The 219,015-nt window shown below is 51.2% G+C and overlaps 9 protein-coding genes across 15 annotated transcripts; 5 read left to right on the top strand and 4 right to left on the bottom strand.

Moving 5' to 3' along the window:
• Positions 1 to 13,172: 13,172 nt before the first annotated feature.
• G3BP1 (G3BP stress granule assembly factor 1) lies at positions 13,173 to 31,828 on the bottom strand. 2 transcript variants are annotated; one of them, XM_079320145.1, is made up of 12 exons: positions 31,333 to 31,828; positions 20,538 to 20,651; positions 19,305 to 19,386; positions 18,766 to 18,939; positions 17,878 to 17,968; positions 17,283 to 17,376; positions 16,690 to 16,894; positions 16,176 to 16,277; positions 15,677 to 15,788; positions 15,233 to 15,358; positions 15,016 to 15,125; positions 13,173 to 14,256 (listed from the first exon to the last, which is right to left on the bottom strand). In XM_079320145.1, exons 2-12 carry the CDS (start codon positions 20,630 to 20,632, stop codon positions 14,050 to 14,052), a joined length of 1,398 nt encoding a protein of 465 aa, XP_079176271.1. In that variant the 5' UTR covers positions 20,633 to 20,651; positions 31,333 to 31,828; the 3' UTR covers positions 13,173 to 14,049. The 2 variants fall into 2 exon arrangements, with proteins under 2 accessions (XP_079176271.1, XP_079176270.1); XM_079320144.1 differs by having other exon boundaries at positions 15,016 to 15,146; positions 31,333 to 31,746.
• A 1,650-nt stretch (positions 31,829 to 33,478) lies between these two features.
• On the top strand, positions 33,479 to 38,599 carry ATOX1 (antioxidant 1 copper chaperone). Its single transcript, XM_079320143.1, has 4 exons — positions 33,479 to 33,622; positions 35,164 to 35,239; positions 36,505 to 36,661; positions 38,397 to 38,599. Exons 1-3 carry the CDS (start codon positions 33,617 to 33,619, stop codon positions 36,636 to 36,638), a joined length of 216 nt encoding a protein of 71 aa, XP_079176269.1. The 5' UTR covers positions 33,479 to 33,616; the 3' UTR covers positions 36,639 to 36,661; positions 38,397 to 38,599.
• A 13,376-nt stretch (positions 38,600 to 51,975) lies between these two features.
• SPARC (secreted protein acidic and cysteine rich) lies at positions 51,976 to 62,062 on the top strand. The gene is made up of 10 exons (XM_079320086.1): positions 51,976 to 52,317; positions 57,902 to 57,970; positions 58,163 to 58,213; positions 58,369 to 58,453; positions 58,851 to 58,972; positions 59,179 to 59,299; positions 59,455 to 59,588; positions 59,722 to 59,870; positions 60,449 to 60,597; positions 60,797 to 62,062. Exons 2-10 carry the CDS (start codon positions 57,914 to 57,916, stop codon positions 60,823 to 60,825), a joined length of 897 nt encoding a protein of 298 aa, XP_079176212.1. The 5' UTR covers positions 51,976 to 52,317; positions 57,902 to 57,913; the 3' UTR covers positions 60,826 to 62,062.
• Positions 62,063 to 90,972: 28,910 nt separating this feature from the next.
• On the top strand, positions 90,973 to 145,992 carry FAT2 (FAT atypical cadherin 2). Its single transcript, XM_079319833.1, has 24 exons — positions 90,973 to 91,378; positions 101,827 to 105,112; positions 105,528 to 105,842; positions 112,145 to 112,206; positions 113,009 to 113,320; positions 113,983 to 114,193; positions 116,407 to 116,546; positions 118,212 to 118,487; positions 118,924 to 119,134; positions 120,089 to 124,141; positions 126,322 to 126,518; positions 127,149 to 127,302; positions 127,983 to 128,216; positions 128,998 to 129,387; positions 130,176 to 130,390; positions 131,001 to 131,138; positions 131,997 to 132,140; positions 132,389 to 132,586; positions 133,643 to 134,450; positions 135,183 to 135,328; positions 138,361 to 138,802; positions 141,238 to 141,391; positions 143,025 to 143,620; positions 144,376 to 145,992. Exons 2-24 carry the CDS (start codon positions 101,848 to 101,850, stop codon positions 144,906 to 144,908), a joined length of 13,194 nt encoding a protein of 4,397 aa, XP_079175959.1. The 5' UTR covers positions 90,973 to 91,378; positions 101,827 to 101,847; the 3' UTR covers positions 144,909 to 145,992.
• Positions 145,993 to 147,379: 1,387 nt separating this feature from the next.
• Positions 147,380 to 168,097, bottom strand: LOC306808835 (proton-coupled amino acid transporter 1-like). Of its 2 annotated transcripts, none has more exons than XM_079319834.1 (11): positions 167,993 to 168,097; positions 164,572 to 164,719; positions 163,797 to 163,887; positions 163,105 to 163,193; positions 162,780 to 162,875; positions 161,990 to 162,074; positions 159,715 to 159,933; positions 159,383 to 159,481; positions 157,787 to 157,953; positions 152,868 to 153,037; positions 147,380 to 150,134 (listed from the first exon to the last, which is right to left on the bottom strand). In XM_079319834.1, exons 2-11 carry the CDS (start codon positions 164,712 to 164,714, stop codon positions 149,866 to 149,868), a joined length of 1,428 nt encoding a protein of 475 aa, XP_079175960.1. In that variant the 5' UTR covers positions 164,715 to 164,719; positions 167,993 to 168,097; the 3' UTR covers positions 147,380 to 149,865. The 2 variants fall into 2 exon arrangements, with proteins under 2 accessions (XP_079175960.1, XP_079175961.1); XM_079319835.1 differs by lacking the exon at positions 167,993 to 168,097 and adding an exon at positions 165,446 to 165,485.
• An 866-nt stretch (positions 168,098 to 168,963) lies between these two features.
• GM2A (ganglioside GM2 activator) lies at positions 168,964 to 174,009 on the bottom strand. The gene is made up of 4 exons (XM_079320050.1): positions 173,708 to 174,009; positions 171,526 to 171,678; positions 170,516 to 170,698; positions 168,964 to 170,407 (listed from the first exon to the last, which is right to left on the bottom strand). The coding sequence occupies exons 1-4, from the start codon at positions 173,822 to 173,824 to the stop codon at positions 170,252 to 170,254; spliced, it is 609 nt and encodes a 202-aa protein (XP_079176176.1). The 5' UTR covers positions 173,825 to 174,009; the 3' UTR covers positions 168,964 to 170,251.
• Positions 174,010 to 178,551: 4,542 nt separating this feature from the next.
• Positions 178,552 to 188,065, top strand: CCDC69 (coiled-coil domain containing 69). The gene is made up of 9 exons (XM_079320048.1): positions 178,552 to 178,878; positions 183,821 to 183,890; positions 184,331 to 184,491; positions 184,689 to 184,764; positions 184,942 to 185,015; positions 185,234 to 185,335; positions 185,531 to 185,650; positions 185,884 to 185,981; positions 186,134 to 188,065. Exons 1-9 carry the CDS (start codon positions 178,831 to 178,833, stop codon positions 186,300 to 186,302), a joined length of 918 nt encoding a protein of 305 aa, XP_079176174.1. The 5' UTR covers positions 178,552 to 178,830; the 3' UTR covers positions 186,303 to 188,065.
• Positions 188,066 to 188,281: 216 nt separating this feature from the next.
• LOC306808989 (cationic amino acid transporter 2-like) lies at positions 188,282 to 195,330 on the bottom strand. Its single transcript, XM_079320049.1, has 11 exons — positions 193,362 to 195,330; positions 193,114 to 193,269; positions 192,689 to 192,857; positions 192,303 to 192,439; positions 191,759 to 191,981; positions 191,168 to 191,304; positions 190,682 to 190,784; positions 190,429 to 190,571; positions 189,914 to 190,080; positions 189,236 to 189,344; positions 188,282 to 188,446 (listed from the first exon to the last, which is right to left on the bottom strand). Exons 1-11 carry the CDS (start codon positions 193,732 to 193,734, stop codon positions 188,292 to 188,294), a joined length of 1,872 nt encoding a protein of 623 aa, XP_079176175.1. The 5' UTR covers positions 193,735 to 195,330; the 3' UTR covers positions 188,282 to 188,291.
• A 1,911-nt stretch (positions 195,331 to 197,241) lies between these two features.
• Positions 197,242 to 213,778, top strand: ANXA6 (annexin A6). 5 transcript variants are annotated; one of them, XM_079319580.1, is made up of 27 exons: positions 197,335 to 197,349; positions 197,796 to 197,850; positions 199,751 to 199,811; positions 202,422 to 202,506; positions 202,760 to 202,854; positions 203,013 to 203,126; positions 203,212 to 203,302; positions 203,414 to 203,493; positions 203,570 to 203,626; positions 203,777 to 203,870; positions 203,953 to 204,048; positions 204,302 to 204,360; positions 204,631 to 204,753; positions 204,941 to 204,999; positions 205,418 to 205,493; positions 206,414 to 206,495; positions 206,710 to 206,804; positions 207,233 to 207,346; positions 207,772 to 207,862; positions 208,297 to 208,376; positions 208,568 to 208,621; positions 210,675 to 210,692; positions 211,499 to 211,595; positions 211,883 to 211,978; positions 212,222 to 212,280; positions 213,015 to 213,137; positions 213,421 to 213,778. In XM_079319580.1, exons 3-27 carry the CDS (start codon positions 199,794 to 199,796, stop codon positions 213,478 to 213,480), a joined length of 2,016 nt encoding a protein of 671 aa, XP_079175706.1. In that variant the 5' UTR covers positions 197,335 to 197,349; positions 197,796 to 197,850; positions 199,751 to 199,793; the 3' UTR covers positions 213,481 to 213,778. The 5 variants fall into 5 exon arrangements, with proteins under 5 accessions (XP_079175708.1, XP_079175705.1, XP_079175709.1 ...); XM_079319579.1 differs by lacking the exon at positions 197,796 to 197,850 and having other exon boundaries at positions 197,248 to 197,349; XM_079319583.1 differs by lacking the exon at positions 210,675 to 210,692 and having other exon boundaries at positions 197,328 to 197,349.
• The last annotated feature ends 5,237 nt before the right edge of the window (positions 213,779 to 219,015 follow it).

Below are 219,015 nucleotides of genomic sequence, written 5' to 3'. Positions count from 1 at the left end.
GATGGGAAGATGGAGCAGGCTGCTTTGCCCCTCTCTGCCTGGCAGAGACGAGGGGGAGGCTGGCACAGCTTGGTGGGGATGGGGAAAGGGGGGAGGGAGGTGGGAAGGGGTGAGCAAAGGGATTTCTCTTTGCCCAGGAGGTAGCACAGGTTGGGATTGGTATTTGGGGTGGGGAGAAATGTGCCAAACACCTCTAGGGTGTTACTTGAAAGCCTGGCTGGGGCTGTGGGCAAGTCAAGGGCTTGATATCCCACTTGTCCCTCTGGGCCCCTGGGTGTGAGCTGGCTGCAGCACCCAGGGTGACTGTTGTGTTTGTTTGCACTTTAGGGAGAGAGGTGAAAGAGCACGAGGGAAGAGACAATCAGTCTGCACTGAAGCACTTGGGGTCAGGGCTGGGTTAGGCACCAAAAGAAGGCAGAGTGGCACCCATGGGTGCATCCTCTCTCCTCCCTCTCCTGCTCAGGATGGGAGCAGAGCTGGGCTGGGCATCTCCAGACTCCCTCCTGCAGGGGCTGGAACAGCTCTCAGCAAAGTGCCCTGGGGCACTTGGCACAGGGCAGCAGCACCCAAGCCTGGGATGGGAGGCTGCATGCTCAGCCATGGGTGTCCCAACCAGCACAGAAAGCAGGTGAGAGGATGAGGGAGCCAGGGACCTGCCAGCTGTCCTGCACAGGGATGATGCCAGGAGGAGAAACACCAGAGAAAACACCAGGGTTTGCTGGGGCTGGGTAGAGGGACATCCATCTCCAAGGCTGCCAATTCAGCACCTTTCACCAGCACTAAACACACTTTAGTTTAAGAGGGAAAAAAAAAAAAAAAAAAAAAAAAAAAAGAAGAAAAAAAAAAAGAGAAACAAAGGACAAGAATAGTGAGAGGGAAAAAGGGAGAAAAAAATTATTAAAACCACAGCCACCACTCTGTGGACTAGAGCAAGTATTTTGGCAAAGGCCACGCAGTTTTCTGAGTCCCTCTGTACTGCTGAGACAGGGAAAGGTCACAAGGTCACAATGTCACAAGGTCACAATGTCAGTGGGAGCATGAGCCAGCACAGCAGCCCTTTCCCTCCCTGGAGCAGCAGAAAACCTGCAGGCTGAGGATTTCTCCTTCCCCTGGCAGAGGGTGCTTTCCCAAGCAGGGAGATCTCAAGCAGAGGTGTTATTTGATGCTGGGACAACATCCCAAGCCTTGGCTGGAGCCCAAGTCTGCTGCTGGCTCTGGGTATTTTTGCTGAATTATTGAACTCCCGGCGTGTGCCAGGGCTGCTGTGCCAGCTGTGGTCTGCGATTGCTTCAAACGGAGTGTCCTTGCCTGAGATGAAAGGCAAACCCGGGGAATTTCCCTCCCTGCCCAGCAGCACAGCAGAGGCTTGGCAGCCCACACACCACAGCTCCTTCCTCATGCAGGTGAATGACCTCAAATTGCTGTCATTTGGGTAAAAATGTCCTGTCTCATGCCTGGACCTTTGCACTTAGGAGTGGGGCAATCTGGCCGTGGTTCACACTCCTTCCATCCCCCCAGGCTACCTGGGATGGCTCTCCAGGGCACAGCAGGGTTGCAGGTTCCCTTCCTAAAGGAGCTGCCTGTAGGTCAACAAATCCCATGCACATCTTCCCACCTAGCTGAGTTTTGGTCCTACATCAAACCCCAACACCGAGGGCAGGAGCAGAGCAGGGAGGAGAGAGACATTTCTGGCTCATTTCATTCTGCTCCAGCTGTGCATTGAAGAATCCCATGTTCATCCTTGACCTTCCAGGTGCGGGTGAAGTCATATCACAGCTGCTGCTTCACTAGAGCTCCAGTGCCACTTCTTGGCACAGAATAAAGCTGGCACGTAGGACTGAAAATCAGAAAGGTGCTGTTTCTTGCCCATACAGAAGCACTACAGCTGCCAGAGGAGCCCATGGAAGTTTAAGGACTGAAATAAGAATCACACTCTTATCAGCCTGCCTTGGCCTCCAGTTCAGCTTTGCCAAGCTCTGGACACATCTGATGCCCACCATAAGCAGTGTTATTTTCTCTTCCTTAAGCAGCCAGTTTCCATTTGGGCCATATTGCAGCCCTGGAGCTGCCTGCAGGTGACAGTGAGCAGTGACACCCCAACAGGAAACATGGGAATCTTGATGAAGGTGTGACTGTGCTGAGATAACTGTCCCAGGGGGTCCTACCAGAGAGTTTCACAACCTAGACAAGACTTTAAACTGTCCTATGAGCCCCTGGCAGGTCTGGGCAGTTTCCAAAAATCAAAGGTTTTTTTTACCATCTGTACCAGGTTGTGTTTAGTCATGTATTGCAAAAGAACTCATTTTGATAGCTTATCTCATCTTTAAAGTAGGCTGTTTTAATGGTGCCAGCAATTATATTTATTAGCAAGAATGCACAGGGTTTGATATTGCAGGGTAACTTCCAGGCACATTGATGGAATTTAACTCCATACTTGTTATCTCTTCTTAAGAATGAGTCTCAGAAGCAAAACCTCTGAATAAAACAGCAGTTGTCTGGCAGTAAAGAGAGAAAATTGAGTCCTGATTCACTAGGCTTCTTTGGAAAAAGAGAGCTTTATCCCAAATATTATTTCCAGATGTTGCTGGAGACATAATGCTTTGTGAGCAGGAATTCTTTTTCCTTACACATAAATATAATTGTCCAGAATTGAAAAGCACCAGTTTACTATATTTTGATTAGGTTGGAGAGTTTCTCCCATTTAATACCTGATCCATCTGGATCCCAGTGCCAGGGAAATCAGAGAGGTGCTGAAGAGGGTCCAGGAGAGAGCAGTGAGCACGTGGGCTGCTGCAAACTGCAGAGCTCAGCCTTGGCCAAGCACCTGCCTGGGAACACTGAGGTCACTCCCTCTGGGTCTCTGGTGGTGCCCTAATTCTCCTGTCCTAGAAGCCTTTGCTTGTCAGGGCTGGGAGATATTGCTCCTAAAACCACCAAGCAATTTCAAACTCTTAATATTCTCACATCTTCCAAACAGGAACTTTTCTCACTTTTCTGGAAGCTTTTTCTTATTCTTTTGAAGATCTTTCCTTTTAAAGCAAAGTCAAGACAATTCAAATTGAACTGTTGGCTGCCCTTTATCTTGACTGTGATTTAAAGACTTTGCTTCATTTCCCATCGCTGGTAGAAAAAATGTTAGAAGCATTCACAATGTATATTTATGAAAAGAAATGAACATATGAAAAGAAAAACGCTGTTCTCAGTGGTGCCATATTTTTCACAGATTGTATACAATAATATTTTTTAACTGTCCTACCATTACTTAATAAAACATAGTTCTTTTCCCTGTGCCAAAGACAGACAATCTCTTTCAATATCCCATTCCTTACTCCAAAACCTTGATAGTGGCAGCAGTACACAGCACAATATGGACCCCAAACCTCAGTCCTGCTGCAGCATCCCACAGGGTTCAGCTAGGTAAAGGAATTATCTAATCCATTCCCAGCTTGGAAGCACCCACACATTCCTGTTTTCTCCTCAAAAGGAGTGGATGGAAGGGGTGTCTTGTGCTGATCCTGGATCAATAGTTTTCCATGATTTGCATGGAGAGTGTGTACTAGTTAAGTAGAAAATTGAGATACTTGATTGTTCTTCAGGGTGCTATGATGAGCACCAAAGCAGAAGTTAATAGTCATTAATTTTAGCATCTTGCATTGCTTCAGGTTCTTTAAGTCTACCCATTCTCTTCTCTCCCTCCTTAACAATTATTTCTTAAGGGCAGTTGCAATATCTTGCTCAAATGAACCTACACAAGACTCTCACTTCATTCAAGTCTAATGCACATTTCTGTGTTCATCTTCCTATTTTCCTTCCTGTGGGGTTAATTTCTCAGCACTGCAAACTTTGAAGGGCCTGGGATCAGTGTCTTGGGAAATACAGGGCAAAATACAGCACTAAAACCATTCCCCAAGGCAGGCACGGTGACAGCTCCCAGGGAAGTGCTCTCATGGCCAGCCAGGCATGGAGAGGACTCTTGTGGAATGCCAAGGTGGCCACTAAGGGCTGTTTTGACTGTGTTCTGTGAGAGAAATCAGGATCAGTTAGAGGGAATTCAGTCTCTGGCTGTTACTCCTGTAGTGCTCTCTGTTTTACATTGTTCCAGCTCTACAGCAGCTCTTGATAGGAAATCAGGTCCTTGCATTCTCAGTCTCCTACTGTGGTGTGGAGCAGAGAGCCCCACAAGAAATCAGCTGCTGTGAGCCAGGCAGGGTGGAAGGAGCTGTTGCACTTTGAGCAGAGCATCCACTTGGAGCTGCTCCAGGTGTTTGCAGTGGGTGAGTTGCTCTGTGAGAGCTGCTGGGATGAGCAGCCATGGGGTGATGTCCTCAAGTGATTCCAGGCTGCAGGGGCACTGAAGGACACAGCCCAGGTCAGATGTGCCAGAGGCAGCCTGGCAGTGGGAAGCACAGCCTGAGCCAGGTGAGGAATCCCAACCTGAGAGCCCCAAGCCCAGGAACAATGACTGTTCTGTTTGCAGCCTTCCTGGTTCAGCTCTTCCCTCACCCCATCACATTGTCCCAGCATCACTCTGCCTGCTGCTGTGACATTGGAAAGGACACAAACCACAGCAGAAAACAAGAAGAGGGATGATTTCAGCTCCCAGCACAGGAAATTACTAGTTAAATTGTCAAATGAGGATCCTGGCAAAGAGCGGCAGAGAAGGGGAAGGAAAGGCACTAGAAGAGGTTTAGTTTGCCACATCACTCCTGCCATCCAAGGCCAACAGTGCCAAGCATGGTACAAGGCAGCAGGAATTATATGATTGTACTAAAATGAGACCATCAAGTCTGGCAAACCCAGGCTGCAGTGCTTGTGCACTTCACTGCCAGGTTTCTGAGCAGAAACAATGAGGGATTCTCATGTTTGTGATATTCCTGGGTCTATTACAAACAGTGCTGAAGCCCATCCTGGGATAGGACTGGGTGCCAGCAGTGCTGGAGCTGGAGTCATGGTTTGACCCAGACCATGCACAGGGAGAGGGAACAGACAGAACAGATTCAGCACAAGCTGATGTTGCCACTCTGGGGAAAGGCAGGGGGATTGCTGTGATCCCTGCAGCCCTCAGAGCATCACTGCCCCAAAAAGCACAAGGGAGAGGGAGCAGCAGCTCCCAGCCAGGAGAGGGGACACAAACCCTGTCCCCAGACTGAGGGTCAAGTATGTCAGCACTTCCAGTACAAAATCATCCATGTTTTCCTGGGTAGAGGATGACACCAGCATAAATAAACCATCAGCACAGCTTGAATTTAGCTTTTATTTGCAGATTTGCCACCTGAATTGCGTAAGTAGCTTAAGTCAAACAAGGACACCCTCCTCACCCATCCAGGAAACTGGGGCATGAGGTATCACCACGTGCCCAGGCTGTGAGCATGTCACTGCTGTGGCAGGTGAGTCAAGTTTGGCACAAGCAGAGGCAGGTAGAGCTGCCTGGTCTGAGGGACACAGAGCTCACAGGTAGTTTTTGCTGTAGTTTTTGGGAAGCTGGGCCCAGGACTGTTAGCACTGTAGCAAGCCAAATCCCCTTCCCCAGAGGGTCTGTGGGAGGACACCTGCCTTGTCCAGGCACTCTGAGACATTGCAGCACTGCTGGGTTACCTGTCTGACAAAAACCTGAATCAGGCTTTAGGCTGCAAACCAGCTGAGCCAGATGGCCTGGGTTAAACACACCACAGAATCTGGGCACTAAATTACAGCTCCAGGTTCAAGCCTGAACCACCCCTGCAGTGATGACACCATCATAGTCACAATTACAGTGGAGACATGATAACTGCTTAGAGCAGCACTGCCCTGTCAGAGCCCTGCAGACATCAGCAGCACACGACCTACAATGATCACAGAATTGGGGCCTGGCTCCACTGTTTCCTGCTTGACACCTAACCCCAAACTCTGACCTTATTGAACAAAACTATGCAATATTGAAGACTGTGCCACGGGTGGTGCCTTACCACCTCTCCTGGGTATGCACTCACATTTTCAGAGGTATCCTCACCACAGTTACTTGTGCTGGGGTGAAGAACCAATGAGTTCCTGAGGAGCAGAGCCAGCTTTGGAGCTTGTGATGTGCCACAACAACGTTGTGGCCACAGCTCCTCAGCCAGGTCTGCTCTGCTGAGGCTGCACTGTTAGAAATAGAAGAGTCCTAAGAATTTGGCTCCCCAGCCAACAGTAGAATGAATACAGGGAGCCAAAAAGAGAAAGGAAGAGCAGATCAAGGGTCATGTAAGGCAGAGGAGCCTGTAGTACTCACTCCTTGCTGTAGTTAAGTGCAGTCACTGTAATCAGTATGGTCTTCCTGGGAGTCAAGGCTTTAAATACTGTTGCTTATTCCTTGAGGGGCTGGAAGGAGAATTCAGGAGGCTGGACTAGTCCCATGGAGGAAGAGACAGCATGGGCAGTGTCACCTCTAAAAACAGGACTCAAAGAAACCAGCAAGGAAAGAAGTGGAGGGGGCAGCCTCTTGTGTAAGATTGGGAATGCATCTTGCTGCATGTCAAGGTATGGGACACAGGTACATCCTCCACAGGCAGGGGTGTAACTATCCTGGCAAGTCCTTGGTTAGATGCATGCCTCCACTTGCCATCAATACCACTTTTGATCAGGATAACTAGAAAATTTAAAAACAACCCAAAAACAACTAATGAGTTAGGCTATAGTTACATCCTCTCTTTACCATTTTAAGTGACTGTGGCCAGTCCCCGTGGTCACAGCAGTAGAGCTCAGCTGTACAAGAGATGCTCAACTAGAGGCTGACCCAACAAAGTCTTAGCACAAGGGAGTAGAAGTTCCTTTGCCTTGTGCTTATCTAGGCCAGAGAAACAACTGAACCAGGGCTTTGATACGTTCTGCTCTGGCTACACTGAATTTCTACCTTCCTTCCTATTCCAATCTTCTTACACCTGCTATGATTTTGTGCAAAACACTGTCATTCTTCCAATTCCATGGTTAGATCAGAAGAGAAAATAAGCTCAGAAACAGCATGGGCCAAGCTGACAAATCCAAGTTAACCTGCTCAGAGTGGAGAACTGTAAAAACAGCACCTCCACACCCAGACTGATGTCCCACCATATCCCATTCACAGCCCTCCAGCCCTGATCTGTGCCATTTGACAGGGCATTTAAAAAACACACATTTCAGAAGCATAATTGGTACACAAATCCTTAAATCAGGTCACAACAGCAGGTTAATCTGGGGATCTGTCAGCTTTGGGAGCACTGGAATTGTAACTTTTGGGAAACAAGTATTAAGATCCAAACAGTGATGTTAGATGAGAATTGGAGAGGCAGGTAAGCAGTTTACCTTCCCCTCGCTGGGAAGAGAGACCTGCTGTGCTTGAACTCTGCCTCTGAGCTCCTCCTCACTGTCCAACCAGCCTGGTGCTCCCTGTGACCAGGGCAGGGGGTCAGGGGACACCAGCAGCTCCAGAGGTGCACGAGGCACAAAGGCCAAGGGACTTACCTCACTACATGCATGGGGAATGAATGATCCTGAAAAATGCACCACCTGGAGCATCTCAAGCCTACTGTGAAATGGAACTCCTACACAAAAAGAGATGTGTGTGTGGTTCCCAAGTCTGGTCATGGCATAATGACAGCACTAGTCATGGCCAGAGCTCACCTCTTCTTTCATGGACTTACTGAGCTGCAGCAAAGGTTTGACTGTTTCAAAAGAACTGAAATAGGAGGTAACTGTGCTAAAAGCCATTCACACCTGTGTGTGTGTGAGAGAGATACAGCAAAACTTCAGTGGATTAAGAGCCTGAGAGATGTAAAGACAAAGCAACACACAGAGGACTTCACTCAAAAATGGCCTGACATGCAAAGGTCACTGCATTTCCTCAGTTTGCCATCCTGCAGCATTGGTGACACCAGTATGGAAGCAGCCTTGGAACCCTGAAGATGCTCAATCCTGTCCCAAGCAGTTGTTTGTCACCACCCACCTGAGATCAATCACAGCCATGAGCAGGCTTAACATCGTGGACAGTGACATTTTATGGACTGTGTTCTCTCACCTTCTACCACAGTGTACAGCATATCATGCTTGTTATATTACAACTAAGGAGTAATGAAAATCTTACACTTAAGTGACATTAAAAAAAAAGGGGGGGGGAGGACCCAGAAATTTCTCCCATCCAGTTATAAACGCACACCCATTTACATTGTTTTGTAAATGAATTTAGAAGAAAAATAAAAATACTAAGATATTTCTCTTCAGGACAACCATTGCACATTTGGTTTTGCTTTGGAGGGGAGATACAAACACACACAGCAGGAATGGTTTCCAATTGAAAAATATGCAAAACAAATAGAAATGAGAACAGTTTAGCACCTAGACAGCGTTTTCCTTGTGTCCTTGATAAACATTATCTCAGTTTTCCTCAGCATTTACTTCACTACTCAAACCCTCAAAATCTGCTATCTAGGAAGAATAGCTCACAAAAACTTCTGAAAAAAAGCCTATAAGCAGCAGCATTGTGCTGGCCCACTTTCTGTATCTCTCCCATCTGCAAGCCATTTGTATGAAGAAAATCTTTGTTTCCAAAGCTTGGCTTACTAAAGCTCATTTGTTCCCAAACACAACAGAGCCTTGATGCTGTTTACAGCGGGGCAGCCGAGGCTGGGCTGGCTCAGGGAGATGTTACAGGGTGTCCCAGCCCTTGCCAGCACTCCCTGTCCCCGGGAGGGCAATGCCAGTCACCTTCCATTGAGGGAGGAATGTGGGGCTTGCCAACACAGACCCAAACCTTGGCTGTAGGGCAGACCCTCTTACACACATGTCCATCACAGCCCCTTTAGCAGTGTTCTTTTGTAAGTGCTAAATCCAGATTTGAGCTATTTATGTGGGTTTTCATGTGCTTACTGAATTTTTTTTTTTTAAATGATGTTTTCCCAAGCTTGTTCATCAACAGGAAAGAGTCGGCAACAAGGTCAGTATTTTCCTTCTTCAATCTTATCAAGATCTCAGAAGCAGTGACATCAAATTGGCCCAGTTTGATCAACTTTTCAGCATAGGAAAAACAAGCAGCTGCTCTCAATAGGACAAAACTCATTTCCCTTTTAACTTCACTTTACTTCCCTTTAACTTCTTTACAACAGACAATGAAAGAGCTCCATATGCAGCTGTTTTCATTTTATTCTTTGCAAAGTGGGTGCTGAAATACCCACATTTCACAGGAGATAGCCAGAAAAATATTCAGAGTAAAAAGCTCTGGAGTTAATGTAAGGAGCAAAGAAATGAGCAATGCTCTCTGAGTACCTCTACTGGTTCATTTATACAAGTGGAAAAAAGAATGGAGAAGTCAGTGCTTTTTAATTTTCATGCTACTCTCTCTTCAAGAACAAAGGAGGCAGGTGAGAAATGCAAAATATAAAGTACAGTCTTGTTTAAAATGTAAGATGTAAAATTCTTCAAAAGGAATAAATCAGATTAATCATGAAGTACTTACATGTCTTCTCCCTACCCATGTTAAAAAGGGAACTCCCTGTATTTTCTGTATGAATTTACTATATATACATATGTATAAATCTATACATACACAAAATTGGTATGGCCTTACACTCCATTTAAGGATATTTTGCTACATTGGTCCAAGTGCAAAGCAATTGCTTCCTTCAAATCAGTATTTTTACATCATGAAGACATAAACCTGTAACTTAAGACAGTTTGCATGACCACACAGCCACAGGGGAAAATTATTTTTCTGGCTTGTAAAAAAAAATTTTAAAACAGAAGTTCTATTTCAGCAGTTTGAAGATGGAATGTAAAGTTTCTGCTGTTAAATGTATATAAAATATATTTATTGAATCATACATTCATGCTGATTCCAATAAAATAAAAGATTTTTCTGAAATTTCTCTCCATGGATTTTTACTGCTGGAGGTTCCACACAGCAGCTGGAAACACAAAGAAAAATGTATTTCTTGTACTATTTTGCAAGATAGGACATTATTTATGTATAAGTTTAAAATTCTTGGGTAGATGGAGTGACCTTGATGCAAACACCCAAAATAACATTTCAGAATGCAAGGGAACTGCCTCTCACACGGAATCACAGAGATAGTCACAATGAGGTATTTTTTCTTCCACTGTCAGGTGCTCTGTCAAGTTTGAAATATCACCAGTGAACAGCAGATCCCTCTTGGCTTGGCAAATGGCATTTTGTGACAGAACACAGAAGAGCAGCATCCTGCCCTTCAAATCTATTCTGAGAACTCTAAAATGTCTTTAAGTAATGAAGGGGTTTGAAAGAATTTTACTGTTTCCTGCCCCATAACCAAAAAAGTTATTGATGGACCACTTTGCCCTATTCTTCCATATAACATGTAAATAAGGATCAAGATCTTACTGTTGGGAAATTAAATCATCAATGAGGCAATTCCTTCCTCCCACAGCACACACAGCTCAAAACTTCACATAGTGTGTGCTCCTGACCCAAAAACAACCTTGTAATGGAGCAAGAACAGTTAAGAAACAATTTGATTCAAAAATCTGCCCTTCCATGATGTGCAGAATAAGCAGCTGTAGATGTTTATACCTGCACCCAGAACCATTCTTTTCACTAAGGCAGTGAACTCCCAGCTCTCAAGGACATCTCTGCCATTGGCACCAGAGAGAAGTTTTTCAGATTCAAGTCAGAGCTCACTGTTACCACTCAGGCTGTTTCCTACCTCAGCAGTAAATCCTCTCTGCCAAGCTCTGCTTCCAGCAGCAAGCTCACCCTTCCACACTCACCTGTATGTGGATAGTGGAGACCCAGGAACACCAGAGCTTCAGTCTGAGCAAATTTGAAGACAAATAAGAAAAAAGGGCCCTGCAAAGCAAGGAAGTGATGCCAGTCTGAATCCTTAAATGCAGAACCTACCTACATCTGCATTCCTAAACACAATCTCAGTTCAGCTTTACAAAACCACCCCACACAAATCTGCTGGTATATCCCAGTACTCCAGATGTTCCTCTGTGCTCAAGGGGTAACTAAACCTTTTTAATTGTGCAATGCTCTTGGAAGAAAAGGCAGCAGAGGCAGAGCACAGCTTCCAGTTCTGGTTTGGGTGCTACAAAACACCCCTGGCAAGTGAAATACCCTTATTTCTACTTGTCTTCTACTATAGAGATCAGCCAGAGGAGGCTGGATCACATCAGTCACACAGGAAACACTCTTGTACTCTCAGGACACATCAAAAGTGTCATGATCTTGAAGGTTATTCCAAATCTGTCCATGTAACTGCTATGGGTGCAAAACTGACAGTTCTAGACAGCTTTTCTTCACTTCCCAACTCCCAGAGCACCAGGACACCAAGAGCACTTCAGTACCACCAACTCTTTGTCTTGACTGAAGGACTAGAAAGGAGACATTCACAGTCTGATTTATTTCAGACTGTAGCATTTGGTTCCTAGAAAGAGCTGGACTACCTTGGTTACTAGAGGTCAGCCTTCTTGGAGCTCGTGTAGCCCACTGCAGCCAGCTGAGGAAAATCAAACTGTGGTTTCTTCATCCCCATCTTCCAAGAATGTATGCAAAGCACTGGAGGCCTTAGACAAGAGATACTGAGGTTTTAACAGTCCAGCAAGGCAGAAACCAGAAGGGCTGGAGGCCACAGAAAGCCTAAACATCAAAACCAAATGTGTAACATCTTACAGCAGGTCTCTTCAGAGGACCTTGTTATTAGTGAGTCACAGAGCCACCAAAATGCAACCAAGTCACTCTATAACATAACCTGCTTTGGAAAAGTATTTCTTTACAAGACATTCCAACAGAATTTTACGTAAATATTTTATTTTGCCTGTCATCTTGGGACAAGAACATGACTTTCTGGGTCAACATATTGAGTATGATTCATATGAGAACAAGCACACACTTCACCCTTTTAAATTCTTTACTGACACTCTTCTTTCCAATCAGACAGCAATGAGCCAGAACTGTCCAGCTCCCACTACAGAAGTGGGGGTTCAAGCTTACAGATGCTTTTGCAGATTTGGTTAAGAGCTATAAAAGCTTCTATTAAAAGCACTTTGATAAGTCTGAAGTGCAACCTGTTACTGCAGTCATCGGATTTAACGTCAAGAACAATAGAAACCCAACAAAGGGGGGAAAAAACATATCACAACAAGAACAGGGTTCAGTGAAAGATCTCCATTGCATACTTTCAGCTCACAGGCATTCCTGACAGGAAAAACACAGACAACTTTTAATTTTTAAAAAAATACCAGTTACCACCCACAAGAGGAAGCAGCAGAATTTCCCCAAATGCTGGCTGTGAGAGCACACCACAGCTCACATTCTCCCCCAGCTCACTAAGGAATCAAATCTCCAGGTACAGATGGTAAGCAGGCCAATCTGAGACACAGTTGTAAGGAGAATAGGGAGAAACAGTGTAACAAATGCAAAGAGAAAAATAAAACTGAAACCAACATTCTAGCAACATTTAGTACAACCAGCTTCAACCAGTAAGTCTGGCAGCAAAAAGGCAAAACATGACTGTTGGGAACAGGTAACACCAAGGGCAGCTCTGCACCAGAGCTTACAGCAAGCACAGGTCAAGAGATGACACATTGCATATGCACAGTTATTATAAACCAAGACACATGGGAACAGTGACACCTGACACAGATTAGCAAACTTCCTATGCAGCTCTATCGTGCTACCAAGAGACCTGGAGGTTTGGTGTATACAAAAATTCACCATTTTCATCCAGTTGTTTAACATCAGGCACCACAGAAATACTGCTTTGTGCAGCACCATCTTACAGGATCTCTTGGATTGAAATTACCCAGTTCTGCATTTCATTCTCAGTTGCATCTTCTTTTGGAGGCAGTGGAGAGTGTTCAGCATCTTAACAACTATGACAGACAAGCACCCTCCATATTCTGAAAAAATTCCTTCTTTACCCACTTCAGGTCTGAAGCAAGGAATGAAGTACTGTAAAAGTAACAGTAGTTGGAACTGGAAAGGATGTGACACAGATATTTCTGCTTTGCAACAGTCACAACAACAGGACCTGCCCACCTTCAAGTTCAAGTTATAAATTCTGCATCCAAAAAGTATTTGTTTTCAATAATTTAAATGCAGCCAAAGTGATGCACAGGTGTTATAAGCTTTAGCTACAACCACCTCTACCTTGTAAACCTAGTGACTGAAGAGCCTCTTCCCCTTGGAAAAACTCCAACGTACTCTTGACTTGATAAAGCAAATCTAGACCTTTTTTATTTTTATTTTTTTAAACAATTTGCCAAAACTGGAATGAGAGATAAATAGAAGGCACAACAATTTTGCTTTTTTTTTTATACAAATACAAACTAAACATGAAAAAAACTCCCTATTTCAATAAAAAATTTCACAAGTTCAGGAAAAGTGTTTGAAGAGTCAAGTTCTAGACATTTAAAACCTATCCCACAATCCAAAAATTTCAAAGTGGTAAAACAGTAGTTCGAATTCCTTGCTGTGATCATGTATCAAAAGGAAAAGAGATTCTACGGATACCCATTATTCCACTTTTACAGCGCCACAGAGAGAAAGGTGAAAGTCAATTTTTCAAGTGGCAATGTCTCCAGACTGGAGGATGTTCATATGACCCTCAAAGAAACACCAAGAGTTTTGCTTTTCTGCCCTTGGAATACTTGCCAAGAACTATGTTTTCCTACAGGCTCTTGAACGCATGCACGTGAAATATTATTCCACTGACTGCACCCAAATTCAGTAGAAAGAGGGGAGGGAAAAAAAAAAAAAAGAAAAAAAGAAAGACATTCCTTTAGGAAAAACCACTGGTACCAAAAAACCAAAAATCAGTCCGTAAGTTTGAGGTGAACAGGAAAATTCAGTTCTTTTCTTTTTAAAATCCACTTTTCCTAAAACGTTGTTCCACAAAGCTGGAATCTGGGACAAGGACTAGAAAAAAATAAATCACAGAACCATAACACAAACAAAAAGGGGCCAAAATAGTATCAAACGTAGCAGTCTATAACAGGCTAGGGCCACATTCCAAGATACCCAAGGCTGAAATTCACAAATCTGCAGGAAAAAGGGTTTGCGCCACCACGTCAACATCGGCGATGGATTCACTGGCGTTGCCCGATCCCCCTTCCAGCTCCAAATCCTGGCTTCTGGGCCATGCCCCCACGGGGAGGCCCTCGAATCCCACCTCCCAGCCCCCCACGGGTGCCTCCAGGTCCACGGGGTCTGTTATCTCTGCGGTCACCCTCCCTGGCAGCTCGTGTTTTCTTCTCCTCCACGTTCAGGCGCACCTCTCCCCTGAACATGATGGGCTGCAACAGAAGCAGAGAAGGTACTGTCATTAACGGGCCACCAGGAGCTCTTCAAGGTCAAGCAGATTCCTACAACTTTCTCTCATACCCTACTCTCCATGAAAGACTGAAGGATCTTAGGATTACTTACTGAACAATGGCAATAGCCAAACTATGCATCCGGTCCTGGGGTTTACTGGAGAAAATGAAGATGTGAAGGAGTGACCCTTGAAAAGCCATCTCAGGCTTAACACTTGAACATTCTGATAGATGTGTCACAGAAAAGAGCTGGTCTGTAAACAAGCTCACTGCATGGCTGTGAGAGTGCATTCAGAGTCCCTGCCTACCACAGCAGGCAGGCATGGGCACACATTCTGCATTGGCAATCACTCTGACAGGCTGAGCAGGTACCTCCTGCCTTTGTTAGCAAAATTCTTTTCAGGGTGCACACCAATACAGCTTCTCCTTTCAGCCTCTGACAAACAAGATTCTACTTGTTCATAGAATCAGACTCTCTCTACCTTGTCTTCCTGAAACCTATTTATGTACTTCCTGTGTTCAGCAACCTCCCACTAGAAAAAGGCTCTGTAATAAGCTGCTACAAGCTACTTCAATGGTAAAAGACTGAACAAATCTTGCTAAGAGGGAAAAACATCACACCTACTTTAATATGCTCAATAAAACCTAAAGGGATCAAATACAATCTCTTCCACTTAAGCTGAAAAACACTGTCTGCTGTCAACATACCAAAAACCACTGACTAGGAATTTATTTAATTACCCTGTTGCTAAGGATCTTCTGAACTGGCTCAGGATCATCAAACACCACAAACCCAAAATTAGGGAGCTTTCCACCACTGTTGATGCGGAGTTCAACAACATTGCCATAGCCTGCAAGAGAGAAGCCGAGTTCTTGGGTCATACATTAGAATGCTCTGTTAACCACGCCCATGGCTGCAACCCCCAACCCCCAGAGGACAGCAAAGCAATCAACTTACTTTGGAAAAAGTCTTTAAGTTCAGATTTATCCACATCATGGGGAAGGTTCCCAACAAACAGCTGATGACTGTCTGGGTATCTCACAATCCGCCTGGTTTCCACATCGCCTTGTTCACCCTCGCGAACTTGAGCAAAAAAGCAAAACTGATTTTAGAAAAGTTAGTCCCCACAACAAACAGAAAAACAAGGCATGGTCAGAATTATCATCACTAGAAAGAACCAATTCACACTGTCTATCCATTCATATATAAAAAAGGAAACCATTCTTCACTACCAAGTGTGTAATGATTTTATCACCTGGCTGAGGCCAAGCTTAAACTTTTACATGAGTAAAAGTCGTTTGCTTACTGACAAAAATAATGAGATTTTAAAGCTTTAATTATCACTGTGCTTCCTCAAAATCTTTAAGTAGCAGAAAACAGCTTCTTTGCAGCTTCTCTTACTTGGCCTAGGACCCCGCTGTGGTGGGATGCTCGTTCGCTGCTCCCTCACCCGCTGATCCCTCTGAGGTCTCTGAGGAGGGGTCTGAGATTCAGGCTTTGCCTCAGGGCGGGGCTGCACCGATTCAAAAAGGAGGGACAGTTAAGAGTCAGACATACCAGCATGTTCAGCTTTTAAGAGCTCACTGTCAAGTTGGTAATAAAAACAATACAGGAAAAGGTAATAGTATTTTCAACCTGTGACTAAGATAAATGTCAGCTCATGTTGGCTTATATGGTAAAAGCAAGCAGCATTCATATGAGCATTCCCTGTTTTCCTCCATGAGGAACAATGAATTCTCAACCCAAAACCCAAGGAATAACATCTTCATGAAGTCTATCAGGAATCACAGAATGCTAGACTTTGGGGCCTGGGGAATCAAACCAGAAGAAAGTAGATTTCACTCCTTTTTCCCCTGTCAGCAGTTTAGTGCTTGAACTTCTCCAGGTGCTGGATTCCTACCTGCGAGACTGGTACTTTCACAACATGAGGTGGTATTCCTGATACTGGGACAGCCCCACTGGGAGGAAGGTTCTTGCTGGTTACTGATGCCCAGGAAAATGTCTTAAAAAAAAAAAAAAGATAAAAACAACTACATCTCCTTCTGAAATATATTACTGATAGGACAGCTAAGAGACACAGGGTAACAGGAACAAATTTTAACTTATACTTGAAAATCAGGAGCCAGCCAATAGCAATTTCCCCACAATTTCCTTCAAATTACTTAAGTTCAAAAGACTCAGTGTAATTACAATGGAGTCATAATTCTACTCTATCTCTGAATTCCAGAGTTGAAACAGGACACAGCAGTGGCCCAACACCAAGTATTGCACCAAGGTTAACCAAAGTATTGGATTCCTAAGTCCCAATCTGTCCAATTTTACCTTCCTTAACACTGAGAAGTGACAAAAATCCCCAGGTAAAAGTACAGCTCTGTAAATAGACAGAAGAGCCATACTGATAAAAGAGTCATTACCCTGGAGTCCTCTTGCACTGCAGGAGCTGGATCAGCAGGAGCTGGAGAAGGACTCTTTTCCACAGTCTCTTCTGGAGCAGATTCCTCTAATACTGGCTCAGACTTCTCTTCCTGTGCCTCTGGCTCAGGCTCCTGCTCAGGTTCTGCCTCTGGCTCAGGCTCTGCCTCTGCAGCTGTCTCTTCCAGGTGTTCCTCAATGTCATTGCTATTACACAGCAGCACAAAAAGCAGGAGAGAGGTGGTATTGTATTTATTCTGTTACTGGTGATAAACAGTGCTACTTATCCAATATACAAGTCAGGCACATGACATCTGAGAGGAAGAACAAGGCCAAGTAAGGCCACATTGCACAGGGATGCAAATTTTGCACTGGTACACTATAAAGCAGCAAAAAAAAAAAAAAAAAAAAAACCCAAAAAAAAAATTCAGGGTCTCCATGTTCAGCCTAACAGTATTTTGATTTCAGCTGATCAATAAATAGAAATGTTTTGACTGTCAGAAGAAAGCTATTAATAGCAAAAAATTAATGTGACCTGTCCCACAAGCAGCCTGTTTCACACAACACCTGACTTCATCTATAAATATATTATTACCTGACAGCCTGCTCATAATAAGCACCACTATCATCAGGAACAGCCTCAGGTGTCTGCTGTCTTTCCTCAGGTTCCTCCCCTTCCTCCTCTGATTCTAAATTAGATTAGGAAAAAAAATTTTTAAAAACATAAAACATCTTTAGTATGAGGCTCAAACACAAGTCATCTACCACAAAATACAGGTGAAGTTTCTACCAAAGAGCACAGAAGAAGCACTTTAGAGATGTGACATGAAACACTTTTTTATATTTCCACTATCACTTTGGTTACTCAGTTTTGACCAAGGTTAAAAAACACGTTCCAAATACTTCAGAGAACCAGATTTATAACCTATAAATCTGACTGCAACTGCCAAAATAAGTCTTAGAGCTCTTGCAATAGAAACAGATCACACCAGAAAAAAATCACCTGCATGTCACAACTCCTTGCTGGACTGTGAAGAACTACAGGCAAGGAAAAAAATCTACAAGCACATGAAATTTAACACTGATCTGTCTACTCCAGCAAGATGATTTTCTTTGATCTGGGAACAGAATGTTGATATAGATCCAGAACCAAACACCAACAGAACCATCCAAAAATTTTTGCAGCTTACCCTCTGGAGGTTCAGTATCAGAGTCCCCAAAAACCTCATCCTGGTAGCGGAAGATATCATTGTGGACATAGAACTTGTTTGCAACAGAGCCCTAAAAGCAAATCAAAGGGAAGAACTGAATCAATTACAATAATCCAGTAATGTAAAAACTGAAATAATGTGAAAACAAGAAAGGTTTGAGCAAATCATCCTTCCCACAAGACTAATTCAAGTTTGCCTCTTTTACAAAAATGTTATTTGCAGCAGGAAAACAAGATAGAAAAAAGACATCACTCCGAGCAAGCACAGTATGGGTGGAACAAAGAAAAAAAATATTATTGAAGTGCTTTTACTTCCAATAGCTCACAATACTGAAGAAGTGTGAGTAACAAATTCCTTGGTGTCCAAAGTATCAATTATCTCCAAGTCACATTGGAAAATAGTGATCTTGCAACACTCCTTTTTTTCACTATCACTTTCAATTCTGTGAACTGCTTTGTTAAAAAAACCCCTATTTTAAAATGCCACTTCAAATGCTAAGTCAGCATTTTACAAACAAGAAAATCTGGAATGTATGTTTTCAAGTTATAGGAAGCATTTTCTTCTTTCTACACTACTTGTTTGGTAAAAAGATCAGTTGCTAGGAGAGCAAATCAAAGAGAACATAATTTTAATATTCCTAAAGAAAAAAAAAAATGTGTTGCAGTAACCTAGGAGTCAAAAGTCAGGATATTTATAACCGATTTCAATATCCAAGGTTAATGTACAATCATACAGAAGCAGTATCATTCCCAAAGGAATTTTCAGAATGTGACTGCTGAATTGTGTGCCAAGTTCCCTTCCCAGTGTAACCCTTGAGACTGCAGAGCCCAGAGGCAGAGGGGAGGCGTGGCAGGGCAGCACACCCACCTCAGGAGCCAGCACGAAGGTCTGCATGAACCTGCGCACGGGCTGCATGTTATTGGAGAGCTCCCCCATCACCTGCACCACCACCCCGTCGTTGAGGGTGGCGTGGGCGTCCACGTGACGGATCTTTGTGTGGCAATCCTTGAAGTTTAGTGACAGCACCTTCTTGTGGATATCCTAGGAAAGGAAGCATAACGTGGGTTACGCTGCAGAAACCGTGTCTGCTAAATTAGCAGATTTCAGAGAAAGTAAAACCATAAAAATTGGTTTAAGGTACATTCCCTAAGTTTGGAGAAAGTTAGCAGGATGCTTGTTAAGTTTGCTTTGCAAGCAATTTTACATTATGGGCTTTCTATAAAGGAAGCACATTTTGCTCAACTATTGCTGTCTACAGTCAAGAGGGTTTTTTCTCCCCATTTTTATTTTCATTTACAGAAAACACTTAAACAGGGTGGGGGCGAATCACAGCTGGATACAGTTCTCTTCTCAACAATAAAGGTGACAAAGAAGGAAAGAACAGCTTTCTTTTTCAAAGTTCTTACAGATTGCCCATAGACTGCATCAGCTGGTTTTCCATTGGAATCCAAGCCACCGTGGACATAGGAAGAGTTCTTTCCATAAAACCTGTAGGAAAGAGGTATTTTAATGCCAAGCTTTCCTGTGTAAGAACATTGAGCCTCTATATTAGAGTGCAGTATGAATAATACACTTTCAAATTTCCTGTCTGAATTGCTACAATAAAGCCACAAAATCTCATAATCCTGTTATCAATCTGTGGGTGAGGGGAAAACAAAGTTCTCATGTAAGCTGCAGCATCAAGGTGTGTCAGACTCAGGCACCAACAGCCAAAACTAAAGTCTCATGGGAGCTTATGATCCAATCCCATTATCCCCTTTCTGCATGAGGTCCCCAAAGCAACACCCTGAACATCTGGAACGCTGAATGCTCCCCCTCCTCAAGTTCTGATTTCAAGCTTGAGCAGGGAGCAATGGGACTGTTTTCCTCTTCTACAGTAAAAAAAGTATTGCAGGTAAATCTTCCTTTCTGTAACTGAAAGGTAACCAGCTGAAAGCTCTAAGCACCACAGCACTGCACTCTGCCAGCACAAAAAATACTGGAATGGATTCCATGGCACAAAGTCAACTGTCCTCTGACCCAAAGGGATGAGGTCAGCTGCCCACCTAAGTGGAGAAACACTCTTTGAGTAAGTGTTCCTGAGACTGGAAGCAGGAAGGTTTCAAAAACTTTATCTGGCTGCTCACAACACAGCAAAACAAACTGCACCTTCATAAACAAGACTAGTTTCAGGAAGGATACCTGTCAAACCAAATAGAACCCATTTGTTTAGGTAATGGATTATAGTTTGTTGCATATCCATAATTTCCTGACTTTCCTTTAAGAAAGAGCTGGTATGACTCCCAAGAGAGACCACCACACAAGCACACAACTTATTCAATGTTTCCTCCTAGTCAGGGGGCATTTTATCAAGCCAAAAACTACAGAAAAACTTGAATGTCTCAATTACAAGCACAACTGGCAAGAAGAATTTCAGTTCAAACCAGAACTCAGATAATTAAAGAATTCCTGTAATCTTCATTATCTATCTTTTAACCCAGCTGATCAAAACCAAAAGTAAACGACACTCAACATTTGAAGAAATAATTTTTTCAAGTGACCAAATTCAGCAAGCTAAGATATAATAAGATCATTCACTTATTTTAGCACACAAGAAATTCACAGAGAAAACCAGGTGAAAGTGAAGCAGAGAGCTGTACCTGTGCAAATAGTCAGGTGCTTGGTTCAGCAGGGTATAGTACTGCCTCACGAATTCCCGCCCGACCAGCAGGGGACTTGGCTTCTCCATCACCATTTCTTTGGTCAACTGAAAACTATGGAAAAAAACAAAAGCTCCATCAAGCACAAGCATTTCAAATAGCTGTTCACATCCTGATTGCATAAGCCACCTAATCACAGCGGAAAGCAGGCACCAGCACTGTGTTTTACCCCTGTAAGCAGTTTAAGCAATGTGTTTTCAGAGTCAGAGTTTTGGTGCCAGGGAGAGGATTCCTGGGTACCAAACCAGAGGTGGGAGAGGCTGCAAGGCCTAGGGAGGTCACCTTATAACCTGCCAGTAGTTAATCATCCCACACATCCTCAGTAAAACCCAGGTGGCAAGCAAAGGTCCTTCAAGAGGATTTGCTAAGTGGCTAAGACATTTACAGTCGATCCAAATTCTACTTACCTCACTTGACTTCACAATCAGAATTAAAAGTCAGATGTTCTCAGGCAAAGCCTGTGCTACTGTATTAGGGGCATTTTCAGAAGGTCAGAATAAGTCCAATCTATTTTTATCAGCAGCACAGCAGTACTTGCTGTGAGTGTCTAGAGCTCTGGAAGAATATTACATTATATGAAAATTATTATGCTACAAACAAATATACACTGCTCTTCCCCTGTTTCCACCAATCTCAGCAAGTCACTTCTCACTTAAATTCAGACCACCAGTCAAGTGAACAGCATCACCCATGCCAAGGGACAAATCCATCTGGGCAACTTCTACCTACCTACCATGGATCTTTAGTTACAAGAAGTCTTTGCAGGTCAGTTACACAATACACATATGATCAGGACAGCCAGCCCAAATCAAGGACATTCCCACATTTTCTTGTTTTTAAATACTCAAACACTGTTCAAACTTATTCAAAATAGTTTTAAACTCATAGGGGTAAATACCAATACCAGGGCATATTTTTGGTACTAAATACAGAATCAACAGGAGGTTTGCTGCATCACACTCAGTTGTGCCAATTAGTAGAGAGAATGGGGGCTTAGCAAACAGTTTTGCTGCTGAAAGAACTTTCTCCTCACTACTGCCACCCAATCTCCTTCACTGCACAGCCCTTTTCCCAAATACATGGTATTCAAATTCCATATGCACATTCTCCAAGTGTGATGTGCAAGTCAAAACCAACACTATTCAGTCACCCCAGGACATCCCTCTAAAAAGGAATTCAGGAATCATCAATTACTTATCTGATTTTATTTAATACTGATAACTATAAATAGCAACAAGAAACAGTGGCACCAATGATGGGGGGAAAACCCAGACTGGATTCCAGCTGGAATACAGACTGAGGGGGAAAAAAAACCAAATTAAGCAGTCTTTTAGCATAGACTAATTCAGATGGAGCCTGCAAATGCTCATGCCAAGCCAGGCATGTCTTAGGACAAGCTTTCTCTTGTCACTATACCAAGAGCATCCCATATCCTGGGAAAACTGAGTTGGCCACAACATATCCTTCAAACAAAACAAAAGGGAAAGAAAAATACTGGCTTTCCCACCTACTTGTACAAAGCCCTGTCCCAGCTCATCCAAGGGATCTTAAATATTACATATCCACTGTATTTAATGAATTTCAGAGAACTTGTCCTTTAGACACCAAAAACTGACAGCAGAGCTTCAGAAGACAGAGGTGACCAGGTTGGTGTTATTGCAGTGACAACTTCAAACACACAACATACACAGGGCTGCAGAGGAATTCACAATCACACTGCTGGAGGGACCAGAAATGCAAATCAGAAGCTCTAAGCCTCAGAGATGAATGTACTTAAAAAGATGCCATGGAAGCTGGTACTTTGGGTGAAGCTACATCCAAATGAACCTGGCAAATTTCATATATCTCAATCAATGGTCAAACACCCAACACATGATAATCAAGAGACAAGGCAATGTTTAACCACACTGTCAGAACACCCAGGATGTGATCACACCCAAACTCCCAGCAGGGGCCAGAATGCACTGCATCCAGCTTTGCTGGAGGAATGCAACTAAGGTTCAAGCCAGAAGAACTGCAATTTTGTATACATTGATTTGTTTTTCTCTGCTTTTAATACAATTACACTTGATCATCTTATTAAGTTTAGATAGGGAAGATTTCTCTGTTTTAAAACACTTCTTTCTAGGTTTAAACACAGGGAAAAAGATCTGGTGGGCTCCAGAGGATGTGTCCATGAACTCCCTCTCTTTCAGCAGAACATGTCTATCACCACCACAAAAAGACATGTTACCTTTACGATAACGTGCAGAAAAAAATAAAACTAAATATGACCTAGAACTCAAAGAGGCTTTTCAAAACATTCAGAAGCTTTCAGCTGTTTGAGGATATTTTCAAGAGGTAACCAAGCAGAAAGGAAGAGGAAGAAATAGTCCATGGCTAGGTCTGGCCTAGAGGAAATGCTCAGATTCTGTAAATCACTTTCATTTCAGGAAGGTTCCACCATCTGTGGTTTTGCAGAAGCCTTTGAACTCTAAGTGTAATGTATTACAGATACAGATGTCCAACACCCAGCACAATCTGAGGTGACAAAAACTTCCAGATGAACTCTTGCCTTCTACTGCATGTTAAAGGAGATCCCCATAAAATATTATCAGGCAATAAGAAAACACAGCAAAGGTAAAGTACAGCTGAGTGGTGGCTACCACTGCTGACTTCCTCATCCCACTATGTTTCCTCTTGAGTACTTGTGAAGCTCTAGGAGCAGGTCAACCCTAAAGCAGTGGGAGCAGAGATGGCACACAGAAATCCTGCACTTTTATCTCCAGTCAGCTTAACTCACAATGCAGGATTTATTTGCCCCACAACAGTTTAAAAATTTGCTTCCGTGCTATCAGTTTACAGGAAGCCAGTCCTACCATATACCAAGTTCACCACTTGGAGAATGACAGGAGATACACTTAATTTCTTTGTTTCCCTGGAATTCAAGCTTACTCCTACAGATGGAAATAGGCAGGTTTCCTATTCAGTTTTGATAAATGATGAATTGGGCTCTACTGAGAATTATGTTCAAGTGCTTCCTAGAACACCAATGTACAAAGCTTGACATTCTCACATTATAGCAAAATTTCCTGTAGCACTCAAATCTCAACAGCTGATTCACCAACAGCTCTTTCAGATTTCTGCTCTTCAGTGAAAGCCCTCACCTGCAATAACCCACAGGCACATTATCTTCCATGCTGGTCTCAAGAAATATTGGAAGTCAAGTGGCTTAAAAATATACAGAAGACCACTTCCCTGCTGCTAAGAGCATTAATTAAAAAAAAAAAATTATATCAGAACTAACTCCTAACACGAAAAGAGGAATTGCTGAGTACCCAGTTGTTCTCAAGCAGATCTGAAAAGAAATGGGAAAAACCTTTACATGACCTAATCAGAGGACAGCAATCTGGTTTTACTGCTGCTGCACCTGCTGCTACGTTGCCAGCTGCCATCTGCTCTTGTTCTCCAGCCAGCACAACCTGAATGGTGGGAGCCAAGCATCTCCTCAGAGATTATTTACTCCCTACCTCTCATGAGCAATTTACTACTCCACTATTCCCTGATCCAAGAAAAACTTAATACTTTATACTGCATTTTCATTGCACAGCACATAATAGCACCAAATGTTTGAACTGTCACTACACTACTCCTGATAAAAGCTTATCCACACATTTTCCTGTCAATTGACATAACGATGAAAGGGTGAAAATTGACAGGAAAAGCCGAAAATCTGATTATTTAAGATTCATTCGTAATCATGCATTCATATTATCCCATATGTAAAACAAATTGGATAAGTCAAATTATAACAAGTGCACCATAACAATTCTACAGCATAACTGAGCCCCATCCTTAAGCCAAGGGCTTAGAGGAAGACAAATACCTCCTTTACAGTGGTTATCACCTGGCTGGTGGAAAATTCCACCATCTGTTACAATGCTCCCACTTGGCAGAAAATCAATGTCAGGCACTGAATTTCTAAAATACTGTTATGTAAATTAGAGCCATTTATGTAAATTCCACATTAGCAAATTCAGATTTAGGTCCACAAAACCTATTAGTATGTTAGTGTTCAGAAAAATGGACTCAACACTCAAAGCTGGCATTGGTTATTAATTTCTTACCAAACTGCAACATGGTGAAAGCAAACTAATCATTGCTGTCCTAATTCAATTGGTTTGGGTTTTTTGTTGATTTGGGTTTCTTTAATTTTTAAATCAGACAAGTTTCACCTGAATATTGCTTCTACTGGACTTCCTACACAACAGAAGTGCTTCTTCTGAACATCACAGGATGTCTGGGCTCTCAGGACAACCAGTCCCAAGACTCAGGCAAAAGCCCCTTGGCCTGATGTAACAGGCCAAAGGACCAAAACCCAAATCTCACTTCCCAATGAGTGTGGCAATTTTAAACATCTTCTGTCAAGAAAAAAGTCAGAACTAACAAGAAGACAAGTTAAAACTGATTCAATCTTGACAGGCTCTGATGTGTTTTTAACATTAGCCTCACTTCTTTGTTCTCTGCCATCTTTAATTACATTTTTTCACTTGCATTTCAGTAAAAGGAACCTTCTTAAGGAACCCAAAGTTTCTACAATGCATTCTAGTCCTGACTAAAACATTACACAGCAGTTCACCCTTTCTCCTTTGGCTACTCAAATGCTCTAAGGTGACCATCTGATCTCCACTCCTTCCACCTCTACAAACTGGTGGAGTTTCCAGGGTGCCAAAACAGCCATTCAGAATGCCAAAACTTTTCACACAATTCCACTCCCTCATTTTGGTATCAGTGAATTCCTTAACTTAAAAAGGCTTTCTGGAAACCAAAGAAACAGCAGGAAAAGCTCACATGGAAAAGAAGTGTCTGTATCCAAGCACAACATACTACAAATGTGGCAAACAGCAAGTTTGCTGGAAATTAAAGGTCTGGTCAATACTTAATAGGATTGCATAATTAAGTGCCATTTGGGATTTCTCCAAGTTGCTTAGCAACAGGTGAGCATGCTCAAAGCCACATACCATTTATCTAGATGGAATAACCAGCTCTACAAAACAGTTACTGCTGCTGTTATGGACCAAAAAATAGTAATGAAAACGCCCAGTAGTCCTCTAAGAGGCATGATATAGACAAAGTTTAACAACAAAACAACAAATACAGTTAATTCCAACTCTTCACACATTTTACATGACTAACATCTGCTCTGCTGCTGACTAAGCAATAAAAGAAAAACAACACAAGGCTGGTACCTGTGTGAACCATGACACAAAACACTGAAGTGAACAATGGAACACAAGCTAAACTTGCACCCTACGGCAAATTCCAGGGCCCATCCCAGCCGGGGATTAACATCAGCACACCAGCTTGCTCTCAAGTAGGAAGAGTGATGTTAAGTAAATGTGCATTTAAAACACAAAGACTGCAGATACTCTGATACTCTTATTATTTTAATGCAGCCTTAACTATCCAAGAGGAACAAAGAAACCCGAAACAATCCAGTTGTTGACCTAATCCTAAATTATAGAGAGCTGAAAATGTCCCTCAAATAAGCAGGCAAATGAAGTCCCAAAACACTAATCTGCTTTAAAAAATAGGTCTCATTACTGGCCTCCCACTGGATGCAGAGGCAGACAATGTCACTGCAGCACAGCCCTGAGTATTTCAGACACAAGCCATTACAGCTGCCTACCTGTAACCAGCTCATCTTTTCTGCCATTTGACAGATTCAGAGGCAAATTATTCACCCTGGAAGAAGTTACCTAAAGTCAGCACTGTTCCACAGAATATGATGCTTGGTAGCCACAGTCAATGGAAGCTCAATGGTGGGATAAGTTGTGCAATAAACATTTGAGGATCAAACTGGGACAAGATTTGAAGTAACCAGCACTCAATTCTTACAAGCATCTCCAGGAAACATTGAGATAGTCTGTAAGATGAGTGTATCCACCATGAACTTCCAGAAGCAGGTACTTGAGAGCAGTGTGAATGTATCATGCAGACAGAGGAGCCTTTAATAATCTTCCAAGCCAACACCTAATAAAACGTGGATCTAGCCTGTCAAACTTAGCACAGCTATTTCTCCTTTCACTTGTGACTCATCTCCACTGTGACCCACACAACCTACAAAGACAGGCAGTGCCTACATTCATAAGATACTTGAGGTGTTACAGGGAGCTGGATCCTAAAAAAAAAATAAATCACACAGCAACCAGAATCACCAGGCAAACAGCTTTCTCTGTGCCTAATTATCCAGATGTAGCAGAAAGACAGAGCAATGCCTGAGCCCCTGCTGAAGCCTTGAGACACACTGACAAGGGACACTCTAGAAAAGCCATGTATTACACCAACATATGGATAAGAAAAATTAAGTTACAAGATTAACTATTTCTACCAAATCATCCAAGCACTCAAACAATTTAGGCACAATTTAAAAAGTTTTCATCACAAGATTAAAAAAATATTTCAGAATTACATTCAGCACTGCCTGTGCCAGTACCATAAAATCCCTCTGCTTGCCAGTGGCAGATGGGAAGCCTTACTCAGCAGCAATGCACAGCCCTTCAAACACTGGGAGAATACAAATAAACAAACCAGCAATTGCTGAAGAGCTGTCAGTGTAGAAGTCTGCCTGTGTTTTTGCTAACAAACCTAAGTGTGATCCGCAAGTTGATGGATACGATGGAGTCTGCCATTTTTTGGACAAAAATCAGTGCTTCTTGTATTTTCCAGTTCTACCAAGCAAGAAAGAGACAAACTGAAGACTTCTAATGCTTTCAGTCAGATTTTAAAAGAAAAGAGATAATTTTGGAGAAATGTTATTTCTAGGGATTTCAGTGAGGGATGAACATTCAACTGGGTAAGGAAAATTATTAACTAAATTATATAGTAAGAAATTCTCAACAAGGTGCTTGGGATTCCCTCAAAACACTTTGCCTTCCCTGGGTGCTGAGCTTAATCTGGTAGGGTTTGAGGGTTTTCCCCTTTCTTTTTAAAGCTGTTTCCTCTGGCTTCCAAATTTCTGCTTGATCCCAGTCAATCATTACTTCTATGCAGCAGTTACCTGCAGTAACATTAAGATAAGGTGATCTGTCCTGAGCCTAATGAGCAACACTTCATATCCTCACAAAAAGACAGCTCTGTTGCATTTAGGACTACAGAAAAGCACACGGCCCCTGTGATTTGACAGAAGTCCAAAAGGAACTCCTCTTCAGAATCTGAGTTCTCTGAAAACTCAAAAGCCTTAAGAATTCCCAGAAATATTACTACATTTTAATAATCTTAAAATCAGATTATCCTAAATGGGCTCTCTAATGTGGGGGAAGGACTTGCCTTTCTAACTGAACCTATTTGAACCTCATTTACCTCTCAACTAGAAGCAATGTTTTTCTGCAAAATTACATTTTAAACATGCAAATTTCATCCTAAGAGCAGTAGGGTAGTGCTGAGTGGTTTGTTTACTCCTTTAGTAAAAAAGAAGTCAGCTTTTTGCCTATACTGCTCTCCAAACCACTTCATGATAAAGCATTTACTTAGACCCTGTGATTTTGCCATTAGAACAGGTTTTGTTTTGACATCCAAGAGCTGCTCCAACATCTCGATGAAGTTGGCAGCAGGTCCAGTCATCTTCTTAGGTCTGCAAATTTTCCATTTGGCTCCAGTGCAGCTTCTTGAAGTAAAAAAGCAAAAGTTACTCATCAGCAGTCAGGAGTAGTAGATCAGAACGCTGAGCTACACCAACACTACAGTGAAATTCAAGCTTCATGCCACTCAGATTAGAATCACCAAGATTAAGATTCAAAATATTTTCTGCATGCCAAGCAACAGACAACTGCAAAGAGAATCAACTCTTTTACCTCTACCCACTTAGGTCACAGAAGACACTCCAACTTGATGTATCAGCTGTATCCTGGCACTCAGGACTGACCTATCATCACAGCACTGTTACATTAAAAACAAAACAAAGCCAGCCCAGGAGCAGCCAGGAAACAGCACAGGGCAGAGCAGATGAAAATGGAAGATGGGCAGGAGCATTTTCCAGTGCAGTGCTGCACATTTGCCTCAGCAAGGAATCAGGTTCATCACAGATCACTCCTACATAACTGACAGCACCCGAGCTCCTGCTCTGAAAGCAGCACTGCACCAGCCGTGCCCTCCTGGAACAGGTCCAGACTTAATATAGCAAACTGGGACCTCAAGCCAGCACAACATTCACTGCCTGCAAAGTTTAAGGATTCTTTTACAGTACCTGAGGATCAGACTTCAGTTTTCCTTTTTAATTACTCTATGAGGTTGCTTAAGGTCATCAAGTCCACTAGCAGGTACCCCAGTAAGAAAAATGATTACTTCAACTTTGCAGATTTTATATAGGCACCCACTCCTTTAGAGCAAGCCATCACTTTTGGTTTTGGTTTGTTCCAAGCAGAGCACACTGCAGCCAGCCCAGCAAGGAGCACCACCCTGCTAAAGTCCTGCTCTGCTTGGATTTCCTCTTTGATTCATCAGTCATCACCTCAGATATAAAGGCCCAACTGCTAATACTAAAAACTAGAATAATGCTTTCTAATTTAAACAGGCCATTTATGCCAGTCTTGTGAGTGCTCTCTCATCAGATCCTACTGTTTTCAACAAATGCCAAGATATATTTTAAAGCAACATTACCTTTGCTTCATTTCCCTTGCAGTAAGTGTTGCTCTATATGTTTGCCTTACAATTTGCAAAATAAAGCTCTGAAACAAAGAATTCGCTGTTTCATTGAGTGCATATAGATCCTGTTTAAAATTCAGATGTTCAAACTCCATCAGTTGTGTTGAACTCCACTGATGCTGTTGTGCCAGCAGCAAAGTGAGCAGCAGAGCAGTGGTCCTGCCATGACAGCACAAACAAATCCTCTTGTGTGCTTTTGTTGTTTCTCAGACTACAAATGCAAAGATCCCCAACAGAAGATGATTTGCTTGGCACACATAGATGAAGTCTTGTCCACCAGGTTTTCTATTTTAATTTTCATTATGCTTCCCACTTAAGGAGTCCACACTTAAAAGAACACAACCAAGCAAACACTGGACAAATTAACACGAGACAGGAACTGGGGTCACTCTTTACAACCTGATGTATACAAGATTAAGGTTTTTAAAAGATTTGTATAATTATTATATACATTTGCAAAGGTTCCTGCATTGATTTTTATATACAATTACACTTTTTAGCAGGCTTTAGTAGTGCCTTTCAGGCAAACCAGCCCCTGCAACATGTGATGCTGTCAAAAAGGTCGTGAGATCTCCATCACAAAGGATGCAAGACTTTAAGCACTAATACTACCAGCCAACCTCCAAATTAGCCATATATGCCATCCACTAAGCTTTAAAAAAAAAAAAAAATCTAGACTCATAACTTTACATCATTACATATGGTGCCTGAAACAGTCCAGGAAAGGTGAGTTCAGTTCACAGGATGAGAAGATGCTACCATCAGCATTATGGAAGTATCACAGAGCTATCTAGCAAAATCGTTTGGCTTATTCTTCATAGACAGAGAACAGGAGACTAAGAAAGTAAGAAAAGTGAAAATTTGGCCCAAGGGAAGAATATCAGGAAAGGTGTGAAATGCAGTTTTTTGTCTGTCAACTTCTGCACTTCCCTTTATGACATCAACTTAACAAGCTCTGTTAGCTAAAAAAAAAAGTAGTCCAACACACCCCTCCCCACGTTTGATTTATGGCATCTGGAAGCATCAGCTTCCAAAGCTTGATAGCAGTGTCCAGATTTCCTAAAGCTGTCACTCCTGGCTGTGAGAGCAGGGGCTTGCCAAAAATAGCACACACTGGAAACATGGCGGCTTGCTGCAAATGCTGCTTTCTCCCGATGGTGGAACAAAAAAATCCTTTTTTTGGTAAGGGGTACTTATTCTATGCATGCAAGCCTTAACATAGAAAGCTACCAGGTAAGCCCGCTGAGAATTAGGAACACGTTGGAACATCCAGATCAACATTAGGAGGTACTGGAAGATGCATCGAAACCTTTTCTCTGGGGTTTCTCCAGCACGTACATCTGGGGCCTTAAAGGATGCTGGAAAGTCTCATTACGAGCACTACTTCGCATCTAAATCTTAGCCTAATCTCGGATTCAGCCAAGGTCATGCGGCAAACCAGGATAAGATCCACGCTCTCCTGCTCGAATTATAACTTCCTCCACCTATAAAGTTACACCAAGGGAGCCACCCCGAGCTGATGGCCAGGTGCGGCCGTGCGAGCAGCCAGCACTGCCCCTCCATCCGCAGTTACAACTCACTGCGGAGAGGAACACCTCGGGCTCTGGGTGGGCTCCTCCCCGGCCCCACCTGCCCAAAACAAAACCCAAAAGCAGACGGCGAAAAAGCCCCCGGGCCTGGAAATCCGAGAACAAAGCTCGACCCGCACACCTCGCCTCGCACAATGCGGGCCCGCGATCCCCCGCCGCCCCCCTGCCCCGCACCGCTCCCGCGGGAGCTCCGAGGCCGCCGCGGCGCCGGCAGGAGGGCGAAGGCTCCGGACACGCACGAGGGCTGCGCGGCCGCGGGGCAGGCGGGAGGGCGCCCGCCACAAAGCGCCGCGGGCACCGGGCGGGATGGAGGGGGAGGGGGGCGCCGGCAGCGCCGTCCCGCACGGCCCGCGGCCTACTGAGAGCCGGGGGCGCCTCGCAGCCGGGGCGGTGCGTGCGGCCCGCGGCCCCCCCGGCAAGGCGCGGCCGCGCCGGTGCCTCCCCGCGCCCCCCAACCCCCTCACCTGCGGGCAGAGCGGGACGGGAGCGGAGGCGCCGCTTCACCACAGAGGCCCGGCGGACGAGAAGCGCCTCACGCAGCGGCGTGCTCTGCCGCCGGCTACATATATCCGGCGCGCAGCCTACCCCAGCGGGCGCGGCCCAGCCAGTCAGAGAGCGGCGCTCGCCCTGATTCGGATGCCGGTTGGCCCGCAGCCGTGAGGAGGCGGGCGGAGAGCTGAGGGGCAGCTCAGCCAGCCAACCATACGGCAGCGCTCCGCAGGGCCGTGAGAGTGACTGACAGACGCATAAACCAATGGGCGATGGGCGATTGCTGATAGATTTGCCCTTCGGCCAATGGGACGACGCTCCCCGCGCTCGCAGGCGCGCAAGGCGGCGCGCGCCGGGCGCCGCAGTGTGGTTGAGCCGCACTGCAGCGCCCTTGAGAAGGTGCTGGTAAACCCCGTTATAGATGGGGCGGGCCCCGCGGGGAGCGACGGCCAATGTGAGGGCGCGGCGGGCAATGACGGACAGGCTCCCGCCGCGGCTCTTAAAGGGGCAGGCGGCGGCCACGCGGGGCGGCGTCCCGCGCTCCGCACCGCCCCCTGCTGGAGGGAGGGCGGCGCTGATATGGCGGCGGGCGCCATGTGCGGGCTGAGGGGACACTGAGGGCCCGACTTCTGCGGCCGAGGGCTGCGGGCTCCCCGCAGTGCGCAGGCAGTGGCCGCCCGCTTTGACTGTGTCTCCACAGGCTGTTTGGGGCTCACCTGGCCCACGCATCTGAGAGAAACCCCCAGCGGGGGGCACCTCCACCAAACAGCCCCGGCCGCTGACGCGAAGCGGAAGGTGCTGGTCACTGGGGTCACTGACCCCTGCCCATCCTGGCGGCCTCATCCAGCTGCTGAGTTTCCCTCACAGCTTCTGAGCAAAGCAGACTCAGCATCATCTGCCCCGGAGGAATGACAATCCAAGCGTTTTCTAACACACTCTCAAAGGAGGAGAAAGGCCTGGAAGTTCTCAGATGCTTTTGCTCACCAGCAGGTTCGGGTCCAGGGACCCCGGAGAGCAGGAGGGAATGGGAGCAGGCAGTGAGCCAGAGCTAAGCAGCTTCCAGGCAGCCATAGCTTTCCATTTGTTTGTGTCACGTCCCATCCCATATGTATCTATGACATGAAGCACTCAGAGATAGATTTCACCCTATAAAAACGACTTCCTGCCCACCAGCACATCCCTGAGCGCTGCTGAAGCCCTCCCTGCCATGCCTTGCAGCAAGAGATACAGACAGTGGATTGGCGTGGGGCCACGCTTGGCATTAATATCCTCCCCCAATACCTCCTGGCTATTTTTAGCCTAAGCTACGCTGCAATCTGCCAGTTCATAAATCAGCACTGCAGACTTTTACAAAGTTTAACCTGAACCCAGTGACCCAGCACAACAACCCATCCTGAATAAACTCTGCCAGGGGGATCCTGGACATCCATCTGCAGAGCAATAGTGGGGCAGGGAGTTCCTCTTTTATAAAACCACCGGTACAGCATCCTGTGCACCTCAAAAAAAAAAAAAAAAATGCCCTGACCCCCAGCTGGTGTGGCCAAGAAACACGCTGGTTACATTCCCTGCTATAGGCTGGGTTTCTCCGCAGGAAGATGCTCACACCCAGCACCTGGTCGGGAAGTGTTACACCCACCACAGCCCCAGCAGAACCAGCTCTTCCCAGCCCTGATGGGATGCTCTGTCCCCTCTCCAGCAACCCTGAAAGCACCTGAGCTGATCCCAGCCCTGCCACAGCCTCCTCCACCCTGACTCATCAAGCTTTTCAGAAAGGGGCTCGTTTTTCCTTCAAAGGGCCATACAGCCAGTGAAGGAAAAAAAAAAAAAAAAAAAAAAAAGAAAAAGAAAACAAAGCAGACACTTCTTCAGAAACCAGCACCCTTCTTCTCAATCTGCTCTGCACTAGAGACTCCCCAAAACCTCTCACCCTAATATCCAGTCTACAGGAGCTCTCCCAAGCCAATAAATCTCAAAACCTCAAAGAACGGAGCAGAATAAGCTCTATCAGCCCGGCCCCATCTTCATGGCTCTCCCCGCATCCCCCCCTCAGCCCGTGCTGATCCTTAGCCTGGAAGCGAGCAAAGCACCCGCTCATGGAGCCCCACACGGACCAGCCACCACCCCAACGCTCCCCACCGCTTTTTCCTTCACCCTCCGCGGCATCCCCGCCTCCCGAGGCCTCGGCCCGCCCCTTCCTCCTCCGCGCCCGCAGCCGCCGGCGGGGATCGGGGATCGGGGATCCGGGAGCGCGGCTCCGCCATGCCGGTGGGTGCGGGGCCGGAGCATTGGCGGGGCAGGGAGGGCACTCACTGTCCGCTGCCGGCAGCGGCCGCGGGGATCCCCCGACCCTCGGTTCTCGCCGAACCTCCGGGGCTCTTCAGCTCCTCGGGCTCCCCAGCCCCCCGAGGCTTCTCCATTCTGGGGCTCCCCCAAGCCCCCCGATTCTCCCAGTCCTCGAGGCTCCCCCAGGGATCCCCCAGTTCTCCGTGCTCCCCCAGTTCCTCGGGGCTCCCCAACCCTCCAAAGCTTCCCTAGCGCCCCAAGATTCCCTCAGATCCTGCAGCTCCCTCAGCCCCCAAGGCTCCCTGAGCCCCCCAAGGTTCCCTCAGATCCTCCCTCAGTCCCCAAGGCTCCCTGAGCCCCCCAAGGCTCCCTCAGATCCTCCCTCAGCCCCCAAGGTTCCCTCAGATCCTCCCTCAGTCCCCAAGGCTCCCTGAGCCCCCCAAGGCTCCCTGAGCCCCCCAAGGCTCCCTCAGATCCTCCCTCAGCCCCCAAGGTTCCCTCAGATCCTTCCTCAGCCCCCAAGGCTCCCTGAGCCCCCCAAGGTTCCCTCAGCCCCCAAGGCTCCCCCAGTCCCCCTGGGCTCCCTCAGTCCCGAACTCCCCCAAACCTCACCCCGCCCCAGCTCCCAGAGCTGGGACACACAAGGGCAGCATTGATGGAACTGTCTACCCCCCTGCCCACACACCTCCCCAAAGCACCCAGGGCTTTTGGGAAATAAAAATGGCAATTCCACTGAAAAAAAAGCTAATAAGAGCTTCCATCCCAAGCTCCTTCCTGGGTCAGTGATCCCAAGAGGGTTTTAGTTTCGCAGTGACAGGGGGCACAGGGTGGTTTTGAATAGAAGGAAATATGGGTTGCAAGTAACAAATGAGCAATAGTTTTACTTTTCTTTTTTAAGGAAAGTAAAAAGAACGTGATGGAGAAGGAAATTAGGAGGCATCTGATGCCAAAGGTTGAAGGCAGTGCTTAGCTGCAGGCAAACAGCCTTTTGTTGACCCAGCATTGCTCACGAGTAGTGAAGATATCAGTGGGGCCCCAGTGGAGTGGAGGGATGAAAAAACAGCACTAATGCTTACTAAATTTGTGGTTTGCTTATATTTTGATTATGTTAGGGACCAGAAGCCTTGTAAATGCACGAAGAATAGGATGGGGAAGACTGAGAACCTCACAGACTTAAGTTAGGACAGCGAGTAGCTGAAGGCAGATTTGCTTCTCCGTGGCTCCCCTGGACAGGCTCAGTGCAGCAGAGGCCATGGGGATGGTGCTTTGTGTGACTCTGGAGGTAGCCACACCATCTCCAAAGGCCCCTCAGGATTATGCTATGGTGGACAGCACAAGGACACCATGGGGAGGAGTACCAAGAGTTCTCAGTTTTGCTGAGGGTCCCTTTATGGGGTCCTTTTGGCTTGAGAGGCTTTGAATCCACCTCCCCAAGGAAAAAGGCAAGTGTTGGAGTGCTCATGGTGTATTTTCAGCTGTGCTCTGCCTGATCCCTTTTCTTTGACTGCCTCTTTTCTTTGCAGAAGCACGAGTTCTTCGTGGACATGACCTGTGAGGGCTGCTCCAATGCTGTCACCCGTGTCCTGCACAGGCTGGGAGGTGAGTCAGTGCTGGGAGTGGGACATCCAGCTCCAGGGCAGTGCCCTGGGGACCTCCATCCTGAAGGATAACACTGGGGGTAAAAGTTGAATGCTGGAAACTTCTCCTTGCTCTGCTCTGAGCCTGCTCCTTAGCTGGTAACAAGTTGCTGGTTGTTTGCAGGTCTGTGACCCTTGGAGAAGTGTCAAGGGAGGGAGGAGCTGCCACGGCTGCAGGTGGCTCTGAGTCACCAGGGCCTCACCCTGAACCCTCTGGGAAGGACACTGGTAGACCCCTGCTCAGGCTGCCAGAGGGAAAGGAGGGGAATGTCCTGCCTGGCCGTGTTTCCAAGGGGGCCTGGGGTGTCTGTGGTGCTCCCTGAGATTTGTCATCAGCAGTCACAGTGAAGAGCTGCTGAGCAGAGCATTTGGTGGTTGTCTGTGTAGCCTATTTTTAATACTAGCTGGAAAATTATAGCCCATGTCTCCTGTTTGCTGCCATTTCCAAGAGAGAAGGATCTGGCCTGCACTTGTCAGTTGTGAGGACCTGCTCCCCTGGAAGGAAGAACAGCTTCTAGCCACCAAGGCAAAGGCTTTGCAACTTCTTCCAGACCCTGTTGCCAAGCTGTGACAATCCCATTTTCTCTGTGTGTGGTTGTCAGCACCTCCATCCCTCTTGACCAGGCTGACTGGTGTCAGCCTCATATGATGATGTGGCAGAGCTCTCAAAGCTGATACATGCCTACAGGTGAAAATACAAAACTGGATAGAGGCTGCATATCCAGTTCCTCTCACTGGGATGAGAGTGGCTCACCTGTATTAGGCACTGGGAAATCCACATGGTAAAATGTCTTTTCCCTCCTTTTACTTCCTGCTGTTAGGTGGTACTACCAGTATAGGCCTCTTGTCCTGAGCCTTTGCTAACCCTGTCCACACTAAACCTGAGCACAGACTGAGCTGGATGGAAGTGTTAGTGGTTGGTTTGAACTCAGCTTACCCTGATTCTTACATGAGTGGTTGTGTTGATCCAAGGTGGGGTGAGCAGATTAAAGCAGTTGAGAGTGTGTGGTGCCTGATGTGGAGCTAGAGCAGATTTGAGTTCCTTCATACCACTGCTGGCAGGACACCAGGTTGTTTTTGCTGGCTGGTGGTGGTATCAGAGTGTGCTGGCAGGAGATAAATATCCATTTCACTGATGCCCTGGGGGGCACAGATGTGTGAAGGTGAGCTTTCCCTGTGCTTACACCATTTGGCTGCTTCTAACTGTGCAAATTTTTTTCCTCATAGGTGTCAGCTTTGATATTGACCTGCCCAACAAGAAGGTGTGTATTGACTCAGAGCACAACGTTGACACCCTGTTGGAAACCCTCAAGAAGACTGGAAAGAATGCTTCCTACCTTGGGGAGAAGTCTGCACAGTAGCCTTGCCTGGTGTGAGGAGCTAGGTATATACCAGCTGTATCTAGTGTGGAAGAGAGACATCTGAGCTTTTTCCAGCTCTCCCAGTAAAACAGGCATCTTCCTGGAAAGCAGATTGAAAAAGACCTGCAGGTCCAGCTTCAGCAAACCCCTCATATCAGAGAAGGAGCTGGAGCATACACAGGAACCTCTTAACTGTTCTGCAGAGCCTGTGTGATCCCAGCCTTGGCTCTAGTGGAGAGGTAGAACACAGCCTCTGTGCCATTCCTGGGTGAACCTAGAGTGTGCCAGAGCATAGTGTGCATGAAAACAAATCCCAAACACCCTCCACAGCTGGCCAGAGAGAGTGGTGGGTCCCAGCAGTGGCAGGAAAGGTGATGGGACACAAAGACCCCTTTGGGTGTGTGATGCTGTGGGTTGGCTCTTAGCACAAGGACCTCCAACAGCTGATTCTCTTGATAAGGCTGTTAATCCTCCACTAAACTCAAGGATGGAAAACAGCAGCTCCCTGGCACTCTTCTGATGTCAAATGTTGGGTTTCAGAATAGCTCCCAGTACACACATTCCCTGGCCAGCTGTCTGCCCCAGTGACAGCCTCATTGCTGCAGCCTGTCATCTTTCCCAGAATTCCAGCATTATCTAGACATGTACAAAACTCTGCTGACTGTAAAATGTATTGGCAGACAAGGTTCAATTTCAGTGTAAAAGAGCAAAGTGGGAGAGGGCTGCCCACTCACTGCATGTATTGTTCTTTAGTGTGCAAAATTATTACATAGCATATCCTAAGAATTTTTTTCTGTCTGTGGAGCTTTCTCATCCAGTGACATGTTTTTCTTAATGGTCTGGTTGGATCATCACAAATACCCAGCACAGATGCACTGAAACCAGTTCATGCTGATTTAATTCCCAGTCAGTAAATTAAATCAGGGATTTAAACCAGCAGGAATTAAACTGATACAAGAAAGAGCTGAGCTGATAGTGATGTGTGTGCAATAGATCTGCATTGTTTAATAGACTGACAACAGATTTAAAATTTGCAATTTGTATCATTTGAGCAAGCTCTCTGTGCTTCTTAGAAATTGTTTAAAATCCTAGCTGTAATCAAATAACCATCCCTCTTCAACAGAGGGAGACATGCTCTGAATTGATCAGTGCCTCAAATAGTTTTCACTGTATTTCAGTTTCCTAGTATTGACTGCAAGGGCTGTTAAAACTGCAGGGACTTGTGGATTATGTGTTAAGTGTCTGCAGAATTTAACTATTACAGCAAAGACAGTCTCTAATAATAGGGATGTGTCTCTTTTCCTGGCCCAGTTTTCCCATTTCTTTCCTTATATGACATCAGGGCAGCTGGTGAGTCAGTTCAGCTGGCCAGCGTGGCAGAGCATTTCTCTGGATGCCTTTGTTTTCCTGTTGCATTTTAGCTGAAACTTTCTGACTTCCCCAAGGATCTTAAGACCCAGAACAGAGGAGAGTGAAGGGCTGGGCTGGCCTTGCAAGATCACTTCAGTAATCAGGCTAAAAATCCACTAAATTTAAACTTTGCACAGCACACAGGGAATATTTTTAGGAGCCCATCTGTAAAAGGAGGGAGGGAAGTTGCAAACCCCTGCAAACCCCTGGCTCTGATGGATAGATTTCCTTTGGCCCTCTTCCTGCTTGACCAGCAGAGGGCATCTCTGTATAACATTATCTCCTCTGAGCCTTGGTATTATTTTCCCTTCATTTATTCATTTATTCATTTATGTATTTGTTTTGCAGGAACTCACACATGACTTCAGCAAAAAGATGGCTTAACTGTTTGCATGTCTCCCAGCTTGCTGTGTCATTTGACCTTTGCCAGATGTTGGAAAGCAGAGGGCTGGCAGGAGGAGACAGCTGGGCCTTGGATTCTAAAAGTGGAGAGGTCTGGAGGAGGAGGTTTCTAGTCCCACAGTAAATTGAGGCATTGCTTTTAACTTTCAGTGCATGTCTGTGTGTCCTGTGTGTCTTTGTACTGCTTTGAGTGGTTTTCTGTGAAAGAGGCAGCATTTAGGGATGGAAAATTCTCCTTTCCATGCAAGACAAGTCTCCCAGGAAATTGCAGCTATCCTTAGAAACTGACTGCAACCTCTGCCTGAGGGACACATCTCAGGAGAACTGTGCTTGAATGTCACTTAGATTCAGAGAAATCTGCATCTTGGAAGTTGTTTTTCCATCACAGAACAAACAAACTTTCTATTTGGATGCAAGTGCTGGGAAAAAGGGCTTTTGCAGCCCCTGCAAGTCCAGGATAACCATGTGTCCTTTTGAGCTCGATGTGGCCTTGAGGCACAAGTGTACAAAAGAGAATGCCTGAGCTGATGAGAAATACAGAAGGGATGGAGGAAGGAGAAGGGTGTGGGCATATCCAAGGTCTCATTTCCTGGCCCAGTGACCAGTCTTCTACAGTTGCTTTCACTACAGTTGAAAGCAAATGTACTGTTGCTTTCATTTCATTCAGGTTTTCAGCCCAGTGGAGGGATTGCATGTGTGTGTCCCAGTCTGCTGTCTCTTGTTTCACATGGGGGATGTCTCCCACGCCTACCAGTCACAGGGAGCTTGTTCTACAGAAAGGAAAAGCAACTAAAGTTTGGAGTAAAATGTTGCTCTATATTTTAGAGATTTTTCACAACTAATTCAGATTCGTTCTGACATAATTGCAATTTATTCTTTCTTGGAGTAGTTTACTGCTTCAAAGTCCTTTTTTTACCTTTGATCCAAGCATGATTAATTGCTGTAGATGCATTTGCAGGGGGCTGGAGAGGAACTTCAAGAAATGTGTTGGGCTGCATTTGGTCTGAATACAGCTGGGATAGGGAAGTTAGGGCAGGATGGTTGAGTCTGAACAGAGCTGCAGGGTGGCTGCCTGAGAGGTTTATGGAAAAGCTTTGGGAGAAAAAACAACTTCATAGACTAAAAGAATAAGAGAGCCACTACCTAAGCAGAGTTTCTTTGTTCCACCACTGCCCAAATTGCAACATTTTCATTTATCATGTTAACCTGAACTTGACTGCATCTCATGGAGAGAGACCCCTACAAGTCCCCATGGATAATGTGGGCACAATATTTTCCACAGGAAACAATATTCCAGACACTGAGGCTGTGAGGCTGTTCTCAGACAAGGAAATGCTCAGTTTGCAATGCAAACAGGAAAGGGTGGCACTTGGAAAAGGAGCTTTCCTATACTACAGACACCCAGGCTGTGCAGGACATCCCAGTGAGCTGCTGGAAGAGTGATGTGTCAGCAGGATGAGCAGCAGCTGGCCAGGTCCACGGTGCATTGCCATCCATGAATGTCATCCCAGCTGCAGAGAGACTTCACAGCTGGTTTCTTTTTTCTTTTTGATTAATTTCTTCACTTCTGGGTTCTTCAGAAGGGTCTCAGCTCCAGCTGAACTGTGAGAATCCACAAACTGCCTCTAGCTGCAGCACCAGTAAGAACTTTAAAAGTTCTTTTGTTTCCCCTGCCTCAAAATGATCTTTTCCCCCAACCCCCCTCCAGAGTGTTTCCAGCAGACAGCATTTGCTTTTCTCACCCATCTCACAGCATTGCTGCTGTGCTTCTGGGTGTCATTTTTCACCCAGTGTTACGTTCCCCCGCTTTTTAAACAAAAATCTAATTTCAGTGGAAAAGTCTACAGGCTGCAAAGCCCAGTCCTTTATCCACAAAAGAAAAGCAGTGGTTATCCCAGGGCTGCCTTAAGCACCACTGGCTTTTGGGTGATTTCTAATTACTTGATGACAGGCAGGGGATGATTTTAGGCAAAGGAGCAGTTGTACTCAGTTGAACCACCCAGTAAATGAGAGAATTCCCAAAATAGCACCGCAGGCTGCAGAAAGCAGGCAAAGAACAGTAGGATCCCCCTCAGTGCCTGCAAATGGTGATTCCCGGTGGCCTGGAGAGGTAAATTGCTGTGAAATTTCAGGGTGGGAAAGAAAGGTTCAGTTTGCAACAAGCTCAGGAATTTCACAGGCGTGGTGTGTCTGGCTGTTAAGATGGGTGTTACATGGTTACATGGGAGATTCATTACCGAAAGATGGGGATTTTCTAATCTTACTGTGCTTTTAAATGTTTGCTGTAAGAAACACCCCAGGCCAGGCTTCCACTTTCGCCTTCCTGCCTGTTCCCAGCCCAGGCATGGCAGGGGCAGAGCTGGGAGGTGATGAGCACCATGACTGATGGGCTGGTGGGCAGGATCATACCCCCACACCTTGGGGTCAACACCAGCAGCATTGTCCTGAGCAGCTGCTCTCTGAGCTAAAACTGCAGCTGGCCCTGGAGGTTGCCCTGGGCTGGGTGTCCAAAGTCAAAAGCGTCACCTGAAGTGGTCAAACATCTCTGCAAATGACACAGCCCCTCAGAAGGACTCAAAACTGCCTGGAAAAAGCTTGGTGGTCTCTCTGAACTAAATGTACTGGTCTTGAATCTTTTCAATAAGGTCTAGCTCGTCATGAGGCCCCTTGTGCTGGGTGATTTGCAGGATTGTCCCAGTGCAGCACTGACACAGAGCCACATCAAAGGCCTGGCTGGTTCCCAACTCCCCTGTTGATACATGCAGATTCCCTGAGTGATTATCACAGGCAGCCTTCCACACTGCAGCTTCCAAAGCAGCAAAACACACAGGGACCTGACAGACTCCCCCTCCAAAACAGGAAAACACACAGGGTTCTGACAGACCCCCTCCCCTCCAAGACTGTGGCAGCATAAATAGAAAAAAACACCCAACAAATCAAGCAAACAAAAACCAGGCTTAATTAAGGACTTCAAGAGCAGGAAATGTGCACACGTGTGCTTGCCAGAGCACAAATATTTTCTTTTGGAGCTGCTTTCTCCAAGGGTTCAGTAAGGTGATGGAGGCTGGGTTACAGAGCAAGGGGAGCAAACAGTTCCCAGCCCCTCCGGAAGGCAGCGGCCACAGGGCACTGCTGTTCTGCATCCTTCCCCATGCTCCAGCCTTTGGCTTTAGGCTCCCACAGTATATACTGAAGCTATTCAACCATTTGGCTAAAAGCAGATGGGGAGGGAGAGAAAACAAAGTCAAACGAGAGGGAGAAAGGCAGCTTTTGTGCAGCCTCTGTTTGCAAAAGACAGCCCAAGCCCCTTTTGGACTAAGGTTTAATTTATTGGGCTCTGGAGAGCTGAGGTTCACAGCCCCACAGCTGCTGCAGGCAGTGGCACATGGGGGCAGCGGGTGGGAGCCATCTCTGCTGAGTGAGCAGCTCCTTCTGAGGGGCTGTGGGGTACACAGGACACGAGGGGAGGACCCTGGCTGCTCTGGGGGGAGCAGATCTGCCTTCTGACTCTTCTGCTACAAGGGCCTGTGCCATGTCCCCTGAAGGGATGAGGGAAACTGGTCTGTATAGATGGGAGCCTTCAGCCTGCCCTTCCTGCTATTGTCCTTCCACTCATGTGTCTGTTCCTGAGCACCTCCCAAAGCCCTGCTGGGTGCAGCAGAGCTGGGTTCATGTTTCCTCTTCACCAGTCCAGACTAGTAGGTTGCTGTCAATGGGGCAAGACACAGCCAGAAAAGAGATCCTGCAATATTTCAGACTTTTCCACAATTTCCAGCTGGTATGAAATTCCCAGGACAGGACCATTTCTCTCAGCCCATCTGTGACCTGCTCTCCTGTTTTCAACAGATGGGTGAGAAAATGTTAAAACAACAAACACAACTCATCCCCTTGTAAATGAAAGGAGATGCCTGGATGGAGCAGGAATCCACTCTGTGCAAGTATCCTCCTGCTCCATTTGAGATGGAGCAATTTCCCCCCCTCTGAAGCTCCTGCTGGGCTGTGGGCAGAGTTTGGCCCACAGAAGCCAAAGTCAGCAGGGTGCACAATGCCCAGCAATGACAACAGAGGCCTCGGGTTTAATCTGTTGTGCACGGCTTCAAAAAACCCCAGCCCACAGAGCTATTGTCAGGGTGATCCCACTGATTGCATCACCAGTCTGCTTGGGCAGGGGGCTGTCTCCAGGGCTCAGGGCAGAGTGCCTGGGGCTGTCCTGGGTTCTGTGGACAAGCAGAGAACAGCCCTGGGGCAGTGTAGGGAGCAGCCCTGGGGTCCCGGGGCTGTCTCAGGTTCTGTGCACGATCCCCAGCACAAGTTTGGGCTGTGCTGCTCTACAAATAGAGCCTAAGGTCCTTTGGCTTTTCCCTTGCCTTTGTCAGCTGGTGGGAGCTGGTTATTATTATTGTATTATTGTTTTATTATCCACACAAAGGCATGGGATATATTGTGGGGATATTTTATATCCCCACAAAGGGTCTGCCTTTAGTGCAGAAAACTCTGACACCAGCATTTGCATCTCTATTTCCCTGTGGCTTTTCCTTCCCCTGCATCTGTCCAGTGTTCCATGCTTGTGCCCTCCCAGGAGCAGCCAGCAAAGCAGGCAGCTCAGTGGGAGCCATCCAATTTCCAGGGCAACTGGGACGGGACTGAGTCCAGAGTGTCCTCGACTCACAGAGCCGCTCTTATTTCTCCACAGTTTCCTCTCCGTTTGCTTTCTTAATTCAGCCTGTCCTTTGCCAGGGAAGAGGCCAAAAAAGCAGAGATGTCACACATCCAGAGTTCTCCCAGCTGGCTTTACAACTGCTGGGGGATTTTGAGCTTTCCAGTTTCAGGAGCAGCCCTCCAAGCTTGCCTTGCCCTGAGGTCAAAATATGTCAAAGTATGGTCAAAGCAGGAGCATAGGAAGGCAGGGGGCCAGCCCTGCTCTAAAGACTTTGTGCTGAGCTTCTCACCAAGGGTCCATGTGCTGAATTCACAGATGTGTATCCCCAGATATGAATCATCATCCTTTGCCACTAGTGCTGGTCACCTCTGCTAGGAACTGCTGCAGATACAAGTCCTGGTGTGCCAGATGAAAACCAGAAACATGAATTGCAGAAATCATCTCAGCAAAGTGTTTCCAGCCCCACTCCTGCCATACCCTTGTTTTCATTCTCCCTGGCAGAGATCTGGTCACAATTCCTCCAAGCAGGGTCTCAGCATGCAGGTGAATGGCACAGGCTCAGCTGCACCCCAGCCCTTCCAAGAAGCCAAAAAACCTTCCCTGTGGGCCACCCAGAAATCCAGTGTACAGCAGGAGCTGCACTTGGGATCAGTGCTGAAGAGCCACTATGAGGCAAAGGGAGCTGGGCATGAACTGCTCTTTGCCGTGGAAAACAAAAGGCCCAACCCAGTGCCAGAGGGTTTTAAAATTCATCCCTAGAATGGGCTAATGCTGAAAACCCCCAGCTGTTATTTCCAGATTTCCAACCCCAACAGAGGAGCAGCTAATTCTTGCCAGAGCAGCAAACTTATTTGTATGTCTGTAAAACTGAAAGCCAGGCATTGCTCCCCACGCTGGCATTGTCCCTCTGCCCCAGCAATCTCAGCCCCACAGAATGTGGGAGAGCAGGAGGGGAAGGGTCCCTGTCCCAGCTGCAACGTGCCCTCCCTGGTTTGCAGGGCAGACCTCACTGCCAGCCTGGGGGTCAGCAGCTGGAGCCCCTCCCAGACATGTCAGGCTGGGACAATGCTCCAGATGTGGCCAATGGAAGGTGCAAAAAGAGGGGCCAGGAGATGAGAACTCACTCCTCCCTTCTTTTCTTCCAGAGCCCCCAGAAAGTCAGGGAAAGGGGTGAACTTTCTGATTCCACTGGAAATGCTTGAACATAGAGAGGGGTCAGAGATGTCACTTCTTATCCATCCTTTTCACCCACACTTTCCATCCAGAAGCAGCACAGATTCCCTTGGTAGCATTTGTTATTTCTAATGTCTTGGAGAAAAAACAGCATGAATGGCCCAGCCTTGAGAGAAATGGCATCAATGTCAGGCCAGGCACACCTCAGACAGTGGAAACCTCTGTTCTGGGGGGTTGCAGTGGATGATTTTTAAAGATCCCTTCCAATCCAAACTCTTGTATGGTTCTGGGATTCTCCTGAGCTGCCTGGGGAAGAGGAGCAGGAAAGGAGCCCTTGGGCACAGGCAGAAGCCAAACTCCCTCAGCAGCTGCCTGGATGCTCTCCCTGTCCACAGCTTCATCAGTGTGCATTAGTGAAGGGAACAGATGAACATCCCCATGGCAGGTTTAGTGCCTGGATCCATCAATAATCCAAAAGCACAGTGTGATCTCCCTCCTGTTTTGCAGCTGAGTACCTCCAGAGGGGCCCAGACAATTCCCTGCACCATCCCACTCATTGAGAAAAAGGCTGTTTCCTTAATTTACCAGTTTCCACCTTTTCCCCCAAGTGAACAACAGAATATTTTGAATGTTCATACCATTAAAAATCCATTCCATTAATCCTGGTAGTAAATCCTAGGTAATCATGCTCCCTGGGGTGATGTGGGAGAAGAGGATGCAGGGGGTACCTTTGGGCAGATGTGAAGTTAAGGGACTGGGGAGTGACATCACCAGTGCTTGTGTCTCATCTCTGCAATCATCTGGTGAGTCTTTGCAGATGCCTGATACAATGAATGTTCGTTTGCAGTTTCACAGCAGCATCACACAGGAAAGAGTCCAGTGTTCTCTCTCCCACGTTTCAGGAAGAATGTTTTCTCTCTGCTTTTCCCATAAAATAGAAACTTAAAGGGGGTTTCTCCGAATCTGATAGGTTTTTTAAAACTGTGGTTCTGGTCCCTCCATCTCCTTAAACAGCTGCTGATAACATATGCAGGGCATACAGCCTGAGGAAGCACTGCTAATTTTAGCAGCAGGACCTGAGGGAGGGACCCTGCTCTGGGCCAGGCTCAGCATGGAAAGTCCCAGCGTTTGCTCAGGGCCCCACATGACCTCGCTATTTTGGGGCTGCCCACGTCCCACCTTGCCCCAAGCCCACAGACACAGTGTGGCATCAGCCCTGAGCCTTCCACAGCCCAGCTCTTCCTGCCCACAGCACTGCTCCTGCCAAACCCCGGCCAAACAGGATGGTGGTTTTTTGGAGGGAAGTAAACAAGCTTCAGGGATAAATTGACATCCCCAGAACTCATCAAACCAAAGCAGTGATGGACAAGGTATTTTCTGCCCACATATGTCTGCTGTATTTTCATCCAACTAAGGGGGATGTGTCCTCTTAGATTTCCTTTGCTCCCTGGTCAGTGAAATTCCATCAAGCTTCACACAGATGATGTAAATGATTCCTCCACTGACTGGCCCTTGCAAGGGCCTATACACGGCCTTAAAGATCTGAATTGCTCAAGGTAAGAAGATTTTGAGGAACTTGAACTCCCCAGAGTAAAATCCACACTGTACAGGGGAGCTTAGAGAGGTTCAAAAGTGCAAAGAAGATGATTTGAAAGGAGCCAGCAAGCAGAGATGGTGTGGAGGTCAGTGCTTGCACTTGGTGTTAGCCTGGAGTGGCTGTGTTTGTAAATCACAGTCTCCAGGTGCTAAAATCCCAGAGTGGCTCCCAGCACTGTCCCTACCAGTCCTGCCTGCCTGACCCTACAACCCTTCACACAGCTCCTGCACAACAAGGGTGGCTCAGGCTCACAAGATATGCTGCCCCAAATCTTGTCAAAGAATACTTCTTACTGTTTCCCCTAATACCTTCTTTGCCAGCTTCTAAGGCTGCCTGTGACTGGCCATGGTGGTGTAACCCCAGTGGGCAACCAAGCACCAACACAGCTGCTTGCTTTTCCCTCTGTACCCAATCCTTCCAAAAGTATGTTGCCAAAAATAATCCCATTTTGTCTCCTCTAAGGGACACCCTGTTTATGGGGCCTCCTGCATCTGGCTCAGTCTTCTGGTACATCTCAAGCCAGGGCTTGTTCTGAAATGAGCTCAGCCTGAGCAGAAAGTGTCAGAGCAATACACACAAAAATGTGGATCCTCAGGGTGGGTCGGCGCAGGCTCAGCCAGGGGTGGCCCAGGCAGCTCAAGCATTGTGTCCTGTGTGGATGGAGCCACAGCTCCAACACAGCTCAGCTCCCACCCAGGAATGCTGAAGCAGCTCATCCACCAGCAGTGCTGGAGGGGATGTGGCCTCTCCATGACTGTCCCAAACTTTTCCTGGCTTGTGTGACAGCAGGATGCAGGGCTGAGCAGAGGGCAGGGGTGGGGAGGAGCTGGGGGCATGCCCACACCGAGGTACTGTAAGGGAGCAGAGGTATTTTCAGAGGGTTTGGCCAGCAATGAGGGTTAATAGGACACTAAAGTCCTGTTCTTCAGCTTCCACTGGGAGCTGCTAAACTTTCCAGGCTTTAACTCCTATTCCAGCCTGCCTGTCACTGGTGTGCCTTCCCTCACCAAGACAGGCTTCCCCGCTCTTTGCCTCCAGCAATGCACAAGCCTGCAGTGAAAGCAGCCCTCAATTGCAGCCCATGTTATGCTGAGGACACCAAACCCTGCTGCCTGCTGTGCCTCAGCTGCAATCCCAATCCATGGCAGCTCTGTCCCATCACTGCTTGGCCCCACTGCACACTCACCAGCCTGACCACTGCATCACATCCCCAAAGGGGAGCCTTGTAAATGGGCTCCCAGCACAGACATGGGCCAGGAAAACCATTATTTTTGTCCCTTAGATGTAAATTGGTACAGATGATTAAATTAAAAAGGATTGTGGGGTAAGTGGCCAACTCATCTGAGAATCAAGCTGGTAGCTGGCCCCAGAGAGCCTTGTGAACCCTGGAATTTGCCTTTCTGGTCTTTTCCTCACACATGGTTATTACTACTCCTTTCCAGATGGCATTTAATATTCTGTGGCTGCCACAGCTTCACCTGGGTACTGCCATCAAAGCCGCCTTTTAGACTGTTTCTCCATGGAAAAGAGCTGCCACTGCAGCACAGGAGCTTCCCTCCCCACATGTCCCAGGGGCTTGAGAGTGGATTCCTGTTTATTTCCTCAAGCAGTTCTATTCATATCCTTCAGAAACTGCCAAACTGCATCTGTCAGGCCCAAGAGGACTCAAAAGTGCATCACAGGTAAACAGCAGGAGCAAGGTGGGACTACCTGGAGTTAGCAGCACTTCCCTCCTTGGAAGTTTTATTTCACCTTCTGCAAGTCGCAGGCACAAGTCCAGCACAAGGTCTCCAGCAACAGCAGAGTTGGGCTGAGACACCCAACTGTAATTCAGGCACACAATATCCCTGTGCCCAAGACAAATAGGGAGCAGCCCCTTGTAGGAAGGGTGAGGCCTTTTGGGACAGACATTCAGGTTCTTCAGATACTGCAGGGGTAGGGCTGGGACCCAGCTCAGCCAGGCTGCATGTCCCTGGGAGTTTCAAGTGAGCTGAGCACATGTCCCGTCTGCCAGTGCTGGTGTGATGTCTCCAGGCAGGACTGTGGGGACTCTGCCACAGGGACAGGGTGGGGGGCTACAGCCAGAGGGGTTCTATCTACCCCCTTTCTGGGTGTGCAGGTGTGATGCTAAGGAGCAGCATCTGGGCAGTGCAGGGGCAGCTGCAGCACACAGAGCTCCTGTCTTGCGTGTCTGAGGAAGGTGATGGATTTTATTCCCCTGCTTCTTTGGCTTCAATTTGGTTCCAGGAAGGACAGGCAGGCTTCTCTCAAGCCTGCAGCCCCACACATTTATGAGTGAGATGATAATGCAGGGGGAGTTTGAAAGAGGCAGAGCAGAGACCTTCACCATGGGGCATTGAAGAGCCTTCCACCACAGAACCTTGGAACAGCTGGGAGGGTCCACACACCATGGAAAGAACAAGTTATCTCACAGTAAGCTTGTCCTGCTTTCTAGCTCTGCAGCCTGCTCCCAGGACATGATTCACTGCAGAGCCATGCACAGCTGCCTTTTCATCCCCTGCCCTGCTGGCCTCTGATTACAGCTGAGAATCTGCAATTACATCCATTCCTCCTTCTCCATCTGCTTCTGACCAGCACCCCAGTGCAGGCACTGGAAGAGACTGTGAGTGTCCAAATGAACCAGGCATCAGTTCTACAGCTCAGCTGAGGGACAGAGCCTCCTCTGGGGAGAATTCCTTGCCCCATGTAGGACAAAGCCACTCTCAGGTGTGTCCAAGGGCAGCTGGGGTTCATCCTGCCCTGTGCAGATGGTGCTTCCAGTGGCCCTGCATCTGTTTAGTGCAAGCTCAGAGAGCACAGCCCTTCTGCCTCTGATCTGGTTCTGAAATGGAAAAAACCAGAAACCCTCCAGCTGACCCACTCCCAGAGAGCAGGAGAGATGGGGAATTCCTGGGATAAGCAGATTCCTCTCTGCTCTGCATTTACTCTCAACTTTTCCTGAGCTTAGTGCTGGACTCCCACCCCTGCAGCCATTGACTCCCCCCACACTGCCCTGCAACTGTGAGGAGCTCAGCCTTCAGCCACACACCCAGGGATGAAGACTTAGCAAATTACATTCCCACAGTGGTTCCAGGGCATCCTGTTTATTTATGTGCACTTTGGGTTCATTGTTTTGCAGCAGCATCCACCAGAAATTAATGCAGACACATTCTCTAGAGAAAGACTCATTAGAAAATCTCTCCCAGAGAAGAGGGAAGGAAAGGCTCCTCACAGTGACATACTTGTGAGCAGGGGACAGCAAGACTATTAATTCACACCTGTGTCACTCCTACAGAGCTGCTCATTTGCCTTTTTCTCTATCTCTTACAGCAGAATTGTTCCTCTCTTGGAAAGCATCAGGGTTTTCTCAACTGCACCAGCCCAGATCTGCCCAGCCTGGCTCAAAGCAGGATGAAGAAATTTGGATTTTGAACTGAGGTTAGCTGGAGTTCAAACCTCATCCCTCCAGACCTCTTGGCTTTGCTGTAAAATGAGCTCAAGCTTCAAAGGGTCTTGCCCTGTTTGCTCTTTCCATCAGAATTTGTGCAGTCACTTGAGCTGGGAGCGAGCACTGGGAGCCCTGGGGTTCCTCTGCTGTGCCCAAAGCACCTACTGGCCCTTGGTCAGGAGCCTGAGCTGGACCTGCTGCAGCCCTGCCTGGCTTCCTGGGGCTGAGGAGGCCCCTTGAGCAATCTCCTGCCCATCCAGTGCCCCAGATGGCATAAGACAGCTTTCTAAATATGTGTGAGATCCAGTTTTCCTCCTGGCAGCCTGCCACCAAATTCTCCTCTTTGATGACCCCGCTAAGCCTTACAAGAGTGCAAAGGACTTTTCAGGACTTCCTTTGCAAGCTCTCAGTCATTTCTGGGGCTCTTTAAAGCTGCTGAGTTTAAAGAGCCAGCCAGTTGCTCCAGGCTCTTTGTGATCCCCCTCCATCCCACTGCTGATGCCTGGCAATGTGTCCTTCCCAAGGTGCAGGACCTGGCTGTCCCACCATGTGCATGGATCACAGTGAGCACCCTCACTCCCAGCCCCCTGGGCTGGCTGGATGAGCCTGGGGGCCATTCCCATATGTGACTGCATCCCTGCTTTTTGCTCTCACTCAGACCCAGGTCTCAGCCACCACATCCATAAAGAAATCCCTGCTATAATTATCTCTGTGGCACTATCATTTGTTTAAGCCTTTGGTAGAGGGCTTAACTTCAGGCTACAGTGCAGAGCAATTGCCACGTTGTCAGTTAGAAAAGTCATGGTTTCTTTTCTCTTCTTTTTTTTTCCCCTCTCTAAAATTTTTTCCAGATGTCTTTTTTTTTTTTTTTTTTTTTTTTTTCCTTAGGAGAAGAACCAGCAGCAGTGCAATTTCAATGCGAGCCGTGACTAATCCACTGCTGAAAGCATTCAACATCTGTGTTCAACTCCTTGGGTTATGACTCAAGCAAATGAAACTCTGACTTAGGGGATGTGTGACCTCTGGAGCCAAATTGGACCTACAAGTGGCACTGGGCTGCACCTGGGAGCTGCAGACATTTGTGGTGGGAGGACAAAGTGCTCCAGTTGGTTGCATTAGAAGGAGTCTTAGACACCATCATAAATCCAGCCTCCACAGGGACCTGGGAGGGTCACGTGGAATATTTATGGATGTCTCTATGGCTGGTATCAACATCCACATGTCAGCACCCAGGGATGGCTTTTGCTTTGGGAAGTGTGCAGGCAAGTAAAGAAATGGGTGAAGAAAATTTTCTTCTCTTGCCCTTTCCCACCAGCCTCCTGAGCTGCCTGATCATGGAGATTGGCCTGTTCACTGGGAAGTGATGATGGGTTTCCATGAACCCCTCCCCATTCTTTCCCCTCTGCTTTCCCTTTCTGTTCTGTTTACATTTTGTTCCTTGTTGGCCATGGGATGTTTAGTCTTACATCTGATGTCTCACATGCAGCAGAAATGCTGTGAGGCAGGATGAGGAGTGAGCTGATACAGACACAAAGGCATTGTACAGAGCAAGGAGCCAGCTAGCCTGGCAGGTCACCATGGGCCAGTCCCTGTGGTGCCATCTGGATCCTCAGCAACACCAGTGGGAAGAGTGAAGCTCTCAGGTCCATGTCTCAGCCCTCTCAAAGATAGCACATAATCAAGAATGAACCCAAATCCCAGGCAGCCGAGACAAAACACGATGTTGAATTTTGCTGTGATCTCGGGTGTCCTTCACCAGCATCCACAATCACACTGCTGGTGCCCAGATGTCCTCAGTCCTGCCAGCTACACAAGACACAATCTTTCCAGCAGCCCCTTGAGAGCAGCCCCAGGGTGAGGTTGGATGCCACAGGAGGATTAAGCTGCAAAAAACTGGATTTTCCACTGGGCTCAGGACAGCCCTGTGTAGCATGGAGACATTCCTTAGGGATGCCCAAACTGCAGCAATTTTTGGCTACTGTCTCTCCTTTGCAGAGCAGTGCCAAGGCCATGTTGGTGCTGGGGGAGCAGATGCACCCCAGATCTTCTCAGCCATGCAGAGAAGCAAGGAGAGAGAAGCTGGGTTTTCATCCTGAGAATAGAGAGGAACAGATGGGAAAACTTGACTCCAAACAGCTTTGCTGCTTGGCTGCCTTTGGCTGCTCCAGCTGAGTAATGATCTGTAATGTCAAAATAGTGAGTGGTGTCTGAAGAGACCACCGAATTCAGCTGACTGGCAATTCTGGCTGTGGGTTTTGTTCAATCAGTCCAGATCTGCTGGATGATAACCATAGCAGAGACCAGTCTGCTGAGAGTCACATAAACAGCCCAGCATTTCTCTGCCTACCCACAGCATTTCAGATATGTCTTTATCCTCCACATTCTCTGGGTCATTCTTTCCTCTCCCTCTCACAAAGCAGTCACAGATATCAATGTCAGGAGACAGGATGGAGAAGCAAAAACTCTCCTTCTTTCCTCTGCATCTCCCCGAGGATGGGAAACACCAGCTCAGGGACTGAGCTACTCCACTGAGAAATGACAGCATTTAACATTATAATTGCAGCAGGTCGAGGTGTTAGGAGGTGCAAAACCAGGCGGAGAGATGGTATTCCCCCATCTCCGTGTGCTGTCAGTCCGAGAGAAAAGAGAACTGAAAACTCATGGCAGCAGTGCAGGCAGCTGCTGTGCCAGTGACTCTGCTGGGAGGGCTGCGCTGGGGACTGCTCTGCCCCTGCCAGGGACCCTTTATCTCCAGCTTGATTTCTCTGGTCTATCCCTTGGAGCCAGGCTCAGGGACTGCCCACTGCGAAGCGGAGGAGAGGAAAAGACCGATTTGGAAAGCTAGAGAGGAGGAGGAGGAGGAGGGGGAGAGGCAGAGGGAAACCCAGCCCACCCTTTGGCTTCCTCCTGCCTCCTTCTAAAACTTGCAGATTCCTCCAGCCTGTCCAAGCGCCTGAAGTTCCCTCAGCCGTGCTGCCGGGACTGCGAGGTATGGCCCGAGCTTCGCGTTTGTTTTTGCTGTGCTTTTCCTCCCGACACGGGGGTCCCCACATGGGGGGGTGTCTGTCCCGGGACCCCCTGTCCCAACCCGGGGACAGTGTCCAGTGCTGGCAGTGCATCACTCGGGGTGGGCAGCTGGACACTCCCCACCCCAAGAGGTGCATTCAGAGACCCCCCCTGACTTCACCCCTTTCTCCTCTTTGCAGCATTTCCACTTCTAAACTGTCTCTTACTCAATTTCGAGAACTTTAATGCTTTGGTGGCATCTGACTGTAAAGGTTTAACTTGCCCTCATTCTTCTGTCTCCTCCCTTTTCCCCCTCTGGGTTTTCAGCTGCTTAGCGAGATCCTTGACACCAAGGTCGAGGCACATCAAACCAGCCTGCAGAGAAAATCAGATCTAGTTAGGAACAGCCCCCACTTCTCCCAGCCTGAGGTGTGTTGGCAGGTGATGTTTTACTCACCAGAGTATCCACAGGAAGAACAAAGAGCTTTCGACTTCATGTCAGCGGTTTTATTTTTCTTCAGTGCAGCCGGTCTTATTTCTCCCTTGGAAAAAAAAAAAAAAAAAAAAAAAAAAAAAAAAAAAAAAAAAAAGACACTCGGCTTTTTGTTCCAAGCAAACTTTGAAAGCCTTTCAAGTCTGCTTGCCGAGCTCTGACTGATCGACTGTTAGGGAGACAGAGATTGCAGGAGAGAAGGAGCAAAGCTCTTTCGGGATGTTTTTTTAAGTTTTAAGAACTTGGGTTTCGGGCAGGCACAACTTTAGGTCCATGCAGAAGAGACGAGGGCTTGTTTCCTTTAAAGGCAGCCGCTGTCCTTCCCGGCCCGGGGACGTGACAATCTAACTCTGCTCTTTGTGTCCCCTCTCTGTTGCATCCAGCCAAAACTAAAGAAATTTAACCGGTCGGGAGCTGCATTCCCACCCAAACCAGAAGGTAAAGGTCTCAAGTGGTAGTGAAACCGAGGGTGCAGGGAATGTCCCCAGTACTCCCGAGTCCCCAGAAACGACCAACTTGAAACAGCCCAAAAACTCAGCATCCCTCCAAAAGGACAAAAATTAACTGCAGCCGTTTGCAGGGACGATGGGGCGAGTTTTAAGTGGAAAATGAAAGGCTGTTGCGCAGCAGCTGAAGCCAAGCCATTGTCTGCCACATATGCAGGAGCAGGGGTGCGGGCGGTGTCGGGAGGGGGAAGAGCAGAAATAAACTTTTCAAACTTTTATCCAAACCCTTCTTTCCACAACACTGTGCTCTTCCGTGACTCAGCCCCCGAGGAATGTCGGCTCCCATGGAAACCTTTTCTGGGTCCTCTGGTCCGAGGGATGTCGGGGCTGTTATCGCTGCAGCGGCGGTGGCAGGGCAGGTCCAGGGAATGCTTTGGAGATGGTTTGCATTTTTGCAGAGTATTTATCGGACAGTTTATTCTCTGCCTCCTTTGTGGAGCTGTGCGGGATCGGCTGCTTGCACCCCCGGGGCCGGAGGGACCTCCCGCACCGGGCACAGAAGCATCGGGCTGCTTTTGGCATAGCTAAGGTCCAGCCCACACTAAAGAAAAAGCTCAGGCAGGACAGCAAAATTCTGTCTCCCCTGTCTGCACAGGCTCATCCATGAGCAGCTGCCTGCAGCCCACAGGTCATCCAGGCACTTCTCTTGGTAGTAATTTATTTTCCAGTATGTATTCAACTTGCAACTTGGAGGAAACGTGACAGCTTCAGCACACAGCTGTGATGGGACTGGGATCTTGCTGTATCAACAAGCCCTGTAAGATCTGGAGCATTTCTGAGCTCACACATTGCCCAGCTCCCAGCACAGGAAACGGGTTCACACAGTGTTGTGGTGTAGCTCTATGTTTAGGGACTCTGGATGGGCACATGGGTTAGGGAGATTTTTTCCCCTGCTGTGTTTTACTCGGAGTGTGTGTGTGAGCTAAAGGGAATTTCTCTTCCATCTAAACCTAGCATGGTTTCTGAGCCTGCACAGTGCATGAGAGGGGTCTGTGCAGGTGGCAGGAGCCAGGCTGGCTCCTGCCCTGTCCCCAGCCCTGTCCCCAGGCACCCAGGGCAGCTGCAGCACATCTGGATGAGCTGGCACTGAGCATGCAGGGACCTGTTCAGCAGAGAGCTTTATGGGAACTCACGCAAACAGCTCCAGCTTCAAATGGAATTCCAGCCTGGGAGTGGCCGCTGAGTAGAGCTCAGAGGGTCTTGCTTGCATAGGGAGGTCAAGGCTAGGCAGTGGAGCTGTGTCTCTGTGCGGGTCACACTTGGTCACCCATCTGCCCCTTGAAAACTGCGGCCCCAGCGGGGTTTGGCACAATCTTTTTCTGGACCAGCCTTGCCTTTACACTCAGTGTGAGGTGGGGGAATGTCAGACCCTTCAGAGGCTTGGATGAGCAGAGAGCAGAGGGAGGTGGATGCAGGAGACTCTGCAGACGGGCTGGGGTGCAGGCAGGAGCTGAGGGAGGGCTTTGCCCAGCCATTGCCCATTCCTGCCTCCATGGAGGAGGCAGCCGAGCCCCTCGCCCGGGGTAGCAGGGGGGGGCAGCTGGGGTGAGCCCGGTGGCCTTGGGGAGGAGCTGTCAAAGTGGCCAGCACAGACTCCTCCCCACGCTAACGTGGCATCCCAAAGGGCTTACGCAACCCTGGACGGGGCCAGCGCCACATGGACCGGGCTGCACCGTCCCTGGAGCCTCTCCTGGAGGCTGCACCCACCTCGTCAGAGTCCTCCCCCAACCCACAGAGTGCCCCAGGCTGGGATCCCCATCAAAGACACAGACCCAGTGGCACAGATGCTCCTCTGTGCATCACTGCGGGGTATTTTCCTGTCAGGAGATGATGATGATGATGGTGCCACAAGCTTGAAAGAGCATGGTAAAGAGTTCCCCAGAGCAGCTGCCTTTGAGTCTATGAAGGAGATGAGGGTCAGCTTCAGCCCTCTCTGCACCCCATGGTTTTCTCCTTTGGGGTTTGGCTGTGAAATGCAACAAGCAGCAGCTGCTGAGGGCCATGCTGGAGAAGTGAACCATTGAGAGGGGGTTTGTGGGAGCCCCCAGTCTCAGTTTTCAGAGCTGAAGTCCCCATGTAGGATGCAAGTGGGATAAGGTATTAAAAAGTCCTGCAGCCCATGGTGCCCTGTTGGCTGCTCAATCCACAGCATTCAGGAGGGCAGGCCTGAGGAGAGCTTCTCTTACTCTGTATTCAGCAGCCCTGTCTGTGCTGGTTTCCAGCATCCTACAAAGTGCTGGTGTTTGTTGATTCCCTTATGATGCAGTAGAGCCTAAGTCCCTGCTTGCTAAAATCTTTTTCCCTGTTTTCTTCTGTCCAAAATGATCCCCCTTGCTGCCCTCTGCCCTCCATGGGGCTCACCAAGCAGTGCCTGGCATTCCCAGAGCAGAGCCCCTCAGGGATCCTCCCCAGTCCCTCCAGCTGGGGGATGGATGCTGAGCTCCTGGTGTGGTCCAAAGAGCACCTTCTTGGATAGCAGGACTGTGGTTGCTCCACCAGGAGGGAGACTTGCACCACGGACACATTATCCTGATGGAGCAACCGTGTGTGCAGGGTTCCTTTACTGTTATTTCAGGACTTTTGAGCACCAAGCATTCAGGAGTGGCCATTTGCAAACCAGCCAGGGGTTCACAGACACTGCAATGTCCTTGCTGCACAGGCTTTGCCTCCAAAAGGTTGTTGTTTTATAATAAATTTGTTTTACCATCTAAGGCACAAGACAGCTCAGCAGAGCTTGTTTGCTCAGACTTTTCCATGCTCCTTCTTCCTCCAAACACAACACTGGCAGCTCCAACTGTCTGCTGGCTCCTAGCAAACATGTAATTCCCTGACCCCACTTACTGCATACCCAGACTTTGAAATTCAATGTTTTTTTTAAAGCCTGGGGAAATGATCTAAGATGGCCTTGGTGTGGGGTTGTGCCACCTTCCACATGTGCATGCACTGCCCTCTCCTCCAGGCTGGGCACTGCACCATGAGCATCACTGAACCTCAGGGCACCTTCCAAAGCAAACAAGCCCCTGGGAGAAGCCCAGGAGGAGCCTTTACTAGCCAGGGAATACCAGCAAGGGAGGAGATGGCCAGAATCACCTGTACTTTTCCACCTCCCTTCCCAAACAATCCTTCTAGGAGTGAAGAACCAGTGATCTGCTGGCAATTGCTTGCAAAGCCTCCAGAACAAATCAAGACAAGGGGAAGGGACAGCTCACACCAAGCAGGAGAGGAGGGAGCTGCTCAGCTGCAGCCAAGACGGAGCAAAAGGGCTCCTCATCCATTCCCACAGCTCCTCTGCCATTCCTCAGGCCATCCCCAGCCTTCTGACATCCCAAAAAGCTGCCCTCCGTTCCCTGACCCCTGTTTTGCACTGACACCCCGCTAGAGGCTGGGTGAGGTCCTGAGATTGCAGAGGATTTTCTGAGTGGCCAAACCTCGCTAAATTTGGAAGCAGAGCCCAGCCTGGTTGGTGTCCTGGCAGCACAGGATTGGTGTGGCTTTATACCCAGAGAGCTGCTGTGCATGAGGAGGAGAAGGATGCAGTGACATCAGATATCCTGGGAGCGAAGGAGAAGCCTTGTCCGACACTGTCCCAGCAAATGCCTGTCTGTGCCTGGCCCCAGGGCGGCCCCAGCCCCGCGGGTGGGGCGGAGGAGGGCGGCAGGGAGGGCTGGCAGGGGACAGCGCCCTGGCTGGCGCAGAGCGGGGCTGCTCCCGCCCCGGGGCGGAAGGGATGGGATCAGGGGGATGCCACCCGCATATCAAACAGCCAGCTGAGCTCCTCTCCGCCCGCACAGAGCAGCACAGCCCTGCCAGGCAGGAACCGCGGGGACACGGGGGTGGCACAGCTGCACGCTCCTGGCTGCCACCACCGCTGACAGCTGGGCTGCCTCCTCCTGCAGACACTGCAAAGGGCTCTTCCTTCTGCAGCTTGGACACAACCCCAAAGTGTGTTGTGTCCCTCAAACCCAGCCTGGGCACCCTCAGCTCTGAGCAGGAAAGGGAAAAACAATAGGCACCCCAACATTTTGAGGTGCTGGGGGTGAGGGACTGGTCTCTGACACCCCTAGGGAGGTCTGTGTCCATTGGGAAAGGGGTTTTCTAAAGGATTTAATTCTCTAGTGCTCTGTCTCATTGTCTCTCTGTTATCTCTTTCCTTCATCCACTTCCATTTCTTATGATTGACACCTACGATAATAGAGTTTCATTCCTTGTAGCTGGCACTCATATTGGGGGATTTTTAACACGAAAAGTGTGGGGGGATTGGTGAAAAAAAAATGCCTTCAGAGAAGGAGAGAGCCATTTTGACTGTGATTTTCCTAAAGACGTCCAGGAGAGCAACAGACATCTAAACGCCACTGCCTCGCTTGCAAAATCAAACTAATTTATCTTGGAAACATGGTTTGGCCCAAGGTTTTGGCTAGAAAAGCCAGCATGTGGGTCTGTACTAGTGAACAGACGAAGCAGGAAATGGAGAGAACGCCCTTCTCCAAGTGTCTGAGTGCTCAGCCTGGAGCCCAGCGGCACACAGTGGCCTCCTTCCTCATCCCTGCTTTTCCTCTGCTTTATTCAAGGTCTGCTGAAAGATGAGGGCCTGGATTTTTTTCCTTCTCTGCCTGGCAGGCAAAGCCCTGGCAGCGCCGGTAAGTGCAGGAGGCAGCAGAGCCTCTGGTGCTGGGGTTGTCCATCTGGAGCAGCCAGTGGGGCTTTTCTTTGATAACAAATAAACTCCTGAGGAATGAGGGACAACTTGAGGGTGGCCCTACTGCCTGTTCCAGTGGGTCACCCACTTGGGACTGTCCCATGGACCCCCCCATGTGCATTTTCCTCTGCAGCAGGAGGCTCTGCCTGATGAGACAGAGGTCATTGAAGATCCCACCACAGAGGTAGGTGGATTCTGTTCCTCCTCCTCACCCATCCCCTCAGCACCCACTGCTCTGGAAAGAGCATCTCCAAAGCTCTGGGGAGCCATGGGGGGGCTGCTCTGCCCCCAGGAGCTGGAGCTGTGCACCCACAGCAGAAACACTGACCTCTTCTGCAGGAGCCCGTGGGAGCTAATCCCGTCCAGGTGGAGGTGGGAGAGTTCGAGGAACCCACAGAGGATGTAGAGGAGATTGTTGCAGAGAGTAAGTCACTCTTCCCCTGCCCTCCAGCCAGCAGGGACACTCCCTGTGTGGGAGAGCTTCAGCCACCCCAAAAAGTGAGGGACTCCTCTGGGAAGGGCTGTAGTACAAGGACGATGCCAGCCTGGATGCAGATTTAAAGCAAAAGAGGCACATGGCCTCTTCTAGCCCTGGACTCCCTGTAAGCTCATCTTTGCAACAGAAAAACCATTGGTGTGGCTACAGAAATGAGTCCAAGACTAGTCCCAGGGCTAACATGGACTTCTGGAAATCCTCAAGAATAGATGCTGGGGGCTGTGCCTGGTGAAGTCTGAGTCTTCCCTGTGTGCTGAGGTGCCCTGAGCATCTCATGGGAGGTGAGGATGTGGCTGGCTCTGACTTTGCTCCCCTCCTGCTCCAGACCCCTGCCAGAACCACCACTGCAAGCACGGCAAGGTGTGTGAGGTGGATGACAACAACTCGCCCATGTGTGTGTGCCAGGACCCCGCCAGCTGCCCCGCCACCGCCGGCGTCTTCGAGAAGGTGAGGGCAGCATCTGCTGGGTGGCCCAGGGCAGGGAGGGACCCACGTGGGCTTTGCCTGAGATGGTGACACATGGAGACAGAGTCAGGGCGGCTAGTCCACATCTAGGGGAGAAGAAGGAGCCATTGCCCACCCAGAAAACAAGTTAAACATCTGGTTTGGAGGCTCTCCCTGCCTCTCACGCAGCATCTCCCCTTCCTGTGCAGGTCTGTGGCACTGACAACAAGACCTACGACTCCTCCTGCCATTTCTTTGCCACCAAGTGCACCTTGGAGGGAACCAAGAAGGGACACAAGCTGCACCTGGACTACATTGGGCCTTGTAAATGTAAGTGGAGCCACTCCCTCAGACAAAGGGACCCCTAACTGGGCACAGCCCCCATGTTCACAGCCTGATGGAGAGCAAAGGTCCCGGGGCTGAGGTGGGAGGGCACTGGGGCTGCGTGTCCAGGGTGTGCACTGAGCACTGTGTGTGACCTGCAGTCATCCCTGCCTGCCTGGACACAGAGCTGACCGAGTTCCCCCTGCGCATGCGGGACTGGCTCAAGAACGTGCTGATCACTCTGTACGAGCGCGACGAGGACAACAACCTGCTGACCGAGAAGCAGAAGCTCAAGGTGGGGGACAGGGGAAGGGGGCTGGGAGCTCACCCCACAGTGACCCATCCAGAATGACCTGTGGGATCCCTGTAAAGACCCTCCCTTGCACCCCATGTCCCTGCTGACATTTCCCTGGCCTCTCCCATGGCAGGTGAAGAAGATCCACGAGAATGAGAAGCGCCTGGAGGCCGGTGACCATACCGTGGAGCTCCTGGCCCGGGACTTTGAGAAGAACTACAACATGTACATCTTCCCTGTGCACTGGCAGTTTGGGCAGCTGGACCATCACCCCATTGATGGGTGAGTGCCAGCAGAGCAGGATGAGGGTCCCACCAGAACCATTTCCTGCCTGAGGACCAGGGGGATTTGGCAGGCTGGAGATGTGACACAAGTGGGTGGCTGGTGGCAGAGGTTGTAACAAACTAGGCTGGGGTAGAGACACCTTTGCCTCCTGCAAACTGCCCTTCTGCAGGAAGAGGGGCCTCCCCCAGCTGCTCCCACCTCCCTTGGGCATGGAATTTCTCTCTTCTCAGATTTACTGTTCTATAATAGTGCCCTAAAATATCTTAGTCCAAAGGCACAGGGATAACTTCAGCAGCTGAGATAGCAGCTGCTGGCTTAGCTGTGGGCTGCAGACGGGCATGAGAGTGATCACACACACACTGTGGGGTGGGGGCAGCTGGCAGGGACCCCCAGCTGGTGACTGTTTTGTGACCAGCAAAACCACAAATCAAAATTTTGTCATCTGCAAAGGCAGATACCAGTCTTTGACCCTTGTGACACTCAGTGGCTGATACTGGGAGGGCACTGGGACAGCAGCCAAACCAGAGAGCTGGGGCAGCATCTTCCGTGCTGTGACAGTGTGGTCACCTTGGCAGGTACCTGTCCCACACCGAGCTGGCCCCCCTGCGTGCCCCCCTGATCCCCATGGAGCACTGCACCACTCGCTTCTTCGAGGCCTGTGACCTGGACAACGACAAGTACATCGCCCTGGAGGAGTGGGCCAGCTGCTTTGGCATCAAGGAGAGTAAGTGCTGAGGAGGGCAGGAATGGGGTGGAGGGGAGAATGGAGAGCACCCCCAGAACCCCCTCTGTGGATGAAGCAATGCACTGCAGCAATGCCAGCTCTGGGTGAGGGGAAGCAGGGGGAGTGGGAAGGGCACAGGAACAGTGGGACCCTGGCAGCATCCACCTCCTAACTTTGTCCCTCTCTTTTCCTTCCACAGAGGACATAGACAAGGATCTTGTGATCTAAACGCCTTCCTGCTCAGCTGCCAACTTTGTCATGTTTTAACCTTCCCACTTCCTTTGGTTTTTAAACTGCTTTTGTTTTGTTTTGTTTTTCCCTGGGAACAAGGTGCTAATATAGGTCTAAACATATGTAGTAACGGTGCTAAGAGAAATAACAGTCCTGTTCATAGCCTTATCTATCACCACTAGATTACTCACCCAGCTGTTTCCACAGCTCTTACCAGCCTTTTCTCTGCCTTTACCGCTGATTGTTCCTGTGCTAAATATCCTCTCTGCTCTGGATCTTCTCCTAACTTCTCACTAACAGCACGTTCCTGGACACGTCAGACACAAAACCCTCTCAGCTGATTCACCGCCCCAGCCACAGATGGCAGCGAGGGAAGGCAGAGCCAGAGGATGTGGGAGGATTGGGTTCTCAAGCAGAGCAGCTGCAGGTGACATTGTGGCCACCCACTGGTGGTAGGAAGGATGGAGAGGGGTGAGAAAGACAGAGAGTGGTGCGATTTTGTTTTCTTTTTTCTTTTTATAATTTTCCCCTCCCTCCAATTCCCAGGGCTTGAATTTAGCAGTTATTGGGCACACAAGAAAAAAGGAAAAAATAAAAGAAAAAAAAAAGAGAGAGAAATTGAACAAATGAACAGGGAAGCGCACAGAATTTAAAACTAGTAAGATGAATTTATTCTCATCCTGTAAAATCCCCCTGAATAATAAAGTTTTGAAAGTGCTTCACCATCGCTCAATGACCACACTGCTGTCGTGTTTTCTGTGTGATATTGGGGTGTGGCCACCTGTTCCCCGGGGTGTGTGTGGCTCACCTGGTGCTGTGATTCAGCTGGAGCTGAGATAAAGGTCTTGGCTCTCCCCAAATCACAGTGCCCTTAAGCACTTCCCACCCCTCTGCCTTGGCTGTGCTTAAATTCCAGCCCTGCCCTCCCAGGGAAGCTGTGTCAGACTTGGAAGGGATATTTCTGCCCAGAAAGTGGCGTGTTTGCCACATGCTTAAGGGAAAGGCTGTAATTTTTTTTTCCTTTTGTGGATTTAAGGGATGCAAAGGATGGAAGGGAGAAGGTATTTGGATTTTGTTTTGTAAGAGAGGTGATGGCTAAATCTCACAGGCTGAGAACTCTTTTTTTTACCTCTGAATGTTCCCTGTGCCTTATATTATTAAATTCCTGCCACAGTGTGAGCAACCTGATGAGTGTCTGTAATAAAAAATACTGATCTGAAACACTGACAATAAACCAGCCTGCAATGTTCCTCTGTTTCATCCCATCCTGGTGAGAGGGACTGCCCTCTCAACACCAACCTCAAGTTGTTACCACAGGTTTCCCAACCCCAAAAACAGTTCTGGTCCAAGGTAAGCTGAGGTGCCCATTCCAACCCATCACTGTAAAAGGCTTGGGGAATAGTGGTTGGGTAACGTGGGCAGAGATGGGGTCACTGCAGCAGCCAGCACAGACACTCCCAGGCCCTTGCTTTCATCAGCAATAAAATCCCTGGGAAAGGCAGAAAGGCACAACAGTAGGAAAATAAACACCCCCATTGGCATGGGCTAAAAATAGCCAAGCTGCAAGAGCTGTGGCTCAGCTGTGAGGGCCCTGCTGACAGCCCCAGTGGGATGTGCTGTGCTCCCAGCAGAGCTGTCGGGTCAGATCCTGCACAGGGTCACTCCTGGCTGCAGAGCCCTGGGCAGATCCCCAGAACAGGCACTCTGTATTGCCAAGGTGTCTGACCCCAGGGGGAAAGCTGCTGCCCAGAGGGGCTGGTGAGGGGTTTCCATCCCTGCCTTGAAGTACAGCACCCATTCCACCAGCCACACTGCTTCCCAGGGCTATTAGCCAAAGGGGATCTCAATGGGGACACAGTGAATGCTCCCCGTGCAAACTGTCAGACCTGACACAGAGAGAGACACCACTGCCCATCACCCCTGCAAGAGCCAGCTGGATGTGACCACCTCCAGGCCTGGAGAGGACAGGAATGCCAGGGCTGGAGGAGATCAGCCATCCTGTGCAAACCTGCTTTCCACTCGCCCTCAGCCAGAAACCCTCACTCCACTCCCCTGTGAGAGCAGCTGCATTGCTCCCAGCTCAGCCCTGCTGCCAGTGCTGCCAGACAGGCATGGCAGCTTGGGCCAGTGCAAGGGAAGGCTCTCCAGCCCTTCTCTCCCTTGCTTTCCCCTGTGGTGCAGGAGTCAGCTCTGAGTCCCAGCAAGCTCAGGAAAGCCAGCAGGAGAGCTGGTTATCACGGCTCTGGAAGGGACAGTGATCTATCTCCAAGGCCATATCCCATCCCATGGGACAAAACTCATATCCCAGCAGCCAGGCAGAGCCCAAAGGAGCCAGTTATAACAAAGTGCAGCTGCCCTGGCTGTAACTGAGCATCAGAATGAGCTCAGGAGGTTGAAGCTGGGGCTCTCTTAACCCTTCAAATGTCACAGCCTGAAATATCAAGTGGCTGGAATTTCACTGCCTTGGGGCAAATGCCATACAAGGGGTTATGTCAGGACTTGAGGAATAAGCTGGCCTCTTTGAGCTTTCAGACCCAGACAGAAGCAAGGGTGGAACAGAACAGCCCTTTCCCTGTTAGAGCTGAAATTGAGCCTTCCCGTGCCTGCACAGCAGTAAAGAAAACTCGCCTGTACTTTCCGAGTGGAAATTCTCCCTGTGGTTTGTGCTGACTGAGGGCACAGTTTGCAAACCTGAAAAAAAAAAAGAAATAGAAAAATAACAGACAGATCTGGATCCAAAACCAGCACCAGCCCGACCTGAGTGCTACAGTGCATCTGCAGATATGGCTCCTTTTGGTGCAGCTACTCACTGAGCCACGTCCTGCATCCAAGAGAGGAAAGATGGGGCAGACAAAGATTTCTGTAGAGATTTGTGCTGTCCTGTCTGTTTTCCTGACCCTTACTTTTTTAAGAGAAACAAACTGTGGCATAAATACTGCATTAAGGTTTGGGGCTTAAATGTACAAAATGCAGGTGATGAAAAAGGTGACAAGCCAGGGATCACCATGACTACTCCAGTCACACACCTGGGAACAGCCTGGACTCAGAGCCTCACTGTTTGCATGGCGTAGCTGCACCTGGAGCTGCTTCTACTCTAACTGTCACACTGGAAACCCATGGAATTACATCCATCCAACAGCACAGAATCATGGAATCACAGAAAATTCCAAGTTGGAAGGGACCCACATGGATCTCTGAGTCCAACTTCTGTGACAGGACAACCCTGAGAATTACACCATGTGCCTGAGAGTGTTGTCCAACTGCTTTTTGAAATCAGGCAGGCACTGTGGCCACTTCCCTTGGGAGACTCTGCCAGTGCCCAACACCCTCTGGATATTTGATAATATCCAACCTAAGCCTCCCCTGACACAGCTTCACATCATCCCCTCAGGCTCCATGTGTGAAGGCTGGTATTTCACACAAGTTCAAGTCTCACCATCTAAAATCAGCCCTGCAAAGGAAGATTGAACCATGTAACTGAGGGCTTTGACCCGTGTTCAGGAACCCAGGGTGGTGGGGTTGATGGAGTTACCATTCCCATGGGAATCTCACACACAGGTCTCCCTCTCACAGCAGTTCAAGCACACCCAGAATTACTGTGAGGTGCATATACCAGAATTACTCTTATCATGGCACAGAGAGTGTCCCCCAGTGTCAGGATCAGCTCCACCCCTCTGCCCTGCTCCGGATTGAGGAGCAGCTTCCAAACTGCCCATTTCCACTGCGGAGCATCCTTTTGGCTTAAAAACTCTCCTCTCTGAAATTATTTTAAAAATTAACGAATTCAGTAAAATCTTGCCCAACCTCCAGCGAAGAGACAACGACGGGGGAAACACCTGGAGAGAGGCCAGCCTGGAGGGAGGGCAGAGGGGATAGAAGCAAACCCTGCTCTGTTCCCTGAGACTGCGAGAGGCGCGTCCTCTTCCTCCTCCTACTCTTCTTCCTCCTACTCTTCCTACTCTTCCTCCTCCTCCCCGTCCTGCTCTCCCTGTCCTGCTGTCCCCGTCCTGCTCCTCCCCGGCCATCCCATCCCAGCCATCCCATCCCGGCCGATCCCATCCCGGCCGATCCCATCCCGGCCATCCCATCGCGGCCGATCCCATCCCGGCCATCCCATCGCGGCCGATCCCATCCCGGCAGCGCTGCGGAGCGGCCGGCGGGGGGAGCGATGCGGCCGGGGATGGAGCGAGGCTCTGCCGGAGCGGGACGGGCACCGCGGGAGGAGGGACCCGCTCCGCATCCCGCAGCTGAGGCTCTGCCCTCCGCAGCTCAGCGGCTCAGGGCTCTGCTCCCTTTAGGGCTTCGTCCCCACCATGCCGGCTACCCCATTGCATCCCATCCCATCGCATCCCATCCCATCCCATCCCACCCCATCGCATCCCATCCCATCGCATCCCATCCCATCCCATCCCATCCCATCCCATCCCATCCCATCCCATCCCATCCCATCCCATCCCATCCCATCCCATCCCATCCCATCCCATCCCATCCCATCCCATCCTTTCCCATTTTCTAAATTCTTTATGCATAAAACATTTGATCAAGTCTGAGGGCAAATTTGGCCAGGGGTCTATCCTGAACATCATGACTCAATAGAAGGGTCTTCCTTACCCTTTGCACTCTTATCCTTTTGTGTCTCTGGTCTCCAAGCAAATCCTTTTAAGATTATTTTGGTCAATTTTTTATGCTTCATCCACATAGGAAGTGATAGAGCAGATGTTGCCCATCAAACTCTGTTAAATTGTAGCTTCACAAACTTACATTCAAACTTGCTTTTGCTGATACCTTTGTCAGTGACTCTTAAGTCACCTAATTCACTCATTCACAACACCATCCCATCTCACCCAGAGGTGCCCAAGCCCTTCTGGAGCACAGACCATTTTGCAGTCTAAAGGACTCATGGCTTATATGATCCCAAGCTTTTAGTTTTGCAGCTCCATCTCTTTTTCTCAGCACCATTCTCTCTAATTTTTGAACCTGCTGACTGGTCTTGATTTGATGGGGCATAAAACCACAGCCATGGTATTCCTCCAGGTGGCCTGAGGACAGAGAGAGGATGCAGACAGACAGACAGACAGACTACTACTTCACTGCACAGTGATGCTGAATTCTAACAGGAGCTGGGCTTGGTCTGGTGCTCTGGTGCCAAGTAATTGCATGGTAAGTAATTATTTGTGTCAGGGTTTGTCCAGCTTCTGCACTGCCCATGAAGAACTTCCATTACTTTCTATTTTATGTCCTACCACATAAAGCAGGGCCATTTCCCAACTGAGCCCATTTTTTGTCAGGTTCAGTATTATGCCCCTAATCAAAGAAACTCTGGTTCTGTGATTCTTGGGAAACAACTCGCCCCAGGACAGGGTTTTTATGTGCATTCCCTACATTTTTCTTAATTTCATACTCCTTTTGATTGCTACTCCATCTGGATTCGAGAGACTGTACAAATCTCTTGTTATTTCTTGTTCAAACACCTCACTGATCACCTTTGCTGCCTGGGTTTTGGAGACTGCTGCCATCATCTCTAGGGCTGAAATTCTCCATGCACAAAGCCAAGCCTGACCACAGCCTGCTGGTGACTGCAGCTGCCCAGGGGGGTTGTGGCACCACAACCATGCCTGGCAGGACAATTCCTGCTGGCATGACACTCACAGGGCTTTTCACAGCCAGCAGCAGTGTCAAACCACCGTAGGACTCCTATACTGAGCATTCAGTGCTGACCAGCCATGTAATGCATTTCCTTCCCATGAAATGAAGGATCTCCTGGAAACTGGAGGTTCATTCTCCCCCAACACTAACATCCCCAGAAGAACTGCTTCAGCTCACAAGTGCCTGAACTGGATACAGTCTGGAAGCTGGGTTAATATCTGGGTCAAGTATCATCACTTGTTTGCTCTGCTCCTTCTCCCTGAAGCATCTGCTATTGAGTGCAGAGATGAGTCAGGGCAGACCTTTGGTCTGACCCAGTCCTGCTGCTCCTCTGCACTAACCACACCTGTAATCATGCCCTGTCTGCTTGGGCTTGAGCAGCACCATTCATCCTGCAGGATTCCTGTTGTATGTTCCTCCTGGTCATGGTGTCCTTAATGAAAACCTTACCTTATCTTCCATCAGATGATTCCCCCATCACTTGTGAGCCAGCTCCAGGTTTTAGCTCCGGTGTGGATTTTCATGCCCTTCAAAGAGTTGTTCTCTATTCTGAGCACTGCCCACATGCTGTCTGTTTGGTGTGCCCTTATCCTTCTCCACAGGAATAATTTCCTTTTCCTTTACAGTTTGCTCATCCAGGATTATTTTACTTAACATGTCTTGTTTGCATCCTTCTCCTTTGCCTGGCAGCTGGCATCAGATGAACTACCTGTGGCAGGAAGAAACAAAGGGCAAAAGAGGATGGGAGAAGAAGACCATCCCCCTCTCCTTGGCTGCCTCTGCCTAAAAACTGGCAGGGATGAAAGAGCTGCACCTAGAGCTCACACCCACAAACCCCTGCCCCTGCTGCCCTCCAGGGAGGAGAACAGGGGTGGGAGCCAAGCAGCCTCCACAGGCCTCAGCCCTGCTGGGTCAGCCCAGCACTCCCACACTGCTGTGTCCATCGCTGCCCCAGCCCCCTCCAGACCCCATCACCACCATGCCCTGCAATGACCCCCTGGCAGACCCAGCCATCCTACTCTGGATGGCTGCTCTCCCCAAGGATGCTCAATTCTGGCTTGAAAAGCCAAATGTTAGCTGAGGAGGAGCTGCTTTGGTAAGGAGCTGGACTGAGATGTCAGGGCACACCTCGCTGCTCCAGCAGCCAGCCCCCCTTTCACAGCCCAAGCTCGGGGCTCTGCTGAGGGCTCCCCTTTTCCTCCACGCTGGAGCTGTGCCTGCCTTCCCTGCCTCTGGCCTGCAGCCGTGCCTTTAACATGTGTGGGCAGACCCAGGCTGCTGAACACACCTCGGTTCAAGGCAAAGGTGTTGGGGCACGTTCCGTTCGGGAGAGAAGGAATGACTGAATAGCTGGGGAAAGGCCAGCCTTGGACTGCCAGGGCTTCCTGATCCAGCCCTGTCTGGGAAGGCTTGTGAATGGACCCAGGGAGGAGGCAGCGAGGGATGGAGGCTGCTCTGCTTGGCAGCCACAGGGACAGAGGAAACAAGATGGGGTTGAGACATGCCCCTGCTGCAAAAGGCTCCTTCTGTGAGGGTGCCAAAGGATCTGTGAAGAGAGTGAACGAACCTGCCTTGGCATCCTTGCTCCTTTGTAAATGTTTCCTCTTTCCATGCAGGTGGGAGAGCAAAAATCTTCCTCTTCCATGTAGACCAAACGGAGACCACGTGGCAGAGCCGTGCTTCAAACACGTGTGCACACCCACGCACAAACAGGGGCTCCTGGGTTATCTGACAAGTTTCTACTTCTTCTTCCATGTTCTGCTCCCTCTCTTGCTTCTCCCTGGGCTCAGCTCATCCTTGCACAGCTCCTTCCATCCCAGTGAGTTAAGTTCAGGATAAAGCTGAGTCCAGGTGGTTCTGGCTCTTCCCAGCCCCACAGGCACCACACCAGCCCCACAGAGAACAGGAGTGGGGCTTGTTAACCCAAGAGACAACTCCTGGTGGGTGGGTGTCTCTGTATAGGAGTCACCCTGCTGCCAGCCAAACCCCATGTCCATCTCTGCACTCCCTTTCCCTGCCTCCATCCCATCCCACCAAGCAGCTCCTCAAGTTCCCCACACAGGGCTGGAGAGCTTCTCTGAGCCATTCTGAGCACAGTACAGTGCTTTGTCCTGCTCACTTTCTATCCTGCCTTCTCCAGAACCTAGCAGACTTCCCAGGAAATGCTGGAAGGGATTTTCTGCCTCTTTGTGCTGGGGTTTCCGGGAGCCAGAGAAACCTCCTACATATCTCCAGATCTAAATCACCAGAGACATGCCATGGCCAGCAGCCACCCCAGCACTAGCCCCATCTCTCCGGAGTGAAATCAACCTTGCCCCAGAGCTGAACAGGAGGCTCTGCTCCCCACCTTCTTGGCAAGCCCTTTGCTCACCCACAGGGGAATATCAGCCCTCATTTTCCTGGCCCCATCAATCTCTCCTTCCCCTCTCACCTCAGGTGTTGGGAAAGAGCAGGCACTGATCTCTCAGCACATTTTCCTACCAGGACCCTGCCTGTGACCTCTGCCCAGAGACTTGCCAAGGAGCAAAGCTGAAATTCATATGCAAAGCTTGATTCATATGCAGACACCTCAAGAATGGGAGGATGAGCTGTGGGGTTCAGCTCTTATCTGACTACTTTTAGCTTGACCCTGCATTGCCAAAGAAGAGATGGTTAGATTTATTGGAGATCATTCAGGGTATCAGAAATAGCTTGGCAACAACATATTTATTCCTTGCAGAACTCGGAATTAAGCCATGTGCTGATTTGGGAGTGGTAAAATGATGATCACACAGGTGATCATTGGAAAAAAACACTTAAAACCTCCACTGACTTGTACTCATTTCCAGCTTTTCTCATTTCCAGTGCCTCCTATTTTTCCTGACTCTGACGATGAGAAGTATGATTCCAGCATTGGGAGGCATTGATTGACCAAGTTCTTCATCCTTATATTTACTTTCTCATCCACCCACACGTGGCCAGGCTTCGATTCCCTGAAGAATCAGCCCCTTGGCGTTCTTGGAGACTCATCTACAGCAATAATCAGCACAGATGCCCTCAGCAGGGCTGAACTGTTTGCAGGAGGGAGTGCTAATTTTTTGGTGGGAATCCAATGAATGATCTCATCCTAGAAAGGAAGCCAGAAATCACCACCTCCACCGGGCAAGTCATGGAGTTCACTGTCACTGTCAGCTGCACAGACCACCCCATGCTCTCTGCAGATGGTCTGTCATGGCCCTCCACCACCATCACCTCCACCTCCACATTCTTCAGCTTTGATTTCTTGGCATGAATGGTCAGGACTGCTGTCATGGCTCTGATTGCTATCAGAGCCACTCTGCCACCAAATACCAAATGGACATCAGACAAGCTGGCCAAAAAGTAGAATAAAACAAGTTCAGTGTCAGAGTAGTAAAACAAACCCTGAAAAAGGGTGGCACAAGCAAGCATTCTGTCTGATAAGAGCAGGGGTGGCATGTGTGGTGTGCTGGATGCTGTTGGGCCAGAGGCAGATCAAATATCCCTGCAACAGCCCCATCCCTGCACTGTCCCTTCCCCATTTCCCTGCTCCTGTGGTGGCAGGGCAGCCTGGCCATCATCCCAGAGCTGGGGCTGCTCTGCACACCAGGTGTTGTCTGATCTGCACCATTCACTACTTGCATTTCTCACCTGAGCCCCCTCCTGTCTCTAAGCCCTTTCCTGTCTTCCTCCCAGCTGCATTTTCCAAAAAGGGGCTACAGGTTCTGGTTTGTGCATGTCCACAGACACCCACTGCAATGCTCCCACTGCCAGCAGGTCAGGGGCTCAGGCTGCATGGGAAGAGATCCCTCCTCAAGGTCACTGCCTGATCTGCAGCAGGGATGCTCTGTGGTGGAGTGGAGCCCTCCTGGCCCACCTGCCTCTCACACATCCATCCTCTTAGAGAGATCTCATCTTTGTCCTCTATCCCACTGTGACACCTTTTTCCCACTCCCCTGTGTGTCTCCATACAGTCCCCCAGACCTCTGGCTCTTCCTTCCAGACTCCACCCATATTCACCATCCTAATTCTGCATTCCACAGCCACCCATTTCACACATCTCATCTAAGTATTTTTGTTCTATTTCTGTCATTCACCAGCACATCCCTCACTGGCTCCAATTCCCTCCCCAGCTCCCCAAAAACCACCTCCACTCCCCTTCCTTGCTCTCAAGTGTGGTCTCTGCCCACCTCCACCCACAGCTTCTGACAGCACTGCCTACCTCACACGTGGCTTTCCCTGCCCACCTTCAGCCCTCCCATCTTCCAACTCTTCAGGAGGGCATGGAGCCATCAGAAAAGGCTCTGCCCTTTTGGAGAGAAATCAGCCTGACCCAGATACCCTTCCACAAATGTAAGAGCGAGTCAGAGGGAGAGGTAATTTGGATGGGTGCCTCCTTTTGGTGGGAGGAACTGGGGTCCACAGGCAACGAGTTTTGGTTTCCTGGGCTGGAAAGTCCTGTGGGACCTCCTACCCTCCGTGCCTATCAGCCACTCTTTCCAGACAGCCCAGGGTACCCTCTGCTGAATGTGGTGCAGCTCTTTCTCTTTGTTTCTTTTCCAAACTCTGCAGTACCTTTGTTCCCTGCAGATTTCAAATTGCTGAAAGATTTATAAGACCGCAGTAAATCACAAGATGCAACACCCAAACAGGGGCTTTAATTATCATCACAAAGGTATGAAACATACATCCAAAAAGAGAGGGGGACTGCTCATCTCTCTGTGGGTATAATTCCCTGTTGATGTGTTTGGGTACATCTTTTCCCCCCACCCTGCATATTTGTATACCAGTGCATGAATTCATCTTTGAAGGCTTTACAAGAATGTGTAATCTCTGCCTTTTATGTGCTTCCATATCTTTTCTCATCTCGATTACCAGGCCTCCCCTTCAGTCATGTTCATGTTATGCCATGAAAGGCATCTGTGCACATACATGGAGAGGAGCATAAACTGGTGTTTACTACCTCCAGACATATTTCCACATAAATACATTCTGCATCAACAGCTGCTTTTGCACCATACAGAGATGTTTTGACACATGTGTGTGCTAAGTGTTTATTCTATGTCCCTGAAACCACTCATTCCTGCACCTGCACAACTTTGGCCTGATTTTCTCCACTGCTGGTGTCATATCCTTGGATCAGCACCATTCCCACCAACCTGTCCCAGCCTCTGCATCCTGGCTGCCCAGCAGAACAGAAAGCAGAGATGTGAAGACCTGGTATATTTTACAGGTCACTTGTTTTATTTACAACACCTACCTTAGGTTAGCCTAAGATGCTCAACCAGCTTTGAAGGCAATCCCTTGATCCTGAAAACACCCAAATGTCTGTGTTCTTTCCTTTGGAATTAACTCTGCCTTCAGAGCTGGCTCTCATCAAAGGCCCTGGCAGAAAACAATTTCCCCCACCTTCAGTTTACTGTCTCCTCACCCCACACAGGTCCAAATGTCTCTTTAGTAATAAAAGCACACTCAGGAAGGTTGAGTCTTCTGTGGAACACCACAACCTATGGTCACTTTGCCTTTACCATCTGTTTACAAAGTCCATGCATGCAAAAATCCACCACAGAAAAAGACATTGGCTAGAACATCCATGTGAGGAGTTCTCAGGGATTTGTCCATCTGGCACCCACATGCCTGCTGAAAACCCATGCTCCCACTGCCTTGCTGTCCATTCCTGTACAAACAAGAGTAAGCTGTGGCCATCATGTTGTTGTTTTCATGCTCCCTGCAGCCATTCTGCCCTCTGGTAATTTTTGAAAAAAGCACTTGGGAAATTATAAACCACAGGGTAATATGAAGGACCTTTCAGTGCTGCTGGCAGTCAGGCTTTCTTTTCCCCATCCTTAGTGATTTCAGGTACGAAGAGAAAGGAGATAAATCAGAGATACAGAACTCATGAGGATCCACACACTCTCCTGTTCTGCCAGGAAACAAAGAGCAGAAGAATGTCCAATCCTGCAGCCAGGCAGCAAATGTCCCTGCTGTGCACTGTGGGGCTCATGCCCATGCACACACTCTGCTGGACACACTGGGCCACATTTGGAGCCAGCCTGGCCAGCAGGCACACCAGCTGCCACAGGAAGCCTCCTGCCTGCCTCACTCCCCACGAGCACTGCAAGCTTTGGCTCAAGGATCATGTTTTGTGACCTAGGACCAGCCTTGGCACACTTGATGGATGTCCTGCTTCCCAGGACTCACAGACAGAGTCACAGCATGCCCAGCACCTGCTTCACCCCTGAAACTGCATCTCCCCAGAGGAGAGCAGAGCCCAGCAGATAGTTTCTGTTCACCTTAATCCCCTTGGATTTAGAGGTTTGAAGCCCTCCAGAATAAGGCCCTCAGGGTTCAGTCAGAACAAGGGCTCAGCTGATGGCTCTGCCCCTCACCTGAGGATTCAGCCACAACCACTGACACCACTGACACCTCACAGGCCCTTGTGCAGGAGCTGCAAAGGCTGATCTGATCTGCTCTGGCATGAGCTCCTGAGGCCACTGAGAAAACTGGGCATAGCCAGGGGATTTGGGTCTCCCCCTTCCAGCTCTGCATGCCCCAGCCTTGCCTCTACCCAGCCCAGGGAGAGCCACAGGTGCCCACAGAGCCCAACTTTACTGCCCTGTCCTGTACTGCTCTGCCCTCCTAACATTCCCTCCTAACCCCTTTACCATTTATCTCATTAACACATCATGCTGCTTTTGCAGAAGGAAATCCTTTCCAAGTACCTAACAAAACTATGTCCCATAATTTTCTATTCATTTGGGAATCCTGCATGTTGCTGGAATACACCAAGCTGTGCTAAGGACTGGCAAGGAGTGCACAGTAGTGTCTAAAGTAGAATTTTCTCTATAACCAGCTTAGAGAGCATTAAGAGCATATTAATAGCAATCAGGGCCTGGCTAAGATCAGCCAATGCAGATCCACACTGGAACACTCACATTGACATGCAGGGTTGTGCTCCCAGCTGCAGCCAGCCTGGGCTTCTCGTGCCCTGGGGTTGCAAGCATAAAGTTCTCCAGACTCAAAACTGGATTAAGCACTTGGCCTCAAGCTTATCTGAGAGCAAACTTGTGTCTGGAGTTGCTCTGCAATGGCCACAGCCCCTGTGCCCTTGCCCAGTTTTGAACAATGTGAAATGAAGGGACAGGCCATGACAGATGGGCACAGAGAGGAGCACCTCCACCTGCTGTGTGTGTTTGTGACAACAGAGAAAAAGAGAGGGAGCAGGATCCATCCTCTGAGCCCAAAACAAGATATTAAGCCACACATTGTGCCCCTCATCGTGCTCCTCCAGTGCTGTTCAAGCTGATCCCAGCCAAGCAGAGCCCCAGCTGAGGCACTGGGACACCTGAAGAATTACCCCTCCCTGGTTGTGCAACGCTGGTGTGATTTGCATAACAGCAAACTATTGCCCAACAATCATATTTGGGCTGCTCACAGTCATCCTTTGTACACATACACCAAGCCATGTCAGTATTGGCCAATATTTATTAGATCTCAACCATCCATCTGCCTGCCTGCATCTCTGCAACACTTGTGCTGCAGCAAACCAGAAGGCTGGGTTACCCATGATCAGTCAAGGAACTGGTTGTTTCTCAATTACTGCTTCAAATTCCCTATTTCAGGGACTTTATCCCTCTGATTTGATACCAAGGATGTTCAAGATGTTCGCATGCAGATCACTTAATTAAATCACTTATTAAATAAAATCCTAACAGCAAGAAAATGAAACTGAAGTGAGATGCTCTCCAGATACCAGGGAGAGCCCCTCAGAAGGCAGAATGACCCCAGTGGTCAGCTCAGCCACCTGAAGCACCTCCAGAGCCTGGTGTGAGAACCCTTAGGTTAATTCCCTACAAATTCCCTGAGAGAAGCCACCTAACATTGACTTCTCCTAAAACTCAGTGTCAAATTGTCACCCTCAGCCCCAAGGGGCAGTAATGGCACACAGCATTCACTTTTTAGTGAAGCACTGGGTTCCATGGAGTTAAAATTTCCCTACAGAATAATGGAGAGTAGGGGTGCACCAGAGTCTGGAGAGGTGAAGATGCTGAATGGAAGGATGATTTATGCCAGCATACCAGCCTAGCATTAAACCTCAGCTTGGGGTGCTCTGGTCCCTTTGCTGCCCAGTGCCCTCCACAGAGCCCATTTGCTGTTATTTATCCGAGTACAAGTCAGCCAGGCAGAGCCCTCATAGTGGGGGAGGCACACAGGTTTTACAGCAGAGCTTTCTTCAGGCAGCTCAATAGATGGCCGGGAAATAAAACCCAGGAGAGCTTCGCTCTGGGTGGCACCCACCGGAGATAATTGCTGCTGGATACTCGCCTGGGGCTAGGGAGAAGTTCCTACATCAGCACTGGAGCTGCTCCCCAGGTACCCCTGCTCCTTCACCTCCACATCCTCCCCTTCCAACCTGCGCCGGGGCAAATTCAGGTGGCTGTGTGTGTCCAGCAGCAGGGCGGGTGAGATGGGTTAAACCGCAGTGCCAGCAGCAGGAGCCCACCTCCCACTCCCCTCCCTGGGGCTCCTGCCTTTTCCAGCTCCCCCCAGACGAGTTCTGGTTTGTCCTGAGGTTTGCTTCTTGCTCGCCTTGTTTATGTGAACGATAATTTTGGATGTGGTAATGGCAGAACTGTAGCAACACGCCTCCCTCCCACCCCCCTTTCTCCATCGGCGGTGTGGGGCACTAAGTTGCACAGTGGTTTAGCTCAGACATTTTGGGGCCTGGCAAGGACCAAACTCTCACCTCTCACCTCCCTGTTTACTTCCTCTTCTAACACCAGGTCCTGTTAACAGAGCTCAGACCCTCCCTGGCCAGTACTGTGTCCTGGGAAAGCCTCCCTGCAGGCTGCCACCTCCCACCACCCTCACTGCACCAGCAGGGGTGGAATCAGCTCTGATTTATTCCATATACCTTCTATGGGCCTGTTCTACACAACTCTAATAAATCATGAACCAGATCCTCTCAGAATAATATTAATAGCCATGTTTATAGTCAGCAGTTTGTAGGAAATTCCCTCCCCACACCTATTGCTGCCAGGCTTATCACTGAACTTTCCGGGGCTGCAATTTTATTATTGATTCCCGTGCCAGGAATACATGAGCTGCAGGTCCCTCGCCTTGCCCCAGAGATGTGATCTGAGATTCATCCCCTGCAGTTATTGATGGTGAGAATTACCACAGCACCTCACAGCCCTTGTCCCAGGGTGCCTCAGCACCAGGCACGTGCATGTGTCTGCCAGGAGCAACAGCACCAACAAGGTGCTTGAAGGATGGTGGAACCACCAGGGTGAGGTTCCCTTCTGCCCAAGACCAGGAGAGAGCAACTCCATTGCTTGGTATCAAATAAGGGAGGCATGGATGGGTGGGATAAGCCATAAATCCTGAGAATGGAGCCAACAAGCAGGATAAGGAGACACAGGTGAGTGCATTCATGCTGTCCTTCAGGGACCTGTTTCCAGATCAGACACAGCTTTGCTGCTGTTCAGATCACTGAATGGAGCCAGCAGCAAGGTCCAATAATCCTGGCCAATATTCCCACCAGAAAACTCAAGTCAGAGTCACAGCCAAGCACAGAGCAGCTCCACACAGGGAACCCCAGGTGGGATGTCTTTTGTCCTGCCCTTCCTGAGTGCAGCAGGCCTTCCAGTGACAGGTCATAGGGTTGCTCTGACCTGTTAGGGATATATTTTTGAAAATCCCATCTAAACAGATGCTCACCAGGCTTACCCACCACATTATCTTTTTTGGAGAGCCCAAAGCAGCCTTACCCACAACTCCTAACTCCGTTCTCCCAGGACCTGGTAGTGCAAAGAGGATTTTGCTTCAAGTGACTAATGCTCATCATGCTACCAAAAGCAGACAGGATAAAGAGGAAGACTCACCAACTGGCTTTCTTTTAAAACTGGTGTCATTGCCACAAGTTGTTTTTATTGTAGTAGTTAGATGCTCTTAACTGCTCTGAGCCATTGGACAGCAAATGCAGTTCACAGCAAATTAATAGCCCAACAGAAAGAACACAAGGAGAGTTTGCTCTATCCACACAGAATGCCCCACACTGCCTGTGGGAGACAGCTGGGCAGGCAGGAAGGCCCTGCACCAGCTTCCCCAGATGGAAAATCCCCAGCCTGCAGCTCCTGTGGGAATTGGCAGGGATCAGCCCAGCTCAGTGCGTGACACAGCCATGTCCCCAGAGCTGTGGCCGTGTCCCAGCTTGCCTGAAGCACCAGCAGAGAAGGAGCCAAGGGCTTGGGACAAGCTGCAGCCCATGCACAGGGCAGGCTGGCTGCTCTCTGCTCGGGGTGACAGCCACAGAGTGCCTTGCAGGGCTGTGCAGGACAGCCAAGGGCTCCATCCCCATTCTTGTCCCTGTGCAGAACCCGTGCGTGGCATTGCGAAGCAGCCCCAGTCCCAAGCGCAGGAGGAAGGCTGCCCACACTCCTCCTCTCTTCCATTCCCCTTCCTGCTCGCAGCAGGCTGGGCTGGGTGAGCCACTCCTGGGTGATTCACTCCCCAGCAGGCAGAAATGCTTCCTCGGATACACACAGCTGGGCACGGGGGAAAGGCAGCAGTCCTGTGATGCAGCTGAATCACTGCTCCCCAAAGAGCTCATGCATGCAGGGACAGGGCTCTGCTGAGGTCGTGGCCAGGTGAGTGTTGCAACAGCACGGCGTGACTCACTGCAGAGAAAAATGTCATTTGGGGTAGGAGTGGGGAACGGGGGAGGAGAGGAGCCCGCCGGGGCACAAAGCGGGGGTGGCAGGCACGGAACACCCAGGTCTGTCTGAGGGAGGAGAAGAAACTCCTGCAGAGCAGTGAGAGGCTCAGGGAATGGTGTGGGGTGAGCAAACCCACCCTGATATCCACGGGCTCCTCAGGCATGGCTTCTGCATCCCAGCCCTGCCTGAGCTCAGGTGGGAAAGATCCTCACCCAGCCACCGTGCTGGGAGTTTCTCTTTTTGTTTCAGGACATAACCTAACCACAGGAGCCCCCATATGAACAGAGTGGTCACATGAGGTTTGGCCTGGATTCTGCCGTAGAGTCAGACAGGAAAACCAGCCCATGGGACATTGTTCCTCTCCTCCAGTCCCTAGGGCCTGCACCTGTGCCCCAGCAGGGAGCCAGTGTCCCAGCACCCAGAGGCTTCCATGGCACTGCTTTGGGTAATTCCAGTGGCATGCCCTGCACCTGCCCTACAGGGTAACAGGCTTTTTCCCACACCCCTGTTTTCTTGCCTGTCCCTGAAGGCAAGGCAGCCTTGATCAGCATTTCCATGTTGTGTTGAAACAAGACACAAACTCCCTGGAGTCAACTGTCCTAACAGCCTCGCCAGGGGCAGCAGGAAAATGGGCAGAGATTCCCGGTAAGGTAACAAGACTTTCCTAATTCCTGCTAGGAAATGTGTGTCCCTAGTCCAGGGCACAGCCTCATCCCTGCTTCCAAGGGAAGAGAGCAGCAGTGCTGAGCTGACAAGTCATGATGGAAAGCTGCATCCTCCTGCATCCCCCCAAGCCAGCTGGATTTCCTCCTGGGGACTGCAGAGGAAGGGAAACAGGGCACCATGAACCACCTACTCCCAGACCAGCAGAGGGGCTCCCCCATCTCCCTCTACTGATTCCAGTCCTTGGAGGATTTCAGGTTAATTAGGCTGGATCATTAGCTCAAGCTGCAGCCCTGCTGGATCATGGAGCCCTGGAACCCATTGTCCCAGGGGCAGAGCCCAGAGCATCCCCAGAGCTGTGTCCCCAGAGTGGTGGCAGTGTTTATGTATGCACCAACAGCATGTCAGAGCAGGGGTATGGAGCCAGAGCCCTGCTGTTCAACATGCTGTTCAAATGGAGAACTACAGAAAAAGGTAATACCTATCTATATAAATAAACCAGACACATCTCCATTGGGAATTTCTGGGAAAAAAAATTGAAAAAAAAAAAAACTCTTTGGGATGCAAAGCAGCTAGGCCTGGAGAGCAGCTAAGAATTGTTATTAAATAAATTAATTAGCTCAGCAGAGCCCGCCAGGTACTGAACACTTTCCACTTCCAAGCAGGTAAATGAGTCCGTGGGAACAGAGGCTGCTCCACGCCTGCCAGGCAGCACAAGCTGCATTTTAATGTGAATGCAATTTCTGCAGCTCTGCCCCTGGAACTGGCACACCAGGTGCTGTGTGTCCCCCAGGAGGGACCACAGAGCCCCCCAAATGTCAGGGACAGCAGCCACCTCGCTGTGTGCCCCAATGCAGAAGGGGTTTGTGCAAAGGGATGCCCATGCCCAGTATAGCCTGGAGCCTTCCCTGCTGGGAAGCAGCAGGTCTGGAGCCAGCAGGGCTGGGGGGTGGCACTGAGCAGGGCTGGGGGGCTGAGGAGTGCTGAGCATCACCTCGCAGAGCACAGCCCCATGCTTTGCATGGCCAAGTGCTGCTGCAGGCAGGCTGCCTTTGATCCCCTCCCCAGCCCTATCTCACTGCCTTTAAACACCAACTGTCATCACCGGGGTCTGGCAGGAGCAGGCTGAGTAAAATCCTCTCCCATCCTCATTGCAGCTGACACTGGCAGGCTGGGGCTGGGCTGGCAGCAGGTGACAGGGCAGCACTGCCCTCCTGCCAGGGCCTGAGGTGTGAGCTTGGCTTTGATCCTGGGCTGCAGGGGGGCAAGGGCAAGGCTGGAGTCTGAGCAAGCTGAGAGGAGACAAAGGAAAACAGGAGCTGGGAAGGAAAGGTGGAGGTGGTGAGCAGGAACTCTCCTCCCTTCCTTCCTTCCTTCCTTCCTCCCTCCCTCCCAGGCAGGTCCAGCTGCAATGACCCTTCCTGAATCTCCCACATCAAAAGTTCTGCATCAAAAAGTGAACAAATCTCTGTCCTGCATCAGCTGTGCTAAAACTGAGAATTTCAAGGGAACTGTAGAAAACACCAGCAGTGCATAAGCCTCCCTTCCAGGGAAGTGGAGAATTAGATCTCTGCTATAGAGGAAGTTCACAATTACTGCACAAAAGTTCACAATTACTGCACAAGTCGTTACTGGAAAACAAAATTCCCTGGCATGTTGCAAATAAAATCTGAATTCCCCAGTCTGGGATTCAAGACAGCCCACAGCCTTCATTCCAGGGCCCATCTGAAAGATAAAATGAGACGATATTTACGATGGCGGAGACAGATAAAAATTGTTAGGGGAAAGCTCTGGGAGGGCATTTCAAACAATAACTGTTACATCCCAAACAGCACAAGACTCCTGCAAAAAGAAGCCCAGAGTGCTGAAAACTCCTGAAATTAAATCTCTGTGCACACCCTCCCCTGTAACCTGAGCAGCACTACTGCAAACAGCTCCAGAGAGCAGAATTGTGCTGCCTCTTCCTCTCCTTGGGCAAAGAGAGTTAAGTCACTGAGAATCTTTGAACATCCCTTATTTTTAACCTTGGTCACAGCAGCTGTGTCCAGGGCATTCCAGGGTATCCAGCTGCTGCAGCACACCCAGACTGGGGTCTCTGCTTTGAGTCCAGCTCTGAGGTACCAAGAGTGACCCACAAACCAGCAGCCAGGGCTCTCCCACCCAGCCATGGATCCCCATTCAGGCTGATTCCTTAATGAACCTTGATCCCCACCTTGGATCAATCCCCATGGGTCTGTCCTAAGAACAGACCCCAAACACAACCTTCCAAGCACTCCTGCCTGCCCAGACAGATGTGTCTCCCCATACAAGTATATCCCCTGCCCTTTCCTCCCAGCCTCCTCCAGAGCCACAACAAACCCCAGAAGCTCCCCAAGGAGCTGCAGAAGCATCTCATGTCACCCCACAGTTCAGCAATCCAGAGATTTGCCACGATTTGGGCAGGATTAGGCAGAGCTGCTGCCAGGCTGAGCTGCCCATGGAGGACAGATTATTCCTGACAGGAGCCAAGACTCTGAAAAGGGACATTGTTTCAAGGATGATTTGCTGTTTCCCCCTTACTCACACACAAATCTGTAGCTCCAATCTGGCTTTTCTGTGAGGCACCTGCTACCACCTGTGGTCAGCGATGAGACAGGAGAGGGATAAGCAAAGGAAGGAGGGAGTGAAAGCTGAGCTGGTCAGACAAACCCAGGATGTCCTTCTGAGGAGTTGAGCTCTGTCTGGGTGCTCAGCCTTTTCCAAACCCAGCTGCTCCAGGTGCTGCATGGTGATCTGAGGGCATCCCAGAGCAGAAGATGCTCTGCTCCCCTCTCAGCCAAGCCCTGGCTCCCCTCCCAACAGCCCTGCTATGCTCAGGAGCCACATGCTCAGTCCTTGCTGCAGGGAACAGGTTGCAACACCTCACTCCCCTCCCCAGCCCATCCTGGCTCGGGATGTGCTGGCAGCTGGGAAGAGGCAGAGCTGGAACACTGACCCCAGTCCCTGTGGAACACTGACCCCAGTCCCTGTATAACACTGACCCCAGTCCCTGTGGAACACTGACCCCTGCCCTGTATAACACTGACCCAGGCTCTGTATAACACTGACCCCTGCCCTGTATAACACTGACCCCAGTCCCTGTATAACACTGACCCAGGCCCTGTATAACACTGACCCAGGCTCTGTATAACACTGACCCCAGTCCCTGTATAACACTGACCCAGGCTCTGTATAACACTGACCCCAGTCCCTGTGGAACACTGACCCCAGTCCCTGTATAACACTGACCCCAGTCCCTGTGGAACACTGACCCAGGCTCTGTATAACACTGACCCAGGCTCTGTATAACACTGACCCCTGCCCTGTATAACACTGACCCAGGCCCTGTATAACACTGACCCAGGCCCTGCAGGAGCTCGGCTGGGAGGGCAGTGCATGCTGTCCTGGCATGGCATGACATGTCCATGTCCCCATGCAACCAAACCTGTGCTGAGCCACAAGGACCAGGGCACGGGGAACCTCCACCTCAGCTGCTCAGGACCCACATCCCCAAACACAATCCCTCTGTCAAGCGCCCCAGGAGAAGGCAGTTGCCCAGAGCTGGTCTCACATGCTCTGCCTGCAGAGCTCCCTTCTTATTTCTCTTTGGCCTGTGAGATCTCCTGCATGCCCTGCCCATGGCAGCACTCCCCTCCTCAGCACAGCTGAATCCCTCTAGAGGTGAGCTTACCCTTGTCCTTCTCCTGCTCCAAAGCCAGCACTCCAGCCTGGCTTTGGTCACACCAATCTGAGAAGCATGGGCAAACTCTTCTCCTGACCTTAACCTTACCCTTAGTCTTGACCTTAATCTCCAGCCAGCTGTTCCCCTCCCCTTTATCAGGCAGCAAAGTCCCCACCTGCACATTTTCCCTGGATCCTTTTTCTGCCCCCACAGTCCCTGCCCAGATGTGATGCAGGCAGATCCACACCAACCCGACCTCTAAACTTCAGGAGCTCAAATTAAAATGGGCCTGAGAGATAAACCAGCCTCCCAGGCTTACTTTTAAACTCAATGCAAATGAATACAGAGGACATTTTGCAAAAGTCAACATTGCCTCCTGCTGCAGCACTTTAAAAAAAAAAACCAAAAAAAACCACCTTGGATTATGGGATGGCTCAGAACCAGGTTTGGTCCATGGGTCAGAAGCATCTGTCAAACACGCAGCCAAAGAGGATGGAGAACGCCTTGAGGTCTTTGCAAAGCTGCTGCAAAGGATTTAGTGGGAGGATTTGCATCTGCTGAGCAAAGAGCAGTGCCTGGGGCTGTGCCCCCAAGACCCACTGGTCCCAGTGGTCAGGGTTGCTCAAGCTCCAGGGTTCACCCACTCTGCTGGGAGCGGGGCAGGAGCGCTGGGTGAGGAGTCATGTTCACACCCTGGCTGCCTCCAAACACTCACGGATGGTTTGGAGCAGGATGCCAGAACCACCCATCATCATACTTCACTTTTTTCCTTTAGTCTTTGCCTTAATCCTTTAATGAATTAAGTGGAGCAATTAAGCAGGATTTTTATTTCTTTTTAAAGTGAACGCGCATGAAAATGGAGATGAGTATTTTTGCCTTTTGAATGCTTAATGTGATAATTAATGCAAAGCCCCTCAGCTTTAGGGATTCTCCACACCTCTCACCCAGGCCGTTTATCTTTCTGGCAGACTGCCCCTCATTCACACGAAGGTTGCCCCTTCCTCTTGCTCATGCTCTGCCTGCACTGCACAGATCAGGGGCAGGAGGGAAGGGTGGACACCCAGAGCTGCTTCAGAGCAAAAGCCCCAACCAAGCATCAGTGCTGGAGAGTGCTGCCATAGCACAGAATGGAGAAACCTCCTTTCTGGGGAACTCAGAGGGGACCAAACCTTGCAATCCAGCAATGCATCCAGCCTTCACCTCAAGCAGCTGAGTTGAGCCCTCATGCCCAGCTCACCAGGGAAGGGTTTGCTGGGCAGGGTGATGAGGGAAGTGCCTTCCCCAGCCCTGACAAAACAGAAGGTTTGGCTCTGCAAAGGAGGCTGGACAGGCTCACCTTCCAAGGCAGCATTTCCATACCCTGTATCTTCTGGCCCCACCAAACCTCCCAGTCCTCAGGTCCCTGCTCCCTTCCTCTGCTTCCCCTCATCCATCTACTCCCTGTTTGGCTTAAAATACTTGCAAGGCTGAACATCTCCATGCCCCAGTTTCCCCACCACTGAAAAGGAGGTTAACAATGCCCCTGCTTCCCTGGAGGCACTGGCAGATGACATTTAGAGTATTCTATAAGGCCCAGGTCAACACCATGGAGGCTCTGCCACCCCCGTTCTCAGCACACATTTTTTACCAAGAAGACTGACAGCCCTACAGACATCATCCCCCATCCCAGGAATGAAGGGAAGGAGCCTGGGACTGATACAGATCAGAGCAGCACAACTCCAAAGGTGAATTTCTCGGATATTTCTCCAAATGGTTGGGCAAAGTGCTTCAAGGACAGGCAAAGCTCCACTGTAGCTCCATGAGGTGTTACCAAACATGGCTCACTTGAAAGCAGGCAGTGAGCCACCAGTGAATCCACAAACACATCCTGACTGGGCTGGATGTTATTCCTCAGCACTAGGATTTGCTGTTTGGGAAACACCTCTGCAAACTGCATTTCTTTTATTTTCCACTCTTTTTTTCTTTCAATTTAGTTTAAACTTCTTCCTTTTTTCATCAAAACACATTTCCTGACACAAAAAGGTCTTGGTAAATGTTCTCTGACTCACTGAACTGCCCAAACAGATCTTCTGCCTCCACAGGAACTGGACCATCCTGTTTGTGGGTACAACAGCCACCCCCAGCCGTGTGCCAAGGGCTGAGGAAAGCTGTTCCCATTGTGGAACACTCCCTGCCAGATGTGGGCAAGCCCTCCCTCACATCTGGAGAACAATCAAACATTTTGATTTTCTCTCTCAATTGTTTGTTTCCTTGTCCTGAGCAGGACAAGCCTTGGAGATGAGGCTCTTTGCCTCTTTCTGCAGAACAGTCCACCAGATTTTTTTCCTGTAGGACTGGGGTTATGCAAACCCAAAAGGAAGACATTAATACCCCCTGAAAAGTAACTTCAGTATTGGGAGAGAAGTTTGCCTCCTCACTTTTGCTAGCCTCTGAGAAATCAGTGGGATTTTGGACAGGATTTGTTCAGTAGTACAAATTCATGGAGGTTTGGGCTACTGGTACTGTGACCCTTGGTGGCCCACTTCCCTTTATGACACGCCTGAGACCCAACCTTTTCCATCCCAAGGCACAGACTGCTGCAGAGCTTGCAAAGCCTGTGGTGATCATGGCCAAACACAGCATTCAATAAAGCTGATGACCTTTGCCTGGTTGCCCAGTTAGCCAAAGGAAACACCTTTCCCCTCAGGCTCCTGTACTAGATGCTTCAGAAATTAGGGAGATTTCTCCCATAACATCTCTGGGAAATCTCAGGGACACACCATCCATCAATATTTTGCAGTCTGAGACAGTAGCAGCATCTCCTGCTGCACTGGTACAAGCCCAGACACTGTGCTCTGGCTTCCTGTAAACAAAAGCTGTTTAGCTCCAAATTCTTCTTTTGGCTCAGGCTCCCTGGTTGAGTGAGGATGGTATTGAGATAATCATCACAGGGATTGTATTCCTGGTACAAGGCTCCATTGCACAATGGTGCCTCTTTTAATGCCCTTGGAGCAAGGAACTTCCAGGTTGGTTTCTCTGCCAGGCAAGACTGGCTGTCAGGTCTGAGCACCAAGGCAAAGGAGAAGTAGAGAGAAAGGATCTGAGAGGGGAGCATGGAAGTTTGGGACTGAGAGTTAACAGATTAATAGACAAACATTTATGGACTGCCACACAAAGGAGAGAATGCAAAGGATTTGGGCTGGAGTAGAACAGAACTTTTTCCCCAAAGCAAGATAAAGCAGGAGAGGAGTGGTCTTTCCTAGGGAAAAGAGTTAGTGGTCCAGAATTTTTCAGGCCAGACCAGAACAAACACAAATTATTCCCCTACTTCAAAATTAACCTTCTCTTTGAAAGAGTTTCTGCTCAAGCCAGGCAAACCAGAGACATCTGAGTGAAGCAAGAGTGTGGGCAGACCCTGCTCTGCCTGTGCCTGATCTCCCAGTGCCCATGCAATCCCCAGCACACCATCCAGTGCACTGGACTAAAAGTTAAACATCCAGTCCAAGCTGGTTGTGTGGCATCAGTGAGAGGAGAGACTCATCTTCTGGGAATGGCTCATTTCCCTGAACAGACACCTGAATTATGGAGCTGCAATTTAACTTCTCATCCTTGTTCTACCCTTCAGATAAATTAGTTCACTGTCCTCTATCCTCACCTCCTAGTAAGACCCAAGGAATTCCCATGTTGTCCCCTCCTCTATCATTCACTGCCACCCCCACCAGTCTCTTCCACAAACACCAAGCTGAAGTTTAGTTTCTCAGCCAGGGTGGTGGAAAAGCAGCTCTGTGTTAATCCACCCATCACAGCCCCAGCTCCTTCCTGCAAAACTGGGCCAGCAGGAGGCACTTACTGGGTCCTTGCCTTGGCCAGAAGCTACCACACCTTGCAGTGCATGGTGGGGAGAAGGGGGTCCAGTGCAGCAACTTCAGAAAGAATTATGGTGGTCTGGGACATTCCTGGTGCACAAAAGCATGACAAAGCAAAGTCCTGTGAAGGGGACTGAGCTAGTCACAGCAGGAGGGTTAAGGAGGTGTCTGAGAATGGCCAGCAATGCTGAGAGAGAAACCTCCTGCCAGACCTGGAAGTGAGAGGCTGCTCCCTGGGCATGCCAGCAAGGAATTCACCTCATCCCTCACCACCCACTCAAGTCTGGTGGGCAGTTTTGCTTGACATCATTTCCCCAAGCCTCACTGGGACGTGGTGGCTCCTCTTCCCACAGTGTCCTGTCAGGGACTGCGGTGACACGCCGCTCCAGAGTCAGTCCTGGTGGCACTGCCAGGGATGAGATCAGCCACCATGAGATCAGATCAGCCACCATGAGATCAGCCACCCCTGAGATCAGCCATCCGGCGGGCGGTGCGGGACGATGCTCGGGATGAGCTCATGCCCGGACGGATGCAGGGCGAGGAGGAGACATGCTGACTGCCAGCTCATCCCATGACGAGGGCCTGCTACAGCCTACTGTCCTGCTAGGAGAACTCCATTCCCCAGTGGCTGATGGCACTGGGGCTGTGGCACACCTTGGTGCTCTGCCAGCAGGTCTTCACTGCCTTCCCCACGACACCGAACCTTCTCCCGGGGTCTCGAGCAGCATCTCGCCCCATCCCATCAGGGTCCCATCTGTCTGTGGAGCGATGACATCCCCTCTGTGGGCTGGCATCCCAGCCTTCTGTTGCTCTGAGCTTTTGACTCTGTCCTGGTGCCAGATGGCTTCGGAGGCAGATGACTTCATCTCTTTTAAAGGGGCAAGGGATCTGTCAGCAGTGCCCTGTAGGAATCAATGTGCATCATGTTTGGTGGGAAGCCAACATGGGGAGCATGCCACAGCATCCTTATGATCCCACACAGTGCCCAAAGAGGTTTGGATTCCAATCCAACACTGCCAGCAACCTCTTGTCCTTCACTTTGAGCCATGAGTCATGTTTGATCTGCCCCAACAATAAGCTTTTGGGGAGGAGACCCAACTCCAGCAGGAGCTCCATGGTGATGCCCTCCTGAGTGTTCAAGGGCAGGGACTGCCCAGTGTCCAGCCTCACGAGCTAAAGATGTCTCAATAGATCCTACAATGAATGGAGGGGAGTGGTCTGCAGTGCATCAGCCTCTATTCCCAAAGCTAGGTGTGTTGGCTGGCCTGAGTCAAACCCATTCATCACTGAACTCCTCTTGGACTTCAGGCCAGTGAAACCTGGAGCTCAAAGGAAATCCCAGCTCAAATTTGTACTGGGTACAAGGGGTGAGTCTCAGAGTGAGAATTAGCTGTGCTCACAGAGATATGATTCAGGGCTGCAATTACCACTCTGCTGCAAGGGGAGAGACCGATCCAGCCCGTGCCCCTTGGGAGATTTCAAGCAACCCAAATGTCCCTCTCAAGACAGCACCCCCTCATTGCCCCGCTGATTCCCCTGTCTGGGAGCTGCAGGCTGTTTTGCAGGTGTGTAGGAGCGATCCTGAGTCACTGGGGCCGCTCCACCAGAGCTGGCTCAGGAGGCTGCAGCCAGCCCCTGCCCGGGAGCCCATCCCTGCCCGGACCGCATCCTCCCCGCCCCCAGCTCCGCTCCCCTGGCTGGGGAAGCGCTGCCGCCGCTGCAGGCAGATAATCGCCCCTTCCCCGGCAAGTCCCTGCACGCTGCCGAGCGAACAGCCCCACAGAGCACGGCTGCAGAGCCGGGGAGAAGGGCCAGACACACGCACGGGCTCTATTCTCTGCAAAGGGGAAACAAAAGTTGTTTGTCCCCGAGGGAGGTAACTCAGATTCCAGCACACCTCTGAGATGGATGTTGCTGGAGGTTTGGAGCTGGGCTGATATTTCAAGGAAGAGCTGGGATCGCTGAGGAAATGCCCACAGGGGTCTGGCTGCCCACCCTCACCAGCACAGCTGGAGCATCCCAGTCCCCAGCTCACCCAGACCCTCAGCAGGGATGATCAAGGGGGTCACACCATCATGGGGTTTTTTTTTAGGGCAGAAGGGTTTGAAGAAAAAATCCAGTGCCACACCTTGACAGCACTGCCCTGACCTCCAGGTCCATGGGGACAACACTCCAGTGGGGCCAGCTGCGAGTGCTGGCCAAGAAAGGTACATGTTTGGGAGGATGGGCTGGAGGATGGGCCTGCAGGGCCACTGTCTTCAGGGGACAGTGACTCCAGACATTGCCAGGGAGGCCCCTGTAAGGGTTTCTTGCTGGTCCAGAGAGGCTCGTGGTGGTTTCCCTACCCCAGCCTGAACATGCTGCTTCACTGCAGAACTCTGCATGCAGGTAACCCACAGCAGAATGTCTTGGCTTTATTACACGGAGATCTTGGGTGGAACCAGGAAATGAAATCTCTCCCCATGATTAGGGAGAAAGAAGCACCCTTGCCAGCCAAGGGATGGAGCTTTGACATTCCCCACACACTGGAAAGGTCCCATTGATTCTGACAGGGAGAGAGATCCCACAGTGGGACATGGTGGCATGAAGCATTGACAGCAGCTTATGGAGCACTGTTGGCTTGTTTGACTGACTGCCTGAGTGTTGTGAAGAAGGACAAAGCCAGGTATCATTCCATCTTCTTTCTTTCCTCCTGGCACAGTTCCCTCAGCCAGGCCAATCCTCTCTGCTTGCAACCACAGGTAATTCTGCAACCCACCCCTTTCTGCAGGAGTTGCTCCTTGGGATAAACACAGCACTTTTCTTCCCAACCCAGCCTGACTTCAAGCTGAGCAGGAGAGTTGAGGAGGCAGAGCCAGAAAGTTTTCACCATTTCCAGGCTCTCACCCACCACTGACACAGAATAAACTGCTGGACCTCAGGAAAAGTTCTCCTCTGCTTCTTGGACTTCCTGGATCACTGGGATAGTAACCAATCCACATGTGCTCTAAGAGATCATGTTTGTCTTTGTATGGAAGTCCATCCTAGTATGCTAACCAACTATAATATGAGGATTTGGGGGGTTCCATAGCTAGATTACTGCTCACACCAAAGCCCTGATTTAATTAGGAAAAGTAATGTTTGTTATCACCTGGTAATGCTTGTGGTTACCTGCTACATTTGGAAAAGCAGGTGGGCTTTTGGATAATCAAGTTTTCCTTCAGTCATATCCCTCATGTTCTGCTGCTCCATAGCCAAGGAACAAAGTTTTTATCTCAGAGAGAAGTCCCCTGCAGCCAACAAGGACAGTACCATGCTCTGCCACCTCCGTGGGAAGGAACACTCAGTGCCACCAGCCTGCTGGCAACAAAGTGGAGTTGTCAGTGGCTTTTGCATTCACTGGATATTCTACATTTTCTGTAAGGGGATCAGGTAATAACTACCTTACACCCAACTTTTCTGCAGGGCCTTACCAATACAGCTCTTCCAGCCTCCCCAAAGAGCATTTCATCAGCAGAGCAAAGAAAAGGGGTGAAAGAGGGCCCCTGTCATCACCTGGGAGAGCAAGAAGACAGTGCAGACAGGGAGAGCTGGCTCGTGGGTGGCACTGCTGAGATCAGCACTGCTGGCCCTGCTAGCTGAGGGTTCACACCTTGCTGCACAAGATGAGACCAAGTCCCCACTGCTCCAGATGCAAGCAGAAGGAACAAAGCAGCCATGCAGTCATGAAAGGCTCCAAACACAGGGAAATGCTGGTTCTTGCAGCAATCAGCTGATGCCCTGAAGCCAGAGGTTTGCTCACTTGCACCTTGGTGTGTCTAAATATAATACAAGTATTGTTCTGAGCCCTGCGTCAGCCCTGCTGAAATCCAGCCACCAATACCTGATTTTCTGGCCTTCCTCAGCTGCAAGACACAAGACATGCAGCTTGTGTGAGGGAACTTTTCCTTTCTTTCCTCCCAAATGCACTTCCCACTGCCATCACTGGCTGATCACCTGGCCTCCTCTCATGAGATGTCCTTGAAAAGGAGCTAATTTGCAATTTCAAGGTACTATTACTTCTATTTGTCACTTTCATAACCCACAAAGCTTCACTACAAGTTCCCCTAGAATTCATCTGAACAAACCAGCTGAAAAAATGGCCAAGCTGCACATGTAAATCCAACTAAAATTTTTGCTTCTTCCCATTCAGTCCAAACTGTTTCTGAAAGGCCATGAAGGAGCTTAGAATCAAAGTCACTTTCCAAGTGAAGATGCTGTGAGCAGAGCACCCAACAGGAACAATTGAAACACAAAAGTTACAGAGATTTTCCAACCCAGCAGTGTCCCACAGTGACCCCAGAGAGATTGTTCAGTCTCACCACACCATGAACATTTCCTCTCTCATTCCTGGTACAAACTCCCTAGATTTAATCTAAATTCCTGACCAATTTTGACTGCCCCAAACCACATTTTGTGGTGAATTTACCATATTGCTCTCACTCATCAACATCAACAACTCCAAATAGTCCCAATATATAATGGGCTAACGCCTTTACATATTTTTGGACTTGCACCATGAAATCACATGATTTTCCAATGGATTGGTGTCGTGTGATTTAAATTGACAGCACCTAGTTTGAGACAAGCTCCAGCTGAGGCTGCACATGTGGCCAGAGGATCAATAACCTGCTGTCTTGGGAGGTGTGCAGTGACCACTAAGGTGCAAGTTTGCACCAACCTCTCCTCCTCAAATGGGATGTTAATAGACCCTGTCTCCCTCCTCCATTCATTCCTGTGCCATCATTGCACATGGAGCCTCACAAGGAGCAGCCAGGCATCTCTGTACCTGGAAGTTAAAACTGTTCCATTTCCATATTCCTTTTTTTTTTTTTTTTTTTTTTTTCCCCTAAAACCATACAGAAAGCTTTCTGGTAATTTCATCTGCAAAAACACACCAGAGGGGGAGGAAACTTCACCTAAAGCAGAACATTCATTTCCCATGTAGAGAGCTACCCTGTTCAAACCTTGCTTCAGTCTAAAGGGGAAATGTTAATACTTACTGGGGTTTGGGGTGGAAAGGAAGAGGGGAGGCAGAAGGGGACAATGAGGACCCTCACAGAGACACCCACAGAAGGGTCTGAGTCCTTTCACCTTGGTCCAGCCTTGAACAACTCCCGCAGAGTCAGGATGCTCTGTTTGTACAAAAAACAATCCCCAAAGCTCCTGTACATTGTCTGGTCTCCCCATGCTGCCATCTCTCTTTGCTGCCTCCCTCTCCTCGCTCTGCCTCCTTCCTTTTCAGGACAGGACCACCTTTTCATCCTCTCTCTGTGCAGCACTGAGCACCCCGGGGCTTACTGGCAGCAGCCGAGGTTTCTGGGGGCTCCCCCACCACAAACAACAACAACAACCTTCAAAGTGCCTCTCGCATGCAGCTGCTCCGAGGGCAGATTCAGGTTTCCCCCACCCCCTTCTACCCATCCCTCCTTACAACACCCACCTGGCAGATAGTTAAAAACAATCTTTTGAGTTTTTTCAGGTGTGTTGGAGGGATTTACCTGACATACTCCACCAGACCCCCACCCCCCCCCCTTTGCAGTTGAAGCCCTGGATTTCATGGCAATGCTAGTTAATCTAACAGTAAAAAGCGCTGCAATTATTTGGCTCTAAGGCTTGGGTCCTTGCCCAGCTCTGACACACGCACACATACACACACACACCTTCACTTGGGCAGCGAGGGAGCGATGCCTCTCCTCCTCCTCCAGCCCGTCACGGAAGGGCTGGCGCTCCTGCGAGCCTGTTCCACCCCTCGCAACTTTCTCCCTCGCTGCTCCCGAGCGGTGCCGCCGGAGTTTCAGCCGGCAGAACCCCTTCTTGCAGGAATTTCTCGGAGCCCTCAGTGATTTGCAAGCACTATGGACCCCCGGCAGGCAGCGAGGTGCTGCTGCGGGAGAGGATTTTCAGCGAAGGGAGAAGGGAGACAGTGAACTGCAGGAGAGGGCTCTCTCCTGTTGCAACAGGTAAGGCACGCTGCTCGCCGGTGTGGGGAGGTGAAATGACTCAGGGAGCAATCTGTGCGGCAGGGATGGAGGAAGGCATGGAGGATGCAGAGATTTAGTGGTGAAACTGCTTTTGCATGTGAGTAACTTTTGCTGGAAGCAGCCTTCACCTACAGAGAGAGCTTTGGGATGCAAAGCTTTTCACATCTTCCTCCCTTCTGGCACCCCTATCACGGGGCTTATGGAAGGAGGCAGGAAAAGCTTCATTGGTGTTTGCATCTGGCCTGAGCTGGGCAGCTTTAGCGGGCTGCAGCCAGTGCAAGCAGGTGGGCTCCAGCTATCAAAGGCAAAAGCGACGCTGCAGAGCAAGGCAGGTGTGGAGGGAGTGAGCAGAGAAACGCTCCAGGTGTCTGAACAGGACAGGATTTCTGCAGGGAGCAAGCTTGTGATGGAGTAAAGGGATGAGCTGTTGCAGGAGTAGCGATGCTGTCCGGCTGTAGGCTCGGCTGTTGGCCATGAACAGCCCCCACTGAGCGGGGTGAGGTGGTGCCGCTCCAAACTCTGTCCCCACGTGCCCCACTAAGCCACTTCCACTGCCACCCCGAGCTGGGCTGTGCTTTGGGGATCCCTGAGTGCAGTCACAGCACTGATGTTGCCCAGCTTCCCTGAACACTCAGGTGAGAGCTCCTCACCTTGTGCCCCACGGCAGGGGGCTGAAGGCAGAGCCACCGTTTCTGTGTCTGCACCTTCCTTCATGCCAGGTGCCTTGTGACAGGATGAAACCGCAGAGCCAGCCCGGTCCCACTTCAGGGCGTGCAGGAATTATTTCCTATGTACATGTGCAGCCCTGATAAAAGAGGTGAAAATGCAGGGAGGCAGGCCTGGGCACTGGAGCCAAGGCGCCCTTCCAAACTGCAGTTATCAGCTAATCAGCCTCCCGGGAAATGGAAGGCGCACTCGGTGGAGCACAGCACTCCAGAGGGGCAAAGATCAGCGGTCACGCGACTGGGGCTGCTTCTGAGAAAACCTTTAAAGAAAGCTCCGGCTCCTTTGATTTTGTGGCTGTGGAGGGCTGAGAGTTTCCAGGAGGTTTGGAAATTCAGGCTGTGTGGTGGTACGAGCTGGGCAGGCAGGGCTGTGGCCAACGGGCTCCTGCTTGGCCCAGGGTGCCCTGGATCCCGGCAGGTGGATGTGGAATGCTCTGTTCCCCCTATTCCGGCACTCAGAGAGGCAAAGAGCAGGCAGGGGATGTAAGGGGCTGCCGTGGCTCTCCAGGCTGTCAGCCAGAGAGACCTGGGACGTTATCAGAGCTTTGGGACAGAAAGCAAACTGTCTGTATTGGGCTCCTCAGCAAGGCTGGGCTGTCTCGGGATTTGGGACAGCAAAGTCTCTAGCCTTGGTATTGTGTGCTCTCATAATTTCCTAATACGCAGCACACCTCACCTTACTGGGAACAGGTCAGGGACATCCATCCACCTGTCTGCTAGGTTGGGGTTCCTGAGGGTCTGGGCAGCTCTAACCCAGCCAGGGGGGTCGGCCTCTGCTTCTCCCACTCTACCTGTCTGCTCCAGCTTGCTCTGTGGCATTCCCAAAATGAGCCCACCTGCCCTGCCTCTGGAGGGGAGAGCACAGCAGGGTCTGCTCGTCTCCTGAGCCTTTCCCTTGCAGCATGGATGCATTTCAAATCCTACCGTTCCCAAACCAGTGCAGCTCCCAAGCCTGCAAACAAACAAGCATCATTCATGTACGAAGGGCGAGTTCAAAGGAGGCACGACACCTGGAATCAAACATCTGTTAGGAACTAATGCATTTTGCATCCTGCTCTCCTGCCAACTGCTCCAAGGCAAGTCCTGCAGGATCGTTCCAGCTACTGCATGCTACAGCAATGGCATTCCCTGCTCCGTGCATCTCGCTTTGTTTTTTGCCACGTGTGGAGCATGCAAGTGCACCTCGAGCAGTTAGCAATGGGCTTCCTCCTGCATCATGGACAAACATAAGAGGATTAAATACCCCTGAGCCCTTTTAAATTTTTTAAACTGGGTTGGCAACATGGATGCTGCATTGTCTACTAACAAGCTGATCTGCTGAGCAAGCAATTTTTCCTCTAACCACACTTTTTCCTTGGCAATGAGGCATGTACTGCTTTATTAGCAAAGAAACTTTATTCTCTAATTCTTGGAAGCAGGAGCTCCAGGGCGGGGCAGACTGCAAGGGCTGCTGAAAGGTTTGTAGCTTAGAAATGGACAAGGAGCAGGATTGAAACAAACCAAAGGAAACACTTTCTTTTTCTGTAGAGAGGGCGTAATTAACTGTGGAACAAATTGACACAGGATATTGCAGACACGAAAAGTTGTATTTGGCTTCAAACAAAGTTTTGATCCATTTGGGATAGATGGCTCCAGTGAAGGTTTTTTAATGCAACAGCTCAAGATCAGCCATGTACTGATGCTGAAAAGTGGCAGAAAAGGAACAGGTTACCCGTGCCTTCTTTTTTATACCCTTCTACTAAGTAATCAAAAGTGGGAGAGAGAATAGAGAGGTAGCCAAGCCGGGCTATTTTGATTCTCTTACATTGTGTGCTATTTTTGAGTGGCCAGGCTGCACGTTGGGTAGTTGCTGTGACTCAGGCAGCCCGGGAGACGCCGGTCATGCCATGAATAGATGGTCCATATGGCCCAGGTTGACAGGGACACTCTGTGCCCATCCTGGTTGTCACAGGTGCTCCAAGCAGTGTCCACACACCGTTACTGGCTCCACAAAGGTGTTGCAATGGCAGGAGGTCCCAGAAATTCGCTTCCAGCAGAGAGTCCGGAGCAGGAGGGAGTGACCTGTGCTGGGAGCTGAACAAGGACACACTGTGACAATGAGACCAGCCTGGGCAAACGCGTCTGTCCCGGGGGCTGATATTTTCTCCGGTGAAAGGCTGAGCTCCCCCGGGGCACGGGCTGGCCGTGCAGCAGCTTGTGCAGCGCTTTGGACACGGCACAGGAGGTGGGCGGCTGCGGGCAGGGCTGGGAGCTGAAGGTTTTCTATCAGCTTGCAGGTATCCCTTTGCATTCAATACATTCGCTGCAGGGAATTTTTGTGGCATACTGGCCAGTATGGGAGGAGGGAGGATGATGCCCCGATTGTCTCATTCATTTTGTTGTCCACGGTGTCCTTACGCTGCCTCCCAAGGCAGGGAAGGAGCAGTGCGAGCGGACAGATGGCAGCGGAGTGAGAGGGCAGAGCAGAGAGCTGCTCTCCGTGCCCACCTTCGGGCAGCAGAAGGGAAACAGCAGCAGGGTGCTGGGCTGAAGGAGAACACGGTGGATCAGTGCAGGAACAGGTCTGCGGTGAATGGAATTGCAGGGAGCAGCGCGGTGGGCAGGGCTGTGCTGCAGGGCAGAGGCTGAGCCGTGCCTGTCCTGCCGAGCTGCGGCTCTCACCTGCATCCAGCAGGGCACAGGGGCAGCTCTGCACGCCAACGTGCTCTTGGGCTCCTTCCCAAAGAATTCCGGCGATTTTAGGTTAGCATGTATGCTCCCCACGGGGAATCGCTGCAGGGCTACCAGCACTCAGGTGATGAGGGCAGTGGCCTCGTTGCCAGCAGCGGGTTGAGTTCAGGTGACAGTGAGGACTCGCAGGGTCAGAGCCTCCTCAACACTGGGCAGAGCTGCTGCTCTCACCCGCTGGGGTGAGCCCTGTCTGGTGCAGGGCTCTGCTGGGTCTGCTGGGGTTTGTGTGTGCAGACCTCTGCTCCCCCAGCTCTGCTACCCCAGTAAACAGATGTTTTGTGAGCAGCAGGATTCATGGAGCTTGGCTGCCTGCGGCGCTCCCTCTTGTGTGGATTCTCTGATGTCTAATAATCGGGTTGGGCTCACATTAGAGCTTTTTCTTCCAGCTGGGAGTCCTAATTTGGATTTCTCTCCTCTGTCCTGCTGCTTTTCACAAGCTTGTGCAAGGTTAACTCCTTTCAAGTCTTTGCCTATCTGGTTAAATTTGACTGAAGCTGGTCAGTGGATCTGAATGGTGGCAGGATTAACAATGTGGTCCAACACACCCAATTCCCTCAGCAATCTGCAGACAGGGGAATGATTATCAGTGTAAGATAACTTGCATCCCAAGCATGAGGAAAATGTGAAAGGCTCAGTATGAGTTCCACATTGCAGGTGGAAAGGTGGCAAGAGAAAGCCTTTGGCTTCATGTCCCAGGTGATGATGCTCTTGGACAGAGGATGGCTTGAAGGCAAAGACACACAGCACCTGCTTGCTCCAGTGAAGGGCCAGACCAGGGCAGCAGGAGCAGCATCAGGGCTTCCAAAGCCTCAAGGATGGGGGAATGAGTGAGATGTGCCAGGGGGGAGGAGGATGAGTGGCTGGCTGGAGGGAGCCACTGTAAGAAGTCATGGAGCACAGTGCCTTTAGAGTCAGTCTGGGTCTGAGCATCCAACCTGTGCAATCTGGCACAGTGACAAAGGTGGCAAAAGCATCCAGCTGTAAGGGAGAAGGAGTTGGATATCAGAGTCACTAAATGCTTCCCAGCTGCCCTTCCCATGTGGAAAGCCATCCTGCCAACTTCCTGAACTCATCCACGTCCTGCACCACTCAAGGGACAGCATCCCACCCTGTTCCCACTGTGAGCCCTGAATGGTGTTCCTGGCAGGAGCCCTTGCAGGTGCCCTGGCCATGGTAGACCAGGCCTGGGGAGGGCAGGGTTGCCTCAGAATGAAGCACTTTTACCAAGCCCTGCAGCAGGACAGAGAAAAAGGTTATCTCTGCCAGATCTCCCTTCCAACCTGGGGCCCAGACTGCCCCACACAACTCAGTGTCTCACAGGCTTCCTCAAAGCTCCTTCAAGGGAGTCTCTGTTCCAACAACACCCCACAGAGGCTGCCAGTCCAAGCTCCTTGAATTATGTACAACCCCCTGGGTTAATGCACCTGCATGGTTCAGCTGGCAGAAGGTGGAAGGAACATCTGTAGTGCTTTGGGACTGTACCTGTTCTGCTCAGGGACATGTGTGTGACCTCCTGCCATGCTGGGCAGGACAAGGAAAGGGTCACTGCTCTGTATGCCAGCATGAGACTCATCAGTCCCATGGCTCTGCAGCTGAGAAGCCCTCAGTGCTGCCCACCCCATCAGTACACAGCTTGGCAGTACAGAGCCTGGCACTGCCACACACTGCTGGGACAGCACTGCTGGGACACTGGGAGCAAGGGCAGTCCTTGGCTGTAAAAGCCACAGCACTGGGTTCTACATGATCAGACACCTTGCTCCAGGCTGTCCAGCAACCTGGAAACAATTTCCAAACTTTCTCCAAGCCGTTCAGGGATTGGAAAGTCAAGATGAGGAAGGAGCAGCCCGACTGTGCCTGGATGGAATCTGCAAGTCCAGCAAAAAGCTGCACCCACACTAGCACAGCCCCCAAGCAGGCTGGTGCAAGCAGTTCTGCAAACATCAGCCCTAAGAAACCATCCACAGGTGCTGGAAAACCCCGAGATACAGTGAAGAAGGAAACACCATAACTTCAGGGGCTCTTTTCATTAGTTTTCTGTCTTTGTGTAGCACCTCCAGGATGTATTTATTCTGCTGCACTGCAAAACCGAGCAGAGACTGCACAACCAAATGCAGGAGCAGGATCTCCAAGGATGGGATGGTTTTGTTTGGTTGGTTTTTTGGGTTGTTTTATTTTTCAAGTCTAAGAAAACAGTTTGAAAGATACCCATCTCCACAGAGAATTCAAACCCCACAGGGTGACTGTGAGCAGCCATCAGGGAGCTCCCCAAATGGAAAAGGATCCAATTCCACCAAAATCACTGTGGCAGAGGAGAGGGCAAACATTAGCCAAGCAGCACAACCCCCCTGCAGGGTGAACACAGGCTGTTTCAGCATTGGCAAGCAAAACATTTCACAGGTATGACCAACAGTGTCCATTTAACTCTGTGACTTTGCAGCACTGAAAGCCCAGGGATTGCTTTCTGGCTGATCCTCCTTGGCAGGCAGCTGTAGGGACATTGCCCCATCTGTAGCTGGACCCCTTCTGCTGCACCAAGCCAGAACACTGTGTCCCATCTCCTATTACTTTTCCCAAAGCCTTGTACTCACCATTTTACAGGATTTACTCCCTTTGCTCTCTGTTTCACAATGACCACTCAAATGCATCGTTAAACTAATTACATAAACAGCCAATCTCATCTCTTGTTTTTCCCTGTTCTTGCAGCCTCTGACAAGGAAATTAATGTATTTGGGGGAGATTTTGATTGGTCCTTATCCTGGGGAAGAGGCTGTTTCTTGTATTGAAAAAAGGAAGAGAAAATGGAGGGAGGTGAGGGAAGAAAGCAAGAGAGGAAAAAAGAGAACTTGGGCTACATGCTGGCAAAAAAGTAGTAAGGGAACATTTGTCCTTATTTCCCAATGAAAATGATGCTTTTTCTTTAATCTTCTGATCTCAAAACCTTGGGCCAAGCCTCCACCACAGCTCATGAGGAGAATGCTGCTCTGGGTGCACTCAGCACTCGCTTTGTTTTGTGTTTTGGGTTTTTATTGCTTTTAAATGCTCCTCTTGAAGGGAATCAAAAGGTGGGGCTGGGGCCACACCTGCTTCCTGCAGCACTTTTCTGTGCTATGACCCACAAACACAGCAGCCCACATGTTTTAGGAGACCCCTGGGAGGGCCCCAGAGAACCCCCTGGCCATGGCCCAGCCACTCACCCAGCTAGCCAGAACAGCCTTTCCTGCACCAATCCCCCAATCACCCATCCCCACGGCCTCCCCACGCACACACTTTGAATCTCAGCACCGTGTGTTTGTTCCCTCATTTCAAGCCGACAGATTTGGGCATGTCTTTGACAGAGGTTCACAATTTGGATGTTAAATTTAGACGCGCGCGCTCGGGCTCTGATTAGAGATACAGCGACTGTTTACTGCCTTTGTGGGGAGTTTGCATCTGCAGCCCCCCCAGGCTCTCTGATCCTCGCCTGGTGATTAGGAGAGGAGGCTGAATCACCACATAATGATACCCTGGTATTTCCCTCAGTCGGGAGTGTGCCCTGCCTTCCACACTCCATCCCACCGTGGGCTTGGAGCTGCCTCCCCACGAAGGAGAGAGGGGCACCACTCTCAGGGCTAGAAATAAATGATCCCTTCAGATGAAGAGACCAGAGGTAGGTGAGGCTGTTCGAGTGTTAAATGCTTGCAGCTGATCTGGCAGCCTGAAGTGTGTGTGACCCTTGCCACAGGTCCCATGGATCATGCTCTAATTGCTGTCAGCACAAGGATGTGGGGTAGCACAGCTCAGATAAGAAATGGTTCTCTTAATCTGCATGAAAAATCTGTTTGATTTCACCCAGTTTCCATGTGAAGATCCTTGAATTCCGTGGATAGGACCCCTGAGCTCGGCAGCACTGCCCTTCCTTGGTAGTAGTCTACATTTGGGAATAAGGGCCAGTAAATTGATTTTTTTGCTGGTTTCATGCTATGCACAGCTTTCAACCCACAGAACAAAAGTCATAGAAACCCACCTCATTTCTGCTGGTTTATTGCTGTCATCTTCCAGGGTAAGTCCCAACAGGATTTTCCCTGGAGCTGAGCCAATTCACCAGATTTTCTCTCTCTTCAAAGCACTGGCCCCCATTTTTCTGTTAAGCTTCACCTTTCCATTTTGGCCCTTGAAAATGTCCCAGTCCCACTTCTGGATAGTTTTGCATTGTGTCTGTGGCATAAATAATTCCAGAAGCAGAGGACAGATCAGGGACAGTACAGTCATCTCCTGGGAGATCTCTTACACTTCATGTTGCACTAAAACTGTGCTGGAGAAAGAGAAACAAGACTTTCAGAGCATGGTTGCTTCCCAGTGCATCCTACTAAAGGAGAAGCTGCAGGTTGCAGATAATGGATGATGATTTCCAGGCCCAGGGTGGGAAGTTGCTGTCAGGGGACCCAGACTCTCTGTGATACTGTTCAATTGAGCATGGTCCTGACACAAAGAGAAACTCTTGAAAAGTTGATGGTGATGCCCCCTAGACAATTCTCCCTAAGTTTTGACTGTGTCTTTCAAAGTTTCAGATCATTTCCAGAGGAAATGAGGCTTCTGCCTCATGCCCCAGATGCATAGTCACTCTCCATCCCTCATAATAACTGCTGAAGCCATTGATTGCTTTCAGTCCAGCTTGTAATTGAGAGCAAAGCTCTAAGAAATACTGAGGTCACAACAGGTTTTGCAAAATAATTATCTGGACAGAGGAGTAAAACCCTGCTAAAACAGAGGGAAGAAGCAGCAATGTTAGGTGAAGCCCTTCTTAGATGTCAGGAAATGCACAGGGAAGAGGGAGGTTAAGTACATTCCAGGAGGGATTCAGACGACAGCTTGCATCTTGTTAAATGCCAGAAAACCCACTCCTTGCTCAGGGTTATCCTCCCATATTGAATTGCTGGTGCCCAGGAAGGCATGTGCTCTGGATCCAGCTTTTCTTGTGGTTGTGGAGTTCATAACGTCTCTGCTTTGTGGGTTCTCTGATGTCTTATGAGAGATGAGTTCACATTGCCGTTTCAGTACAATTCAATTAAAAAGTCAATTAGCCCAGATACAAAGCCATCTGCTTCATTAAGCCTGCTGTTGGTGGCACAGCTCTGGTTTGGGTGCTGGTTTGTTCTGCTCTTGCTCCTCTCTGGGCTGTGTGGATCGCTCTGCTCCCGGTGCTGGGACGCAGCCTTGCGAGCGTCTCCTCTCCAAGTTCAGCAGTTGAAAATGTTGGAAGGGAGTAGCTCAAGGCAAGTCCCTGCATGCTGCACAGCTCTGAAGCGCTGTTAAGTAACAAGCAACAAGCAGAGCTTTTAAGAACATGGTTTCCAACTTCTCAGAAGGAGACACACACCTTTCTGGGTCACCCATCCCTGCTCTCTGAGTTTTTCTTTAATTTGCAGTACGTTTGGGACTACGTTGTGTTTCCTAGATGTGAAATGATGGTGTGAAAAAAATGAGTCTAAATTTTGTCAAAACTGAATTGTGTTGATTTCTCTCTGACTTCTGGTAGTTAGACTTCACCTTCAAACCATTTGTTTCAAAAGGAATGTCCACAGAGAGATTTTTGGATGGTTGGTATCTATTTACCAAGGAGAAAAGGATTTGAAGCAAATATGAAATTTACAGCTTTGCATTTATCAGTAATTAGATACCTCAGTGAGAGAATATGACACATATTGTTAGTTGGGCTCTAACAATTTGCTCCTAACATTCAACTTGAGTTACAAATTGAACTAGTTCTGGTTCTTAAAGAGATGAGTCTTGAAAAAGTGTCTGGAAAAACAAGTCTTCCCTGTTTAAATTAGGAATGTGCCAAATGACTGGCAGGTACTTGATATATAATTTAAATTTAAAACAGGAAGAAACAGTTCTAGATAAAGATCTCCTAGGGTATCTAGGGGAAATATATGCACCTATATTTAGCTTATCCCTGGTTTCAACCCCTAACTGCACACACAGCAGCATGCACTTAGCTTTTGAAAAGAACAGGCCTTGATCCTTTAACAAGCTCTGCAAAGCTCCCTAATAAAGTTACATCCCTGTTAATCACATATGTGCTCCCCAGTTCCTTCTTTGGTGCACCTTGGTCACAGAGATAAACCATGGAGCCACATCTGCTCAGGAGCTGTTAGAGAAGGCAGCTGGTCATGGATGGCAGATCCTCCACAGGAATCCTGACCCTGGGGCTTTGCCAGGAGAAGGCAGGAACCAGAGACATTCCTGGGTGACATGGGCAAAGTGTCTTGCTGGAAACCTGCTCCTTCAGTCAGCACAGAGGAGGCAGCAGGGTCAGGCCTGTGAATTACAAGAACTTTGAGGTAATTGAGACAGAGCTTGACTAGAAACTGAGTGAAAGCTGTTGGAAAGGCCACATCACGGAGCTGCACATTCAGAAGGAATTTATACAACATGGCATGTGTTCCCCATCATTGCTGGGAAAGGACAACACATCCTGTAGCACAGGGAGAGAAGAGGGAAGACAAACCCCAGAGAGGCACATAAATCAGTTTGTATTTTGACTCTCGAAGATACTTTGCAGAAACTTCAGTGGAGACAGAAGTTAGGATGAAGAAGGGAGGATGGACAAACAAAACGAGGTAGTTTGGATTGGGTCTGGAGAGTTTAGATATGCTGTTTGTCCTAGGAGAAAGCAGAATGAAGGGAGGGCAAGATTGTTCACAGAACTGCATGTCAGCCTGATCAGAGCATCCTGCATGACTTTGCACATTTTGCCATCTATAAAGGCAGAAACTGAAGCAGAGAAAGTGGAGAAATCTGAGACAGGGTAGGGATGTGGGAGGACAGGTCTCTCACTGGGACAGAGGGAAGAGGAGCTGAGCTAACAATTGTATAAGTAAAGGTCAGGGTAGACAGAGCAGGGAGGTGAGGCTGAGCCCTTGCAGACTTTTTTCTATAAAACACTGACCTGAATGAAAATTACCAATGTTCTTCCTTTGACACCTGCAGGGCTCAAGGAGACACCGCACCATGGAAGTCTCCATCAGGAGTCACTTCCTGAGTGTTGCTGTTTTCCTGATGCATTGTGTGGTCCACAAGGCAAGCTGTGAGAAGGGCAACACCTCCCCTCTGCACTTCACCCACTTCTTCTACAATGCCACCATCTATGAGAATTCAGCCCCCAAGACCTATGTGGAGAGCTACGTCAAAATGGGTATTTACAAGAGAGACCCTGAGTGGGACATCAGGTACAGAATAGCTTCTGGGGACAACACTGGTCTGTTTAAAACAGAGGAGCACGTGATTGGGGATTTCTGCTTCCTGAGAATAAGAACCAGAAGCAGCAACACAGCACTTTTAAACCGCGAGGTCAAAGACAGTTACATGTTAATAATCAAGGCCACAGAGAGCACCTTTGCTTATGAAGCGTGGGCCAAAGTCCTGATCCATATTCTGGACAGGAATGACTTGAAACCTCTCTTTTCACCCCCTTCCTACAAAGTGTCCATCAGAGAAGACACTCCTCTGAAAACAGTGGTCAGCACGCTCAGTGCCACTGACGCCGATGCTGGCCAGAACGCTGAGTTCTACTATGCCCTTAACACCAAGTCCACCCTATTCACTGTGCACCCCACCACGGGGGCAGTGATGGTCTCAGGCAGGCTGAACAGCACCCACCGAGGCAGGCATAACCTGCAGGTTTTGGCTGTGGACAGAATGAGGAAGATCATGGAGGGGAATGGCTTTGGGAACTTGGCTAGTCTCACAATCCAAGTGGAGCCATCTGCCAGGAAGCCCCCCTCTATCACCTCAGTGAAGGTCACATCGCCTGACTCAGACCAAGACTTTATCTATGCAACTCTCTCTGTAGAAAGTGGTGACTCAGAAGCAGATATTGATTCAGTTGAGTTTGTGGATGGAGATCCAGGAAGGCATTTCAAAGCCATCAGGTCCTACTTTGGGAGCACTGAGTTCATGATTGTGTCAAACAAAGAGATAAACTGGTTACTTTACCCATTTGGTTTCAACCTCAGTGTGCAAGCCAAGGACAAGAGCAAGCCACCACTATTCTCTCCTGTCAGAGTTGTCCACATACCTCCCTCCAAGTATGTTTCTGCCAGGTTTGAGAAGGAAGTGTACCGGGTCCAGCTCAGTGAATTTTCCCCAGCTGGAAGCCAAGTTGTTATGGTGAAGATCACACCAGTTTTCCCAAATCTTAAATACATTTTGAGACCTACTCCTGACAGCACAAGCTTTAAGATCAATCCTCACACTGGACTAATAACTACAGTCAGAGCAATGGACTTCCATGAGCAGTCTAGTTTTGAGCTTGAAGTTACAACCAGTAACAGTCACACATCCACAACTGTTATCATTGACATCACCGACTGCAACAATCACGCTCCAAGTTTTACTCAGTCTTCATACCATGGGGCCTTTGATGAAAATGTTCCTCCTGGTACCAGTGTTTTAACAGTAAAGGCTACAGATGAAGATAAAGGAGACAATGGCTTTGTCACCTACAGCATAGCCAACCAGAAATCAGTTCCCTTTGTCATTGACCCCTATTCTGGTGTCATTTCCACCTCCAAGTCGATGGACTATGAGCTGATGCAGAGATGGTACCACCTGCGAGTGTGGGCATCAGACTGGGGCTCACCCTTCCGCCACGAGACGGAGGTGTACGTCTCCCTGACCCTGAGCAACGTCAATGACAACGCTCCCGTGTTTGAGAAGGCGAGCTGCAGTGGCACCATCCCACGGGACTTCCCAGTTGGGAGCCCTGTGGCCACGGTCTCTGCAATCGACAGTGATGAGCTGCAGCATATCAAATACGAAATCAAGTCTGGCAACGAGTTACAGCATTTTGAACTGAATCCCATCTCTGGAGTAATATCCCTTAGAATATCTCTGCGAGATCTTCCTTCTGAACAGCCACTTTTCTACTCTTTGAAAATAACTGCAACTGATGGAGAGAACTATGCTTTGCCAACATCTGTAAACATCACTGTGGTCAGCCAAGGTCTCCCAGTCAAAATGCAGTGTGAGGAAACAGGAGTCTTGAAGCAACTGACAGAAACCATCATACACTCCATCGAGTCTCAGTCTCAAGGCCATGGGCAGGATGATGAAACATCTCTGAACTTGCACCTTATAAACCATAATGCTCCTAAGTTTGATGACAGCTTTCCACGATCTATTGATATCATAGAGACTGTTCCCATCAACTCAACTATTGCTGACCTGTCAGCCATTGATCCTGACACTGGTTTTAATGGGAAATTGGTCTATGTGATCTCAGATGGAAATGATGACAGCTGCTTTACAATTGACCTGGAACTGGGTCTCCTTCAGGTCCTTTCTCCTTTAGATCATGAACAAACCAGCTTCTACATTCTTAACATTACTGTGTACGACCTTGGCACACCACAAAAATCATCTTGGAAACTATTGGCTGTGAATGTGTTGGATACCAATGATAATACTCCTAAATTCCCTCAAGGTGCCTACTGGGTGGCTATACCAGAACATGTAAAAGCAGGGACAACAATAGCTCAACTGAAAGCAGAAGATGCTGATACAGATGACAATGGGAGAGTAAAATACTCCTTCCTAACCCCCACGGACAAGTTTGCCATTAACAGTGTCACTGGAGAAGTGACTGTTACAGGTGCTCTAGATAGAGAATTGTGGCCTTGCTATGTGCTGAAAATAGAAGCTAGGGACCAGCCCAAAACGGGCTTCCAGCTGTTCTCTGTTACAGACCTGGTCGTGACTCTGGAGGATGTGAACGACAACACCCCACAGTGCCTCCCAGCTCTCAACAGCTTAAAGGTCCCCGAAGACCTGCCCGTGGGGACCATTCTCCTGTTTCTGGAGGCCTTTGACCCTGACACTGGCTCTGGGGGGGAGGTGAGGTACAGCCTCATCAACAATGAGGAGATGATGTTTCATGTGGATAAGCTGACCGGGGCGCTCCGTTTGGAGAAGGAGCTGGACTATGAGAAGAGGGACTCTTACAACCTGACCGTGCAGGTCAGTGATGGTGGGAAGCCCTTCTCTCGCTCTTCCCTCTGCCACCTGGAAGTGAACGTCATCGATGTCAACGAGAACTTGAACCCCCCACGCTTTGCCTCCTTTGTGTTCAAAGGCTGGGTGCAGGAGAACAGCCCTAAGGGCACGTCGGTGATGATGGTCACAGCAAAGGACATCGACAGGGGCAAGGATGGGGAGGTTCAGTATTTCCTCCGAGAAGGCACTGGCCTGTCTGTCTTCCACATCGAAAAGGACACAGGTAAGGGCATCTTCATTTCATAGTGTGCCTTGAAGGCTTTAACTGCCTGCTGTGTTTGGACTGGCTGCCTAAAATGTTCTGTGCATTCAAGCCTTTCTTGATTATGCAGGTTTTGCTAAGTCTGTCCCTGGATCTGGGTAGGAACAAGCAGGGGTTTTTCTCCATAAAATAATGGCAAATCAATGTCTGTCCTCCCCAAAATACCGAGATCTTCTCTTTCTCTTGTGTACCAAAAATTACCCTGAGCAGAAGCAAGCCGTCACCTTCCACACAATTTCACAGCCTGGCAAGGAGGGTGTGAGAGTTTGTGTGTGCAGCAAAGGGCAGGAAGCAGAGCTGAGACTGCTCTATCTTCAAGGACTAAGCGGTCTGAGTTCCTTAAATCCCTCACCAACACTCTGTGTCCTTCTCCTAGGCACCATACGGACCATGGGATCACTCGACCGAGAGGGAACATCTCACTACTGGCTGACTGTGCTCGCCCTTGACCTGGGAACAGTTCCTCTGTCTTCTGTGACTGAAATATATATTGAAGTCACTGATACCAATGACAACCCACCTCAGATGTCCAGACCTGTCTTCTATGACTCTGTCATGGAGAATTCCCCACCAAACACATCTGTCCTTCAGCTTGATGCCTTCGATCCAGACTCCAGCTCAGAGGGAAAACTGACTTTTCACATCCTAACTGGAAATCCTCAAGGACTCTTCAGCATTAACCTCATTACAGGTAAGACTGACCCAGCACAGCATCTGTTTTTGAGGCTTTCAATTGCCCAGAGGATGTTACATATTCAATATAAACAGCCCACACAGCTGCCTTTGTGACACTTTCCTACTGCAGCAGAAGTCCCAGTCTCCAAATACACTCAGTGGGGAGTCTGAGGATTGAAACCCTCAACCTGAGGGCTGCGATTTGCATCCAGATGGCTCTTAGAATGACACAAATGTGCTGCTTTCAAAGGCTTAAACAGTTGCTTTTAATCTTCCCCCTTATAAACAACTGCCCTGTTGCACAGCCTGAGCCAGGGAACACCCTTCTGGAGGTGACTGCTCCTGACAGACCCAGGCAGGATTAACAAAAATGAATTCCACTGCACTTAAAGGCTCCACCCATTCTCCAGCACTATTAAAGTAGTAAGTGTAGTAAGCCTCTTCTGCCATCTTCCTAGACTATATCTTTCATCTGAGGATTATTTACCAGATCTTTCAGAGCCATCAAAAACCCGCTGATGTTTTGTGTAAACAGCTTCCTCAAACTATCCCAGCAGAGCTGACATTGGGCCAGTCTGGCAAGGAAAGCTGTGCCGAGCCCTTCATGCCATCAGCTCCTGGGAGAAGAGGGAAGGGAGGGCACAGAGCCTGAGTATGGGAGAGGATTAATTGCATGACTTTGATCTCCTGGAGATGATAAAAGCAGTTCAGCTACTGCAGCCAAATGGAAGCTTGCTCTCAGATGAGGAGCTGGATGTGTTGAACAAGGCTGGAGCTGCTCTCAGCTATGTGTTACCTGTGGTGTAATGGCTCTCTGGCAGTGCTCTACAGCTGCCAAGGAGGGGAGTGGAAGAAAGAAATTAGTATTATAAAATACTAAAATCTTTTTGTCACAAGAACCTCACAGGGTGTGTTTACATGGCACTGTATAAATGCACCTGGAGATGTCAGCTAGCTGTGACCACTGCTGCCCACAGCTGTAGCTGTCTGTGCTGCCAGAAGCTTTTTAGTCCTGTCAGGACATTGCTCTGCATCCAACCTTCCCACATAATCCAAACAGCTATGCACAATCCAGCCCCAGGACAGCTTGCACAATGCAGGGTTCTACAGAAATGTTCCTTCAGAAGCCCTGTGGCATAAAACCACTGCCTTTTTGATGGGATGTGGAGCAGGATGGCTATCAGGACACCAAGCCAGCTCCCCTCCTCAGCTGAGCAGCCATGCACCTGCAGGAAATTCAGCCTTTATGCTGCATGCAAAACTTTACGCCCAGTACAAGAGCAGCCCTGCAAAGTCACGTTCCAAGGCTGCCATGTTCTGTAGCAAAATGAGTGACTCTGGCAAAATCCAAATGTTTGCTAATGAGACACCTCACCTCTAGGCCAACCCATTAAACCCCATCTTAGACAAAAAAAGCTCTCAGATATGAGTCATCTCCTCTCCATCTCTCCCTATACTCAGGTGATTTGCATGAGAAGAGTGATAAGTTTGTCAGTTCTGAAAGAAACCCATGGGCTGATCTTATCTCTTGCTGGAGGTCTCTTCTTTAAACCCTGAGTTTGGAGGTTGTTTAAGGTCCTGCTTCCAAGTCTGATGAAGATTCAGTTATCCATTATTTTACTTGCATGTCACCCAAAAGAGGTGAGCTTGGCATAAACTGAGTAGTTTTACCCTCATGTTTCCAGTATCTAAAGAGAAGTCCTTTGCTGCTGCTGCCAGAAGGAATATCACAGCTTGTCTAAGTTCAGGGCCCTAGACAGCTTATTGGAAACCCAGTGGAATTTTCATTCTGCAGGCTAGTTGCTCCATTAAGTAGAATAAAACAATAATCTTTGGTCTCATCTTGGTAATCCAGCACTGGAAAATGAACTGCTGGTCATCCCCATTAGTGAAGGATTGTATTTAATAAAAAAAAGGTTATCCTACTGCAGGACAGAAAGCTGTGATCACATCTCCTTTTCACTTATCCCACGTAGTCATTGTCATCAAAGGACAGACAAGTCACACTGGCACTGAAATAAGCCAGAGCACAAGAGGGGCAGAGGTCAGTCTAGGTGGGACATTCCTGGTAGTGGCCTCTTTGTAAAGGGAGAGGAGGAGGAGGAAGCTTGTTCTCAGCCTATGTCCTAATAGGAATGAAGGTCCTGATGTACTGCTACAGCAGGTGCATCTACACCCAGAATAACCCTGCAGAATGGCCCTGGATAACCACACTACTGCAAGTAACCTAATTTGTGCCTGGTTGTGTGTTTGATTCGGTACCTTGACACATGGGGGTGAATTGGCCAGTGGAGATGTAGCCAGCAAGGTCTCTTGACTTGTCCTGAGGCTTTGCAGGAGGACCAGAACAGCCATGGTACCTGTCCTAGGCTTCTCCAGCATTCCCAAACTACCACAGAAAGGCTCTGACATCTTCAAGCTCTCAGTTCTCTAAAGAGGGTGGAGAAAAAGGGGGAAAATACATGAAAGGCTAATGAGAAGAGGGAACAAAACTGCACCGAGATGAAAGCTCTGTGCCATGGGCAATGGAATCTCTCCAGCCCAGGCTGGCAGCTGGTGTGGAGCAGTGTTTGTGGGAGACAGGGATAGATGGCTACAGAGAGATGGGCAGACAGTGGGGTTGGGGGTATTCTTCTGCTGGAAAAGTTTTCAGTTTGTTTTGTTCAGGATTTGATGTGATGGGTTTGAATCCAGACAGGACCAGAAGGAACTGGGAGGCTGTGGCAGGAAGAGTCAGGATGAAGCCATTCATCCTGCTGAAAGGCTGTTTGGAGAATTCTTTTCCTTTGGATTATTTGTCTCCAGCTCTTATCTAGTGCTTGTTCTTCTGGTGTTTCTTCTGCTGTGTCAGTGTCCATTGGCTTCCCGTGGGGTTCCCTGCATTTCTCTACAAGAAAGGACATCCTGCTCTTTAGGCCTGAGGGATGGTTGCATGGCTGCTCCCCAAATCATAACCCCCATGGAGTAGTGCACAGCAGGGTCAGAGCAAGAGCTGGGCTGGTAGGAAGAGAAGGAAAAAATGGTTAAATGGAAGCAGGAGTGAAACAAGAGAATTTCAGAACAACCTCTTCCCTTCTCAAGCTCTTGTGAAGCCTCAGTGCCTGCAAACCTGATTCTGGCTATTTTAACTATCTTAGATTTTCCCCCCTGCAGCAAGGGAGGGGGGCCAGCAACCTCCACCCCAGCCCTGTTCTTGCCAGCAGAAGTTATTATTATTTTTTGTTCCCTGACAACAATGCCCTGGTAATTTTGGTGCTCTTGTCCCAACATGACCAGCCTTCCTCTCTGCCCTTTGCAGGCAGCAAGCAGGAGAGAGGCAGACAATCCTTTCTCATTGCTGTGTGTGGACAGGCTAGGCTGGAGCACAGTCTATGCCTGCCTGAATGCAGGCAACAGAAAGCATTGTTTCTGGACCTCCATATGCTTGCAGAACTTGGATAATTGGCCAGATGCAATTAGGACCTTTGACAGTTTTGTTCAGTCTCTGTAGGATTCAGCAGAAACCTTCAGGGCCTCATACAAGAGCACAGATAAAGGACACCCACTCAACTCCAACACTTCCCATGGGACAGGCTGGATGGGGTTTTCCAGCAGGGCAGGGTACTGGTAACACACACACATGCACATGCACACACAAAACACTCATTAAAAATAAGCATGCACTTCTCAGGCCTTGTAGAGGACAGCAGAAAGAACCAAGGAACTGTGTCCCCAGGCCACAAAAGCTGATGGCAGTTCCCCTCTAATAACAGCTTCCATTTCCACTTTAGCCCTCTGGCCTCACAGGGTGTAAACCAAGCAGCAGCAAATGAAAATGTGTGTTCATCCCAGGCAGCTTCTCTCAGGAATCGTGTGCAATGTCCATCTCCTCACCTCCAGGTGCTCTGTGTGAACACTGCTGTCAGTTTGTGCTCCAAACAGGAATTAGGGTGATTAACCACAAGGGCTTTCAGATCCCAGGGCAGAGTGGGAACTGGCACCAGAGGGGAACCAGGAGCCATGGGCATGGAGTGAGGGACAGGGTTTGCCTGGGGTCAGGAGGAGAAACCAACCCTTTGCCTTATGGCTCTGCAGATGTGAAGATAAAGCAAAAAAATTCCATCTGGTGAGACTCCCAGCTGGGATACAATGCAGTGATAGAGGGCAGAGTCAGCTCTCACTCCCCAGGAGATACAAGCATCTTCAGGGGTACAGACATTCAAAAGTGTCATTAAATTCCAGTCCATCTGCCTTCACTACAGTCCTCCTTCTCCAGCACTAGAAAGTTGAGCTATGGTCCTGCTTTCTTTCATATTTTTCATTGAGTCATGGAAGAATTTGGGGGTGTGGCCAGGCAAATCCAGATAGTCACTTCAAGTGGTTAAATTCCCTTCCATCAGCTGTCATGCAGTAATCCAGTGCAAACAAGGTGTTAGACTGCTGCAAATGGATTTTACCATCTGATAAACCAGGAACATCTCCAGTGTGCACATGGGTGTCAGGCAGCTCTCTTGTCAATATCTGTTTGTCCTGTGGGTTTTCTAGGCCAAAATTATGAAGCATTCCCTGAGGTGGCTGGTGGGCTCAGTAGCCAACCTCTTGGCAGTAAGAATAGGAGCATTGAAGATCTCAGTGAAGGAGCATTAGAGATCTCAGTGAGCTGCTGCTGCAATTCCTTCTCCAGGCCTCCATTAGGAGAGCATTTCCAGTTTTATTGCTAATGGAGCCCTACAGCCTCTCACTAGCCTGGGAAAGTTTTAAAAGCTCCTTAGCCAGTGGGCTCTCTGCTGAGTCCTCTTCACCTGCTGAGATGTTAAAAGGATGATTAGGGAGAGAAAAAAAACATTATGACAGACAAGCAAACAGAAATTTTCAAGCCATCTTGTCATAACACATTAAGGAGTGTTGATTTATGATTGTGAAGGCATCAAATAAATGTTTAGCACCATGGCTGGTGCCAAATGTGAATAATCCCAGAGAACAAGTGGAAACGGTGAACAGCAGTCATGTTCCAAGCAGCTGCTCCTCACTCCTTCCTTCAGCTGCCTCCTGTTTCCTGCAGCCATTTGAAATTTTCCCCTGCCTGTCATGCTCTCAGACAGACATATACAAAAAGTGTGGTACAACTGGAGACAATACTATTAATTAAAGCATTCTGGCTTTGCACCAGAAACGAGAGCTGAGATGGGTTCATGCAGCTGGGATTTACAATTCTTTCAGGACAGTGCTCACACCACTGCACATGCACATGGCATCCCGTGCAAAGCATTTCCCAGGGTAGCATGAGCCTGTGTCTCTGCTTGCTGTGCCTGGGAAAATTCACTCTGCCTTTTGTTGGTGTGAAGTAGCAGAATTTCCTTTCACAGGTAGGAGAGAGACCTTGATAACTGGGGGTGGACAAAAACACTCACATGTGTCAGCCTTGATGACTTTCAGGAGGTCAAACATTACATATACAATTTCCATCATTGGTAAAGCAGTTGTAAAGTGATCTAGAGATGCCTTTCCCCAAAAGTGAAGAGTCAAGGCACTCAGCAGGGACTGTCATGAAACCAGACATGGAAACAGAAGCCTTCACTCCATCCTTTCCACAATTGCATCTACTCAGCTTAGTCATAGACAGGCCAAAAAGAGGCAATTACGATGATTTTGTTTCAACTCTAGTTTATTATAGCCACAACTCTTCCCTCCTGCATCCAACCTATTCCCTTTGGTTAAACTACTGTGTATTTTTCAGAAATTCCTCAAATCTTGCAATTGTTCGAGGACTAATCTTGTGTCTCAGCAAAGCTTAAATAATATACACACATTGTTTTTGGCTGTGTACCTTATTTTTAGCTGGAATGCATTTGTTCTAGCAGTTGAGTAGAGGGTTTTTCCCAAGACAGAAGACAAACTTTTGTCAAAACACTGTAAATTACAGAGAGCAAGGTTCAGCACAGGGAAAACAGGAGTAGAGACTTGTTAAGAGGCCAGACTTGTGCCAGCACATGCAGAATGTTTCTTACTTAGAGGCATAAGAAAAGTTTTGTTTTCATGGTCCTGCAGCTTTTCTCACCTAATGCCTTGCCAACCCTCAACTGATGCAGGCATCTGGTAGGTGTTCCCCCTCCTCCATGGTCTCTGTGATCAGAGAGCAGCAGCAACACCTCCACAGAGGGATTCAGGCTGGGAGGGGATGCCTTACCCTCTGGGGGTATCTGTCTCTCTCCTCTGATCACAAAGGGAGCCTGAAACAGGACAGGTGGGCAGGCTGATCTTGGGCATTCAAGGATCTGATCAGCCCCGGCTTTTCTTGCATGCTGAGTCTTGGAGCTCAAAGGGTTTCTTTCTTGGCAGGTCTGATTTCCACGACTTCACGGCAGCTGGATCGAGAATACAAGGCTGAACATATCCTAGAGGTGGGTAATGATGATTGTAATTAGCTTTATTTACCTACAAGTGTATTAAGTCCTCAAAGAGCTTTCCTTGCAAGTTGGAGCACAGAGAAAGAATCTCATCCCATCAGCTCCCAATTGCTGGGAAACTTAATTAAATGGTGTGTGTTAACCCAAGAGACAGCTGCAGCAGTACTGTGGGGTTTATTATTTTCTTGCTGAAGACTGGAGCAAAAGTTCTGTTCTGGAAGCTGTGGGAATGCAGAAAGAGGACTGGAACTGTCCTCTAGCAGGATGGTTTATACATTATGAGGGAAAGAACAAGCCAGAGAAATCCACCCTTGTTTATCTCACTGTATCAGATATTGCTGTATAGCTTTGGTCACAGCCCCCATCCTCAGCTGCTCACAGCTGTGAGTATTCTCATCAGAGGGATCTGGAGGTTTTTGAGTCTATCAGGGTCTATAATTTCTCTCTGCAGTGCAACATGCTGGGAGCATGCACAGGCAGGGTGAGGATGGCTGGTATCTGGCCAAGCCATTGCAATACAAATGTTTTCAGATGTGTGATCTCTAAAGACCAGCCTGACCCACTGCCCAGAGCAGCTGGAGGCAGGAGCCCTGCAGACTCATCCCCCTGTGCACAGACAGGCCCTGCACAGTACCAGGCACCAGCTTTGCCCTGCAGAGAGGAGCAGTGCCTTTGAAAATATCAAGATGCAAGTGCAGACCCACACAAAACCCCTGGCTGTCACTGCCTGCCAGGGCTGGTCGCACTCTAGGTCACCTCTAAGAGCCTGTCACCTCCTCCCTTTGCTTGCTGACAGGTGGCTGTCTCTGACAACGGAGAGCCAGCCCTCAAGTCCACCAGCAGAGTCGTGATCCAGGTGCTGGATGCCAACGACAGCCCTCCCAGTTTCCCCCAGAAGCTGTTCATGGTGCAGCTGCCCGAGAGAGCAGCCTCAGAGACCCCAGTGCCCGTCTACAGGCTGATCGCCTCCGACCGGGACCAGGGCCAGAACAGCCAGATCACCTACACCATCGAGGAGGAGGAGCAGGGCATATTCACCATCAACCCCACCACGGGCACCATCTTCTCCAGGAAAGCTTTTCCTGCCTCCGAATACAACATACTCACGGTGAGAGGAGAGGGAAATGCGAAGAGCTGATGGGAAGAGACAGGTGGAGAGGGAAGGAGAGAGAGAGAAGGGATCAGGAACAGAAAAAGGTAAAGGGAAAGAGATGGAGAAAATGTAGCAGTGGAGAGGAGGACAGCTTAGGAGAGCTTGAATAAGGCAAATGTGTTAAGAGGGAGAGAACGATAGGAAATGCAGAAGGTAGGAAGCTATTAAAAATGGACAATAAACGTAAAATTAACTGTCCAACCTACCTTCAGAGAGGAATACAGTGATCCAGGATCCCATATATATGTGGACCCAAACCTGAACAATCTTTGGGTTCCATCATGCCTCTGTATGGCATTCTGATCAGGCCATGGAGCTTGGACTCCATGGGTCAAAGATTCAAAGCCTTCCCACAATCTGTGGGTCCTTGCAACAAGGCTCAAGATTCATGCCTCTGCTATGGATAGAGCTTGGCAGATGATAAAGAGTAATTTGGGTTGCATGACTCTGCCTTGGAAGAAGCAGCCAGAGCATGGACCACTAGCTCAAGATTTGTTCCATGGGATTTTGGGCACACTGGGAGCTGGAACTCCTGGTGGGTGGGAGAAGGAGCTTTCCATGGAGTCCCCATGAGCTAACTCAGCTTTCTCCCTGAATTCACGTGCCTTTCTGTGCAGGTGAAGGCCACAGATGGTGGCAGCCCCCCGCTCTCCTCCCACGTGAGGCTCCACATCAGCTGGGTCGCCCGGCCCGGCCCTTCCTCCGAGCCTCTGGCTTTTGATGAGCCCCACTTCAACTTCGCCGTGATGGAAACAGATCCTGTCAACCACATGGTGGGGGTGATCAGCATCGAGATGGGCCCCAGCCAGGTGTGGTTCAATATCACAGGTGAGCACAGCAGTGAGAGCAGGGCAGCAGTGTCTGGAGCGTTTGCTCCGGCTCCCTCGGCTTGCAGCGCTCGCATGCCTGAGCTAATGAACTTGTTTGCTTTAGCTGTAGGTGAGCTAAGGGGAAAGATTTCTCACAGGCACCAGGTTTAAACAGCCATTAGACAAAGCTGCCCATCCAAGGCCTCTGGTGCCAAGTGCAATTACCCAACACGGTTTTTTAATGACAATCTGGAACTTGCCTGTGTTTGAGGTGTTCTCCGATGTCGCACGAGAGGCAGGGCATGCCAGTGCCAGCTCCTCCTGGGAATCAAGTGACACTGTTGGCTTTGTTAGAACTGCCTGCAAGGATCCAGGTGTGTGGCTGAGTGTTACAGGCACCCCCTGTATCTCCCTCCGTGTTGAGTCTTGAGCAGGGAGCTGAGAAGGAAGCATTCCTCAAAGACCTGGTCTGCCCTAACTTGTGGGGCTCTCCCTCCCTCCTTACCACATCCCAGCGGTGATTTAGACATGGAATGTGGAACTCTAGGGCCTCCTCTAAGACACACAATTCAGAGGGGATGTGGGCTGTCACCCCAGGGGACTCTCCAGGCAGAACTGGTCCTGCCAATGAGGGCCAATTGTGCTCATGTAATTTGATGTTTTGAAGTGGTGCCCCAATCTACCTTGCACAGCCTTTCCCTGGTACTGCCTGCAGGGCCTGCCCTTGTCAGACAAAGCCTTAATTGGGCAAGTGAATAGTTTTTCCCCTTACTGTGTTAAGGCAAGGATAATGGTGTATAAATACAATTAAGCAACAAGAGATACAACACTACAAGGAGCAAGACAATATCACTGAGAGGTTTATCCAGCATAGTAGTGTCTGCTTGGGTCTGCAGAAATAACAGTGTATTCCTCTGAACATTATCCTGTCATTTTCCTGCTGAGTGCTGGAGCATAGCTTGACCTCATCTTTCCCAGTCCTGGAGCTCCAAGTGATGCTGAAGGCTCTCTTGGTTTCTATCCTGGTGGAAAAGGACAGAATTTTATTTTCCCTGCAAGGAAAGGAAAGCTGGCAGCCAAGGGGGTGATGCAGAGATCCAGGAGCCTTTGGCACCTCATTCAAGGCTTCACCTTTCCCAGACCACAAGCACTGTCACTGGGATTGATGGAGTCTGCAGCAATTCTAAGAAAGCAACATTGCTCTTCATCTCTTTCCTTCTCTGGGCTTCTCCTTTCCACTTGGCACTATGCACAGGGAGCTCTTCTCTCTTTCCTCAGGGAAAGACATCCATGAGTCTCTCTCCCTCTTTCTCTGCTTCTTTCTCTCTCCTTCCCAGCAGGAGAGCAGGGGTCCAGATGGCTGGTGAGCACTGCATTCCTCCAGCAAGGGAAGATATGTAATTTTACAACCAGCAAAGATTTTACTAGCTGGTAATAGAATAAAACAGAATCCAAAGCATCCCATAGCCAGGAAGGAGGAAGTTGAGACCTGGGATAAATTACAGAAAACTGTTTTAGCTCTTCCATATCTCAGAGCAGCTTTGGAGGGTTTAATGTGCAAGAAGGGCCTGTTGGGCAAGTGAGGCATGAGAAAGGAGCTGCCATGCCAGGGCTGAGCAGCAGTAGGGTGAAGAACAGCCCTCTGCTGCTGAGCTGCTCAGGCCTGCTGTTCCTGGCAGTTCTCAGCCATCTGGGTTGGAGCAACAGGCTCTGCTCACCCTGGAAGCACCGTCTGCCTCCCCAACTGTTGGAGTGTTGGGAATTCAGGTAGCTCACAGGCCTAGCCGTGGTGATGAGGACCATTGCTGATAAGCCCACAGTGTGACTTTGAATGAGAAGCCAGCAAGAGCCCTGTTCTGCCCAGCAGGTCTCTGATCCATGCTAAGCCAGTGCTGGTGCATGGCTGGAAGCCTTGTGCAAGTAAATCAATGCTCAAATGGGCCTGTTGCCAATCTAGCCAGGACATCACATGCATAAGTGCATTCTTTCCCCTTCTCTCCTCCTCATTTTCTCTATTTCCCCTCACCTTCCTTCTCACACTCCTTTGTCACCATCTGTGACTGTCTCTTTGTCCAGCTTTGCCTTGTCCTCCTTATCTCCTGGGTGCATCTATCAATCACACATTGTTTTGATTTTCCAGATTTGGGAGAAACCTTACCCGTGGCACTATCCCCAATCTAGCTGACTGTAACTGTCCTCCTGTTTCCCTTTTCCATCTGCCCCGTGTCCCAGGTGGTGATGATGACATGGATTTTGACATTGAAAAGAGTACAGGCAGCATGGTCATTGCAAGACCCCTGGATGCAAGGAAGAAGTCAAGCTATAACCTGACAGTAGAAGTCACTGATGGGTCCAGTACGATCAAAACCCAGGTAATGGTTTTTCTTTAGTGGACACCCTGTTGAGAGGGAGAATATGCCAAAGGGAACCTTTCCTCTGAGTCTGCTGAGCTCTGGATTGGGTGCCAGGCACAGGATTCTCCTTACACTGTGATCCTCCATTACACAGTGACCCTTATACCAAGCTAAGGTTGTTTTTATGTTGTTGGAACAGCTGATCTAGGAAAGCCTGGGTCTTTCCTGTGGATCCCAGGCAGCACACAAGGATACATCTACACCACCAGCCAAGCTGGGGTGGCAGCTCACACATTCAAACCTCAACTCAGTCTCAGCTGCTCAGGCTGGATTGCAGCACAGTGGGACATCTTAGGGCACTGTGTACACAGTTGGGTCAGGCTTGGGTCTGTGTTCCTGTGTCAAGGGGTGTTCCTGGGATATGCTAGTCCAGGTACAGCCAGCACAAATCCATCTGCAAGAGGTGAGGTCTGGGCCAGGGGGTGAGTGGAGCAGCTGCAGAGATGCTGAGTGCTCTCAGCATATAAACTAAGTCCTGGTAAAAGGAGGCACTTCACTCTCAGGCATGTCCCTGGGCCCCAGCTAAAATGATGAGATTTTGCCCATCTTTACCTGCCCTTAGGAGGGGTGTTCAGGCCATGATCTTCCACTAGTCATTCTCTCCACACATAAGAAGCAGCCAAAAATCCAGCCTTGGATGCACAGGAAGGCATAGGACATGAGTCACCTGTCAGTAATGCTTATCATGGGAAATTCACTGTGGGGGATGATGAGTGAGGAACTCCACCATTCCTGTGAAACGTGGTGCTAATGGATGGCCACTTGTCTCAACTATCTTCAGGTATTGTTCCAAATAAACAAACAAAGCCCCACCTTGCCTGGTGTGCATTCCCTGTCACCTTGCATCTCATCCCTACGTTTATTTTGGCACTCAAGGCCACTAGCAGATGTCAAGAAACCTGCTCGTGTAAAACCCCCATGGCATGCTCAGGTTTGCTAAAGGAAGCAAATTATTACACTTGGTTGGGCCTTCTTAAGATGCAGGAAGCACATCAGTAGGAGGTCAGGACAGCCAGGGTAGGAGACCACACAGGAGAGAGCAGTGACTTCCCCAGCAGGATTCAGGATTCCCAGCAGGATTCAGGATTCCAGCATGGACTGTTTTAAATGCAGAGGAAAACTTGGCTAAAAAGGGTAGAACAGAAATGTTGCTTCTCCACACACTTGCTGCTCTTGAGATAGACCAGCCCTTCCCTTCTTTTACTGAATATTCCCTTCTGTCAGCTTTCTGTTGAGTAAATAGTGGGGGTTGCTGTGTAGGCACCAGCCAGAGCAAAGCTGGCACCACTGCTGAGCCGCTGTGCTTTCCGTGGCAGGCTGTGGCTGCTTCCCCATGAGCCAAGTGCAGGCACGTTCACTCTGAATGCCTTGCCAAGACTGGAGAGATCTTAAAAAATGAGAGGAAGCAAAGTGGAAAACACAAAAGGGGGAGGCACAGCAGGAGTTCCTTGAGATGTAGGACAAAAGGGCTCCCGGTCATCACGGATGGCAAAGCTCCAAGAGTTGGAAAGCTGTGATGGTTACAGCACTCAGAGTATGTCAGTGGCCAAGAAGGATTGGTAGCTGAGATTTTACATGGCTGCATGTGCAGTTGCTGCTCTCACTGTGCTGTCTCTCCCACAGGCATTTATCCACGTGATTGACATCAACCAGCATCGTCCCCAGTTTCTTGAGAGCCATTATGAGGTGAGGATTCCTGAAGATACCCCCTCAGGGAGAGAAATCCTTCGAGTTAGTGCAACAGACAAGGACAAAGGAAAGGGGCTCATCTACACCATCCATGGCAGTGTGGACCCCAAAAGCACAAGACTTTTCCAGTTGGATCCAGGCAGTGGAGCCCTCACAACAGCAGAAGGCTTCAGCTCCCAGCCCATGCCTCAGCACACTCTGACAGTGATGGTGAGTCCTAACCAAGCCCTGCTGAGTCCACCAGCTTGGCCAGGATATATGGGTGACTGGAGAAATTAAACATGGCACTAGTCTTTGAGGGAGGATTTGTCTGGAGCAATAGGGAAGAGGAAAGCAGGGTGTTAACCTTTACTGTATGGCTAAATGTAGCTAACACCCTGCATTCTTCTAACCACCTTCTTTGGAGGGCCACTAAAAGGATTTTTCTAAAAGAAAACACAGTGTGTAATAGTTAATGTTTGGTTTCACATTCAAGACTGAGCTTTGGTGCTGAAACTTCCAGTCTCATTCCCAGCCAATGGGTTGGTACCATTGCAAAACACCCACCTCTGTAAGAGTGCTGATGAGTTACCTGGGAGATGGTGCAGGCAAGAGTGGCTTGTCCCTGGGTGTGACTATTCCTGCTCTCTCTCTCTCTGCCATTCAGGTTCGAGACCAGGAGGTTCCCATCAAGCGGAACTTTGTCCGAGTCATCGTCCACGTGGACAGCTGCAACCTTCACCCTCCCCAGTTCAGCAGCATCCATTATGAAGCTGAAGTGCTGGACTCAGCAGTGGTGGGCACAGAGGTCATACAAGTCAGAGCCCTTGATCAGGACCAGGGAGCCAATGCTGAAATCCACTATTCCCTTCAGGCAGGTGAGAGCCATGCAACAAGACAGTTCAGGTTATGGTCATACCTGCATTACCATGCTCTAACTAGTGGCCACTTGACCAGTTTTCTCTAGCTGTTATAAAGAACAGCAAATGGCTGCACAGTTCTAGAATGTGAATTTCTTCCCACCCAGGGAAAATCCAGAGTGAGTAGGTAACTTCCATATTATGGAATATTAGCATGTTTTCTTAAGAAGACAGCTTCATGTTGAGTCACTGGTCTAAGAAAAATTGTGACTGAATGAGTTAGAACAACCTAAAATCTGCTCCTCTTTATTCAGTTGTTAGGCAAAGTTACTCCAAATTCCCACAGGAGTCATCATCATTCCACTGTTTCTACCAAGAAACACATCCTCAAGGAATGGTGAGAACCCTCTCAGCATTGGCTGGTGGTGGTTTTGAGTTGTTTATGCTCAGTGGGCAAATATTTTATCATTCACTGTAGAGGTTAAAACTTAAGTATTTATGTCTGTGCCACACAGCCTATTTAGCCTGTAAACTCTTTGCAGGAGACAAACCATCCTTTGCTCCATCTTTCTCACTGCAATTTAGATCAAGGACTGAGGAATTTAATTGCTCCTGAAGTATTGGTAATTACAAGCATGACAGGGCTTGAAGGAACTAGTACTGTCTGTGCTACCATGTTCTGCACACGAGGCAAAAGCTTCAAGCACATGCTCTGCCACCACTAAATATGCTTAAATTAGAAGGGTGTTTATCTCCAATTTACATTTTGATTGATTCAAATGTTAACTCACAGATCCCAATGAGTTCATTGTTCTTATAATTAAAAATATTTAGAAATGAATTAATTTCTCCCAGTAAAAGAAACAGATGTTAATCAGGTCTGCAATCGGGAGAATCTATGAAAAAGAGTTTCAGAAAATGAAGACCAGTAAGGTGTCTGCATTCTTCACTCTGTATTTTCTCTTCTTGCAGGTAATGGGGAAGGCTTCTTTAGCATCAACCCATATTCTGGAATTGTTACAGTTGCCCAAAAACTGGACCCATCCAGGCAGGAGCGATTTACTCTTATTGTACAGGCAGAAGACCAGGGCTTTCCTCAGCTTAAAGATTCTGCTACAATACATGTCCACATCAGACCCTCGGATCGAACCCCTCCAAAATTTCCAGAGACTGAATACATCACAGAGATCAGTGAATCCACTGCTGTTGGCTCTCCTCTGATCCAGGTTTCAGCCACTAGCTTGTCACCAGTCAGCTATGAAATAAAAGATGGAAATGGAGATGGAGTGTTCTCCATGAACTATCAGTCAGGACTTATTTCCACTCAGAAGAGCTTAGATTTTGAGCAGGTGTCTTTTTACCAGTTGAAAGTCCGTGGTACCAACATGGCTGGAGCATTTATGGACACAGTGGTGCTCATCTATGTCATAGATGAGAATGACAATGTGCCTGTCTTCGTTAAGCCTTCCTTCGTTGGCTGGATCATGGAGAATGCCCCATCACAAAGCATGGTTCTGGATGAAGGCAATGCTCCCCTCGTGACCTATGCAACAGATGCTGATCAAGACTCCAATGCTTTGCTGGTCTATGAGATTTTGGAACCAGAGGCACTGAAATATTTCACAGTGGATCCCAGCACAGGGACGTTGACCAGTCGTGCTGATATAGACTATGAGCTCACCCCAGTCTTCCACTTCACTGTACATGTGCACGACAGTGGAAGTCCCAGCTTGTTCGCATCCAAGCCTGCCAAGGTGACAATCCACGTTAAAGATGTCAATGATTCACCTCCAGTCTTTCTCAAAGACACTTATGACATTTCTGTCTTGCTACCTGCTCATCCAGGGATGGAGCTTTTGTCAGTGCAGGCAAAGGATGCAGATTCGGAGGTGACCTACAGCATTGTGGAAGGAAACCTTGATAATGCTTTCCATATCCATCCACTAACAGGTCTCATTTCCATTCTTAACACTACTGGCCTGAGAAGCTACCGAGAGGTCACAGTCAGAGCTGGTGATGGCTTATATAAGAGTACTGCTCTGGTTAAGCTAAATTTAACTCGGGCACAAGGTAACAGCTTGAAATTTGATCAAGACATATATACAGCAACTGTGATGGAGAACTCTACAGATGAGAAGACTCTAACCATTCTTGGGGTCAAAGGGTATCAGCTAAATGAACCCCTTTCATATTCAGTTTTGAATGAAAAGGAGAGGTTCAAAATGATCCAAGCCTCTGGAGTTCTTCAGACCAAGGGTGTGAAATTTGACCGTGAAGTGCAAGACATGCACGAGGTAGCTGTGGAAGTGAAGGACAACAGGAAGCCACCAAGAGTGTCCCAAGCCACAGTCAGAGTTTATGTAGAGGATGTCAATGACAACCCCCCACAGTTTGAGAATGTGCCATACTATGCCTCGGTGCAAGATGGCACAGAGCCAGGAGATGTCCTTTTTCAGGTGTCAGCAACAGACAAAGACATAGGGAATAATGGAGCTATTACCTACTCATTTGCAGAGGAATACAAATACTTTTGGATTGACCCTTACCTAGGAGACATCTCCCTTAAGAGGCCTCTTGATTATCAAGCTTTAAATAAATACAACCTGCGGGTCATTGCTAAGGACAAAGGGGAGCCTCCCCTGCATGCTGAAGAGGAGGTTGTGATCAGTGTGAGGAACAGATCCAACCCTCTGTTCCAAAGTTTGTTCTACCGAGTGAAGGTGCCAGAAAACGTCCCCCCATACACATCCATCCTCCACATCCAGGCCCGCAGCCCTGAAGGCTTGCGCCTCATCTACAACATTGTGGAAGAAGATTCCTTGAAACTCTTCAACACCGACTTCAAAACTGGTGTCCTCACTGTCACAGGGCAGCTGGACTATGAGCTAGAGACAAAACACACATTCACTGTTAGAGCCACAGACACAGCACTTGGATCCTTCTCAGAAGCCAGAGTAGAGGTGGAGGTAGAGGACATTAATGACAACCCTCCCGTATTTTCTCAGATCATTTACACAGCATCTGTCTCAGAGAGTTTGCCACCACAGACCCCTGTAGTCCAACTCTTTGCCTCTGATAAGGATTCAGGCAGAAACAAAGTGATCTCCTATCAGATCATGGATGATGGTTCAGATGCTGCCAAGTTCTTTAATATTGATGCCAGCACAGGGCAAATAACAACAGCTCAAGCACTTGATTATGAAAAAAATCAGCAGTTCCGCATGAAGGTCAGAGCTGCAGATCATGGGGTGCCTCCACTCAGTAGCGATGCCCTGGTCATTGTGGATGTGACAGACATCAATGACAATCCCCCTGAGTTCAGCCAGCTTCAGTATGAAGCCAAGGTCAGTGAAATGGCTACATGTGGGCACATCGTGATCAAAGTCCAGGCCCTGGACCCCGACAGTGGAGACACCACCCGGCTGGAATATGTGATCCTCTCAGGTAATGACAACAGGCATTTTGCCATCAACAGCACTTCTGGGATAATATCCATGTTCAACCGCTGCAAAAAGGACTTGGAGCCATCTTACAATCTCAGAGTTTCTGCTTCAGATGGAGTTTTCAAGAGCACTGTACCTGTGTATATCAACACCACCAATGCCAACAAATACAGCCCCTCTTTTCAGCAGAGTGTGTACGAGGCAGAGTTGGCAGAAAATGCTGAGATAGGAACCAAAGTGATTGAGCTGCTGGCTATTGACCCAGATGGTGGCCCGTACGGCACCATAGACTACACCATCATAAATAAACTCGCCCATGAAAAGTTCTCCATAGACAATAAAGGCTGTATTGCCACACTGCAAAAACTGGACAGGGAAAATTCCACAGAGAGAGTCATTGCCATTAAAGTCATGGCCAAGGATGGGGGTGGGAAGGTGGCCTTCTGCACTGTCAAAATAATCCTTACAGATGAGAATGACAACCCACCTCTGTTCAAAGCCTCTGAGTACACACTGTCCATCCAGTCCAATGTCAGCAAAGGCTCCCCTGTCATCCAGATACTGGCTTATGATGCTGATGAAGGTGCAAATGCAGATGTCATTTACTCTGTTGACTCTGTGGAAGATGTGGCAGAAGACCTTGTGGAGATCAATGCTGCCACTGGGGTTGTTAAGGTCAAGGAGAGCTTGATTGGTTTAGAAAACAGAGCCTTTAACTTCAAGGTGAAAGCTGAAGATGGCAGACCACCTCACTGGAACTCTCTTGTTCCAGTGAATCTCCAGATTGTCCCCAGGGAGGTGACATTGCCAAGGTTTTCTGAGCCCCTTTATACATTCTCAGCATCTGAGGATCTTCCAGAGGGATCAGAAATAGGGTCAGTCAAAGCTTTTGCAGAGGATCCCATTATATACAGCCTAGTGAAGGGAACCACTACAGAAAGTAACAAGGATGAGGTGTTCACGCTGGATGAACAAACAGGGGCTTTGAAAATCAAAAAACCTATGGATCATGAGACCACCAAGTGGTACCAGGTTGATGTCATGGCTCACTGCTCACATCTGGAGACTGAGCTGGTCTCTCTGGTCTCTGTGAATATCCAAGTGCAGGACGTGAATGACAACAGACCTGTTTTTGAGGCAGATCCCTACAGAGCTTTTGTCATGGAGAACATGCCTTCAGGAACCACAGTCATTCAAGTGACAGCTAATGACCAGGACATGGGAAGTGACGGGCAGGTCACCTACAGTCTGGAAGCAGAATCTGGCATCCTCCGCGGGCTCTTCACCATCGACGGCGAGAGCGGGTGGATCACCACTCTGAAAGAGCTGGACTGTGAAGAGCAGGAGGTCTATCGCTTCTATGTGGTGGCCACTGACCACGGCAGGAAGGTCCAGCTCTCTTCCCAAACCCTGGTGGAGGTGACTGTCTCTGACGAAAACGACAACGCGCCGCAGTTCACCTCGGATTTCTACAAGGGCTCGGTGATCGAGAGCGCGGAGCCGGGGCAGGTCATTGTCACCCTGAGCACCATCGACGCCGACATCTCCGAGCAGAACCGGCGCGTCACCTGCTACATCACCGGTGAGTATGGCTCTGAATCTCCACGGGGCAAAGGGGAGTGTCACCTCAAGGTGAGGATTTGATACCTTGTCTTATACTTTATTAGTACAGAAATAGTGTTATACCGACCGTGCTGTCAGAAGCAGGAGATGAAGGCTGAGCTCTGTCTCGAATCTGGGGAACGCAAAACACTTTAGGAACTGCAGTGGGTGGAATGATCATTAAAATAACAATCTCACCACTGAATCATCCTATTTCTCTGGGACAAATAAATAAATAAGATACATATAAGTAATTACACTGTACCATAGAAATGTTTATTTATACTTTCTGAACAGAGGAATAATTAAGACAGTGTAATTGTAATATCTATTGGAAGGACAGGAGAGGAGTACAGCAGGAAGGATGATTTTCCTCACACAGATACTGTGATGTGTATTCAAGTTCTTTGACCCAGCTTTTTCTCCTGGCAGCACTGCAATCAGTTTACACATCACACACATACCTGTAGCCTTCTGTGTTTTTTAATAACTGTATATAACTTTTTGGTATTAAATGATTTTGCTTCCTACAAAATCACTTGGAGGCTGGCTCAATAACAAGGTTGCAGTTAGTCACTGTGCACTGGGGGATATTTAAGACTGTCACGTCAATTTTAGTAAAGGTTTTTGGCTAACAAGAAATACTGAAAATTGCTCTTGCATCTCTGAAACATCACAATGTGCCAACTAAAATTAACCACTGCTGTAAAATAACAAAAAAGTTACACTGGAATGTTAGTTGTGCATCTGCACAAGTAGAAGCTTGCTTTTATGGTATTTTTTGACCCTAAAGGGTCTTTCTAAGACCTGGAGCAGATACTTCAAATTAAAATGTTTGTTCAGACTCAAGCAAGGACCCTTCAGGGTCAAAACATTAGGCCAGATCATGCTGCAGCCTGTTATCTGTTATTGTAACCATCCGAAATAGGAATGCTGGTACTTTAATTTGGTTTATGGCATGCCTAGGTATTTGCAAGCCTTTGGGAGGAAAGATTTAATCCATTATGTATTCACATTTCTGCTTTCTTAAAGGTAATATTAACTTCCAAGTACTTTAAACCTGAGAAGATGCACACTTATGTTAAGGGTGAACACCCTGTGCTCTCTGCTCTGCATGTACAAACACAGGTCAAGCTCTACAAATAACATGGAAATGCAGCAAGAGAGAGGAACACAGAACCTAGCTTCCCCCTGTCCACATTGATTTCAAACACACAGAAACTAAATCTGGGCATTGGCTGGTGTTTCCCAGCATCAGAAGAGCTAGTACAGGTGTCATTGTGCCTCCACAGCCTCATCACTGCAGCACAAATCAAAGCAGAAAGGGAGTGAATTTAATTTATCCCACTATGCAAGACCCTTCAGAGTCCAACACAAACAGATTCCACAGCCAGCTCTCTTCACTGACTCTCACTGCCTGATGTGTTTCCTCCTGGGTCAGCAGAGAACAAACACCAGCTCATTCCCAGGAGAGAGAGATTCTCCAGTGGCAGCATCCAGCACATTTAAAATCTAACATATGTTACAACAGTAGGAGCAGCATGAATGTGGTGAACCAGAGAGCCTGCCTAGTCTGGATTTACCTGTCTCTCGTCATTTGGCTCTAACAGAAACAAAAACTATCCCCAGAATACAAAGCTATATATTAAATACATGTATAGGTTAAGAGGAAGTGCAGCTGTACATGGTACCATAACAGTAAGATCCAAACTGTGTCTGCAGGGTATTTACAACTCTCGGATCCCTTTAGGAACATGCACCAAGAAAGACTGACAGGCTTTGGGAAGGTGAGACAATGTGGTTTTCAGGCAATGAATATGCACATCTGCAGAGCATTACTGGCTTTTCTGCAATCAGTTGTTTCCTTCTCCTGCTGTAATGTGCAGACAGGGAATAACTAAAACATACAGGGTATTTCCCAGCTGGGCAGTGAGGTTGACCAAAAGCTCCTCACCTGCTGGATGCAACACCAGTGCCCTCTCTGCACCACCAGTGTGAGTCATGGAATCATTTAGGTTGGAAAAGACCTCTAAGAGCATCCAGGTCCTTCAGGTCTCCTAAGGAACATCAATGGGCACACCCATATTCCCTTTCCTTATCAGTTCTGGTTTTCAGCACTTAGTAAATGCCTTTCTTTACTCGCTTCCTGCTGCCTTCTAGAAGGAGACGTACTGGGACAGTTCACAGTTGATCAAATTGAGGGTGAATGGACAATTTCTTCCAAAAAGCCTCTGGACAGAGAAGATACAGAGAAATATCTCCTCAAGGTTATGGCCTCTGATGGGAAATTTCAGGCTACCACCGAAGTGGAAATTTTTGTATTGGATATCAATGACAACAGCCCTGAGTGTGGCCAGGTAAGACATCTGTTCTGGGTCATCAGGGCCATAAAGGGAGATCCTGGGAGGGAAAGAACACAATAGAAAATATGAAAGAACAGGCAGAGCATGTTAAAGGGTTTGGCTTGTCATAATTCTTCTCACACGATCCTGTTGCTTTGATTATGCTTAACAATTTTAATTAAGCTGCATGTCAAGCAAGAATATTAAATCTAGCCTCCAAGCATGTTTGCCAGCAGCAAGTGAGAGCCTAAACATTATGAAGAGTAATTTTTGGAGATAAACAATGCCAGGAAGCCTCCTGGGAAGGGGCATGTAAATTACTGAGTTTTATATCCTGCTAAGCTGGGAGATTCCCATCAGGAGGTTTGTTGCTGTAGAGAGCTGATCGCTGGTGTGGACGTCACCCGTGGTGAGAACGACAGAGGTGGTTACTTCCCAAAAGAGATTCAAAGGCTTGTGTGAAATGAGCTCACTAGTCCCAGTCCACACCCCAGCAGCCAAGAATGGGAGGCACATCGTGTTCCCCTATAAACCACAGGGTTTATCCTTCTCTGTGAAGCTTCTGTGGATCTGTTCTCCCCCTCTATGGGATAGAGGTATTTTGGAGATGGCTCAGATGCCAATGATTCCTTCTATCCTTGCCAGATACTCTACACTGGGAGAGTCTCTGAAGATGCTGGGCCGGGTATTTTCATTTTGAAAATATCAGCGACCGACCCCGACGTGGGCAGCAATGCCCAGGTGACCTACAGCCTGCACGGCCCCGGCGCGGAGGAGTTCCGCCTGGGCCCCCACACAGGTGAGAGCAGGCAGCAGCATCCCTGCATCCCTCTTCCTCACCCACCCTGAGGAAGCTCCCAGCATGGCTCAACACTTACCTCCCTTGAGCAAACACAAGGAGCTGTTCATTCCAGCTGTCCTAAGCTAGGAAAGAATGGCCACAGCATAGAGGAGAGAGCGCTCCACATCATCCTGTTTGCTGTCGTTACAAATGTTGTTAAAATGAAGGGCAGACACTATTGCTAGCAGCCAGGTCTCAAGAAAGAAAGAGCAGCAGTATTTGTTTGAGCCAAAGACACAAGTTCTAAATCCCAAAATACCTTTCATTGGGTCTTGGGCAGTGTATTTACCCAAAAAGACTTGATAGTCATTCTAGAGATCACTTGGAGTTCATTGCATTGCAGAAAGCACAGTGCCATGAGGTTTATAAGTACAATTTATTTATGAGCAGCTTTATCCCATGATGGCATCCCTTGGATGAAGTTCAGCTGAACTTGCAGGACTGCCCATGCCAAGCCTTGCCAGGGCCCTGGCTGGCAATGATCCGAGGATAGCCCTGAGCAATGTGGCGTGGACACGTCACCACTATTAGCTCAATTATTGTCTCCCACGGTTCATCCAGGAAAACGGCTCAACCTCTCTGAGGTCTTGTAGGCTGTGACTGCTGGAGACACGACCACCTCCTGTTCTTCCCCACAGGGGAGCTGACCACATCTGCACCCCTGGACCGTGAGCAGAAGCCCACGTACCACCTGGTAGCCAAAGCCACGGACGGCGGGGGCCGCTCGTGCCAGGCCGACGTGACGCTGATCATCGAGGACACCAATGACAACGCGCCCAGGTTCTTCCCCAGTCACTGCGCCGTGGCCGTCTTCGATAACACCACAACAAAGACACCCATCGCTGTGGTTGCTGCCAGGGACCTTGATGAAGGTGAGTCAGAATGGGATTTATGTGTTAGTAGAGTTCATCTTTCATTCTGAATAGAAGCCTTTGAAACCTAGGGAAGTGCCGCGGCAATGGGCTGAGATGATTGAATCTTGGCGAAGATGTGCCTGGGTCTCATCGCTGACGTGTTCTTGACTACTGGGCTGGCATCAGCATTTTTAAGACCCTGTTGGGAGAGCAGTATGTGTGGAAACATGCTGACCTTCTTTGAGAATGTGTTCAGTAACTGTAGCTGTGATACACAGCACAAACTGTGACACAGAGATCCAAACTGGACAGAAACTTTTTGAAAGGTGGGGACTGAGAATTAGTGTAATAAAGGAAAAAAGGAATTTTAGATATGAGTAGAGTAGATTAGATAACATGAATGGGGGAGTCCTCCTGAAAGAACAGAGATTCTCAGAAATATAGGTGAGGCTCCTACAAAAGGAACCTTGAATAAACCTCTCCAGCAGAGGCTGAATTTAGAGAAGCAAGATCATATTTATCTTCCTTGGAAGCAGATATGAAGAGGAATTATGTTTGAAAACAAGGTAGTTAAAAATGGAGGATGTTAGTAAACACTGTCAGTGGTGGACAATAGTGAGGGTAGCTAGATGACTGAACCTGCAGATGGGTGGGGGAACACTCAATGTTCATATGATGTTCATACAGCCTCCATTTTCCCTGCGAATTGAAGGTCATTCATGTAGTCCTATAGCATTATAAATATACCCAGCAGCATCTCTACCCATGAATTATTGCAGGCTGTCCATTGCCCTTCCAGGTCTCAATGCTGAGGTGGTCTATTCCCTGTCTGATTCTGCCAATGGACACTTTTCAATTGAGGAAACCACAGGGGTGATCCGCCTGGAAAAGCCTCTGAAGGACTCGCAGCACTCTGCCTTTGAGCTGACAGTCTGTGCCACAGACAGGGGCACCCCCCAGCCCCTCTCTTCCCTTGGCACTGTCACTGTCTCTGTTGTGGATCTCAATGAATATCTGCCTGTTTTCCTGGCCCCTGAATATGTGGCCATGGTAAAAGAAGACGTGGCTGTGGGTACTGAGGTTCTCAACTTGTCAGCCCTGACGAGGGACAATGCAGAAAACACAGAGATCAAGTATGAAATCGTGAATGGCAATGACCACGGGAAATTTCAGCTCAACTCAAACACAGGTAAAATGATCTTGTTCTAGTCAGGTTCAGGTTGATACAATATCAAAGGCTGCCTTTTGTGCATCTTCTCTATTTCTTCTCCATTTGGCTCCCACTTCTGTTCACCTCTGTCTTTACACAGCACAAGGTTAGGGAATACAGTCTTCTTTTCTACTTCAAATTTTGCTGTCCAAGTCACTTAAGGAGTGATCCAAATCTTACTGAAATTAGTGGAAAGATTCCTCCTATGTGTCTGAGACCTGAGACAGGTCCATGTGAATGAGGGATACATGGAGAGCAGGATGAGGAAATTTTCCCACTTCAAAACGCAGGAGAAAATGGTTTCATTTAAGAAGTCTTTCCATCAAAATCCCATGAGGGACCTGCAGCCCAGGATAACAGGCTGCTTTATTAACTAGCACTCAATGAACATGGATAATAGCACCCTAAACCATGGGCAGGTGGTGAGCCATGATTACCAGGCAGATAAAGCCCTATTGTGTTTGCACAGCAATGTGATCAGAGCTGTTATCACAGGCCCAGTGTTAACTCCCTGAAATGAGCCCTTGGCTATATCAGCAATGGCCTTCTGCCCTCAGCTGTAACATCCTCATCAATGGCACCTCAGCCCCGCTGGTCACAAGGCTCTTCATAATTCTTCCACCTCAGGGTGGTCAAAGTTAGGTCAACTACACTGTTTCAGCTGGCAGTTTGGCAGTTGCCTTGGCATACCTGCAGTATTCTAAGAAATCTCATGTGCCAGTTTTTCAAAGTATTTTCTGTCCTTTCCTCCCCATCTGCCAATGTAGGTGCCTTATACATCAATGGGAGCCTGGACTTCGAGGCGAGTCACGAGTATTACCTGTCCATCGAGGGCACGAGGAAGGGCTCAGCCTCTCTCAGTGATGTGACCATGGTGGTGATCAACATAACTGACATCAATGACCATGCACCAGAGTTCATCCAAGATCCCTACTTCACTGACATTCGGGAGGATGCTGCCATTGGAGAAATCATCCTCACGGTATGATGAACCAGGCCAGCTCTCTTTACCTCTTTATTTGTATTTGTATTTGTATAGTGAATACTATGCAGTATTCACTCCTCTTGTGCACTTTACTTTTCCTTGGACACAGTAACCTCAGTGGGCTTGTGATGTTCAGCATCTAAGATTAAAGCATGACTTTAAAAAAGGGTGATTGGCAGAATTCCTGAGACTTCATAGGCATGGAGAACATTTTGCCTTGTAAGATACCTTTAAGTGAAAATTAAAGTTTGGCTCAGGAGCTTTGGGAACATCTCAAAAAAATTAAAATGCCTGAAAAAGGACAATGCCCATGTGACCTGGGGAAGGCAGAGGCTCCTCTGGACAGAATAGCAGAGCCCAAGGTGATGCCCAGCCTGTTACCCTCACAGGGGTGGTAGTCAGGAAAGGGACTAGGAGAAAGCTGAGGAAACTATGTTGTCTTGAAAAAACTATTGGATGACACTTATTTGAACCACCTTCCTTTCCCCCTCCTCATTTGAGGCAAGCTCAAAGCAATATCCTTAAAAGACAAAGTGGTTCCCATTTCTCCATGGCACGTCCTTTTTGGCCCAAGGGTCCTAGCAGGGTTATTTTCCTCTCCAAACAGGTATCTGCTGATGACTTGGATGGGTCAATGAACAATCAGATCACATATTCCATCGTGGAAGGAAACCCACTGGGACACTTTGCCATTCAACCCAAAAATGGGCAGATCAGCATTGCCAAGCATCTGGACAGGGAGGAGGTGAGTTCAGGAAAATGAGAATGGGAGGGCTGAAACAGATGTATCCCAAAAGACTGAGGGAGAAGAGCTTACTCAGCTACCTCCTGTTTTCTGAATTATTTGCTTCTAATATTGTAGGTAGAAGACAGGGCATTAATTTGTGTTCTAGACTCACAGATACTGAAGTAGGAAGGCTGGGCTTTAGGAAAGGCAGTATGGAACCATAGAATGGTTTGGATTAGAAGGGACTTTGAGGATCATCTCGTTCCAACCACTTCCATGGGCAGGGACACCTTCCACAGCTCTGAGTTTTGGTCTGCCCCACTGGTACTTCAGGCTGGCTGGGATAGAGCCCCAGTCAATATTGGGAATGTTGGTTGTGGAAACCAGCATAGTTGGGTTTAAACAGTTTAGTTTAAACAGTTGTGGGGAGGAGAAAGGTCACCTGGACAATCTCATTTATAAAACAGCAGCAGCCTGCCAGAGCTCAGAAGCTCTTGGGCAACACTCTGAGGCACATGGTGAAGTTCTTGAGATGTCCTGCACAGGACAGGAGCTGATCCTGATTGGTCCCTTCTAGCTCAGCTTACTGTGATTCTATGATTCTTTAACCACTATTGACAGATATTTGCCCCGCTTAGTTTCATCCATCTTTGCCAAGTTGTTTTTCTTCTCTGCAACTGCTGTGAGGCTGATTTAGTTTAGCAGTGAGCTTTGAGTGAGATTTGTAGATGGAGAGCCTTAGCCAAGGGCAAAACTGTTGAGGCTGTGGTGCATGAACTCAGGCATTTCAACAAGCTGCAGCAGAATAAAACTTCAATGTAGAAAAGCCACCATTCTGCCATTTCTCCAAGTAATCCTGCACTACAAATCCTCCAGATCTCCAGTTATTCGCTGACAGTTCGAGCCACAGACAACGGCCACCCTGCTCAATTCAGTGATGTCCCTGTGCATGTCCACGTGTCTGATGTCAATGACAACCCTCCTCGCTTCTTCCAGCTCAACTACAGTGTGGTGGTGCAGGTAAGGCAGGAGATAGTTTGTTCTCCCAATCCCTCTCACTGCACTAAGGAGCTCATTCCTAGGCTGCTGTTGGAGCAAAGTGGGGAGGCAGTGATGAATCACGTTGCTGCTGTGTGCTCTGTGTGTTCTAGGGCAGGGGTGGGATTTGTTTTCCTGTTCCTGATCCGGCAGCTCCTGGGGCACTGTAGGTTCCCCTGGGCCATTTCTCTTTGCTTACCTTCCTCCAATAGCATCTTTCCCCATTTCAGGAGAATGCTCCCGTGGGGACAAGTGTCCTGGAGCTGATTATGAGTGACAGAGACTCTCCAGAAAATGGACCACCATACTCGTTCCAGATCACCCAGGGCAATGATGGGAAAGCCTTTGAAGTCACACAAAATGGTCTGCTGGTGACATCATCTGTCCTGAACAGAAGAATGAAAGAACAGTACCTATTGCAAGTCCAGGTAGAGCCTGTCTTACTGTCCTGGTGTCAGAATTCCCCAACCAGCTTAAGTAGCAATAAAATGCGATTAGCATGGCCCAGCTGAATGAAAACATCTCTGGCTTTGAAGAAATCCAATCCAGGCACAAATTGTGCATCTTGGAGCCAGCTCCAAAGCTCATTTCTCCACACAGTCTGCCCACAAGAAGCAGGGGGCCAGCTTCTGTGTTGATAAAATCAGATAATACGATCATGAAAAATACTCTGTCAGCAGTTTCCTTAGAGAGATGCTTTCCCCATAATCATCCTAGTGAATTCCAATTTAAAGTGAGACCTGGATCTGGTCCTACAAGCTTTCTCTAATTATCCTTGTCATTTAAGAAGTGGTTTCAGTTCCTTTTCAAAAAGGATTTCTATTGTTGCAGAATGAATTCATTATTTTTCAATGTTATCAGTAGGGTAGTCCATTACAAACAAAAGGATAATAACATGTAAAGTACATACTTCTTCAGTAATGGCAGTTGTTGTAAAAGCTGGGTACTATTATATTACAAACCTCAACCTCTAACTGCTTAGCATTAGGGAGAAATTTATCCCATAATCTGATTATTCGCATTTTTGTGTTTGAGGTTCCTTGACTCAATGCTAGACAGGCATTGTCCGAGGTGGGACAGGGGCTTAATCAGCCTGGAAGGTGAGCGACTGTGTTGATGTGTGTAACTGCTTTACATCTCCATACACTCAGTTACACATGGAACCACAAAGATTGGCAACATCACAAAAAATTATTAACCCTTAGGAGTTCAGAGGTGCCTGAGCTGCTGCTGAATGCACAGGGAAAGTGAGCATGACCCCACTAGCAGAAGGCCTGAATTAGTCTCCACGCTGGAAGAAATGCTGCCCTTATCCTAGGGCCTTCTCCAGGCAGAGTCCAACACTGCTGCCACTTTTTCCCATTCCTTCTTCATTCCCACTCATTGCTCCCTGGAAGGCACTGTCCTTTGCAAGAGCTCAGCAGTCAGGTGAGGTGGCAGTAAGTCAGCACGTGACAATAACAAATCCTTGTTTTCCTCACCAGGTCTCTGACAGCGGCATCCCTCCCCTCTCCTCATCTGCATTTATAAATATCCAAGTGACTGAGCAGAGCCAATACGCCCCCTCAGCCCTTCCCCTGGAAATATTCATCACCACCAACGAGGAAGCCTTCCGAGGGGGCGTTCTGGGCAAGATCCACGCCACAGACCGCGACCCCCACGACACGCTGGTGTACACCTTGGTGGCACAAGTGCCCAAGGAGGGGCTCTTCTCTGTTGGGGCTGCAGATGGGAAGATCATTGCTGGGGACAAGCTGCCCCACGGCCACTACCTTCTGAACGTGACAGTCAGCGACGGGACGTTCACGGCCACCACCAGCGTCAGTGTCCACGTGTGGTGCTTCACACAGGAGGCCCTGGACAGGGCAGTGGTGCTGCACTTCCGACACCTCTCCCCCGAGGAGTTCGTGGGGGACCACTGGCGCAACCTGCAGAGATTCCTGGGGAACATCCTTGTCACCCGGCGCCAGAACATCCACATGGCCAGCCTGCAGCCTGCAGCCGCCTCTGACGGCGTGGATCTGCTGCTGGCTGTCGGAGAGCCACACGGCTCCTTGTACGAGCCGCGGGTGCTGGCCAGCAAGCTGACTGGGTCAGCTGGGGAGATGGACCAGCTCGTGGGGCTGCGGATGAAGAAAGCCATCCATGTGCCCTGTCACGGGTCAGACTGTGCCCACCGTGTCTGCAGGGAGACCATCCAGCTGGACCCAGGCATGATGTCCACCTACAGCACTGCCCGCCTCAGCGTGCTCACCCCACGGCACAGCCTGGAGCAGATCTGCTCCTGCAACGGTGAGCAATCCTTCCTGCCACTGTCTCACCCTGGGCATCTTGTCTTTTCTTTCAGTACTTTATAGAGCACCTGGATTTTCCATGGAATTAGGTTGCCCAGTGCCCACAATTCCAAAGACTCTTCAAATCTGAAAGTTTCATATGGTCTATTTTTTGAAATTAATCTCCTGTAATATTTAATAACAGCAACATCCATCTCTCTCATTGGGAAAAGTCACTCATATTTAGCAGGAAATGAAGGTCAGTGATCAGAATTTTTTTATCCATGGTCTCAGTGTTGATCCTGAACCTGGCAAAGCACAGAGTAACTGATAAATTTGAGGAAAGCTAAATAAAGTGTATTTGTTATTCTGGCTCTAGGATACTTCAAGAAATAATTGGAGGGAGCAGGGATCAGTAACACTAGGGCAAGAATGTAAGGGATACCACAGAATAATATAAAAACTTACTAAGGATGGAGAAATTCAAGGGTGCTGTAGACCACGTTGAGGGCACCTTAAAGGACAGAAATATCCAGGCTGATATTTCAGGGTTGCTTCACAGTTAAGTACATAGAATAAATACTGGGAGCTCCCAGTGAGACTGTGGGGAATGCAGTGCAGGGGTCCATGGGTTGCTGTGGATGGGACTGTTCCTGGACAGTTGTGGCATCAGGAAAAGAGGCAAAGCTTGATACAGTCCATAGCCTCAAAGTGCCACAAAGATGAGACCTTTCTCTCACTCTCCTTTCAGGAACAGCTGTGAGGTTTGGAGGCCACAGCTACATTTGGTACCAGCACTCCCAGGTGGGCTCCTGGCACATGCACTTTCGCCTCAAGACCCACCAGCACCACGCAGTCATGTTCCAGGCCAACGGGACTGACCACGCCACGCTGGAGGTGGGTATGGCACTGCAGGGGAGTGCTCTCCACAGGCACAAAACCCACTCTCCTCAGGGAAGGGAATCACAGGATTTATATACAAAAATATGTACCCCTAGTTATTCATGTAGATGAAATATAAGACTTGGGAAGACCAAATGAGAGCCAAGCACAGTTTGGCAATTGCTGCAACCACAACTGGGACTTGTCCTCTATACATGTAAATGCACGTGTTGGTCTCTGGTGTGACTTCTGGTAAAGTTGTCAGACACCCACAGCAGGTCCACATCACCTTCTTTACTCCAGCTTATTCTTCATTCCTTTCTTGCATCTCACCATTCAGAACAAAGAATTTATCAGGTGGAGTTGTCCACAGACCAGTCTGGTTCTACTGGAGCAAAGGGCAAACTTTCTCCCATATCTCAAATTAAAGGTCCTTTACAATAACGGACAGAAAAGGCAGAACAGGAATCCTAAATTATATTTTTTACACACACACCCCTCTTTTCAACCACTTTCTTCAGATGGTTTCACTATTTTAGACACCTGCAGAGACAAGAACATTTCATTCTGATCACTCTCCTCCCTTCAGCTGAACACTGAACTTACCAAAGCATTCAAAAATCATTTCCCTCTTCCACTTTGGCAACAGAAGGAAAGCAACAGATGACTGAAGAATAGCAGTTTTGTATATTCCTCATCAACTGAATTTGGAGTAACTGGAGACTAAGATCACAGGACATGCTTACCAGCTTGCATAGGTTTGTTCTTGAGACAATCACACCAAGAGTTACACACTATAACCTACCTGGAAGTGTTCATTGTGTCCTTGGATTCCCCCATTTCTTCTCATGGTTTCACAACCCCATCTTCCTGTTGTTCTGTCTTTCCACTGTTACAAAAGACCCACACAGACTGGGAGCTGCACAACAGCCAACCCCCACACACCTGCCTTTGGCACATATTTCATGCTCCTGCTGCCACAGCCATCACTTCTGAAGAGCAGGAGCAGAGAAATACCACCCATATGTCCTGCATCCATCTCTGAGAGTGACTTTAAGCTGAACTGTAAAGGGCCAGTGAGAAAAACTTCTCAGGAAGGATCTCAAGCTTTCTGCCTCTCCTCTGGCAAGGAAAGTCACCAAAGAGTTCATCAGAAGGAGTCCAGCACTTTAGATGGTGCTCAGGAAGTACAAGATGGCAAGAAACTCCACTGATCCAAGCCAGCACAGAGAGTCAAGGGAGAAAAGGCTCATTGTTGGTGGAGTTCAGTGAGCCCATGATCTGCTGAGCTCAAGCTTGTCTCCACAAGCTTTTCAATAGGAAATATTCATAAAACCTCCTCCATAAAAGTGCCTGTGAATAATTTCTTTCCTGACTCACTCTATTAGTAATATCTTGGGCATAAAAAGGTTTCTAAACCACCTGGCCTGATAAAAATGAAGGAATCCCCCAAGATTTTCAACTTTGTAGACTGAAGTACTCCAGATATGAGTCGAAGCCTTGAAAGGACCATAAGTGATGGTTTGTAGATTTGATTAAGAGGATGAGCTCTCCCAAGAGCATATCACTTTTCCAGTCTCTAAACTCTCCTGATGCTCAGAAATGGGTTGCATCAAGAGGATGGCAGACTAGGAAAACTGGCAAAGGCTTGGCAGTGTGTCAGCTCTTGCTCCAGGGAATCGAGTTCTCAGCTGTCTCCCAGCCCCAGAAATTGATAAGCCAAATCTACAGACCCATCTGAAGTGAAATCATGTTCCAGCAGATGAAGTGAAGTGACAAAATTCTCTGGTGTGCTTGCCAGTTGTGCAAAGGGATTTACACACGTGTTGCCCTGAGGCCCTCCCATGGCATGTGCCAGCTGCTTCTTGTTCTTCCTTCCTTCAGCAGCTGCTCTCTTCTCCCACTGGTACTTATTTATACCATGGGCTTCTCTAGCAGTTAACTGTTGTCCTGCTCTGCTCCAGAGTAGCCCCTTTGTAATGTGTGTGTGTTCCTCTCAAGTCAGTGTAGCCCATAATCATTCCTGCCCTTCTAACCCCTTCCAAGAATCAACCCTCCTCACTGTCTCTTAATGTCCCCCATGGACATTGCTCCTGCCTGGGATGAATTGCTTGATGTTACATAGCAGGTTCAGCAGGTTTCCCACCGACACTTCATTCCATCTCTTTTCCCCTTTTCCATAGGATCTTGGCTTCTCTGAGAGAGAGGTTATATCAGCAAAGCACTGGGGAGATAAAGGCAAAAAAGAGATTTAACCTAACTTCACCCTAAAGCAACACAGATAACTTTCACTTTCTCTGTCCTGTATGACTTTTAAAAATGAATCTTGTGCCAGAAATAGGAATTTCTGATGTTTGAATGCAGAAGATATCAGTGTGCTTCACTTTTAGCAGCTCAATACCACGTCTCTAGTCTGGTGGAGATCAAGGATTGGATTGCAGCACTTACCAGTAACTTTGGCCTGGTTTTCCAGCATGGGTACAACAGTAATTCTTTTCTCTGCCTCCCAAGCCCTCCTTTTTCCTCCAGAGAGAGCTGCCAGTGCTTCTCCTCATTAAGATTCTTTCAGCACCCTCACCCCTGCCAAAGGAGCAACTGCTCCAGCACCTTCCCCACCACTAATGAGACAGTGAGAACAGGACAAAAGCCATGTGGCCCAGAACAAGAGTCATCTGTGACTGGTGATGCACTTGTGCATAGTCTGAATGCCAGGGCACTGCTGAGGCTCAGGGAGGTGGGTGAAAAGGCAAGCAGTAGCTGTATGATCCCATGGCTCTGCTCTCTGTTATGAGCTTCCCTCCCTCCATGCTGGTCAAAGGCTGCTGGGAAGGACCACGGGTGAAATTGTGCCAGAGAGATGAGGTGTTCTGCAAAATAAAGGGGTTGCAGGCACTTAATCGATCCAGGCATAGGTTAAAAAAGGTAAAAGGGGCTGCATTTGGTACATCTTGGAATCAGAAAGTTGGAACAAGCAGCAGGGGAAATGTGGAAACCCTTCATAAACAGCAGCCTGTGTCACATCTCCCTGTGGCCCGTGTGTTTTGCAGGTGGTTAATGGAGTGCCCCAGCTCGCCTACAGCTGCCGGGGGAGCCCCTCCGGGAACCTCTCCTCCTCGCGGTTCGTCAGCGACGGCGAGTGGCACTCGGTGTTCCTGGAGGTGAAGAACACTTCTGTCCGCCTGCTCGTCGATGGCCTGGGGAACGCCTCTGTCCAGCTGCCAGCGAGCTGTGCTGTCCCCCAGGGCAGACGGGACCTGGTTTTCGGGGGCCTCCGGCAGCCGCTGCAGCCCCAGAGAGTCACGCGGGGGTTCAGGGGCTGCCTGGACGTGGTTGCAATCAACGGCAGGGAAGTGGTTCTGCTTCCTGGAAAAGGGCAGTCGAAGGAGGTCTTGGAGGAGGTGGGGGTAAGGCAGTGTTGCTCCCCCACCGGCGCCTGCAGCAGCAGCCCTTGCCTCAACAACGGGATGTGCTCCGAAACTCATGGAGGAGGTATGTGAACAACCCACGCAGAGCTGTAAGCAGTGAGGGGGAAACGTGCAACAGCTTTATTCATCCCTGTGGAGGGACTATTCCAGAGGGGAAGCAGAGATCCTCTGTCCCAGGGGACCTCAAGTGACTCAGTGCAGCAGCAGCTGCAGGGTGTGAGATCATCATCCTGGCTCTCACCTGGACCATGGGCCCAGAGGGCAGGAAGGTGTTTCTAAGGAGTGTGCATGACACAGGAGAGCAGAGTGTTGCCAAAAACTCAAACGCATATAGAAATTCCACCCACCCCTCTGCATCCTTTTTGCTTAAGGAGCTGTTAACAAGGCTGGAACCAGGCAAGATGGGATCATGCAGTGATGGTATCTGGGCAGAAACAAGCCAAGATCTTGGTCTCTTCCCACTGCAGTGAGCAACTCCCCAGGGCTATGCAAAGGGATATGGGAAAACCGTAAGCCCAAATCCAAGAGTCCCAGGCTAACATGGGGTGCACACACCCAAAAGAGGTTTGATACAGGCTCTGCCCTAGGCAGTGTCCCTGCTGCCCTGTTCCTGCCATCAGAGGGGCTCCTTGCAGTGAGCTGTATCCCCTCCCCACAGAGGAGCTGTGAGGAGGGGAGCTGCTCCCAGGGATGTCCATCCATGTGTCCCTGCCCTACAACTCACTGTAGCTGCCAGCACAGCAGGGCTGCACCCCATAACACCCCATCTTTGAGATGGGTACTGCCTGTGCCTTGGCCCCTCCGAGGGCCAGTGGGATGCTTCCCACACTGCTGTGTGGGGCAGGAGCTGCTCCTGCAGCTCTGTGCTCTTTGGGGCCCTTGCCAAAGCACACCCTGCCCAGCGAGCAAGTGAGGACAGAGGCACCACCTTCTCCTGCCCTGCCTGCTGCCTCTGGGAACAAGATTCCCAGCCCTGTCGACTCAGCAGCTGCCTGGTTCAGGTGAACTTGTTTGACACCAGGTGTAAAGGTACAGAACAGTTAGTCTGGCACTCACAGCTCAGCCTTCAGACCCTCTGCACAGAAAACCTCTCTGGCTGGGCTGGAAGGGGCTCAAAGCCCACGAGGGGAAAATACATCTCTGCTCTAAGTCAAGGCATCATTGCAGAGAGAATACAGTGGGAGGGGGAGGTAAAAAATCACTCCCTCAGTAATAACCTAATGATCATCCAGCACTCTTCCCACAGTTCCCCTTCCAGGATGAACGATTTTTCCTGCAAATGGCCTAATTGACCAAGAAAGAGCCTGTGGGATGTGGCCCCAGGCAGGACACTGCTGCAGGGAAGGGATTGCCCAAGGGATGTTTATTTTGTGAGGTTATCCTGGCTGCTTGGCTTCCCTGAGTGCCATGGGCTGGCTGCTGGGGACCCCAGGCAGGCAGCATGAGTTGGTGCAAAGCTGTGTGCAGGGATCTGAGGCGTGGGATTGCAGCACAGGCAGGGACTCGCCTGTGGGAGCGAGCCCAGAGAGCCACATGGCTGTGTGAGAACACATCTGTGGGGAGAGGAGCCAGGCCAGCCCAGCACCACCCCAACCACAGCGCTCAGGACCACAAACAGCAGCGAGCCCCACATCCAGGACATGTGTTTGGGCACACACAGCCCCGTGGGCAGTGTCCAGCACCTGCTGCACCAGTGTCAGCACGTCCTTCTGGTACAGCCACTGACACACATGTGCAAACAGGCCCAGGTTGTTTGCCCCATGCTCTATAGCAGGGTTGTTCAGCTTGTGGATGAGTAGCAAAGACTTTTCAAGTATGCTGCAAGGTGTAAACTGAATTTCCTGCACAGCAGCACCAGGCAGGTGACGAGCAGGAGCTCAGCACAGCCAGGGACATTCCCATGCTTAGGGCTATGCTAAAGAGCAGCCAAAATCACAAACAGCAGGAGCCCCCTCCAAGTCCCTGGCTGTGCTGGGTTTCTCTCTGTCTGTGAGCAGACTCTCCTGCAAGCAGGAGAAACTCGGCGTGTTGAGACAGGCACTTCATACCACAAGAACTCGTAGCACCAAAGACTCCTGGGAACAACAAATTACAGGGGATTGCACTGAACAGAGTCAGAAACTGTGAATCAGCCAGCCAAGTTCCCCTTCCTTTATCCTAGATTTGTCCCTCTGCTTCTCTATGCAATAAAGCTGTGTTCTGACTGATCTCTGATATGTGTCAGGAGAGGACAGGCTTGGCTTGTTGCTCAAACACCTCTCTAGTGCCACTGTTGCCCCAGAGTGGCCACCCAGTCTCCAGCAACCACACCAGGTCCTGTAATGAACCCACCAGGCCTCCAGGGATGGCCTGGGTGTCCTACAGCATCAGCTGCAGTAGCAGATATCTGTGCTTGGGTGGCTGTGTGAGCCCTCTGGGGGGGCCAGCAGCACCAGGCACTGCTCCTCCCTGTTCCTGCCCATTTTTCCACATGGATATGTTCACTCTCACCCTCTCCAGGTTACACATGCATCTGCCCCGGGCTGTTCTCTGGTGAGCACTGTGAGCTTGGGGACAGTCCCTGCGAGTCCAAGCCCTGCCTGCATGGGGGAACCTGCACCCTCTCAGCCACTGGCTACTCCTGCCACTGCCCTGACTGGTACCTGGGAGAAAGGTAAGGCCTGGGGGGGCTTTGGGACAGGTGGCATCCCGTGCTGGGCTGAAAATATGAGCACTGCACTTTCCTGGAGCTCACCAGATCCACACACTTTGGATTAATTGCAAACTGTGGGCACCTGAGCATTGCAGCTGGGAGGTGTTTGAGGGTGGAGCTGAGCAGAGCAGGACATAAATAATGTGGCCATTGCCCCTCTGTGCTGATCTCCTCTGAGCAGGAGGGAAAACAGAAACATCTTCTCTGTCCTGGTGCCTGCAGGTGCTGTGGGGCAGTGCAGAGCCCCTCCTTGCTGGGGGAGAGTCTGTCCCCACACACTACTGCTCCCTGTGACAGGAGCTGAGTTCAGCACTAATGGGAACACCTTGGCTGTGGAGGAGGTCCTGGCAGCAGGGTACAGGCAGACACTGCCCTGGGTAGCAGGAGGGTGCCCTGAGGGAGTTCCTGGGGGAACCTGCCTGGCAGAGTTTGAGGTGCCCCCTGCTTCAGTAGCCTGAACACCCATCCTGCAGGTGATAAAGGAACTGCTTCTATCCAGGACCAGCTCTACGGGGTTCATGCAAAAGAAATCTCTGTCCCAGCTCACAGCTGTGATTCATCCAATTCAAATCCCAGCTCAAGACAGTGGACATTACCACCCCAGCCCAGCAGCCCCTCCAAAACCCCCTCCTTGCCTCCAGTCCAGCCTGGTCAGAGATTCCCAGTGCAGGCTCAAACATCATCACACCCAGTTCATCCTTCTGCCTTGCCCTTTTAGCCAGGATGGACACTGGTCCTGTGGCTCAAGGCAAAGGCAGAAACTGTCAGTCAGCTCTTGGAATAAAAGCCTGTAGCTGAGCATTAGGTGGCAGTGTAATACCTGACATCAGCCAGAGCCTGTGGGTGCACATTGCACACACCAGTTCACACATCCTAAATCACTGACTACAAGAGCAGTGCAAACCTCTCAGAGTTTGTTCCATAATGAGAACAGAAAAAGGGGAGGAAAGCCATTAAAGCCCTGCATATTCCCCCCAGCGTGGGGAGGTCATTGCTGTTGGGAGGAAAGGTCCCCTGTACTGTTAGCAAACATTTATGTTTGTGTAGGGTCGAGCAGAACAGAATCAGAAATTATATCTCAGTTCTGCAGATGCTCCTTAAAATGCCAAAAAGCCTCTCCAGCAAAGGTGTCCATTCACCACCTCACAGGGTTGTCTTTTACCAAATGTTTTCTGCAACCTGCAGACATCCACAGACCATCCAGAGGCTCCACAGAGCTTGGAGGACATGGGAGACTTCATAAGAGGTTAGCAGACCTCACACTGACCCTGGCCTTCCTAATTTAATAGGATGGGAGCATCTCTCTATGCAGTGGTAGCCCTAGAATTCCAAACACTGCTCTGAGGCAGAAAGCCCCCCATTTTAATTTGGGCATACAACTGAAAAATAGGACCACCCTGTAAAACATGATCTCTTGAAAAGCATCATTTTCTACTGAAGGATCCTCTGCCAGAATAAGCAGGCAGCAAGAATGCAGCGAGGGAGGGAGAGCAGACCAGGACAGAGCATCCCTGGCTGGTGCAAGCCAGAGCCTGGACAGGATGGAGCAGTTCCCATCCTGCCAGGGCCCATCTCCATCCCTTTCTCCCCACAGGTGCGAGACGCTGGCAGAGGAGTGCCAGGACAACCCGTGCCACAACGCGGGGCGCTGCGTGAGCAGCCAGGGCTCGGTGCGCTGCATCTGCCCGTCGGATTTCCAGGGTGCCTACTGCACGCAGCCCATCGTCACGCCCGCCATCGTGCCCGCGCGCTGGCCGCTGGGCCCCGAGGAGCTGGCGGAGATCGCGGCCGGCGTGCTGGGGGCGGCCGTGCTGGCCGCGGCCTTCGTGCTGCTGCGGAGGCGCTGCCGCCGCCGCCAGGCCAAGGCGCACAAGCCGGTGGCCCGCGAGGATCCCGACCTGCTGTCCAAGAGCGAGTTCTCCAAGAGCGTGGGCGTGGGCACCCAGCCCGCGCCCCCCATCGAGCTCAGCGTGCTGGGCGACGCGGCGCACAACAACCTGGGCCGCGCCACGCCGGAGCAGCGCAAGGCCGCCGGCACCCCCGAGTTTGTCACCTTCAACTCGGCCAACGCCCCCAAGCACCGCGGCACCATCGTCTGCAGCGTGGCCCCCAACCTGCCCCCCGCTGCGCCCCCCTCCAACTCCGACAACGAGTCCTTCATCAAGTGCACCTGGGCCAGGGAGGAGATGGGTCGGTAGCCACAGCTTTTTTTGTGCTCTTACACATCCCTCTTTTCCTCGGGAAGTGGATCTGAGCTTTGCAAACATGAGGGACAAATGGTATTGGCTAAAGCAAAGCAAAGCAAATACTGCCCCAGCCCTGCTTTGTGCCTTCATTGGCTCTTTCCTCCTGCTTCACCAATACATCCCAGTTTTCTGCTTTAACCCACTTGGTCTTGTACACAATCATCAGGGAAACCATTAGTGTTTGTGTCGAAAAACCCTGTAAAAGAGAAAAATTTTTTAAAGTTAAGATCCTGAAAGTTAGTAGAAGTTTTAGTGAAGACGTTTCCACCAGAGCTCCTGGGCAGAGGGATCACATTCTCAGAGAAACACTTTGAATGGCTCTGGACAGCAAGGTGACCCCATGCAGGAGTTTCTCACAAGAGTAATTGCAGGGAAAGGGAGAGATCCAGGGGATCTCTGGGCCAATCCCTTCATAATATGAGTTTCTTGCATCCAAACATAATAAGTGAGTCTTTTGAGTGCTAGAGTAGTGGACATCTGTAGGCTGGTGGAGACACTGCTTCAGCACAGCCAGGGATGATCTCAGATCCCCACAATTCCCAAATCAGCAGCTACACCTCCCCTATCCCTACGTCTCCTCTCCTCCCCAGTCTGCCACATCTCCTGCAGGCTCAGAGCTTACAGAAGGAATTGGCAGGAGGGCAGGAAAGACATGACAGTCACTAGAGCTGCAGCTAACATGACTTTCTTTTGTTCCAGTCTACCCAGCAGAAACCACCTATTGGCCCCCCCGGTACCTGTCATCCGATGTCCAGGAATATTCCCACTACGAGGTCATTCAGGGCCCCCCTGCCTCCTCCTCTCACCCTCCGCTGCCACCGCCGCCCCCTCCCCCAGCAGACACCGAGCCCGTCGCTCTCTACGGGGGCTTCCCCTTCCCGCTGGACCAGAGCAACAAGCGAGCCCCCATCCCACCCCGCTACAGCAACCAGAACCTGGAGGACTTCCTGCCGCTGGGCCCCGTGGACATGGGCTCCTCCCAGTGCCAGAACGAGTACACGGCCATCAGCTACTACCCAGCGCAGCTGGTGCAGGGCGAGGGCGTCCCGTTCCAGCCCGAGCCGGGCTACAAGAGGGTCAGCATGAGGCTGAGCGTGGCCCAGCCCTCCTATGCCGACTGTGAGCTGGGCCACCAGCCCAGCATCCGAGCCCAGCCCCTGCCACCACCCAACTACGAGGGCTCCGACATGGTGGAGAGCGACTACGGGAGCTGTGAGGAGGTGATGTTCTAATGTGTGTGTGGGATGAGGAGAGAAGCACATCTCCACCAGAACAGAGTGCAGGGGGCTGGCACACGCTGCTGAAGGGAGGCTTGTGTGTGTCCCCCTCAGCTTGCAGAGTCCTCCCCTGCGTGGCTGGGTTGTAATTTTGGCTGGATCCTTCCCCTCGCTGCCCTCCACGGTGCTGCTGTTAAAAATGGAGGGGAAGTGCTCCAGCTACAGCTGGGACATGGAGGATGCTCCTGGGATGCCAATGACTAACCTGCCTCCTCACCAGGGAGACTGCCTCCTCACCATGTAGGACTACAGCATGCTGCCTCCTCACACCCCAGGCTTCCTGGCCACAGGGAGGATGAGGAGGAGGAGGAGGGCAAGCGCTGCAGGTGTGGCAGCAGTCATGGTGGAGAAAGGTGTGAAAGGACTGGCAGTGCACAGCCTGGCAGTGCCCCAGGTGGGGTACAGAGGCTCCCTGCTCCCAGCTCTGGCTCCAAGGGCTTGCATCAAGCCAACAGTTTGTTCATGGAATGGATCAGCTGGTGGAAACCCTCTTCATGTCTGCTCCCTGACACTGGCAGAGAGAAGAGGGAATGCAGCTGGTCCCACCAGCACATTCCACACTGGCTAACAGAAGTCCAAGTGAAAAGAAAAAAAAAAAAAAAAAAAAGAAGAAAAAAAAAAGTCCATTTCTGTAGAAAAACCAAGCAACAAGGTTTGTTACAGCAGGAACCGCCCACAGACTCAAATGAGGATGCCCAGCTGGGCTGTGTGTAGGTGAGTAAGGGGGACCCTGCCCCAAGGGTTGTGTGCACAGCCTTGTCCCCGTGGCTGTCACAGTCCCACACTGAGTGCAGCTGTGCACGGTGCTGCCAGCAGCAGGGACTCCGTGCTGTACCCCAGAAACTCTGCCCAGCACTGCCAGAATCTCTGACCAGAGAGGGGCACCGAGGCTACTGAGCATGGGTTTGCCTGTTTGTCCTTGTGCTTGGAAATGTATCATTTCTTCGTGAGAGGTTTTCTTTGGTTGGTTGTTTGATGTAACTTTTTTGTTGTTGTTGAATTTTTGGAAAGTATTAAAAGAGTTTGGATTTTTTTACTATTACGATTTTATTTAGTATCTCGGGGATTCTCTTGTAAATAAATAGGATATCCTTGCCTAGCTCCAGCCAAGGGAATAACAGCTTTGTTTGGGCACCAGAAGCTTTCAGAGAAGTACTAAGACAGCAAGTTAAACACTTTTTTGAGGCTCCTGTAAGTGTCAGAGGGGTGGGGCAGACAGACCCACAGAACACTGTCTTGCTTTGGGAAACCATGAGCCTCCTGTGTCTCTTAGCTCAGGAGTAAAGGGATGGAAAGGACCCAAATTGGAGCCTTTGATTTGCATCCCCAAGAAACACCACCTGTTTTCCCTTTAGAAGTTCTCATCCACAAAACTTTTTCACCAGTTCTCCTCAGCAGAAAGCAGCCCCTGCCTAGATTAGATCTATCTTATCTAGTTGGTTTTATTCTGCTCAGTAAATCCCTTCAAGCATCATCCTAAAATAGTGCATTTCTGTACTTTGAGGGCATTTAATTTTGTGGTGTCTCAGCAGCAGGCACCACTTTTGCCCATTAGGAAAACACAAATTGTTCTTCCCCAGCAGCAGAAGCAGCACAAATAAGTGCTATTTTCCTTCAGATTTTTTAACTCCTCAGGGTTGCTTTGGCCAGTGGTCACAACACAGGGAAGGACAAAGACAACTTGAGATGAAGCTCCTTCCTAGGTGAAGTGACATCTGGGAACAGCCATTTCATGGGATGGGGACAGCCCTGCAATGCTCAACCCTACAAAAGGATGGCTGTGGATCTCCAGAGTCAGAAATACCCTAAAGCACCAGGAGTGCCTGTGCTCATCTGTCCCTCCTGCCCTGTCATTCAGGTGACCTCAGATCCACAGTCCCCATCAGCCTGCAAAAGCCTCCTCGTTTAAGAAAAAAATTCTGCCAGATTTTCTCAATATGAACTTTTTATAGCACTGATTTCCCAACAGCCCTGGAATGACACACTGCAATGGCATGAATTATTCAGCAGTGAGGATAAGCTGAGCTGCAGCAGTGCTGGCAGAGTCTCCCAGTGTGGGCTGACTTTTGCTCCTTTGATCTCCAGGGTGGATCAGCAGCAGCTCAGCATCCCCCATCTTTTTTCACATGCCAGGCTCTTTTTTTCAGCTGCAGCCCCACTTTTGGCATAAATAGGGAGATGAGAAACCAAGGCCCAGTTTTGGTGGGGCAGAGAAAAGCCCAGCCCATAAATTCTGCCCACAACCTACTTGCACAAATGAGGTAAAAAAAAAAAATTTTCCAGGCAGCAAAGCTAGAACATTTATTTGAAACCCTTGCTAGGAGGGGAAATCGTGTGTGCTGTATGTGGGTGGGAGCAGCACAGGATGCTCCACATCTCCTGCTCTCACTTCTTTTGGAAGAAAAAACCACACTTCACACCCCAAAGCCTTTACACATAAAAAATAGATCATATTTATTGATTAAAGTAAGATACATGATTCAGGTGCAGCACCAGCTCTGCTGCTGGGCAGCCACCCGTGCTGAACGCTGACAATATCCATAGGCACGAGACATGGACATGACCATTGCTATATTTACACAGACAAGTTTCTTGGTTACTGAGCAGCCTACAATATACAAGTGTCAAGTTTTCGTGTCCATCAGGTCCTGTGCCAGCTCCCCCTGGCTCAGCAGAGCCCCTCACACCACATGTGCCATGAGCACATCCGTCCCAACTTCAAACAGCCCTGCTCACCCCAATAAAAGAGCTGCAAAACCCATTTAATGCTTCTATGATATCCCAGCCTCCTTGGAAATGAGGTCTTCACTGCTGCTTGCAAAGTGAGTTTGGATGCCAGGAGCCTCATCAGCAAACCCACTGTGCCCAGTGCCAGGCCGGGGACATGCCTTGGCACACAGCTGTCCCTAAAATGTGGCCAGCTTTCTTAGAGTGCACTAGTTGCAGGGCAAGGGGAAGCATCAGACATCCCCTGCTCCTCACACTCCCTCCTCTGTTTGACAATTCTGACTCCAACCCAACCCCAAGGGCCACGCTGGGGTCAGTACACAGAGATGGACATGAATATTGCACTTGTCCCGCCTGTGTCATGCCCTGGAGCCCCTTCCCAGCCCTGGGTGCTTCCTCTCCATCCCCATGGTGCCCCTCCAGAGGGAGGATTTGAGTTAAAGCTTTGCTCTGCTCCTGACCAAGTGATGGTAGTCATGCCAAAACCTTCCCCAGCACAGCCGTGGAGGAGACAAAGTGAGCCCCAAGAGATACAGGGAGCAGAAGAGGAGCTGGAAAGGGGCAATGGCATGGCACAGACCCACCCCACACCTGGCCACGGGTCCATGTGGCATCCAGAACTGCCAGCAAAGGGACACAGTGCAGACACAAGCACCACCCAGGAGAGGCAGGCTGCAGGGACGTGCCCCACACAGCCTTCTCCTCACAGAACCCAGTCAAACACTGAAAATAACCACAACCCTCACCCTCCACCAAAGATGGGAACACAGCCCCACTGGTGCTGTATTCACCCTCCTTTCCCACCACCAGCAGCCTTTGCCCACCCCCAGGGAGACATGGCTGCAGTGGGATGAGGGATGAAGGCTCTCCAAAGAGAGCCTTTGGGAGCAATTTGGGAGATGCTGTGTTGGCAGGCAAGAGTTTGGCCTGTCCTGTGGAGGATGCATTTTCTCCCTTGTCTTAAAAAAGTAGAAATCCAGCAGAAAGGCAAGGAAACTCTCTAGGGAGGAAGCTGGGCTCTCAGAGAAAGGAAAGCAGTAGGGCCACAAGACCATCCCCACCAGGCATGCACCAGCCACGACAAAAGAAGCAACAGGAGCACAGGGAGAAGTGTCAGGGAGCTGCATCCTACAGGAGGAGAGGAGCTGGATGGAAGCAGAGGATGCAGAGGAAGTGGAACCAGGAGAGGAAGGGTTAAAACCAGAAGTATTATGGAGTTTTTGTGTGTGATTTGACATTCAGTATTGGCCTGCAGATGCAGGCAGAGCGTGCCAGGGCCAGCTCAGGCACTGTAAACAAGGTCATGTATTCCTGTGGCATGTGGGCAGCATGTGGTGACCCCTGGGGACACCCCATCCCACCCAAAGGGGACCAGCTCAGCCCCTCCTTATGGCAGAACCTGTTTGCTCCCCACACGCCTCGGATCTGTAAAGCTTCTGAAAGCCAAGTGTGGGGTTGTGCGTTGGATGGGGATAAAGAAGTGCCACTACTGAAAGTGTGGGCCTGGGGTCAGCAAACCCTCCCAGGCCAGGGAGGTGCCATGCCCAGTGCCCAGCTCCAGGGCCTGCTCAGACTTCCTGCTCAAGGCAGCTGGAAGAAGAGCTGAAGCACTGCAGGAGCCAGTGCCCATGGCTGGGGATCCCACTGAGAGAGAGCTGTGGGCCCCAGCATGTTCCACACTCCAGGCTCTGCCCACCCTCTCCACTAGACTGAGGTGAGGAGGGAGCTCCACACTAACCTGAGCTGAGGTTTGCCTGTTGCTGTAAAAATAAAGTGCTCAAGGAAAAAAAAAAAAAAAAATCAAACTGGCACAAAAAAGAATAGTCCCTGTTCCCTGCCCTGACTGAAAGGACAGGGGAAATATGGAAAGGTTGGGATTTTAAAAAATAATAAAATAAAATAAAATCTACATCCCTGTGATTCCTCACCTCTCAAAGTGCCTATTTACAGAGGAACTGTTTTGCTCTACCACCTGCCCTAAGAGCCTCGAGGGAAGGCACTGCCCCAGCCTGGATCCCACCTTCCAGCTGGATCCCGGGGCAGGATGCTGCTGCAGCCCCATCCCCTCCCAGCCCAAGCCCACCAGCTTCCCAGGAGGAGGGGGAGGCTGTTCCCAGGAGAGCAGTGCCCCGTGTCCACGCACCCCCAGCTCTGCATCCGCAGGGGCAGCGGGGCGAGGGCACGGTCACTGCACCAGGACAGTGGTGGCGTTCACCACGGTGGCCGCGGGCGCCACCAGCTCCACCAGCGCCTCGTAGGTGCCCACCACGAAGCCCAGGAAGCCAAAGAGGCTGATGGCAATGTCCTTGGCAATGACCAGGGGGTGCATGCCCTCGGAGTAGTAGGTGGCAATCTCCAGCAGCGGGGGGAAGATGAGAGCCAGGGCGCTGCTGCTGACGGAGCCCACCAGGGAGATGACGAGGTCCAGGCGCGGGATGAGGATGGCCAGCACACCTGGAGAAGGAAAGGACACGACATCGGTGCTGCCGAGAGGCTCCTCCCTGTGTCAAAGCCAGCAAAACCCCACCCAGGGATGCCACTGAGTCACACCTCTGCCCTCCTCCCTGACAGAAGACAAGGTTGCATATTTTTCCGGCAACTCCTCCTCAAGAAGCAATTAAGCTGTTAAATGAACAACCCTTTTTGTCGCCCTGGGCGCCACCAGAGCGAGCTCCAGGGCTGAGCAGCACGGTGCCGCTGGCTGCCAGCATTCCCGACCCCCCCTGTGAGAGCCAGCACTCCTGCTCCCCACACCTGGGGAGCCATAAAGCCTCAGAAACCCCATAAAAGCGGGAGAAGAGAAGAAAAAGGCATCTCCCCCCACCCCAAATCATTCCCTGTGGTTTTCGTGTGTTTAGAGCTGCTCCAGCAGCAGCACGCCCACGGCACAGCCCGGGGGAGAACATTTGTTAGGACTCATTTGTTAGGTGAAAACTGCAGCCAAGGAAAATCCCCCTGGGAGACTCCTGACAGCTTCAGCTTAGCAGTAGGAGCTCTAGGATACTTCTGCTCCTCCTTCTCCTCCTGCACGGCACCAGGAGAGGACTGAGGGATGTCACCAGAGCTCTGCATAACACAAGAGAACCCTCTGCCAACAAAGCAGAGTTCAGTGTTTAATCAGTGAGCAAGAGAAATAAATGGGTTTATTGCTTTGAAAACTTTTCTGCTTAGAAACAGGAGACACTTAGAACCATGGCAGGTGCAGCCCCTGTGGAGAAGGGACATCTCAGGACTCCTTACAGGAGGGATTTGTTCTCTCCCTGGCCATCAGCTAAAGGCAAGAGATGCTGCTGCAGCCTACCCTTAGCCAAAGATCACCCATGGAACTGCAGAAGAAGGAAGGCTTGAGAGATTGACTGTGCCACCACTGCAACACTGCTGTCATCTGGATAAATCTAGAGATAAACCATCCCTTCACCAAGGAAAACAGCCAGTTTACCCTGGTGCTCAGCCTGAACAGAGCCAAAGGAGTGCTCTGCCAGGTGACTGCTGCACGCAGCCTCTGAGGACAGCAGAGCAGCTCCTCTCCAACAGCATCCTCAGCCCACCCCACACTGCTCTTTGGATTCAAAAGTAAACAAAATTATTAACTCCCCTCTAAAACAAGCAGATTTGAAGCACCAGCTGCAGTCCTCAGCCTCCGGGGAAACGGTCTAATTTCTGCAGGTATTAATTCAAAGGGGTTTTAAGCATGCTGGTTTTGAAGTTTAAGCCTGAAAGACACCCATGCACCAGATTACATCCTCTCTTTGGGAGCCAAGGCCCTGGTGGGGGCTTGTTGTGCGGCCACACAATCATCCAATGAATATTCATGCAACCCCCCTAAATGCTTTTATCCTCAGCAGGAGCCACAAGGATCCTTTTCAGGGAAGGGTGAGGGGAGAAGGTACAAAGGAACCTGCATCCTTCCACCAACACCTCTGCTGCTTCCCTACCCCCAAATAGGAGGGTACAGCCACTGCAGATGCCTAAAGCCATCCCATCTCTCCAAACCTTCATTTCCATGGCTTGCTCACGGTTGGTGAGCCCAACACCCTCCAGGAGAGGCTCCAACCCCACAAGCAAGTTCCACGTTCACCCACAGCACAAGGGTGGCCAGAGCATATCACCCAGCATGGCAAGATTTCATCCCTGCAGCCTCTGAGGACATCAGGAACTCAGCACTGAGGAGATGAGCTTTGCCCATATCTGTTAATGCAGCACTTCTGGCCTTTCATTAGTGAGAGCCAGAAACAGCAGCACCCTGCTCTCAGCCAGCTCCACCACCCCTGGGTTAGCACCAGGCTCGTCTCAAACTCAAACCAAAGCCAGCTGGGACACAGGGCCAGGTCCCTGATGCTCAGCACTGGTGCATCAGCAGCATCAAGCCATGGAGCAAAGCTCCATTTCAGCAGGGGACGCCAGGGAGCTCAGTCAAGCGTCTCAGCTGTGCTGACAACAGCAAGCACTTAAGTCTTCAGGAGTCAAAGCCAGCCAAAATCAGATACCACTGATTTCACTCCACACCTTGCCCAAAGGTCCACCAGGCTCGAGCCAGGAGCCTGTTCCACCAAAACCTCACTATAGTCACCACACACCGTGAAGGGAAGAGACCTGGGGCTGTTCCAGGCACACCTGCCCAGCAGCACACTCTGCACTGCAGCACACCAGGGCCCTGGTTATGGGTCACCTACCCCTGTCAGCTGTCTCCTGCTGTGCTCTGCACTGCAGTGAGTATGTGGGTACAAGAACACCCCATCCCTCATAGACAATGACTCCTTTGCAGTCATGTGCTCATTACACAGGCACGAGGAGCCTGGCTGCACATTGCCTACAGAAAACAGCCTCTGGGCTCAGCTTCCCTGGCACTGAACCCTGTGCTGGGTGTTTCATGCAAGCCCTGCTGGGACTAGACATCCCACAGAATTGCCATCCCCAGGCCTGAGGCTCCATGGGGATCTGCTACTTCTAAACAATGCAGTTAATTTACTCCTCCACTGAGAAGACTGGTCCCATACAGAGGGGGCAAAGGACCACTGCTGCTGCTCCTTGGAGGCCACTTGACCCACTGGTTTGTATTAGCCAGGCCCAGGAACTGCCAGCTGTGAGGGACTGAGCAGCAGGGCCGGAGGTGCTGGGGCGAGGGCTCAGTGGGAAGGAGGTGCCACAGCCTCATAGAGAAAGTCAGACAAGGTGGTTGGTACTCACAGGTCACACAGACCAGGGCCATCCTGAGGAGCAGGTTGACCAGCCAGCCCCAGCGCTCTGACACCCGGGCCACCAGGGGAGGGATGATGATCTCGGCAGGCACGTAGAACTGCACGGCGTAGGTGAAGAAAATCCCAAAGGAGAAGAGCAGCTTGACAGCTTGGTACAGCCTGCAAAGGAGAAGGACACAATCAGACAGGCTCTTGCTCCAGCCCCTGCAACATCAACAGCAGAAAGCAGAAGGGGAATGCTCTGCAAGGACTTTTGTGAGCCAGGGGTCTCAACTCCTGAACACTCTTAGAGAAGTAGGGGTGATGCAATTAATTCACAAGGACCTTTACTGAGCAAGAGACAGCAAAGACATGTATCAGCTGCAGTCATGATTGCACATTCCAGCTACTGCTTGGCTTCTGAGGAGGGGGAAGAGGATGGCACTGCTGGGATAAGTCTGGGCTTCCATGCAGAGTGACCATGACAACATTCCAAAAGCAAAGCCATGTGAACAGGCAACTCAGCCTCCTCCATCAAACAAAAAAGAGCAGCTACTTTTGGAATGCTGCATAATACATGTTTGTGGGGAAGGGAGTTACAAGAGCAGTTTGGGCTGAGCAGAAGGAAGGCAGAGTGCAGACAGGCTGTGAACAGCACCTTGGTCTCTGCCCAAGTCAAATCTCACCATGTCCCACATCCTGCAGTGATACAGTGTGGCTGCAGGAGAGAGCCTGTCACAGGTAACCAAAAGGCACCTCTCAGCCCCTTCTCTGCCCTCATCTTCTCAGCAGCAGAAAAAGCCTCTCCAAAAGAGAAGCAACCTCACATATGGCCCTAACCCTTCCCCAACTCAAGACACACTAACCGAGCAGGAAACATGGGTCCTGGCTATACCACTTGGGGAAATATGGGGTGAATCCAATCTGAGGAATGTATCTGGCTCCTGCCTTCCCTCTACCTTCTTTGTGTTTATGCCCTTCTGTATGCTGGGTCTCAGCATCCACCCTCTACAACAGCCCTAAATCAGAGAAATCCAAGTATTCTCATGCAAGACAGCTGTGAACACTAGTGGCAGAGTCTGGCAGAGTCAAGCATTTCCCACAGATGGAGTCAGGGATCACCTAAGTGAATGGAATATTACACAAGTCTATTGGACCAGACCAGATGTATTCAAGGTTGCAGCCAACAGGAGCCTGAAGCCACCTTGTCATCTTCAAAAGAGCAGGGTGCTCAGGGAAAGGTGCTACTGCTTTGGGAGAAGAATAATATCTATCTTCAAGAAGGATGAGGGAAGGTACAGGCTAATCAGCCTCACCTCAATCCTCATCAGTGACCTAGATGAGCTTTCAGTGACCCAGAGCACATTCTCAGCAAATTCCAAGCTAAATCAAGTTGGAGGAAATGGCTGACACAGCTTGGAGCAACAACATGAGCAACATAGGCAAAGTTCAAGTGTAAACACAAATTCCCACACATGACAAGGGCTAGGGCCAGGAGAACATCTTGGTGGGCAGCAGACTGAACATGAGCCAGTAGCAAGACCCTACAATGATGAAGGTGAATCACAAAGGAGGCTGTGTTAACAAAAGAACAGCCAGCAGGTTAAGAATAAGGATCAAGAGATTATTTTCTTGTCTCGGGCTTGTACATCTTGAGTATTGTATCCAGCCCTGATACACCCAGGACAGGACACTGACTTACTCTGCAGAGCAAGTTGAGTGAAGGCTACTAAGATGGCTGGGGCTGGAGCATGATGTACAAAAAGAGGCTGCAAGCCCTGGGCTCATTCAGCATGATGAAAAGGTTAAAAGGGGATATTACTGCCTTCAGCTACCAAATAGGAGGGTATGGAGAGAGTAACAGGCCCTTGGAGTTGCATGCAGAAGAACCAGGTGCAGTGGGACAGAGCTGCTTCTCCAAAGGATGGTTAAGGGCCAAAAGAAGGGCCTGGATTGGTAGGGAATCACTGTCCTGACTGATACTCAACAGTTAAGCTGGCCCTTCTATGAGCAGGTGAGAGGATCCAGTGATCCCATAGTGTCCTCTCCAACCTGAATTATCCTGAGGTTCCAGAAGCAAACTGAACACAAAGTTATCTCCAGAGTCCAGAGTGCACCCGTGCAGCCGCATGTGTGCACAGGAGCCTCGAGCCACTGACCCACGGCTGCCATATCTTATCACTGCATTCCCAATAAAGTGATTCTATAGAAGGCATAAAGTGCTCCAGGGCAATCCAAGATTAATAGTTGTTACTAAAAAAAAGTACAGAAGAAGGCTGTGTACCTGTCCTGCACAGGTCAGGAACCAGGACAAGATCAAAGGGCATTTTAAACACCAAGAAGAGGAAGAATAAAAGCATTACCCTTGATCCACAGAAAACACTGGCCCATGCAGGGCCTTGGAGAGGCACTCTGTCAACCACAGCAATGCCTGCATCAGCCAGACTGCCATGCCAGGCCATCCCAAAAGGCTGCAAGAAGTGAAATACCCTCCTGGGGCTGTAAGCTCTGTCATTACCTACCTTCAACTGGCCACATGCAACCCAACAGCTTCCCCTCACTACAGCATTTCTTCACCCTTCAGAGGGTGCTGTGAGGCAACCCTTCCTAGGAGGCAAGGAGGGATTTCTGCACAGCAGCACTGTATTTTGGACACTGTGGTCAGACCTGGGCACTAGGAACTGACACACTCCTCATTTGAGGAAGCTGTGGTTTCAGAGAAATGAGACTGGAAAAGTCCTTAGTCACCCTGTAACTCAACAATTCATGAAATATTCACTAAATCTGCTCCAGAGACCTCCAGGCAATGGCTACAGTTAAGGCAGGCTGCAGCACCTTACCACAATCCTTGCCTTGTCTCCCAGGCTGCAGGCAAACCCCATGACTTCTCACCCACATCCCTTATGACCTGGGCGAGGCAGGATGGACAACTCATTCATTTCAAGAGCAAGTCTTCACACAACACCTGTGGTTTAATCCACAGGAGCTCTAGTGAAAACTTTATCTCATCTATCACAACCTTTACTTGAGATAACCATTTCCAAGTCCAACATCCACTGCCAAGAGGCAGCATGTACAAACACCAAGGTGTCCTGTGTGCTGAGTGACAAGGACCACAACACACCTTCCCTGCAGCTGCCCTGCCATGAGCCCAGCTTTCCCCAGACACTGCTTCCAAAGGGCTACTCTCTTCCCCCTATCCAAAACACCCCATGGTTACTTTTAGAAAAGTAGTCTACTTTAAGAAAAGATGGAAGATGTGGATACTCCTAGAAACAGAGATTTGCATTCTCTGTAGCCTGCCATTTCATAGTAATCCCATTCTAAGGACCTGTTTCAAAGGAATGTCATTCTCCAGGGCAAACAGAGGTGAGATTCCCTGCAGAAGCCCCTTTGCAGCATTTCAGGTCAGCAGATGTCATTGCAGGCTGTGGCATGCAGAGCCCAAACCTGGACATGACCTGCTTTTCACCTTCAGGAGAAATAGCAGCATCTCAACCTCTTCACACTGTACTTTAGTTTACTGAGCAGAAGGGATTCACACCTCCTATGCTTGGCATGATGGGATTCAGACCTCCTCACAATACAGGCACATCTTTCCATCAGACCCATCCCTCCTCACTGAGAGCAGGGACCTGGCAGAGCTCCCAACCCCTGCTGGGGACAAGACAAGGCTCCTGGCAGGAGCAGGATCTTCTATCACACCACCACCCAGCAGTGTAGTCACTACAGACCCAGCATGAATGAACATCATGCACTCCAACTGAAAAGAATCCCACACAGCAATAATTGAAGTAAAACCAGGCTCTATTTTTGTCAAATCTTTGCTGTCTCCAGAGCCCCAGCTGCACAGCTTTACAAGGACAGCATGTGGAAGCCCCAGTGACTCAAAACTTGAGTCCTGCCCAAATTTACTCCAAGAGTGAGACAGTGAGTCACACTGCAGGGTGCTGGGTGCTAACAGGAGCAGAGAGGATGGACTTAAGTGGAGGACAGGCAGCCCAGCTCCAGGTCTCACCCTGGTCTCCTGCAGGTTTTAAAGCCAGCAGAGACCATCAAAGAGAACTGCTTACATGTCTCCTGTGAATGAATATGGAGCCATGACACTGAGCCCCCATCCCCAGGGACACAGCAGGACATAGCTTGGACAGCTGCTGCAGCAGCCACCAACCCTGGCAAGAGGAGAGATAACCCCTCCAGGCAGGCAGGCATGGAGTCAGGCCACAGGGCTCCAGACAGAAACCAGAGCATCCAAAGAGGCTTCACCAGATCCCAAAGGACAGACAGGTTTGGAGGCTGCTGCAGAGCTCAGCCCTCACAGAAGGAAGGGGTATCCTCATGGCACCAATGCTCATAGACAAAGCATTGGCTCAAGACCAGCCACATCCAGGCACAATGTGGAGCCAAAAAGTGGGAGTCTGAGCTCCAGGGCTGCAAACAACACAACCCACACATGAGGATGTCACATCTCACTCCCTCTGGGAGCTCCCAGCTTTGGGCTGGTTTGTCACATGCAACATTTGAGGAAGAGAAATGGGTTTTGCACAATTCAGTGATGTTCTGGTACAGCTACATGGGGGCTGTGTTCAACATCTGCTAGCCAGAGCACTGCTGATCCCCAAAAAGATGCCACAAAGCTCCAAGAAAAAGGCAAAAGCTGCACCTACCCAGGCAGGGACCACCAGGGACCCTGATGAAGCAGCCTGACCTCCAAGTCCAGGCTCAGACTCTACAGCAAAAGCCTCTTCCAGCCCATGCATCTGACAATCCCTGTCAAACTCCTCAAAGTTTGCCTACGGCACAGTTTCTCAAGCTTCCTCATGCTCACCCAGATTAGTTCCCATAAGGAGTGAGGTCCCCCTCACCCACCTGCCTGTCTAGGCCCCTCACTCCTCATCACCCAGCCCCTCCAGTGGCCACAGAACCCACCAGCAGTTGGGCAGGTTGAGTGTTATGCTGGCCTGGATGTCTGGCCCGAAGCGCAGGTAGCCCAGGACGCTCAGGCTGATGTACAGGATGGTGACAATGGTCATCCCCACGTAGAGGATGACTGGGAACTGCCGCGGCTTCTTCATCTTGTTTTCCAGAGGCAGCACCTGGGAGAAAAGGGGGAGGAAGATGACAGAGCAGCAGGTTGCCTGTTCCTCTATACCACTTAGCCCCAAAAAGAAGGAAGGGCTGCCCCGTGGGTGAGCACAGCCATCTATGCCAGGGGATGGGATAGTTCCACATGGGACTTGGAGAATCCAGCTGGTAAAAAGAACTATACTGGATATCCAGTTTCTGTGCTCCCATTGGAGACCTTCACACTTGGCACAGCAAGTCTCCAAATCACCCACGCCCTTGTCTTAAAGATGGGAGCTGCTCCCTGCCCTTGGCAGGAGCTGTGCTCAGCACTGGGTCTTGGGGCAATGCCAACCACTCCATACCTTGGGTGCATTACACTCTGCACCCCAAAACAGCACAGTCATGCCCACTGTTTTACACTGTCATATTTTCCCCAGTAAACCCAGGAAACACCAAGACATACTCTCCTCTGCTATCAAGTTTGTCTCCTCTGTTATCAAGATTTCAATTAGGCAGGACAATAAAAAGATTCTCTCACAATAAAAATTCTCTCACCTCTATACTTCTAACACTAAATATAAACCTTCAGCAAACAATTTTATAGCTGTCCTTGAGTGGTGTTGATTTCAAGAAGAGACACAGTAGCAGATCTGGTGAGGAGGCAGGACAGGAAAAACTTCTATTTGCTTCTTCACCTCCAAATCATGCAAGGAAGAGAGCATTTGTACTGGCAAGAACACTCTGCCCAGGGCATAGCATTCAGTAAACACTCCTCCTGTAACGGATTTGGCCCTCTCCAGCCCTGTGTTTACACAGCCAGCTTATATTAGGAGATGAAAACATTTTTTCCTCCTTTGAAGGGAGCTCCCGGAAACAACCCACAACATCTTAGAGAGTCATTAAGCTCTCCACCCACCCACCCAGCTTTTTTCACAGACACAGTTGGTCTATTTACAGCACCTTGCATGAGAGGCCCATTTGCATGGGCAGGCTGAGGCCACGTGGCTGCCAAAGGGAGATCTCGGTGCCTCCACAGCAGGGTGGGAAGGGAAGGATCACGGCTTTTCATGCCACACTTTTTGGCCTCCCATTTAGGTAACTTCAGGATGCAGACTGGTAGCAAGACTCAGGACAAATCCTCATCTGTAGGTCAGCCAGCAGAGCCCAAGGGCAGAGGCTGGTGTGATTCCTGATCTTCTGCCAGATAAAGCCACCTCTAAAGCAGCAACCAACCTTCTGAGGTTTGGAGCATGTGCTCCTCCAGCCTCAGATGGAAGCACCAGAGTTTGACCCAGGAGATAGCCTGGAGCTAAAGCTAACAGCATCATCCAGAATTTGGGCTATTGTCAGAGAAATTCAGCTGCAACTGCAGCTGCAAAGCAGAGCAGGTGCTGCAGCAAGTCCAAGCAGGGCTGAGCCTCCTGTGCAGCAGCCCCACTGCCACACGCCCAGACTTACCACGCCAATGCCTTCAAAAGCAAAGATTGCAGTGCCAAAGAACAGGGGGTAGGTCTTCCAGGCTGCTGCTAGAGGCAGGTTTCTGGGATCAGGAATGTCCTGGAAAAAAGCCCATGCAGAGTTCAGACAAAGGGAGGATAGAGAAGACCTGGCCTGTTCCCATCATTCTGTGCTTTATGCTGCAGGGAAAGCCCTGCAGAGCAGAGGGAACCATCATGCCCACAGGAACAAGCAGTACCCCACAGCATCCAAATACCCCATTGCCAAGCTCCCTCCACCTGCCAAAACATGGGACAGCACAGGAATGAGAGAGGGGAGCCATACACACATACCCTGACTATGTACTGGTAGATCACAACAAGGCTGACAAGCATGGCCACGTTGGCCAGCATGGAGAAGATGGACAGGACCTTGAGGTTCTGGATAAAGGTGAGCAGCACCACAAAAGGCAGGATGGAAAGCATGTACAGGCGGGAGTCCATGGTGGGGGTCATCACCACTGTCCTGTTTGAGCTGCAGTCATTGGTGGTCCCATTTGCAGCAGACACAACCTGGGGAAGCACAGGAAGCCCTGGTGAATGCCCATTACACAGGTGTAAAAGACCCACATGGGTCAGAGTACCTCAAGAGCTCACTTCAAACAGAGCCAGATTATTAAAATCAAACCAACACGTGTTTTCAGATAGTTGTGATGCAAATCCCTGTTATCTTGCAGGGGGCAGAGGTGGGACTGGCTATGGCACCTGAGGCAGGACAGCAAATCCTGCCCAAGCCCAGGTTCACTGAGAAGGAGGCAGGCACACAGAGGGCAGAGAGCACAGGCTGCATGTTTGTACTGCCTATGAGGTCAGCTGAGAAGAGAGGAAAGAGGCACTGAGTGCTATTTCCAAAGGTCCTTTTCCTGTTGTTGCACCTCCAAGTTGTTATCTAAGTCACACAGTCCTTCAGCTACCCAATGCCACATTCACATCAGAACACCTGGAAACTACTGCTGGCCCCCAAGTTCACTTTCTTTATGACAAATCATACTTTCCTTGGGGTCTTTCATTCCAAAGGCACTGCAGGCCATGTGCTCACTTCTAGAGGTAGCTCAGGCCCAGGAATCAGGTAGCTGAGCCATCCCTCCCAAGAGCATAGGCTCACTGAATCACCAATACAACCATGACCAAGCTGGTTCAGGTACCAGGTCCATCCCAGTCACTGCAGCAAAGAGCAGCCTGGAAACTGATTTAACCTGCTCCAGAGCAAGTCCTGCCCCAGAAAAGCAGCTGAAGAGCTCTGTGTAAACCAGCATCCTCTGTGAAGGAGAGCAGTACAGGGCCATGCACCCATTGGACAGTGCTGCTCAAGCCCCAGCCTGCCCTGCCTCTTCATGGCTTGCTCCAAAGCCATTTTCCAAACCAAAGCCCTGCCCAACACAGTGGCACCACGCCCAAGGTACCACCTGCACCATGACTCCCCACATAACATGTTATTTCTCACCACAAAAAGAAACAAGCAAAACTCCCCTCTCCCCACCCAAAAAATTCCAAAGCCAAGGGGTTTCCCACCTGTGGCCTAAAAACATGGTGTGGATTTGCAGTTTTTTTTCAAATTTCCCTTGAGGGAAAAGCCTTGAGACAGGCTTTAGCCTTTGGTGAGAGGGGCTGAGGATAAAGAAGCTCACCTTGAAGTGGAGCAGGGGGCTGTTCTCAGGGGTGGGGGCCAGCAGCAGCCTGGCCCCTGCACACACCCTGGTCCCTCCTGCTCTCAGGACTAGTGGTGTCAGATCACTAGTGTTGACCCACTGACTCCTCCTGCCACCCCACAATGGGAATCTCCTCTGCTGCTGCTCCAGGAGCAGAGGAAGAGTCTCACACTGGAGGGACCCCCCTCGCTCCCCAGGAGCCCCCTCTGAAGCTGATGGCCATCACTGAAGAGCTGATAAAGGGCACAGCCATGGTGGCAGTGACCAGACCCCTGCTGCAAGAGCAGAGCAGGAGCACACAGGGAAAAAAGCTGAGCAGTGCCTGCAAGGCACTGAGCTGGTGGAGGCTTGGAATGGGGACTCATTCCCAGTTTCTTACAGAACAGGAGCCAGCCAAGCCGTTCAGGGTTTCTGTTTATTTCCTCCTGAGGCCTGGCAGGAAGAAACTCTTTCTCTAAAGATGTAATTAAGCTTCAGAGCCACAGGATGAGGAAAGAAACTGGAATGCAAACAGATCCAGGGAATGGAAAAGACAGGTTCACAGCAGGTCCTGGGACCCACACGTTACCATCAAACCAATAAACCAATTAACTGAGGGACACAGGACAGAAAAGGCACAGTCCCTCTGCTTTTATCCCTTTCCTGTTGTTTCCTCACTATGAATGGTCCCACTTTTCCTGAGCAACACAGACACCTCCAGCAAAATCACAGAGATTCTCAGCAAAACTTGCTCTGTTTGAACAGGAAAACCAATCCTCCAAAGTATCTGGGCAGAGTTGTGCACTTTTCTGAGCAGCATATCATACAGAAACCAGACCTGTGGTGGAAAACAGGGCACAGGACACAGGACCTAAGAACAACTCAAGCACCTTCATACCCTCTCACCTCCCCCCAGCTCATGATGGAGGTGTAAGTCCAACCTGTTTTAGATTATCCGCCAGAAAGACAAAGTACACACAGCAGAAACCCAGCTGAGTGATGATCAGGAAAAGTCCCACTACACGCCTGGAAAGCAGAAGAAGAACATTTGTCAGCCAGATCATACAGAAAAAGGAGCCCACTTGGGCTCTTGTAGTGCAGCAATACTGCTCTACCCAAGGCAGGGATGTACAGGTCAGAGCACACCTAGCTCACTCCTCTGTGATCAGGAGAAAGGTCCTCCTCTCCACCCAGCCTCACAGATGTCAGGCTCTCCAGCCTCCCCCTCCTATCCCTTCCACATGGTCAGGACCATGTTGAAGGAGAAATGTCTCCTTTGTGGGTTTAGCATCTCCAGTCTGCTGCTGAATTGTCAGAGCTGGAGACAACACTCCCTGGACCCAGAAAGAGGTGAATGCTCCCATCCCCTGATGTGCAATGATCTGTGTGATGTAATGTAGGACAAGGCAGGGAGCAGCCACTGGACACATTCCATGTCTAGCAAGATGGGCCAGCACTGCAAGACCCTATCACCCCTTCATTATGCTGTGGAGACTTAGTCATCCCACGCATTTAGTATAAGAGACATCTGGCTGGGGAATAGTACTGGATCAAAGACATCAGTGTTACCCTCTAGGGGACACTGAGCACTCAGAGCAGCTGAGCCAAACAGCATTTCACGTCACTTGTGCTTATCTGCTGACACAGCTCAGTGACCAGAGGATCTTCTGTCCCAGCTGCAGCACATGCTGGGCTCAAAGACAAGTCCCTGCCTGGGGCAGGGAGCAGTACCTTCCCCAGATGGCATGTGTCCTCAGACAGGCACTGGGAGTTGCCTCCAGCCCGTACATCACAGCACCTCCATAGTCCACAAACTGCTTCTGGAACCTGTCCAGAGAAGGGAGAAGGCTCATCACATCAGCTTGTCTGCTAGTTCCCAAGGCAAACAGTGACATTAAAAGGAAAACAGCTCCTGTGGAAAAGAAGAGCAGTTCCCAGCTGAGACTTTGGCTTGGGCAACCTGCTATTTAGTGGCTTCAGAAAAACCCCAAAGCTTTTTGGGCAAGAGGGAAGAACTGTAGGAGCTGCAGGGCCGAGAAGGGGAGTTGCTCCTTACCTGTTGCAGAAGTGATGGGCGCATTTCACCAGGATGCCCATGCAGTGCACAGCCACGACTCCCATCACCAGCAGGCTCAGAGGACCCAGCTGCAGGGAAGACAGGGGGAAGGCTGCACTCTGATGGCCAAAGGCAGAGCTGCACAGTACTTTCTACTTCCAGACAGAACTCCACGGGCTGGGTGAGTGCAAACACTGCTGGAGGCTGAACCAGAGCTATGGTGCAGTTCCCAGGAACCAACCCTTCAGGACACAGTAACCTGACAGAGCCACGAGCTTGGCAGAAATGATGCAAAAGAAGCAAGCTGGGGCAGTTTGGGTGTAGCAAAGCACTTCCAGTATTGTTTTCCAAACTATCTTGCACATCCCTACTACAGGTGATGAAGAGGTCATAGCCTGGACACAGTGTCCTGCCTGACCCTGGCAGAGAAACCACAGGCCCAGCTCACACACTGACCTCCCCCACACCTGGCAGCAACAATGCAGGAGCAGCAGGAACAGTCTCAGCAGCGAAACAAAGCCACAGATCTTGGGGTGAAAATATGTGCAAATCACCAAACACTGAGAGGTGTCAGGGCAGGGACTCAAGCTCCAACACCTCCAGCACCTCCAACACTGGCTATGTGAGCTGCCCAGTGCCCTGGGGTCACTCTGCCCCACAAGCTCCAGCACAGCAGGGCCAAGCTACCTTACCAGGATGCCAGCATTCTTCACAGCCAGAGGCAGACCCAGCAGCCCCGTCCCAATATTCCCCTTCAGCAGATGGATCAGGGTCTGGTACCACCTGAGGGAAAACAGAGCCAGAGGTCACTGTCAGCAGGTGCCCACACCCAGACCATACACAGCTTATCCTGTTAAGGGTCCACAGCAGCTCTGAATTGCTGCAGAGAATGCATGGAGGTCATGATCCTGTCCCCTGAGCCCAGCTCAGCCAGCTGGGGCCAAGCTAGGTGTGAAAGCAAAGAATGAACCAACTGATTTTGGGTGGGCATTTGCAAAACCCAGCAAAAGCACAGCCCAGCACCAAGGAGCTGCACAAGGAATGTCTCTGACTTGAAGGGATCAGTCTCTGCCAGGCAAAGACAGCATCCTCTGCACACCTGGGCACAAGGAAGCCACCAAAAAATGGCTGCAAAGTGCCCACACATCCTCTGAATCTAGGCATGCTGTCTGCTTGCCAGAGTTCCTCATTGAACTAAGGTGGTGTGGGAAAATATTGTGAGAAGCATAAATCACTGCTCACTGCCAGCAAGCCCAGCTTCACCAGAGAGCAAAGAGCAACACTGGGGACAGCCGCTTGCTTGGTGCAAGCACCCCACAGATGCAGGATCACAGCTCTGCCCTCATTACCCTCATGAGAACTCACCATAAAACCACATCTTCACCATCCTCTAGCAAAGTCAGCAGGGAGCCACCTCCTCCACCCTCCCCAGGGCCAGGCCAGCCCAGCAAAGAGGGAATCACTCACGTTGTGCCGTTGGTCTCCCCGAAGCGCTGGTAGGACTCGGGGCGGGCGAAGCCGTTGATGCCGTCGGGAGGGCTCCCCTCGGGCGTGACATCCGTGGAACTGTAGTCATTGTAGTCCTCGCTGCGCAGGCGCCGGGTGGACATGGTCCCTGGGGGGGCAGCGGCGTTAGGGGTGCCCAGCTCAACTGCCACATTCTCAGGCTCCTTGGGGTCAGCCATTGTGCAGAGAGACCGGCTCGCACTGCCAGAGCAAGGTCTCCTCCAGGGCTTTTATACAGCCACATGCTCCCGCCCAAGCAATCACAGAGTTGGCATGTCCTAAGGTCAAAGGTGCACGGCACATTCCCACTGGCTCTTCCTTCAGGCTCGTGCCCATGTTTTGGGCACACCCAGACAGAATGGGGTCAGGATCCTGCAGCAGAATCTGCATGTGACCCACTTCATGTCAGGCAATTGAGCTGCATGCCCCTGCTCTAAGGGTGGTGAATGTGACACCACAGGCAGTGGGGCAGGAGGGGACATGCTGGCACTGTATCCCCTGCTCTGGCACTCGGGACTAGGGCTGTCAGGTGGACAGGCCAGGAAAGTGTAACTGCTTTTAACTCACACACAGTGTGCTGCAAGGGAACAGCTTGCTCTTGCCAGGGAAGGGAAAGTTTCCTAACTTCTCTTTTTATTTTCCCCCTTTTTTTTCTTTTCCTTTTTTTTTTTTTTCCTTATTGAAGACTTTTTATTAAAAAGAATTTTTACAAAAATTTGTTATAGTCCCTCAGAGAGAAGCACAGACCATGTGCTGATAACAAAACACCTGCCCTAAAGGTTTCGCAGCCAAGGAGGTGCCTGTGGGAAAAAAGGGATTTCCCAGGTTGAGGCACCTGCCCAGCCTGGAGCTGTTACTCCAGCAGAAACTCCAACAGTGTCCAGCAAGCCAGAAGCACCAGCTATGTCTGGAAAACAGTCAGGTGGTTCAATTCCCACGCATGCCACACCCAGCATCCTGAACACCCATTGGGAAGGAGCACCAGAGGCAGGGAAATTATGTGTAAGGCTCTTGCGCCACAGCCTGGTGACCCAGTCCCTGCCCCACGGCTCCTCTGGGCTGTCATGCCCCAGGCACCACCCTTGCCCCAGCAGTTCTGGTGCTCCCCATCCCACCCCCCAGCACTAGTAAAGAACTAGGAGCAAGAGGAAGCAGTAGAGAAATGCTACTACTGCAAAAAACTGGTTTTCTGCCAGAGCTCTTCATGCCCCCACTGAGTCACACGAGCGACTCCCAGATGCAGGCTCAGCACAGAGCAGCACATCTGGATGTGCAGGGAATGCACAGCCCAGGCCACCCAGGGGCTGCTTCACCCCCAGAGCACCCAGACATTCCCTAGAGCACTGCTTGCAAACCTGGCTGCTACATGGAAAAGAAGCCAAGAGCTGAAACCTGGGGTCCAGCCTGGTGAACAGAAGGGTAATAAGGAGCAAGGGTTTTTCCTCAGGTCTGGTGCTCCAGAGCCCAGCTGCTCTGGGCCCACAACAGCAGCACCATATTTCCTGTGGCACCAGGCACCACCAGCAGCAGGAAGCAGCAGTGTGTGCCATGGAATACCAGGCTCTGGAGCAGCAGTGAGGCTCTCTGGCTGGCTGGCAGGCACTCCAGAGCCAAAGGCAGCACATGCATCACTCCTGCCCAGCCTCCTCCCTCGCAGCTGGGACACGTAACCGTGTCCTGAACCGGCTCCGCCGCAGGCAGGGACCGGGAAGAGCGGCAGCAGGAGTTTACACAAGGAAAGCGTTAGAAGCTATTTGTCATCGGTGACAGGCCAAGGGGCAGGACAGAAACCTGGGAGTCTCTGCCAAGCACCACGGGCTGGCAGAGGGCAAGGAGAATGGGCAGAAGTTGGGAATGATACCCACCCCAAAGATGGCCCACACAGCATCCCAAGTACCCAACAGCAGTGACTTGGAGATAAACACAACATGCTGATATCACTCTGCCTGATCGCTCCCTCTATATTTTTTTTTTCCCTTTCAAGCAGGCCTGTCTGCTTTCTGCTTTGAAGAGCCAGAGAAATACATTCATCATGACTTGCCTGCCTTGTGTCTGGATTAAAGGTTGCGTAGCAGCAGGGAGCGAGCACTCTGCTCTCCCGCAATCAACAAGAAAAAGCTGCAAAACTCGTCTCATCCATACGGCAAACCAAAGCAAAACCCCCCTACGCCATTTCCTCATCATTGGAAATAGCAAAGGCAGGAACATCTACATTCGGTTTCCACTTCAAACCCAACTCCTCAGCCACTTTCATGTGCTTTTTCTGCCACCCACACACAGAAGCAATTTCATCCTATTAGGAAAGCTGGGGGGTAGTGACAGCAATTTGTCCCTTACAGTGACAGCCCCATGCCAGAAGTCAAAAACCAGATGTGAGTTACTGCTGAACCTGACAGCTCTCCCCAGCTGAGATAGGGCTGTGTGTAGATCAGACTGTGTGTAAATCTTCCAGAAAAGTGAGCCTCACAGAAAAACTCACTGCTGTTTCCCACCATGCATGTCGAAACCTTCATTGCCAAAGCACTACTTGTAATAACCCATCTCAGTGTGACACAAGGGAGAGCCAGCGCTGCCAGATCCCCCTGCCCTGCCTGCAGAGAGGCCACAGACAAGACACTTCCCCAGTCCACCACCAGCATGACACCCTGACACCTCCCAGTCACAGCATCAGTCCTCTTGTCCCTATGCTCCACAGTGCTCCCACCATTCCAGAGAACACCCAGATTCACCTTTCCAATGTTTCAGAGCATGGCCTGGCCCCCACAGAAAGGCTGCTGGGCACAAACCCCACCATTGCCCACAGCTCCCACCCCAGCCAGGCTGTGCTGCCCAGCTCCCCTCGTCCCTCCACAGAGCAGCACAGTTCAAGCCCGCAGAGTGCGGGGCTCCCTATCCCCTCCCAGTGCCACACAGCATCCCGCACCCTTCCCAGCGCCTCCCATCGGGCGCTGTGCCCCCTACCCCGCTCGGCACACCCGGACACTCCGAGAGAAGCCCCGTGCGGGGCCAGCCTTCCTGCAAAGCACCACCAGCACGGCCCGGGACACCCATGCCAGCCTCCAGCAACCCCAGGGATCCCCAGCACCCCTGTCAGCTGCCAGAACCCCCAGACCCTGAGCACCCGCCCATGCACAAGGGCTGCCAAGGAGGCCCTGGTACCCCGAGCCTTGTCAGAGCGCTCAAACTGCCCGGAGCACCCACGCGGAACAGCGGCACTGCCGGGACCCCGCGCACCCACCGCGCCCCGCGGGTCTCTGTGCCCGCCGCGGGCTGACAGGCGGCTGGCAGCGCCCACCCGCAGCCCCCCGGTTCCCGTGTGCCCCCGCCGGCTGTCCGGGTCCCGGTCCCGGTCCCGGTGCCGGTCCCGGTGCCGGTGCCGCACCTCTCCGCCGCCCCGCACCGCCCGGCCCCGCCGGGCCCGCTCGCCGTCACGTGACCGCGCCTCAGCTGAGCGCCGCGCGTGCGCGCGGGGAGCGCTGAGGGCGAGGGGCGGGGCCAGAAGGGACCGGGCGGGGCTGTGGCCGTGGCGCCCCCTGGCGGCGGGCGGGCGAGGTGCGCTGGGCGGGGCCGCGGCCGCCTGTGGGGAAAGGCGGGAGGGCCCAGCCGGGAACGGGAGCGGGGCCGGGCCGGGAGCGGGGCCGGGCAGTGCTCTGGGGCACGAGTGCCGCGGGGGAGCTGAGCCTGTCCGGCCTGGAGGAGGCTCCGGGGTGGCTTTATCACTGTCTGCAACTCCCTGAGAGGAGGGTGAGGCCCGGCGGCGTAGGGCGCTGCTCCCAGGCAACCAGCGGCATGACAGCAGGACATGGTGTTAAACTGCGCCAGGTTGGACCACTTAGGAACACTCTGCACAGAGACAGTGATTAGGCTTGGAAATGGGCTGCCCAAGGAGATGGTGGAGTCATTGCAGGAGGTGTTTAAGCAAAGGCTGGACATGGCACTCAGCACCATGGTGGTGCTCGGTCACGGGCTGGACTCACAGCGAGGTCACGATCACCCAGATCTCCTTCCAGCTAACTGATTCTGTGATCCTCCACACCAGGGCTGTTCCTTGGGGCAAGGCCTGCACAGCCACGCAGCTGTTGGGGTTATAGAAGGTCACCAGGATGAGCCATACCCTCAAAGCCCCCCCAGCATGGGCTGTGGCCCAGTGTCCCACATCACAAACCAGCTTTAGCAGATCCCTGCCCCTCGCTGCCCTTGGGGCTGCTCAGCTCCCCTGGCCACAGCATCCTCCACGCTGCCTCCACCCCATCACCTCCACTTCCCCCGCTCACACCCACATCCACTCTCTCCCAGTGAAATAAATGTCACCTCTAGGTCACCCCCAGCAACAAGAGGCACCAGCTCCATGTTCTGATAAAAAGATTTATTAAGAACCTGCAGAACCTGCCCAAAAGGAGGTTGCTGCCCTGGCACTGAAGGGGAGCAGGGGCAGAGGATTAGTGCTTCTCCTAAAGCCACAGGGTGAAACAAAGCAAGTTGAGGGCACAGAAAGGCAGTGGGAGCACATCTGCATGGTGGAGGAACACCCACAGTAGTTAAGGCATATAAAGTGCTTGTAGACCACCAGCCCTATCGAGGGGCTAAACAACACAAGCAGGCAGGGACAGCAAGGGATGTGGGTGGCTGGTGGCACCTGGCACAGCAGAATGATGACAGGCTCACACCCTGCCCGAAGCTGCAGCAAGAAGGATGCTGCCTGCCCACATGACAGTCCTCAGTCACTGCCAGGATGCCCCCAAATAGGATCTGGGCTGTTGGTCTTCATGGTCATCTCCCAGGTATCCCATGTTCAGGATGCTGCTGTTTGTGTGCCTCTGCCAGCACAGGGAAAGAATAGTCGCAAGTGCAGCATCCTGCCTCAGCTCACTCCCACAGAAAAAATGAGATGAGTGGGAGATGAGCCAGGCTGTGCCCAAGCAGCTCATCACAGCTTTTTGTCCTCTCTGGAGCGAGCACAACCATCAACCAGCAACCTCTTCTGCTGCTGGGAACATCACCAGTGGGAATGTCCTTGTGGGGCCCAGGTGGTTTCCATCCTCTTGTGTTCCTGATGTTTGCCATAGGAGGGCATGGGGAGGAGCCTTCACAGGTGCCCCATGCCACCAAGCTGGTTCCCCGTGCAGGACAGGAATGCAGCAACAGGAGATTCAGAGCTGCTGTGTGGAGTCAGATCTCCTGCAGCCACTTTGGGGACACTTCTGCAAAATAGCCCCATGCTCTGGCCAGAAATGGAAGCAGGGACACCCTCTGTAACTAGTGCTAAATCCCTCCACTCCCAAACACTCCCTCACCCTACAGACTGCTCCAAGAAATACTGCTTTTCCCTGGAATGTTTTTGTGTAAAGTCACCCTGATAGGATTAGAAAAAAAAAAAAAAAGAAACTGGATAAAAAATTAATAACCCCAGGTCATGCTGGAGTCAGGCACCAAGGCCACCCTGTCCAAGCAGGAGACAGCCTGGTCATGGGTTTGGGAACAGCAGAACAGCCAAAGGGGCCTCTCTGGGTGTAGCAGGGGAGGAGATGCTGGGGATGGGGAGGACAAGGTCTGCCTCCTCCTGACATCAGGAGGGATGGACCTCACAGGAATGGGTTAGGACAGAATGGGGTGCAACTGGATGGGATGGGAGTGCAACTCCTCAGTGGGAGTGCAGGGAGAAGGCCAGTTTGACACAGCTGAGCTCCTCCCCGCCATTGCTGACCACCACCCGGACACGGTAGTTGCCGTTGGTCATCCAGGAAGGGAGTTCCACATCGGGCACATCAAAATCGCTGGCTGGCAGGGAGTAGGAGCCCTGTGGAGAGAGGGGAGATAGGCAAGAAGTGAAGCAAGAGCTCAGGCCAGCAGCCAAGGGCACAGGGGCAGCCTGGCAGTGCCAGTGTCAGCGCGGGCCCGGCCGTACCGCTTTGAAGGGGCAGTGGCAGGGGATGCCGTAGGTCAGCAGGGGCTCGGGGCAGGGCGTGCCGGGTGGGATGAGCTCATCGAGAATGCTGCAGACATCGTTGTAGGTGCAGCTGCCCAGCTGGTCAATGCAGGGCAGCTGGATCCAGAGGTCTCCCAGTGCCTTCTCTACCACCAGCACTGCCTGGAGGGAAGGTGTTCAGCGTCAGCACAACCAGCAGGGCACCCACAGCCCTCACCAGCCAACTCCCTCAGCTTCTGAACATGCAATCTTTGGGATGTTCATGAGGCCACTGAACACCCTTCTGCCTCCCCCTCCTCCTTTCAGTTCCCTTCAACCTGCAGTTTCTGTTCCTCCAACCTCAGCTTGACCCCTTAAGCTAACAACCCCCAACACCTCACATCCCCACCTCCTTCCCCTCTCCTGTGTTTGTCCCAAAACAGGGTGTTCCCATCCTGCACCTCTGGCTCTACACTCCCACTTGCCCCACAGTCCCAAACAGACTCCATAGCATTGCTTAAGACAACCTATGCACACTGGACAAGAGACATGTTCTGTCTCATTCCAAAAAACTTCCCAAAAAGTGGTGCAGGGCAGCTGGCAAGGCACAAGGCTCCCAGAGTAGTGACGTGGCATATCCTTGGAGGGATCAGCTGAGTTGGCTGTTGAAAAACAAGTGGTGCTCCTCCAGGAGCATCCACAGCACAGGTTTCACTTCCTCCTGGAGCCATTACACCCTCAGGGCATGAGACAACTCAGGTGGTTTCTGTCCTAGGGACAAGGTTGGGAGGCTCTTGCTGAATTGCTGCTGTCTGCTCTGTGACAGGTCTCCTCATGCCCACTGCCCTGTTCTGGGTTACAGAGCCCAGTGTACTCAGCCCTGCACCTCTCTGCACCTCACTCCCCAGGGACTGCTCATTCCTGTACCCAGTGACAGGCATTTCCCAGCTGCCAGTGGTTTGGGGAAGCTCTGCTCTCCCTAACCACCCAGAGGCACATGTGGCACTTACCTTCAGAGGGGAAGCCATGGTCTTGCCACTCTTGACAGCCGCGCTGACACGCAGGCTCCCCGGAATGCTGATGGGGTCGGGTGCCACGGAGAGGCTCTGCAGCACCACGGGGTCCCTCTTGTCACCACAGTTCTCCCAGGCAAAGCCACCAACCTGCAGCACCAAGGGACAAGAGGAGTTAGAGGGCAAGCCTTGCCTTGTGTTTGCAGGTTTTTCCAGAGCTGCACCTCTGACCCCTGCCAACATCTGCTCACAAAGAGCCAGAAAATGACCTTCAGCCCCTTCAAATGCCAGTTCTTGAACTCCCAGCTCCCCAAGACTGAGGACATTACAGAAACCCTCTGTCCATGTGCCTCTGCATGTACTTTGCACCCAGAGAGGATTACCAGGCAGCAATTTCCAAACTTGCCTCAGCTCTGCCTCCAAACACTTCACATGTGACCAAGCCAAGATGCATCCTTCATGCCAGTGGCACCAAGCAAGGTGTGTGGGGACAGGTCAGAGCAAGTTGGGACCAGGTGGTGACGGCACTGTCAAGGGGGATGCTGGGCAGGGGTGTGAAGGGTCCCCTGGGAGGGGCTGTGGGGATGGCACAGCCTCCCACCTCATCCAGGACCAGACCTGATGTTGCGAGCCCTCATTCACCAGCTCCAGCCACCTGGTTTCACATAGGAGCAGGAATCACACTTGGGGACCAGATGAGCCAGGCTCATCCTCTGCCTGATACACCCCAGGGGCCTGATCCTGATCTACAAATGAGTACAAATCCTGATCCAGAGTACAAATGGGCCAGGGAAACAGCTTTGCTGTATGGAATAATGAAAATCCACATGTGAGGAGATGCCACTTGAGTCAGGGACATCACTTATGTGTCCTGTCTGAGTTAAGAGTCATGATGAGATACCTCTCCTGTTTCCTACAAGTCCCACCAACCTTTCCAGCCACCACCAATAAAGACACTCAGATTCAAAGGTGGAGGGATAGCAGCACTTATCTGCAACAGCCACCTCTGAGCCTACCAGAGGCAAGTGGCAAGGAGAACAGCCCCAGCTCCCTCCCCGAGCAGGTTTGGCCGGAGCACCCGGTGTCCCCATGGCATGACGTGGGGCTCTCCCTGCCTGCTCGCAGCCGCAGAACCGGTGGAGGCTGTATTGCCTGGTGCCACACGGCAGCCCCAGCGGGCACAGCGCAGCCCACGCAGCTCAGCAGCCCATCCCACCATCCCGCCGGGAGCAGCCCGGGGCAGGACACAGCGCTCAGGACAAGCCGGGACAAGGGTAGGCTGCACCCCGACACTGAGAGCTGGGGGCCCCCAGCCCGAGAGTCTGCAGGCAAAGAGGATCCAGTGAGCTGAGCATCAGTGTGCGGCTGCAGACTGCTGCCCGCCGAGCCCCCTCCAGCCTTCCCAACCGGTTCTCTCCTCCCTCGGGCAAGTGCCGCTTTCCTGGAAAATAAATTGCGATATTTCCCTCCACACCGCGTGAGAGTTACACGTGGTAATCGCCTGTGTCTTAATCAGCGCGTGTTAATGAGCCCGGCCCAGCACTCCGTGGGAATAGGGAAGAAGAACCTGGGCTGGAAAAGACTAATGGAGCAGCAAAATGCGAGCCGGGAAACATCAGTCGAAGGACGAGGCCGCTGGGTTTCTGCATTGAGAAGTGTTTGTAAACACTGGATGCCTTCTGCTCCGAGCTGCCCCCAACCTCCAGCACTGCTCCCCAGAGCGGGGGCTACTGCTGATCCACGGACCCCGCTCCCCTGCCCAACCGCAAACACGCACCAGTGAGCAGCCACCCTGACGGGATAAGAAATGCTTTTGGTCTCCTGCAATCCCAGCGGGATGACGGAGTGTTCCCCCTCTCCGTCGGGCCGAGTTCCCACGGCTGCCCGCTCCGTGCCCAGGATGTGGGATGTGGGGTGCGGGATGCGGGATGCGGGATGCGGGATGCGGGATGCGGGATGCGGGGTGCAGGGTGAGGGATGCGGGGTGCGGGATGCGGGGTGCGGGATGCGGGGTGAGGAATGCGGGATGCGAGGTGCAGGATGCGGAATGTGGGGTTCGGGGTGCAGGATGCGGGGTGCGGGATGCGGGGTGCGGGATGCGGAATGTGAGGTTCGGGGTGCAGGATGCGGGATGCGGGGTGCGGGGGCAGGGTCCGGGGTATGCGGGGTCCCTCCTCACCTTGCTGAGCCGCCGGGCCCCGCTGCGCTCCACCAGCAGCTGCGGCTGCGGCCCGGCGAGCGCGGCCGGGACGAGCTGCAGCGCGCACAGCGCCAGCGCCAGCCCCGCGGACAGCATCCTCCGGGAATGCTCCGGGAACGCTCCGGATGGGTCCGGGGAGCTGCTGCGAGAGGTGGAGAGACAAGCGGAGGACAGGGGCCTCGGCGGTACCGGGCTGGCAGCGGCCGGTCTATGAACCCCGAGCAGGGGGGATGAGCCCTCTCTCCGAGCCCGGCCCACCTCCCGATTCCCCTCCCTCCCCCGAGGACGCTCACATTTTCCCTTCCCCTTTTGCTTTTTTTTTTTTTTTTTTTTTTTCTCCTCCCTTCCCTGGTTTCTCTGCCAAGCGCAGGACTGGACTCGCAGGGATGCTGGGACGGGAAGCGAGGGAAGCCGCTTTCCCAAGCTCCCAGAGCCGACACTTGGAGCGGGGGGGCGGGAGCTGCATGCGCCACCCCGGGGCACACACATCACCCGGCTCCGACGGGGGAAGCACGACCATCTCCCCACCAACCCCCCCTCCACCCAGGGCTGCATCTCTCCTCACATCCCACTCGGGGGTGCCCCGGCTGTGTGAGGGTCCGTGCCCTCCGGTCAGTAGCCGGGACCCCCACGCTCCCCCCGTGCTCTGCACAGGGCAGGTGGCAGCTGAAGAGCAGAGATATTTGAGATATTTGAGATATTTGAGATATTTGAGATATTTGAGATATTTGAGATATTTGAGATATTTGAGACCCTCGAACCCGATGTGTATGAGCAGGCGGGAGGGGACACTGGCATCCGCTAGCCCCTGCCTGGGCAGTTTGCCACAGTACCCCTACCACCCGTCTATCTAAATTGTTGGATTTAACATCCCCTCTTCCATCCCTCCCCCTGTTTTGTGGATCATTTTCCAGATAGAGCTGCCCCGGACACCCCTTTCATGCTGGAATGGTCACACGGGTACCCCTCCATCAGGATTTTCCCATATATTTTGGTGGATGGATGCTTTTATCCTGCGGAGGGGACTGAGCCAATTGGGCACACAGGACACAAGTGCGGCAAGTCTGAGACCTTCCCCTCTGCCACAGCACAGTCAGGAGCCGCTTACGAGACGCTTCCCCACAGTCAGCTCTGCCCTCCCTTGCACACAGACACTGCTTGGCCTCCCCATATTGCTCTCAGCCCTGGGAAGGGTTGCCTGGCTTGTCCAAATCCCCATCTCAGCTCTATTTTTAGCCTTTCGTCCTTATTTAGCAGCGAGGCCGGGCGGGAGCGTGCAGGCAGGGCATGGGAGCAGGCAGGGAACGTGGTGGATGCTGCTGCCCACCCCGAGCCGGCAGCGACAACTGCGCCGCTGATCACTGCCGAGGCTTAAGGGACAGGAATAAATAGCCCGTCCCTCCCACCCGGAACGGAGCGGAAAGTTATCCCCTGGGATTAGTTTTCACTTTGAGGCTCTGGAGCAGCCGGAGTACAAGGGAGAAAGATAGGGATGCATGGAGAATGGAGAGAGGCACGGGCACAGAAGGAGCATTGTGTTTGGGGCTGGGAGGGGAGCAGAGCCCCTCACCTCGAGCCCCTGGCATCACATGCTTTTCTGCTTCTCACAGCCATTGTGAGTGAAGGTTTCACTTCCCTATTCCCATCCTTTTCCACTTCATTTTGCCATGGGGGAAAAAACAGAATAAAAGACTGCAAGAACAGGTTAACCCACATCTTTTTGCTTGGAAAAGCACAGGCAGGGACAGGAATGGTTTGAAATCATTGCACTACCTCAAGGCAGAAGTACCTGTGACCTAAATCCCCACTAAAACAGCCTGTGATTTTTTTGGGCTCTAACACAAGACAACTCCAAACAGTTTTTTCAGCTGTCTCACCCATGCAAAATCAAGTCAGGAGGTCTCAGCAGACCTGCCTAAACACCTTGGATTTGCATTGAAAAAGCAGCCAGGACTTCATTACTTCTCATTTACAAAAGCAAACAGATTGCAAATGGTGAGCAGGGCCATAGGGTGTAGCCAGGACCACTCTCTGTCCACTGCTTGGGCTGCAGCTCTACCACAACCCATCAGGCATCACCACAGGCCAGCTCATCACCCAAAAACCTTCCAGCAAAATATCCTCCATCTCTTCTTTTTTTTTTTCTTTTTTTTTTCTTTTTTTTTTTTTTTTTTCCAGACTGGGTTTCTTAAAATAAGATATACAAACAAGGAGAAAAAAAAAAAAAAAAAAAAAAAAAGAAAATTACCCCATCTGCACTCACAGAACCACTCTGCAAACAGACAAACAGACCATGCAGGGCTGGCACTGCCACTGCCTTGTATCCATCCTGTTGTGCCCAGTCCTTACCAGCTGGAACCAGAGAAAGCCACAAGAGACACTTAAACAGTTTGCACAAATGCTTTTCTTATCCATAAGCTTTGGCAAACACTTTAAATGACCATTGGTACAAATTAACTTGACTTTCCAGCTGTTATCCCATTTACGGTAATTCAGCCAAGCATGTGATAAAGCCTCCTCGTCTCACTTTTCTAGACAAAACCCTGGAGATGTCTCCAGCTGCTGTCATTCCTGGGGAGAGATCAAGATAACACCAAAAAAAGACATTGGGGCAAACTTCAAAACAAGCTGAAGCTGCCTCAGGTGGGGCCACCATGCCACCTCTGCTTTCCTGTCTTTGCCTGGGCAGAAATCCTCTCCCTGCCAAGTCCCCTTTTTCTACATGCATCCTCCAGGCCCTTGTGCTCCTCAGATCCCCAGGGTGCTCTGGTTACCCCTATGATGCCATGGAAAGAACCTACTTTGCTCAAAAGCAGCTGAACAGAGCAGTTTCTGGATGTTTAAGTGCTGCCCTGAAAAGGGAAAAAGTTTTCAGTGTATTGGGGCAGACTAAAGCACGGCTGGGGTGAAAGCAAGGCTGTCTGGTCGGCAATATCCCATGCAGTTTCACAGGAAAGGTTGGAGAAACTGAGAAATTGTTAAAATCAAGTTAGAATAAGGGAGCTTTGGGGTAGCACAGGCAGGGCTTTTGGCAGGCAGCCTCACAGATGCACCCACAGGCTGAAGGAAGGGTACAACATGGTCTGGGCAGCTGTGTCTCCAGCAATCTCTGGAAGCACAGGGCTGTCCCATCAGAGCCTGCAGCAGAGGCTGGGATTGGGGTGCTGGAGCTGGCCTTGCTGCACAGGCCCATCCCCAAGCCCCAGTTCTGCCCTGCTGGATCAATGCTTTAGCCTGATGTGACCAAACTGTTTTTTCTCTACCATTGTCAAGAGAAATCCTACCTGGAGCCCCACTCCATGGCGTGGGGGCATCCCCAAGCACCCTTCAGCATACCAGGGTTAAAAGGAGAAATTTCCACAAGCACATGTGCAAGCTACTGCACTTTTGTGTACCAGCAAAACGTGATGGCAGCTGGACAGGCTCCTCATCAGCTGCCCACACAGTTGCTTCTCTTTGCAGCAATGCAAATTCAGCCTGGAAATCTGCATGTGCTTTGTGCTTGCCCCTGTAGGCCTTCAGTCTCTAAAGTCTGGACCGGGATTTTTAATTAACCCTGGAGAGGTGGAGACCAACACCTTGTACTTTTATCCCTCAAACGATCTACTCAGCCCAAATAAGTACTCTCATGCAGGGAAGGAGACTTGCCTCACTCTGAAGTGCTGGGAGAGATAAGAACAGAGACACTCTGGTGGTTTCTGAGCATTTGGAGCTGATGCCAGCAGCTGCTGTGACTCACAAAACTTCACTCAGGTTAAGTAGCACCCACCCAAGAGGACGCAGGCAACTGGTCCCACCAGTCCTGGGGAGACTTGGGGCAGCTTGGGCCTGCCCCTCGCCTTCCCCACCCTCCCATCCAAGGGGTGTTTCACAATTTCCCCTGTTCCAGGGTTACCAGGGCAAGAAAAACACCTCCAAGTCGAACGTGACAGGACGACCAGGCACCTCCACTCCCTCACCACCCAGGCGAAATGCCAAGGTGTTGGCATCTCCAGAGCCACAGGCTGCTTGGACTTCTCCCAGGGGATATTTGGAAAATGTCAGAATAGAAACTTGTTGACAAAAACTTGCAGTGTTTCCATGCAGGCACGGCCTCATGACCAGGTTCAAACACTCGTATTTCAGCAGTTCTGAGTAGCTCCAACAGGTTTTCAGGTCAAAATGTGTGGTCATTCAGAAATGTATAAAAAGATAATTTTAAAAAAGCATTTTAAAAAATCATCAAAATCAAAACATTTGGAAGAATCTGCCTTTCCTCACATTATTTTTTAGATACTTTCTAGTCAGTGTGTTTCCCTGCGTGTTCAGGACCCATTTCCAAAGTGTAGGATTTTCTCCTGGAAAAGGGTACTCTGACTCCAGGCTCAGCATTTGGGGTGGTTAGGATGCTCAAGGGAAGGTTTGCAGGATGCAGACACTCAGGCAATATGGATCACACCAAAATCCCTCTCCAACCAGCACAATGACCCCCAGAGCAGAGCTCCTGCCAGGAAAAACATCCCAAACCCACCACTTTTCCACACAAGCTGAAACTTGACGGGGTGATGGCAAAAGCCAGATGGATTCTGCTTTCTCACTCTCATCCCTACTCCTAAGGGAGCTGGAGTGGGTTCAGCAGTGGAAGCCCCCTGAGCAGCTGGTCCTGTTCCCACCCTAGTTCTGGTGCAGGGGTTCTGTTTCCCTTTCTCCTCGCCCAGCAGAGAACACCTCCAACGCAGGAGCCCTGCTCTCCTTACACCCACACCGGAGCATCCTCAGCGCAGGGCACCCGCGGGGCAGGGCACTCGCGGAGCACCCCGGCCCAGGGCGGGGACACCCCGGGGTGGAGGGGCGCAGGGCCAGCCCCGGGGGCGGGCAGGCTGCGGCCGGGGGCCCTGCCCGCGGCTCGGGGGTGCAGAGCACCCTCTCCCGGCGCTGCCTGACAACAGCTGCCGGACTTTTTATTACTTTTTTTTTTTTGGTAATTATTTTTTTCTGCCTGCCAGCTGGGACGGCTCATCCCATCCCGTCCCGTCCCGACCCGTCCCGTCGCTGAGCGGTGCCGCTCGCCGGGCGATGCCGCGCCCCGCGCCCCGCGGCTGAGCGGCTCCCGCCGGGGCTCCATGGGCTGCACCGGCAGCGCCCTGCGCTGCTGCCCCGTCCGTGCCGAGGTAGCGGCTGCGGAGGCTTTGGGGCTGGGCTGGGCTGGGCTTGGGCTGGCTTCGCTCGGGGTCGGGGTTCGCGTGGGGTCGGGCTCTCGTGGGACGGAGTGTTCACGTTGTCGGGGTTTGATGGAGTTGGGGTTCGCGTGGGGCTGATGCTCGCGGGGAGTGCTGCTTGCACTGCTGGGGACCGGGGGTGTTGGGGGCACCCGGCGTGGGTTCCCCCCTGTCCCGGGGAGTGGTGGGGCAGGGCGGTGGGGCTGTTCCCGGCTGCGTGGGACCCCACCGGCATTGTGCTGGGGGAGGTGGCAGCGGGGACAATGAAAACTGGCAGCCACCCGCCCTCTGTATCCTCCCGCGCTCTCCTGCACCCCTCCGGGTTCACCCCGACATCATGGGCATTCTGTAATTAAGGGGTGTAGCGTCTGGGATGATGATGCCTGTTGGAAATGCTGGTCCTGTAGAAGACAGGGATGGGTTCCCCCAGCTAGACCTCTGCCAACCTCCCACAGCATCCTCCCTCATCCCAAAGGTTGTGTCCCCTCGTGCTGAAGGCATCACTCCTGTAGGGGAACACTCCGAGTCCCCTCAGGTCTCAGCACGTTGCTCTGTACTGGATAGCTCTTTGGCAAGGTCTGAAATTATCTGCTGATTGTTATTATCATTATTATTGTTGTTATTTGATGTGCTCATGCTGCCCCAGTGCCACACCATTGACCTCGGGAGATGTTTTTGCTGCTGGATGTGCTGTGCTTACTGGTGTTGAGTGTTGTGCTTGCTGGAGGGCAGCAGGGGAAGGAGGGAAGGCAGAAAGACCCCATGGTGCTGCCATGCCCCCACAGATCCAGCTGTGAGAATCCAGCCACCTGGGACCACAGAACCCTCTGCTGGATGTGTGGGGGGAGCAGGCACGGAGCTCACACAGCCCTGCAGCCAACAAGTGCCTTTATTTACAGCACTTGCAGGCTTGGTCGCTTCTCCACATCATGGAAAAAATCCCACTCTTTGCTATGTCATAAGATCAGATATTTCTGGGCTGGTTTGTGCCTCTGAGAGCTCTTAAGAACAGGCACAGGACCGGGAGAAACAACAGCCCCAAGGCCCCAGGTGTCGAGTGCCCCACATTTACCGAAACACGGAAATTTGTCATTTGCCTGTAGACGCCTCCCTTCCTGCACTTGCCCGCTCTCAAACTCCTCTGCTCAGCCCTGTGTCACTGCTCACCAACAGTCATTACCCATAAAACAACCCTGCTGCTGTGGCTGAAAGTCATTCTGAAAGTAGCACCTAAAATCTCCGTTATGGTTAAAAGGCATGAGGGCAGGCATGGGTCCACTCCTGCCCGTATTCTCATGTCCAGAGTGCCAAAAGACAGGATGGGAGACCTTCACATCCCACTGCTGATGGGTGGACTCGCAGAGTTGGTCCCTTGAGGTTGCTTGGAGTTAGGAGTAACTTCAAACCCCAGGGGCAAGCACAGCCAGAAGCCATGTGCAGCTCATGGGGTTGGGGATTCTAATGGGGCTGGGGGCTGCAGAGGCTTTTGTGGCCAGTCCCAGGTTTGAGGTGACCTTGAGCAGCTGGTGCTGGGCTGGGTCTAGTGGGTGGATGACATACCAGGAGCCACTGTGTGCCCTGGGGGAGGTGCCTTGGCAGCCTCGTCCTTCCCTGGCACCAGTCTGCGGGCAGCAGGGTGATAAGGGAGGCACAGAGACAGCCCAGCCCTGAGCTGCGGGCGCTGTCCCTGGGGTTTCCTTCCCCTTCAGCTCCATCCACCCGTGTTTGGCCACTCACGGTCACCTCTTGTGCTTTGGTCACGCTCCTGGCGTGAGAGAGGCCAAACTGCCTTCCCAAAAGGTCAGGGCTGAGGCTTGGCCGCCTTCCAGGGCTGGAGTGAATTTATTTTGAAGTGCTAGGAACTGTACGTAGCACCAGGAGTCATGGAAGGGTCAGAATGCAAAGCTCTGGGTTGTCAACAGTGTGAAGTGTTTGCCTATGGTCTGCGGCACAGATATGACTGGAGGAGAGGTGATAATCACCTCCTAACACAACCATCACCATCACTGGAGGAAAGACAGCAGCAGGGTTAAAGACAGGTCCCACGGACCTGTGCCAGCATTGCTCTGGCAGCACTGAGCATCTGCTGCAGGTCCTGGGAGGTGTTACTGTCATGGACCAAATCCTGGCCCCCTTCTCCATAGCCACAAAGAAAAACCTCCTCCCCAGGAGCAGAGTCAGGATTTAAATACTCATTTCCTGCCTCTTTGTGATTTCCTTTGCTAGGTTCCATGGTTGAATTGCTTAATGTACTTGTAAAACAGGAAAAGAGGAAGAGAAATACAGTTCAAAACCCCACCTCACGCTAAGAGCTGAAGCAGAGCCTGCAGCCACCTCGGCTGCCCACATTGTGCTATTTGCTCTGCACTGGTGCTCCATGCCCCAGCACCCTTGGAGATGACTCAGGTCCTGTTGGAAATCCCTGATAATCCATCCATAAACAGTTCTGCTCCAGACTATTAGAAATATTTAGTTCTAAGAATGTAGATACTGTTGGCTTTTTCATAGCTGGAAGGTATTTTTGGCAGAGGTTTCCAAGACCTTACAGGATAAGCTGTGGATGGCCCCCACCTGCAGGATGTATCAGGCTGCTTCTTCCCCTGGCCAAAGCTGTTCCAGCTGGAGCAATTCCCAGCCTGCTCCTTCCACACACAGTGGATTCCAGGATGATTTTCCAGCTCTCCAAAATGCACCAGCCGATAGCAGAGGTTCGAGTGCCACAAAGCTTCTCTGGAAGTGACAGTGGAAAGTCCCTCCATATTTCAGAGCTTTCAGCCAAATTTTGCTGTTCACCCCAGAGGTGGAGCTTTTATCCCAAAGGACTGAATGCTTATGATTAAAATTAGCTCTAAATGCTATTTTAATTGCTCCTAGAGGTAGGAAGGTGTCTCACTTATAGCCTCAGGGCGAGTATTTAGATTTGTCTGTTGATGCTGGTGAACCTCTTGCTTGCTTCAGCTATTTTTTTAGTTCAGTGCAGGTGTCTCAGATCATCTTCCTTTAGAGACTGAGGGGCTCTGAAGTCCCATCCCGCTGGATTTAGGGTATGGCGGAAAGGTGAAGATTCCCTGGATCTGTTCTGGGGACATTGCCTGTGCTATGGAGATGACCAGCCCTGGCTCTCTGTCCCTAGGCATCACTTTTGCCATTGAGCAGGACAAAAGCAGCAGAGGTGGTTTGGTTTGAGGGTTTGGGGTCCCTCCTGGAGGTGGTAACAGCATCCTGCTCTCAGTTCTTCTGAGATCATCCAAAACTCTTGAGGTCTGTGTAACCCCCTTGTGTCAGGAGGGTCCTCCTACACAGCCTTTGCTTTGTTGGGTGAAAAAAAAGCATGGGGGGGGGGGGGGGGATATGGGGTGTGGGGCTAGGGGAGGAGGCTTTTTGGGACTCCTATTTTACCAACAGGACTGCAGAGCCTCGACTGTCTCATTTGTCTCTCCCCTTGCCCCTCATCCCCCGACTTCAAAACCCATCACAGGACATGCTAAATGGAGATGCACACTGGCATGAGGTGTGTCAGGGGACAGAGAGGGATTCCTGGGGACCCTTTGCAGTCAGGTGTGCCAGGATTCAGCAGCACCCCACGGGTTCAGGGTGAGCTGCATGGACAAGGAGAACAATCCCTGTGAACTCGGGCTGCCTGGGCCACGTTCAACGCCGCGGCTGCTCATGCCATAGAAGGGAAGATAAAGCCGTGCCTTCCCAGGCTTGGAGCTCTCCTGCTCTCTGGAACTGCGCCTCCCTCCAGCTTCAGAAGGGGGGCTGCAGGGGAGGTGGAGACAGGGACGTCTGTTTGCTTTCCCTTGCTTTTTTCCCAAGCCAGGCTCCCTAATCCAGGCTGTATTTGGCCGCGCCACTGTGCGCGGGGCCGAGCCGGGGCGCAGCCGGCACAGCGGGTCTGGCTCCCGCAGGCAGCAGGGCTCGCCTTAGGGATTGGCATTTTTAGGGGCTGGAGAGCAGCAAGGTGTCTTCAGGTGAATTTTCTCACTCCTCGTGCATCTATGCCTTACCCAGAAGCACAGCTCAGTGATGGGCATCAGGGACCAAATTTCCCCTGCGCCAGCGAGGCCGAGCCAGGAAAGCCCATGAGCTTTGGAGCTTTGCTTCTATCTTTCAGCAACTGATAAAAATACAACCACTCTTTTTTTTTTTTTTTTTTTTCTCCCCTCCAAGTGACTAAATTAAACCCATGCAGGGCTGGAAGGCATCCCACGGAGCTGTGCTGCTCCCGGCTCTGGGTTATCTCAGCGCCGTGGCAGCAGTGGGAGCGTGCGGGGCTGTGCAGCACATTCCTGTGCTCCTGAGGTCATTGCTTGGCCACCGCCTGCTCTCGCCTGCTGCCAGCCCTGCACAGGGGCTGTATCGACTCTGATTTATGGTTATTTTTCATTTCTCACTCCTGCTCCAGCTGTGTCAAAGCCCATCTGTGTAAGGGCCTGGCAGAGGCGTGTGTTTGGGGGCTGCAAGGTGCCGAGGGCCAGACTGACCTGAGCATCCCAGAACAGCAGGAGGGTGGAAAGGGGGTGCCAAAGCTGGAACCCTGCTAAGTGCTGCCTGCTGTCTCCCACCAAATCTTTTGTTGCTGGAGCCCATTTTGCACCAGCATCATGTCGGTGGGATGGTGTGAGCATCCCCCAGGTTTTTCAGCTGAATGCTACACACTGAACTGTCTGGGATGCAGGGAATTGGCATGAGCTTGAGGCTGCCTGATGGGCAGTGCATGCACACCCATGGATACTCAGTGCTGGGAGAGGTCAGGGGGCTGGGGAGGGACTGCTGGTCCCTGAGGACTTGTGTTTTAGCAGAGCTGATGCAGGCTCAGTGCAGGGTGTTCTCTGCATGCAGCTGCCTGCCCCACTCTGTTCCCTGCTCCAGCCCCCTCTCTCTCTGCCAGAGACAGCTAAAAGGCCAGCAGCAGAGAGGATCTGCTTCCCAGGAGCTCTCAGCCTTGAAGACAGAGAATGGTGAGAAAAAAAGACGTTTTCCCCTTGCTTAGCTTTCTCAGAGTGATATTAAGGAAGCAGTGGACAGGCCCCAGCATGGCACAAGGGAGGATGGGGATGATGCAGGTGCATGCTGGTGCAGGAGGGCAAACAGGGCATCCCAGGGACAATGGCATCCCCTCCTCTCAGTCAGACAGGTCAGCTCCAGAACAGGAGACCTGACAAGCTCTGTGTCCTCTCTGAGTCTGCCAGCACCATCCCAATTAGTGCTAATTTGGACCAGTGATACAGAGGGAGGTGTTTCTGCAGTGGGAAGAGGGCAGTCCTGAGCCCAGCCCATGGCACTGGCAGGTTCAGCAGCCCAGGATGTGCAGGCAGCCCAGACAGCAGGAGGCAGCCAGTGCTGTTTCAGCTGTGTTTGCTTTGCAGCCAGTGCTGTTTCAGCCACGTTTGCCTTGCAGCCAATGCCTCCCTGCTTCCTGAGGATGGGGAGAAGGCAGCACGGCCAGAGGAGCGGACGGACAGTGCAAGACTCCTCCAAGGCCAGGAGGAGAAGGAGGAGTGGCTGCAGGATGCTGGCCAGGCAGGCACTGCGAGCATCTCCCATGACACTGAGATCCAGGTCAGCTGGAAGGGCTGGTGCTGCTGGAGGCAGCAGCTGGGCAGGGAGTGTGTCACCAGCCAGGTCTGCCCTGGCACATGCTGGGCTGGGCTCTCCCATTTTGGGGAGAAGGATGGGTCTAAGAAAGGGTGAGGAAGCCCAAAGCAGTGAAGCTCTGTATTCCTTACACTGGGATTTCTCATCCAACCTCTTCCCAGGTGGAAAAGGAAAAAGTGCTGGAGCTGAAGGAACAGCTTGATGCCCTGAGGAGAGAGCACACAGACACCCTGCAAGGTGCATGCCAGGGCTCCCTGCAGCTCCCCTCCCCTCTCCCTGCTACTGCCAGGGTCCCTTTGGCTGCTGTGGGGTCATGGGGATGCTGTTTCCTGCTCTCCAGCTCTGTGGGGCTCAGGTGGGGCCTGCTGCCCCATTGTCCCCACCCTGGTGGCACCCATTCATGTTTCCCCACAGAGCTCCAGGGAGCACATGAGCAGGAGAAGCTGCTGCTGACAGAGTCCCACCACAGGTCTGAGGCAGCCTTACAGGTACCAGCAGAGCAGGTGGGGGCTTGTGGAGGGCTTGAGGACCATCTGCTGGTCCTGCCATGGTGCCCCACAGCGGTCACCTCAGTCCGTGGTGTGCTCGGGGACCATGCCAGTTTCTCCAGTCCTGGTGTTATTTGGGTACCACAGCCCAGCAGTCCCCAGGCTTTGAAAGAAATCCCAGATACCTCTCATTCTGCTTTTTCCCCTGGTTCTCCTAGGAGAAAATTCAGGCACTGAACTCCCAGCTGAAATCCTTCCAGGAGAGGATGAAGCGGGTGGAGGAGTCACTGTTGAGAACAGACTACAAGAAGCACATCCAGGTGCAGGAGGGGTGTCAGGGAGAGGATCTGCTATGGGGTGCTGCAATGGGCCCCCCAAAGGCAAGGGAGCCTCTCTGATGGACCCTGGCAGGGTGGAGCTGGAACCAGGGGGGAGGACAGGATGGCTGAAGGGGGGAGCAAAGCCTGGCCTGGGGAGGTGTTGGGGTCCCTTGGACACAAGTGATGGCTCCACAGGAACATGGGAGCCCAAGCCCTTTCTGGGAGCAGGAGCTGGAGAGCCTGCACTTCGTCATCGAGATGAAGAACGAGCACATCCACAGTCTGGACAAGAAGCTGCTGCACCTGGAGACCGTGGTGGGTTGAAGGGGGGGTCATAGGTGGGCTTTCCTCTCTTCAGCTCCTCTACCCACCTAAATTCTGCCCAGAAACTGCAGCTGGAGCAAAGGTGGATGGAGCCCGTTTCCTCTCTTGGCGTGGGGAGGGGATGGGGATGCAATGCCACCAGGCCAGCATTTCACCCAAAATGGGGAGGCAGGGGGCTCAGAAGTGCCACCCAGCTCTCTCCTCACCCTCATGCCCCCTTCCAGGAGGAGAGGAACCTTCTGCTGGAGGAGAGGGTGAAAACTCTCCAGCAGGAGAACGAGGACCTGCAAGTCCGCACGCAGAACCACTTGGTCATGGCGAGGTAAGTGCTGGTCCCACCCAGCCGGTGCACAGGTGGCACCTGCGATGGGGGACAGGTGGCAGTGCGGGGACACGCCGTGTGGTGCCAGCGGGTGCTTTGCAGGAGCAGAGGGGCCGCGGGCGCCCAGCACAGCCCGTGCCCTCTGCCCGCAGGCAGCTGTCCGAGGAGCTGCAGGCTGCCCGCGGGGCGCTGGAGAAGGAGGCGCAGCTGCTGGATCAGGCTCGCCGGGAGAAGGAGGAGCTGCTGTACCGTGTGCTGGACGCGGGGGACGGCGCCCCGTTCCCCATGGCTGCCGGCGAGGTGCCCCTCATCGCCACGTAGCACCGGGGGAACTGCCGGGGCTGCCCGCAGCCCTGCGAGCCCAGGGCTGCTCTCACCGTGCCCCGGCCGGGGCAGGCTCCGGGGCCGAGCCCCCGGGGCGCCCCATGGACCGCAGGGATGGAGCGTTTCACGGGACACCTACACCTGCATTTCCCCAGCCCGTGCGCGGCTGCAGAGGGACTCTGGCCTCCCATCCATGTGGCCCCTGCACCCCTCCCTCTGCTGAGGGGCTGTCTGGGGTGAAAGGGATCAGCCAGGGCACGCAGACTTGCTCTGGGCTGGATCTGACCCAGCGCTTGTCTCTGAGTACAAACAGCACCAGTGCTGCCCCAGGGCATGAGGACGATGAGGAGGCCACTGAGGCAGGAAGGGGACAAGCACCGGGACGATGAGGAGGGCACTGGGGACATGGTGTTAACCTCACGAGGCAGGGCTCCCACCCATGCCCTCCTGTTCCCATGACCTCCTCCACCTTCTGCAAATATCTCCCAGGTACTGCTCCCGCAGCTCAGGAATGTCCCAGCTCACTGCCACGATGACCCAAACCCTACTTGTCCCTGCTGCCCATCAGCAGCACCACCAGTCCCATCTGCTCCACCAAAGCTGGACAGAGGCTGGAGCTGCACATTTGTGGAGCAGAGCATCCTCCCAGGGTGTATCAAGCTTTGGCAGGTCACACCCCTCTGCTCAAGCCAAAGTATCTCCATCAGGGAAGGTGCTGCCAGCATGGCTGTGGGTCAGGGCTGGATGCACATAAGCACTTTCCCTTGGGTGCACGAGTGTGGTGGGTGTGTGGGTGTGTGTGCACCAGCCAACGTGCTGCTGGCTATAACGAGTACAAATCTGTAAGAAGCAGCAGCCTCAGGAATTGCATGTCAGTGGTTTGGGGGACTGGTGCAGGAGTGTCCCGGAGTGGGGCTGTGTGCTCCACACCCCATACAGTGGGAAGAAGGGGAAGGGTGGGAGTTGGCACCAAAGGCTCCACAAGGAAGCTCCAGATGAGACCCTTAAGGCTGATCCCCATTCTCCTCCTCCTTCCCTCCTTTCCTTCATTTCAATGGGCTCCCAGCTCAGGGCAGACCTGGACCCTCCCAGCATCAGGGCTACTGCAACAGCCACTTCCGTCCTTTGTGCTGACCCTTATCAGGAATAGAGCAGCTCAACAGGCCGCCAGGAAGGCAACGTGGATGTGGGGTCCAGCTCCTACCCACACACCTCCATTGGGTGGTCAAAGGGTCAGAACCATGTTCCCCCAGGGCACCCTCTGCTCCACACATCATCTGTGCCTCCCCCAGGTGCTGCAGCACCAAAGCAGGGGATGCCCCAAAAAGTCCTGCCTGGTTATGGCTGAAGGGATCAGGATTTTTGGACAAAGGGATATGAGGCTGGTGCAGTCTGGGATCCTGCTCTGGACACCTGGTACCATGTCCCAGTGCTCCAAAGGCAGATCCTGCGTGGGACTCGGAAGAATGTGCCTGACTCTGGGAAAGGGGACACTGGGAACTGAGGAGGAGGAATAAATGAGTGCAGAAAAAGACTTGCACACTGTGAAGGGGGAGAAGCCTGGACCAGGCAGTACCTGTCATGAGGGGAATGACAGGTTAGCTCAGGCTGGGTGCTTGGGCAAAATGCAGGGTGAGGACAGCACGAGAAGCCTGTGTCCCATTGTGAGCAGCTGAAGGAGCAGGGTGGGCAAGGGGACCAGTGGGGGCTGCAGGGAAAGGTTTCAAAGGAAAAAAAACTAAAACCACAGTCCAGTAACAGCAGCAAAGACACTTGTGTGCTTTATCCTTTCCAAACAGAACCCTTCCTGCAGGGCTTGCAGGATTTAGGTTGCTCAGGAAGGTTCACCAGAGTCAGGGAAGCAGCTCCTGCAGCTCTGACAGGACTGGCCCCCTCTGTGGGACAGGACCCACAGCCCAAGGGGCTTTCTTGCCCACTGGGCACAGGATGGAGGGAGCCAGGCACTCAGGATCTAGCCATCCCCTTTTATTGCCCTGGGGCAGATGGGCACAGGGCAGTCCCACGGGGCTCCAGGGCCACCTCCCTGCTTCTGCTTCCTGGCAGCTCCTGGGGACCTGTCCCTTCGGGCCAGTGGCTCTCAGAGCTGTGCCAGATCCCATAGCCAAAGTAAATGAGGAAGCCTGGGAAAGGGCAGAAAAGGGTGTGCATGGACTGTTCCTCTTCCTTCCCCTCCCAGCCACCAAGTGCTTGCCCCTTCCTTTGGACCACATATCAGGGCACACGGTGCTCCCACCACTGCTGGACATCAGAGGTCAGCATCTCCTGCCTCCTCACCACCCTTCAGAGCACCAGCAGTGCCACGGGCTCCAAATCACCAGAGCTCCACCCAGAGGGGCTGGTGATGGCTCTGGGACTTCATGAATGGCCCTGCTTACCCACAGCCAGAGCAGGCACTGTGAGTGTCTGAGCTTACCCACAGCCATCCAGAGCAGGCACTGTGAGTGGCTGTGCTTACCCACAGCCATCCAGAGCAGGCACTGTGAGTGGCTGTGCTTACCCACAGCCAGAGCAGGCACTGTGAGTGGCTGTGCTTACCCACAGCCATGCAGAGCAGGCACTGTGAGTGGCCCTGCTTACCCACAGCCATCCAGAGCAGGCACTGTGAGTGTCTGTGCTTACCCACAGCCAGAGCAGGCACTGTGAGTGGCCCTGCTTACCCACAGCCATCCAGAGCAGGCACTGTGAGTGGCTGTGCTTACCCACAGCCATCCAGAGCAGGCACTGTGAGTGGCTGTGCTTACCCACAGCCATCCAGAGCAGGCACTGTGAGTGGCTGTGCTTACCCACAGCCATCCAGAGCAGGCACTGTGAGTGGCTGTGCTTACCCACAGCCATCCAGAGCAGGCACTGTGAGTGGCTGTGCTTACCCACAGCCATCCAGAGCAGGCACTGTGAGTGGCCCTGCTTACCCACAGCCATCCAGAGCAGGTACTGCAGCCAGGCAGCCGTGCTGAGCTGGGCCAGCAGCACAGTGTTGGTGGAGATGCTGAGGAGAGGCAGGAAGGGCAGACAGGGAACCTGCAGGAAGCACAAGGGTAAATTCCACAGCTAAATTCAGCTCTTTGCTGCTTTGGCTGGTTGTCCATAGGCAAGGGGAGGCCCAGCCTGGCTGTGGGGCTAAGACATCCAAGCTGGGACTGCAGCCTGTGCTGGAGAGGGATGCTTGTGGAGGGTGTTCTGGTTGACAGGTCCTGCAGTGGGGCAGGAGGTACTGCAGAATTTGAGGTGAGAGGCAGCAAAGCACTCATAAAACTAAGCCAAGGTGTTAAGGCCAGGTATCTTCTTACTGAAGAGCATCTTTAATTCCCCAGCGGGCACAGGGCTCAGCTGGGAGATGCCCCATCAGTCCTCAGGTCATGGGGGAAACAACCCTTATGGTCCCTATGAAAAACCCCACAGGCTATGTGCTGCATGCTGCCTCCAGCAGTACCTTGTTAATGTGGGTGCAGCAAAGATGTGCCTGACCTAAAGCTGAGGGAACACCCTCAAATGGCACCCTTTCTCCACAGGGCTGCAGCACTTGCCTGCTCTCTGAGCCCCAGGTCCTCCTGCCTGGGCACATCCCAAGGGTTGAGCTGGGTGCTCACCATGAAGGATGCTTTGTCCTGACTCTGAGGCTGCTTCCAGATGAGAAGAGCTGCTGCCAGCATCCCCAGGAGAGGCAGGGCCAGAGCTGTGATGCACCAGGTACCCCCAGCCTGCAGGCAGGGCAGCCCAGCAGTGCTCACCCAGCTCAGGGCACAGGCCAGGGCAGCTGCAGAGGAACCACAGTGTCAGGGCAGCTTCCCTGGGCTGGGCCCATCCCTCTCCCAGGCTGCCATGGTGGGACAAATGACAACTGGGAGACATGGCTGGGTGGCTTCTCATGGTGGGTTTAGGTTTTCCCTCCAGCCTGGGAAGCAGAAGGAGTGGGAGGCTTCCTGAGGTCCCATTGGGGCAGCCAGATGTGTGGCAGTGGGGTGAGGGCAGGAAGGAGCCAGGCAGCCCCTGCACCTGCTGTTGGGTGGTTTTCACTGGGCAGGAACCTGCCAGCCCTTGCTACAGCAGGGATGTCCCCCACCACCAGCTCCCTGGAGAGCCCATCCATCATTCCCAGACATACCCACAGCTGCCAGAGCCCAGAGCACCACAGCAGAGGAGTAAGGGGTGGGATGGGGGGGTGGCTGGACCAGGTGGTCCCACCAGAGCTGCACAGCTGGGACCTTCCCTGCAGGAGTGTCCCAAGGGCTGGGCTCAGGCCGGTACCTGAGGAACAGACACTGGATATCAATGCACATAAACCTGCACCTGCAGTGCACCAGGCCAGAGCCGTGTCCCAGGCAAGGCTGGGTGAGCCCTGTCCCCAGCAGTCTCACCTGAGCAGCAGCACACAGCCAGCCACCATCGAGTAGGCCAGCAGTGTGCCAATGGACATGGTGTCAACCAGGGCCTTCAGGTCAAAGAGAAGGGCCAGGAGAGCTGTGGGGAAGGGAAACCCTTTCAGCCTCCAAGCAGACCTGGCAGTGCTGCTGTGGCATCCTCAGTCACACTCTCCTGACCTCCCCAGGTCCCCCTGACACCCACTGCAGCAGAACCTCCCACTTAGCAGAACTGGTGATGCTTTGGTCACTAGCACAGAGCATCCTGTCACCTCCTGCCTGGCAGTGCAGAGAGGCTGAACCAGCTCTGTGGTTGTCCATCAGTGACTGGACACCATGCAAGCCAAATGGTCCTCACCCACGATGAGGAGAGCTGTCTCTGGGTGAGGAGACACTGCTCAAACAGCTGCAGTCAAGCTAGAGGAAAAGAGGATACCCACCAAGCCCTGCTCACAGTTAAGGGTAGCCCCAGCACTCACTCACCTGCCACTCCCCCAGACACCAGAGTTGCCACCACTGGGCACTGACGGCGACTGACTTTGGCCAGAGGTTTGAAGAGGAGCCCATCTCGAGCCATTGCATACAGGATCCGTGGCATGGGGAACATGGAGCCCAGAAGGCTGCATGAGAGAGGGGAGGAGATGGGGGAGAGCAGGGCAGGAATCCAGGAGGTGAGATCCTGCCTTTCGCCCCTCCAAGGGAGCTCCCATTCATCTGGATGGCCTGTAACCTTCTCAGGATCATCTAACAAGATCATGACCTTCCTCACCATCAGGTGAGGGACAGTGTCAGGGAAGAGATGTCTGCAGTCACCTGTGTGTGCCAGAACACCCCAGCCCACTCTTCTGGACATGGTGTCACCTGACCACTTCCTTCAGTGGCATGCCAACGAGTTTGGCTGCTCTCCCTGATCAGGAAGGACCAGGGAGGGAACACCAGGGTTTGTGTGGAAGGGATTTTGGCCAAGCAGGAAAGGCAAAGAGGAATTCAGAAGGAAGGGGTTGGGGATATCTCCTGGATAGCTCCTGTCCCTTGCTCTGAACCACAGAACCACCATCAGAGGACACTGCTCACCTGGTGGTCAGGGCACACAGTGACCCCACAGCCACGGTGTACTTTGCACTGCTCCAGCCAATGTACTCAAAAGCCACTGGCAGCGGGCTCAGGGTGTCCAGCAGGTAGTAGGGCATCATCAGGGTGAGGGCAGCAGACACCCCAAAGTAGGCCAGGAAGCAGATGAGGAGGGATAAAATGATGCCCATGGGGATGGATCTCTGTGGGTCCCTCACTTCTTCCCCTGAGGAGGACAAGCTTAACTGTAGGAACTGCTCATTTAATGTGCATGGCATGCTAAGAGCCCAGCTCAGGCTGGAGAGCAGACCCTACATCCCCCCAAGAGAGGACACAGAGACCTTCTAGCAAGGACCACTGGACATTCTGAGCCCCAGGGATATTGGGATGGAGAATGTCTCTGCTTCAGGATTAGCCCAGACATTCCACACAGACCCTTAGAAAGGGCAGGAGAGAGTGGCTGCAGCACAGAGCTGGGAATGTGCTCATTTCCCAGCCTTACACCAGCTCCTGGAGCTGTGGGACTCTTCATCTCCACCTCACTTACCTGTGGTAGCAATGCAGTCAAATCCAACAAAAGCATAGAAACAGGTAGAGGCTCCAGCCAAGGTCCCAGTGAAACCATAGGGCATGAAGCCTCCCACCCCAAAGGCACTGGTCATGTTGTCAGCCATGGACTGGTTCCTGGGAGGAGGAAGAAGAGTCAGGCACTGCAGGGGGGGCAGTGCAATGGATCCTAGGATGGGATCAAGCTGAGCAGTCCATCCAACCCACTCAACCCACAGCATCAACCCAGCAGGGCTTAGGATTTTGTCTCTTTGACACAATGCCAACTGGGAGAAATAGAGAAAGTGGTATTTCCTGGGATAAAACACTAAGGATTGACTCCCCACCCCACTCTGCAGGCATCATGGGGAGAGAAGCCCCTCATACCCAGCCTCGTGGGCAGCTGCCTGTGGCAGATCATCCTCCCTGAGCTTCCAGTTGCTTGTGTCGCCTTTGATGAAGCCACTGACTGTGACAAAGAGCAGGACGAGCACGTTGAGAGCTGTGAAGGCTTTGTTGACCATGGTGGACTCCTTCACTCCAAAGGAAAGAAGCCCTGGAGAATAAAAAATCAAAACTGGATGAGCCCCCTGGGTGACACCAGAGTAGACTTTACTGGGGAGGACGGAAAAGGGGGGAAGTGGTAAATTCAGGACAACTTGCAGATTTCCTCAGATTCCTTTTCTATTCCCCACTATTTGCTCAGGGAAATGGCAAAGCCTCAGAGGGGTCAGCCCCATCCTGAAGAGCCCACAGTGGGGTGAGGAGGTCATCATACTTGATAGAGGTAAGCACAGGGGGAGGCATCCTACCTGCCAGCAGGACCACCAGGCCAGCAGCAAAGACATCTGGGTGCTCTGCCAGCCCCACAGAGCTCATGGCTGCATGAGCACCCAAAAACCTCCCAATCCTCTTGCCAAGGAGCTGGTCAAAGGTAGCACTCCAGGCCCGGGCAACGCTGGCAGTACCTGGGGAGGAGTGATGGCTGTGCTCTGGAGGTCTCAAAGGACACCCAGCAAAACCACCAACAGTGGTGGGAGGCACCAGGAGGGCTTTATACCGATGACATAGGCGAGCAGCAGGTTCCAGCCAGCCAGGAAGGCCCAGAGCTCACCCAGTGTCACGTAGCTGTAGAGATAGGCAGAGCCAGCCAGGGGCACTCGGGCCCCCAGCTCAGCGTAGCACAGCCCTGCCAGGGCAGACACCACAGCTGCAATCAGGAAAGAAAGGACGATGCTGGGGCCAGAGCTGGTCTTGGCCACCTCTCCTGCCAGCACGTAGACACCAGCCCCCAGGGTGCTGCCCACTCCCAGGGCAAGCAGGTCCAGGCTGGAGAGGCAGCGGCGGAGGCTGGAGCCCTCCGAGCCAGCTGGGACTGGCTTTGTGCGGGACAGCAGCTTCAGGACAGAGCCCAGGCGGCCCCAGCACGGCATCTGCGGGAGGAAAGCAGCAGGGTGAGGACAATGCTGCCCCACGTGTGCCCCTGAGGATGAGACACACACCCAGCCTCAATGGTTTGCCTGCAGCTGCCACCATCCGCACAGTGCTCCTGGACTTGCTGGGTGCTGCCTGTTCTCTGTCTCTGCCAGAAAAACAGTCCATTTTGGAGCAAGATGGGGCTAAAGCAGCTGTGCTGTTCTCTCATCCCCAGTGGCAAGTGGAGCTATGCATAACTGGGGTTTGTTTGGCTCTGTTCAATTTATGAAAGGGGACAAGGACATGTGTTTGTCCCCCTGCCATCTCAGAAAATCCTCCAGCAGGGCTGCTCCAGCAGCCGCCCCAGCATGGACACACAGCCAGGATTATCCCAGGTTTGACACTGAAACTATTTGAAATACAGAACCCATGCCAGAGAAGGAAGGATGGGAGATGCTCTGCTCCTGGAAATTGCATTGAACTGCCCCAGGAAGGACCCACCTGCTCAGCTGGAGATGCTCTCACAGCACTTGTAACTGTGGGTCAGTGGCACAGCTCAGGTGGACACTGGATCCCCTGGGCCAGCTGCCTGTGCAGTAATGCTTTGGCTTGTTGGGGGCACCAGTGGGGATAGCAGCCTTGCAGAAACCCCAAACTATGTGACATCTGTGCTTGAGGGAAGGTGTGGTTGGTATGGCATGCCTGGGATTTATGTGCCTTCCCCCATCCACAACTCCAGCATGGAGAACCTGCCTTCACATCCCACGGTGCTGCCAGGACCTCCAGGTTACCCCACAGCAAAGAAAAAGCCATGCCACACACTCCAAATGCCACAATCTGCTACCTACATGTACAGGAGCTGGCTGGAAGCCCTGTCCAGTGGCACATCCTTGTGGCACAGGGGACATTTAACCCCTGCTGTGGCGTGGAACTGGAGGGAACAGGGACTACCCTGCCCGGCACCCAGACCCACAGGGTGAGGCGCTCCTGGTGGAACAGGGAGCTCCAATCTCCAGGACAAACGCTGTGCCCTGGGGGCGAGGAGCCGCTGCCCTCCCGCCCCCAGCAGCACCCACCCACTGCCCAGCCCCAGTCCCGCCCAGGGCACCGAGCCCCCGTGATTTTCCCTTCTCCTGCAAACAAATTACTCACCCCAGCCATCCTCTGCTCCAGGTAAGCTGGTGGGGACAACGAGCACCAGGCAAGCCCCCTTATGCTGGCTCTCCCCTTAAATCCCTTTTGGGAGCACCCTGGCCCTCCCCCAGCTGACCACCGCTCCCGGCTACACAATGGGAAATCTATGCAGAAATATTTTTCCCACAACGCCTTCCAAATCATACACACAGCCTGCAATGCTAATAGGCTCAGAGGCATTATTGAGGGAGTTTAATTCTCTTTCCCAAGCTCCTTGGGCAGGTGGAAGGGGAAACCCTTTCCTTCTGTCTCTGCTCCTCACATCAGGACCCACATTTCAGTCTGTGGAGCTGGTTTTGGAGGAAATTCAGGCAGAAATAAGCAGTAACAAGGCTGGGTTGGGGTTTAGGGGTGCATGCACATACAGCTGTGACTGACCCCAGCTGCCCCTGGGGAGCAGAGAGGGAGGTGAACAGGTCCCTGAATAGACTGCAGCAGCAAGGCAGAGGAGCACAGACTCAGCGCCATGGGATGTTTGCAGCAGCATGTCCAGCTGTAACTCCCTGAAGCAAAATCCTGAGGCTGCTTGCACTTCCCTGGTATCTGGGCATTCCTGGGGTGCAGCTCACAGGGGGTAAGCAGCAGAGTGCAGGCAGGGGTAAGTCCAGGGCTGGGCTTAAGTGAGGGCACAGGGCTGTATGGATGGGGGTCCCAGGTGAGACTCCTTGGGGCCAGAAAGGCACATGAGTGTCCTTGGGCACCAGCACAGCTGTTCTGCACAGCTGCTCCTGGCAAGGAGAGGCCATGGAGGAAGTGATGGGGTGACCTGGTTGGTCATCAGCATCCTGGGAGAAGAGGACCAAGTCTGGGCTCTCAGGAGAGGCTGGGAGAGGTGTTTTGACGTAAAGAGTTAACTTTGATTTTATTGAAGATAGCACTCAGACTGAGTCTGCTTACAGTATTTTGAGACAAAAAAACTCTCAGGCTGTGGCTCAGCCCATCCTCTGGTTTTCAGCTTGCAAGGAGCAGAAGAGGGGAGCAAAGCAAAGAAGGATCCAGAGCATCTAAAGCATAGAGGTGCACTCTAACCACAAGGCTGCCTTGTCCAGGCTCTATGGGGCAGCCCCATATCTAGAGACCCTGTGAGCTGCTGGGCACTGTGAGCACCTTTGGAGCAAAGGGCTCAGCACACATAGCACAGGCAGGAAGAGCAGGGCTGTTGTCCCACACTGCAGCACAGCCTGAACAAAGCCATGCTTGTCACCCACGCCATCTCACATGAGCCAGGTCCCCAGATACCAATGCCAGCCCAAGGGAACATTGCCCTCAGGGAAAAACAGGGCAGGAAGGAGCAGCCATGCTGCTCCCTAGGAGGCTGTGAGGGTCTCACCCTGCCAGGCTCCTCCAGGGCAGCACAGCCCTATGGCTGCATGCAGCCATCCAGTACGTCACACCCAGCCAGGACAGGCAGGGCTGAGCATCTCAGCTGCCTTGCAGCCCCAGAGAGATGCTCACGCCAGTGGGTACCACCAGCGCTGGGATTCCTGAAAGGTTACACACCAGCAGCCTTCAGCATCTCCAGGGATTCGTGGGTTTTTCTGCTCTGGCTGGTGTCAGACACCACCATTCTTGGCTGCTGGGAAGCTCCTCCAGCTCCTCCAGCTCTGCTGTGGCCTCTGTGCTGGCTGGGCAAAGGGTGGTGGCAAAGAAGGAGCTGGGTTAAACGTGGGTGAGGCAGGGAAGGAAACGGCCTCGGGGCACTGCAGGCAACGGTACAGCCTGATAGGAGCATCCTGGAGGGACAGCCTGCATCTCATCCATGTCTGCAGCATGGGAAGAGAAGACTGAGGGGAAATCCATGTCATCGTGCCAGCTCAGGTCCTGCCCCACGGGTGCTCACTGCAGAGCCTTGGCCAGCAGCTCCCTCTTTAAAGCAGGTCCTGGAGGACCAAGGCCCGGCCATTCTTCCCTCCTCAGGTTCTCACCGAGCCAGCGATGGACATTTCCCAGCCATGAGCAGGGAAGGGGTGATTTGGTGCAGGAGGAGGTGGCTGGCAGCGGTGGGAGGCGGTGGGATGCCCTGCGTCGGGCGTTCCCAGGAAACCACTGGAGGGACAGAGGGGTGACATTTCCGTAGCTGAAATGCAATCACCGGTATTGCCTGGCAGCGTGCATGTCACCGCTGCTGGCACAGTGCCCCTGCACACACCAGTGCGGCTCTTGTTCTTCGGGGGCGCCTGTTTCAGCCAGGCAGGGTAGGGTGATTTTGCGGGTGATTTCGCGGGTGATTTCGCGGGTGACATTGGTGCCGCCGCACCGCGGGCACCCGGCGGAGGTCTGGCGTGGCACAGGGGGTGGGATGTGGCCCTGGCCATGGCAGGCGGGGACTCGGGGGCGGGGACGGCTCGCCGTGCAGAAACAGCTGCTCGCCAAGGACGAGCGCTCGGCCACGGGAACAGCGCGGGCGGCTGTGAGCACCCGGGAGCTCCGCGCTGCCGGTCAGTGCCCGCTGCGGCCGGGGCACCGCGGGGAGCGGCCGGGGCACCGCGGGGAGCGGCCGGGGCTGCGGGCCGGGGGACGGACGGGGCTGCGGGCCGGGGGACGGACGGGGCTGCGGGCCGGGGGACGGACGGGGCCGGGCACTTCTGTCCGTAATGGCCGGGGGGGAGGAAAGTCGTGGAAAGCCCTGGCTGGGTTGGGCGGTGAGCGCTGCAAGCGGAGGCTCCCTCCAAGGGGTGGCTGCAGGGGGAATCCCTGCGGGGTTTTTTTATTTTTATGGAATATCTTCCCTTTTTGACAAGCCCCCGAGGGGCTGCGCTGCCGGTGGGTGTTTGTTGAGGTGGGCGCCGGATGCGGGCCCCGCTGGGTGTGTCCCGGCGGGATGCGCCTTAGTCCGTGCTTTGGGGCTGCGGGGGCTGCGGAAAAAACCCATCCTTCCCTCCAGCTGGGATCCAAGCTGAGCATCCCCCCTGGTTTGGTACCCACCAAGTTTTGCACAGGTAAACGCACCCCGCAGCAGCCCAGAGGCTCGGAGCTCCTGAAGGCCCGGGAGCTTTTTGGCAGCAGGGTGGGGCAGGGCATTTTGGGGACGTCCCTAGCCCCACCAGGAGGATGGATGGCGGTGGTTTTTTAACCCGGGGAAACTCCCTTTGCTTCGGACAGCGGGTGGCGGAGCACTGGGCGCTGCGGCCTCTGTGCTGGGGGAGCCCCCAAGGCAGTGGGGGTCCTGGGGAGCACCCCTGAGCTCAGACCTTGGGGGGGCTCTGGACAGGCTGGAGGGCTGCATTGCTGGCAAAACAGAGGCTCCCACAAAGGCTGTGAGCATCATTTAGGATTTCTCACGGGATCCCCATAGCCACATTTCTCCGTTGTTGGGTGGGGGGCAGGTGTACCCCCATGCTGGGCCGCTGCTGCCCGATGGATGGATTGATGGATGGGGTGTGTTTGTCCGGGGGTTTTCCCGGGGCTGCTCTCCCGGCCTCTGCGGAGGTGTCAGCAGCAGTGGGGACAGGGACAGGGCACTGCGAGGACAGGTCGGGGACTGGGTGTGGTCGGCGATTCTCCACCATTGCCGAGATGAGTTGGGTGGTCTCAGCCCCGCTGCCACACGCATGGAGTGAGGGAGAAGAGCTGTGCCATGCTCGGATTTCCCCACTCCCGGGGAGGGGACACAGCTTCGTGTACAGCTCCAAAGTGGCATTAAGAGGCTGCCTGCGGGGGGGGTGGGATCCCTTGGCACCCATCCAGCCTCGGCCGCAGTGCGGCCCCACTGCGTGTGGGACATGTGCGGGCTGTCCCCTGTCCCCTGTCCGCAGCCAGGAGCCACCTGAAGGGAGTGAGGCTCATAGCCTGCCTAGCTGGAGAGGGAAAAGGAGGTGAAAGCAGCTCTGGCTTTCTGCAAAACTTTCTCCACTCAACCAGGGTGTTTGTGGGTGCTAAAAGCTTCCTGTACCCAAGCAGGGGCTGCACAGAGGGTGCAGGGCTGGCTCTCCCCTTGCATGGGTGTTCCTGCAGGGATGTGCAGCCAAGCCAGGGAGGTTCATGTGATTTCTCGCTCCACGGCATGAAACCGAACTCCTCTGGGGTCAGAAATCCCCCAGTGTGGCCCTGCTCTGCTTTGAATTTTTTCTGCAACGTGTCTCAGAGGGAGGGTGAAGGAGCCAGGCGGGGCTGTGCCTCATGGCTGGCCTCAGCTGACGCTCAGCACTTCATTCATGGCTGGGCTCCATTTTCCAGCTGTTTTTCTCCCTCTACCAGCTCCCTCGGAGCAAATGGCGCTGCTGGGGACTTTCTCCAGGAGGGTGGGGAGAGCCCACACCGCACTGGGTTGCAGTTATAAGTGGTGCTGGTGTTAGAAAACAACCTGCAAGTTACCCTGGAAACCCAGCTGTGTTTCCTGGTCTCCAAGGATGTGTGGGACTGATGGTGGCCTTGATGCTGCACAGAAACTCAGATAACAGCTGTGGGGGGATATTGTGGGGGCTGCCCAGCACCGTGGGACAAGGAAATGTCCCCAGCAGCTGCTAAAGCTGGGATGGCCCCAGGGCCTGGGGCTGCAAGGGAGCAGAAGGGACATTATGGGGTGCAGTGAGAAGGCACAGCCCTGCTGAGGGTGCCCAGCCTGTTTTCACATATTCAGCACATTTTTCTCTCTGGTTTTTCTTGGTACTGGCAGGAAGCTGTGCAGGCTCTGCGCTGCCCCTGGCCTGAGGGGTCCCCAGTGCCAGGCTCAGTAGCCAAGGGGTGGCCAGCAGAGCCCCTCTCCCTGATCCATCCTACAGCACCTGGCATTGCTCTCCCATGGGCACCACACCCAGGGGGGAGCAAACCCTCCCTCAGCTAACACAGCCTGCAGAGAGGGGCCTTGGCTCACACTGACCTTTCTGTTCCCTTGCACAGCTCCTCCTTACCCTCGCTCCAGTGATTTCCAGCTTGGGAAGCCATGGCACCCCAAGGAAAGGTAAGGGTGAGCTCCACACGCCAGGGACAGGTCCTGGGCAGACCCCAGAGCTGGGGCACTATCTCCAGCAGCAGCAGGGAGGTGGTGACGTGCATGGACACCATGCTGCCCAGAGCCTGTTTACATTCCTGCCTCTCCAGCCAGTGCTGTCTGGATGTGATGCAGATGGGGGAAGTGCTGGGCTGGGGAGCAGGGACAGAAAGGAGCAAAAATCCTTTTGGGACCACAGTGGGATGGGGAAGAGAAGCAGGGCCGTGGGAAGGGAATGAGATGTTGCACTGGAGATTTGGGGATTTAGTGGAGGAAACTCCTGCCTGAGTGTGCTACAAGGCATGCAGCTCTCTTTGGGCCTTTCCCCTCTCCCCAGCCTGGATAATTTCCCACTCCAGAGTGGGGCTGGTGCAGTGTGACAGCTGGGTGAGCAGGTGCTCCCCTGCAGCCAGGAAAACATCTCAATGTGGGTGGAAAAGCCTGTCTCAGTGGGCAGCTGTGGCTGGCTCAGTGCAGCCTGCCTGCTGGCAGGGGAGGAGTCCCAGCCCAGAGCCTCCCTTCTCCACTGCTGGGGCCAGGCTCTGCTTTCCAATCCCTGGAGAAATCAAGCAATTATTTTCTCCAGCCTTACTAGCCAAGGCTTCCTGCCAAGCTAAGGAAGTTGCTCTCGGAGGGGAAACTGAGGCACAGTGCAGGTGAGCATTTTCCTGCAGTAGGCCAGGACCCCAAGCAGCCATGGGGTGGAAGAGAGCAAAGCCATGCTGGGAATTTTGCTTCCACCCTCCTGTCCCCAGTGTGGCTTATTTTTAGCTGGGAGGTCCCGGACAGGCCAGGATGACTCAGAGGCTGGAGGAGGGGAGGCAGGAGGCCCCTGGCAGCTGAAACAGGATGGAAAGTGGGATGGGGGTATGAAGAGTATGCAGTGGGCAGGATGCTGTTTCCATCCTTACTAATGTTCCTGCACTTCCCTGGGGCTCATTCCCACAGAGAATGCAGGGAGTGTGGGGTGATGCAGAGCACTGAGCTTGTGCCTCAGTTTTGTTTTTTTGCCCCAGCAAGGCAGGAAGCTCATGCTTTGATGGCTCAGCTGGCAGGAGCACAGCCCTGCTCTTCCTCTTCATTTAACCACAGCCAACATCTTGACTTCCCAATACCCTCCAGCTACCCTTGTTCACTCCTGCTGCCTCCAGGCATCTCCTTTGCCTTGCAATTTATTTCCATCTCTGCAAGGCATGTGTGTGGGAGCAGCTTGTGCCAAGCTAGGAGGGTCTGGGAGCTGCCGGGAAGTGGGGCTAAATCCAGCTCTCCTGATGAATCACCTGCAATACGATCTGTCCCGTGCCCTCCTGGCTCCCTGGAACATCTCCTCTTAGTCCCTGCCACATGGGACACCAATGCCAGCAGCTCCTCCCAAGAGGGCCTGTGGCATGTGCCCAGTTTCTCTCTGGAAAATAGGAGGAGAGAGGCTGGTTTGTTTCTGAAGGTGCTGGGTGGGATGTGCAGCAGAGCTGTTGTGCCATGATATTGGGATGGGCCCCAGGAGAGTGGTGGATGTGGAGCTGCCCTGAGTCCATCTCCCTGGGCTCATTCCTGGAGGCATTTCCTGGGTCAGGGACATTGATGCCCATCTTCTCTGATGATATGCTGGCTTTAGATGTCCATGCTGGCAGCAGGCCCTTTGTAGAGCTCCTGAGGATCTTAAAGAAGCCGTGCAGCAGATCCTGAGCAGATGAGCCCAGGGAGGTGCATGTACCCAGCTGGCACACTGTACGAGCAGAGCCACGGGAGGATGCTCACTTTCCCAGGGTGCTGACACAGCTGACAGCCCCAGCTCAGCTCCCAGCCCACCTGTTGTTCAGCAAGACTGTTAAGGAAATGCTACTGCTCAGTTTTTCCCACTCTGTGTCTCTGGTGGGGATGTATCCCAGTTCCTGATGTGGGGCCAGGGCGGTTTCGCATCTGCTTCCACCCAGGGTGGTGCTGATCTCATTCAGAGTCTGGCTCCAGGCTCCTGTGTGGTGAATTCCCCTGGACAAAGCTGACCTGGGAATGAGGATTTCGATCCCTCCTTTCTCCTGAGGTTTCTGGAAGTGTCATTCCTGGGCTCCCTGTTGTGCAGTCTGGAAGTGGCAGAAAAGCAGATGGAAGTGGATCAAATCAACCCCCAGGATTTCTCAGGCTCTCAGGAAGGTCTTTCCCAATACCCAGGGTCTCTGCTCCAACCCCTTGGTTCAGCCTGGGCCCCATGGGAGTGCATGCTGGAGCAGGACAAACTGTTGGCAGCTCTGTTGCTTCTCAGTGTTTCCCACTTAGCAGCCCATTTGTTCCTGTAGATTTGTCTTTTTGCTTGGAGTCCATGCAGAGCCTGGGCATCCTCAGCACCCAGAGTGGTTCCTTGCTTGCAACAGGCAGAGGAAAATTAATTCCCTCTGTAGGGAGAGCAAACAGGAAAAGAAACAACTGCAGAGCAGAACAGCAGTTTATGTCTGAGATTTGCCTTGGGCGACCTGAGCCACAGCTGATCTCACCTCAGTCCTGCTCAGCTTCAACTTCTCCTTCCTTCATCCCACTTGGGCTGCTCCTTCTTCCTCTTGTACCTTCTCCCTTCCTTTCTCATAGGTCTACAGGGGCTCAGTGAAGGATTTCCCGGGCTTTGATGCCAACCAGGATGCAGAGGCCTTGTACAATGCCATGAAAGGATTTGGTATGGATGCTCCTCCAGACTGTTCCAGGGCTGCCCTTGGTGTTCCCTGTTCCTTTGACTGACCCTCCCATGGCTGGGTGTCGTGCATCACTTCCCCTCTCAGCTGACTGACTGCTTTAGCAGTGTGCTAAAGCTCTCATGCTTTCCTTTCCTCCCTGGAGCCAGCCTGGCTCTGCTTGTCCTCCCAGCCCCAGCTCCAGAGCAGCTTTGGACACAGCAGGGTGGCTGTGGTGACTCCTGGCTCTCCCCACAGGCAGTGACAAGGAGGCCATCCTCGACCTCATCACATCCAGAAGCAACAAGCAGCGGGTGGAGATCTGCCAAGCCTACAAGTCCCTCTATGGGAAGGTAAAGCCAGGAACACTCCCTGGCCCGTGCCCCCACTGCAAACACAAGTGGCTGTGGCTGCCACCACCCAGCCCATGCAGGGACCCACTGCTCCCTGGACCCACTCAGAGGTGCTGTGGAGCAGAGGATCCCCCAGCCCCTTTCTCCCCCTCCACCAGGACCTCATTGCAGACCTGAAGTACGAGCTGACAGGGAAGTTTGAGCGGCTGATCGTGAGCCTGATGCGCCCCCCAGCTTATGGAGATGCCAAAGAGATCAAAGATGCCATCTCGGTGAGGGGTGGGCACGCCCCCCAGGGCCCCTGTGAGGGCAGCCCAGCCAGCCCCAGGGCTCATGGGGCTGTGTCTCTGCCCGCAGGGTGTGGGCACAGATGAGAAGTGCCTCATCGAGATCCTCGCCTCCCGCACCAACCAGGAGATCCATGACCTGGTAGCTGCCTACAAAGATGGTGAGGGCTGAGAAAGGGCAGGGGCTGCCCTTTATCCCCTTGGGCCACAAAAAGGGTGGAGGTGAAGGGATCCAGCTCTCCAGGCCTGACCTCTTCCCTTCCTATTCTCAGCCTATGAGAGAGACCTGGAAGCTGACATCGTTGGAGACACATCAGGCCACTTCAAGAAGATGCTTGTTGTTCTGCTTCAGGTGTGTCCATCTGTCCAGCATCTGTAGGTGGTGGGTGACTGTGCCCTGCAGGGCTGAGCCTATCTCTCTCCCACAGGGTGCCAGGGAAGAGGATGATGTGGTGAGCGAGGACTTGGTGCAGCAGGATGCCAAGGTGAGGCTTGGTGGGTCACTGTGGTAGGTGGTTGTCTGGGCAGGGATGGGGCTGGTGGCACTGGGACATGTGGATTTAGGCTACAAAAGGTGGGTGTGTGCCAAGGGCAGCACCCTGAGTCAGGCTGTGCCACCTTCCCCATCCCACAAGGACCTGCTGGAAGCTGGTGAGCTGAAATGGGGCACAGATGAGGCCCAGTTCATCTACATCCTTGGCCGGAGGAGCAGGCAGCATCTCCGCCTGGGTGAGCATCACCTGCGAGCTCAGGGTGGGCCTGAATGTATCTTGGCAGCTTCTCCAGGCATCTCCTTGCTCTCATTCCACAGTCTTTGATGAATATCTGAAGATTGCTGGGAAGCCCATTGAGAGGAGCATCCGGGGAGAGCTGTCTGGTGACTTTGAGAAGCTGATGTTGGCTGTGGGTAAGCCAGCCCCACATGGGGATCCTGCAAAAACATCACTGCTCTTCCTGGACTGGGAGGGCTCAGCACTGGGGCCAGCAGGGTCAGGGCTGTGCTGTACCTGGTGTCAGGGAGCTCAGGGAGGCTCCTTCAGGATGGGTGGGGATGCTGGATGTGGTTCCCATGGGGTGTGGGTGCTCAGAGGTTGGGGGCACTGGAGGCACTGGTGAAACTGGGTGCTGGAATCCCTCACCACACCTTAATTTCCTTGCAGTGAAATGCATCAGAAGCAAGGCAGAGTATTTTGCTGAAAGGCTCTACAAGGCCATGAAGGTGAGTGGATTTCCCCTTCTCTACAGGGACCCCTCAGCATTGCAGGGATCTGGCCAGAGGAGTGGTCCCCTTGCCTCAGGGTGCTGCTGGAGAGAAGGGGCCACAGGTCCATGAATGCAGGACTTAGATGACCTGGGGTCTCTTCCCTGTCCTCCAAGGGAGTTACTCCTTCAGACCCAGGGTAGAAATCAGATAGAGGGTCCGACATGTGATGGGCTGAGCAGAGTTGCTGAGCCATCCCAGGCTTGATGTGGGGCTGCTCCATTGCAGGGTTTGGGCACCAGAGACAACACGCTGATCCGCATCATGGTGTCCCGCAGCGAGATCGACATGCTGGACATCCGGGAGGTGTTCAGGACCAAGTATGAGAAATCTCTCTACAACATGATAAAGGTAAGGGCTGGGGGTCCCTGCTGACCCTCCAAGCAGCTGCTGCTGCTGCCTCTCTCATCACCTGGGAAGGCTGTGCTGGGTGTCCATCTCTGAGGCAGGGTTCAGGGAGACTCCTCTCCATGAACCCATCCCATGGCACTACCTTGACTGTACCTGCTGCATGATTCTCTGTCTCCTGCCTTTCCAGGAGGACACATCTGGGGAGTACAAGAAAGCTCTGCTGAAGCTGTGCGGAGGGGATGATGAGTAAGACCACCTGTCACCCCCCTTTGTCCCTCTTCACCCCATTGGTGCTGGGTACAACATCTGGGTCAGAGCCTGGTGGAGCACCTGGACCAGCAGCACCCACAGTGACTCTGGTTCGGTACAGGAGGCCCTGTGGCCTCTCTACATGGCCAGCCACAATGTCATGGTCCATTCTTGGCACATGGGAGTCCTGCAGGGCAGGGCCAAACCCCTGGAGGGAGGATGCTCTGGTGGGGGAGGTTGGGTTTCACCAGACATTTCCTCCCATTCCCACCCATCCAGCCCCACAGCAAGCACCTGGCTCCTGCCCTTGTGCCCAGTGGCACATCCTTTGTGGAGGAGCAAGGCACGGTGAGGGGGGGCTGTGGCAGGTGCAGGGCCCATGGCTCACTGTCCCCTGTCCTTGCCCTCGTTGCAGTGCTGCAGGTGAGTTCTTCCCCGAGGCGGCGCAGGTGGCCTATCGGATGTGGGAGCTTAGTGCGGTCAAAGTAGAGGTCAGCACCCCCAGCCCCTGCACCCCTCTGTGCTGCCTGCCAGCTTGGGACCCCTGGCTGCTCCTCTCTGCCATGGGGCACAGCCAGCCCCACACCTCTGCTGTGACTCTCGCTCCCCGGCTTCTCTGGATGCCATTCTGTGGTTTTGGGGTACAAGGTTGGCAGGATGTAACCATGGCAGGGCTGGCTGCCCCCCGTGGGCTCCACTAACCCCCTTCCTTCCTCTGAGTTCTTCCTCCCTTGGGGCAGTGGGTCCTGCATGTCTCTGCAAGGCATCACATGCAGCCCTGGCTCCAGTGCCCACCAAAGAACTCCTGTCCCCTGGGGTAGCCCAGAGCTGGCCAGGGCATGGCTGCAGTATGGGGAGCAGCAACCTGCATGCAGCTGCAGCTCCCACAAAAGGGTGCTTTGGGATGTGCAGAAAATATACCCTGAGCCCTACATGAATACTGTGAGCATGGAGATGTGTTTGGACCTGTAAGGATACAGGATAGAACTGTAGGGCAGGAGTAGGGCAGGAGAATCACCTTTTCAGCAATTCTTCTTCTGTCTCTCAGTGACATGGCCAGCTCAGGCTGAGATGTTCCAGGCTAGGGCAGGCAGGTGTAACACTGGGCAGGACACCAAGACTCCAGGGACTGTCTGTTGCTGTCTTCTTCCTGCTCTTTGCTAGTCTGGCTATGGTTTGCCTCTAATGGAAGAGGCAACAGTGGTGGGGAGATCCTCACTGATTCCCAGGTGCTTGCACTAACACAGAACCTGCTTTGGCCTCGGCTTGCTGGGTGGCACCTTCCCTCCTCTGCATCTCTCCATCTTTCCTTCTCCCCATCTCTCCTCTGCATTCCTCCCTCTCTTCATCCCTTCATCCCTTCCTCCCTCTCATCTCAAGGGTGAATACAAACCCCTTTCTGCATCCACAGCTGCGAGGAACCGTGCAGCCTGCAGGAGACTTCAACGATGATGGGGATGCACAGGTGCTGAGGAAGGCAATGAAGGGCCTGGGTAAGTGAGGACTGTGAGTTTAGACCCTGTTCCTCAACAGCTCCTGGGGCAGAAAATCCAGCCTGGCCCACACAGGGATGCACAGACACCCCAGGAGGAATCAAGATGGAGCTGTGGGAGTTCTCCCTTCCCACCTCCCCAGTTTGTGGGGGTGGCAGTGTGCCCATGGTCAGGGGTGACACGGTGACACAGTGTGGCTCTGCTGTCATTGCAGGCACGGACGAAGGGGCCATCATAGAGGTGGTGACCAAGAGGAGCAACGCCCAGAGGCAGCAGATCCTAAAAGCTTACAAGGCTCATTATGGCAGGGTACTGCAGCCTCCATCCCACCCTGCTTGCTCCTGCCCACATCCTGCCCCCTCCCACATGGAGATCAGCCCCTCACTGAAAGGAATCCTGCCCAGGGAGCAGTGGCACTGGGGCACACTCACCTGTCCTGGCATGACTTGCCCAAGGGAAACAGAGTTGTCACAGCAGCCTCCCACTCTGGGTGCCCTACCAGCCCAAGTGAGGGTGTTCCTTCCCCTTCACTTGCCCCATCCTCAGCTCTGCACAGAGGACTCCAGAGCCAGAATCTCCTCAGAGCCACCCAAATATGTGACATAAACCACCCCAAGGGATTTCACAGATTTCTCCAAACCCTATGCTCTCCTACCCTTTTTTTTTCTCTCATGTTGCCCCAACTGGTCCATCCCTGCAGAAGCAGCTGGGGACTGAACCCTCAAACACTTTTGCAGGACCTGATGGCAGACCTGAAATCTGAGCTGTCTGGCAGCTTGGCCAAGCTGATCCTTGGGCTGATGCTGACACCAGCCCAGTACGATGCCAAGCAGCTGAGGAAGGCCGTGGAGGTAATTGTCACACTGCTGGTGGCCCAGAGCTGTCAATGCCCACAGCTTCACGTGCCCCAGGGTCTCATCTCCTATGGAGAAGAAAAGATCACAAAATACCAGGACAAAGACCTGGTTTGCACTCAAGACATGCATGCCTCTTTGCAGCCCAGCATGCTCAGCCAGCTGGTAGCCAAGGAGAACCAGGGTGAGGGCAAACCAGTGACATGCACTGCTATCCACCAGTCACACCAGCTAGGACCCCACTAGCAGTGTACTTGGACACTTCATGTTGGTTCCTACCAGCCCTTGGGGCCATTTGCTGGATGTAGACTTTTGCCACATGGTTGACCTGGACCCCTCCTTGCCTGGCACTGCAGGGCAGTGCAATCATGTCCCCATCTGGTGCTGGCAGCTGCAGCACCCACCATGCCCCTCTCTTCCAGGGGGCTGGCACAGATGAGAGCGTCCTCATCGAAATCATGGCCACACGGAACAACCAGGAGATCAGGGCTATCAACGAGGCCTACCAGGAAGGTAGGGCATGGCAGGGACAGGGGGAGCACCCAGGTTCTGGGCACAGATAACACTGTGCAAGGCCCTTCTACAGCCCAGGCAAGGTTTTGTCTCTGGGTTGGGTCCATGGCTTGGTGTTGTGAAGGTCTGTTAGCCTCTCCAGCAGAGCGCTGGTCCTCTCTCCATCTCACCAGCCCTGCCCCAGGTCTGCCATCAGTGTTTCCTTCCCTGAAAGCTCTTCCACAATGATCCTATTCTCTCCAGAGTACCTGGAGCAAGAGGCTGTGCTTATGCTCAGGGCATTAGTGCTGCTGGGGTGATCCCCTCTTCCCTGGGTTTGAGCTCAGCAGATGGAGGCATCTGCTTCAGCCACACTTCCCACGGGGATCACGGGCACAGCAGGCACTGGTGGGTGGGAAGCTGAGCTGCAGGGCTCAGCCATCCCTTCTCCACAGCCTACCACAAGAGCCTGGAAGATGACCTGAGCTCTGACACTTCGGGGCATTTCAAGAGGATTCTCGTCTCCCTGGCTCTGGTAAGGGCAGCTCTTACTGGGCCTTTTCCTCTCCCTGCCACAGACAGTGCTGGGGGTTTGGAAGGACAGTGGCTGGAGAGGACAGAGCATCACTGCCTGGCCGGGCAGTGCTGCTGGACTTTGTCTGCCACCCCCTCACTTGGGGCTCAGATGTCCCTCTTCATCTCCATGATTTTTGTATCCAACCACAGGGCAATCGTGATGAAGGACCAGAGAACCCCACACAGGCACATGAAGATGCCAAGGTAAGACCCATATATTATGGACTTTGTATTAAAAAAAAGAAGAGGATGTTGCATGCCCTGGTCTGGAATTGACATTCTCAGGGAAGCAAATGCAGCTGGGCCAGGGTCTCTGTAAACTGCAGGGGGAGATGCCAGGTGAAATGACACCCTTGGAAGTAAAGCCTGATTCCTGAAGCCCTTGGCTCTGCTGCTCCATGCATGGGGAGAGCAGTCCCAGGAGTCCCCAGCCAGCAGGCTGCAGCCTTTCTTGTGCAGAGCTGCCACTCTGGGGTTCAGTAGCACACACTGATGCTGAAATTTGGCTCTTGATCTTCAAACACAGCTTTGGCCTGGTCTACAGGAGCCACCCTATGATTTGTGCAGGGGGCAGCCCTGACACACTGGGGGACTTCAAACCTCTCCTGAGCTGTGGTGAGACACAACTGGAGGGGGAAGGCTGAATAGCCAGAAGCAGTGCAGGGGGTGTGGGGCTCATTCCCTGGCTCAGCTTCTGGTCCCAGGAGACCTGTGATCCACAGGCTGTGTTCCCTGACCTCCAGGGCTGTATCTTCTCTAGAAGGGGCTGGGAAGATCTGTGCAGGGTCAAACCCGAGCTCTTGCTTGGCTGTCCCGTGCCAGCACTGGATGTTCCAATGCACAGGAGAGCACCACAGCATTCCCAGCAGGGCTGCTGCCAGCAGAGGGAGTGGATGCTGTGCTGCCTGTGTCCCTGTCTGTGCATTGCCTGCCCCTGCCACACTGTCTGCCTGTACCTCTGCCAGGCACTGCCTGCACCTCTGCCCAGGCACTGCCTGTACCTCTGCCAGGCACTGCCTGCACCTCTGCCAGGCACTGCCTGCACCCTGCCACACTCTCTGCCTGCACCTCTACCAGGCACTGCCTGCACCCTGCCACACTCTCTGCCTGCACCTCTGCCAGGCACTGCCTGTACCTCTGCCAGGCACTGCCTGCACCCTGCCACACTCTCTGCCTGCACCTCTGCCAGGCACTGCCTGTACCTCTGCCAGGCACTGCCTGCACCCTGCCACACTCTCTGCCTGCACCTCTACCAGGCACTGCCTGCACCCTGCCACACTCTCTGCCTGTACCTCTACCAGGCACTGCCTGCACCCTGCCACACTCTCTGCCTGTAATTCTGCTAATGCCTTTTTGGGGCTGCTCAAAAACAGAGACTAGACAAAATTAAGAGAATAAAAAGCCATTGTATTTATTAAAGGGTTTTCAGGTACATTTAGGGCACATGTAGCCCCCCCAGGGGCTACACTCCAAAATGGATGGTGGGTCATGGGTTTTCATACTTTTATAAGTTTGGTCCATTTGCATATTGGGAGTTAATCTTTCAATTACAGCTTCAGCTAATGAAGTCATTTACCAGAAGTTTGCTCCCCCTGCAACTCACTTTTGTTTACATTTCTCAAGGCCTGAGACAATCAGGTGTCCTTGATTCCCAGGCCTAGAGAGGAATTGTTTTGTCTGACTAAAGTGGGAAAACAGAAGTTAACAGTCTATATGGAGTTCAGAGTTACACACTGAAGAATTGCAGGATTACAAATATATTAAAAATATAAAAGCTGAAATCCCAAGGCATCACTGCCCATTCACTGCCTGAACCCATGCTGCATGTGCTGCTGCTGACCTCACCCTGCTGCACAGAGAGAGCCAGGGATGACATGCACAGGGACAAGCCAGGCAGGTGGCACCTGACCTGGCACCACACTGTGTTTTGTCAGCAAAGCTGTCCTTCCCTTCATCCCACTGGCAGAGGTGGGCAGGCTGGTGGGAGCCATCGAGCCAGGCAAGGATGCTCCAAGAGGAGCAACAGGCTGGCACCCAAGCTCCAGAGCTGGGGAGACTCTGTTTGGCCAAAGACCACCCTCCCAAGGTACTGGTGTAGAGGCCATACTGGAGGAGGACACAGGTCTTGTTCAAGGGGAAGCAGGGGACTGATAGTTTTAAGGGATTTTACTAGACTTCCCTTGCATTGTCAGGGAATGATAAAGGTTGAGCAGCACCTTCTGACCCTGTTGTCTTCCTGTCTCTCTCTCTCCACCAGGTTGTTGCTGAGACCCTGGTGAGTGCCTGCCCTTTTGCTCCTCACCCTTCTGCATGTTTGAAGGGATGTTGCCATCCTGTGGTGCAGGGCTGGGGCTGGAAATTGCAGCCCCACAAGCCAGGCATTTCTGACCACATGGGCTGTGTTCACTGGTTTGGGACTCTGGTGTCCTTGCATCAGGATAGGGGACAAGGGGACAGATGGGACCTGCAATGAGAGCATATTCTTGCAGCATGGGGCAGGAGAGGGAGAAAACCACCTGCCCTGCCCTTGGGGACCAAGCCTGCATGCAGGACCTATGTTCTAGGCAGTATGGGACACAGGGCTGGCTTCTTTGGCTCCCCAAAAGTGGGAATTGGGGAAGAGGTGACTTCATCCTGCAGTAGCCTAATGAATGAGATGAGCACAGTCTCCCACTGATGCCCACTGAGGAATGGCAGCTGTTTCATTCAGGGGCAGCATTGCTGTGGTCCAGGGTAGCTTCTGTGTCTAGCACCTCTAAATTTCCTCTTCAGGTGATGTTTGTCATCCCTGAAACATCCTCCACAAAGAACAAAAAAAGTCTTAACCATGAGCACTGCAGAGCTTTTTCCATAAAAACTTGAAAACATATTTTCTTAGAGATAATCTGTGAGTGTGCAGCTTCACATCTGTGCAAAGGAAATGCCTTTTTTAGGGGGAAAAAATCCTCAGCTATTTCCCTGTTCATAAAAGGTGACCCTCTTTACAAAAGGGTTTCCAGTCAGGACTGGGTGTCCCAGGAAGAGCTGTTTGATACCTATGTCCATCTTTCTGCACCCTCTTCACTGTTTGCTCTCTCCCAGAAACTTGCTGATGTCTCCAGCAATGACTCCAGTGACTCCCTGGAGACCCGATTCCTCAGCATCCTCTGCACCCGCAGCTACCCCCACCTCCGCAGAGGTAGGATCAGATTTCTCCATCAGCTGAAACACAATTGCTTGGATTTGGGCTGGATGGGAGGTGGGGAGATGGGGATCCTCTCCAGGCTGAGGTTGAGCTCTGTCTCCCCAGCTGTGGTGAGGAGGAGGCAGTGGGAAGAGCTGGCATGGCATTTGTGGGGGCTTGTTGAAGTCACCCAAGCCTGCTGTGGTCCCACCTGGCTCTGAAGTCTCCACAGCTGAGGCTCGGGTGCCCAGGGCTGGAATGGAACAGCTGAGCAGTGATCCTTTCCTCTCCCCCATCCCCAGTGTTCCAGGAGTTCATCAAAATGACCAACCACGACGTGGAGCACGCCATCAAGAAGCGGATGTCGGGAGACGTGCGGGACGCCTTCGTGGCCATCGGTCAGTGCTCCCTCAGGCAGGCAGCCCCTTCAGCTGTCACTGCCCAGGCAGTGTGGCAGCACATTCCTGCTGCCATTGGGCCATGGAGACTCCCAGTGGGCACCTAGAGTCCCTAGAGAGCGCCAGGCCTGCAGCCTTGTGCCAAGGAGGGCTTGTGGCTGAGGCAGTGGTGCCACAGCTCCTTGCTGTGATGTGTCCCCTGGGTGCCATGAACCCACTTTCTGTCCCTTCTGTGTGTTGCAGTCCGGAGTGTGAAGAACAAGCCAGCTTTCTTTGCTGACAAGCTCTACAAGTCCATGAAGGTGAGGACAGACCCTCCTGGGGCTGGGCTGTGGGAGAGGGCTGGGCTGGGATTCTTTGGGACTGTGTTTTAACCCCCTGAAAGGGATGGGGTTTGTCCTCTGGCTGTCCCTGAGGGATTGAGGAGGGCTGATCATAAACCAACACCTGGGGTTATCAGATGTGTCAGACTGATGTCTTGCTGGCAGCAAATCCAGCATATGTCCAAGGAGAGATCATAGAACAGTGAGGTTTGGAAGGGGCCTTTAAAGGTCATCTAATCCAATTCCTTACAAGAAGTGGGACATGTTCAATTCTGCTTAAGGCCCCATCCAACTTGGCTGTGAATGTTTCCACAGAGGGGGAGATCCACCACCTTTCTGGGCAACTTGTGCCAGTTTCACCACCCTCATTGTAAAAAAAATCTTCCTTATAACTAGTCTGAATCTTCTCTTTTAACTTAAAACCATCACCTCTTGTCCTATCACTACACACCCCGCTGAAAAAGTTTGTCCTCATCTTTCTAAAGCCCCCTTTAAATATTAAAAGACTGTAATAAGGTCTCTCCACAGCATTCTCTTCTTCAGGCTGAACAGCCCCAGTTTCCTCAGCCTTTCCTCACAGGAGAGGTGTTCCAACCTCATTTTTTGTGGCCCTCCTGTGGGCCTGATCCCCAGCTTGAACTGTGCTGGAGATGCCAGGAGCATCTGTGAGCCCCAGTCCCTGTAGGGATTTTTATTCAAGCTCCCCCTTGCAGGGTGCTGGCACAGATGAGAGGACCCTGACCCGGATCATGATTTCTCGGAGCGAGATTGACCTGTTCAACATCCGGGGCGAGTTCATCGACCTGTTTGACAAATCACTGCACCACATGATTGAGGTGAGAGGACAGGGACAGCCCTTCCTGGCTCATCACCTTGTCTGGCTGAGCCCTGGCCCTGAGCCCTGAGGGGACCTGAGCCACGAGCAGCACAAGGGCTGAGCATCACCTGGGGAGGGGGAACCTGGCTGTGGAGTTGGCTGGTCTGGCTGTGGAGAGGATGTGCTGGCATCTGGGATACCTGCAGGGTGCCCAGGACATGGAGCTGTGCCTTCCCTGTGCCCAGCACCTCGAGCCAGGCTTCCCCAGGCCTGGTTCTCTGACATGGCTCCTCCTCTTGCAGAAGGACACCTCCGGCGACTACCGCAAGGCTCTGCTGGTCCTGTGTGGTGGGGAGGACTAGGTGGCAGCTGGGGCCCTTCGTGTCTGAGCCAGCACACAGCCACTGCCTTGATGTCACCGCAGCTTCGGGGGCTTCAGGGGACACTCAGTCCCCTCCAGAGAACAACTCACTTTGCGCTGAAAGCAGCAGCACATTGCAAGCAGGGGAGTCTCGGGGAGGGGAGCAGAGGGGTCTGGGTAGGGAGATTGTCTGTCTTGAAGCAAAATAATTCATACCCGAACACGCCACTAAACCAAGGAATTTACCCAGATGGAAAAGACAATTTTAAATCTGATAAATAAAACCTCACAGTTGCTGACCCTGGGGCGAGAGCACTTGACTTACTGCAGTAGGTTTGGGTGGGACTGAGAAGCCTTGGTGTTTCCTTGCTCCCATAAGCAAACTCAGGTAAGAGCCCAGCCCCAGCTCCAGGGAGGGCCCTGAAGACACCACAAAACCTCTCTGAGCAACGCTTCTACTGAGAAAGGGGCTGAAAATGCATGTGGGGCTGGCAGCAGTGCAGGGACTTCACCAAGAGCTTCGCTTTGTGCCTCTGAAAATCCCCGGCAGGGTTCAAGCCGTTGTGTGGATGATGCTTTCATAAACCAGAGATACAAATCAGCGTTGATGGCATCCACCCGTCCTCACACGCCGTTTCCTGTGCTTTCAAGCTGCTGAAGAAGCAGTCAAAAGGCACATGCCATAGAGGCTACACCCCCAAACAGTTTGTTTGCACTTCCCCCAACACTCAGGAGAAAAGAACTGGAATTTCCAAAAGCGGGAAATTCCAGCACTTTCAATTGTTTCCAAGTCAGAACAAAAAGTTGTGAATACCCTAGTCTTCCTCGGAACAGCTGGGTGAGGAAAGCTTCACCTTCAAAATATCAAAGCAGTGTTAGGAATAATAATGCAGTATTATTACAACACTTTAAAACCAGCTGAGGTCAAGAAGCAGCAACATGTAGAGACAAACCAGGGGAGCTGAAACAACTCAATTGGGTATTATCCCACTAAAAATTCCCTTGATGCCTTCCTGTAAAACATCCCCTTGTAACAAAACAACCCTTCTTGAGGGAAAACAGTCTGCTGAAGCTTTTTCACCCTCCCCATACTTCCCATAGACATTTGGGTTCCTCTGTCTAGCCCCTGTGTGTAAGGAGGATTGGGCGTCCCTGTCCAGACAGCATCTGGGGGGCTCAACATACCCCCACACCCAGCAGGCTGTGGGTCACCTGCTTGGCCAGGAACCTGCTGCAAAGACTCTGAGCAGCTGCAGAAGCTGTTTTGAAGGGAGGATGTAACCCCAGTCTTCACCTGCCAGTCTCCTGCTGCAGTTCTGCACTGCAGCTCTGAGCTGTGCAGCAGAGCCTTCTGCAGACCAGGGCAGCACAGAGACTGCAGGGAGCAGAGCTGGCCACCTCCCTGCAGCTGGGAACAGGGCTCAGGAGTGAGGAAGGCCCAAGGAAGTTCTGAGGCTTGGATGACAGCCCATCACCCGTGGGAGTGCCAGATTTGAGGCAGCAGAGCCCTGTTCCTCCAGAGCAGGGGGAAACCCTGCTCGGCATTAGCACAGGGCCACGACATGTGAGCCATCATTTGCTTTATTCTTGTTGCCAAAACAGATACTCCAGGGCTTTGTACAAGAGGGGTGTTCCCTGGCACAGGTGTAAACACTCCAGTGAATTTTCTGGCTGTACCACAATTGCTATACACCAATGGCCAGGGATTTCACCACTCACAGTCTTAGAGTGGCACAGGACCCCAAGTGAGTCCCTCAGAGCCAGTCCCCAGCCCATATTAGGGTGATGCCACCACCAGGAGGACTGGTTGACTAGAGCACATTGATCCCAAGGCCAGGAATTTCCCTGGCAGCTGCTGCAGGCTGCTTGTACAATGCAGACAAGATAGCAGAGTCACACAATGTTTGGGGACAGGAAGGGAGAGTAAGATGGAATTTCTTCCTTGAGCAACCCCCTCTTCTGTAAAAGTCCTGCAGCCAAAAAGCCTCTGTCTTGCCCCAGTGCCACAGTAATCCATCTCCTGCAGCAGCTGCTGTTCAGTTGGAGCAGAAAACAGCTGGTGGTATTTTAATTGCTGCAAACACTCAGCACAGTCAGTACTCCATTTGAGCACAGATTATTTCAGCACCTGCCCCATGCTGGGTTTGGGTCTGCCCTACAAAGAATCACAGACTGGCCTGAGCCCAGCAGAGCTACCTATCCTAAGGCAACACCAGGGAGATGATGGGATCTTGGGAAGCATTAGCATGGCTTCTGGGACTCACTCAAAAAGCAGCTTCATCCCTATCCCTGTAACACCCCAGTCTCACAGAAAATACACTTCATAGCACCACTATCCAGGAACACCTCTGCTCCCTCCACTGGCCCCAACTCACCCAATCCAAGAGCAGTCTGTGACAAATCTCATGCCTAACCTCTGTGATCAACAAGGAGATGAGCATTTCAAGGAAGGCTAGGAAAAGGAAGGGGGAAAAATTAGCAAGGCTGTGAGCAGGATAAGGGCTGGAGGCAGGTCCATGCTGGCCATCCATGTGTTAGCTTTCAGGGCTACTGCAGGGAAGAGTCTGGGATTTACACTTTACACATTGACCAGCAATGTCAGGGGCAAGGGCTCGCTTCCAGGCAAAGCCAAGGCCAGATTTCACAGGTTGCAACATCCAGAAAACCCCACGAGCTCAAGTTTGCAGCACAGACAGGGCCGGATCTCTGCTCTGAGTCAGCCACTGCAGATTCTCTTTGCCACCAGCCCCTGGAGAGGAGGAGCCACAGAGCCAGATGGGCTGTTGGACTTAATCCCTTACACAAAGCAAGCCACTTCCATCCCAGCTGCTGTCCTGCCCTTCCTCTGAGGGGAGACACTCAGCCTTCAGTCTTGGGAGGTGGCGAGCTGGGGCTGGGGAAACAGCTGAGCTCTCCAGGACTGTTCCCATATCTCTGGAGCAGCTCTACAGGACACGATGACTTCTAAGCCCTGTTCTCAGGCATTGCAACTGGATGAGACACGGCCTGGGGAGAGAGGAAGAGGGAAAATCCCCTCTGTGCCTATTGCTGGTTTTGTACATTGAGACTTCAAATGATTCAAAACTTAAAGCATACAAGGAAATCCTCTGAGCAATTGCAGACCTGGTTCCCAGAGTTTTTGGCCCCACTATGGGACTGCACCAGGTCCCATCACAAGTGATCCTCTGCTGATGTGGAGGAGGGAGAGGAGGTGGTGATCTCTGTGGAATGGGTGACACTGAGTCCAGCCTCACAGAGGCAGAGGAAGAAGGGAGCCCTCATTAAATGAGAGGGTAAACCCAGCAAAGTGAGTGCAGCCCAACATCCCTGAAAACCCAGGGTGTGATCCAGCCCCCTGTGAAGGTAGGGTACTGCAGAGGGTAGGTGCAGCAGGTATGCTCCCCAATACCTCCCTGCTCTCCTATCTTGATCCCTTCCATGCTCCCTCCTGCCCTCCCAGCAGCCAGCTACCCCAGGCTCCCTCCCCTGCCTCTCCCTTGCTCTCCATCCCAGAGCCCTCCCATCCTGCCAGGTTAATTTGAGTTTGTGATTTGCATAAGCAGCAGATCACAATGTTCTGGAAATCCCCTCCTGCAGCCAGAGCTTCCTCCCCACTCTCACAGCGTCATTGTCGGCCTTCTGCTTCCTTTTGCTGCCGGAGCACCGGGACGCATCCGACTGGCACAGCACAAACAGCAGGTCCCAGCTGCTCATGCCAAGGGGATCCATCAGCAGCTCCTTGAAGAACTGAGCCTACTAGTGGCCCTGGAATGCTGTGCCAAACTAGCTGCATCTGCTGCCTGCTCTGCTCCTGCCTTCTCCAGGGCCAGCTCGAGGCATGACAGTCAGTTCCTGGCTGGCCTCACTGCCCCATCAGGGTTAAAGTGAGCTCCATTTGTCCAGCAGCACAGAGGGCAGGGAGATTTTTTTGGGCAATAAGAGCTATTGGGCCAATGCCACTTTGAATTCACACCACTGGGCCCACACTGCTCACTCTGGAGGGGGATCAGCTTGAAGGAATCCAGACCTGATTTGGGACAAGTGGGACCTGAGGACAGGAAAGTTCCACCATGTCACATCCACAGCCTGTGTTCCTTCTCAGCCCATTTCCCACAGCACAGCAGCAACCAGGGCATGTTCACATAAGTAAGCTGCAACTGAAGGTGCTGAACCCAACTTTCTGTGCCAAAAAAAACCCCTAGTGTGTCAACGTGTCAGCTGTAAACACACCCTCACAGCCACACAGGCGTGCTCATAAACCACCACTGCCATCAGGGGAGTTTTCTCCCCTGGGAGCATGGCAGGACCAAATGAATGAGGAAGGACCAAAAGCCTTTCATTTTCATAGTGAAATACATGCTGGCATTTGGGCCAGCCTGGGCTGGCAGCTTCAGGTAAAAACACAAAGAGCATCTGGCTAGAGGTGTGGAGAGGCACAAAGTAAGGGCATCATCCACAGATTCCCAGGTGCAGGCAGACCCCAGACCCACAGCTCCTCACCCTCCTGCCCAGCACTCACACTCCTGCCATCCAAACCTGAGGGACCAAAGCTGGGCCCTCTCGAGGTCTTGCAGTTCACACCTGGCAAGTGTAGACTAAACGCCCTGCCAGGTACAATTGTACCTGCTGGCAAGGAGCTGGAATCAGCCTCTATAAAATAGAAACATTTAAAGCCTTGGCATTTATTCCAGCACCAGTTGGCTCCAGTCCTGATTCTGACCACCAGTTCTCCTGGTGGACAGTTTTCCAGGGATTCTCTGCAGAAAACCATCACCTGTGCACCTCCATCAAAGCTCTTTCCTGCACCCCCAAGAAGATGCATCCTGTTCTGACTCCAGACAGGGAGAAGGATGAGATGGAAATACACATGGAACAACGATATTTCTTGCCGGATGCAGCAGTTTCTCTTAGGAAAAGCACATGTTTGCAATCCTGGTGAAGCTGCCCAGAAACCAGGCAAGGAAAATGATGTAAGGAGGCTCTTCAGTTGTCCAAAAGTGAATCACAGCCTCCAAAACAGCTCCCCCCACCCCTTTTTGCTGACTAATACCTGACATGGTACACGGGCCCCTGGGAGGAACGGCACAGGAGAGCCCTTTAAGTGGTGCCTGGCTCCCTATCAAAACCACACAGAGGCTGTCTGGGACCTCCATCATGGGGAATTCCCCTTCTCCATGCCTAAAAGTAAGCTCAGCTGGGCCAGCCTTCCTGCATTTGGGGATCGCAGGCACAGAGCTCCTGCTCTGAAGGGCTCTCACTCCCCACAGCCCCTCCAGCACTCAGCCTGGTGAGTAATGCGATGATTTTTTCGGTGTGAGAGTTCCTGGGATGGAGTGAGGAGAAGGCAGGCAGCTTTTGGGGTGCTGCAAAACCAAACCACCCCTTTTCCTCCTCAGAGAAATAAGCAGGGTTTGATTATTTCATGTAGTATGAAGCATTAATTTATAAACAAGGTGTTTTCTGGTTCTGTGGGACTGCATTTAGCTTTGAAGACAGGTTTTCTGAGAGTTTACTACAGAACAGCGCTGGGCTTCTC

Source organism: Erithacus rubecula (assembly GCF_903797595.1).
Source record: "Erithacus rubecula genome assembly, chromosome: 16".
Taxonomy (NCBI): Eukaryota; Metazoa; Chordata; class Aves; order Passeriformes; family Muscicapidae; genus Erithacus; species Erithacus rubecula.
The sequence above is the reverse complement of the archived record's forward strand: the minus strand, read 5'-3'. Positions and strand labels throughout refer to the sequence as shown.

Bases quoted from the DNA above. Each gene is read 5' to 3' on its own strand.
- G3BP1 (XM_079320144.1), bottom strand. From the start codon at position 20,632: ATGGTGATGGAGAAGCCAAGTCCCCTGCTGGTCGGGCGGGAATTCGTG. The intron at 15,147-15,232 runs GTAAGTTGATTG...GTATGACCCAAG, and splicing joins ACTTAAAGACTTTTTCCAAA to AACTCGGCTTCTCTCTTGCA. The intron at 14,257-15,015 runs GTAATTAAATAA...CTTCTGTTGCAG, and splicing joins AGAAGATCCTTAGCAACAGG to CCCATCATGTTCAGGGGAGA.
- ATOX1 (XM_079320143.1), top strand. The intron at 35,240-36,504 runs GTGAGTCAGTGC...TTTTCCTCATAG, and splicing joins TGTCCTGCACAGGCTGGGAG to GTGTCAGCTTTGATATTGAC.
- SPARC (XM_079320086.1), top strand. From the start codon at position 57,914: ATGAGGGCCTGGATTTTTTTCCTTCTCTGCCTGGCAGGCAAAGCCCTG. The intron at 58,454-58,850 runs GTAAGTCACTCT...CTCCTGCTCCAG, and splicing joins AGAGGAGATTGTTGCAGAGA to ACCCCTGCCAGAACCACCAC. The intron at 59,589-59,721 runs GTGGGGGACAGG...CTCCCATGGCAG, and splicing joins CCGAGAAGCAGAAGCTCAAG to GTGAAGAAGATCCACGAGAA.
- FAT2 (XM_079319833.1), top strand. From the start codon at position 101,848: ATGGAAGTCTCCATCAGGAGTCACTTCCTGAGTGTTGCTGTTTTCCTG. The intron at 135,329-138,360 runs GTGGGTATGGCA...TGTGTTTTGCAG, and splicing joins CTGACCACGCCACGCTGGAG to GTGGTTAATGGAGTGCCCCA. The intron at 141,392-143,024 runs GTAAGGCCTGGG...TTCTCCCCACAG, and splicing joins GACTGGTACCTGGGAGAAAG to GTGCGAGACGCTGGCAGAGG.
- LOC306808835 (XM_079319834.1), bottom strand. From the start codon at position 164,714: ATGTCCACCCGGCGCCTGCGCAGCGAGGACTACAATGACTACAGTTCC. The intron at 163,194-163,796 runs GTAAGGTAGCTT...TCTTCCCTGCAG, and splicing joins TGAAGAATGCTGGCATCCTG to CTGGGTCCTCTGAGCCTGCT. The intron at 157,954-159,382 runs GTAAGTCTGGGC...CTTTTCTCCCAG, and splicing joins CTTTTGAAGGCATTGGCGTG to GTGCTGCCTCTGGAAAACAA.
- GM2A (XM_079320050.1), bottom strand. From the start codon at position 173,824: ATGCTGTCCGCGGGGCTGGCGCTGGCGCTGTGCGCGCTGCAGCTCGTC. The intron at 171,679-173,707 runs GTGAGGAGGGAC...TTGGTGCTGCAG, and splicing joins GGGCCCGGCGGCTCAGCAAG to GTTGGTGGCTTTGCCTGGGA. The intron at 170,699-171,525 runs GTAAGTGCCACA...CCTTCCCTCCAG, and splicing joins CCATGGCTTCCCCTCTGAAG to GCAGTGCTGGTGGTAGAGAA.
- CCDC69 (XM_079320048.1), top strand. From the start codon at position 178,831: ATGGGCTGCACCGGCAGCGCCCTGCGCTGCTGCCCCGTCCGTGCCGAG. The intron at 178,879-183,820 runs GTAGCGGCTGCG...TCTCTCTGCCAG, and splicing joins GCTGCCCCGTCCGTGCCGAG to AGACAGCTAAAAGGCCAGCA. The intron at 183,891-184,330 runs GTGAGAAAAAAA...TTTGCCTTGCAG, and splicing joins AGCCTTGAAGACAGAGAATG to CCAATGCCTCCCTGCTTCCT.
- LOC306808989 (XM_079320049.1), bottom strand. From the start codon at position 193,734: ATGCCGTGCTGGGGCCGCCTGGGCTCTGTCCTGAAGCTGCTGTCCCGC. The intron at 190,081-190,428 runs GTATGTCTGGGA...GTTCCTCTGCAG, and splicing joins CTGGGCTCTGGCAGCTGTGG to CTGCCCTGGCCTGTGCCCTG. The intron at 188,447-189,235 runs GTAAGCAGGGCC...GCCCTTTCCCAG, and splicing joins CCTGCTCTGGATGGCTGTGG to GCTTCCTCATTTACTTTGGC.
- ANXA6 (XM_079319579.1), top strand. The intron at 203,494-203,569 runs GTGTGTCCATCT...TCTCTCCCACAG, and splicing joins TGCTTGTTGTTCTGCTTCAG to GGTGCCAGGGAAGAGGATGA. The intron at 204,049-204,301 runs GTAAGCCAGCCC...ATTTCCTTGCAG, and splicing joins GAAGCTGATGTTGGCTGTGG to TGAAATGCATCAGAAGCAAG.